This window comes from Neovison vison, chromosome 3 (assembly GCF_020171115.1).
Source record: "Neovison vison isolate M4711 chromosome 3, ASM_NN_V1, whole genome shotgun sequence".
Classification (NCBI taxonomy): domain Eukaryota; kingdom Metazoa; phylum Chordata; class Mammalia; order Carnivora; family Mustelidae; genus Neogale; species Neogale vison.
In genome coordinates this window covers 52,768,378-53,056,735 of record NC_058093.1, presented here as the reverse complement: position 1 = coordinate 53,056,735, position 288,358 = coordinate 52,768,378, and the positions used below count along the sequence as shown (strand labels likewise).

The following is a 288,358-nucleotide window of genomic DNA, read 5'->3' as shown; positions in this document are numbered from 1 at the left end:
GGAACACTGAAAAAATAAAGTAAACATTTTTAAAAAACAAAATTTTAAAGCTCTACAAAGTGATAAATGTTTGAAAAGAAAGCACAAACAAGTTAGAGGATCCATGTGTCAGAACAATGTTAAGATACCTGAGGCACCATCTGCCTCAGCCATACTGCCTGGCTTTGAAACCTGTATCCTTAAGTTACCAGTAGACTTACCTTACTAGTTACATGACATTAGCAGCCAGCTATTTTATTTTTAAATTAGGGATAATAGTTGTATCTTCCTCATATGATTGTAAGAAATAAAATGTTAATATCAACAGAGCTCCAAGAATAGAACCTGTTAAATTATAAATAATATATCATGTTTATTACCAATTGGTGTCCCTTTATACCTTTATTGATCTAATTTTCCTTGAGCAGCTTAAGGTTTGTTAAGGTACCCTTCTGATATCATTCAGTTCTGTTCAAATGTCATCTCTTCAGGGAGGCAGCCCTTATCATTGTGTCTAAAATACAGTTCCATATCTTCTTTCTTTATCCAAGTTTATTTGTGTTTATAGTATTCATTTCAACTTGAAATTGTATTATAAATGTATTCACTTATTCAGTTATTCTTGTTCTCCATAACTGGAGTATATGTTCCATGAGGCAGGAAATTTGTCTATTATGTTTATCCCTGCATCTTCAAAGCCTTAAAAAAAAAAAGGCACATAGTAGGTGCTCAATAAATAACTGTTTATATAGTATAGCAGAGTGGTTAAGAATTAAAGCTTTAGAATGAGCCTGCCTGTGTTCAAATTCCACTTCTGCCATTTAGCAGCTCTGTGGGCTTTAGTAATTTACCTAACTTGCATGTCACTCATTTAGCAAAACTGGGATAAAAATAGCAGCACCTGTTTTCTTTTCTTTTTTTTTTTTTTAAGATTTTATTTGTTTATTTGACAGAGAGAGATCACAAGTAGGCAGAGAGGCAGGCAGAGAGAGAGGGGGAAGCAAGCTCCCCACTGAGCAGAGAGCCCAATGTGGGCTCGATTCCAGGACCCCGGGATCATGACCTGAGCTGAAAGCAGAGGCTTTAACCCACTAAGCCACCCAGGCGCCCTGAAACACCTGTTTTTAACGTTGTGTTGTTTCAATACATATAAAACTCTTTGAAGTCCGTTTGGCATTTATCACTTATAGATGACAGTTATTATTATTTCTAACCTACATTAAAAGAATGAAAGCTCAAATGGATTTTTGAATGAATAAATAAATGAAGAGTATAGGGGAAAGAGGGCTTTCATTTATGCGCTGCTCCCCTTAATTCTTTTATGACAATCATGTTGTTCTTTGTTACCTTCATAATGCTTAGAAAATTAATTTCAACATTAAGGAAAATGAGGAGTATCTGTGTCTTGTTTTGTTTTTCCCCTATAGAAAAGAAAGTATGTGGTTTAAGATGTGTTTCCCACTTCTCAGTTTTCTCTGTCACAAATATACTGCCCTCAACCTTGAAGTTCATTTCAGGTGACTCAAAATGAGAATAACAGCTGTGCGAATATGCCAGTCATTCACTTTTACTCTCTTTTCTCCCCAAACTCATAATCCAAAGTTTGCCCTTCTGTGCCCTGCTTTCTAATTTGAGAGGCTGAATTCTGTGGACTGTGTCGCTTCCACTTTTTTACTTTCATGTCTCCAGTTGGATTCCACAAATAAGAGATATGGATAGGAAATCAGAGAAAAGGAAGAGAGAGCATGAGGAGAGTGAGCTGTGTCCCCCCATCTCCACTCAGGGTACCAGCAGCATCTATCTGCAGTGACCCTCTGTGACCCATCCTTCTGTGACCAAAGGTCCTACAGTGGACCTACCCCTCCTCTATAGACCCACATTTCACCTACTCTCTGTCCCTTGTCCTTTCCATTTAAAGAGTTTTCCCAATGTCTCATATACCCACTTACAAAACTGTAGAATTATTTTTTCCTGGTTCAATAGAAAAGATCTTGTCATAAAAGCTGAATGTGGAAGATACAGAATTATTATCCTAATTTTAACCAAGAACTAGTTAACTAAAAATATAAATTGGAAATATTCTAAGTGATAAATTTTTAAGGGAGGAAGTAATTAAAACCTCTATTAATAAGATTAATACCTATTTTTTAGATTTAAGAGGTATATCAATCTAGTTTTCCAGCTTGATTGAGTGTCCTTACTCAGAAAAGTCTAAAATTTTTACAAAGACATCTCAGAGGTACATGAATATGGATAAATATATATATATATATATATGCACAACCAAAAATAATCAAGTAATCATTAAACAGATGAATAATTTTATTCATTTTTTAGTTCCCAAAGATTTTTCTCTACAAACTCATGTCACATTGATGTCATTAAAATACAGAAATAGATATTTATTTAGAGTACGTTAACTCTCAGTGTCAATGGCTTTATTCTTCTCTAGTTATTCATCCTTAGAGCCATTTTTTTTCCCTCAAAATATCAGGTATGTGGGGAAGATAGTGCACATAGTGAATAGAAGGGACAGTATCAGTGCAGTCAAAACACAAAGCACCCTATTTGGCCCTGTCTGAGGCTGACATTAGGAGAGTTTGAGTGGTTATTTTTCATATTAAAAATGCATACCTAAGATACTTAACATTTGCTTAGATAGAGGAATGTCTGAACATTTTTTTTTTTGTCTGAACATTTTTATGCCAGGTTATTTTCCCCCATGATCATCAATTGCAAATTGTCATCCAAAATTCTAAAGGATTGACTTTTGAGAATTTAGCTAAACCTAATTTCTTCCCAGAGATTTTTAGCAGGACAGTTTGTGGACTTAATCATAAGTAAAGATTTCATTTATAAAATGGTTTGGTGGAAATGGGCATCTTCCATGCACCCCCACTAGGCTTATAACAACTGATGATGAGAAGCCTCAGGAAATGAGGTGGGAGAAAACCAGAACAAAGAATGAAGATGGCTGTGAATTATACAGCCAAAAATGAACAGTCTTCTTCATTGGAAGGTCTCTACCTTTGCGCAGTGAGAGCTGACGGTGAGCGCGATGGATTTGTCACGTGCTCGAGACATCTCACGAAACATAATTTTCTGACTGCCAGTCAAGAAATATATGGGGAGTAGGAGATATAGGATTCCAGCTATGGAATGACTAAGTCACAGGAATAAAAGGCACCACAGAGGGAATATAGACAATGGTGGTATAATAACATTGTACGGTGACAGATGGAAGCTACAGTTGCGGTGAGCGTAGCGTAAAATGCATAGAAAAATTGAATCGCTCTGTTGTAACATCTAAAATTAATGGAACAATGTGTATCAACTATACTCAAAAAAGGCTTAAAAAGAATATATGGAGAGAAATGAGTTGAGGGAAATCGAGGGGGGAGACAAACCATGAGAGACTGTGGACTCTGAGAAACAAACCGAGGGTTTTGGAGGGAAGGGGGTGGGGGCTGGATGAGCCTGGTGGTCGGTATTAAGGAGGGCACATATTGTATGGGGCACTGGGTGTGGTACATAAACAGTGAATTTTGGAACACTGAAAAAATTTTTTAAAAAAAAGAGTATATGGCATTTTTAAAAGGCTTTGACTGGAAATAATTTAATGAAAGGACTATTTCCAGGGTAATAACTAAATATGGATGGTGAGACAGCCAGAGATTAGAAATAACAAGAGGCCATTTACCTGGCTTTAAAAAAGTCATTCTTTGGAACTTACCTTTGTTCGTTATTTTCTTTATCAGTTGCATGATGCCTTATCAGAATCAGCATTGAAATACATACATATATTTGTTTTTGGTTTTTTTTAAAGATTTTATTTGTTTACTTGACACACAGAGAGAGATATCACAAGTTGGGCAGAGAAGCAGGCAGGGTGGGGGGAAGCAGGCTCCCTGCCAAGCAGAGAGCCCAATGTGGGGCTCGATTCCAGGACCTGAGATCATGACCTGAGCCAAAGGCAGAGGCTTAACCCACTGAGCCACCCAGGTATCCCCATGTATTTGCATTTTAATGAACAGAGCCAGGAGTGCATGGGGGAAAGAAGAAACAGGTTTAGAAGGAAAAAGAATCCCAAGTGCTAGAATGTGGTAGCACACATAAAGAAGAAAGGAGAACATGTTGAGTCATTAGGCCTGCTACAAGAAGAAATGCAAAAGAAAACAAAGTAAAACAAAATAAATGATCAAACAAGCAAGCCAGGAGGAGAGCTGACCTAAGAGTAGAAAATCTCCTGGGTCACTATCTCCATAGGTCACTCAGTGGTAAGGAGCAGGGAGTGAGGAAGAGAGTTTGGATATCTGAATCACTTTCAGCACACTTTACTTTTTTTCTAGGTCCAGGAGCAGAGAGTCCAAGAGAGGGCCTGTCTCACAATGCTGCCGTTATGAGGAGCATGGTGACCCTGGAATGGCCCAAGAGATATGGTTTGAGGGCTCTTCTCTTCACCCTCTTTGTTCACTGGCACCTTGCTGTTCCTTCTGATAGCTGAAGGAAAAGCTGATCAAAAAGAAAGGAAGGAAGGAAGGAAGGAAGGAAGGAAGGAAGGAAGGAAGGAAGGAACAGAGGAACGGAGGAAGGGAAAAAGGGAGAGAGGGAGGGAGGAAGGAAAGAGAGGAGGGAGGGAGGAAGGTGGGGGGAGAAAGGAAGCAAGGAAGGAAAGAAGGAAGGAACGGGAAGAATTAACAGTTGAAGCCTCCTCAGAAATACAGATCCTAGCATGAGAATTTCCTGCAGTGCCTTCTGGATGAAAAAGAGGTTTTTGACAGACCAAAGATGGAGAAAATAAGAAAGAAATATAATACCGAGTGTCTGGGAGAGTTTGCAATGGGAGGGTAGCCAATGTGGCTGGGGAGAGAGGAGGAGAAAAGTGCAAATTTGGATACCAAAAATAAAATTAGCTTCTTACTAATTTTGCCTAAAATGACATAATAAAACCTTATCCTGAGCACATGCAACATCTGACCACCTTGAGATGAGAAATTGCCTGAAAAAGACAGAGGGATTTATGTGCTAAGCAGAGTGTTAGAAGAGGATTTCTATCCTTCTACAGTTGTTGAATCTGTCTATGCTAGGGAATCATGGGACTTTTCCTTTAACCATCTCTAGGCTCTGTTCTAAAAATATCTATTACATGGCATGCTTGCAGGGCCAAGATTTCATCCCCCAAATTCTCTGACCCTGTCTGCAGAAATTTGAAGATTATAATATTATTGCAAATTCATCAGATTTACTGAACTAGTCAGGAGGACACAAGAAAGTGGCATTAATTCTTTCCCTGTTCCAGAAGGAATGAAGAGCTATGAAAACCAGAGTCCAAACCAACTGGATTCAATGACCAGGTTATCTATTGTTTCAATGGTTTTTATTAATCCTCTGCAGTTTATTTATTTATTTTTAAAGATTTTATTTATTTATTTGACAGACAAGTAGGCAAAGAGGCAGGCAGAGACAGAGGGAGAAGCAGGCTCCCCACTGAGCAGAAAGCCCGTTGTGGGGCCCCATCCCAGGACCCTCCCCAGAGCCTTCCCAGAACCCTCCCAGGACCCTCCCAGGACCCTCCTAGGACCCTGGGATCATGACCTGAGCCGAAGGCAGAGACTTTAACCCACTGAGCCACCCAGGCGCCCCAATCCTCTGCAGTTTAAAATCGGGTTAGTAGGGCGCCTGGGTGGCTCAGTGGGTTAAGCCGCTGCCTTCGGCTCAGGTCATGATCTCAGGGTCCTGGGATCGAGTCCCACATCGGGCTCTCTGCTCCACAGGGAGCCTGCTTCCCTCTCTCTCTCTCTCTCTGCCTGCCTCTCCATCTACTTGTGATTTCTCTCTGTCAAATAAATAAATAAAATCTTTAAAAATAAATAAATAAATAAAATCGGGTTAGTACTTTGTCCCTTATCCTGTAATAGATTCTGGTAGGCCATAGAAGGTCTCCAGAATGAATTACTACCGCATTCATCGTTCTACCAGCCCTCCAATGGTTTTGTCAAATCACCTGCTGGATTCAAATTTTCCATTTCTTCAGTGAGATATCTGACTTCAGTCAGGTGTTTTGCAGCTCCAAAAGAGGGAGCTTGAACCTACAATAAATCATTGAAGGTTATCAGGGAAAGAAAGACCCTGCAGTCTTGAATCAGGGCTCTATTAGAAATATGCTCAGCCGTAGCATAGAATAGTACAGGAGAATCTAGCATATGAGGAACAGATTGGAACATAAACCATAAGTCTTCAGTTCTAACATCCCCTGTGAATTCTTAGCTGTGCATGTCTCGGTTTCCTCCTGCAGTAAGACCTACACACAAAGCTGAATATAAACTATAGCAACCACCTCAAGGCCTCGACTTGCCTCTATTCCTATACACCAGGTTTTTGGTTTGGGGAACGAACATCCTGGTTTTTGTCCAACTTTTAAATATAGGAATTATCTTTAATTTCTTATTTCCTTTTAATTCCCACATTCATTCATCCGTCAAGTTTTGTTGGTTCTGACTCCTACATACTTCCAGAATCCGTCCTCTTTTCTATTTTCACTTCCATTTCTTTAATTTGTGCCCACCTCATCTCTTACCTAGCTTCTTTTAATAGCACTCTAACTAGACCTTCCCTCCCAATCCATTCTATGCATATGTAACCTTCACACTGCTTACCAGAATGGTGTTTTTTTTTTTTTTTTAATGAAAGAAGTTAATTCGTAACAATCTCTTATTTTAAATAAGCCACGGAGATAAAATTCTAAAATATAGCAAGCAAATCTATTCCTTGCAGGATATGGCCTGTTTCTATTTCCTATAAACATCCTTACATACCCCCATATATGCCTTAACATCCCACATGTTGCTGAATGAGTCATTCTCTCTTTTGCTCACTCTTCTGCCTGCAATGTCTTCCTCCCTCTCGTCCATCTAGTATGCATTTACTCATTCTTCGAGATTCATCTCAGGTATCACTTTTCCAGTTAATCCTTCTCCTGAACAAGTTTTTTATAGGCAGAGAAAAATGACCTCCTCTCTTGGCTTCCCAAGACTCACAGTCATGATTCTATTAAACGGTTCCCATGTATTTGTTAAAATTTTCAGAGGTAAAGTTCTTTCCCTCAGACTTGAGCTATAGAAATTTAGGGACCACATCTTTTTTATTTTTTTTTAAGATTTTATTTATTTATTTGACAGAGAGAGAGATCACAAGTAGGCAGAGAGGCAGGCAGAGAGAGGAGGGGAGGAAGCAGGCTCCTTGCCGAGCAGAGAGCCTGATGCAGGGCTCCATCCCAGGGTCCAGGGATCATGACCCGAGCCGAAGGCAGAGGCTTAATCCACTGAACCACCCAGGCGCCCCTAGGGACCACATCTTATTCTTGTGTTTTAACACAGTATTTCCTGACACTTAGGGTGTCCTAACTATTTGTTGAGAGTGAAATCTGAACTCTATGGAAATTTAAGGCAGTTTTGCAGATACTGTGGTTTTTTAAGCTGGGCTGATACTCTTTAATCATGTATATTGTTCAATTACTTTTTGAATCTCCTTTATGAATTTCTATGGAAATTTTATGAACTTTAATTTCTTACTGGCCTAAGCACCTTAGGAATATTAATTAGTCCATTATGATAAACTGTATTGTTTACACAGACCCTCCCATAGCACCAGATTTCTGTTGACTCTCAGAAGACCAGAAACCTTGCCTGGGGTATCTGAATGGGGCTGTGTTAATAATCAATATTTCCAGACCATCTTAAATTAGAAATAGCTGGAGAGAGAGAGAGAGAGAACTTTAAAAAAGATGTTTGCCAGAGAATCATCTGGTAAGAAGCCATTTCTGGAAAATAATCTGTGCTAATGAGAAAAAGAAGTGAAGAAAAAGTGGGCTGTGAGCTTTGCTATTTTCAGCTCTTTGTTTTGCTTTCAGCAAGGTGTCTTCTAATCCTTGCCATGAATATTGTACATGCAGTCTGGGCTGCATACTCTGAGAAGTGCAAATGAAATCATACCAAGCCCCAGCTCCATGATAACGTGTAGGAAGAAGAACCTAAATCATCAATGTGAAGACAATACCTCTGGAGATAGTTCTGCTGAACACAAAAGACACATTAATTTGTTTCATTATTTTGGACATGCAGAGCTCCAAAAGGAACATTGCAAACTGAATAAAGCAGCAAAAATATGGCAAACCATGAACATGGAATTTCAGTTATTAGCCATTCTGTGTTTGGATTTTAAAAAGATGGGATTAGAGAATACAAACTCCTGGTCTGCCTCTGAAAAACTCAGAACACTGCAGCCTGCATTAATTTTTATTTTTTCCATTTTCTTTATTTTCATGATGCATTTACTCTTTCATTTAAATTCTAGTTAGCTGGCATACGTTTCAATATTGGTTCAGGAGTAGAGTTCAGCGGTTTATCATTTACACCTGCCTGCATCAGTTAAACAAATAATAAGGGAAACATTTTTCAAACAAAATGACCATGAATTTCAGTAGACTGTGTGTAGGAAAAGTTGCCATTTATAACTTTTGACTTAAATTATTTTCCGCTAGTCCAAATAAGAAAACCCAAGTCTCTTAGGGTCTTATTTTTCTATTCCCTTAGAGCTCACAAATAAATAAGTGGTTCCTCAAACTGCTTTAATATTTCATTTTTAACCATTTTCCTTCACTACACATATCCTTAATAAATAAATAAATCACCCTAGAATCCATTCTTCTCTCCTTACGTGAAATGTCTAAATAAGAGATTTTTTTTTTCCTTTTTATCCCTCTGTCATTTCATATTGGGCCACAAACTGCGCTCTGAAGGCTACAATCCCAGAACACACTGAAGCAGAGCTAATCCCTTTGTATACGGATACAGCCTCCTCATTTAAAGCAGAGAAACAGAATGTGCTCAGATATGTCTTCTAGAATGCCACCCCTTTCCACACATGTTACAGAACCTAAAATAATTTAGTGAGCTTCTTCAGTGTTAGGTAGTCAACCTGTAAGACCTTTTAGATAAGGCTTTTTCCACGTGAAGTGCTTTAAGACAGAAGCATTTCACTTTATAGATCTGAGAAGCTGATGGACAGCTATGTTGCCCTGTAAGTAATCAGGTTGTCTTGGTTATCTTTATCTTCCTTTATGAGCAAAAGTGTGAATGGGTGTGCAACAGATATTGTTTTTCTGCCATTTTTAACCCATGTGAGAATAAAGGATTTTCAGACACAAAAAGCCAAAATTATAATTCTCTTATTGGGTTGATAGCCTTTATCCCTATACCCAGCAGAGAGTACTTCTATGTCCTTAACTACCTAGACAATCTTCACATGACCTCATCTTTCCACTAAACTCAAAGATGAAGACATTTCTGGTTTTTAGTCATTCTAATAAGGAGCATGACAGCCTATCATGCATATAATTCGTACCTTACACACTGCAGGGTAACTGACACATCAGTCTTGTTAAGTATATATTATATATCATTCCTGTCTTGTATTTTTCAGATGAGAAAACTGCAGCTCCAATGTTATGGAACCTGATGAACATCATCGGGTATAGAGGTGGTGAACACAAAATTTAAATAAAACTCTTCTCTTGGATCTACACAGTCCAGTGGAAGAGCCAGTAGCCACATGTGTCTCTTGAACACATGATACGTGGACAGTTTGAATTGAGATTTGTTGCAAGTGCAACACATTAGTTTTACAATTTTACTATACCCGTCAGGTATTGAAAACTTGAGATGAAACCAAAGCTGTTAAATAGTTCAATGATATGTATATTGATTGCATATTGAAATGATGTTTTTATATATTAGATTAAATGAAATATATTATTAAAATTTATATCGCTCTTTTCTCTTTCATTTTTCATAACGTAGTTACATTAGAAAATTTGAAATTCCATATGTGACTCATATTATATTTGTGTTAGACAGCATTGTATTAGACCATACTGTCTACACCTCTGTAAGAAAATTCTCTTTTGATTACCTACTGACTTTCTAAGAGAAATAAAACTTTTTAAATCATTGGGTTGTGATTTTAGCCTCTAACATACATATATGCTTCTGATTTATATATACCCAAATGCTGAAAACCCTTGAAAGTAAATCATGTTTTCCCCAGAATGTGCTTCCCAGTCTCAACCTGGTGAGACATCATATTCTCTGCTCTGTGTGGGTCCCCCCCCCCGCCCCCCCACGCAAGGACTGTACTGTGCTCTGCTCTCAAGCATCACCTGTTCTTGTAAGGATTATTTTCACAGCAGAGCTCTCAACACCTGGATGCTCTGCATGACTGGACAGTTTCTCCAGGTGATCAGAAGTATCTGGAATGACGATCTCATATTGGAGGAAGGTCACAATCAAACCGTGAACAGCAGCTGTTCTCACACTTTGATGTCCATAACAATGATGAAGGCAGCCTGTTAAAACGATCAATTCCCAGGTTTCTACTTCTGTTGAGTTTGACTCAGGAAGTTTGCATAGTATTGAAATGTTCATTTTTGTCAAACTTCCCTAGTAATTCTGATGTAACTAGCCTATAGACAGACTCCTTTCAAAGACATTTCTCTAGACAAAGGGCTGTGGATGCATCTGGAAGCAAGAACATAAATATCTTAAAAAATGGGAAAGATGTCAGTCATCAAAACCCAGGTCTTATTTTTATGTATTTGTTTACAAAACCATCAACTTTTTTTATACAGCCCTGACACGAATCAGTGTCATGTTAGGAAATAGAAACCAATCAGAGATGTAATAATTGTGGATAGAAGCAGAGGTTTCAAAGCCCTGGGTTTGAAAATGACATTTGAAAAAGACAAGTCTTTTTTAATTCCTGAAATTTCAGTTTCACCACCTATAGAATGAAGTAGAATTATTTACATCACTAAAAATTGCTGTAAATTGTTATTCATTCTTTAAACTGTATACATGAATGGTACTTTAAATAGATGAGTATCTCCTAAGATCCAGTAGATAGCCTTCACTGTAGTTTGGAAAAAAAATACAACCTAAGTAGAAATTTATTAGCATTCTGACATTTATTATCTGACTCAGATCATACACAAGAAACCTTTCAAAAACATTGAAATGGGATTGATATTTTGTAAATATAGCACTTAATTGCTAAAGAGATTTATATTATATTATATTTCAGATGGTCAATAATTGATCTTCTTGTCCTTTGGCATTTACTGATATCATTTGCAAAATTTATATATGGGTATGTCTGGAGTCCAAAGCAATCTAACCCTGTATTCTAAAGATAATAATTAAACTTTTCAATTAATTAAATAATGTCAATGGAATACTGAATTAGCAAAGATGTGGCATGGGTATGCTATTACATGATTAGTTTCTAATAATAAAAGATAGACACATATGACATAGAAAAAGTAAAGTTTTTGTTTTTATATTAATAAAATCCAGAAATTCATCTCTGTCCATTATTTTATTCATCCTATCACAAGGAGACAGAACATGTTAAAGTAAATGTGTAACAGCAATTCTCTCCCAAGAATCATCTTCAGTAGAACTGAGTGATCATAATGTATAAGGCATCTTATTAAGTACATTATTATAGGAAAGTAAGTAATGGTCTGTGCCTTGCAACATAAAGCCTGACAAATAAAAAGCCATTTGGACTGTACTCAGCATTCATTAAACATTTGATGAATAAATGAATTAGTGAGTAAACAAATGAACAATATAAATGTAGCTAAACAGTTCTCTCAAAATTCAGGGGGGAAGGGGTGCCTGCATAGTGCAGGAGGTTAAGCATCAGACTGAGTTTCAGCTCAGGTCAGGATCTCAGGCTCATGACACGGAGCGCTGGAGTCAGGCTCCTTGCTCAGTGTGGAGTCTGCTTGGGATTCTCCTCCCCCCCCCTTCTTTTTGCCCCTCCCCCCACTCGTACTCTCTCTTATCGCTCTCTAAAATAAATTTTTAAATCCTTAAAAAAAATTCAGGGAAGGAGACATCCCTTAACTACCAATGCTTTCTTCTTGGGGTATATGAAACATTTCTTCTCAGGTATCATCAGCCACTCCCTATAAGTGTAGGAAGAAAAATTCTGAATGTTAAACATAATTGTCATAGACACAACTATGTGTAAATACTATAGCACAGCCTGAAGATAATTATAAATAAAAAAATTTTTTTTAAACCTCCATTTGCCAGCTATGGGAGTGGAGCCTGAAAAATAAAATTCACTCAGCGTCACTTGCATGCAGAACTCCCCTTTCCTGGAACTGATAAGGAATGCTGTCTCTTTAGGCAAAGCCTACTCTGACTATGCCTTCCTGCTGCTGGTCTACTCCCCACCATTCCCTTTTCTTCAGCAGCATGCCTTGGGAACATCTCTGTTCTTGTGTTTGCCATGCTTTGTAGGAATTTATATGCTCATCCACCCCCACCCATTTAATTATGAACTCTTGAGAGCAATGACCATGTTTTATTTATTTATTCACTTCATTCTCAAAACGTAGTGCCTGGCACAACTGGAACATGGTTCTTTCAAGCACCAACTTTTCCCCATACCCCTCAACATAGTCCCCACAAAGAATCAGCTTCCTAGTTTCTAACACGTGGTACTTCATGCAGTACCAGTAATGATCTCTTTCAATTATATCCCATTGAAGTTAGTACTTAGGGTTTCAAGGAAGCTGAGTTTTCCCACTTGGGAGGGCATTACAACATCATCCACCCTGAATCTATATGAATCTATATGGTATCAGTAAATACCCATAATTTGGCATCAATGACCAGGCTTGATTTACCCATGAGCGATAACCAGACATCTAGTTGGCAGTCAAAAAATATTGCTGGCTAAGTTAATATTGAAAATGCAGAATGCCTCGCAAGGATGAATGATGGTATCATACAATGGAACAGAAATTAAGACTGATGCAAATCTATGCACCTAACATTAAAATAAAAAGAAGCTTAACTTACAACCTCAAAATAATTTAAACATATACTAGTCTACCTTAATATAATAATTTCCGAGAGAAACTTCAAAAATATAACACGAGGCAAAACAACAAAATCTGTCATCATTTCTGAAGATTCCTATGCTCAAGCATGGGGAATTATGATGTGAATTAAAATCTAAATTAGTTGTAATTTGCATGGGTTCACAAATCTTCATATGCAATTCCCAGAGCTGCATACAACAGCATTCCCAATATGGGCTCATCAAGCAGACTTGGTTTCTAGGGTGTCCCAGTGCTTGTTTTGGATTTGTTCACATGCAGATTCAGATGCATTTTAATCTCCAGCTCAGCCCATATGGTCACCCCATGAGCATTCAGAATAATTCTCAGGTACGTAGTCACTCAGCTCTAAAACAAAAGTATGAGGATGTCAGGCATATAACTTATTCATCATCTTCGATCCGGTAATTCATGAACCTTAAAGAAAAGGTACAGGCTCTACTGAAGCCTATTAATTTTCAATTCCATTTAATAGCAGGATCAAAAGCTGCCCTGTACTCCGAATGTGAGGGGCATGCATGGTTAGAGAATGGATACTCAGAAACGCTTTCACCACCAAGCTGAGGTAGGAAGCTTCCATCTGAGTAGGAGTTCAGGATCTGTTCTGTGATTTCTGTTGCTAGGCAACCGCTTCCTTTGTCTGCTTTGTTCAGAACAGTTGCTTTATTTATACTTGGTTTAGATGATGCAGATCATAATGTGAAATCATAAAAGAAAATAGGAAAAAATTATATTAAAATTGTTCCAGAAAATTTGTAATTCTGTCTGAAAACTAATGAATGTTGATGCAAATAGAGCTCCCACCAAAAAAAAAAAAAAAAAAAAAAAAAAAAACTATAACCCAGCAGGCTCCATCTACCTGATACTTTTTCAATAAGCTACATGATAACCTTAGAGTTAACTTTTGATATAATCTATGGCTGACAAAACAACAACAACAACAAACTCATCAAGTATTTAGGCAATAAATAAATAATATATGAAATAACAATAGGTTAAATAATATAAAATATATCTTGACGGCAATTTGGAATAATAAATAATTTGTTTAGTGTGAGACATTGAGGTGATTTGGAAAGGTTAAAATGCATTAAAATTTTTAAAAATTAAAAAAATAACCTGAGAGAAAGAAGGTAAAATAAGATTAAAGGATACAAAGAGAAGAGGTATATTACATGAACTTTCCAAAATTTTGAAATATGTAATACAGCTTCTGTATCTCTGATTTGCACATACTTTAAGAATTGAACTAAATAATCTTTATTGACAAAAAAATATCTCACTTTGAATCTATCATATATGACTTTTTTTTTTAAAGGTTTTTATTTATTTGACATCCTGGGATCCTGGGATCAAGCCCCACATCAGGCTCCCTGCTCATATGTGACTTTTTTAATGGTTGTCATCTATCATTTTAAAGGTGATTTTTAAATGAAACAAAAACAAGACTATATGCTCTAATCCTGTTAATTGTCATGTAAGTTTTGCCTATGCCTTGCATATTCATTCTTTTTCTCATTAGCAAGTTCTTCAGTTTTTTTCTTCATGCATTAGTAACAGTAAACAACTGAATGCTTGCAGGATCAGATACTTTAACACTTTACAGATCTTAGCTCATTTGATCTTCAAGGGTCCTAAAAAGAAAGTACTATTATATTTATCATCCACACTGTGTAGATGAGAGAAATGTAACACAGAGGTGTGAAATAATTTTCCCATGAGGATCCAACTACTAGGTAGCAGAGCAAGGTTTCCAACTCACAAGTTCTGATAGGGTTCCTACCTGCTGAGCCACTAATTTATGAAATGTGAATTTTTTTTTTCCTGCAACACAATTTTGTGATTGACTATTTTTTCTGTAAGTACCCTCCTTGATTTGGGTTAAAAATAAATAAATAAATAACCAGCTAACTCAATATCTTCTATTTCGATCTATTTTTATTCTCAAGATTTATATGTATCACAGGTTAGAAAACATCTGTACTGCTGCATTCTAGTTATAATGATCCCTACCTGAAATGTATCCCATTCACATCATTAACTTTTTTGCCTTTCCTACTGTTGCTTACAGTACTGAGTTCTCATGTTCTTGTTAGAGACTTGTTTACTTGCACAATTATTGCAGGATTGTCTTCCGTTTCTCCATTATGCAGAAAAGTGATAAATGAATACTAAGAATTAAAGAACAAACACATAGACACAGACTATGTGTGAACTCTGAGTATTGATATTGTGGCTAATGAAATCTGGGCTCTGAAAGCTAAACTAAAAGTCCCAGCCTGATTTTATGCCCTCATAATTACAAACTCTTCATTCTTTTTTTACTCTACCTTAGTATTATTTCACAAGAAAATAGTTGGACACATTTTTGAAGAAGAAAGTTACGTGTCACAAAGGTGTTTGTTATCCTTATGCCTAAAGGAACCTTGAATCTGAGATGCGTAAAGTGACTTTTATCTTATGCAGAGGCATATTGAAAGGAAAACAAGAATGGGAAGGGCAGAGAGATTTTGATGCCATTGCGATTTGTCATTTTAAGGTTAAATTTCAATAGAGTCTGGTTTGTTGTATTCTGTATGCATTTGGCTCCTGGTGAAATTTTCATCCCTAAATCGACAGTGCTCAAAACTTCTGTCCCAGACAAATAGAGAACAGAGTCTCAAATGTACATAATGACCCCTTGCTTCTTCAGTGAACCAAAAAAGAAGGGTAAAACAAAACAAAACAAAATAAAACAAAAACAAACAAACAAAAATAATTACTGGCCAGGATGAGGGGGCACTTAATTTTCTTAAGGCTTATAATTTTCAGGTGATTCCATCTAACGTTATATTGAACCCAATGAAGATTATTTCAATTCAATTACAAAATTATAATTTCCAGAGTGTAACCTCTGTTCTCTATCAAGAACATACCTATCATGGAGTTACTTTTTATTAAAATCATTATTGTTGTGATTATTATCAGCTTTAAAGTCATAAGAACATTTATTATTGTTCCTTAAGATTACTCTGTGGAGTAAGGCACTTAGACACTAGACTGTTTTATATGAGGTCATCTTTTTAATAGCTTTCATGATTCTTAAAGACCAAGATTCAGACACATTACTAATTTCTCATACATTGAAAGATCTCTTTTTGAAGTAAGATGTATATTATGTTATAAAGTATAAAATAAACAAATGAAAGTTATTAAAACACATAAACTATAATGTGGAGTGTACAACAAGAAGAACCTTCCATGAACTGAATAGGGGACTGAAAAGTAAACCAACAACTCCAATAACAAATGTCTTTTCTCAGTTTGCTACAGTACAGAGAACACTTAAGGCTTAGTCAGATACTAAAAGGATAACGCAAAAGCCCACCTTCAGAAGCGACAAAGTCTCAATAGTCACTGGGAGGAGAGGCATCCTTAAATCAACACCTACGCAGGGGAGGAGGACTGAGAATTGAAACTTCTCATCTTCTGAAAAAACATTATAATTCTGCCTCTTGACATGTTAGAATATTGATCTAGGTAGAAGTTTCTCTCCATAGTATCATTTAATAAAATTAAAGGACTGCAAGGGCCACACAGGTGTCCAAACATTTGGGTCAAACTAAGTATTAAAAACGGGGAGTGCTAATTATATAAAGGAAGACCTTCACATTTGTTACCTGCAGACCAGCAGCCAGATTCATAATCAGTCTGCTGAACACAAACTGGGGGGTCATTGTATACAATAATATGGGAAAATACTATTATTTTTATTTAAGTAAATATTAACAAGAAGGAACACTCATAATACTAACCATTTTTTTAAAAAAAGATTTTATTTATTTTTATTATTTGAGAGAGACAGCAAGCACAAGTGAGGTGAAGGGCAGAGGAAGAAGCAGACTCCCCATGAGAAGAAGGGACTAGATCCCAGGACTCCTGGCTCATGACCTGAGCTGAAGGCAAACACCTAACCGACTGAGCCACCCAGACACCCTCATAATACTAACTTACACCAAGAACTAAGCAATATACATTGGTTAACTTAATTAATATAATAACCCACAAAGTAGATTCTATTTTATCCCCATTTTAGAGGTGAGGCACAGAACAAGTAGGGAGTTGGTCCAAGGTCACATAGCTATTATATAGTGTAGCGAGGATTAAAACCCATGCAATCTGGCTTAAGAATCGCAGTATTAATATTGACCTAACTTACTAATTTTGTTTTTATACTGCTTTGCCTTTTGAAAAATAATGAGTTGTCTTTTAAAAAATTATTAATTAAAACATAAATTTATGTCTGTGATTTGTCTAATTTTTCTTGAAAACTCAGTAATAGAGCCAAAACATGACTGCTAAGACCCATGTTGCATAAGTACAACTTGATACCATAAGTGAAATCTACCAGAACGTAGACTGCCACCTCTGTTCCAGATAGAGATCCACTTAAACTTGATGGAAACTGTTCCTGTATTATCTTATATCTTCTCATTAACTATCTAATTGTCTTTAATTTTATAAAACCAATAGTAGGTAAATAATTGCTTAACTTCAATTATATTGTTAGGAAAAGAAAACAGAAAGCACAAGATGATGATACACATATTTCAGCAAAACATTATTTGTGTAATACTATGTCTGTTATGTGTATACAATACTTCTCAATTGTGTTTCCCTCTCGTAATATATATAATTAGATGTTTGAGCAATAAAAACTGACTATGGAAATGCAATTCTTTCTCATATCTGTCAGAATATAATCACCCAAGATTTATAGGCAATATCTGAGTTTATATCTTTATTTTTAATAAAAAAATTATATAGTGTAAGACATAAACAGGTATGAGGTTTATGCTTTAGTTTTGGTATTTTGGCTTGATTTATCTATATGTGCTCCCCCACACCTCCCTCAACACAGAGTGATAGTGAAAGCTAAGAGCATCTTGAGCACCTGGTGACAGAATAAAATAAGCTCTTTTTGATCTCTGATTAGCATAGGATCCCAAGATGGAGAATTCATGTAAATTAGCTTTGGACCAAAAGAGATTGTATTCTAGGTAAAGAAAAGCACACACTATGCCACAGTATTGCAACCTCTCTATACCTTGGAAAACAGAAGTACGAGGAACAATTCTAAACAGCTAACAAATTGTGAATTTGTCATTTGTTGGTTAAAATTACTAAAGAATTGTATTTTGCTTTCAAGAACCTTATGTTCTAGAAAGCTATAAATATTGAATCAAGTAAAGATATGTTGCTATTTCTATTGGGAGCCATCAAAGGGCACAGAATTACGTGTCATTCATTATCATAGAAAACATTTTAAATATTAGATGAGTGACAGTATTTTTCTCATATTGAAGGGCAACAGTCTAATTGTAGAATGGGGCGTTTGAATGCATGTATGTGTTTAAACCGATGGTGTTTCTTGGTCCCCAATTTTGAGGCCGTGAAAATAGGGAATGTGTCACTTGTGACAGATAATAAATTCATAAGAAAAATATCCTATGGTGAGAACGACTAAATTTGCAACAGTGGGATGACAATGAAATGTGAATTCTCTGTCCGCTTTGGTCAACTCACATCATCCCTAACAGGGAAATATTTTAACAGGGAAATTTAAAGTTTCTACTGGTTCATTTATAAATTTCTGGCAGTTTGCTATAGGACCCATCTGGGAATTTTATGCTTATTTAAGTACATACCACAAATGTTTATTAATAAACAAAACTCACTTTAGAAAAATCCGTTTCTTAAAACAGTCGTTGATAAGGAAAAAAAAAAAAGGTTTTTATTTTTTTCCACAGGTTGACCGATTAGACGTGATTATATAGTGATTTTGAGATATCTGGACTCCCTATTAAAATGCCGCTATTCTTCTGTAGTGCTCCTTAGTCACAAACTCTGTGCCTCCAGGATTTAATGATTCAGTATTTTAATGATTGTGGATTAAAACCACAGCCACTTGGCACACAGCGAAGGTTTAATGCATTGCAGGAGGTACCATCGGCAAGAACAGCAGGGGTGAGCTTTATTAAAGTAGTTGTATCACCCTTTGCCTATAAAATTCAAGCTGTTCTTAAACATTACTCTTGATGTAGGTTGGCTCCTAGAAATGGAATTCTTTGCAAAATTTCACAATGCAAGTTTTTCCCCAGGGCATGTCAGTGGGTTTTTGAAAAACAGCAAAAGAAATAGGAACAAAAAACCCTCTTATTGGTTCTAACTATTCTGACATTCTTTCTGTCTATATTTTCTAGTTGGCTCATAAACATATGCTGCTCGATTTAAATGGAAACAATAAAATTATATATATTTTAAAATGTGTTGTTACATTATGTGCTTTTGTCCCATAGTATGTGTTCTTTGCAAGTTCCATGGAATTTTTTTTTTTTTAATTTTAGTTGACATCTGGTACTTTACATTTGTCAACCTTATTTTGACATAATTAAGTTCATTTTTAGGAGATACTAAAAAGTTGAATGATATAACCAAATAATACATCCAGTCACATCATGGCTTGGACCCAAGTGATTCTAGATAAATTTTTAGATTGGGCTGGTTCTTGAAGACTGGTTGAGTCTTGTGTGTTCAGCAGACTGAAAATATCCTGGATTTCTAGCTTTAGCTTTCTATTTCTTATAGATTCTCACAGCATTAAAGAAGAAGTTTGTTCCTTAGTGTTGTAAACTTTCTAGTGATGCTTTTGGGTGTTCCTTAATGTGTTATATGAAAAATGAGTAAGAAAATAGGATTGTATATGGCAAATTCACCTTTATATCTACCTACAGACAGTGTTCACGTAGCATGAAGGCTTCTGATTTGTCTTTATGGATCCCTGCTGAAAAGCCCTGCATGGTCAAGGATTAGCTTGTGAATTTGCAATTGAGAGGTAAAAGGAAGAATTGGAATAAAGTAGCAGCATAAGGCATTTGGATAAAATGTAACGAAGAATTTGACCATTACTCGTAGCAAGATTTAACTTTGTAAGAACTGAATGGCAAATTACCAATCAATATTTCTTCCAGCTTAACCCCCCAAAACAAAAGAAGATGAGAGTGCAGAGTACTGTAAAATCTATTGCATGAACAAGTGGGATTTGGAAGTGGTCTGTTGGTCTATGCCGTAGAGCAAAGCACTTGCAGCTTAGCAGTACCTAGGTACCCTGAGAAATAGTGGCCTCACGTAAGTAGATTTTGCTAAGTTTTCCAATTTCCTTGGCTCAAATATCTTAATCCCTGCGCTAGTCAAAGAGCAAGCAAGAGTACTTCCATTTTTTCCCCCTTCTGCTCTTAACATTTCCTAGTTCTGGGTCATATTCTGATATGTTTTTTATCTTGAGTAAATTTTTGCAACCCTGTAATCCACAGAAACTGAAATTTGGCTGTAAGAAATACTTCCAGAATTCTGAAAGATACCACTTCCCCTTTGCCCAGCTCTGAACTCTGCACTTTTTAGATCAGATCCTGTAGATGCCTGAATCCTGTCTGTTCAGATTTTTGTTTTGTTTTTTCTTGAACTTAGTTTAATTTACTTTTTTTTTTTTTCCCAGTGTCCTTCCAGAATGAAAGAGGCATCGGTCTTGCATTGGTGTTTCTCCTCTTTACCCTCAAGTGGCATTACCCCACAGATCTCAGAGCCCTTTGTGTGACACCACGCTTGTTAAAGGATAGTGATATTATGTTTGTGCTCATTATCAATTAAAAAATTAATAAACCTCTACTGGTCAGTTATATCTGAAAAATAAAACTATGGGTCTTTAATACTTAATTCCCCTGAGCAAAAGAAGGTAGTAAATTAACAATAATTGGAAACCCAACATCACTTTTAGGTGTTATGATGATAATGAATTTGAAGGCCTCTACCTTGATTAAGCAGGTAAAGAGTCAGTGGAAAGAATATTGAATGGTTATTGACTCACCATGATAGGAAGACCTACTGTAGTGCTATCTTACCTGTTACATGGTACCTTGAGGACTGACCTAGTCTCTTTGACATTCCCTAGAAGAGTGACTTTAGAAAAGATCCAGTGCAATCTTGACATAACTGAAAAAGAGTCAAGATGCTGAATCCATCACCAGCATTCATAAGAGACGAGAAGCCTTGACCATGGAGACAGCAGAGTAAGGGTATAATCTTCATGGATTCCCTTTGAAAATTATGAATTGTGCAAAAGTGAAGCCCTCCTTTCAGCCCCAAAACCTTCCTGAAATGAGAATACAGATTTACAAAAGGAAGAAATCTGTAACAGCGATGAGAATGGAAAGGAGTGTCCTTACTATAGGACAAGATTTTTTAAAAACTTCTAGAAGATCTAAGCAGGAGGCCATGCATAACCCCAACGAGGTAGAACCACAGAACTGTTGGTGAGAACACAGGAGAGGATGGAGGTTCTCAATCACAGGTATATGCAGTTTGAAGTGAGGGATGAGGGACGCCGTAAACTGAAAATCTGTCTGTCTGTGGATTAACTGCATTACTCAGCGAGAGTTATGCTAGAATGAAATGGAACTTTAGCATAGTAGAGAGGCACAATTGTTGCCTCATCAAAATGATAATAAAATGATTCCCAAAGATTCTCAACTTTCAGATCTAAGGTCTAGACAAAGATTTAGATGTGATTAAGGATGTAACGTAATCTTAATAACCTCGACAATGTAAAATTAAAATGAATATAAATAGTATATGGAAAGGGGGAAAAAAGGATTTCAGAGGCACTATTCTCATATTCAAAAACAGGGAATCAATAAATACTGTAAAATGTAGCAGAAACAAGAAATAAAAACACAAGATAATATTTAAAATTACGTAAGCAATCAGTATCAATAAAATAATAACTGTCAAGTATTGAGGAAAAAAGAGCATAGGAAGGGAAGGGGGAAAGTGAGTCAGGTTTTTTTGTTTTTGTTTTTGTTTTTTAAGATGCAGTCAATAAGTATTTCCCAAGTTAATGAAATAAGAAATTGAGGTAAGATACTATTTTTATAATTATGGGTAAAGAAATCACAAGAAAAAATGAAAACAGAAAGACTGTTTGAACATTACTTGGGATAGGGATACTAGAGTTGGGAAGGGTGGTTTTGAAGACGTGATTTTAACCATAAACTTTTCTAACTAGTTGGTTGATATTTATTACATTTTTTTAGTACAGACTAATAAAATTGGGTTTATTTAGCTCCTGCATTTAGACATGGCTCTAATATGTATTCATTCTAAGCTACAGTTTTCTCAAGTCAAAAAGCAATGATGGAGGTAAACTGTTTAACATGATGCCTTTTACATATTAAGAATTCAGAAAGACATTTGTCATTAATGTAGTTATTTCCTTTATTAACATCATTTTCATTGTCTCAGGGTGACAGGATGGTTGGTAGAGAGGAGGAAGATAAATAATAAATAATGTGGTTATATATCTAATAGGAAAATTCCTAACAGATAAATTGGAACTAGCTAGTAGAAAGTAAATCCCAGAAATCAGAAACCTAGGAGCAGGAAAACCGCATTTCCAGTATGATGTGTAAGACTTCAGAAGAATCTAACCAGTGTTGTTTTGGATTTTCTCCCTAGTATGAATGCAGTCAGAGAGTTTTGAATTATCCCAAGCAGAGCTATGAATCCTAAGTCAGCATTAACACAGCGATTGTAGAGTTCTCACTCCACCATTAGTGTCTGGCCTGTTGAGCACAGGAAGCATTTAAGCCACTCTGGTTCATTTTATATAATTTTTATGCAACCTACTAAGAGGAAAGATGTTTTGCATACTGCTCCAAATTTTAACGTGAAGTATTTTCCATATATTAAAAAAAGAACTTCTGTTTTTTATACATCATTCTATTTAAGTGCAGGTTTGATTGGAGATGACATTAATTATAAAAAAGTCTTATTTAACAGATGGATGATAATGAGATAAATTCAATAACCAATTGAGAGAAAAATACACACTTAGAAAATGACAGTGGCTATTCACTGGTCATCTGCAGACTGTATATGTAATCAGATTTAGGTAATCAGATTTAGAATATTAATATCTCTATTAGGTAGTACATATACACCATAAATGTGAGTTATGTTTACACAAAAATACATTATTTCAATCATGTTGATATCAAATACCTGTATTAAGTCATTGCTTTTGAAGGGGCTAAAAGTTGAGACTATAATTCTATTTCATAGAATCCTCCATTAAGTTCTATATTAGTTTTTAAATTTAACATAAATTCATTTTTAATTTTAATTTTAATTTATTTTTTTAAGATTTTATTTATTTATTTATTTATTTATTTCACAGAGAGAGAGTGCAGAAGCAGGGGGAGCTGCAGAGGAAGAGGGAGATGCAGACTCCCCACTGAGCAGAGAGTCTGATGTAGGAATGAGTCCCAGGACCCTGGGATCATGACCTGAGCTGAAGGCAGATGCTTAACTGACTGAGCCACCCAGGCACCCCAAGCTCATGTTTTTTTAAACATAATGAAGTAGTTACATTAAGTTAAAGATTATATATACACATAGTCTAGCATTATAATAAGTAAAAGATGCTTAATTATTCCTAATGCTGATTTAATAATATTTTTAAGTAATGATTCAATGATTTTATATGGTTTTCAGTTCTCATCAAGGTAAGTGTACTCTTAATCCCCTTTATCTATTTCTAACCATTCCCTCACACCCACCCCACCTCCCCTCTGGAAGCCATGACTTTGTTCTCTGTATTTAAGAGTCTGGTTTTTTACTTAGAAGGAAAAAAAAAAAAACAAAAGGAAAAAAGAAAGTATCAGTTGGGAAGATAAAAAAGGTCTTAAAGATGCAAAGTAATCATTGCACAACAAGGGGAATGTACTTAATGTCATTGAATTATACACTTAAAAATTGTTAAAATAGTAAACTATGTTATATATAATGTATCATAAGCATCAAGTCAAGGAAACTTTTTTAAGACAATTATTTCATAAAACATGACATCTTAATTTGGGTAGGGTTGTCATAGGTCATAATAATAATATTGTTGTTAACACAAAATAGAAAATATGTTGTAGAACATAGAAAACAGATTTGAAATTGACCCTCACAGAGACTATTCTTGTTTTAACATGTTATACTTTTCTTGGCATAGAAGTCATTAAAATTGTTGAAGAGATATTTCAAATGCACAGTCTGAATAATTAATTTTAGATAGAAAGACGTAGCAAATGCATAATCTAATATAGACATTTTTAACTCTCAGAACTTCAAATTTCTGAAATGATTCTCTAATGTCTTTTCACTCTGTTGGGACTCAGCCTGAAGCTTTCAAGGACATTCAATCTTTTCTTTTCTGAACTCTTCTCAGTTTTATAAAAAATAAATCTGTTCTGTTGATACCATTTCTTTGAAAAGGTTTCTAAGTTCTATCTACATGAAATGAAGTTAAAACAATGATCAGCTAACATTTCTTTCTGGTATATTATGACAACATATCCTGAGACAACTGATTGAACTTAACATTGCTCATCTGAAAAGCAGTGAAACATAGTTTTGTGAAATCAATTTACTGAGGTATATACTGCATAATATAAATTGAACCATTTTGGTGAACAGTAGTTTTATCAAACATATACACCTTATAGCCACTAACATAATCAATACACAGAATATTTCTATCATCCCAAAATGTTCCCCCATAACCCTGCCCACTCAATCTGAACTTCTACCTGTAATCAGGAAACCACTTACCTGATCAGTAGAACTATGGATTGGGGTTTTCTAATGATTCATATATGAAATTGTACAACACGTGCTCTTTTGCATCTGAGTCCCTAAAAGTGGAGAACTTTCTGGAGGAGGAAGAGATGTGATAGAAGGAGAAGTCAAAGAGATTTGAAGCACCAGAAGGACATGCCTCCCTGCTCCTGGTTTGAGAATGGAGGGGCCATGTCAGCAATGCAGGGGCATTAACGAGATAAAAGAGTCTCCCAGCTGTCACACAGCAAAGACCTCAGCCTTACAGCCAGAAGAGACAGAATTGTGCAAATGTCATGAATTAGCTTAGAAACAGATTCTCCCTCAGAGAAGAAGATAGCACCTGATTTTAGCTTGTGAGACCAAGAGCAGAAGAATCAATAAAGCTCGTCTGGGTTTTTGACTATACAAGTGTAAGACCATGTGAGTTGGGGGACACCTGGGTGGTTCAGTTGGTTAAGCGACTGCCTTTGGCTCAGGTCATGGTCCTGGAGTCCCAGGATCGGGCCCCAGGATCAGGTCCCACTTCAGGCTTCCAACTGGGCAGGGAGTCTGCTCCTCCCTCTGACCCCCCCCCTTCTCATGCTCTCTTGTTTTTTCTCACTCTCTTTCTCTCTCAAATAAATACATTTTTTAAAAATCTTTCCAAAAAAAAAAAAAAAAAGACCATGAGTGGGTTTAATCTGCTAGGTTTGTGGTGATTTTTTACAGAACATCAGAAAACAAATGCAATATATTAGGCAGGAAGAAGAAGAATAATTGCAGGTATAATTATGATAGAAAAGGGTAAAAAATAAGAAATGACAAAAAATGAGGCTCTTTGAAAACGCTCAGGAAAAAGAAAAACATTACAGAAAGGAAAATAAGAAATCTTAACTAGTTTAGAAAGATAAGAAAAGAAGACTAAAAACTTACACTGTGATACCTGCATTTATTCTATATTATTACATTTAAGATATGGTAATTGAGGCGTATTTAATAAAACAAATTACTGGAACAGAATGCAGTCTCTAAATAGACTTACATATAGACAGTGACTTTATCTATTTATTTATTTATTTATTTTTAAGATTGTATTTATTTATTTGACAGAAAGAGATCACAAGTAGGCAGAGAGGCAGGCAGAGAGAGAGAGAAGGGAAAGCAGGCTCCCCGATGAGCAGAGAGCCTGATGCGGGGCTCAATCCCAGGACCCTGGGATCATGACCTGAGCTGAAAGCAGAGGCTTTAACCCACTGAGCCACCCAGATGCCCCGATTTATTTATTTTTTAAAAGATGTTAATTTATTTATTTTAGAGAGAGAAAGAGATCCAGTGAGAGAGCACAAGTGGAGGAGAGGGACAGAGAAATAAGCCGACTTATATGTATACATCCAATGAAATATCAATAAGCAGATTCCCCACTGAGCACGGAGCCTGGGATCATAACTGAGCTGAAGGCAGCCACATCATTGAGCCACCCAGACACCCCTTCAGTGACTTGATTTATAACCAAAAAACCCACTACAATTTAGTGAAGAAAAAACTGTCTTCAACCAAAAAATGGTACTCAATTCAATATTCATATAAACAGTCAGACAAAACTTTGACCATTCCTTTAAACTATGCATAAAAATTATTTTAAGTTGGATCTGAGACCTAAATGTTAAAAACAGTTGGCTGCTAGAGAAAAATCTCAGGCAATTAATTCATAACCGTGGGATAGTAATAGATTTTTTAAATAAGATGCAGAAAGCACTGACCATGAAAGAAAACTAAGAAATAAACTCTATTCATCAGTGACAATAATAAAACAGTGAAAAGGAAGCCACAGCCATGCAATAAATGTACTTGAATAAAATATATACATAAATTATATTAATAAATGGTACATTTTTAAGCACAGAAAATCCAAAAATGATTAACCAGAAAATCTTGAAAACTTATGAGATGTTTCAACAATATTGTCAACCCTAAAAGCTATATGCAAATATTAATATAATTTCATATACCAGGAACTGGTTAGATAATATGTTTTTAAAATTCTATTCTAAAATAAAATTTTTAAAAGATTTTATTTATTTGTTTGTCAGAAAGAGAGAGAGAGTATGATCAAGGAGAGTACCTCTAAAAAGAATAACATGGTTTCTCATGAAACTTACCAAGATACCTAAAAGGCATATAAAGGAAAACAAGAGTAGCCATGATATTTTGAAAAGTAACAAGTAGGGGCGCCTGGGTGGCTCAGTGGGTTAGGCTGCTGCCTTCAGCTCAGGTCATGATCTCGGGGTCCTGGGATCAAGTCCCACACCGGGCTCCCTGCTTGGCGGGGAGCCTGCTTCCTCCTCTCTCTCTCTCTCTCTCTCTGCCTGCCTCTCTGCCTACTTGTGATCTCTGTCTGTCAAATAAGTGAATGAAATCTTAAAAAAAAAAATTTTAGAAAAGTAACAAGTAAAAGGACCTTGTCCATCGGATTTCCAAATAATTTAAACTAGATGGTTTCAAGATAATGTTAGCCAAATACATTTATGATATATAAATAGAGACACTAGTAAAACACACACAAAAATCATGAGAATGTAACATCAACAGCCCTTTGAATATACTGGAAGGTGGTTTTGATAACAGTGTTATGCATCAGCAAAGAAAAGATGCACTCTTCCTACAAATTATGCTAAGACAACTGGCTCTCCATATGGAGAATGATAAATTAGATGCCTACCTCACACTCAAAAATAAATTCCAGGTGAATTCAATACCTATATGTAGAAAGCAAAACATTGCAACATTTATAAGAAAATATGTGAAAGCATCTTTAGGACATCAATGCAGAGAGAGAAAACAACAAAAACAACAAGACAGACAACATTATCCCTGTAAAGTTGAAAGGAAATCCATAGTCTGAGCAAAGTATTTGCAATGCATATAACCAATTCAATTTTGGTAGTCTTTCTTCTTCTGGAAACACAACATGTGCCCAAGAAGAACTGCAAAGATTTTTTAGGTGAAGTATTGTTTGGAAGAGTGAAATTTGGAAGTATACACATGAATACATAAGTAATACGGATATAGACAGATTAAGATAGATAGATAGATAGATGATAGATTTTGTATGTTGTCAATTTATTTTATTGTTTTTATGTCTATTTTATTTTTTAAGATTTTATTTATTCATTTGAGAGAAAGGAAGAGACAGAGAGAGCACGAGCAGGGGGAGCAGCAGGCATTAGGAGAGAAGAAGCAGACTCCGTGCTGAGCTGAAAGCCTGATGTGGGGCTCCATCCCAGGACCTGGAGATCATGACCAGAGCTGAAAACAGATCCTTAACCATCTGAGCCACCGATGTACCCCGATGCCAATTTTAAACACAGTTTTAAGGTATACATTTTTCCCTTACAACACAGTGTACATAAAGCACAGTGTTATTTCTTTTCCCTGTGCACATATTCCATTTCAAAAATTAAGAATAGCCAGGTATTTACTATAGCATCTCAACTTTAAAACTGTAATGAAATTTGCTACAAATTTGGATCCTTCAATTTTTTTTTAAATGTAGAATAGTGCTAGTCTATGGTAAGATTAACTTAATTAGCCTTTTTAATGGTGGGCCCACAGGAGGCATCACCAGGTGGAGGAACTCCACCACAGGGGAATATATAACCCTCTTAAACTCTGGGGGTTGACAGTGGTGTGGTTGCAGACTTCCCAGCTCTTGCTGTTGATGTCCCTTCTCTGAAGTCTGATTCTTACCAAGCCAGTTGAAAATTTTCTTACATTTGTCAAGAATCTTCTCTTTGTCTGCATCATTGATCTTGTCTTCAACAGTTGTTTTCATATTGAATGCATAGTGTTCAAGCAAATTCTTTTAAAACACCTTGTCTCACTACTTTTCATCTTCAGCTTTGTACTTCTCAGCTTCCTAGACCATATGCTTGATTCTTCCTTGCTGTTGTATGTATACATATATGTATATATGTCTATGTATTCTCTTTGTTGAAGTACATGTTAGAAAAACACACATATGTAGACATATATTCATTTATGTATTTGTTGAAAAGCCATAAAGTGGAATACTATGTGAATTAAACAATCTGGTTTTTTTTTAAGATTTTATTTATTTTTTTAACAGAGAGAGACACACCGAGGGGGGAACAGAAGCAGAGGGAGTGGGAGAGGGAGAAGCAGGCTTTCTGCTGAGCAGGGAGCCTGATGTGGTGCCTGACCCCAGGATGCTGGGATTGTGACCTGAGTCTAAGGTAGATGCTTAATGACTGAGCCACCCAGGCACCCCACTAATCTGGTTTTGATAATACTCATGATCTATAAGATACTTACTAAATACATAATAAAAGGGCCACAGAAATAAGGAGAGAAAAAGAATAGATTTGAAAAGCATGCATAATGAGAGTGCGTGGGTGGCTCAACGGGTTAAATGTCTATCTTTGGCTCAGGTCACGATCCTGGGGTCCTGGGATCAAACCCTACATCAGGGTCCTTGCTCAGCAGGGAGTCTGCTTCTCCCTCTCAGTCTCTGTGTCACTCCCCTTGCTTATGCTCTCTCTCATTCTCTCTGTCAAATAAATAAATAAAATCATTAAAAAAAATAAAATAAAAGCATCCATACTCTTCTACTTTCATGAAATATTTGAAGAAAAATTATGTATTAACTTTGACAAATCTTAGTGAGGCATACATGGATTCACTTATATTTCATTCTATATTTATTATTATTGTTATTATTAATTTCCAAAGTATAAAAATAAAATTACTTTGAAAGACATGCTACATTTCATGATTAATGTCCCTTTGCCTATAAATATAGATGTGATGACACAAAATGTACATATAATAGGACAAAAGGAATAGGCACAAGGGAAGACAATGTAAAAGTAAAAGAATTCATAATCTCAAATGGACCTCAAAAATCATAGAATTTGAAAAGAGCAAGAGAGTGTCGTATAAGAAAAAGAAACAAGTCAGCAACGAGGATATTACTAGGATATTACTAGGATATGTTGAAGGATGAATGAGGAGCCGGATCTAAATGGAGCAGATTTTATATTCTCGGCTAAAGTGATAGATAATTAGGGATTTAGAAAATGGTATTAGATTATGATGACCTTTGAAATGAGTCAGAGATATTAATAGTTGATATATATATTTCTTACATGAACAAATTTAATCTTTGTAATTAGACTTTTTTTGGGGTTGGTTCCACAATGGGTATGTCAAGTTATCTCCTAGGGAGGATTAATCCTCATATTAATTTGTTAGCTTCCAACAGCTTCATCACCAGTCACAGAATGGTCCAGAATGGCAATGATGCTTCTAACCTCTAATGATATAAATCTTGTCTAACTTTCTATTCCCCAAACCTCTTCCCAAAAGAAATACAGTCTGTATCTCAATGGCAGGTTTAATGATTTCTTGATGAAAGGAGCTGGAGATTATTCCAAAGAGTAGCATGCGATTGACTTGGAAAAGTGAAGACACAGTGTGCTTGATTTCTGGATTTTTCCCTTTTGCTGGGTTTTTCTGAATTTATATTTGATTTGGACACTCCCTAGGCCTTCAGAAGTTCTCCCACAATCTTCCATGATCCCTCACTACCCACCCTCTTTTTTGATTTACATTAGAAATAAATATTTTCTTCTTTTCATATAAATTTGACTATAACCTCCCAAAAAAGTCAATATGTTTTCTCTGAAACCAGACTGCCTGGGTTGGACTATGAGTTCTGTTACTATCCATATAACCTCAGACAAGTAATTACTTTCTTAGATTCTCCATTTCCTCAGTATAATAAAGATGTATCTCATAGGGATTTTCCAAATATTAAATAAATTAATATCTACTAAGCACTTATAATAGCGCCTTACCACTTAGTAAGTATCAGAATCATTCATTCTTTGACATTTCACTATTGATATTTATTTTACATTTCTCCTGGTAACCTCCCATTAATACCCTTAGAGAGCATCAGTGGTCTCTGTGCTTCTAGAAGAGAAGATTCCACTCTTTTGGTTGAAAGTGGAATTGGAATAGGCCTGACAAAGAGCAACACATTGCCCTAGCCATATGATTAATAGGAGAATGGGTATATAGGCCAACTAAAGACAATGAGAGGGAAGGGAATGGAGGCGGGGGAAAGCCGGGAGAGATGCTAGAAATGAGGCAGACATTTTTCTCTTTTTACTTACATAAATTGTGAAAATGCCAAATGAAATTACTGGCAGTTATTTAATAGATTATTAATAATTACTTAATCAGACTAAGACCATGTCTGATTATATGTCTCATATTTTTCTAATTTGAGTTGTGTTTCTTGTCACTTGTAGCAAATATTCTAAATTATGTACCTGGACTAATAATCTATGCCTTCTTATATTTAGTTTAATCACAAAAATCCTTTCTCCTTAACATTTGCAGGAACTATTTAGGAAGAAATTGAGTGACTAGCTCTAATCCTTCATATCTTATTCATCTAAAGAAATATTAATGAAAATAAATGTTCCAGGAATATACATGTTCTCACACAATCCTTGATAATGAAACACCATTCAGGGCTCAAAAGGGTAAGAACCAAAGAGCAATCCTGAGCAAAAAGGGAGTCTTTTTCTCACATTCAGTAATAGTTGATATATTCATTATTTTGCTTAAAACTATAAGTAAATGTAGTTTAAGAGGCATTCTGTTACCATACTCATGAATAACAAAGCAATGAGACTACTTAATCATTAAATTTCATATTAGAAAACCAAAACAAACAAACAACAAAAAAAAAAAAAAAAAGGCAGAGAGAGAGAGAATTTTTTTCAATCTAGAAAACCAGAAAGAGAACAATGTCTATGGCAAATCTATTCAAACTACAGAGAATCAACAGAATCTGCAGTATCTGATTCAGTAAATTGATGCGTGCAGGAAAGACAGAGTCAATGGAAAGGTGATCTTAAAGACGTATCTGGCTATTCCTAGGTGAACAGATTGCCTTCCTTAATGTTTTAAAGGTTAGAAATATTTCTAATTCCTAATGTCTCTTAACTGCTTAATTTTGATAAAATGCATTGCATATTTTAAAATTTTGAAAAGTCTTTGATTACACAGTTTGGAGTTAATACTGACCATTCAAAGAAGAGTCCCATTTTACTTTCCCTTATAATAAAAACAGGTCATTCTTATTTATTTACCCAACATGATCTGAATTTTAATGTATCATAAGTCTGTCTTGCAGATTAATACAAACAGAAAAATAGCTTTAAATTAAATTTGGTTTCAGAACAAATGTTTATCCATTTCTTAAATAAGCATTTTGTTCTCTATTTAAATTATAGAATAAGACATGTTAGAAGGCTCTCTACTTCTTGTATCACACAAATTAAAAGGGAATCTAAAATTAGAAAGCATTATACAATTAATTTTAAGAATCCTAATAATGAAATGCAAATACTGATTTAGAAATCTAAATATCAAAAATATACATAGAACTACCACTCCCAAAGTATTTATTACACCACTGATTGTTCATGACATTATTTTAAGCCTTGACAATAAAGTGTCTTCAGTTGCAATGACATCTGTTACATTGTGTGTTTCTAAGGGATAGAAAATATATTATTTACTTTTTTAATTCCCCTGCTGTATTAAGTAACATTGGTAATTAGCTGAGAATCATAAATAAGCAACAGAAACACTATGTCAAATTCAGCATTTGGAACACCTTTCCCAATTTTATAAGAAGAGGATTATTTTAATTTAATGTGCTTTAGTCATATTTCTTGGCATACAATTCACATTTGATAAAAATCACCTTTTTAAAAGCACATACTGCAACAAGTTTTGACAACTGAACCCAGTGGTGAAACCATATTATAATCAAAATATATTTCACCTCAAAATTTCCAAGCACTGCTAATCAATCCCTTCCTCCCCGTTCCAAGCCTCTGGAAATCATTGATCTAATTTCTGTCTCTATGGTTTTGTCTTTTCTATAACGTCTTATAAATGTTATCAGAAAACACATAACCTTATCCATCTGGTTTCTTTCACCTAATCTAATGCTTTAGTGATCCATCTTTAATGTTACATACACCAGTAGTTCATCCGTTTTGATTACTGAGAAATACTCCACTGCATAGATGCACCACATTTGTTTAACCATTTGCATATTGATGGTGATTTGGATTGTTGCCACTTTGGGGCAATTATGCATAAAACTACCGTAACTATTTGTGTACAGGTCTTTATGTAGACATATGTTTTCATTTTTCTTAGGCAAATACATGGAAGTGGAATTTGAGGGTCATATGTTCCATATATAGTTAACTTTATTTTTAATTACTTCATTTTATTTTATTTATTAACATATAATGTATTATTTGCTTCATGGGTACAGGTCTGTGAATCATCAGTCTTATACAATTCACAACACTCACCATAGCACATACCCTCCCCAATGTCCATCACTCGGACACCTTATCCCTCCCTCCAGCAACCCTCACTTTGTTTCCTGAGATTAAGTCTCTGATGGTTTGTCACCCTCCTTGATCCCATCTTGTTTTATTTTTCCCTCCCAATCCCCCATAACCCCCTGCCCTCCCTCTCAAATTTCTCATATCAGAGAGGTCATATGATAATTGTCTTTCTCCAATTTACTTATTTTGCTTAGCTTAATACCCTCTAGTTCCATCCCCGTCATTGCAAATGGCAAGATTTGGGGGTTTTTTGATGACTGCATAGTATTTATATACATACACACACACACACACACACACACACACACATGTATATATCTGTATGTATACAGATATATATACATATATACAGATGAATGGATAAAGAAGATGTGACTATATGTAGATAGTCTCACATCTTCTTTATCCATTTATCTGCTGATGGACATCTAGATTCTTTCCATAGTTTGGCTATTGTGGACATTGCTGCTATAAGCATTGGGTTTCACATGCCTCTTTGGAGCACTACATTTGTATCTTTGGGGTAAATACCCAGTAGTGTGATTGCTGGGTCATGGGGTATCTATTTTCAATTTTTGAGGTATCTCCATACTGTTTTCCAGAGTGGCTGCACCAGCTTGCATACGTACCAGCAGTGTAGGATGGTTCCCTTTTCTCTCCATCCTCATCAACACGTGTTGTTTCCCGACTTGTTAATTTTAGCCATTCTTATTGGTGTGAGGTGGTATCTCACGGTGGTTTGATTTGTATTTCCCTGATGGTGAGTGATGCTGAGCACTTTTTCATGTGTCTCTTGGCCATTTGGATGTCTTCTTTGCCAAAATGTCTATTCATGTCTTCTACCCATTTCTTTATAACTGCCAGACTGTTTTCCAAAGTGTTGTATCACACTGCCTTCCCAAAACAATGTAGGAGAGTTCCACTTGCTCTGCATCCTCACCAGGATTTGGAATTGCCAGTATTTCTACATTGAAACATTATAGCAGGTATGTAGAAGTAGTTCATTACCAGTGTAATTTGATTTCCTTCATGACTAATGATGTCAAGCATCTATTCATGAGTTCATCTGCCATGTATATGTGCTCTTTTGTTACATCTTTAGCCATGTAATTCACTGGGTGTCTTTATTCTTATTGTTGAATTGTAGTGTTCTTCATACAATTTATTTAGATACAAGTGTCTTATCAGATATGTGTTTTGTAAGCATTTTCTGCCTATCCATGGTATATAATTTTTTTTTTTACAGCATCTTCTGAAGAGCAGACATTTCTAATTTTGGTGTGGGAATTATTATTTATATCTTTATGGTTCATTTTCTTTTTGTTTTAAGAAATCTTTGCCTAACTCAAGGTACAAAAATGTTTTCTTATGTTTCAACTGAATTGTTATAGTTTCATGTTTTATATTTAGTTCTATTTCTTCAAGCTAATTTGTATATTGTGTGAAATAAGGCTAAAGGTTAATTTCATTCTTATATAAAAGTCTAATTACTGCAGCACCCTTTATGCAAAGGACTACTCTTTTCCCCTTTGAATTATTTTACCTCATTAAAATTCAATATTTTCTATATGTGACTATATTTCTGCATTCTGTATTTTGTTTCACTGATGTTTATGTCTTTCCTTTTCCAAAATGACACTGCCTTGAATTTTCGCAGCTATTGTTTTTCTGAATATGTCTTCATTTATAGGTAAGTCTTAAAATGCATTAGTCTGTACCTTCCAATTTGTGCTTCCTTTAAAAAAATTGCTTTGGCTATTCTGGTGCTTTTCTATATAAATTTTATAACTGAGTGCCCAATTTCCTTAAAATGTGTGGAATTTTTATTGAGGTTGCATTGGTTCTTAAGTCATTTTGGAAGGAATTTGATAGCTGAGCATATTTTTATCTTCCAATCCCAAGCACGATACGTGTTTCTCTTTTCTCAGGTCTTCCTTATCTCCACAATATTTTATAGTTTTGACATAGAAATCCTTAAATCTTTCATCTTTTTGACATTATTATAAAAGATATTGTCAAGTTTCAATTCCAAATGTCCTATTGTAACCTTCAAATAAAAGTCTTCTTTTTGTCCAAGTGTGATATCCCTGAGTACTTGGGAGATGGAGGTTAATGTACAATGGGAGAGACTTTACTTAAGGTCAAAAGTATTTATTTATAAAAGCTAAATAAAAGGAGTAGTCCATAGTAACAGCTATGATCTTTCATAAATCTAACTATAAACTCCAATGGAAAATATTAGTTTAGATGCTGGTGTTAGTTATTCTTCTGCAACAAGAGGTAGAAAATGATCAGCAGTGGTAGGTTATTATTTTAAAAAAAGCCTACATTACTTCTCATTCAAATATTAGTAGGTTACCACTAAGTAATTCATGTAGTTTTAATGTGTGAATAATATCACATTTGTATTCTGCCATTTTAATGGATGATATGTTTTTGAAGAAATAGCTTCCATATTTAGAAGTTGATAATGAAACACCCTGGAAACTAAAAATAGTGTGGAAATTATGCAATAACCTCTCAGTACTTTGAAGTAAAATTCTCATCAATCTAAGTGTGAAATAAAGTTAATTTGAACAAACCATCATTCAACAAAAAAATGCATCATAAAATAGGAATTGAGTTATGTAGAAATATCCTGCCATATATTAGCAATAATAATTACGTATTTGGTAATCTGTAGTTATTTCAGCACATAAATTTTTGGTCTATGTAATGTAAATATTTAATTGACTTATACTTTCTAGACCTGGGCTTTTATAATATTCCTTTCTAGCCCATATTATTCTTCTGCCATTTTCATGATTCCAGATTATTTTAACCAAATGATGATCTAAATAACTAAGTATTGACCTAATAATTAAAATAATTTAAGTTGGGGCGCCTGGGTGGCTCAGTGGGTTAAGCCGCTGCCTTCAGCTCAGGTCCTGATCTCAGGGTCCTGGGATCGAGTCCCGCATCAGGCTGTCTGCTCAGCAGGGAGCCTGCTTCCTCCTCTCTCTGTCTGCCTGCCTCTCTGCCTACTTGTGATCTCTCTCTGTCAAGTAAATAAATAAATTCTTTAAAAAAATAAATAAATAAAATAAAATAAAATAATTTAAGTTATTCTCAGAACTATAATATATTTATGTTTGTATTTATATTTTTTGATTGAGGGAATGAAAACCTAAGTTTTAAGTCCAAATGTCATAAAAGAAATAGGACAAAATAATGAAAGAAAATCTCACCAAAATTCTCCAAAAATTGAATACATGAAAGAAATTTAATTCATTTTGCATCACCAACTCATGTTATTATTTGCTAAAAGCAAGAACGAATCTTTTCCTTACAAAAACAGACCAATCTGTTTTTCCTTACAAAAACAGTCCAAATATAATGAACATTCCTTGATCCTAACTTATACTATATGCATGTTTTTTTCTATTAAAATAAATCAAGATACCATGGAAAAATCAACAGCTCCATGTCTGGGGAAGGAAACAAAGTGAGCCTGAAAATTCTCTGTATAATAGAAAGTAAGGATGCTTTCAAGACTACTAAAGATATAGGTGGTAACCTGCCTCCAAAAGGGCTGCCAGTGACCTGTGTATCTTGTTATTCATGTGCTTATGTAGTGCCCTCAATAGTGAGGAAAGCAGACCCATGTAATCAATAGGATATGTAAAAATAATTCTATGTGTGTTCTGAGGCTAGGTCATAAAAGACATTGGTACTTGGGCTTTGCTCCTTCTGATATGACTTGCTCTGGGGGGAACCACCCACCATATCATAAAAGCCCCTGAAGAGACTCATGTGGCAAGGAATTGAGGCCTCCCGCCCTCAGGCTTCACAAACTTGACAAATATATGAATGCATCAATACAAAAGAGGATCCTCCATTTTGATTCAAGTTGTCATATGATTACAATTCAGAAAAATGTCTTGATTGAAAGTTCATAAGAGATCTAAATCCAGAACTACCCAGCTGAGCTATTTCTGAGTTCCTGATCCACAAAAACTACACGAGATGGTGAAGATTTTTGGTTTATAGGTACTGTTTTAAAGTAGTAATATAGTAGGAGGCAAAACAAAAGGTCAAAAGAAGTAAGGAATCAACTGAAGCTGGCTTCCTTATCCAAAGACAGAATAATTTGAGCTTCAATAAGAAAAAATAAATAAATAAATAACTGTAATAGACTGAATTACTTCAAATATTTTTAAACCCATATGATAATAATAGCAAAACAAAACAAAACGAAAAACCTGAAACTCTTATTTTTCCTGAAAACTTGTAAATATGAGGAAGAACTCGTATTTATCCTAACTTTCCTGTATTAGCTAAACATCATGGTACAAATACTTGGTGATGGGGAGTGTTATAGATTTCTCTCTACTTCTGCAGATGTCAGGAAATCTCCATAATAGAAGTTAAAGAACAGGGCACCTGGGCGTCTCTGTTGGTTAGGTGACTGCCTTTGGATCAGGTCATGATTCTGGGGTCCTGGGTTGGAGTCCAGCATCAGGCTCCCGGCTCAGGAGACAGTCTGTTTCTCCCTCTGACCCTCCCCTCTCTCATGCTCTCTCTCTCATTCTTTCTCTAAAATAAATAAATAAAATCTTAAAAAAAAAAAGCTAAAGAACAAGGTGGTGATAATATTTTAACTTAACAATTATGTTAGAAATATACAATAAAATAAATTTATAAGACTTTAGCTTCAAGGAAGATCTTCAAGGAAGATGCTTATTCCTCCCACTAAATATAACTAAAAAACATGGAGATTATATATGAAATAGACATAAAGAAACTCTCCAAGGTAGATGGGAGATGATAGATGGGAGAGGGACCTTGGGATCTAAAGAATGACACAGTGGTGAGTTTACTAGGTTTACTTTTTAACCTTATGTGTATCAGACATGGGAATGAAAAAACTGGCAACAAGAAATGTCAAACAATAAGGGAAAATCAAAGACCCACAAAAAGCCTGCTTTCTCCATCCAAAGGACCAGAAAAGGAGCATCTTTCTATGACTGATGTTTTAGAAAATACCAAATAATGGCTCTATTTCAACCAAACAATAAAGAAAAAACTGTGGCTCATCCCCATGCATGACAACAGAAGCTAAGTGGGGAACCTAGACTTCTACCCTGAGAAAGCTTTTGGGAACCCAGTCCTCCAGCTGGTAGAGAGAGGGTTCTGGGGGAGGATCATGTCAGAGGAGGATATGTAGAGAGCTGGGACTTCCATCCACACTGAGTAGAAATGATGGCCTTTAGTGTCAGGGGAAACCAGTAGCGGAACCTGAACTTCAAACCCCAGCAAGTAGTAAAGAGGCACCACACTTCTGACACTGGTTTTAGAAGAATCCTAGAGAAATTCAGGGCTCTCTCTTCAACCTAATGGTAATGAAGCCACTTCCCACCAGTTGGTAGTGAGGATACATGAGGAGTAGTAATGAGGCATTTCTCTACTTCTCAGCCAGTGGAGACCTACTGGGGAGCCAGAACTATTACTCCTATATAGTATCAATTGAGATCAGTTTGGTATCTAGACTTCTATTCCTAGCAGGCAGTAGTAACAAGGCAGACCCCATTTTCCTGCCAGAGCAATATGAAGGAAAGCCAGCTAAAATGCAAGTTTTAAACAAGATCCAGAGTCTCATAATACCCAAAGTGTCCAAGTTTCAGGTGAAGACCAGTCAGGCTTCCAAGAACCAGGAAGAGTCCAAACTAGATGATAAAAGGTACTCGATGCTAATCCCTCAATGACAGAGATGTTTGGATTATCTGACAAAGATTTTAAGATAGCCATCATAAAAGCGCTCAGTGAGAAATGAACTTTTTTGAACAAAATAAAAAGTAGAATCTTAGAAAATAAATAAAAAGTCTCAGCAAAGAAGTAGAAGATATCAATAAAAAGACAAGTGGATATTTTAGAACTGAAGAAATACAATAACTGAAAAAATACAATACAATAAAAACAGGAAAAGTACTTAAAGAAATAATGGCTAAAAATGTTCCAAACTTGAGAAAAGATGATTCTACAGACAAAGAAAGCTTAGTGAATCCCAAAAGGTAAAATTTAGTCCACCTGATTTCAAGACTCATATAGCTACAGTAAAGAAAATTATTGCATTTTTAATAAGAGTGTTAGGGCAAGTGAAGATCTGTATGGTAAAAATAATAATAATAATAATCTCAACCTACACCTCATTTCTTATACATAACTTATACCGAATTGACTCAAAATGGATTACAGACATACATATAAATCAGAAAACTACAAAAGTTCTGCATAAAAAGATAGCACAAAATCTTCTTAATCTTAATGCAAGGCAAAGTGTTTTTAAATCTGACACCAAAAATAAGATCCATAAAAGAAATATCTACAAATTGGATTATCAAAATTACAAAGTTCTGTTAAGCAATGGTCCATATGAAGAAGATGAAATGATAACATACAAGCTGAGACAAAATATTTGCAAACCTTATATTAAACAAAGGATTACTATCCGGTATTTATAAAGAATTCTCAAGACTCAGCTATCAAAAGAGAGAGAGAGAGAGAGAGAGAGAGAGAGGGAAAGAAAGAAACCATAAGAGAGACTCTTCACAATAAAAAGCAACCAATAAAAAACAGTAGAAAACTGAGGGCTGCTGGAGGGGAGGTGGGTGGGGGTGGGCTAACTGGGTGAAGGGTGTTAAGGAGGACACTTGTATTGAGCACGGTGTTCTATGAAGAATCACTAAATTCTACTCATGAAAATACTATTACACAATATGTTAACCAACTGGAATTTCAATAAAAACCTGAAACATTAAAAAATTAAATATGAAAGTGGACAGAGACATGAAGAGACATTTCACTGAGGAGGAGGTACAGAAGCCAAATAAGCACATGTGAAGATGTTTGACTCATTTAGCCATTAGGAAAATACAAGTTAAACCTTCAATGAGATACATAATACCTGTTAAACCTTCAATGAGATACATAATACCTGTCAGGATGACTAAAATAAAAAATAGCAACCAAAAAAAAGAAATATTGGCGACAATAAATAGGGACAAAAACAAATGTTGGGAGGGAATCCTAGTTAACTTGTACATTGCTGGTGGGAATGTAAAATAATACGACTCTGGAACACAGTTTAACATTTTCTTAAAAAACTAAACATGAAGCTACCATAAGACCTTAAAAAAAAAAAAAACAAAAAAACAAACAAACAAAAAAAAAAAACCGTGCTCCTGGATAATCACTCAAGAGAAATAAAAGCTTATGTCCACAGAAAAATCTACATGCAAATGTTCATAGCAATTGTATCCGTAATAGCTCGAAACCAGAAACAACTCAGAAGTGTTTCAAGGAGAGAATAGTTAAGCTGTGTTAATATTCTTACACGGAATACCACTTAGCAATAAAAAGAACGAATTTTTGATATAAGCAACAAACAAGTGAATTTCCAGAGAATTCTGGATGAAAACGCCAATCCCGAAAGGTTGCATTCTGTGTATTTTCATTTATGTGATGTTTTTGTAATGGAAAAATTATAGGAATGGTGGAGAGGTTAGAAGTTACCAGGGTTCAGGGGAGGGGTGGGCAAATGGATGTGGGTGAGGCTCTAAGAAGTCCACAGGAGGGATCCCGGTGGGTCGGAAACGTTCCGCATCTCAATAGAGATGTATGAAAGAAATCTAACTCACGCACTTGGAAATACACTGGTAACATTTGTTCATTGAAAATATATATTTCAAGTATAAATTAGACTGTATAGATAGGCACCTCATGGATCCTTAAGATAATATTGTAAGGCCTAGAAGATACATCATGTTTACAGTGCTAGTTTGTATACGACATTATTAGTATTATCCACAGTATCATTTATGTTTTGGATAACCATTCAATTTTTAATAAACAATTAGTTTCCCGACAACTATTACAAATATCAATATTTATTTGATGAATATGTTTCTTCATATTTATTCGTGCTTTCTTCCATATTTTTCATTAGATTTATCCCCACAAAGAAAATTTCTCAGGGGATAAGTATGCTTTAATTTTGGAAGTATAATGCAAAACTACCTCCAGAAAGACTGTGTCATAAAACCTTTTCATCAAGACTGTGTGAATGTTCCCACTTATCCAATATTAATTGACCTCAAGGAATAGATATTAGCCAGGAAACTCTCACTTTGAGGGTTCCCCCACCCACCCAGAGCAAAATTACTAGCTATTATTTTGAAAGAGGCAAGGGCCTACTCAAATCGTGAAAACTTTTATTCGAGGTTGAGTAACACAGAGTGAAGCCAAGAGATGAAAAGAGAGAATTTATACTATTCACATACTTATAAAGGAATTCAAGTTAAAAATGGGGTAAAATCAATATTGTTTATCATAGGGTTGCCTTTCTGAAGGCAGCAAATGATTGCATTGCTTCAGATAAATTATTATAACAAAAACCAATCTGTGTATTACTGTTTCAAATTAATAATGTATTGTACATTTTCTACCCATAGTTTAGTGAACATATTCTGATGAATTTAACTTTAATGCCAAGTGAGTCAGATGCCCATTTACAGTGGCCAGTATCCCTCTCCATTCCTCCTAGAGCTGTCTACACAAAGCTATAGGTTTTATGTCCTGCTTTGATCCACATCACAGAGGAGGCATTTTCAAGAGATGTTTTAAATTTTTTTAAAAAGATTTTATTTAGGGCGCCTGGGTGGCTCAGTGGGTTAAGCCGCTGCCTTCGGCTCGGGTCATGATCTCAGGGTCCTGGGATCGAGTCCCGCATCGGGCTCTCTGCTCAGCAGGGAGCCTGCTTCCCTCTCTCTCTCTCTCTGCCTGCCTCTCTGCCTACTTGTGATTTCTCTCTGTTGTATAAATAAATAAAATCTTAAAAAAAAAAGATTTTATTTATTTATTTGAAAGAGTACGTGCGCAGGAGTGGAGGAGAGGGGCAAGAGGGAGAAGGAGAAGCAGACTTCCCGTTGAGCAGGGAGTCCTATGTGGGGTATCAATCCCAGGACCCTAGGGTCATGACCTGAGCCAAAGGCAGATGCTTAACAGACTGAGCCACCCAGGCTCCCCAGGATCAATAGATTTTAAAAGGAACAGACTTAACTATAGCTTATCAAATCCCAGTGAAGACAAAAAATTTGAAAACAAGCTCCCCAGCTTCAAAAAAATGTCATAAAAAGGATCATCAAAACAAATCCTTTGATTCCTCATATGTAGTGGAAAATTTATAGATAAACATTCTAGAGTGGATTTTTTTTTGTATAGATATATAGCTGTTTTAATGAATTAATTATAAAGGAATGATTTAGATAATCCTTAAAAACAAATTTAAAACATACAAGTTGCTTTTACATCATTACGCTTAGAAAAATAGATTCATGGAAGAGAGATTTTGTGTAGCTTATGAAGTTGTAAGCATGGGCAGCTAACCCTGCGATGTAATCCTGACTCCACCCATCCTTTCCCAGCCTATGACATTAACAAGCTACCACCTCTTTAATCTTCCTTTTTCTTTATCTGTATGAGGCAAAAGAAAACCTGTCTAATGGGGTTTTTGCGATAACTAGAGATAATGTCATATAAAGTGCCTGATACAGAAAACTCTAATCAATAACTATTATTTATGGTGACAATCATAAATTTGGTTCCCTACAGGAGATTTCAGCTCACACAGTGAATTATGCTTAGGTACCGCGTATCTGTATTGGCCAACTAACGTAGGAATTCTCTGTGCACAGTGATTACATCTTATCTCTGTGTCCTATTATCTAACACAATGGTTATTGCTACTTAAATGTTTTCCGGGATTAAGTGAAAAACCCCTCAAGTTTCTGAAACCACCTCATGCCAGATACAGGGATTATTATAATCAATTTTGAAGATATGAATAGAATGTTTATGTGAATAATTAAAGTAGACCACATCGATTTCATGCAGTTTAGGTCACTACTGAGTATATTTTTCAAGCCAATCATTGCATCTAAAAATCTATAGTTCATTCCTTATCACCATTCTTAATATGTAGTTAATAATATCTTGAGGCTTTTTAAGCCAGGGTTTGATAAATTGATAAATGTTTCTGAAATTAATTCTATATGTATAGCCAAATTCATTCAAAAATTTCAATAATTTCCTGAAATACTTTGTCATCTATTGGGAAGAAGATAAACTGCATATTAAAAATCATAAAAGGAGAATAGTTAAAACTTCCTATATACCATGAGGAAAATGGTTAAACATTGAGACTCATGGGAGAGAATTCAACCTTGATCTCCTTTTGTTTCTCTTTGGTGATGACGTAGTACAAATGCAAATACTGTTGATTAACGGACTTCTGATGCCAAGTGTATTTATCTTCTAGTAGCCCATCTACATTCTATGAGTTTCATTGCTTACTGTTATTTATATTATATCATATCATATTATATATAGTATATATTATAACATAAACATATATTTACTCTATTAATATTATGCAATATTAAAATGTTTTATATGTTTATCAAGTAAACGTTATTTCTTATTACTCTTATACATTGCCTACCATTCACTTGCCTGAATACTCAGCATGGACTCTCAATCCAAGTATGGACATTTTTAGAGCTTTCTGACCTTCATTTTCTTTCTTATGAGTTTTAACTTACTCATCAGTTCTGCTATCCTGTCATTCCTAACTTTCCGCAGTGTTTGTGTGTGAAATTTTTGCTATTACTGCTGTTACTTGTCTATCTGAGTCCCCACCCCAACCTCCAGTAGAGCTAAGCTGCTTATCCTAAAGCAGAGTTCTCACCTTCTGCCTTCCAAAACCAAATGGAGATGTATGATTTCTCCTTCTAACATCCTGCCATCACAGTATGTTTCAGTGTGAGGATTAATGTGATAGCCATACTAATGTGTTCTGACAGAGAAAGGACCGATAATGATCCTCCCCATATAGGTCATTTCCGTGCATTTCTGAGGTGACCTTTTAGAAGGAAGTCCATCCACTGTGCTGAGTGCTTCAGGCTAGAAGGGAAGTAAAGTTCCCTTTATGTTAGTTTGACCATCCAGTCAACATCAGCTGTCTGGAAACACACAAGTAGCTTCTTTCCTCATGTGTCCACATGGAGAACATCCAGGTAATCCCAAGGTTGAGACAGTTTTCTGTTTACACAATCCCTAACTACTCCCTTGACGCCACCAGCTTTCTTCTACCTGAGGAACTTATCATCCCCTACCTGAACACCCAATAGCTGCTTTGCAGGATCCGAGTACCTGAGTCCTTCTAATCACCTCTTGAGAGGGGGACTCATCATGCAATCATGTCATGCCATGACCTTGCTAAAAATTCCTCACTGGTTCTCAATAACTGAAAGATAAATGCTCATGTTTACTATATGACATGCAGGGCCCATGTTGTTTGGCCCATTTTCCCACCACCATCATCCCTGAACTCTACACTACAGAAATGTTGCAGTATTTGCATGCTCCAAATCACAATGCACAATCAGAATGCCATCTCTGCATTTGTTGCTCTTTTCTCTGAAATATTCAACCGACTTAGTACCAGAACAACCTTAGTCTTCTTTCAAGTCCTAGATTCGTGTTGTATGGTATACTGTATATGGTTTTTACAAATTAATCAAAAATCATCAGCTGTTTTCCCACCATATCTTGCATGTGATACTCATTATTATGTTTTCACAATTTTAATTTGCATGATTTTCTTCCATCTAGCCTACATATTTTTTGAAGATGGAGACTAATTATTGTCACCACTGTGTTCCCAGACAGGGACTTGGTCATGGCACATATTAGGAACTCAATAAATATTTGTTGAGTATGAGTGCAAGAAGGTCCTGGGCTACCACACACATCCTAACTGGGTACATTCATGGCTAGCCCATTCCTTAATCACCCCATGTGCTTAATCACCCCATGAGTTTTAATACTCATGGATCTGAGGGGGAAAGCTTAATCTGTTAGTATGAAGTACCCACAGAAAGTTATAATGAAGAGGGAAACACGGTCACTGTTAGTGCTTAAATCATATTCCTATGCTAGAGAAACATTAATCTACTGCCTCTCATTTAACATTCTCTAATACATGATATCTCTAATATTTAATATTATCTAATGCTCTGTAGCCTTGGAAATATTCTAAAAATTATTCATGAGTTAACTCAATTAAAGTATAGGTGTTATAATTATTTTGATTTTATAGATGAGGAAATCGAGATAGACATGTTCTTAGCTTACCCAAGATTTTACAGAAAGTAGGTGAAGGAGCAGGGATCCAGACACAAGCCGTGTAGCTCTAGAGGGCTATGTTCCCAAACATTATACTATATAACCTTACAATTGACTATAGTGGCAAAAAAAAATTATCTGTTTCTATGCTTGTCTGATGGACCGTTGGTAAGTCCACCAGGAGTTATTTGCAAAAGGGATTATTTTTAACCTCAAAAAAAAAAGAAAAGAAAGAAATAAAGAAAAATTGGTAAAATATTTCTGTGCAGATACCTGGGAGAATTGGATAGGACTGCAGAATATGCCATGGTATCTGTCTTGGGTAATAGCTCTCCAGCAGGGACAATGAACTTGTGCCTGACAATGAACTTAAGGAGAGAAGAATTCTTAACCAAAAATAAAAAGCTGTTTGTACAAGAAGCACAGGGCACAAACTGCTCTCAGAACTCCAGACGACAAGTCTGGGAGATTAACATTTATCTCACTTCTGCATAGAGCATAGCAAGGATTTGGCCTCTCACCACTTAGAGCAGTGCTTCTAAAACTTTAATGCATAGGAACCCCTTGTGGGGTTGTTAACATGTATTCTGATTCACTAGGTCTAGGGTGGGCCTGAGATTCTTCATTTCTAACAAGCTCCAGGCAATTTTAATGCAGCTGGATGAGAAATTGCTCTTGGAAAATGAGAAGTCTCCAAGGAAAAAAATTAAGGGACTTTGCTTTTTAAGGTCTGTCCTGTGAAAACCTTGGTCAATAGCACGGACATACAGAACTCCTCGCTGCAATAAGGATTAAGTTTTGCGGGCTGTGGTCACCAACAAGGGAGCTATTACAACAACAATGACAACAACAATAACTACAAAATGGGGGAAGACTGCAAAAGAACATGGGAAGCAACGTGCAAACACAAAATTATCTGATTGAAGCTTGGAAATGATCTAGATTTCCTGTGTCTTTTAGCAGAGGTGGGAAGTCCTCCTTCAAACATAAGCAAAATTCTGATAGTTTATAATTTCATGGCAACTTTGGATTACCAATTCTGGGCTCTGCTGAATTAATTCTTACTAATCCTTCCTTCCTTAGGCATTTTTTTCTGCTTTACAATTCTGACCCAGATGGACAGACGAAGCACCTTTTCTCATCTCTCCCCACTGCCCCCCAAAAATAGTGCATTCAAAGTTTTTAATGCACAGCAACTTTCAGTGAGACTTTTGGGACAGTGAAGTATTTTTATATATCTGAAAAGCGGGCATCTACTGTTTTTTATAAAAGTTCTTTGGCCTTCTCACCTCTGGGCATTTTTCTCTTGCCAACTTTCCGCACAAGACCTAGCCTCATGTGTCCTATTACATGACTACTTCCCCTGTCACACTCCATTTCTTCTGGTTTGCAGCAAATTCCAAATTCCTTATTGGTGTTTTATGAATAACAGTATGGCTGTTACAGCTGACCCTTGAACAACTTGAGTTTAAACTGCATGGATCCACTTATATGTGAATTTTTGTTGATAAATACAGTACAGCACTGTATATATCTTTTCTTCCTTATGATTCTGTTTTTTTAAAAGATTTTTATTTTACTACTTGAGAGCTAGAGAAAAAAAAAGAGAGAGAGAGAGCGTGCACAAGCAGGCGGGGAGGGGCAGAAGAAGAGGGAGAAGCAGACTCCCCGCTGAACAGGGAACCTGATACAGGACTCTATCCCAGGACCCTGGAATCATGACCTGAACCAAAGGCAGATGCTTAACCAACTGAACTACCCAGGCACCCTTCCTTATGATTCTCTTAATATTTTCTTTCCTCTGGCTTACTTTGTTTTAAGAATACTGTATATAATACATATGACATATAAAATATGTGTTAATAGACAATTTACATTATTGGTAACGCTTCCTGTCAACACTGAGCTAATTGCAGTTAAGTTTTTGGAGAGTCAGAAGTTATAGGTTGGTACTGATTGTGTGGGGGTCAGCATCCCTAACACCCACATTGTTCAAGAGTCAGCTGGGGTTTGTGTCACATAGGCCAAGCCATCCAAAGCCCAGACATCCCCTCGCAGGGCTGCTTTTCAAAGACGCGACGCTTCTCCAAACTAAAAATGAAAGATAATTTTAAAAAATTCCTTCTTTACAGAGTCTCTGGTGGTGGAAATCAGAATAACACCTATGAATGTGCATTCTTCATTGACTGTCAAATGTATGTGTAGTACAATCCTATGTGTGTCATTAAGGTTTGCAAGAATTCCACTGGCTTTCACTAATTATTTACATCGAAATTGCCTCTCCCCAAGGCTTTTAAAGCACGGTTTAATTAATTTGTGTATTTTAATTGATTTATTTTAGCCATTTAAATAAAAAATACAATTATTTTATTCTTACATATATACTCATGTATATTTAAATGTACATGAATGAATAAATATAACCACATACCAAAATATTTTTCATTTAGGACAATATTTTTCTTTCTTTTCTTTTTTGTTTGATTCATCCTTCTTCCTCTTCTCCTTCTCAACTCTATATTTGAGCCTTATTCTCACTATACTTGTTAAAAAGTAAATACATCTTCCTGTATTCATTGTACTAATAGAAACATACATAGAGATGTACGTTTGTCACGCACATGTGCACACACCTCCATGCTTATATACACATATGCAGAAGAGGAAGGCTGCTCATTTTCCCAAAAATAAATCCAGGAAATGCCTCTATATAAATTCATATAGCTATAATTAAATCCTTTTAATGACTATGTTTGACTTATTGACATTTATACATGAATGGAAAAATATCTCTATCAAATGACCCTTTTTTGAAAGTAGCAGATTTACCCCAACTAATCAGCCAGAGCAGACAATAATATATTTTATAAATATTTTATACAAATAAAATATTTATAAATATTTTATATAAATAGAATACTTTTTATAAGCTTTCAATTATTTTATAAAAGCAAATATCCAAATCACTAAGACAACTTCAGAATTGTGCCGTCAGGGATCTCACCATGTTTTGTGGAGTAACAACCAAGATTGAAAGTAGCTGGTTATTGTTAAATTTACTAGGAGAAGGCAATGACAGTTTCTCCTGGACAGAGGCATTGATTTAAAAATCCAGTTGTTTACAGTATATTATGAAGTCCACATCTGGAAGACTCATTATGCTCTTTTTGTATCCACATAAGGAAGTTAGGCAATATTTTTTTCTTTTACGAAACAAAGATCATTAAGTTTTTTCCCTTTTCCTTACAGTTATAACTTAATTACGAACTCATAATGAACCACAGGCATGTGATTTCATACAAAGACTCCTCTACAAGCTAGCTGGTATTAATAGCTCAGCAGGCTCAAAGCCAATTAACCTGCATGACCTAAATGGAAAAGGAATACAGGTTGCATTTAAATGTTAGAAGAATGCAGAAAACTGTGCTAAAATGTCAGGCCAGAGGGCTATTATAGGAGGGAAAAAAAGAAGATATAAAAAAAGAAAACGCATCATAAACGCCAGAGTCAAACAACAATGAATGCACCTGTTTGTACAAGACTTCAAGTAGTGCCATCTCGCGAGCAGCCGATAATGTGCCTGCTTTCCCTTTTGCAGCAGGAGTCCATTTTTAGGAGAGCAATACAGATATTCACCCTGGTCAATAAAAGACTATCTGTTTTTGTATCTCAATGCCTATTTCTGGAAACTCTTTATATCAGATAGCTGGATTTTTTGCACAGAGCATGCCAGAATGTGCTGTGTGTTGGTATTCTGGAGAGTAAATGGCATTGCTACAGAAGTCTTTTTGTCTAGAATCTCTTGTCCTGGGTCCCAGCTTGGCCCTTTGACTTTCTTTTCACAGTAGCAAAAACTGCTATGACAACGCTATCTTCACCTCAGAATAGATAGAACACACCATTTATTTGTTATTGATTTCTTGTGTTTCTGCCCAATAGATGCTCTATGGTGTCGAGACCCTGATCTGCAGAAACATCTTTTACTTCAAAAACAACCAGACTTCAGCAATACTAGTCTGGCAACAATAAAAAAGACAAGGGAAGGAGAAAGGCAGGAGACTCGGTGTGCTAGAAGTGAGGGTAAGTGAGAGGAAATGGAAAGGTAAGAAGTGAAGTGACACAGAATGCAAGAAATGGAAGATTAAAAATAATAAAACCATTAAAAATGTAAAGACTTCTGCTGAAGAAAAATTCTTTAGAATTTTGAGGCTGTTGATTTGTCTTCTTGACTCAATAAATCAGAGTAATCACCTGAAATCTGCATTCTTGTCCCCAAGTGTTTGTATCACAAATGTTGAGGTCCGTAAGTAGGATTAGTAAGTATTCTGTTTGTGGTTTCCATCACCCACACACTGTTGTTTGTTCACATACACACACACACACAAGAAGTTTTCATAATGTTATATTACTCTTTTAAAATGTGTATTGCATGTGATAATTATGACCCTAGACAGTTTTACAGAAAAAATACATCCAATGAAAATTGGACAAATTCACAAAGATAAACAGGAGGCAAATAAAATTATTAAATCATACCCAATTTACATCTGATCTTTGTTATCTATCCAAAGCAATAAGGTGAAAAGCTCTAATCACTATTGCTATTTTATTTTCAGTTCTGTTTATGCAATTTAATTTGGTTCTTATACTGCATTTTAATTAGGACAAAGTACAAATTCTTCTCATTTTGCCGATAGTGTGGTATTTGTTATAATTTATCCTCATTTTGCTGATTGCTTGGGAGAGGTTTTTTGTTTTTGTTTTGTGTTTTTTTTTTTTTAACTCTCATGTAGTATATTGTATTGTGTTCTTTGCTTAAAAAAAAAAAATGTTTTCTTTCTTCAAATGTTATTTCCAGTGTGTGGACTCAAATATGAAACTGCAAAGTCTAAGTTTATATTTGAATTTAAAACTCATTATTTCATTGTTCTAGTTAATATGAATTTATTTGAATCTTAACACTATCTTAATTCACATTTCTTTTAATGGTAGAAAGATTATCTACTTTCTTATGAAGACTTAACATGTTTGCTTTGTGTTAAATTATTTATCCACCTTGAGGACTTGCAACCTTTAAATCTATAATAATCTAGACAGTATGGTCATATCATAAGGACAGACAAGTAGATAGATAGAACAGATTTGATAATCCAAAAATAAACCTTACATTTGTGGTACACTGATTTTTTCACAAAGGTGCCAAAGCAATTTGGTAGGGAAAAGATGGACTTTTCAACAGAATGCCCTAAGACAATCATATATACACATGCAGATCTTTATCCTTATCTCACACCAAACACAAAAATTAGCTCAAAATAAACAACAGACTTAAATGAAAGAGCTAAAACTATAAACTTATAATAAAACATCTGAGAATATTTTCATGGCTTTGAATTAGTCAAAGACTTCAAAGATGTGACACTAAAGGCATGATCCATAAAAGACACAAATGATATACTGAATTTCATAAAAATGAAAAACATTTGTTTTTAAGGACACCATTAAGAAAATGAAAAGCAAGCCATATACTTGTAAATATTGTAAAATATTTACAATTCAGATATAATAAAAATCTTTATATTTTAAATATATAAAATAATCTTAGCCCAGTAAAATGACAAAAATCTTGGAATCGATAATTCATCAAAGGAAATATATGCTTGAACACTAAATACACGGAAAAATGTTCAATGTCATTAGTTATGAGGAAATGTACGTTAAACCACAATAAGATATCATGTCACAATGAGAAAGATAGCTATGTAACAGATATAATCATAAATAATTATGTAAACAAAAATATGTGTGACAATGTGAGCACATATAATTTTTATGAATTTTATGTTTAGAACAGCACAAACTGTCTCTGGAATATTGTGATTAATTTGTATATACATATAAAGAATATTTCTGGATACATAAAGATGGAACTGGCCATAGTTTTTCCCTCTGGAAATGGGAACAAAGCAGTTCAGTGAGAAAAGTGTATACAACACACTTTTCACGATGCAGTTGATTATAAATTTTGAATTTTATACTGTGAAATTCCATCAACTACTTAAAAATACTATTAACCAAAAATATTGAGTCTCAAAGTTGTATCCAATATGCTATAACAATTACCTTCAAGTCATTAGCTGGAGATGAACAGTTAATTTCCCTTTAAATCAAATATGACATTTTCAAGGGCTCAGATTTTCTGGAATTTCTTTGAACAATTTTAGGTATCCTTGCAATAATTATAAGTTAAAAACAATGGTCTCTGCCAACAGCTATGACATCCATTATCTATTTTTTAAAAATTCTGTGCTAATGTTTCTGTTTCTCTTAATTATTGTGTAGAATATCACAGGTATAGGACTTCTTTTCTTTCCTCAATGTTGGCATGAACTTGAAGACAAGAATATTATTTAGATCAGTCATATTTCAATTTATGATTCTGCTTTCAAAAGCTCAGCAATATAGCACTTTTGTAAAATTAGATAAAGGAACTTTTTCTGTATAGACACATTAGAGAAACTGGACTGACCGATTAGCCAAAAATGATGCCCATCTGGGGCACAGAGCACAGTGTACAATATATAGAAGCACAGTGTACAACTTGGTGGACTGTGCAGAGGCTGGGTATTAGGCCCCTAGCAGAAACACAAACCATCCAATACCATGGGGAGAGCTGTCTTGACCAGACTAAGGATGGAGAAGATTCCAGGTGCAGTTCGAGACTATTGGTTTACTTCATATCAACTAATATAAATTTTGTCAAAGAAAACTGACATCTTGCCCTGCCTTCACTGAGTGAGCCGTGTATTAGAACTCATGTCAGAGAAAAAGAAAAAGAACTTTGTTCTATCAGATAAATCAATATAAATAAATAAACTTCTCCTTCAAACAGAGCCACCCCATCTGCAGTTAGTTCCACCCAACTAAATCAATGACGCCTTGAGATTTTCCTGAATCCTCACCTACGGGGGGACAGGCGGGGGGGATAATTTACTGATTTTAGAGGGCAAATGTCTGAAAATCTGAGAAGTCTTGCAAATATGATAATTATGTGGAAGAGCAGCTTTTCATCAGCAACTGGTTTCTATCAATTATCTTGCTATACTTGTCGATTTTTTTCTCCTTTATAAATACCTGAGATATATTTATTTGGTGAGCCAATACATTGTTTGTATGCATCTTTGCAAGTAAATATATTTTTTAATTTTCCTTTTCATATCTGTGTCTTAGTTGACATTGATCATTTAGATGATGCTTTGGTGGGACAGCTAGGGTTATACAATATGTATCGACAGTTTGATTTGTCATGAGTTGTGTTGAAATTATAAAGGCCATTGTATTCTATTACGCCAGTAAATCCAGTCAGTTATCTTGAAAGGTATTTGGATTGCAACTACTTTTCCCTAAATCCACAGCTGCCTCCCTGGTTCTTCTGTCAGTATTTCCCATGTAGATTCTCACAGATGCCTCCTAAGTTCTCTCACTGGGTCATTCATGCCCTTTACCAATCTAAACAAAGCAAGCTGGTGTGATCGTAGTAAAATATAAATGAGATCAGTGTCACTCTTTTGCTCAAAATTCTCCCAATAACTTCTCAATCCTTGTCAGTAAATTAATTGAAAGATTCCACCTGTCTTCACACATGGTCACTCACCACCACCACCCATTACTTCATCTCGCCCTCCTCCTCAGTTCTCCCTAGCTGAACTGTCCTTGCTGTTTCTTGAAATCAAAGCACCAAACGTGCAACTTTCTAGAATGCTCTTCTCTAATAGAGGGTCTGGGACCTCCTTCCGATCATTATTCAAATCGCACTACCTCACGCCTTCTGGGTTCCTGCTCTGGCACATTCTAGTAGCATACCTCACTCCACTCTCTGCCTATCGTATATTTTACCTATACGTTTTATTTATCGTTTATATTTGCAACACAGCAGTGTAGACTACGTGAAAAAATGGTTTTTGTTTTGAGTATTTTGTCTTCTGTAACATGTATTTGTTCAGAAAATACATTCATTTAACTCATTGACCAGGTCCCTGCCCCCAGTAGAAGAGCGCTGGTCAAGCTGTTTAATGTCTCTGTGTGTCAGTGTCTTCATTTTTATTATTTTTAAAAAGTGAGTTCTACTCCCAACGTGGAGCATGAATTCATGAGATCAGGAGTCGCGTGTACTACCGACTGAGCCAGACTGAGCCAGCCAGACACCCCAATATCTTCATTTTTAATAAGAGTGTAATAATCACGCTTATCTCATCGAATTCCTTTGATGGTTAAAAAGAAGGAAATGCATGTAAAAAGAGTTGTTATTATTCCAGACACATAGTAGGGCTCCATTAATAATAACTAAATTAATAATTATGGTGAATGATAATGATTTGCTACCTGATTCAGGGAATACTTGGTTGGATTTGGTTTCTTTTTTCTTTCTTTTTTTTTTTTTAAGATTTTATTTATTTATTTATTTATTTTTTAATTTATTTGACAGAGATCACAAGTAGGCAGAGAGGCAGGCAGAGAGAGAGGAGGAAGCAGGCTTCCTGCTGAGCAGAAAGCCTGATGCAGGGCTCAATCCCAGGACCCTGGGATCATGACCTGAGCCAAAGGCAGAGGCTCTAACCCACTAAACCACCCAGGCACTCTGGATTTGGTTTGTTAAATCACAAAAGACAAAACCAAAACCCAACTGCCTATTCCTTAAAGAGCTCAGCCAACCAAAGGCTAATTGCCCAGCAAAGACACATGTTCTGAGAAGTCTATTAATGTATTTATTTGCCATTCTGCATTTGCCAGGACAGTACACTTCAAATCTATAATTTCATCTCCTTTTCTATCTTGCCAATTCACTTTATTATAATTTTCCTGTCTATATATACCATTCAGCCAAAAATCATCTTATGAAACAAAGGATTCTCTTTTCACCAGTTTTATCATTCAAGCTGTGCAGTCCAAAATGTATAGGCAAACATTTCATCTTCCCAAGGCTTTAATTCTCAGAGGGAATTGCAGCTTCTAATTCATTCATCCCAAATCATTTCACTTCTTAATATAATTTCTGTTTAGATGTGTTCCATTTCCTCTAAATCACAAACCACTTTTCCTTCCACAATATTGGAATGTTATTTATACATACCCACCCTTTCTTGTCATCCTTAACCGTATGCTTTTACTCATTTGCCACATGGCCTAAAATGTCATTCCCCAGAGAACTAAACACTATTTTACCAGAAATTCAGTGATACTATTATTGCTTCATCAAAACCTTTAAGAACACAAATGTCAAAATTATTAGGTATTACTAGTCTGCGATCAGCTTTACCTAAAGATCGCACTGATTTGGGGTCTACTACCAGAGGCATCGTCTTAAATAATTTCCATACAAATTTTTGTATTGAATTTTTCAAATTAAAATTTCAATATCAGATTTGAAAACTGAACTCAGAAGGTGAAATACACACACACACACACACACACACGGGCCATTTCAACGGTTTTACTCAACACCATTCAAATATAAACATCAGAAAAATTTACCTTGTTTTTACCTAGAGAAAATGAAGATTTTTAATGCCACAATCATAGATCACATTTTTTAAAACAAACAAAGAAACCAAAACAGAAATAGACTCATTAAATATAAACAATAAACCAGTGGTTGCCAGAGGGGGCTGGGGTTTTGAGGAATGGGTGAAATAGGGGAAGGGATTAAGAGATAGACACTTCCAGTTATAAAGTCAGTCAGTCACAAGGATAAAAGTCAGTCAGTCCTATGCTATGCATAGGAAATATAACCAATAATGTTGTCCTAACTTTATGTGGTGAAAAACTGTAACTACACTTTTCATGCTGAGCATTTTGTAATGGTATGTAATTGTCAAATCACTACGCAATAACCTGAAACCAACATAATATTATGTGTCAATTTTCCTTCAGAAAGATTAAAAAACTAGTGAACTAAACATTGTTCTTATTGGTACTTTGAAAGTTTAATTGTGCTTTTATCTTACCACAAAGAGATATGTTTATAGATTAACTCAATTTTAAAAGTGCTTGCTGTTTGAAAGTAATTATTGAATTCCATGATAGAATTGACTGGGATGCACAGGCTTGTATTGATACTGGAGTTTTCTTCTATAGGATATGATTTTAAGGGGAAATTAAATTCTTGGTTATCAAAGAAATAATTCTTAGAAAAATCATTCCTTTTTAATGAAGGCATTATATAATCTACGTACTTTCATAGAAGATATAAAAAACAAAATCAAAGCATGGAAGATAAATGCCTTTTTATTTTTTTGGAAACTGGATTATGTTTAGACAAAAATTGTCATCTTCTTGGGCGCCTGGGTGGCTCAACTGGTTAAGCATCTGTCTGTGGCTCAGATCATGATCCCAGGATCCTGGGATCGAACCCCATGTTGGGTTCTTTGCTCAGCAGGAAGTCTGCCTCTGCCTGCCACTGAGCTTGCTTCTGCTCTCTCTCTCTCTTTCTCTTTCTCTCTGTCAAGTAAATAAATAAAATCTTAAAAAAATTTTTGTCATCTTCTTATTGGCTATTTTTATCAGAAAAGCAGTATCACTTTCTTGATGAGTTTCTATAAATTGTTATCCAGATATTGTGTTAAAACATTCACGTTTTAGTTTGTGAGGTTTTGTGGTGGTAGGGGTAGCAATGTGGGTTGTTTTCTGACTTACAGAGGCAGGCAATGGGATAAAACTACATGAGCCTAGTTATTCAGCAACCAGTTGTAGACAGAGTATAATTGACGACTTCATCTATGGGATCTGTCAAGCTGTGCTTTGCAAAAATTCATGTGGGAAGTTAATTTTCTTTTTTTTTTTTCATTTTTATACAATGTTATGCTTGCCAGACCCATCCACATTGTTATCTGTGGTCTAGTTCCTTTATTTTCATTGCTTTATAGAATTCAATTACATAGACTTACAATTTATTTTTCCTTTCTACCGTTGAAGGACATATGGGTTTTCTTTTTTTTTCAATATATGGACAATGCTATTGTGAATATTCTTTCATGGAATCTGGGTTGAATGTGCCTGAGCTTCTCTAGTGTATGTATGGAGGAGTGAAAACGGTGACTGCAGATGGAGATATCTTTAATTTTAATACATAAGGCCATATTTTCCTACGAGTTTTTCTGTACAAAAGTAAATGAAATAATTGTCCTTCACATCGTTTTGCCTACAGAGTCAAGCCAAATTCTCAGTCCAGTTAAAACACAATGTAGGACCTTTTAAGTCACATATTTCTGTTTCATTTCTCTGTCCTTTTAGTTTGGTCATACTCTTGTGTTTGATTTTTAAAATAATTTTATTTAAATTTTGTGGTTCTATGTATTTAAAAGTCTACCTCATGGTCTTTGTGGTTAAGAATCTAAAAGGCAAAAAAATGAGTAAAGTAAAAAATTAATAAATACACAAATAAATAAAAGGGACAGATATTTATAAGGGATATAAGGAAGGAAACATACTATTTTGAGAATTAACAGAAAATTAGATATGTATATTTATTTAGCAGTGTTTAGGTATATATGTATATATACCTGAACATTGCTAAATATATATATTATATATGCATTCCAGTAAAAGTCTAGCTTACCTTCCTAGGTAAGATCTGACTCAGAGGTATACATCTCTTCTTTAAGTAATTTTATAAATCTCAAAATTTTTTTGGATTGAGTAACAATGTAATAACAATGTAATTCTTTAGCTACCTGGAGATTTCTGTGGAGTGCTACACATTTTATATTTGATCTTTTTTTAACGATAGAACAGTAAAAGACATATTCTGGCAATTTCTTGTTGGCCTAGAATTTGGGTAATTTATCTGCCTACACTGTTAAATTCTTTTCAGAATTATCATAGTCTCCAAGCCAGGCAGAAAAAAAAATCCTCATATGATCCCCATCTCTTATTATCAATGCCTTTATGTAATCCCCAGACTTGAGTGTTGGAAGGACTGGTGGCTGCCTCAAACAGAATGTGTGTGGTAAAGCTAATGGGATTTAGATGGTTACATACATGTGATACATAAAAAGTGTGACACCTGTCTCTCTGTCCATTCCTGGACTTGAAGAAGCAAGCTACCATGGATCCTATAGCCCCAAGGAAAGCAATATGTCTTGATCATATTATTTCTAAGTATTAGAAATATTATTTCTAAGTAGCAGAGTTATTATAATGCATAACTTAGTTATTAATCAAAGATAAGCAGGCCCATATATTTCTCACCCAAGAATGGAAGATCACAAGAGTCATTTTAATTAGACTTTATCAGAAAAATAGCACTCAGCAACTAGACTGCGTATTTTCTGCTAGAAGCTACCATTGTGTTGATAATGAAAGGAATGAAGATTAAGGAAGAGTTCAGTGGGTTTGTATCCAAAACGTTCTGCAGGATGGGTGGAATTGTAATCACACACCGATTATTACCTGAGGAATGTTTTCTTGTACCATAGTTCTGGAAGAAAATATGATATATCTTCACTGGCATGACATTAATTTCTATTTGGAAAGTGATTATGGAAAAGAAAATGGTTCTACAGTTTGGCAAATAGGATGTTATCCATTTACCAAAAAGAATTATTGACAATTCAAGCCACAACATGAAGTGAACCGTTTGAATCATCCAGATTGTTTACCCAGAGGCCTGGTGCAGACTAGAGTCACTGAATTTTCTCTATTACAATATTAGTTTCCTCCTCTAGACTGAACTGAAATTATTCTCTGACCCGAGTGTCTCATTTATAGATAAATACAAAAGTAGTCTTCCTAATGTGTTAAAAAAAATCAGAGTATTTTATCTATTTTTTATATCCTCTTTCTACTTGCATATTTAATAATTGTTGCCTCTTTCTTTCCTCTCAAAGAGCATAATTTTCATATTGCAAACTTTCTGGAACTGTGTATAAATATATGTATACCAAAATATGTTAGGTCATTTATTATTTTGAAACTATAATCTTGTTATTTTTATGTATTGAATAGACATGAATTTTAACACTAGTTAAAATAAATACCTGGCTTAGTGATTTGGCAGCTTAAATTCTTTTTTAAACTGTTTTGAGATGGAGTTTGGCTGACTAGTTTCTTCAGTATTGTTTCCTCTTTTGTTTTTTCCCAAGTCAGCTGTCAGTGAACATTTTCAGGTAAGTCCAGAAATGAATTTCCTCCAAGAAAGCCTCTACACTGAGGAATTTTTCTGAGAGAAAACTGAAAACAAACCTGTTAATCATACAAAAGTGTGTCTGCCATGTGTAATTTTTTACTAGACACAAATTAAACTTGAATTATATGGAGAGACTGAATAGAGGTTGGCACATGTCTAACCTAAGCAAGCAACTCAGAGAACATACACTGTACCAGTGCTCATTATTCCAGATATTGATTTGGGTGATCAATTCAGTTCAATTTCCACTGACATTCCCAATGATCTGTATGATTTTGAGGAGATCAAGATCCACACCACTGATTGGCCATGCCTTCATTTTTCTTTCCACAGATGTGAGAACTTATCTATAAGTTAAAATTGTAAAGGGGCAACTGTGATTTTCATTTTGTCAAAGCTCACACAGTTACAGAGATGAAAATATATATGACTTATATGAATATCAGTCCACATGTGGTCTACATTGATGGGTCACTATGCTGAACCCCTAGGTTGGAGGAAAGGGTCAATGTAAAAACATTTAATACTTAGTGAGATGTCTGAAAACAATCAAGTTTTTATTTTTATGCAAGTAGTTCCTGGAAAAATATATTTTACTGCACACATTCTAAGCTCTAATAATTTAAGCAGTGAATCATTAATTATTAAACTTTAAATAGTGGAAGATCTATGATATTATGTCAGATGACTCCAATTTATTAGCCAACATTGGGTATTATATTTTTTTGTTCCATCTTGTAGCAGAGATGAGTAGGAGTTACTCTTCTGAAACATGTACTTGATTCAAAATCACTTCCCAATTAGCAAGTGTTCCAATATCAAAATTGTTGTTTTCAATCCTTACTTCTTTACAATTTGCATTTTACCGTCATTAATTTAAATTGACATACTACTCTTAAGTGTAACAGAAAAAAAGGAAGAGGAGGAATAAATTTTCAAATAACACTTTCCTTTGGGGAAAGGTTCAGGTAATTTGGAGTGCTTGATTGCAATGGCTGAATAAAGAGACATGGTGTGAATGTCTAATGAAATCTAAAAAGATCTGGAATTATTGGTTCTTTGGAGAATTGTTGGTTTTCTCCTTTTTAGATAAAGAAAACCACAGATGGTGATTTCCTTTTTTTCTCTTACCTGCCAGAAATGAAATATTACATTCAGTTGTACCATCTATATTAAACTTTGCAGTTAGAGTATATTTTTTGCTTTTTTTCTCATCTCTCTTGTATATTTGGTTTTATGCATATTTTCCTATAATATTTTGTAAGCCTCATAAATTCTTTTTCTGGGGGATAAAAGCAATAAATAAAATTTAATGAAAAATATATTGGTTCCAGAGGAAGAGAAGTTATGGAGTTCATTTTTCCCTAGTGTATGTTGGAGGAGCCAACTTTCTAAAATATACATCTGATTCCATCATCCTTTTAAAACTTTAGAACTTGTCTTCAACATAAAAACCCAACTATTTTCTATGGGTTATAATATCCTTTATGAATGGGCCTCTACTTACCTTTCTAATTATCTTCCATACTAATCCACTTCTCACATCCCCTGTTCTAAACATTCTGAATTAGTTATACTTGCAAAATATAGTATGGTTTCCAAAGCCCAGGAATCCATCTATACACGGTGCTTCCTTTACTTCTCTTCCTTTTTGTTATCTATGCAATTTCCTCAAATCTCTGAAAACACAGTCTTAGTATTCCTTACAGCAAAATACTTTTGAAGACCTTCCAACCTTCTTTAACCTCACCCAGTCCCACTCACAGATCTGAATTAGTCTACCGTCTTTCTTGAGCCCCCAGAGTATCCTGTGCAGTTATGTTTCAAAACATTTAGAACACTACATTCTAATTAGCAGTCTGTAACACCCAAACAAGATCTCCCCCAGTATAAAAAGCCTGTTTGACAATTTGGAAAGTTTTAGTAGGACAAGTTTTAATAGGGGAAGAAATCAAATAAATTATGTAACCAGTGACTAAAACATAACTTACTGGTTCAGAATAGATTATCGATATGAATACTGGTCATTTGCAGTTTGTGTTCCATTTCACCTCCAACCAACATTTTGATTCTCATCTCTAGGGAAAACTGCCCTCTTCAAGACCATATAATGCATACTTCCTGAAGCAATTTTTCCTCTCCAGCTTGGTCATCAATAATGACTTTGACCAGATATGAACAAGACTAGGGCTTATAATTAATCCTTACTTTTTAAAAGAAGCTATATATTCCCATCATGGTATAGATCTCAATTTACCAAATAGATGGTTCTTAATGTCTTCTTTATAACTGAATATTAACTCTGTAAGTCATCCAGAATGGAAAATGCCTGGTGTGAAACAAGAGTCTTATATTAGTTTAAAAAAAAAAAAAAAAAAAGGTTGGATGACAAAGTTCAGTCACATATTCAAATCTAGATATTTAAGATGAAGGTGTGGGTCATATGAAATATAAATCCGGGATCTGATGTAAATATATTATCGTACTACAAATTTTAGATATAAGGAAATAGAGAACCAGTAGATCCAAACTTATACAAGGGTACAAAAATATGACTCTATAGTATAAATAATTGTCTCATTCTGCACACAACTTCCCTTTAATATAGCTTATTTTATAAAACTCAATGAAGAGGGGAAGGAGATAAAAGTGGATAATAAAAATAACAATTATTTATTTGGAATGTTCAATAAGAAAGGAAGCCATAAATCTTATTTGACTTCACAATAGGATATAGGGTAGAGGACATGTGACCTCCTTCATTTACAGAAATAAACCTGCATCTAAGTAACATTTTTTCTATTTTGGCCTTCTCATTTGGTTAGCCACTAAAATTTAAACTTAAACCTTTATCAAAGTGCCAACACCCAAGGGCCCACCCAGAGTCTCTGCAAGCAGTTCATTGAACATTTGGTTAAAATGCAGCAGGATTTATTTCTAAAATTAATTTCTAGTTTACAAGCTTTTAGACTTTTTAAGGGTTTGTGTGGCATAGTAATATTTATCTGTTAACAGATACCAACACCAGCTTTCAGGTTGATCTACTGAGATTTAAATCCACCCTTAATCATATTTGAAGATCAAAGGGTGGGGTGGCCAGCCAAGGAAACAGTGGAACTGCATTTAAGCTTCGGTTCAGGACATTGAAGATATGCATGCTACTGTCAATCTATTTCATGAAGCCATTTTGCTTTTGGTTTTTGTTTTGTTTTGTTGTTGTTTTGTTTTTCTCTTCTATGAATGACTATAAAATAAAACCTGGTCAGACATTTGCACACAGACTATGATAAAAATAGATTCCTAAGGAAATAATTAAATAATGTCTTGTTAAATGTTTCCTCACATGGAAGGATGTCATTAATGGAAATAAATGCCTACCCTTATTTTTTAAATCTACATAAAAATATATTTATATTTGAGGAGGAAAGTATTTTGTTCAAATTATATTCTCTTTATATAAAGAGAAAGGATAAATAAGAAAAGTGAGGTAGTCAGAATAATGACCCCTCAAATCCACATCTTAATCTCTGGAACCTATGAATATGTTAACTTATTTGGCAAAAAGGACCAACATATAGGATTAAATTAAGGTCTTTGACATGGGAGGCTTATTTTGAATTACCTAGGTGGGCTTAATGTAATCACTGTGGTCTTTAAAAGTAGAAGAGCAAGGTAGAGGAGTCGGAACAGGATGTGTCTGTGGAGGAAAGGTACAGAGAGATTCCATTTTTCTTATTTTAATAACGGAAGGACAGACTGTGGGTGGCCTCTGGAAACTGGACAGATCAAAGAAATGAATTCTCTTCTAGAGCCTTTAGAAAGAAAAGCCTCTGTAGGAGCATACTGATTTTAGCACATGAGTCCCATGCTGGACTTCTATCTATAGTCTGTAAGATAATAAATTTGTATTATTTATGTTGCTAAATTTGTGGCAATTTATTATAACAGTGACAGAAAACTAATACAGTTAACTAGGTTTTCTTCTCAAAGTGGCAGATCAAATATACATTAATCTCTGATGCTTCCTGAAACACTGAAATGGAAGGCTTTTAGAGGGATTTTTAAAGGCATAGGAGAGCAAAGATGTCAGGAAAAGCCACACTTTACTTTGTTCTAATCAAGTCAACTTTTCTGCCCCTTCCATACCCTGACAAAGAAACTTAAGATTTATTTTTGTTTGAGGGTAAGATTTTATTTAGAATTCTGGACCCTACACACAAATGAGGATGGGGATGCTGTCCTGAAATCCAGGGATAAAGATCATCTGTTCCCAAACTCACATGGTTCTCAGAACATTGGTCACCAGGGACCTCTTCTGCAAAGAGCTAATTAAAAGAATCTTATCAGGGCAATGTTATTGACCTTAAAGAAGCAGCTCAGAGATTCTGAGTTCAGGTACATAATACAACTCTGTCACTCCACAGTGAAGATGGTGGTCAGACTTACCCCATAATTTGCACAGAGCCTCAATCATCTTTGTAATTGGCCCACTGGAAAATAGACTAGAAAATACATATATCAAAAAATACTAGAAACAGAATGTAGAAAAAAGAAACATTTAAAATACACTGTCATTAATAATTTGAAAGATCTAAGATCCTTTATCTACATGATACAAGGAAAAAGTCCTTTTAAAAAAAGAATATGTAGGGGCGCCTGGGTGGCTCAGTGGGTTAAAGCCTCTGCCTTCGGCTCAGGTCATGATCCCAGCGTCCTGGGATCGAGCCCCACATCGGACTCTCTGCTCTGCGGGGAGCCTGCTTCCTCCTCTCTCTCTGCCTACTTGTGATCTCTGTCTGTCAAATAAATAAAATCTTAAAAAAAAAAAAAATATGTATTGAACCAGAAATTTTTTAAAATCTTGAAAATTAAAATTATCATCAATAAATGAAAATCTTGGAAGATAAATGAAATCAAGTGAGTGGACGTAAACAGTCATAGAATATAAAATTAAGAAAATTTTCAAGAGAGTTGAGAAAAAAAATGCAAAGGGATAACAAAAGTGGAACTATAAGACCATTAGAACATAATTCCAAGAATTCTAGCATCCAAATAAGGAAAGCCCTATAAAGACAGAAGAGAAGAAAATGAAGGGGAGTAAATAAAGAAACAACTTAAGAAAATTTCCCTGAAAAAAAAAAAAAAGAGTTTTCAGATTGAAAAGTCACCACTAAAGGGACTAAAGAGGGCTCATACTTTAGGCAGATCATCGGGAAATTTTAGAACACTGTGGAAAACCAGCATATTCTAAAACCTTGAAGGCGAGAAATGCTTCATACAAGGGATTGAAACTCAGAATGGGATTAGACATCTTAATAGCAACATTGGCAACTAGGAAAAAAAAGTAACAATGTCACTGAAATTCAGGAGGAAAGAAATTTCTCCACTAGGCCAAACTATTAACATTAATTACGAGGAAAAGATTAAGGATCTTCAAATTTTACTGCCATATTTTCTTTCTCAGAAACTCCTAGAAAATGTGCTACACTAAAAAGAATAAACTAAGGAAGATGAAAGCCTGCACTCCATGAAACGGAATTTGAGGAAAGGAATCCTCCAAGGATGATGATACAAAGAGATCCCAAGACAAAAGCTGCAGAGTAGACTTAAATTTACATAATGGAGCAGGTCAGAATGCTTTGGGAGAGAATTCCTCAAGAAGATAAAATTGTTCAAATATTAATGTGTTTGATGAACTAATAGGAAAGGATTTCTAACTGAAAAAGACACTGTGGCTGAATTAATTATAAGTATACATATAAAGAAGCCAAGAAAAACACAGTTATTAACCCTATGGGGGAAAATGCAATGAAGGGTGAGAAAAAGGGCCAAAATACATGGGCTTAATTCTGAGAGCACTGATGAAAACACTGGCAACTGAATTAAAAAAATGTAACAATATTGGAAATTTAGGGTAGGCAGTGTGGTGGAGGTATATGGTTGGTAGCCGGAGTTGAAATTGAACTTGATTTTTACCATGGTAAAAAGCAAACAGATAATGCCCCCCAATGGAAAATCAAGAAGACACATGATAAAAATGGCTAAAGATTTGCATAGAATAACAACTGCATCACCCAGAGAGCAGGGACTACGCTTGTTTGTGGATTTAATTTAAGGAAAAACTGGCTCAACAGCCTCTATGATAATCAGTTTCTTTAAGTGTAAAATGGGGATAATCTCTACCATGCAGAATCACTGTAAAGACTCAAATAATGCGTATAAATCACCATGTAAGTGATTGGCGCAGGGAGCTGGGAAAGAATAAGAGGCGGCTCAGGATGGGATTCGTAATAAGCCCTGAGGAGCTAATGTGCCTTAGCCTTACCGTATATGCTGTTTACAGATAGCACCCATTGTCATGTGCAGCCCAAATATTCTGAAGCATCCATAACTTCAAATTTTTAGGTTAAAAAAAAATCAGAATTTGCAGGAAAAAAAAAATTCTACTTACTGAATGACGAAGTGCACGTTCTTTGAACTCCACTAGGCCAAAAGCTTCGGCAACTTGGCTTTTTAAAATTAATTCTGTGAGGTACCAGGGCATTGGACACATTACATATCACAGAACTTGTCTGATGCCAAATTGGGAACATGCTCTTTTAAGGAACATTTTTAGGAATGGGAACTCAACACTTTTTAAAAAGGTGATTTGATATTTAAACAAAATTTGGAAGATTATGTATCTGTCTGTTTGACTTACTATGGCTTTTGAAACACAAGGACAGGATGGTCATGAAGATTCCTTTAAGAAATGCAGGTCTTGGGGCGCCTGGGTGGCTCAGTGGATTAAAGCCTCTGCCTTCGGCTGGGGTCATGATCCCAGGGTCCTGGGATCGGGTCCTGGGATCGGGTCCTGGGATCGAGCCCTGAGTCGGGCTCTCTGCTCAGCAGGGAGCCTGCTTCCTCCTCTCTCTCTGCCTGCTTCTCTGCCTACTTGTTATCTCTGTCAAATAAATAATCTTTTAAAAAAAATGCAGGTCTTAAATAGTCTCCATTATTATGTGCAGGTTCCACGTTACTGAAGCATCTCACCAGGAAAGTACAACAACGAAAAAGTAACCCTTAAGGAATGAGTGGTGATGAATTGAATCATCTTTTAGGAGTTTAGAGTCTCGTGATAAACAAACTGAAGCAAGGACTAAGAGTAATTCACTGTTGGAAAGTGGAAAAACGATGAACACACTGTAAAGGTTAAACCCAATCATGTTTTGAAAGTTTAATATGGTTTTTATAAAACTGAACTTGCAGTACCGAATACATGAATTTATATTTTTGTACCTAAATGACCTTGCACATTTAAATAATGAATTGCATGCCAGAAAGTGCAATTAGTTTGATTCTAATTTGAATACTATGTACAATGTAATTCAAGCACAAATTCTGAAGTAGAGCCCACAGAGGTGCTGTGCAGTCAAGTTGAACTCTCTTCATTGTATGGAATTGCAGAAATTGGTAATAACACAGATAGAATACAAGCCACCTTCTCCATAATCTCATTCTTTCTCCAACAGAAATAACCCATTTTTGCCCCATTTTCTCTAGACAAATAGTCTCTTCAGTACTGAGACAACTAAATACATTTCTTAGTATTTAAAGCTATATGTAGATGAATTTAAAACCACATAAGAATTTTTCCAGAAATAACGAATGATAAAATATTCTCACTTTTAATTTATATATATTTACAAAACTATTCACATATTGCTAAGAAGAATATTTCAATTGAAGATAGGCATTATCAAAATAATATTTCTTTTATTCACATCATTTGGATAAATAGAATGAAATATTTTACCATGACAGGAGCTATACCATGGAAATCCCACAAAAGGGACTAGTTTCCAGTTGTTAAGCAGAGTTATTCAGTTCAATGAACATATTACATTTTGCTTTCCAATAGTCACCACATTGGTGGGCTGACAATTATCCTGACTTCAGTTGACTTTTATTCTCTTTGATTTGAGCTCTTATAACTTCCTGAAATGGAAATACCAGAGATTTATGTTTTATTCAGTCAATAAAATTCATAACTTTTCACTGCTAAGAAAACATGTCATATACAGATTGAACAAATGTTACATGAAATCACTTTGATAAGAAGTCCTGCAGGCTGAAATATATGAAATGGAGATGATCTTTCTTGGAATGATCAGTGTCAAAAAAATCAGCAAAAAGAGAAGAAAAAGCAATTCTTTATTTTTATCCAAATATATCAGACTTCACAATTTAGTTAGTTTCAACAAAAACATAGAGTCACCATATAATGTATCATCCAAACCAGGACATTCTAAGAGTGAAAGGGGGTGCTATTATTAATTCCACAGGTACGACAGATAAAAACTGGAACTTTCCAGGGTAAACTGGGACCTCTGATCAACTTAGCAATACGGGGTATACTGCAATTACATGCAGAATTTGTACCTTTCCCATACATATGTGGAAAAGATAAAGGAATAGCATCACTGAGAGAAATTAATTTTGGCAAGAGTGGTTCTTTCTCATTATTCATTATTCAGATGCTGTAGAAATAAATATCACTACCTCCCTAAGCCGGTCACCTCTTCTAAAATAATCAATTCTTCACCCAGTCATTTTCCATTCTGGTGTCTTATCTTTCTTAAACTGATATTTTGAGTATCTGAAATGATCTCATTTGTGTTCTGTCTCCACAGGACCCCTTCCCACTCTCCTACCAATATGCAGTGTTCAAATGGGCACCGACCTCCTCTGACTTAGTCATAGCCAAATCTCCAGGACCTAAAACTGCCTAGGACATAAAAGTCATGCAAAAAATTTGTTGAATGAATGAGCAAATACATTCAGATATTTTGTTTTTGGTCCCATACTCTCCTTGGTACCAAAGACAAATTAGAATGACTCCTCAAATTAAATTATGGCTCTATTTAGTTTTAAGTATTTGGACTAAATGATCCATGGAGTTTCTTCCACTGATAATAAATATCTCATGTCCCCTAGACCCCCTTCTCTCTCTACTACAATTTCATTTTCTATAAGCAGCAAATGGGATCAAGGGGTAGAGCCACTAGCTCTATTCACAGTGGATGAATGCTCAAGGTTGATCATTTTGCCAGTAACTATTCCCTGGGATATGTCCGCACCTACAGAATTTGGTTGATACAGAGGTAGCCAGAAGGTATTATTGTAGTTATGATAGAACTGTTGATTTAATAATTTTCCACTAAGAAAATCATCACAGGATTGCTAAAAAGTGGGAAACGAGGGACCCCAAACCAGCCATTAAGGATTTAGATATTAAGAAGGAGAAATAGCTTAATTCTGGACAGACTTACAATGCAATGCCCAAAGAAATTTTATAGGAAAATCCATGATATTTTGATAAGGAGCACTTATATAAATTTTCATAAAAATCTCTGCATTCCAAATCTTTATTTTGTAGGTGTTCTTCTGAGCAATCGTTTTTATTTCCACTAACGAGTAATAAATATCAGACCTTGGGGTTAGAAAAAGAGTACGGCTAAAATCACTTTGGTAGGCCAGGGATCCAAGACACCAATAAAATCAGTGTTTACCGAACACACAAGCAAACAAAAAAGCCCACAGGGGTAAAATATTTTCAATTCATCTAATTTAAAATTCTCTCAGGTATATACACAACATTCTTCCCGAATAGAGTGACAGACATGGGTGGGATAGGTTCCCCAGATGCGGAAAAAGTCTTGTCCTGATACAGTAAATGCCACAAACAAGAGAACAGCATTAAAAAAGAGACTCATTTAGACATACATATTTTAAGCATAAATATTTATCATTTGTTTTGTTGTATTGTTGAATCTCCTCAAGAATAAATTATTGGTTTTTAAAATGACAGAAATTCCAGAAACAGAGTGGAAATGTTACCAATTGACTCACTTTGAAACAGGGACCATTCATTATGTAATTTCAGGCAGATTCTGATATACTCAATGTAAGTTGGCTACTGATGATTACAATGATTCAGCATTTGCTCAGAGCTCATGTTTGTGTTAGATCATTTACAAAACAGATTTTCAGACTTCAAGTAGTCCAGAAAAGGACCAATTCTCAAATTAACCAATTTTTCCCTCGTACTACCAACCTTTAAAAATCATAAGAAATTTTTAGCATATTGGTATGTTCTAAAATTCACAAGTTAAATATATAATGTTATATTTATGCAGGGCCATAAATAGCATAGACTTATGTGACTCCCTCATATAAAGTACAATTGATAACCTCCCAGGACCTTAAACAGCAAGAAAACATTAAATCAGATTTTAAAATGACAAATAATTTAAGGCTAAAATATTTGGTATTAATAATTAATGCCAGAAGCCTTCCTAGCCTAATAAAGTAAACATGCACAAGAACTACAAGTTTGAACAAAACATCACAATTTTATCGGATATATATGTATGTATGTGTGTGTGTGTGTGTGTGTGTACATATACACACACACACACATATATATAGTTTTATCGCCCTGAAAGCTATCCACTCATGTTTGGTTTAATACATATGTTAGAAATGTCGTGAAGAGTACCACCTCTTTAAATATATATATATTTTTTTCCAGAATATACAATATAAATATACCATATATAAATCATGCCATAAAACTAAATGCAAAATTTGCACATTATTGCATGCTTGATGTGATAATACATGCCCGTTAATAAGAACTTTCTTAAGATGCTCTCCCTTCACACAACTTTTGCTTTCTGCACAGTGGAAATACTTGGGAAGAAAGGGTTCTCAAATATGCATATATGACTGGGGGTAAAATGTACCTTTCGGATTCCTTCGAGAATTACCTCATCAGCCAAATATTGGACTATTACTAAATCATACAGTAAATAATGCCTATGGGGGTGTTTTGTTATGTGAACCGATCAGAGTTCATTTTTCTTAATTTGGCTGGGAGATTCCCTTCCATCCTGGCTGCTCCTCCCGCTATCTTTTGAAGCTTTGGTGGCAAATCGGCCACTGACTGGCTCATGGGGTCAGACAACATCTTGGTGGTTTTAGATACCAGTTTTTCTTCTGAGTTGCCAGGAACTGAACTTATTCGTTGAAGTTTCATGGGCAAATCTCCCAAGCTGTAGGCTTTTTCTGAAGTTGTGGAACTCATCCTCAAGAGTTTTTTGGGAAAGTCTTCTCTTCCGGTAATTTTCTGCAGCTTCGATGGAAGTTTTGTAGTAATGTCATCTAGTCCATCTAAGCATTCCACAGAGTTATGTCTTTCTTTGCTGTTAGTTATGGCTGGTGCTATTAAAGGGGATGACATAAGAAGCATCTCCTCCTGTTCTTTCACACTATAAGGTGGGGTGGGTACTTCAAATGTCGCATGGAACTGGGAGTAATCAACTTTAAAGAACCCTTCTTCTAAGGAAATCACAGGAAAGAAACGATGACCCCAAAGAACTTCATCTTCAGTGTAAGATGTTCGAGCTTGACAAGTCATCCCTACAAGCAAAAAGAAAATCTTTGATAAATTATACATAATAGAAGGAAATAGAAAGTCAGTTTGACCAAAGGAATTCATTTGCTTTCTTACTTAATCTTTGAACTCTCTATCTAAGTAGACTAAGTAAAAGAATATGTTAAAAGCTTTCATGTCAATGGTTTTGTTACATACACTTTCTTCCAATGAAAAACTTGGAATTTTTACTGTAATGTTTTGAGGGCGGTAGATCAATGCATGATTAATTGCCTTTCATCCACGAACCAAAAGTAAAAATGGCACAGACCAATTTCATAACATACGGAGCTCTAGAAGAAGTGGAGAAATCACAAAATCATTTTCCTTTGTTCACGAAGCCATGTGAGATATAAAACAAACCTGACTTTGCATCCAAATGTTAGCACTGCGTAAACTTAAGAAATCTTGACACTTTACTGAGTATCACTTCCCTATTCTGTAAAGCATGAAAATACCTGCATCCCAGGACTGCTGTAAGCATGAGATCCAATAACGTACAAAAATGTAAAATGTGTCATAGAATGTCTTCTTAAAGGAGAGCAAATATAACTATCGCAAGTATTTGCTTAATGAATAAAAGTTGAAAATATTTTTATATCAGATAATGGAAGGTCATTGCGGTGGTTCTATTTGTTTGGACCTTTAAGGCCAGGATGAACTTTTGCTAAAGTCTTAGAAATCCATATGCTAAAATCAGTAATCTGTGCCAACGTGTTGTTTCCGATTTTATTCCTGCTATAGGGATCTCTGAGACCGGATGCTGGATATCAGATCAAAAGTTTTGCTATTTACATGTTATGTTACTTGGATATCGTTTACTTCATGCTACTCATTTTTACCCAACCATATTCTCTTCGCAAATTTGTGAGTTAGAGTGAATTACTATTAAAGCAGTCCACCTCTGATATTCGTTAGAGATGTGAACACTGGAAGTAAATGAATACACTTTACACATATTATACATATTACACAATCTTATTTTAGTCACAAGATATGATTTCCTGTAACTTATAAAATTCACTTTCTTCTACCTTACTATCAAACTTCTAGTAGAACCTATTAAAGCGTAAAAGGATAGACACGTTTTAAAAATGCATCTCTTTAAATTAAGTACATTTTAACCAAATGATGACAATCTTTCTGTTACATTTCTATTCTCTCTCTGTCAGTTTATAAGTAATTTCTATTGTATTTAAAGCCTGGAATAGTCTGGATAAAGCGTTATTCTGTCTTTTCCCCCTGACTGGTGATCACACACATAATACCTGGAATTAGGATAAATGCATAACTAAAAAGCAATATTGAAGATGATTTCTTCCTTGAATCTTTCCAAGATCTTGCCTTGGAACTAGCAGTGATATATCACCAAGGAAGCAGTTGTTACACTTATATACCATCTTTTTCTAGATGTTTTTAAAATAACTGAGGCTGAAGATAAATGCCTATCACATCACAGGCACTGGGTTAGGTGCTCTCTATCTATTATTTCTAATTCTCAATATCATCCTAACAAGAAAATATTCCTATGTCTAATTTAGATAAGGAATATAAGGCTCAGAGAAATGATTATCTGTTGACCTCCCTTGGGCTCAGATCTAGGAAGCTGTAAAGAAAATACTGTATTATTTTAATTTCTGGGGGGGTTGATCTTTCTTTTTACTTTGCCATCATGTTCTGTTATTTTAATTAGGAACCCCATTCTAAACAAACTATCATATTAACTGTCATGGTGAAAATCTAATACTAGCCAAATACCAGTCTTCATAGTTAACATCTTATCTGGAAGAGTTCCCAGAAACATTTATATATGAGATAACAAAATTAGTTTAAAAGGTAATTTGTAAGTTTTATAGACATACATACAGTAGCATCTGTCTTTTCAAATGATTTCTTAGTGTCTATTTCATGAAAAAATTACATATCAACACTAATTTAGAAAATACTCAAAAATGTATTGCCCGATATATTTACTTGAGTTTATTTTGAATAGTTTAAAGATCTAGCACAGTACCTAGAATATATGACCACTATAAATGTACAAACCCATTAAGTTACAAAAATAAAATAAATAAGTACCCGATATTTCTTTAAAGAAGTAACATTTCGTTTCTCTCCAAAAGCAGTTACTCTTGTAAATTCTTTATGTGTCTTTCTGGTCCAGGATATTAATTTAAATTTAAGAAAAAGATCATAAATATATATTTACTGCTAAGTGGTAGTACTTCCTTTATAACCCCACTTTAATTTTTAAATATTATTCCATTGAAAATTGATGGTGGATAGAATTATCTGAAGTAAGGGCACACAGTCAGTATAACTCAGGGCCACGTAGGTTCGTAGGTTTGTCCTTTGGTCACTATAAATGTATGTATATTTTAATCGCTGAAGTAAATTCAGATCCTAACTTTGTTCAATTACTTATAACAATAAAAGAATAAATTTTGAAACAAAATTTTAGAACTATCACCATCTTAGCTCATTTCATTTTAGTGACTTTTTTACATTGGGAAAGGAAGATGAAACTAAAAATCAAAATTCTGTCCCCATTATTTGTCATTATAATATACCACATTGCTGATCTCCAATGCTTACTTCCCCTGAGTTGTTTCCCGTGAAGTTACCATAAATCATAGAAAAAACACTAGAGAAATTTAAATGGTGGGGGAAAATGGAGGAAATAAAGTCTTACAAAATTTTCTCTTTGGGGAAACAGGCTTTGGATTTTTAAGGTGCTTAAGGTACCATGATATCTACAATGTCAATAGGCAATTTCAAACATTTGATCACATAAGAATACCTATAAGCATTGTTACTCAAATGCCAGTGGATGATTCTGACAGAAAAGTGTGGTGGGGAGATTTTATTCTACTATATGAAATAACTAACTTTCTTCCATAGCAAACCAATACTTGGGAGGCAGCATCTTTATAACATTGAAAAGTATATAAATTTGGCTGTCAACTCCATTACTTCAGTAGCTTGTGAAAATTACCTGAAAATCCCTGAGCTTCGGTTCTTTCTTCTACAAAGCAGAGGAGTGGTACCCTCTTATAAAACCTTTGAGAGTTTGGGAACAAGGGCACAGCGCTTTAACCCTTGTTTGTGTTCTGCTATTTGGTTTCCACTTTCATTAGACTTCGGTACACAAATATAAACATTTCCAGTTCAACAACATCATAGTTTTTTAAAGTTTTTTTTTTCTTTTTTCTTTTTTAAAATATTTTATTTATGTGTTTATTTGAGAGAGGAAGAGAGCACAAGCAGGGGAAGCGGAAGAGAGAGAAGCAGGCTCCACATTGAACAGGGAGCCCTATGGGGGGCTCCAGCTCAGGACCCTTGGATCATAACTTGCGCCAAAGGCAGATGTTTTATTTAATCAACCACGCCACTCAGACATCCCTACGATTTTTGTTTCTTTGTTTTTTTAAGTCTTTTTTTACATTCTAGTTAAATAATATATAATGTTAGTTCTGAAGTAGAATTCTGTGATTTATCTACGTACATACCCAGTGCTCATCAGAAGTGCCCCCCTTAATCCTTATCACCCATTTAACCCATCCCTCTGCCCACTTCCCCTCCAGCAACCCTCAGATTGTTCTCTATATTTAAGAGTCTGTTTTATGCTTTGCTTCTCTTTTTATTCCCCCATGTTCATCATGGGAGGAAGACTTTCCTAGGCCTATTAGTCAGGCCCTAAGGGAAGGCCCTTGCTGGAGCCCTTGGGACTCTTCTCAACCTTCAAGGGCCTGATCCTGGCCCTGAATCACCCCTCAGACTCCTGGCACTTGAGCCTGTCCCCACCCCTGCAGTTCCTTTCACTTTTTTTTTTTTTAAACCTAGAAATCCAGGGACTAACAGTGTGAAAATGGGAGGGAGTAAACAAGGCCATTAAAACTGCTGGTGCTCTAATCCCCATTCAGGCTTCTCTTTTTATGTGACCTGGACACTGTGGACTTGACAGGCAGGCGGCAAGAGTCAAAGGTGGGGAGGCCCTTCCCAGGACAAGGTGACACTGAGGCATCTTCTCATATTCTTCACCTACCCCCTAACCACTGAAAAAATATACAGTCCAGAAAAGACTATGTATGTATGCGTGCATGCACAAACACACACACACACACACACACACACACACACACATACTGTCTTCTTTATCCATTCATCAGTTGATGGACATTTGGACTCTTTCCATAATTTGGCTACTGTTGATAATGATGCTATAAATATTGGGGTGCATGTGTCTCTTTGAATCAGTATTTTTGTATCCAGCATCATCGTTTTTAAATCTGGTTTCGACTCAGAATATTAATGTGCAGCCAACATATGGATAATGATATTAAAGCTCTGTAAGTTGGATAACAGAGAAATGCCTATGACGGTCCATCTGCAGTTTGGACAATGTTCTAAGAGAACCCAGAATTGACAGACGACTTCTTTTTACAAAAGTTTTCCAAAAATGATGTTAAACAATAAAGTACAAGTGAAAAGATTTAAAGTAAATATAATTATGTTCCCTAAGAACGTGTGTCGAGCATAGTGTGATTCCTCCTACATTGTTTTATCTTACGCTTCTTACTCTAAATCATTTTTAAATAATCCATGCTTGGACTCATAATTGTAAACGCCATCAGAATCGAAATAAACGCAGGCAGGTGAAAGGCATTATTTACAGGACACTATACAATTGCAACTCTTAACTGGCAGTGTGGCTGTTTGCGTATTTTAACCAGATTCCAGACTGGAACAAATGTGATGAAAATCAACACGAGCTCATCTCTGTGGAAACTGGGAAAGCAACAGATGCTGCTACTGGAAATAGCTGGGACTTTTGATCCTCAGATGAAAAACATTTTGTGAAAAAAAAGATGTATTCTCTGCATTAATTCTTAGATAAAAAAGCTATATACAATGACGGTGGCAATGGCGTCTAACCTTTTTCCTTTTGACTTTCCCCCTTCCTGATTCTACCTGTAAGTTCCTCTTTAACTGAACTGGACACTCATTCAAATAACAAGTCTGAGAGCTTTTTAAGTGAAAATGGCAAAGCGAGATGCTATTTGACAAGTCCTTAATGAAACTTTCGGAATGCCTCCAATTCAGTTATTCTCTATTGTTCCTGCTGGTCAGAAACCGTCGCTTACATGAGGTGGGTAGGAGAGGGTTAAACACAAAATAACCACAGGCCAAGGGGAATGTCTGAATGCTGTGACACAGAAAACATCAAATAATCAATAACTTCTGCACAGCGGAGGCTTTCTCTAAACCTTAATAGAGAAGTTGCTGAGAGAGAGAGAGAGAGAGAGAAAACTCCTATTATGGTGGCTGTGTATTTTGTGTGCACTAAACAAAAGGGAAAAACATACAGAAAGTCCCCTTTCATTAAGCCATGTAATAATAATAATAAGCCATGTAATAATAACAGTAACGTTCCTATAGGGCTCACTGTATGCCAAGAGTCTTTCTAAGTACATTGTATGTGTTACCTTGACTTTTCACAACTCTGAGGAAGTACTTGAACCCTAGCTCCGCCACTAATTAATGTGTGACCTTGAAAACAGCGATTACATCTCCTTAATTCTGTTTCATCATCTGTAAATTAAGGCCCACTCTGCTGAGTTGACATAGATATTCAGAGGATTAAATGAAATTAAGGGATAGGTATAAATTGCATGTACCATAAATATTGCTCATTTTCTTCCAGAAGAGTTTCTAATTGGAGCTTATCTGACTATGCTACAAGTTTCATGTATACACATACGCACACACAACTGCAAATTTTAGCCAAATAATATATTGTTTTTCTTCATCAAAACTGTCCTTTTGTCTTTTTTTTGTTCAACTTGGTAGTAGCTTTTATAAGTGAATCGACTAACAGTTTAGCATATGAAGCATGTGCTATTATCCCTAGCAACCTCCCTGACTGCCCTGTGTTATTGCTCTGAGGATTACTAAAGTCGGTAGCTGCTTCCTTCTGACAGTTCTTCCCAAATTCTGCCCATCCCCCAAGCTATCATAAGTGCAAGGCTTACTTGGCATTCTTTGCCTGCTTTCTATTGTGTTGCATAGAACTGAACCCAAGGTGAAACTATAAACTTTCTGAGGAAGCACATGATGTTTGGGGTTGTTTTTTTGTTTTGTTTTGTTTTGTTTTATCTTGTTTATAAAACAAAGACACTGTGTACACCACTGTTCAATAATACTAAGGTTATGGAATCAGGCTTCTCTGGGATATAGCTTGTAAAGCTATGAAGAATATATAAAGTGATTCCAGAAACTGCAGTTTTCAAGTAGATGGAATCCCTTTAAAGCACAATATATTTTGCTCAAACACTTTTAGAGAAGAGTAGAAGTTCCTGGCATGCATTCAAACCAATATTATCCTCTATTATTTACAAGCACTTGGTCTTACAATGTGTTCTCAGGCATAAGTGTGCCATTATTGCTCAAGCTAGGTCAAAAAATTCTTAAAAAATTGAAAGATAAAAAGAAGAAGAAAAACCCAATTACATTTGTTAGAAAATAAAATGTCAATAAGAAACCTAGCAAAAAGATGGCAAATGTAATAACTTCAGGTTTCTCAGTTTCCAGAAGAACAAAATAAAGGAAAATAGATTTTTAGTGACAACACAGAAAATGTTAGACTACCAAAAAGGAATATAAAGGCAGGTGTAAAGAGTTAATGGCACGTAGAAAATATGACAGATAATTCATGTCATACTGCTGAAAACATATTGAAGAGATTCAGGCTTATATTAAGCCAAAGAAAATGGGCTTTGAATATTGAGGTTGCTGTGGTTTTAACCTCATACTATTAGTAAGACCTTGGGCATATTATTGAAATTATCTGAACCTTAACTGCTATAAAATATGGACAGTTATGAAGGATAGATAAATATAATTTAAAAGGCTATTGCAATTACAAATTATATAATCTATTTGATGAGTAGATATATATATAATTTATTTGATTGTAATATAATCTGTTTGACTGTATTCCCTGGTAAATAATAAAGACTCAATAATTGGTAGCTATTATCAATCATCACCATTATTGGGGGTTCCAATTAGTTAAAAGGTCATTTTAGGTATTTTGATTCTTTTGCAATCACCACCTTTCTCAGAAATAATTTCAAGGAAATGAAGTAATTTTTACATTATTTGTTTCTATGAATTTGACATAGACCATGCAGTCCACATATATCCGAAATTAAAAGAAAGCCTGTTAGTACCTAAGACATTAACAGAGTAATGCCTGGCACTGTCAACATGGTCTACCTTGCACAAATGTGTCTGACTTTACAATAGCAAATACTTCCCTCGAAACACAATTACCTGCTGCATTAACAAGGCACTACCTTCAGCTCTCCATTCCCACCTCATACAGAAGAATTACAGGATTTGACCAATATACTTTCAACTGATTATCGTTTCTTCAATCTAACAACGGAAATACTCCATTCTGAAAGTATCTCTTTCTCTTTTCCTGCATGGTACCTATTAAAACATGTTTCCTTGCACTGACAATTACAAAACAGAAACAATAGCTACCTACATCTATTCCTTATAACATTTTCTCCTGTTAAAATATGATTTTTAGCTTCTAAAACATCTTACTAGTGTAAACATAATGGAGCAAAATTACTGTTGGGGAATACCCCATATTGTAAGACTGACATCAGAAAAGATGTTTTTCAAAGAGCAAATGGAATACATTTCTCACTTTTTAAAAAAAGAACATTTTTCAGATAATGCTGGAATTTAATTATTTTGAAGAACATAATCTCTAATCATAGGGAAAAAACTTTTTGATATATAGTCTAAAGCAATAAAACACACGTCAGCTTTTAAAAACTATTACATTAAATTACAATAATTAAACACATTATTTCCTGTTTTTTAAAAAATATTTCTAGAACTTTACTTTAAAATGTCATTCATAATCACTTTGTATGGGGTTATGAACTGAATGTTTGTGTCCCCTTAATATACAGGCTGCGACCCTAACCTCTAATGTGACAGTATTAGGAGGCAGGGCATAGTAACTTTGAAACTATGCGATATTTAAACAAAATAAATAAGTAAAATTTAAACAGGAAATAAGAAACAAACCCCAAACTTACCAGCATATCTTCCTAGTTCCTTCAAAATCTAAGTGTCCATTATAATTTTTTCTCTCTAAAAATTCTTTTTTTTTTTTTTTAAGATTTTATTTATTTATTTGACCGATGGCGATCACAAGAAGGCAGAAAGGCAGGCAGAGAGAGAGGGGGGGAAGCAGGCTCCCTGCCGAGCAGAGAGCCCAATACGGAGCTTGATACGGAGCTCGATCCCAGGACCTTGGGATCATGACCTGAGCTGAAGGCAGAGGCTTTAACCCACTGAGCCACCCAGGCACCCCTCTTTAAAAATTCTTAACAATAACTACAACACATAGTAAAAAATATATGCTATATCCAAACTATTTTCTATGTATATTGTAATTCTCTCCACTATTCTGTGAAGTAGGTAGTCTTTTTTCTCATACGATAGATAATGCTACTGAGGTATTGGGAGGGGAAATGGCTTGTCCAATGTCACCTGATAAAACACAGTGGTAGTCAAGTGTGAAAAAGTGAAGCCCTCCAATTCCTTGCTATTCTTTTTAACCCCTGTGCTATTCTGCTCCAATTTTCTTGAATGGATGGCTTTCCCATTAAAAATTACTATGTTCCAGGCATATTACTTGTTCCATGTTATATCAAATGTTTGAAATGTCCTCTTTCCTCTCTCCAACCCTTGACATAATTCCTCATATTCAAACTTCTAATCAAATGTTATTAAATGTATGAAATCTTTCCTGATTTTTCTACTTTAATTTATTGTCTTTTAAATACACCATATTGTATTGCACACACACATGCATAGGTACATATACTCACCTCTTTCACCCACTAGGTACTATAAATATCACAGTGACATGCATAATTAACTTCATTCAGTAAAAGTACTTAACATTTATTAATCTATTAAACATCTACTTTCTACCAGGTACTCTTCTAGAGGCTGAATAAGATGCTATGCCAATGAAATGAAGGATCAACCCACTCAACCACTATGTTTAAACCTAGTCTCAAAAAATGAGTAGTAATTTGTTCCACAGTCCCTGTCTACCATGTGAGAAAGACACATTCTGGGATGGGTAAAGAGCACAAGCAAAAGCAAAACCAGCTTCCCCTGAATACAAGACACTGTTTCTATTTGTCTGTTTGCTGCAATTACAGACGCACATCAGACTGGAATAAGCTTCTTAAGGTAGCCCTTATCTACTATGGATCTCTAGCATCCAACAGTGTGTCAGGTATTAAATGCTCAAGGCATTCTTCAGGAGAGACACTAGGAGGAATGGAGGAACAGAAAGAATGGGAAAGTTAAAAATGTCAGTGCTGGAGAAGTCAACTTCTTGAATGACAGAAGTCCCATACTGGGTCATAATCTACTAGATTGCCAGATCCACTAGAGGAGATCAGAAACATAAATGCAAGGGACATAGTTATGCTAAAAGCTTATTATGTTGATTAATGAAATGGGGCAAGGGAGAATATCAAATAAATTATACATAATCACTATAGAAAATATGAATGACTCTCACACAAAGAAGCAAGAGACCCTTGCTCATAAATCACATTCAATGATAACCAGTTGGTTTTCTCCTTATACTTTTGTGAAAATATACACAGACGGATGTATGTCTAGATATATTTCCTAGAGAGGTAGATTTATTTGCATTTAACCACTAAGCCACATGATAATTAAATTGGATATTTTGTTATGCTTGAATACTTGACCTCTAGTTAAATCTGAAGTTTTGGTGAAATTTCTATCCCTCATGCAACTATAACTGTTCACTTTAGAAAATGGAGTTTATCCATTTTTACCTGACAATTTAAAACTTATTTTCTCCCAAAGTCATAGACTTACTTTTTCTTTATAGGCTGTTAAATCTTTTTCAATCTCAAACTATAGCTATTTTTTAACATCTCCTTTGGCAGAAATTCAAGTATTTTTTTGTTTGCTTGCAGGCTTAGAACAGAGCCTGGATAAATATTTGCAATTCAGCAGTTATTCTGGTTCCATGCTTTGCAGTAAAAAGAGAATTTCACTTCTAATTTTTGCTCTTAAGTTATTTACAGAAACTTACTGAAATGTAAAATAAAGTCTCTATAATTTTATGGACACTATTACTGAGTGGCTTTTATTCTAGATGTGAAAATGCCAGTAATAATTACAAACATGATATTTAGCACATTTATTTTAAAAGAAAAATGAATGAACAGCTTGAAGATATAAGCCTTATGAAACAATTTAAATAGGTATTTAAAAAGTAAAGTATTAAAAGTTTCCCTATCAACATCACTAATCATCAGGGGAACCCAACCAAAACTACAATGTGGTATCACCTCATACCTGTCATAATGGCTAAAATAAAAAACACAAGAAACAGCAAGTTTGGGCAAGTATGGGGAAAAAAAGGAACCCCACTGCAATGTTAGTGGGAGTGCAAACTGATGCAGTCACTGTGGAAAATAGTATGGAGGTTCCTCAAAAAAAATTAAAAACAGAATTACTGTATGACCCAGTAATTGCACTATTGGGTATTTACCCAAAGAATACCTACGTTTATTGTGGCATTATTTACAATAGTCAAAATATAGAAGCAGCCCAAATGCCCATCAATAGATGAGTGGATAAAGAACTGTTGAGTGTGAATATTACTCAGCCATAATAAAGAACGAAATCTTGCCATTTACAACAGCATGGATGGATCTACAGGGTATTCATGCTAAGTGAAATAAGTCAGAGAAAGACAAATACCCTGTGATGTCTCTCATGTGGAATTTAAGAAACAAAATAAATGATCAAAGAAAAAAGGACAAACAAACAAACAAAAAGACTCAAAAGAGAGAACAAATTGGTAGTCACCAGAGGGGAGATGAACGGGATACGGGTGAAAGAGGTGAGAAGACCAAGAGAACATTTATTGTGATGAGCAAAGCACCGGATAATGTAGAGAATTACTGAATCACTGGATTGTACACCTGAAACTAACATAACTCTGTATGTTAATTATACTAGAATTTTTTTAAAGTTTCCCTAAACCACATGGCTTCTCAGCTTCTTCAATAGTATTTTAATTTTTAAAAAAGAAAATCACTTTTAAAAAGCCCCAATATAAAAATGCTGAGGCAAACAGCATATGGGATGTAATCAGAAACTTCCTTAAGACTGACATTTTCTAAAAGGAAATGATAACTAAATTCAAATATAGTTGAACTCCTAAGGCAGTGTAGATTTTCTCCCAGATTTTAAAGTCAAAAGTGACCTGTCGACAAGCATTCTGTTAATAGTAGAGGGACAGGGTATGTAGGCAAAATTCTTATCTGACCTGGTGATCTTTGGGGGAAATTTTATCTTGTATATCTTTGTAGAATGTTTTGATACTTATGAAGAGAATTATTCATATAATATAAATAATACTAAGAGAAACCATATATAATAATGTCAAATATTCAAAGGCTTATTAATATTACAAAACAATATATCCAAGGTCTAAACAAGGAAGAGAGAAGGAAGAAAAGGCGAGTGAATCTACTTGGAATAATGGAAATCAAGCTCTCTGGCCAGAAGCCCACATAGAAATCATAAGATAGAATTAGTAACTGGTGAAGAAGCTTGCATTTTGTGGCTGTACATACCCACAGGTATCAATTTTCATGTCATTTATAATCAGAAACTCCATTCTTATATATTCTACCAATTTTTTTTAAAGATTTTATTTATTTATTTGACAGAGAGAAATCACAAGTAGATGGAATTTTAATAAACTTTGAATTAGTGGTGTTTATTCTTAGATCACTTTTGAACCGAAAAAAAAAAAAAAGAATTAGAAAATAATTTAAATATGCAGTTATTTTCTCTGCCTAATATACATTTCAGAAGATAATGAGGTTAATCCTTAATTTGATCAACCTGAAAGGTACATGAACTGTACATGATTAAATCCATATATATATGTATACATATATATATGAAAAGAGAAGTACCCAGTATCATTCTAGGACTGTTTCATTCATTGATTCAAAAAAATTCCATAAGAAATAATATGACAAAATTTGTCTGCATTTAGAGGATGAGTAGGAAATAATAGAAATATTTTAAGCCAAATCAAAAAGAAGAATACTGAGGCTAATTTTTTTTTTTTTAATGGGAAAAGAAACTGGTTGGTGAGATGGGACGGAATGGGGAAAAAATTGCTTCAGACATGTTATGAAGTTAAGCAGATAGTTTGTAACAAGGATATCATCTAATATTTACTGTATTTATATTCTAGGGCCTATGATAAGATAGCTAAATGAATTAGTTTATTTTCAAAATCGCTGTGGAGTAGTTACTATCTCTTTTTTTTTTTCATTTGCTAAACCTGTCCCTAAAAAATAATGGGCAAAAGTTATGATCAGACCCTTCATCACAGAAGATACAGATGGCAACTGATCATATGAAAAGATGCTCCTCCACATTATATGTTATTATGAAGCTGAAAATTAAAACAACAGTGAGATGCCACTAGATACCTTTTAGAATGGCCAAAACATGGAACACAGAAAACAGCAAATGCTGGTGAGTGTACAGAAAACAAGACAGCTCACTCATTGCTGCTGGGAATACAAAATAATACAGCCTCTGGAAGACAACGTGGCCATTTCTTACAAAACTAAATACACTCTTACTATATGATTCAGCAATTGGACTCTTTCGTATTTACCCAAATGAACTGAAAATATATGTCCACACAGAAATCCGCACACAAATGTTTATAGTGACTTTATTCATAACTGCCAAAAGTTGGAAGCAACCAAAATGTCCTTTAATTCTTGGATGAGTAAACACAATGCTGTATATGTATACAATGGAATATTATTCAGTGATTAAAGGAATGAGCTAATAAGCCACAAAAAAATCACAAGTAACCATAAATGCTTATCACTAAGTGAAAGAAGATAATCTGAAATGCTACATACTCTATGATTCCAGTTACATGACATTCTGGAAAATGAAACTATAAAGACAGTAAAAACATCAGTGATTATCAGAATTTGGGGATGAATAGGTGCCAGGGATGAATAGGTGCCAGGGGATGAATAGGTATCACATTCTGTGTGATACTATAGTAGTGGATAGATGTCATTACACATTTGTCAAGACTTAGAATGTACAACACAAAGCGTAAGCTCTAATGTAAACTATGGACTTAGGTTGATAATGGCGAGCCAGTGTTGGTCACTGTAACAAATGTAGCGCACCGGGGCTCCGTGGTAATGGTGGGGGAGGCTGGTAAAGAAGGGGCTGCAGGGCCGGGAGATGTATATGCTTCCTGCACAATGTGTGAGCCTAAAACTTCTCCAAAACATAAGGTCTACTGATAATAAGTAAATTAAAAAGTTAAAAAAAGTGTTTTCTTCCCTTATCTTACCGTCATTGTCCTGAAACCTTATTTTAGAAAACTGATCAAGTAATATGTTAGTTGTGGCTTACTCTGGACATATCTAAGCCCTTCTGCACATCTACACTTAGATGGAACTGGTCAAATGAGGGAACATCTGGGCTATGCCTTTTTTAAGTAGTTTTCTTTAGGAACTGTCAGCATGTTGTTGTTGAAGTGCGGAGTTGTAGCTCTGCATGGACTATGGACAGTCAACAACATGTATTTAAAAGTTGCACTATTACCTGGCAATTCACAGACCTATACCCCTGGGGCTAATAATACATTATATGTTTATTTAAAAAATAAAAATATACATTTAAAAAAAAGTTGCACTATTGCAAAATGGGTGCCTTATCCAGGAACCCATATGCTAGTTTTTTGTATTACTGCTCCTGTACCAGAAACATTTTCTTTTGTTGTTACTTGCTTTTTAAACTTTGTTTAGCCACTTAAAGAAAATCTGTTTATGACACAACTTGGCTCAAATCCATCCCGACTTGTATATTTGTTTTCCAATAAAAAAGTTACAATCCCCCACTCCCCCCCAAAAAAGGTCAGTACCTAAAAGAAATTACAGAACTTGCTCCAGGCCTCACGGCTTGTGAGTGATGGATCAAGGTTACTTTTGTTCTCGGTGCTTACTGTGCTGCATCTCTAGAGCCCTCATCTATGCTTAATTGCTACGATCCCACCATTCCACTAAGCCATAAAGGTGGATCTATATACTATGATGCATGTGGGGGGAAAAAGATGATTAATGTAGAAATTTGTCACAAAATTTGTCATTTTCTCTAACAAGTTCTAAATTTTGATGATTATAGTTCAGGAAACCATAAATAAAGACATTTTAATAACTGTAAAAATTTACTTTAAAAAATTGCTTTTGAGGTTAAAATAAGAAGTCACATAATCATACACCCAATTTTGTTCTCAAATGTGCATATTCCAAATACCCTGCTTACTGAATTAGACAATATCTAGCCTATTCATACATGTATAAGTAGGCATATCTGTTTTTCTGTACGTATATTTTACCTCCACGAAATGAATGGAGGAAAGAAATGGGTAGGTCTTCTATGTAAGCTAAACTGATTTCCAAAAGCCATGTCTAATGTCAGGGTCTCCACGAACAAAGATAAAATTACATAATTATTCTTTCAAAATATAAAGAAAATTTCCGCTCTGTGATATGAAGCCATCACTATTGCTCATACAGTCTTTGAGGGCTCCATTCCCGCGGATGCTGACAGCTCCTAGTTATTGTGTAGGCTGCTATCATGCTCTTTTAAATCCACTTGTGGCCTCCAGCAAGAGAAAACTGTTTTCTTAATCTTTCTTGAGACCGACTTTCTTTTAAGTGTATAGAGTATGTGGTAAAGTGTGGAAGAAGTAGAGTTCACCGCAAACTACTACAAAACCCAAGTTTAGCCCGGTTTTTAGACTATGGTAGGATCTTAATGCAGAAATGTTCCTATAAATGTTTCCTGTAAAGGAAAGGGAAAAGTACACAGACTATATTTCAAGCAAGCAACGTAAACATTCAAAAGTTCAGACTTCCAGAGGTGGACTTAACGTGACACACCCAAAGCTTAGGTTTCAGAGACCTTCATGAGCACAGTGAAACACATTTTCATATATTTGATGTCATAGTTTTATATATTTTTTATCTTAAAAAAGAAAGCCCCAAATTATGGAAGTGACTACTGCTAGGTAAATTTGCTAGGTAATCCAAATAAGGCTCAGTGACTTAGACTGCATGCAGTTAGAAAGACTTGTATCACCTTGCTGATACTGTTTTATAATTCATCTGTCCTAAATATTTATTAACTCCAGAAGAAGATTACACATTCCATGTACCTTGAGGCATTTCCTATTTCACCCCAAGTGTGTACTCACATCTCCTCCATACAAACTGCTCACTGAACACTGTTCTTAACTTGACATCATGCTCTCCCACCCCAAATCTATACAAGAATCAGCCTTCCACAGCACCTGGTGATCATCCTGACTATGGACTCTTCCTCACAATTTCCATTCCTGTCTTTCAATAAATGACTCCATTAGTGTTGGCTATGATTACTACTACTATTATTGTTTTAATATCTACTTTCAGAGACCAAGATCCTCTTACACAAAACTATTTCTATAGTGAGAGGTTCAACTTGTCTATTTCCTAAGGATGCTGAAAAACCTCTATTGGATAAGGAGTATTTGGTATGGTATCTTGAGGGGAAATTGTACTTATCATCTGAAAAAAATGCATCTGTCTGCTCACTGGGGGGTAATTGGTGTGTTTTATCAAAGGCTGTAGCACAGTTTGACAGTGTTTGCTAGAAATCACCTCAATTGCTCTATGAAGAAAATATCTGATCAGGGTAAAACTGAAGCAGGCATACCAGTTGGGAAGCTCTGGTGAGGGATGATGACCAAACAAATGGCTGTGGAGACAGATCTAAAAGATATTTAGGAGGCAAATCTAACAAAACTTGACAACTGATTTGATGGAGAGGGTTAGAAAGACTGGCGACCAACAATTTCATATGGTTAGAATGATGAAAACGGACATGCCATGAAACTTCACTTGTACTCATAAGAAAGAGAAGCTAAAAATAGTAAATTAAATCATACCCTTTATTTTTTGAACTTTCTGATTAAATTTGCCTGACAGTTTTGTACCATCATCACGCCTGCCAACTTATAGTCCGAGTAGCCCGTAGCATGAGAAAAATAACCATTCTCATTTAATCATGTGCCATTAAACTAAGAACAATTACTTCCAACTAAACTGTCTCTCCATTCTGCTAAACTCAAAGGAAATGTTATGACCAAAATGTCACCTCAAATCTCAAGTTTCTATATCTGGCATTAATTTCATTAATTATAGCTTCATTGTTTTACTCCTGATCTGCTGACAGAGCACTGGCTGGGTCTCAGCCAACTAATCAGATTAAATACATTGTGTTTGAAATACATGATGTGCATCTTAATGAAACTGTTTTTCCTGGGCTCCTTTTCTAAACAAACAGGTATCAATAACTATGGCGATTTGGTGATGTTAAAATATGTTTTTAAAAGAAGCTTTTAACTTTCTTATAATCAACAGGAATCTATTGGAGTACAGCCATAATTCACTCCTTTTTCAGGAATATGAAAGCAAAATAGGCAAAGGAAATGTACTTTATCAAAGCTTTGATGAGACAAAGAATTGTGTCTGCAGTAAATCGAATAACTTTATTGCCTGAATAGTACAATTAGAGAAACACCTAATAATTTGAGTTGGAGAGGCCTTAGGAAACAATCTAAAACACTACCTTGTACCCAAGAGGATAACTGAGATCTAGAGGAGTAACTGACTTTACTTATTTTCACTTTTTTAAGCTATTTTCACTTATTATAGCACAATTTGGTTTAAAGATGATGTCAACACCAGAAAGGTGAAATGAGAACATGGGCTTAATAACTGGATGATTTGAACACAATCTAAATCCTTCCTTTAAAATAAGAAAGGTTATCTTGCCTAAATTCTCCATATTAACTTAATTTGCCGTATAGGTTTGTCACATTCTGAGCTGCCCTTTATTTTAATTAATATCTCTACTTGCTATTGGAACATGTGAATGGAACAGCCATCTGTTTCTTTCTCTACTGTCATTTTAAAATAATATTTGTGTTTTGGTTCTTGGTATACCTATTCCGAGGTCTATCAGCTCCTTTCAACACTTACTCAACTAGGGCAAGGAGGCAAGTTACAGAACCAAGATGGTGTGATGGATGAAAATACACTATCAAATACAGGATTTTTTTAGTTTATTACTTTAGACCTAAGTATCATATAAAATCTACTATATGAGAGAGCTTACTAATTTTTTATAATAGTGATTTGGTTAAAAAAAAATCTTTTTTCTGCTGTCTTCTGCTTAAAGAACTCAAACTAAATATTCTACTCCTAAATCTATCTATCTAACAGTATAGAGCAAGCTTTTTTGATTTTTAAGGTTATAAAATTGTACTTATCCAAAGGTATGGACAAAAAGAATAACAAGGAAACTTCCACGATTGGCAGAAAGATCACCACTCAAAAGGACAACTTAGGTGCAAAGCGTGTGTTTTCCACGTTGGAATAGAATAATCTGGATTTACTTGAGCTAAGAGTCCATGTTTATCTGCTCTTCTCATTTCCATCCCTTGTTAATGTCTCTCAACCCTGGTGGTCCTAAGTCAACTGATTACTTCAAATCCCCTGACCAGTCCTGCCAAGTCACTTCTCAGAAATGCCAACACTCCTCCCTCATCCAGCAAACTGATGACCTTAAACATACTGGAAACTTCAAACTCAACCTTCCTCCCTCCTGGCATTTGGGAGAACTTGCCTTGGTTGTTCTTGCATGTAGCATGTGAGCAAGACTGAAATCACTATGGGTCCTAGTACATTACCTAAATTTCTTAACAACCTATTCCAAACATTTGGGTAGGCTGTCCAAGATTCAGGTACATAGGTTTTCATATGATGGTTCTTGTCAATGAAATATACACATCCAGTGATCTTGTGAAAGCCATGCTTTATAATTTTTAAATGCAGCTGATAGTAGAGAACTAGTTAGCGATTTCAAGTAATGATTCATTGCATTCTGGCTATTTATTTAATCTTCCAGGATTTAATTTAAGCATAACTACAATGCAAATGTCAAACCTGTATCACCTATTTAATATGAAGGAAATAGAGCACAGAAATGCATTAAAATCATATTCTTGAATCTAACACATTATTAGACTATACTAATCTATAACATATTAGCATGTGTATTTATATATGTATATACACACTATTATGAGGTAATATATAGACACCAGTGTATGTACACACTAGTGAATACATTATATCAGAAAGAGCTAATATAAAAAAAACCTAGTTAAGAATGAAATATTTTAAATGCACATGTTTAATAAAAGTGATAATTTTCTGAACATTTACAGAAAGTACCTTTATGAGCCTGTCTTCAATGTGTTTATTTCTCCCTACTCCTCCTGTGTTCTCCAAATCTCACTAACTTGTGAGACTCCTAGAAATTTAGAGCCTGCTGTAAATTATATTGCAAGCAGAGACCATCACTAGAAAGGGGCAATAGTCTCTTTGTACTTCTCAAGCAAAGACAGTTTCATTAACACGAGGCAGTCCATTTAGTAAAATATCTGTTAAGCTGATTTAGTAAAAATACCCTTTGGAAGAACTAGAGGGGACTTTCTAGGTTACAGCACTAAGCCACAGAAATGGTGATGGCTTTTATCAACACACATCAAAGAGAATGAGGACCTCTTTAGAGAACTTCGTGATAGGTACCTATTTTTTAAAAAATACTGCAAGCCACCCCCCCAAAATGTATTACAAACCTATGCATAGAACATTTTGCCTCCAAAAGCTAGATTTTCTCAGCAAATCAAAGAGCATATAAATTAGTTAAAAATATATGCTTATGTCATACTAGCTTCTGGGAAAGTGAAGGGAAATAAAGGCAGATTTATTTAGCTGGAGGAATGAAGGATTTGATTTGTCATCTTAGCGAACAGACAGTACCAGTAAGAGAAGGAAATAGGGATCTTGGAGGCTCAGATAAACAGCCACAGAAAGACGGTGGAGATATACACCCTCTAATCTACTCTTGAACATGAAACTGTACTAGATGTCTGAAAGTCCCCAAATCATGTATGCTGTTTGTGAACAGTCACCAGAAATAAATGCAAATTTATTAAGTTCAAAATTCTGTTAAATGAAGTTCACATGCTTTCAGTGAAAATGAAGTTGTAGAAAAAAATCTCTCTCTCTCTCTCTCTCTCTCTCACACACACACACACATACACACACACACACACAGAGGTAACTTTATTCAAAAAATAAGATGCTTGGTCAAAATACGCATCACAGAACCGATGCTTTTTGGACTCACTGTGCAACACTTTGTAGCACGTTGGAGCAAGATGTGTTGCCTGAACTCATCGTATCCAGTCTAAATATAATGATTATCAGGGTGCTCTTGTCAAACAGGAACAGCTATTCAAAAGTACTCACATGTATTTATTTCAAGTTCACTGTAAAATGAGCTTTAACATTATGTCTGAAAAGCAAATTTTAGTGACAATTCTTAACAAATTATCTGTGTGGAAACAGTAAAGGTTTTTCCCATGTTAAATTAAATTAGCAAAACTCCATGAACTGACACTGCAAATGCCTGACATCTTCACTAAATTCCCTTTCATATAAGTAAAAAGAAAGTAAGGGTTAAAAACTCTTTAAATATTTATAAGTATCTGAAAATTGTCAAATACAAAGGTTAACATTTCAGAGAGAGAGAGAAAAAAAAACTTGTTTCTGGCCAAAATGCTATGTTCTCTAAACTGTTTATGTGCATTTGGACATACCTCACTGGACAGACTATTTCTTATTCATCTGCGTCCCTTCTAATGATGAGTTGAAGCTGGTACATACTTGGCTCTCGATAAACAATTCATGAATCTTGCTTGAGTAACAATCTACAAAGTGACCAGGGATAACAAGGGGAAGACAGGGACTTAGTCTCTCTCACTCATTCTTCCAAGCCAAGTATGCACCACGTCCACCCTGTAAGATCAATAAATAGGAGAGAAGTATTGCCAAGGATTTTTTTTATACAAAACAAATAGTGAGTTCATGTCAGTTAATTTCACCGCTGACCTCTGACTAATACAATTTCTGTCCCAGCCCAGTGTTGTTGGTGGAATGTAAATGTACAATTAAGCTTGTTGGTAATAGGTGATTGGTAATGAAAAAGTTTGCATGGGCCCCTGGGGCCCTGAACCTTCATTCCTGAGATTAACTCTTCAAAACTGCTACTTGCTACTTAACATTTCTCCAGATGTTTAAGTTATGTCATGGACATATTCAATCATACCTGTAGGGATTGAGCACCAAAGGAGGTACTCAGTATACACTGGCAAACAAAACGCTTTGTTCTCCATTCTAGTGGTTGTATGAGTGGAGCAAAGAGTAGATTTTTAAACACATTTCACTGAAGTGTGAGGAGTTCCAGTCCAGGCCCTTTTGGAACATGAAGCTGAGGCATTCTCTCTCGTTATTAGAGGTCAGGGAAAGTGAGCTTCTCAAGGTAGAGAGTACATGGAAGGATAATAGAGAACAGGTAGGTTGGCGGAAGACCGGTCCAGCCCAAGAGACCCGTGTACCGGAATGCCCAGAGGAAAGCCAGAAAGCACCTCTAATATACTGAAGGAAACCAGCCATGGACAAAAAAAGCACAGGCCTTTAGAAGGAAGGGAGGGAAGGGACACCAACTAGATAGTGACCAGACCACAGGGAATGATGAAACCATAGTAATCACACTGAACTTTAAGAGAAATGTGTAAGCATCAAAAGATTTTAAATGTACCACATATCTAGCAAGTGATCATTTCCCTTCCAGATTTGTTTTCCCTTTCAAAGGTCTCCCTAATACAGACTGTATAGCACTACTAGTACCAAATATTTCATGTGACTATCTTCCCATAGAGGAGTTTTACGTGTGCTTCACTGCAACCCTTTTGAAAAGACTCCATTATGGTCATTAGTTTATAGTAATTGCTTTGGCCTACATCCATTGAAAGGTTAACTCTAAAAGTGTTTTTGTTATAAGGCATCTTGTAGCCACATGATCCCTCATCTGGCTCTAGCAATATCCTTTCCTTGTGGCTGGATTGTGCTTCTTGGTTTCCATGCATGAAAATGTATGTATGGCACATGTCAAACAATGTAAAAATACATACAGCTTTCCCATTTTGCAAATGCTTTTGCATTTTTCTCAACAGAAAGAAAACCACTACAAGTAAGAGGTAGATCTTAAGCTTCTTAGAGATTGTTCACCAGTTTCATTTCAGTGGTAGACTCTCAGTGAACACTAGACTTCAAATGACTTTGAAAGGAATCAAATTTGATATAGTGTGAACGAATGTCAATATTACAGTGATGCAAACTCAAGTGTAGGATAATTTAAGGCAAATATACTTTCCTCAAATTCACATCTCTTTAAAACCAAAGCAAAGAAAGTACACTTATCATGGTGAACACCGCAAATATATAAAACTGTAGAATCACTATATTGTACACCTGAAACTAATATAACATAACACTGTATGTTAACTATACTGGAATTAAAACGTTATGAAAACAAAAGAGACAAATATTACCCACCAATAGATTTTACTTCAAGGAAGTGGCAGCTCTTCAATAATCTACCCATACATTCAAGAATTCCATGATGAACGGTTTCACTCATGTGTGAAACATAAGGAATAGCACGGATGACCACAGGGGAAAGGAGGGAAAACTGAATGGGAAGAAATCAGAGAGGGAGACAAACCATGAGAGACTCTGGACTCCAGGAACCAAACTGAGGGTTAGAGAAGGGGGGCGGCGAGGGGATGGAATAATCGGATGATGGCTATTAAGGAGGGCATGTGTTGTGATGAGCGCAGGGTGTTACACTCAACTAATGAATTGTTGAACACTGCATCAGAAACTACTTATGTTCTATATGCTTGCTAATTGAACATAATAATAAAAATTAAAATAAATTTTAAAAAATTTTAAAAAATAGTTAATATATTCCGATGAGGTTAAAAAATAAAAAAAGGAATTCCATGATGAGCACTTCCTTTATGCCAAACACTAAATGATAGTAGTGAAGCCAGAGATGGATAAATGACACAAAACCCCTGATTCCATGCAGATCACAGCCTTATATAAAAAGCAAAATTATACACAAATTCCTCACAAAAAATTAATATGAATAAAACAAGATATATATATATATATATATATATATATAGAGAGAGAGAGAGAGAGAGAGAGAGATAACAGAAAAAACTAATTAAACTAATTAATATTGGACAATTTGGGTGAAAGCAGGGACACTATTCAAGAGGAGGTAATATATAAGCTGATACAAAACAACTTATTTGATTGACAAGAGCAAAAGAAGACAAGGAATAAGATATATGGACTAATGAAGGCAGTGAGATGTGAGACTACATGTGAGAGATGGAGGCATCAGGCTTTATGAGATCACCAACTTATATGTTTAAAGAATATTTGTGGAGGTAATAAAGACTAAATAAAATCATAAGTTATCACCAAATTTTGGCCATTGACTAGCTGAGGGAAGAGAGATTGTGGGAAATCTCTATGGTATCTCAGTTGTCTTGATTTACCTTGGCCTTTGGTTTTCATTCTATATTCTAATTCTGTGTCGGCATTAACTGTTCCTTGTTTTTTTATATTCCAGTTATTCCTCGTGTAATTACATTAATGTACAGTAGTAAATGGGTAAAAATCAACTCAAAGTTGCATATGCATGATTTATACATCATATTTTTTGTTAGAGTTGTGTCAATATTATTTTGCAATATAAATATTAGAAAACAGCTGTGAAAATTCCAAGCTATCAAATAATATATATAGTGTTGTCATTTACTTAGGTAAAATAATATCTTTCATGTTAGAAAAGAACTCCTAACTAGTATTTCCACAAAATATTCAATACCAAATTTAACTTAAAACCTGAACTACTGCATAGTCAGGCTAAAAACATTTATAATTATAGCCCTAAAAATTGTTTTTCTATCTACTACTACATCAGATTACTCTATCTTACTCTTTATTGGGATGCTTGTACACCCAGATGTTGATACTTTTAGAAAATATACGTCATTTTAATAATTTGAGCAATTGAAAAATGTGTTTTAACAATGTCTTATTAGTATATTAATTAAAATAGACTCATTTACTTGGAACAATTAGAACCTTTCTCTTGAAATCTCCTAGGAATGTCCTGTTCTCATTCAAACACAATGCTCATTATTACACCAAAGAGTTCAGAAGCCATACTACATGAATTATCTACACACAAGCTAAACGGATTACAGTTATCTTGTCAAGGAAACAAAGGCAAATGTAAAGATGGGTATTTTCCGTATCATAATGAATGGACAGGTTGTCATGAACCCAGTGCTTCTAGTATATGCCGCACTCACTATTTCATTTTGCAATGACAGAAACAAAATAAAACAGATTTAAATGTTATCCTAGGTCAGTTAGAGCTACTCAAATGCTCCAGTGGTTCAGGATAATTATGAGGCACACAGAGGGAAGACGAAGGCATTATGAATACCTCTGTTAGTACTGGAGTTTAAAATTTCCAGATTTAAAAAAACTAAGTGATCACATACATATGACTTATTCCATCTTAGATATTTGAAAACCCGCTCCGTCTCACTTGCAAACATCTGCAGATATCATACTTCACACCCAAATCCCAGAGTCAGGAAAATAGGACTCTGCTACTCGTTCTCCATGTTTTTGTGTAGAAAACATCATTAAGCCTGACAAGAGTACTGTAGGTCGTGAGCAGTACCAGTGGCCTGTGAGGTACTCTGAGTCCAAAATAAGAAAGTAGCAGGACTGCAGGCTTTGGTATAGTTCTGTTGTCAGAGAGATGCATACTCATTTGGAAAAAATTAGCATATTCTCTTTTGCTTTTTTTGGAAAGATTTTGGTGCTAACATTCCCATTTAGTCACTGAAAGCTTCTGAGGTAGGTTTTGCTTTCTTGAAACTAGAAAGCCATCCCAAGAAAGGTGCAAGATACAATTCATAAAATCTTATTAAACTTACTGCGCAGAAAACGATTTGGAGATAACATCATTTTTGAAGGGCTGGAGAAAAATTTTCTATTTTGTGTACATAAATTCATTTTATCTAAAGAAGGGGGTATATTATAAATACATACATATTGGAATACACACACACACTCACACACACATTTATATATTTCCCAGTGCTTTTTTTAAAAAAAGATTTTATTTATTTATTTAACAGACAGAGATCACAAGTAGGCAGAGAGGCAGGCAGAGAGAGAAGAGGAAGCAAGCTTCCTGCTGAGCAGAGAGCCCAGTGCAGGACTGGATCCCAGGACCCTGGGATCATGACCTGAGCCAAAGGCAGTGGCTTTAACCCACTGAGCCACCCAGGTGCCCCTCCCTGGTGCTTTTTATTGAGGTATAATTGATATATGGCATTATATTAGTTTCATGTGTACAACACTATGATTTCATACTTGTATACATTGTGAAATGGTCACCACAATATCACAATTAGCAGTTGTCCGATACGAAGTTATTACTATTATTGAGTATGTTCCCCATGCTGCACACTACATTCCCATAACTTATTTATTTTATAACTGAAAGTTTGTACCTTTTTGATCCTCTTTACCCATTCTCCCCCAATGCCGTTCCCCTACGGCAACCACCAATCTGTTCTCTCTATCTATGAGTCTGGGTTTTGTTCTGTTTGTTTTGTTTTTAAGTTCCATATGTAAGTGAAACCATGGGGTATTTGTCTTTCTTTGTCTGACTTCTTTCACTAAGCATAATAACCTCAAGTTCTATCCATGTTGTCGCAAATGACAAGATTTCATTCCCTTTTATGGCTGAGTGGTATTCCATTGTAAGGGTGTGTGTGCGTGTATATATGGACACTTAGTTGTTTCCATATCTAGGTTATTGTGAATACTGCTGCAATGAACATAGGGGTGCATATATCTTTTCAAATTAGTGTGTTCATTTTCTTCTGATAGATACCTAGCAGTGGAATTGCTGAATCATATGATAGCTCTCTTTTTAATTTTGGGGGGAAACTCCATGCTGTTTTCCATAATGGCTACAAAAAACCTCTATTCTCACCAGTGTACAAGGGTTCTCTTTTCTCCCATCTTCACCAACACCTAGATGTTGTCTATTGATAACAGCCATTCTGACACATGTAACGTATCCTTGTGGGGGGAATTTTTTGTTAAATATTTTATTTATTTATTTATTTGAGAGAGAGAGAGAGGAAGCAGGGGCAAGGTCAGAGGGAGAGAGAATCTCAAGCGGATTGCCTTCTGAGTGCAGAGTCCAACATGCAGCTTTATCCCACAATCCTGAGACCATGACCTGAGCCAAAATCAAGAGCCAGACACCCAACTGACTGAGCCACCCTGGTAAAAATATTTTTTAAACAAAATTTCCAACTTCTAAATCTTTGAAGTAGATTATTTTCTAATAGCCAGTCACCTAGGGTTCTACCCAGGAAAATCATCCACTGATGTCCATGTTTTGACTCTTGATGTCCAGGCTATACATTTTCAATACCAATCTCTCTCTCTCACGCACATGCACATGCACGCGTGCACACAGAGAACTCTGGGCTTTTTGAAGAATAGGCTCATTTGAGGTCTCAGATAAGAAATGCACCAGATGAGAATCTGACGTTTTGTTACCCTGAAAACCAAGAAAATTGTCAGAGTCTAATGGGGTTGTAGGAAAGAACACAGGAACCAGGCTGTAAGCTAGGACTGATGAGAGACAGAGAATTTCAGTGTAAAAAAGAATGGGTGCCATGAATGGAAACAGTGAGTGTATACAAATCTACTAACTCATAATGATATTTAAAAACATTGTGGAGCATAAAAAATAGCATGGAGGACAAGGGGCGTTAGAGAGGAGAAGGGAATTTGGGTAAATTGGAAGGGGAGGTGAACCATGAGAGACTATGGACTCTGAAAAACAATCTGAGGGGTTTGAAGTAGCAGGGGGGTGGGAGGTTGGGGGAACCAGGTGGTGGGTATTATAGAGGGCACAGCTTGCATGGAGCACTGGGTGTGGTGAAAAAATAATGAATAATGTTTTTCTGAAAATAAATAAATTGGAAAAAAAAAGTAAAAAAATAAAAAAAAAACATGTCTATAGCTATAAAGAGAAACAAAGTCTTTGAAGAAACTTTTTTCATTGGAGGTAGCACCAAGTTTTATTTTAAAAAATTAGAGGAAGAAAATTAAATTTCAAGGTGTTATAGATTGAACTGGGTTCCCTTAAAATCCATATATTGAAGCCTTAACCTTCAGGACCTTAGTAGGTGACTGTATTTGGTGAGAGGTCTTTTAAAGAGGCAATTATGGTTAAAGGAGATCATAAGAGTGAAGCTCTAAGAAAATCTGCTTGTGTTCTTATTAGAAGAGGAAGAAAATCTGGGGATTCATAAGCACAGAGAAAAGGCCATGTGAGGACACAGTGAGAAAACTGCCATTTGTAGGTCAAGGAGAAAGACTTCAGGAGACATCACACCTGTTGACGTCTTGATCTCCAACTACCAGTCTCCAGAACTGAAAGAAATTGCTGTTTTTAAGCCACGCTGTCTGTAGTAATTTATTAGGGCAGCCCTTGCCAACTGAGCTGACAGCTCTCTGTGCACTATCCTCATCTGATAAATGAGGATAATACACAGGGTAACTAAATAATTCTAGCTGTTAAGGGCAAATTTCTCTTTATGGTGTGATTCCAGATAATAAATTATAAAAGGAACATAAAAATTAGAAAAATAGCACCATTTTGAAATCCCAAATGAAATAAATGATTAAGGCAGTGATTATCAGTGGATATAAAATCAAAACATGAAAAGTTGATGAGGGAATTTATAACATAATAACCTCACTGTGAACACCTGCAACCCCAGCCTATCTCCATCATTTAAATGGAGCAAGTGTGTCCTGATGTGATACCATATGAAGTTTACAGCGTAGGCCTTGAAGTATTTTTCTCAAAAAGATGAACCTAAATCGAATCAAGCCTTTTGATATAACTTCCAGTTCTCAGGAAAAGTGCTAGAACCAGGTACATATTCAATAAACACCATGAGGAAGCAGTCAGACAAGTTCAAAATGGAGGGCATTTTACCCTTCCAATTTCTTTTTGTAAGTTTATAAGGGCAGGCAAATATGGACTGTAAATTAAACAAGGAGTACTTTGAATCCTGGAATAAAAAGAGCACCAGTAAAAAAAAAAAAAACAAAAAAAAAACCGAAAACAACAGCAACAACAAAAACAGGTGAAATCAGAATAAAGTACACAGTTTAGTTAATAATATTGTACCAATACTAATTTCCTCATTTTGATCATGGTTACACAAGATGGTGACCTTAGGGGAAGGTACGTGAAGGCTTTTCGGCAACTCTGTATGATTTTTCCAGTGTTTCCATAATTGAAATTATTTCAAATTTAAAAGTATAAAAAAAGAGAAATGCAAAAGTGCATGGCATATTTGGTTCTTGATTTGAACATATCAACTTAGAAGGGGACTTTTTAAAAAGACAATCTAAGAAATTTTAATATGAATTTAGTATTAGATGAACTGAATTGTATAGGTATGAAAATGGTACTGTGGTTATAGAACAACTCTTTATTCAGAAAAACACACACACATACGCACATAAAAGCACGTAGCAATAAATATCACAACGCCAAGAATTTGACTTTAAAATTCTATAGGAAGAAAAAAAAGGAAAACGAAGCATTGGCTATTTTTCACTGATAGGTCTGAATCTGGGGATGGTAAATGGGAGTTCGTTATAACATCCTTTTCACATTTGTGTTTCTTTGCAAACAAGAAAAAGCTACTAAAAAGTGTGTCTTCTATAACTTTTGCTTGGTCATGCCACCACAACAGAGTTCTGGGCATATTCTCAGTGTCTACCCACAGTGTTCACGGCTCTGTGTTGCCGAGTGGGACAACTGCTTCAGACCTTGCTGTGGTGAGGACTGCCTGGCACCCTCTGTGCCTACTCTTAGGCCTGCAGGAGGATTTCACAAGACAAAGAAAGATTCTGCAACTGAAGTTTAAGTGCTACAGGATTTCCATTACATTTAGTTTGCTACTGAATTCTAACAAAACTAACAGAATGTCAAATGCATCCATCATGCTTTGTCCACAATTATGATTTTCAGAAGTCTGAACATTCCATGTATGGAATTCGAGTAATTAAAAAAGTACAGTTTCTTAAACATCTACACACTTGGTAACATAAGTAATAACGATGCTATGTTAATTCTGTTCTCAAGATAGAAAAAAATAGATGTTCTGTTGAAACAATGCTGGTCAAATGACAGGCTACAGATTTTTGACTTCTGTTCACTTAAAAAAAAAAAGAAAAGTATGTAATTTTCCTCACTAGCCGTCTCTGTCAGAAAACATTTTCAAAGTTAACTCCAATCCAAGACCATGATTCAGGGGGATTTCTGAGACTGGGGAAAGATATGTAGTTCTCCATAAACTAGCGGAGCCCAGGGTCAGATGTGGTATGATAAAAGCATACTCTATTTCCTGATATCTGTTGTCTTAGTCTACTTGGGTTACCACAACAAAATACCACAGACTAGGTGGCTTAAACAAAAGAAATTTATTTTCTACTGTTTTGGAACCTACCCTAGATCAAAGCGTCAGCTGATTCTTTTCCTGGGGAGAGCTCTCTTCCTGATTTGTAGATAGCCACCATCTTGACAAGGTCTCACAGGGCCTTTCCTCTAAATGCATGTGGATTGAGAAAAAGATCTGCCTTTCTTCCTCTTTTTATGAAGCCGTCAATCTTACTGGATTCAAGCCCTACTCTCATGTCCTCGTTTTACCTTAATTACCTCCTAAAGGTCCTATGTCCAAAGACAGTCACGGGTCACACTGGGGATGAGGCCTCCAACGTATGAGTTTGGGAGAGGGGAGAACAACTCAGTGCACAGCACATGTCATGGAATATTTGTTTTAACTCTCTACACCACAAAGGAGCTGAATGGTGGTGGTGGTGGGAGACATCTCTGATTTTTAACATAAGGGCATGGAAGCAGAGATGATTATATAAAAACGATTATCTCGGCTTCTAACACACATAAAATCAGTTTTTCTCTTAGTTGATGAGTAAATATGACTTTGGTTGGATAAGTTTTTTTACCCTTCATAAGTCTTCTTATTGCCAACATTTTGACTCTCAATGGGTGAAATGTAAAACTTATTTGAGATGTGGGCTGAATATAAGGCACAGAAACAAATGGACAGTAAAAAAAAAAAAAGGTTAAAATAAGAGAATAGCATGAAATTAAAGGGGAAAAGATGTAGCAATTAGGAAGCACTTCCCAACAATGAAATCTATTAGAGCAGGAAAAGTTCTCCTAGGGGAAGTATAGCGGTCTTATGGACCAAGTCATTTCACATAGACTAGACAAAATAATCAAAAATGGCATTAAGAGAACAGTCCCTCAAGAGAAGGACAGGAGTAGGAGGTTGATTAGATAATCTAATAGAGCTGTCTCATCTTTAAATTTCCTTGAGTCTAAAATTCTATGAGATTTTTTTGGACGGTTTGATCACCCAATAGAGAGATTTTAATTTCATTTTTTATGACATATCTAATAGGTGAACAGCCGTGATCATTCAAGCTTGGCCTGGCTTGCTCTCTGGGGCTTGGATTTCTGGCACGGCACTAACTATAGCTCTAACATAAACCTCAATGAAACCAATAATTACTAGTAATCCCTGTGCAGAATTTCCATCAGACATCTAAGGCTCATACCAGCACTGCTAATGTAGAATTATTGAAATTTAAATCAGAAGTGTTTATCCAACACTGTGATGAGATAAAGTGATTTGAGACTGCTCATCATGATTCAGCCTGCAGATTGCAGGTTATTATTAGGATGCAAAAGGAATATGAAATTAATGGGAGGAAAACCAAACATAGGTTCTTACCAACAGAGAAAAGAAAAAGATTGTGTCTCGGATGCAATTAATGCACTAAAATGGTTTCTCTTGTTTCCTCCCATTAATCACTTTTAGAACTGTGGACTGGCATGGGTATGACACAATCCCTCAGGCCCGAGTGACTTGCCAACAGAACAGAAAGAAAGCCTTGAGCTCTCTAAATTCTCTCATAGGTTTCATCTTTTAGATGCGAAACTATTATTAGCAACTAAAGTAAAGGCTGATGAGAAATCACATTAAGGATAAGAGGGCAGACTCGGAATTACACTTTAAATCCACATTTCTGAAAATTCCTATAGAATAATTATTCACACTTCGGTGAAAATGTCATCCTTAGAGAATTAATTTTTCCAAGATTTACATGAACTGAACATTTAGTGGTAAATGTTATATGCTGTGACATCTGTTGATGTATATAGAATTTTCTAATGCTTTGTAAACCAGTTATCAAGAATGATGCAGAAAGAGTCTACCAACTCATAATTGTCTACATTTATTAAAAAGTATGTGTATAATATATTTTAAGTCATTGTTAGTGCTTTTATGTTTTCAACAGTTAATATTTGTAGATGTGCTTTCATTCCAACTAGAAAATGACCTCCTTTGGCTTAGGGATCTCATTCATCTAAATACCATGTTATGTGATATGTATACAGCAGGCACTACAAAATACATGTTGTATGAAGGGAAAAATTTAAAAACAATTCAAAACAAAAACCAAACTATTATTTTTTTCTTTTTATCCATGACAACCATACTATAGCATACAAATTATTCTTAGAAATGCACAGCTTTTGAAAAATATTGCTCAAGTTCCAAAAACCAATATTCCCTTTCATATGGTAACAAATAGCAATTTTTACTCATTGCAGCTTCTTCATAAGGAATTCTTTTGTCTGATTAGGTTAACTAATTTACTTTCTTTTATTTAAAAAGTATTCTGAATTTCTTCATCATTTCAATTATAAATAATTTTGAGGATCCACTATATGCCAGGAAGAAGAACACCTCATGAAATTGATATTCTAATGGGAAAAGAGACAGAATATGAAGAAATAATTGAATAACATCATACCAGGGAGTGAAATTCTCTTTGAAGAATAATAAAGCAGTGTATGTTTATTCCCCAGTGTTATAGGGAATGCATTGACACACTGGGCATCAAGAAACAACTCCCTGTAGATGTGTAAATAAAATGAGCAAAGGAAGCTGTGAAACTATCTGGCAAAACAGGGTTTTTGCAAAAGGACAGCAAATGCAAAGGCCCTGGGGTAGATGCAAACTTGGCAAGTATGAGTACAACAGAGAGTTCAGTATGACTAACAGGTAGGGAGTGAGGCAATGAATACTAAGAATTGAATCAGGGAGTCTCCTTGAGTAAGCCTTGTAGAACGAAGGAAGGAGGTGCAGGTTACAAGGAAGACAGGAAGGGGATCTCTCTTTAGTCAAAATGTATAAGCACTTCATATATGTCTATAAGTAAGTACACATAAAGACAATATTGGGTTGACATACATTTTTCATCTATCCAGCATTGACTCTTTCTAGTGAAATAGACATTTGTAATAAACCTATAAATAAATTACAAAGAAGAACACTGTAGAAAGCTGACAAGATACAATCAATATTCATATCTAAAGCAATTAAAAAAAAAGAGAGAGAGAGAAGGAAAAATAAAGACCTGAATAAAATAAGCAGAATCTGTCGGCTATTACCAGTTACTAGTAATGACTTTTGAACACAGTTAACTGCTGACATTTCTTTATTTTTTTTAAATTCCTGCATATTCTCTGTAGCAGAACTAAGAACCATGTGTATTCACCTTTTTAGGACTGAGTTAAATTAAAAACATATGTTGAAGAAGCTAAGAAGAGCCTCTTCTTAAGGAGAAAAAAAGTGATACAGAGAAGTAATTTATCTAGAAATATGGCTTTAAAGGAAATGTTTATACCAAGCAGAAGTCAAATCAGGCCACTCTCCTCTTCTATCTGCCTGACTCTGGGGGCCAGCCACAGCTATTCCTGTATGCTCAACATGCCATAAATACACAAGCCTCGCTTCTGTTCTGGGTAAGTCACGGTGCCTGCTTTAACTGTCTTACCTATTTATGGCTGTGATCTTTTCCAGACTGGCTCTCCGGCTCTTCAAGTAGTTTGTTAAATTGTCTATCTTACAATAAATCCTTTTGTTATCACTTTATTCTTAGGATTTAACAAGGATCCTAAAACATTTCGGGGTGGCCGCCTTTCATAATAATCCACATACCATCACTGAGATCGATTTTCACCTGAAGGCCTTGGAAGGAGTTTCCACTCGGATCATTAGAAAAGAAAAAGATTGAAAGGGAAGCAAAAATGATTTTTATCAATTTAACATACTGAAGGATAGCCTCCCTTATCAGATGTTATTTTTTTATAGTCTGTGAATCCACTGTGACTTATACCACTATTATACCAGGCACTATACATTTGAAGCTTTGCTAGTAATGCACGGGATTACGTCTGCCCCTGGGCATGGAGCTATGTCATCTTTGGTCAAAAGTCAGACACGTGGGACCCCTGGGTGGCTCAGTTGGTTGAGCGGCAGCCTTCGGCTCAGGTCATGATCCCAGCATCCTGGGATCGAGTCCCACATCGGGCTCCTTGCTTGGCGGGGAGCCTGCTTCTCCCTCTGCCTCTGCCTGCCACTCTGTCTGCCTATGCTTGCTCTCGCTTCTCTCTCTATGACAAATAAGTAAATAAAATCTTAAAAAAAAAAAAAAAGTCAGACACGTAAGTAAGAACTAAGAGAAATCATTAAATTTAAAAAGTTAAATCATTTAATTTAAAAAGTTAAGCTACGGCTTAATAACAATGTGTATGAAGTGCTGAGGCTTTAATGATAGGGTGGGAGAGAATGCGATGAGACCAGAATCTGTTTAGTTAAGAGACATGTGATCATTGCCCAGCGAGTGGCAACTATGCAGACAGCACTACCGGTTAATTAATATACATATCTTTGAAGGCTGTAAGTTGTGACTATTCATCGGGGGCAAGTAAGCTCAATTTTTGGAATACATTATAGGGGCAATGCATTTATGTTATTTCTATATGAAGAAGATGCTGACACCATCAGAGTTTATAACTCAAGCTCTCACCAAATCTTAGCATCCTGTCCTTAGGGCAAAAAGGCTGAGTTTACAACATCGATATGAGGAGATACATATTTCAGTCTCTAATGTGAAATCTGATTCAGCTCCCTGGATGATACCAACACCGAATACAGGTTATTTTGCTGAGCAATTTATAAATCTGGTCCCAAATAATAACAAGTTTGTCTTGAATAGTGGTTAATTATATATCTATCTAACCCTACACTTTACCAGTAGGCAAAATACATAAGAAAAAAGGGGAAAAAATGAATTAAACATTGGATCGTAAAAGAAGGAAACTGCCAACTAGAGTGTAGAAAAGATCAGACAATGAAAAGATGATTCTGGTCCATGATTCCAGGTATGGTGCAAAAGACTGCTGGGGAAAACAAGTGGAGCCGATCTCAGAGATCCAGGAACAACATGCTCTATCTTGGAGAGGTCATGGACAGCGGGTTCTTAGCAGCTGTTCTTAGCTAAAGGCTTCAGAGGGCTTCCCGTGGTTTGTGCTTGGAAAGACCACTGTGCCAGGCAGAAAGAAGGGCACGGCTGCAATGTGGTTACTGATGTGGGCAAAAAGGCTCACAAAAAGAGGGTGGACTGCCCTCCCGACTTCTAAACATCGCTATCCAACACATCGCTTAGAGGTCTGAGTTCCAACTACTTAACTAGCTGCGTAACCTGAGTTCCTTAGTTAACATCGAGTCTTTACTAACATCAATTCCTGCATCTGAAAAACAGGAACGATGACAGTAATACTTATTTTGTGAATACCGTCTAGATTAGTGGAGACACTGAATGTAAAGACCTAGAATATACGAGATACACAGGAAGTGCTCAATAAATATTGGTTAAGATTATTATTAATATCCATAACATCTATAATGAGGCTTTTATTTGCCCTTTTCCTCGCTTCACTAACTCTGTCTTATGACAGGCAATCTGAAATACTATCTGGCAAAGTACATTATAGACAAACTATTTTAATATCTCCTCACCAGTTTATGGAGAACCATAATAAATCAAAACAAAATTTTGTAGCGTTCACGTCAACGTCCAATGTTGTATCGTGCCCACAGGAATGAGAAAACAGAAAGATCCCAGATGTTTTGTTAAAAAAAAGATTCCTTAGTCTGAAACAGGGGGTTACCCTGGAGACTCACAGTTACCCTAGAGAACCACAGTCTCACCATGAAATCAAGGTCCTACAAGAAATATGAAACAACTTTAGAAAATTTCTAATTTATCTTCTCAACAGAATTCAAAAGACTCTGCAGTTTTCACAGTATAATAGTCATGATACACGAGGAAAGCTTAGAGATTTTTTTTAAGGTTGTTTCAGAATTAGAAGTATAAATATATATGCTATATATAGATATGTAACCTATTTGTTAAAGTTTTTGTCCTCACTCCTCTTTTTCAACTAACAAATTGGATGCATTCTGTGTGCTACACACTATGATAAGGCAGTTTGTCAAAATTTCGTCGATTATGTAAGCACCTGTTTGGTTCTACTGTGCTTTTGATTAGAATTGCATTAATTTTCGAGATCGATGTGAACAAAGTTTTCCCTTTTTCATGTTGATTCTTCTCGTCCAGGACAACGGCATTCAAATTTTGTATAATAAACAGTCGATAAGCATTTATGAAAGGAATAAATAAATGCCACCCAATTATTTTTTTGCAATGTTCTTAAAAAAGGGTCTTAACATTTCTCCTCAAAGTTCTATCAAAGCATTTGCGTTTTTGGTAAATTAAACCTTTTTCCTCTTTTAGAATTTTCTATTTAATTGTCACATTTACCAGTTTAAAAGATGCTGAGTGGAACTTTTTCCTTTGCCCAACAATTGACACCAGGGGAAAACTTTTGTGAAAACCCAAAGAAGCTGTAAATATTTTTTGTTTTAAAAAGAATTTCATGCAACAGAGCTATACCCTTCCACGAGACTTGTCGAGTGTGGCAGAATTGGATGAAATATCACCAATGTCTCCTGTGAGCCCACACTTCTCTTCCTACTATCCCCTTTCCCTAAGATGGCTGAAAAGCATGCTAACAAGCTGGTAGGATGGGAAGGGACAATGGTGTGGTGGATGGGATCTCACCTGAGCTGACATGGACCAAAGGGAGACAACGCTGCTACTCTCTAAGGAAGTGGAGGGACTTGAAATAAAGTTCAATACTGTCCCCCAAACACTTATCTTTCCTGAGGAAGCTATCTCATTGGCGAAGACTCCAAACACATACAAACCAATTTAGAGCCAACACCCTGTCATTCCTATCACATTTAACATAATCTGTCATGTTGATGTAAACCCCTATTTAACACCTATCATAACTCTTATCTTTCCTTTGACCATGAATCTTAGGAAATTTAGAGGGGGTGGGGGAGGAGAAGTCCCCAAAAGATACTTTTTAACCATAAGACTCTGAATGAGTACCCCGTGGTCTCTCCCTGCTCAGGTCCCTCAGCTAAACAGGACTACAGCTGGGTTTAAATGGGTTATTATTTATCTGTGCTTAGAGTAGTGTTTGGCACTTATGAAATATACAACAAATGTAATGAATATATACAAGTGAAGAAAGTTGCTCAGACTTTATCTCATACAGAACAGACCCAGTCATCCTATTTCTACTCTGGACAAGAGAAGGCAAAAGACATCACAACAAAATGTTCTAAAATAACATTTAACTTAGAACAGTGAAAGAGCCACATATGAGCAATAGCAAATAAACAGTCTTCATTCTGACAGTTTTGTAAGAGTTTGAAACCGAAGCACTGGCCAGGAAAGAAAGTTTTATGTATTGAAATTTCAGTCGGTATCTATTATAGTTTCTTTTCACTGGTCTAAAAACTGGCCTTACCACACTGAACTCAAATATTTAAATTAGATGTCCATCTGGTTAATTTTGGTTTAAATTTTATTTTTTAATTCACCTGTACTTTAATTTAGTACATTTTTTGATATTTCTCAAAGAGTAAACCAATTGTTACAGTAACATTTAATGATTTTATTAATATAAATTGATTAGGGAAGCCAGGTTTAAGGTATGCTGAATCTGTATCTCAGTCTCCTGCTTTGATCAACAGTCTGGTCTAGTACTTTTTTGTACATAATCTCTTGTTTTGTATTTTTATTTTATTTTTTAAATACATAACCTCTTAATTTCATAAATTGCTTTAATAATTGCCTTATGATGTCCTATCTATTAAGATATGGTTTTTAATGTGTCCTTGTCTTGCCTGCTTTTCTTACTCCCAACCTTGTTGTGGAGAACACTTCTTAATAGTTATAAAAACCCTACTTAGCATTCTGCACATATAAATGCTCCATATATGTGGTACTGAACTACATTTTGCAAAAATGTGAGTAAAATAAATACGTGTATGCATGTATGTGTGTATATCTGTAATATTCAATGATGTGTAATTTCATATGCATTATGTGAAATAGATAGTTATATATAGTTATATATATGGTTGTATATAGTCGTACAAGGTATAAAACTTGCATAAATTTGACATGCAATACTGGCTCTTTGAATACTAGATAAAAATAAAATATTATTGGGGATAAGACACTATTCTACAAAGTATGTTGCTGCTCTGTTTGAGGGCATCGTCAGGATGGCTTTGGGTTTCAGTTTAAAGTTAAAACAGACAGACGCAACTGACCCCTCTACTTCTGCTAGAAAACAGGTAAATAAAGGAAAAATACCAAGCTAAGACTCTCTGCGGTATAAGAAGGTTAAACAAAAAAAACCTGACTACTCTTTTGTCAATCAAATGCTACTTATTCTCAGCCCTCCATGAATGTTTCTGATAATTGCTTTGTAGCCAATTCACTTTGCCTCTCAGTCTGGTAATTAACCTGATTATCTTAGGTAATTAGCTAACTGTAGCCTAGTCATTTTCACAGCATGGCTGTAGGTGAGATCCTGCCCTCCTTTCCCCCATTTTCTGCTTACCAGAATGAAGTTCTAATTTCTCAAAGGCATTGGGAAAACTCCTCTCACCGGTCTTACTTCTCTGAATGGTGTGATCAGGAGAAGGAACTGGGCAATTTATCAGGAATTGCAGATTTTTTCCTGCTGCCCCTCTGTTCCCGCACTAAAGTGCCCAGCCCTGGACATGGCTACCTGCGGTTGCAGGGCTGCTTGAATACGCTGCAGGGAGGGCAGCAGGAAGCTCTTCTTATTCTAGACTGATCAGCCACCCTCCTGCCATATTGTTGTGGCCTGTGAAGCCAAATTATGTGTATGTTCAGGCTTTGAGATCACTTATCCCTTAACCGTCTGACAATGGTGCACCTTTTGTCACAAAGGTCACCCACCATTGGATCGATAGTCAAGGTGTTTGATGGACATTGCACACTTCTTTCATCCTGGAACGTCAGTATCATTAAGAAGTGTCATGGTTTAAAAATAATAATAAACTTAATAGATTTCTGATTCCACTTCCCTCACCTTCTCCTGATCCGCATACCTTGGATAAGGCGGTTTGCTCACTAAATGGGGCAGTTCCCCAAAACGGTTCTTTTCCTGGTCCTCTCCTGAGTATGGCCTCTCCTGGCCATGCTGCTTCTTTTTATCCCTTAACAACAGCCTCAGGTCGTCCTGGCACAGACTCTCGGTGGCATTCTGGCCACAATGGGGCCTACGGATTTCAAACTTTATCCTACTTCTGCTACCTGAATTCTCTTGTTGGCTTGTTGCAGTCATATAGCTTGTAATTACTAAGTTGTGTACATTGATTCTCAATGTACATGGCAGAGACCCATGTGAGGCAAGGCAGGAGGGAGGGTAATAATGCATCTCAATACTTTTTACTAAGATGCTCTTATCCCCCTTGCATATAACACCCCAGGTGAGAGGTCTGGGTACAGGGGGATGGTGATAGAGAAAAGGTATATTTACAGCTCCGAGAATGGGACATATTAATTTGGGGGAGTATAGAGAGAGCAACAATTCTGACATCTGGGAGGGGACACCTTAGAAAGTGGGTGCAGAGGGGGGAGACACACTAATGATCTCTCTTTTAGAACCACCCTGGAACCTTCTTCACAAAGAAAAACATCCCAGGGCAGCTTTCGCAAAAGATAGCAAGCTGCTTAATTCAAATCATACCTAGATCTGCCACCCCGACCAAATGGTGGTGACCAGGACTTGATATCAAGTCTCTATAACTTTACTGAGCAGTCAACCAGCAATACTAGGGGATGATCCCAGCTCCTACATCTTCCATATGAAATAACTGTCAGCACTTTTAAATGTCTTTCCACCTCTATTCCTATCTCTATCTCTGGTTCATGTCATGGGATGCATGAACGCCTTCTAGCAGGTGGTACAGACAAACACTGAATGTCAGACTGACTGCCCTCACACAACCCCTCCAAAGACAAAAGCTGAACCAGAACTGGGAAAACTAGTATTTACTAGTTGGCCAGAAAGGCACACTGGAGACGGTCAACCCACGTCCCCTGACTCATGCCAGTCATATCTGCAGTGAACAACAGCTGCAATTAACATTTTCCTTCCGGGAGCACCTGGGTGCCTCTGGGGCCGAACTAGGGACTGAACTACTTCTGTGGAAGCTAGACTTCAATTTGTATGTACTTACTGTAATCTGTAGTTAAGGAGTGATCATTAGAGCTCTTCAAGTGTTTAAGAAAATACCACCAGTAAATCATGTGGCTTCCAGATGACTGTGGAGATCTCTCTGGAATAGGGTAACCTTAGGTTATTTGGGGCATTCCAGAAGGGATGAATTATTCACTGGATATGCACTCATTGGGTAAGTATCCCTACAACGGGAACAAATCAGAGAAGGTGGTAGGAAATGTGTTCCCAGACTTCAGTTGAAATTATCAAGGATACCATGTTGGACACAGAAGACATTCAGGTGAGTTTCAACTCACTGGCCAGAACTGCTATGGAAAACAGAATTGCCCTACACATCCGTCTTTCAAGACCACGGTGAAACCTGTGCAATTATTTATACATTGCTAACCTGGATTAATTCTTCTGAAAAGGTGGCAAGGTCAATGCAGAGACTTAAATAGAAAGTCATGAGTCTTTATGTCTTTATGTTTATGGGATTTCTTCAGCCTGCTTTGTCTGGGGCCCTGGGGGTCATGATTGAGGTCAATACCGCAGATTGGCTTCATCCTGCCACTTGCAGAATTAGTGATAGCAGCTTTAATTAAATGTTGTCTGAGACAAATTGAACAAATAGAGGTCTAGTCCCTACTGATAAGATTAATCAGAACGGCCCACAGAGTGGCACACTCCTGCGAAAATTTGACTTCGTCTAAGAATGTATAGGGCTAAGGGGTGGTTTTTGGGAGAAACCGTCTGCCAGGGCTCTGAACATCCCTGCATATTCTTGCTGAGTGAGCCAAATTGGAAAGCTTACCCATCTCCTGATACTGAGCAGTTTTTCTAGCTTGTCACATAAGCAACTAAGTAGGCCAAGTCCACTAGAGTGTGACAACCATGTAACTGCTTGTTTTCCTGTGGAAGGGGAATCTGGTTTTTTTGCCATTTGCTGTAATGTTTGCTGCTTGCTCAAAAAGTGCTTTGGCCCTGGGTCCCTCAGTTGTGAAACAAACCCATTCCATGTGCAGCATCTATCTGGACCCATGGCATGGCCTCGGTGGGACTTGGGAGACAAGAGGGGCCAGCAAATATGCTGATGTTCATGCTTCCGGCTGTGCCAAGAGTAATAAAGTTCTTTGTCTCTGACCCAGGAGTCTTGAGTCTTCTGCCAGAATGCATGTAATGATGGCTGGCTGACTTGTTGGCTTGCAAGTAGGGTAAAATCAAATCTTAGAATGTTTACAGTTTCTTAGAGAAACAACATGATTTTGAGTGGGATAGAATTGTATTCTACTTAAACAGCTCTTAACCATCTTCCAAATATTTTAAATATATCCTTTCAGTAAATAAAAGGCACATTAGCTGGAAGATAGACTAGGATTTGACTTAGGCAATATGGATACAGAGCGTGTTTTTAGTATCCTATATTTCTCTATATGTTGATGTTGTTTAAAAGCACTGGAATATTTTGCATTTTATTTAGTGAATGTCCCATGTCTCCTTTACATGATTTTGCTTATAGCTCACTAACCATCAAATTTTTCAAAGTCCTATTTTCTAAGTTGGTAATCACTTTAAATTTGACAAATCTAATCATTTTCTTTAGTTTGTGTATGATAAACGTTTTCAAAATAAACAAATTCTAACATGCCAACGTTTCACACCATAACTATCATTTGAATATAATGAACAGCTAAAAGCAGGTTGATTCAATATCAATTAAAAATAACTTAAATCTAGTTATATCATAGCCCTTTAGTTGAAAAATTCCAGAAATTTAGATGCAAAACTTGACAAAGTAAAATATAATCTTTTAGTTACCTTGTTCCAATTTGTAATTTATAGGATGTGCCCACTTTGAAATTACCCCTGTACTATCATTTACTAATTAACCAAAAACAGAAAATACAAATTTAAAATAATTTCAATATGTTATGAAAATGTTTTCTGAAACAGGAAAAAAATGACTTACAGATACTCTATTCATGAATACAAAATACACCAACTCCCCAGGACTTCTACTTCCTCTTAGCCTTAGCCATTCTACTCCTCAAGTTTTTGCTCCTATCCAGCCATTTACACTACCTGAGCAATTGAGTTACCCTAGAGCAATGGCACCAAACAGAAGGATATCCTGCCCCAAATTCCCATCACTTCCTTTTAGCCTCTCCTCAATCTGTTAGGTCAGGGTTTGTTTTTTTTGTTTTGTTTTGTTTTTTAAAGATTTTATTTATTTATTTGACAGACAGAGATCACAGTAGGCAGAGAGGCAGAGAGAGAGGAAGGAAGCAGGCTCCCTGCTGAACAGAGAGCCCGATATGGGGCTCGATCCCAGGACCCTGGAATCATAACCTGAGCCGAAGGCAGAGGCTTTAACCCACTGAGCCACTCAGGCGCCCCTAGATCAGGGTTTTTATTAATACTGAACATCTACCTTTATTTTTAAATACATTCACCACTATTTATTAAGTCTACCTCTTGTACACACACCTATAAATTATGACTTTCCACCTAACACCCATTCTAATCACTGAAAGGACTTCTTAAGAAAATTGTTCTTTCTTCTCAGAATTCCATTTGTTAGTCCCTCAAAGTACTCAGAGGGTCACTTTTGGAATCTCACGTATCTTGTATACTTGTATACTTCTTTATACCTTCTGATTATATTAGCTTTCATCAACTTTAGAGATAATTTCAAATTTTATTTCTATCTTTATCTTTAAAAACTGATTCGGAAGTAAACTTTTGGGACATAATCCATTTCTAACTTGGAGACTCCCTAGAATTTTATATTAAAATATAGAAAATTTCAAATGGTATAATAATGGAAAATTGATAATGTGTAAATACTTTACATTATAGTCAGTTATGTCTGACGTTTAATAAGGTTAGAAACATGCCAAGCATTGGCAAGCATTTCCCCAGCTGGGAATATGACTTTGAGTTAAACTGAACCAGATCTTAAGATCAATGCCATTACTTTTTAGTATGTGAACATGAATGAACTCTCTAACTCCCTCTGTTTTGTGTTAGTCATCAGTAAAAGTGCATAATACCTAGTTTACAAGGCTGGATGCCGTAAATGCATCTTGTATGATACCTGGCACTTGTCACAGTGGGGGAAGTAAATCCAAACTATTATTATCTGATAAGAAATTCAGCAGAAAATTTATCTTGAGAATATGATAGAATATGGTTCTTCCTTCATTTTTACTCATTTGACTACTTCTTCAAATATCTGCTAGATAATTGGGAAACAGAATTTTTGAAAATATGAACAATGAAGGAAAATTAAGTCTGTGTGACTGAAAAGCAAAGCAAGTGACATAGTATCAGAAATAGCCTACAGTAAATTCCTTTGATTACTTTTTTATTTAAAACTGGCATTTTCGGCACACCTATGTTGTTCGGTCTGTTAAACACCTGCCTTCAACTCAGGTCATGATCCCAAGGTTTTGGGACCAAGTCCGACATCAGGCTCCCTGCTCAGCGGGGCATCTATTCTGTCTCTGCCCCTCCCCATCTTGTGCTCCCTCTCTCTCAAATAAATAAATAAAATCTTTTAATTTTTTTTTAAAAACTGGCATTTTCAATTAAGCTGAAAATCTATAACTTCATATCTATTTCCTTAGAGATATATCACAAGCCTTGACCCCCAGATTCAATGTTGACTGTCTTTTGTGCCACACACTGTGCTGTGCTATTTTGCATGTATTACCTTTCATATGTCTGAAAATCTACCCTTTGGAGTAGCTATTATTTTGACAAAGTTTTAAAGATTTATTTATTTATTATTTTAGAGAGAGAGAGCATGAAAACATGAGCATGGGGGAAGGGAGGAAAAAGGGGAGAGGGGGAGAGTATCTCAAGCAGACTCCCTGCTGACAGGAGAGCCAGAAGCAGGGTTTGATCTCATGACCCTGAGATCATGACCTGAGCTGAAATGAAGAGTCAGATGCTTAACCAATTGAGCCCATCCAAGGGGCCCTATTTTTACTATTTTAGAACTAAAACCAATGCTCAAAAATTAAAATGTCTTGAGAAAAATCATAGCTAATAAAATTCTAGGATTCCAAATTCTGAAATGGACCCTCAGAGTGTTGAAACCTTTCTTAGAAATATAAAAGTTTTCTTTTTAATAAGCCTGAGTACCTTAATATAGAATGCATTTTACTACTAATTAGATACTATCACAACTCTTAGATTTTGTAACTTTTCGTGTACTCTTTTTAATTTTTTTTCTTCTGTTCAAAAATAGTGCTTAAAATGGCATAATTTTCTGTAGCAAGGAACACCATTATTGTTCATGTACAATGTAATCAACATTATTTACTCACTTTTTAAATTACACTTTGGCTCAAATTCAGTATTAATCCTGACTACATTTCATTTCCATACCATAACATACCTTTATTTTTATAGACAGCTTGTTCATGAGATGCTCTAATTAACTTTTCATTCTGATTTCAAATCCATGACAGAGAAAACAATGTCAACACACCCCTATGTCTATATATGTATTTTAATAACAGGTTTTAAATCCTAGGTTTCTGGAGTTATGATTAAAGAGAAACATAATTCAGTTCAAGACTAAAGGATACAATCATGATCAAGAATATGCAACCTAGATTTTCTTAACAGTTTTCTGAGGTTAATTTGCTCAAAAACACCAGGTAGATATACAACTGCAAAAACTGGCAATATTAACTGAAATTACTATATTTGAGATGACACAACCAAGTTGCAGCAGGGACCAGAAGACAGACAACCACAACTCTGCTTAGGGTCCCTCACTCAAGCCACATTGAATCATGTATCCCCATGTGACAACTCCTCTTCTGTTCTCACCAGCAATTTTTTTTTTTAAGATTTTTACTTATTTCTTTGAGAAAGAGAGGGAGAGAGAGAGAAAGAAAAAATAGTGTGCACGAGTTGGGGGAGGGATAAAGGGAGAGGGAGAAGCAGACTCCTCACTGAGCAGGGAGCCTGATGCAGGGCTTGATCCCAGGTCCCTGAGATCATGACCTGAGCTGAAGGCAGACGCTGAACAGACTGAGCCACCCAGGAGTCCCCCAGCAGCACTTTCAATATCACTGTAGACAAATGAGAGACAAGAAGACTAGAGACAGAGTACAACAGGGAAGTTTTGCCAACAAACAAACAAAACTTTAATGCAGACAATCCCAAAGCAGCAGCATACAGATGCAAACTAATTAATATATACTAAGACAATGAGGATTAAAAAAGAAAATGGGAGGCGCCTTCGTGGCTCAGTGGATTAAGGCTCAGGTCATGGTCCCAGGGTCCTAGGATCGAGCCCCATATCAGGTTCTCTGCTCAGTGAGGAGCCTGCTCCTCCCTCTCCCTCTGTCTGCCCCTCCCCTTTCCCTGCTCATGCGCTTTCCCCCAAATAAGTAAATAAATCTTTAAAAAAAAAAAAAAAATGGAGCCAAGGCTTTTTTTTTTTTTTTTTTTTTTTAAAGGAACCTGGAAAAACTGAGGGAGGTAAACACAATTCCTTCCCGGCACCCAAAGCTAGCAGCTGATATACATATTCTTTTTGAATTGAGTAAACAGAAACAAATAAATACAAACTCTGGGATTTATAAATAATTATAAATAAAATTAAGAATAAATTTGCTCACATGTATCATTCTTACTATTTGTCAAACATTCCTTTGAATATTTAAAATGTTTTTCTATTTGATCCTGACAATCGCCCTCCAAAGTCATGGCACTTTATTTCCATTTTTTTTAGATCAGAAAAATGAAGCCAAGTAACTTACCACATTAAAGTAAGTGATTGGTCTGGGGTCATGCAACAGACCTGGGTAAGTAAAGATGAAACTGAACTCAGGCATCTGGCTCCAGAGGAGATGGGCTTAATACTCACTTTCTCTTCTTTATCTATGGCTTAAAAAAGGAAAAAAGGAAGTGAGACTGTCTAAGATTTTAAAACACTTAGTGGGCACCTCTTCCAAGTCAGAGGGGAGCCAGATAGGCAGGAGGCTGTTGGGGACAGAAAAGTCATGGAAGCTCACTCCTCTGAGAGAAAGGATACCACTAAGTGTCCTGCTTTCATACAGCCGCCTTCCAATTAGGTTTTCATAGTTTTTACTTAAAACATAATCAATAGGGGCGCCTGGGTAGCTCAGTGGATTAAGCTCTGCCTTCGGCTCACATCATGATCTCAGTGTTTTGGGATCAAGCCCCAATCGGGCTCTCTGCTCAGCAGGGAGCCTGCTTCCCCTTCTCTGCCTGACTCTCTGCCTACTTGTGATCTCTCTCTCTCTGTCAAATAAATAAATAAAATCTTTAAAAAATGGGAAAAAATGTAATCAATACAACAAGCAAAGCTTCCTCTAAAGGCACTATAAAAAAGTACAACAGTAAAAAAAAATTATTTTAAAAATAGGACTCGAAACACATTTTTGAAAATAATTATTTGACATCATCAAAATGTGTCAAGTTCTGTGAAACAAGTCAATGGGCCAGAAGGAGAAGACAAGCTAGAATGAACAAGATATTATAAAGAAGTTGGCAGAAAAAAATGCAAAATATCCCAAACACTGATGCTCAATTAAAAACTGTTTTGAAAGCAATAAAAAGCAGAATTAAAAACTGAAAATTACTGATGTAGAGGAAAAACATATAAGTACTCTGAAAATAAAACAAAAAGAAAATCACTGAAAGAAAGGCTATAAAAATATGACAGATGTGAGGGCAAAAAGTGGAGAGCAAACCTGTATTTTCATTCCCATTCTTTCATTCAACAAATATTTATTTTTTTCCCAGGACTGCTCAAAGCCCAAAACTTCTTGCTTCCAAAATCGTGTTAAAAAAATAAAATAAAATAATAGAATAGAATAAAGGGTGTTTGGGTGGTTCAGTCATTTAAGTGTCTGACTCTTGATTTCAGCTTAGGTCAAGCTCTCAAGCCCCACAGTCAGGCTTCACACTGAGTGGGGAGTCTGTTTAAGATCCTCTCTCTCTCTGGGGTGCCTGGATGGCTCAGTGGGTTAAAGCCTCTGCCTTCGGCTCAGGTCATGATCCCAGATCCCAGGGGTCCTAGGATCGAGCCCTGCATCTGGCTCTCTGCTGGGCGGGGAGCCTGCTTCTATCTCTCTCTCTGTCTGCCTCTCTGCCTACTTGTGATCTCTGCCTCTCAAATAATTAAATAAAACTAAGAAAAAAATATTCTCTCTCCCCCCTCCCACCCCCCAGCTCAGACACCCTGTCTCACTCTCAAATGCATAAATAATATCTGTTTAAAAAAATAAAATAAAATCAAGTCCGTATTTTTATAGAATCATAAATTGAGAGAAGTTGACCTCTCACCCTCATTTGTTTGAATTGTGACGAAATTCCAAGAGTTCTCATAGAAAGAACTAGAAAAAAACTAAGCTATATTCAGAGATATGAGCAGGCAACTCTCCAGAGCAGGGGACAGAGAGGACCCAAATCTAGAGATCAAAACAAGTGACTGAAGCAAATGTAACACATTTGTTACACAAATGTAACAGACAAATGTAACACAAAGGAGCCAACATTTACATATTTTCTTGACTTTTTTTTTTTTTTCTGGAGTTTCAAGAGTACTGAAAACAAACTTTCTACTGTAGAGTCCAACTCTATGCATTGCTAATCCCTTTGCCTCTTTCAAGACCAAGCACAAATGTGACCACTTCACTGACTCTGTCCTGACCATCCTATTTATAATTACAACCCACCCACAGCTTAATCTCACTCTTCTGTTTTTATTTGTCCTTAACATTTAGCACATGTTGATATGTCATATAATTTCCCACATGTTAGGTCTAGGACATAATCCCAGTGAGACACTGAACATTTTTGCATGACTTACGGATAAGTCTTTAGAGAACAATGCCTGACACATATTAGATATTAACTGTTTATTTTATTAAGGAATGAAGTGCCCACGAAGGGGACAGCGGGTAGGCTATACACAGAAGAAATATCAGGCCTCAAGTACCTACACTTGGGAGAAAAAACAGAAATGTGGCTGAAATGGCAGATGGAGTTTAAATCACGAAGAAGTGTGTTTTAGTCTAAGAAATGTAGAAATAGTTTTGGAGACAATGGGATTTTGATTTGGAGCTTTCCTAAGTAAAAGTAGAGCTGGTGTTTGAATCCAATGGGCGGAGACTTAGAAACATCTGGGACTTGAGTACACCCCTGGCTTCTCCATCCCTCTTCACTCTCCCTGCCAATCTACCACAAATTCAGAGAATCATACACAAAATCCTCAAATACTCACCATCTTACATATTCAGCCTTATTTCTCTCCCACCCTAATGCATACACACCTACCCACCCAGGCACGCACATGCACACACACATACACAACACACCCAAAACACACATAGTGTGTTCCTCAGCCATAGTTCACCACATACCAGATGCAAGATACGTGGTTAAACTTCAAAGGTTTCTCGACAAAACTTTACTACTTTAAATACTTCAGCTCTTCCAAGATATATCTGAAATTCAAGGCAATCTCATGGAAAATCTCAACAAGTTTCTTGTTGTTGTTTTTTTCTAAGTGGATCTTGTCAAGTTGATTCTAAAATCCATCTGGAAGAAAAATTGTGCAAGAACAGCCAAGATATTTCTGAAAAAAGTAGAATAATAAGGGAGGACCAGCCTTTCTCGATATCAAAACATACAAAAGGTTGGGGTAATTAAGATAGCATGGTTTCAGTGAAGGAATACCTCAATGAAAAAGAATAAAGTCTGTGAATATTGGAACCTGACATTTAATACAACTTCATTTAGTGTTAAAAACAATAGAGGCAACCTAAATGTTCAACTTGAGAATGGTTAAATAAATCATCATATAGTCCATAAAATAGGGTAAATAGGGGAGAATGCCAACAATATAGCTTACAGGAAAACAAAGAGAAAGATATAGAATATGTGCATATACAAGATATACATACATGTATATATATGTATATACATATATATACACACGCATAAAATATGGGTCTATTTTTTATAAAGTAACACTAAAAACAACAACAACAACAAAACAAACATGTTTGCCTATATGCATGGACATTGCTAAAAAATCAGAGAGCACAATAAGACTGGTGAGGTTTGAGAAGGGGGATTTTTCACTTTCTATTTTAGAGTTTTGTATTACTGAAAATTTCAAATAAAGAACATATTTAATATTTTACTTTCGTAATTAAATGTGTATTTGTGCATGTATCATGGTATCAAATTTCAGGCTTTCAAAAAATATCTATTATCTAATTTATTTTATATCAACTTTGTGAAACCCAACCACACATTAATATTCAATTTTACAAGTGAGAAAAGAAGTCAAACGAGATGCTCCATAAAATGTAATCAGAATGCTTATACACTGGAAAAGTGACAGCCTTCTTTGTATGCCAAGCAACTAGAACATTAAGTGATGCATGATATGTCTTAGTAAATGTTCAGTGACATGAATAAGAGACAAACTGTTTCTAAATGCCAGGAATGTAAACACCAAGTTTAAGACTCCGCCTTCTTCTACTCCCTGAACAGGTTAAGCTCTTTGCTAGACACAACTGAATGGCAATGTGCCACAGACTTTTGGTCAGCCATGCTACCATTGAGTGGGCTCAAAAATGGGTCTAAAAGATAGAGACAACTCAGCCCAGCTATAGCCATAAGATTCTAAAGCAAGAATTTTTAGAAAGACTCTTCTGCTTTTAAAAGAATTGTTGATAAAACTGAATTTATGTCTCCTCCCATTCTGTAATATATTCTGCAACTCTTAAATACCCTACAAATTTAAAGTAATAAATAACAATAAAACTAACAATCATTTCATAACCTAGGTAATCTACTTTAAAGGGTGCCTCCATAAAACCATTCAACTCTGTAATACAGTATCTTTTTTCCATAATTATTATCACAAAGAAAACTTTAAAATAAGATTTGAATATAGTGACTCAAAAATTAATTGGCAACACAGACTTCTGTATTGGCTTTTCAAATGTTGAATGCTATGCGTGTGTTTGATAGGAAAACATGACCCAGGAACCTCAACTGAGTTAATAGCCAAAAGGTGTCACTTCACTGAACAAGGTGGTTCGTATTTAAAAAGCACAAAACAAATAATTATGTTAATATATATCAGCGAAATCCCTAAAAGAAAATGAGAAAGGCAGATAATGGGAATACTTACACATTGTCTAGACAACATAATTGGGAAAACTGCATTTTTCACTTTTGTAAGAAGACATTCTGTAGGATATTTTTTTAAAGATTTATTTATTTATTTGAGAAAGAAGGCATGAGCAAGGGGAGGGACAGAGGGAGAGAAAGAGAGAGAGAATCTCCAGAAGATTCCCTGCTGAGTGGGGGAGCCCAGGGCTCCCCCCCATAACCCGAAGATCATGACCACAGCCAAAATCAAGAGCCAGATGCTCAAGTGACTGAGCCACCCAGGGGCCCCTCTGCAGGATTTTTTTAAAAACCACAGAAATCCACAGTTCTATTCAGTTCCTACTTGATTTAGCATCTCTTCTTTTCTGAATATATCCCTTGAGTGACATTCCTAGAATGAGTCCCTCTGTTGTAGATCCTGTACCTTAAACATCTTCAGATAACCTCACAGGACTATGTAATTTAGCATCCCACCACAACCTTTGTTTAGACACACAACCCGGGTGTTGCTTAATCTATCACCCATGTTATGCAAGTGATAGCAGGAGAGAGGCCAATGAAAGAAAGCTGCAGTTTCGTGAAGAACAGTGGTCCAGGGTTTTGGGAATCGGGTCTGCAAGGACACTCTTCTCTTAGAGTTTTCGTTACTGCCATTCATACTCCAATGGGGAAATCCAATTCCTCAAAATCCAATTTCTCGGGTAGAAATCTAATTCTCTAAGTCTTCTCCTACTCTGTAATGATGCCTTGAGCTCCACACCAATTTAATACAGAGCATAAAAGGAAAGCACCTCACAAAGAAATGCAAAACTAAAACTACTCTTTTAGGACCCCCAAAAGGCCTGCTTTTAAATGGATATTAGACAAAAGTACCCTCCATAATTTATTTCATTTAGACAGGTAGCAAATCAAAAAGAAACTTTAAAAAGAAAAGACTTTGAGCCTATTAGGTGTTCTTAATAAGCTAAAAGTTTTGAAAAATTTTAAATAGGGAAAAAGTTATGTATGAAGATAGTAAAAAAATGAGTTTGAGCACTGAAACTTTCTGAAACATTCATAAAAATTTAATAACTACTATTATTACAATAGTGAAATAGCCAAAGGGAATTTTAACAACTGATTGTCCAGTAAACAGGAAGCACTATATATATATATATATACACACACATAAATGTATATACATACAATCACATATATGTGTAAGTATACATATATGTATATGTACCTGAATGCATATATAATATACATACATATTATAGGCAGTAAAATACATCTTCAGCTCTTTTACAGAGGCAATTTTACTTGATTTTTGTTTTTCTAGGTGACAGGTTATAGATCTGTGGTCTCCAATTTTATAAAATTCGTTTTCCTTTAGAACTGTGGAAAATACATCATAAATGTACTTTTTTTTTTTCTTTTCTTTTTTGGAGGATTTTATTTATTTATTTATTTATTTGGGAAAGAAGAGTGAGAATGGGGGTGGGGAGCAGAGGGAGAGGGACAAGGAGACTTCACACTGAGCGCAGAGCCCAACACAGGACTCCATCTCACCACCCTGAGATCATGACCTGAGCAAATTAAGAGTCTGACACTTAACCAAACGAACCATCCAGGCGCTCTCACTGTTTTATACTCATTTTTTATCTCATTACACAGTGGCTAGCACATACTTTGGGTACTGGAAAAGAAAGCAATACCTTGTAATTGTTCTTGAGAAGAAAAGTTCTAGGCAAGGTTTGTGGATGTTCGATATGTCCTCATTCACTTCTACTTACTAGAACACCTACTACGTGCTCAGCCCGGTGCACATAGTTCTGTGGACTGAACTGGGAGCCAAATTACCTGTGACTGAGAAGGATGAGGTGTCAGATGACTCATTTATTTTTCCATGTTTAGTACTTCACATAAGTGGAAATATTCATCAAAAGTAATGATGGCACTTGTTCATAAATTAGATTCATTATGACTTTGAGGGCAAGATGCCATTTTGGCAGGTTAATCCCCTCTGCTGGGGAAACGAAAAGAGAATTTAGCTGTTAGTGCTCTTCTAGATATATTTATTCCTGGATCTCTTCCTCTCCCCGACTCAGTCATACCGCAACATATTGCATACTGCTTTAACTTGGAACAAGCACCAACTTCAAAATTCAATTTGGAAAACCTTAAAAATAGACTGAACATATCATGACAAATCAAACATTTTGAAATAACACTGTTGGCAAGGTGGCTTTTACTTAAAATTGAAAATGTTAACATTTTGCAAGAAGGTGAATTATTTTTCTTGGCAGATACGTTTTAAAGAACATTGAAAGAAAAATACTGAATAAGAACAAAAGTTTCTCAAGCGAAATCAGTTCTCTGAAAGGAAATAAAAACATCAAAGAGAAATGACAACAAAATATATGTTATTTCCTGTCTGACAAAAGCAACGCGCTCTGAACAAAAGCTTCCTACCAATAAAAGCAACAGAAATGCTTACTCGATAGCCCAGGATATAAAATTAGAGAATATATTTGTCCAAGTCTTCCAGTTCGATTTGAAATGTCAGCTTTTAATTCAGTAAAACCAAGCTTTCCTCATGGATTGGCTCTGAGGAGTTTCTAGACACCTCCACCTTACACTGCTGAAAGGGAACGCATTAAGCCCTGACTATAGGAAGGCACTGGCTTGGGGGTGGAGAGGGGGAGGAATTACCATAATGTTTGGGCTCAGAATCAGCAAGATGAGTGTCTAGAGGCATTCAATCCAAGCATCTATGTTCAATCCGTAGCCATTTTTCTTGTGGCACTTTTCACTTATTTACTCGTTCAACCAACAAGGATTTGTGTCGTGCCAGGCCCCCTGGGCCAGTTGCTGCCTTTACAGACATATGGACTGTAGGTTGGTCAGCACTGCCTGAAAACCTCAATCCCAAGCCCTGTGTGTGTGTGTCTGTGGAGCGGGGTTGGGGGGTGGGATTGTCCACCCAGTAACTAATACAAGACAAACATAAAATTTGAGAAGCTTAAGACATTCAATATATTATGTAACGCTCTCATTCAGAACATATCTGTTCATAGTTTTTAACCCACAGATACTGCTTTATGAAATCACTTTAGAAAAAATTCTTATGTGTAAGGAATATAAAAGGATTAAGGACTGTGGAGTCACGGTAAAGTGATTCAGTCACATCTTTCTGAATTTCTGTGGTACAGTAGAGTTCGGGAAATCATATTTTCAAAGAGGACATTAAAAAGCAGGACACCGCAACACAGCCGTGTCCCTCATTTCCACCCGGTCAGATACACACCCGCGGTTTCCCGAGTTCACCTGACAAGTTCACCTGACCTTATCAACTGACAAGCAGATGCCTATGAGGCACAATCCTGACAGAGTTTATGCAGTTACCCTGATTACTCAAAACAGTTCAGTGTATCGGTGGGTATTTTCCAGTGAGCCAAATGTAGATCAAAGGTACTGGACTTCCTCAAAGAGAAAGAAAATACAGTGCCAACTCACCAATATAAGGCTTATGACGCTAACTTGAAGTTTTCATTAACTCACTGAGGCTCCCAAGAACATGAAGCGTTTTCCATTCAAGTGCCATAATATAAACCGTTAGAAGCTACACTAGATTCTGAGGGAAAGAATACCTTGACTCAGTGTGGTGCCTAAATCTATTCTGTTTCCTTAAAACTGACCATTTTAAGAAGCACTTCCTGGGATGCCTGGGTGGCTCAGTTGGTTAAGCAGCTGCCTTCGGCTCAGGTCATGATCCCAGCGTCCTGGGATCGAGTCCCGCATCGGGCTCTCTGATCCCACATCCGGCTCCTTGCTAGGCAGGGAGCCTGCTTCTCCCTCTGCCTCTGCCTGCCATTCTGTCTACCTGTGCTCGCTCTCTATCCCTCTCTTTCTGACAAATAAATAAAATCTTTAAAAAAAAAAAAAAAAAAGAAGAAGCACTTCCCAACGCTCTATTTAGTAAAACTCCAGGTTCTCATTTCAAATAAAACTGTTTTATTTTTAATTCCCTTCTGAAGATGTATGGAAGGGTTTATGGTAAAGACTTCCTTTCTCTCCTTTCTACTTCTGTGATGTTCATTTATAATCATAAAAGATTACCTTGTTCGGGAGGCAGTTTTCCATTTGAATGGGTTGAAGTGTGTTTGAAAGCATGATGAACTAAGTTAATATTTTTAGGTAGGATAGTCATGTCTCTAAAAGACACACGAACACCTAAAAGGAAAGTAAATAAACAAGGACAAGCATTCTGTGAGGCCACAGACCTCTGCTTTTCGCCTTGGCTGTGATCAAAATAGAGCATGGATCTCCAGGCTGACACGATCCCTTATGACCGATTCCAGGATTTAGACGAAGTCTGCATTGCTCCTTAGATAATTCTGTTGGAATTTTACACTACTTATATAAGTGTGATTATGGGGAGGAGCGCTGGAAGCAGGAAAATCCGTACTGAAATATAAATATGAACTAATAAGTTAGCTTGTCACGGCTCTATGGGTTCTTGCTGAAAACAGAGAAGACTCCTCCATCAGGGACACTGAAACTTATTACTCTTGGCAAGGGCAGAAACAGGTCGTCACCATGGTGGTGCTTGTTCCTTGAGCCCCCAGTGCCACAGGGTAACCCAGAGTTCTATGTGGAGGCTCGGAGTGCGGTGGGGTTGTGCTACAGAGAAGAACCCTGAACTCAGGAAATCTGCTACTTTTACAGCAAGCGTAAGCAAGACTCTGTTCTGTTCAGAGGGAGATCAACAATACAGGACGCATTCTTAAGAAGCATTTCCTCACCCTTTGGAGTCCCCTGTTGTACAAACAATCCTGGAAGGGTCATAGGTAAAGGAAGGATTTGGCATTTTCTGCAAGGCCTTAAAAACACAAGGGGATGACAGTGGACTGTCTCACAAAATATCTGAAAAAAATTTCACATGTACCCAAAGTTGGGAAGTCCTGTGCTCCTAACTAGAAACATTTAACAGTTAAAAACAAACCGTCCATGGGGCGCCTGGGTGGCTCAGTGTGTTAAGCCGCTGCCTTCGGCTCAGGTCATGATCTCAGGGTCCTGGGATGGAGTCCCGCATCGGGCTCTCTGCTCAGCGGGGAGCCTGCTTCCTCCTCTCTCTCTGCCTGCCTCTCTGCCTACTTGTGATCTCTCTCTGTCAAATAAATAAATAAAATCTTTAAAAAAAAAACAAAAAAAAAGTCCACTTCTACTTCCTTCTGCTTTGCCCTCTGAAGAAGCTGAATAAGGATGGGGCCTTTATCTGCTTTTCATACCAAGGTAAGCTCAGGACCTAATACAGACCTTGGCCCATAATAAGGGTTTAACATGTGTTTCTTGAATGAATAAATGAATTCTGCTTGCCAGTGTACTTGTCCCATTCTATTAGGCACCCTGCTGGTTGACGACTTGGATCTGATCTATTTGCTGCTTAGACTGCTATCCTTTGCTGTATTAAAAAAAAAAAAAAAAAAGTCTTGTTTCTGTAAACTAACACTAAAAGGCTTCCTAGTCTCTGCTCCCAGACCCTTGCTCTAGCTCTCCTGCCCTTTATCTACCCTGGAGCTTTTATATCACTAGCCTGGTTTTGTTATCCACATTTGTGCATTCTTACCTCCTACTCTCCTGGTTCTAACATTCATCCATACTGCTGAAAAGGGCAGATTGCCTGGTCAAAATCGAGTTTCAAAACCTGGCTTAGCCATCCGCTAGCTGCAGGAGCTCTGTCATGCTCTGCAATCTCTCTTGGAATCCCATCCTTTAAAATGGTAACAATAATAGAATCCATTTCATGAGAATCAAATGAGGGAGATGGGAGAGCATGTGTAACCAGTGCAGGGTAGGCTGGACTCGGAAGGATTCAACACAGAATAAAAACATTTATTCATTTATTTATTTATTTTGACATTATAGGCTTCTAAAATTCACTCTGGAGCACCATTTCTTCTCTTCTCCAGACAAAGTTTGGGGCATACTCTTGTTATTTTTACCCACTTTCAGAAATCAATTAACAAACAGATCTCGATACTATGTATTTTAAGCTACTAAAATTTTTATCTTAACCAGTTAAAACTGACGCACTACCCTAGCTCAGGCACAACCTACACATTCCAAAGGCCAACAGAGAGGGCAAAGACTGAAGGGTTGCTTTTTTCATGTGTTGGTTTGTTTGTTTGTTTAACAGCATGCTTCTCCTTTAAGTACCAGTTCCATGTCTGAGCCTCTACCTCTAAACATCTTCTAGCTCTCCAGATTGTTGGAGAACAGGAGAAAGGTGAAGATAAAATCAAAGTCGTATTTGCTAAGGCTGTTGAAATCCAAGTACTAGTAACCTCTATTGGAATATGTTTCTGAGTTATTCAAAGACCTCCCTCTCATCTCACTGAGCTCTCCTTCCATCGGCTCCACAGCAGAAGGGGCAAAACCTCTTTGGCCAGGCCCTCAGGCTTCTCACTCAACCTCGGCTACATATTCCATTCAGCTTCTTTCAGCTGGAATCACTTCAGCCATTGGAGTTCCATGGATTTGAAAATATATGCCTTCCCCTTGAGAACTCATCCAACCCCCCCCAAGATCTTAATCATCAACGACAAGGAAACATTCCCACATCTTACAATAATCTTTATAAACTTGTTTGATTTCTTTGAGGGGAGGAGCAACTTTCTTCAAAGCACTTCAACCTCGCAACAAAACTGCGGTGAGAGATGAAAGACAAGCAAAATAGTTAAACATTAATGTAGCTATCATCATACTCACGAGTCATGCATGTGGGAAGCCTCAGAGTAATATGAGAACGTCAGATTCAGGACAAGTATGTAAGAGGAGTAATGAAAGCAAGTGGAGGAGATAATTGAAGTTCATGCAACAATATGATGAGGGAATCATTAAAAGTGTCAGAAGAGGGTTCAAGTTTTGTTTGGCATCCGCTGCTCTGTTTCCCTAGCAATTTGGCTGTCAGAGTAAGACTTACTAAAGTTAAGGTTTGTTCTGCACATGACTGTCTTACCTATAATGGCAAAACACATACTCTAGGGTATCTTTTTAGTTCTCTGGATTACTTGGAACAATTTGGTCAACTTATCTTAAAAGTTGTGCTATTTTTGGACTTCTTTTGAGACAGTATCTCTTATCTACCTGTCATGAAAGGGAGGAAAGGTCACGGCCCCCAAATGAGAGTCATACTTATGATACATATCAGATCAGTTGCCTTCCCCTTTTCCTACATATAATAAAACAGCTGCTCGTTATCTATCAGACTTGATGGAACCTGATTTCTATGAATTCTCAAACATCTCAAAGTATTAGAGAACCCTGATCACATTAATGTTCATTTTATATTCTTTTATTTTGCTCCAAATGCTCTCTGTTGCAAATCTCTATTCTCTGCCTCACAACTTTTTTAAACTTTCTTCTTCTATCTACCTATTTATCTTCTAATACCCAAAGCCCTTCTTATTTGGGCACTTAAGAATCAATGTCCATCGCACAGAATGTCAGCAAAGGTTTTAGATTCTATATGATAATCTAAAATACCTGGGTTAAAATACACATCTATAGAGTTGAGGACAGGGGATAAAGGAAATTAATTTCTCTATATATCTTTTGTGGATATCTCTTTATCTTGCCAGGAAGAATTTATGCTCAAATAAACTAATAATATCTAACATTTGGATGGTGCTTTATCTATTCTAAGGTACTTTTGACTCTATTATCTTAGTAATCAAAGTGGATGTCAACACCATCCTGTGAAGTATATTAGAAGCATAATGTGTAGAATTAGTATTTTCCGAAAAAAATAACCCTGGTTTCTGAGCTCCCTTGGCCCTGTTAGTTCCTGATAAAGGCTCCCCTAAAGCAAACTCACACAATTCAGATTCCTTGGTGTTCTCTTCACATAAAAGTCACATGACATTCCAAAAAAACAAACACACAAACAAAAAAAACCACAGAGTAAATTCAAAGAGGTAGTGGATTTAATTTCCCCTGAGGGCACAGTCTTTGTTTTAAGCCTAGCCTGATTACCATGAGGCCCTACATATCTAACTTCTGGGTTTGTTGGGTAGTAGGAAATCTAATATTCAAAGATTCTTGTACATTTTCTTACTGCAATATTATACAGCTCAGAAAAATATCAGATATTTGAAAAATATCAAATCTGAGTCCTCAGCAAAGTAAGGATTATGGAATTAATATAACACAGGATAACTAATAATAGCAGAAGTTAACATTCATAACAAAAAGTTATTGACCACCTGGCAAATGTTTCTCAAAACCTAAAACTGAACTTCAGAGTTAAAAATCACAAATAAGTCTGAATCAAGAGCAGATTACATAGGTTGGTTCAGAATTCTCATATCCACAACCAAGAAATATTTAGGGTAACTTTTTTTTTTTTTCTCCAGTACATCCTTATTTTTCAAGCAACATGTTACCTCATTTCTTGAAAATCAGTTGTCAAATATGTTTGACTAGCAGTTCTCATACTTGAGTTGAAAAACATTTCAAACTCAAACAGTGACATTTCTTCATTCATCTTAAAAACTACAGCAATATTAATTACAGGAAACATAAATATATTTGAAATCAAGATTTTAAAAATAGGAAGAATGGATGACTACGCAAGCCACATGCCTACAATAAATATTACTAGCTATTTTAAATTTTTCCATCAACATTTATTTAAAAGACTAGTTTTGCTAGCAGACAAGCAGCTGTGGGTATCAAAGGAAAACAGAAAATGACAAAATAACCACTTAGATTCAAGAAAACTCTATCCAGTAAATTTGCTTCTTTTGCAAATTGCGAAAAGACTGCCATATTTCTCAGTTGTAGTAGGACAGCACCTGAACTCAAATCTAAGAATACCAGCTACCTATGGTATGCAGCAGGACCACGTGCTCAGTTCCTAAGCTTCCATTTAAGCCACCCCTTACTATCAAAAAACAATGATATAGAATTATTTGAAGTAACTTATACTATTTGCTTTATTACATCTCAATATTTCTACTTTGCCCGGTGTACATTTAGAATGTACTATACTTATGTAGATGACATTTACCTTATAACACGGTAGAGACTACAGATACATGATACGTGTGTGTTTCTTCTAACTGTCTCTGATTGGCCTTCTTTTCTGTATCTTAAATATTGGTCGCCTTCAAGGCTTTGACCAAGTACCTCTCATCTAACTTTTCATGCGTTTTGTAGCAATATCAGCCACTCTATTTCTTAAATTTCCAAACTGTAGAAATGGGTGTGGATGAATGTCTAGGTATCTTCCTGAACACCCTTCCCTCCACTCAAGGAGTTTTTGGCCAGTTAACACAAAAGTATGTTAGATTATATTACAAAGAAGGGTAAGATTATTGTTAAAAAGTATTGAATCTCATTTTGTTGGAAAGCACCAGAGAATGATAGTTAGAATACTTGAAATGACTAGCAAAGGATGGACAACTTTTCAAAAGGCAAAGATGAAAGATGTTGTGTCCCACTTAGAGGGGAAAATCAGGGGGCGGGGGGGAATCATGAATGCGGAAGCACACAGAGTAAGTTTAAGGAACCTGAGAAGCGCAGGCTGAATAGTGGGTATGGTACCCTATACTATCTACATTTAAATCCACCCAGATACGGCTTCTCCATATATTTACTACTGCTTGTTGTAAGAACTGGATCAAGGAAGTTTGAGAAAACAGGAAGAATAGCAGGGATTAAAAAAACAATTCTGTAATGCTTGGAGCAGTCAATTCTTCTGTGGCTCCTGATTCCCTAGGGTTTCCAAAAGGCCCCCAGGGCTTGCTGTGGTGGGAGGGAGGCAGAAAATGAGGAAAGAGTCCACAGGGTTTACTCAATAATTGGGGCACAGCAGCTCCATAAGGACATGTTGAAATTCTAGTGAAGTTCTTATTCAAAAAGAGGGTGAAAGGGCAAAAAAGAAAAAAATATATACTTAAAAATCAATTTCTTAGAAAGAATACTAAGAGAGCCACTGACACACGAAGGAATGAAAGATCAATGAGAGAAAGACAAGGTCATGTCAGTAATACCTAATGTATTGAAAGGAAAGTGAACTGGAACCTTAATTCCAAAACAGAATAAAAAATATTGTTTTCCTTCATTTTCCCATTATAAAAAGAATTTTTTAAAGATTTTACATATTTATTTATTTGACAGAGAGAGACAGAGAGTACAAGCCGGGGGAACAGCAGAAGGAGAGGGAGAAGCAGGCTTTCCGCTGAGCAAGGAGCCCACTGATGTGGGGCTGGATCTCAGGACCCTGGGATCATGATCTGAGCCAAAGGCAGATACTTAAGAGACTGAGCCATCCAGGCACCCCTAAAAGGAAATCTTCCTTATCTCAATTTGCTTTTTTTTTTTTTTTTTTTTTTTTTACTTTTTTTCACCTGGCACACATTCTTTCTAGTGGCAAAAACAAAACAAAACAAAAAACACTTATTAGAAGATTTCGATTAAAAAGACCAACCAGGGACGCCTGGGTGGCGCAGTTGGTTGGACGACTGCCTTCGGCTCAGGGCGTGATCCTGGAGTCCCGGGATCGAGTCCCACATCAGGCTCCCAGCTCCATGGGGAGTCTGCTCTGCTCTCTGACCTTCTCCTCGCTCATGCTCTGTCTCACTGTCTCTCTCTCTCAAATAAATAAATAAAAAATCTTTAAAAAAAAAAAAAAAAAAAAAAAAAAAAAAAAAGACCAACCAGTATCATTCATAAACAGCAGGTCCCCACCTGATAACTCAAGATTCCTCTAAATTGTATAGTAAACTACATTTGAAAACCACAAAATATCGGTTGTGTATTTGCAAACATAATTGTCACATCTACTGCTTCCCCTCTAACATGGACATTATCCTCTAAAATAGTCTGGCTACTTCATTCTGGTTTTGCCCTTCAATTAAAAACAATAAAATTCATAATTCAGCTTTTGCCAAATGCTGAATTAAACAAAGGAGTATACACACTGTCTTCTTTTTTTTTTTTCAGTTGACTAAAATGAAGTTATTTTTATGATGATACCTTTAGTACAGCAATCCTGATATTATCTGAAAACACTTTGATTTGCTTTGTTTTGGCCAGAGTAAAGTAATAATAACAAGGTCTTGTGCATGTATGTGTAGAATATTTATTTCTCTGTATTTATTATTTATACTAAGATTCCTCTCTCTCTTTCTCCATATAGATGTATAGATGTATAGATATATGCATCTCAATGGTACAAATTACAGTAGCATCAAGTACGAAGAAACAATTTGACGGCAAGTAACCTGGGGATGACATTTCATTCCTCATGCAAACTGTGTCCAATAACCAATTATTAATTCTGTAACTTTGGTTGATAACACTATTGATCTTGAAAAACATTTCTATGGTCCAATTTCTAATGCCCAGAAATTACTGAAATATTTATAAATTTGAGTAATTCTTTTTCAGGAAATGCTTGGTCTTCAATGTCCACTATGTCCCCAGGGGTCTATGGAGGAAAATATTTATAAATCTCTCTCTTCAATTCTCAAAGTGACAGTATAAAAATTTCATCAGCAATTAATTGAACACTGAGGGGACCGCTGAATTTTCTAACATGATTATTTCAGTTGTAAATATATGGAGTCAAAAGTCCATTTCAAAAGTTACTATCAGATTTGGAATTTTTTTAAATGGCTTTGGTCTGATTATAGTATTAATAATCGATTTCCTTAGGAGATAACCTTTGTATCACAACAGGCAATCCTAAAAGACATATACTTTCCAATTTCAAGACTGGAGCATTAAAAGGAGATGATGACTTTTCACAGTTGGTCTGGACATTTAGTCTCTGCTCTTTAATTCCTTTGCTCTAAATATAATGGTTATGGGCTAAACTGTGTTCTCCCATAACTGTTATGTTGAAGCCCTATGCCCCACTACCTCAGGATATAACTGTATATGATATAGGGACTCTAAATAAGTGAATTAAAATGAGGCTACTAGGGTGCGTTCTAAACCAATCTGACTGATGTTTTTATATGAAGAGGGAATCTGAAACACAGAGACACTAGGGATGAGTCCAGACTAAGGAAATCCTTTGTGAGGACACAATGAGAAAGCAGCAGCTATCTACAAGCCAATGAGAAAGACCTCAGAATAAATTAAACATGCCAACACCTTGATCTTGGAGTTCTAGTCTCCAGAACTGCTGGAAAATTAAAAAAAAAAAAAAAAAAAAGTTCCTGTTGCTTAAGGTATGCAGTCTGTGATATTTTGTTATGAGAGCCCTAGCAAACTAATAAATGATTTTACCACACTTTGTCACCATTCACATGAAAGAAAATTGCACATTTTCTTTAGTCGCCATAAGTTCTCTACGAGAAAAACGTTGGTAGCTGCACTGTTTGGAGTAATATTTCACTTATATAATGTTGCCCTCTCATGCCTGCTGTTCTGTATATTTAGAACACAGTCCAGTAAAGCTCTCCTCCTCTTTCTTCCTCCTTCTCCTCATTATCACCACCCAATCACCCCCAAAACACCAAAGTTTAACTAGAATATGGTAGGCACTATTATAAATGCTTTATATATGAAACCATTTAATTCTCATGATTCTACAATTACTGTCATCACTTTATCAACTGGGAAACAGACCCAGAGAGGTAGGTAAGTTGGCCAAAGACACAGAGCTAGGATACAAATCCAAGAAAACCAACCATAGATCATTCCTTAACCACAACTTCGTAGGGTTTAAAAAAACCTCTCTGTCATTTAGAAAGTGAACCTGCCTTCCGTTTTGGCTCATTTACTCTCCTTGGATAATCTGAATCTTTATTTTGAAAGTCTTATCTACTTTCTACCCATAAGTTTTATATAATGCCAATAGATTTTTGTCTGAGATAGATAAAGAAGCTAAAGGTAAATTTTGTTCAATTTAGAAATAGTCATAAATAATATTTCTATGATACAAGATAACTTTTAAGTATTTTAACTATTTTAACTTTTAACTATTCAAACATTGTTTGAAATCCTTGGTAAATCTACCATTTGGAAAACCAAATTTACCTTTGCCACAATTGTTGATATATTATTAAAGCACTACTTTGAAATATAAATCAGATACATTGTAAACCTCAAATTTTATCTCCCAACAGGAAAAAAAATTTAAATTCGATTTTTTTCTTTAAAGCTTATTAAACGAAAAGAGTAGCAAACTCTTCCATCATTCGCTTATAAATCAATGTTAAATTTCATTGTGATATGTGTTTGAGAAATTGTTTTCTACTATCTAATCCAATCAAAAAGCCATAAACCAAATACATTCTAAGGTTGTAGCACATCACAGTATTTAAAGTAAGCATTTTTAAAAAGGTAGGGTAATGGGAATACTTATCACTGAGTTTCTTACATTGAAAAGAAACTTGTAGTTCAGAAATGTTGGGTAAAGGTTACCTGAGCTGAAATCTGACTCTATCACTTTGCAGCTGTGAGATCTTGGGCAAGATCTTTAGCCTCTTGTTAGCTCAGTCTTCCCTTCTGTGTGTATAAATGTGTACTTTGGAGTTTTTATGAGGATTTAAACAGTTAATATTTATAAGTCACTTAAAACTATAACTTGGCCACAGTATATCCTACATATGATTTTTAAAGACAAGGAAATATTATAATTTTGTAATTAACCCAAGATGTTAGCGTGGCAGAAACATATGTAGTAAGGAACAGTTTCCTTACTATTTCATGAGAAACCATACCCCCAATGTTTCCTCATCTCTGTATCATTCCAAGTGAAAGAAAGAATCCAACAAACAAGGACTAGATCTGTGAATATTACCAAAACTCATATGAAAAAATCTGAATCCTGAAAAATTCACCAGGGGATGCAAATAGAAAATTTTAAACATCCTTGACCATTCTAACACTAAAAATCCAAGCTACTTTTTGTTGCTCCAATGTCACCTCTAGAAGTTTCTTCACCAAAAATATACTGAAAATACTCCTTCATTATTTAAATGTAGAGCTCTTCATTCAAAGAAAGTATGGAATTTTGTCTTTAGGCAATGTAATTTTAACCCTTATCCTCCTTCTGTATCTTTACACACCCTGATCAATGGAGAAAGTAAACAAAATAAGGATGAGTTCTCTGTGCTTTGATCTGAGTGAAACACTACAAAGAAGTTGTCTCTCTCATCCAGATCTTTTCACTGACGCAGACCCCAAGGAAACGTGCTTTATTAGTTCCCATGCATGGCATTAGACGGGCAGCTCAGGACATACCTTTACCAGTAGATATTTTATCATGTCAGTCATGATAAATAGTCATTTTCTAATCTATAAATCGTAAGCTGGAGGTAAAAGTGTGTATGCATGTGTGTGTGTGTGCATGTACTTTGTAGGAAAATGAGTATGTATATAGGATGGATGTATGTTTTTTAACAGTTCAAATTGTATGTTTCACTTAATTTTAATCACATGTAAATAATTATAGCTAGCATTTATTTAGCACCTACTATGAGCCAGTCACAATTCTGAATACCTTCATTGTATTAATTTATTTAATCCTTTCCATGTGGGAATGAGATAAGCAATACTGTTATCCTCATTCTACACATAAGGAAGGATAAGGAACTTGCCCAGAATCCCAGGGTGGGCAGGCAGTCCTTCTCACAGCACTGGATATGCATAAGCAAAATGAAGCTCTTAAACAAACACTAATAAAACAATGTTTCAATTTCACTGACAGGCCAAATAATTACAACAACAGCTGAAAATGCACCAAGAATTATGTACCCACTTCAGAACATTTCTCAGCACTTGATGCCACTGAACATTCTGTCCAGTAGGACAGACTGGTTCACTATTCACCAGTTCGCCTGACCCAATTCAACACTGAACCACAGCAAATGAATTCATTAAGGGCTTACTGAGCTCCTGCTAAGTAGAAGGTGGGCATAGTGGGAGAAATAAGAAGTCACAGATGTACCCAACATTTATGTCGTTAATCTCTGTATGAATTAGGTATAGCAGTAGTATAAATTATCAAACAGTTCAGACAAGTAAGAATTACCCAAATATTGATTCTTTTTCTCTTCAAGATCTATTTTAATCTTACTATATCACCAGAGCCAAGAAGCAAGCCAATTAGAAGCCAACATCTTGCATACTATTGAATTCTACTACCATTTCAGTGATTAAAATGCATATTACTTAAGTACAAATTCTTAAACAGACTCACATGGCTAATTTTTGCATCTGTACTTTTGTTTCACTGGGTGCTGCTTCTTTATTCCTTTTTATACTTTTTTTTTCCCTACTAGCAAAAGACTAAAATTCACAGCTAAAATATCTTTGGAAAGGTTGTATATGGTGTTTTAGTACTAATGTATTACTTGTACCCTCAATGTAAATAATTGAGCATGGGATGATAGAAAAAGTTAGTCTTAAAGCACATTTGTGTTCCAGGGATGAGCTAATTTTTGGGGCTACTTTAACAAATTATCACAAATGTAGTGTTTCAAACAAATTTATTATCTCAGAATTCTGTAAATCAGAAATCTGAAATGGGTCTCTCTGAGCTAAAATCAGTATGTTGGCTGGGCTGCCGTCCCTACTGGAGCCTCTGGGGCAGGCTCCATGTCCTTGCTTTTTCTTCTTCTAATGACTACCTTAATTATTTGGCTCATGGCCCAATTCCATCTTCAAAGCCAGCAATGGCTGGCCAAGTCTTTCTCACGTGTCATCACTCTGACACGGACTCTTCTGCTTTTTTTCCCCTTCCACATATAAGAACCTCTGTGGTCACACTGGGTCCACTCAGATAACTCAGTATACTCTCTGTAATTTAAAGTCAGCTCATTAACAACATTATCTCACCTATCGCTTTAATTCCCCTTTACCATGTGGTATTAACATAATCAGAGGTTCTGGGTGTCATATGTGAACATCCTTTGGGGGACCGTTCTCTGACTACAGCAAGAGGCCATTCTTTCTTTGATATTTAGACATCATTTCCATCAATCTTTCTTTTAAAACAAGAGGAAAAGACTGGGAGATAATTTCTAAATTGATGTGTATCATATACTTGTATGACATATGCATAGTATGTTATGTATGTATAAGACAAGGACATCATAACCACAAATTTCCTGAGAGAAGTTCCTCTTCATCATTTACCTCAAATACTTCTTCATAAGTAAATTCTTCCCTGGCCTTTCCAAAGTAGGATATTTATTCCTCTATAATCTCTTAAATAAAATGACGCATTTACCATTCTACTAGTGAGTTTATCAGATTACTTTTGAATATGTATTCTCACGTCTCTTTTTCTGTCTTTCTCACACACACACACACACACACACACGCACATACATACCCTTCTCTCCTCTCCTCTCTGCTACTCACACTTTTCTCTTGCTCTCTGCCTGGGATTTGATCCCTTTGAGAGCAAAGGCTACATAGTTGCCAGTTCTCAAACTTTTCAACATATAACAAGCTTATTGGTGGCACTGAAATACTTGTGAAACACACGTTATTCTTTTATTATTATATCATATGGTATTATATAATGTCATATATGTATATTACGTATAATTATTATCATATTTATATTATTAGTATTTAGTTAGCCTAACATCAGAAAACTTAATTTTCCTTATAGGACAATAGTGCCGAGGCATATTTTGAAACCCATAAAAAATAAAATTCCAATACTTCACCATTACCCTAATTAGAAGAGCACACAATGAGTTTGACTCTGGGAGCTAATTTGGGAGATTTCCTAACTAGTGCATTATTCAATCATCAAACTAAGAACTGGCCCGATAAGTCACCAAGTATTTAAGCCCATTGGGTTGGTAGTGGGAACTCCCAGGTTAGAGAAGCAAGCATCTTCAACAACTTCAGTTTCCTAGGCATTACCTGGTATGCTCTCTTCTTACCAATTACTTTGCACAGGGTCCACAGACACTAATTCCATGATAGAGATAAATAACTTCAAGCTGACATGCTTAAACTTCTCAAATCATTCTGCATTCAATCAATCTCCACATTACACAATGTGATGATCAACAAACTTCAGTTTCCTCTGTACCATACATAAAAGTAGAATAAAACCCTAATAGATTAGTAATAAGTTTTCTTTCATTTTTGAAGAATTGATGAAGTGTTTTGAAGTAATGCTATGTTTTATTTGATGTCTATTATGTTCTTTGGAACTTACACACATTTAATCTTTATGGCAGTTTAATGAGAGGCATACCAGTATCCCTACTTCATAGGAAAAAACTAAAGTTTAGCGTGTTACACCAGCCCCATGTTGCTAAGGTCACAAAGCTTTAGCCCTCTCCAATGACTAAGCACATACACTTAAACTGCAAGCTTTTCTACTTCCCATGACCCTGAACATATTAAGGAATAAATCTCTCTGACATCAGAAAAGGAAGAGAAGGGAGAATTTACCCAATCTCAACTATATAGTCAGATTCTTTATTGTTCTCTGAAAAAGGCCTATGCATACATAGTATAATGATTAAGTAAATCAATAATATCAAATAAAATGATCTCAGTTCCTAGAGCTATTATATCATTTACATGTTTACATACTTAACTGTCTTAAAGGAAAAGTATCCATGCCTAGCTCTATAATAAATCCCATTATAGGCTAAAAGTTTGAAAGAAGGCTTACATTTTAAATGGTGAAAAACAACACTCCCTGAGTGATACTGCAGAAAACAATTCCTATTCTAGACATTTCAACCTACCAGATTAATAGAGTAATCTATATTACTATTCAGTATAGTAATCTTGGGAACAACATACTGTGTTTAATTTAATTTAATTTAATTTAAGAAACTGTGATTAATCATTAACTCTGTTTTGATTTTTTAATGAATTATTTCTTTATATTAATCTTTTGAAATTTACTTTTTTTTCAAAATACACATTCTCTCAATGAAGATACAGAATAAGACTTTCTTGTAAAAATGTTGAGGAAACCTATAGTGTTTAAACATATTGTGTAAACATAAAGGTTCAGAAGAAAACAAAACTGTACAGGTATCATGCCTCGTGTCTTTCCTTTATGATTTCTGCTTTTTCCTCTAGTTTGCGAAGAGTAAGGAAGAAAGAGTAAGTCAATGAACACACTAGGGAACATTCACCACATGGCATGCAGAATCTGTGGATGAAGGGGTTCATCGACTTCGTTTTTGGCTCTTTGCCATTAAAACTCCACCATCAGAGTTCCATACTCACGTTGATGTTTTATTTAATGGTACCATAAGCCAGTCACCTTTATCCCTTCAGTTTTCTTTTGTCAACTTAGTCTATAAATTAAATTTGTTCAACTGACTTAGAGTAGTTGAAGTTGTAAAATCAGCAGGTTTATCCAACAAATCTTTTTTAAGCCTTTGGAAAAAGCATCACTGAAGAATGCACTTCAAAAGAAAAATAAAATAAAGGTTAAAATACTCCCAAAAAGTCATGTATATTTTTAAGAGAATACGCAAAACTGTGGGGTTCAGAGGAAGATGGTTGCTGATTCAACTAATAAAATTATCAGTTTCTGATATCCTAAACTATGTAGAACTATGAAAAGTATCGGTTCACTGGCAGGAAATGAATGAGGGGAAAAATGTGAAATTAAAAAAAAGATAGAATCTGATAGAAAAGAGGGAAGATAAGTTATTAATTCCATAGGATTGTTGATGCCTGTATAGTTTGCACCAGGTCAGAGAGCTAACCTGGCTAATCAAAAAAATACATGTGATGTTTAAAATCAATGGAAAAAAAAAAAAAAAACACTTGCTTAAGTCTGACATACCCACATGTACATATACACCCACTATATACACATCCATATATTAAAAAAAAAAAAAACCAGGAACATGCAGGAATATGATGTAGTCACAGGGAACTATCAAAGCCCATAACAATTCAATCCATTCATTCTCAATGCAAACTATTTCTAAAGACCATACTTGCACAAAACGTTTTTATTTATGTGAATTGTGTATGAATAGATTTCAGTGTGGGTTTACTATTTTGTTCTATCAGAAGAGTGCTTCATGCTTCAACTTCATGCTTCAAATGCATCTTTCCAATTTGATGACCTGTGTGTGTACAGGTGTGTGGCAGGGTGGCAATGGAGAAGGATAGGAGAAAATCAGGTGAGAGATTTCTTGAAAAGATTTTCTTTAGAACAGTTAGAAAATGAGTGATTGACATGTGTGATGATGCCATTTAAAAAAAAAATACTAGAATGTAATTCCACTGTTCTGGAATTCTTTTTTTAATATAGAGGGCGTGTTTTGTTTTTCTATTTATTGCAAAAGGATTGCTAATAAATGTAAAAATACAGGAAAGACAATAATAAAATATCAATAATCTTGTGGAACATTGCTAAATGTCTAGTACTGTCATCTTTTTCTTGCATTATCATCATTTAAATATAATAATTTTAAAAATTGATATTATAGATACATACCTTTCCTTTAGTGGAACTAAGATATGAATTCAATGTAATCAAGAAGCTTTTAAAAGTACTTATCTGTCCTTACTGAATCATATTGTACAAATATGACCATGCTATTAAAAGAGTGTTTCCTGTATTAGTTATGTGACAATTTCAACAATGGAAAGGACCTTGTTTTACAAATATTGTGGTTTGAAAATTACCATGAAATGTCTGAAATCTTCAGCTTCAAATGCACTAATTGAATTAAATAGTTTATGAATTAATTCATTAATATGTATATATTATGTATACTGTAGGAGCCAAAGGATGCCACTTCCATGCCATTTTGGCATGCGCTTTATGCTGAGCTGAAAACATTCAAGGCCCAGAAGTCCTAGGAAGAAACCCTTGATACTGTCCCCTTCCCCACAATAGCCACAAAAGAATTTAAATAGAGAATACTGTCCCCTTCCCCACAATAGCCCAAAAGAATTTAAATAGAGAACCTGCTTCAGGAAGAGAGCTATCAACATAGATAACTACATTATAATATTATAATATGAACTAGGTCTGGTAGACAGGGAGGAACCTCCCAAGGCCTCTTTAATCAAAGTTCTCTTTATGCTCCTTTGTTTCCATATGAACCAACAAACATTTTTTATTAAACATTCACTCTTTTTCATCTTCCTGTGAATTGCAGTCATTCCCTTTGAAGTCCCAGACCATTACCCCACTGTTCTTGAATTTAGGATGACATATATACCTCATTTTGCTTGAATGTCTTTGGAATCTCATGTCTGTGTGGATTTTCCATACCTACTGGAATGAAATTTGTTTTCTTCTATTAATCCCTTAATTCAGCTAGAAGAATCTTGAAGGGTAGAGAAAATATTTCCTTATCCACAGTACCTGTATGTCTTTATCATGATCAAGAGTGAACCTCTGCTTTTGTTAAGGGCCCTTCCCATTTATTCTCTAAACTTTCAAGCAGGTAGAGAGGGTGAGAAAGTGAACCCTGGGAGTGAAAGAGCACAGCACCAAGTATCCCTTCTCCCGAATTCCTTCTTAAAATGTCCATGGTTTGACAAATAAAGATGCTATTATGAACACAAGATAAAATTTTAAAAAGCAAGCTCAGTATTTTAGAAGGAATTTTTGTTTGCCTCATAGACAAACTGGTTTATCCGAACTCTGGTTTCTCCCTCCTTCCTGGTACTTCTTTTATCTCCAAGGCTGCCCTAGCCTAGGTCTTGCTTTTTCAATGTTCACTGAAATTACTTATGCCCAAATCATTTAGCTGATTTGTTCTATAAAATTCCAAAGGGACAAGTAGGTGTCCTTTGCTATCTGAAAGTGGACCATTTTTATGAAGTGGACCATTTTTATGAAATGTTTCATATGCCAAAATGGTATAAAGCAAAGAAGAAATTATCATTAATTTATATTTATATTAATTTATATTGAAAACTTTTGAGCATTGAAAAATTTTGAGCATTCTCAGACCCAAAAAATAAACTAAACTCTCTTGGGCTTTCCTTTTACCTGAGGACACATCTTGCTAATGATGCACAAAATAAATTAAGATTAAAAAAAAAAAAACTACAATAGATGGCCACAGATACACTTCAAAACTATGGTGGCTTGACGCTCAAACGCTGAATGTAGTTCCTGTGGAAAGAGCTGTGTGGCGCTATTCTTCCTGCTTCAGGTGAGGGCTGCCTCCCTAAAGCTTGTTGCAAACCATGCTTAGCATTTTGGTTTTTGTTGTTTTTGCTTTTTGCCTTTTTTAGTAAAAGAGAAAATCCTCTTTGGATTTCAGTTAGTGAAAACAGGTGCTAATGTAGGTTTTCCATACAAGTGAAGTGGTATAAAGTGAACTTTTGAAAAGCAAACTTTTGAAAAGCAGTATAGTGCATACTGAATTCCTTTGATTCTAAAATAAGTGCATAATGACATTTGTAAAAATGTGTTCTGAATTCAATAATGTATCCAGTTAAGTAGTATTATTTGATAGTTTTTGATGTTGACTTACTTCATAAAATGTGCTGTGAACTCAAGTTTTTATATTTTAGCAATCTATGATATTTAGAAAAGGGGAAAACAAAACAGATTATATATTAGGGAAATACTCAGCATAGAATAAGACAAATTCCCAAATTCTGTGAAGCAAACAGCACTGTATTACAGAAATAGAATACAAAAAACAGAGATGAGTGGTCTAGCAAAAACTGTTTGGCAAAATGCTGGTTTCTGAATAGCAAAAATAAATTGGTCAAGTTGTTTCATGATTTTAAAAAATCTTATCCAACCAAAAAGATACACAATATTCTCTGATATTCCATGAATATTATGAAGAAGTCCATTCTTTTAACCTCAAAAAAAAATTTAAGTTAGCAAAAATAAAATTCAATGAAGTTTAAAAAAGGAATTATTGCATGCAGTTGTTTATATAAATTTAATAAATAAAAAGTATCCAATTACTATATTGTTATTAAGAAAGCTAAAATAAGTGACATCCAAAAAGGCTAATCATGGTTTTTTAAAAAAAACTATCTTTTCCCTTTTTCTAATAAGTTCATGATTCTAAGTTGTTTCCAGGTATTACAGAATTGCTTCCAAACATTACTTATAAAACTGGTCATTTTAAGTGGTATTTGACTTCCATCAACGCTCATTATAGTTTTAACCATTTTATGAAAATACTTGCCCTTTTATTATTATAGTTAATCTCTGAACAAATGAAAACAAATCATTCCCCCAAAAAAGCAAGTATTTTCACTATAATGATGAATTTATTTATTTTAATTTATTTATATGTCAGAGAGAGAGAGTACAACTAGGCAGAGCAGCAGGCAGAGGGAGAGGGAGAAGCAACCTCCCGGCAGAGCAGAGAGTCCAAATGTGGCGGCTTGATCCTTGTACCCGGGATCATGACCTGAACTGAAGGCGGATGCTTACCCAACTAAGTCCCCTAGGTGCTCCTATGATGATGATTTAAATAATTATATCCTAAAGTAAGTTAAAGATATTGCAAGAAATTGTAACATTAGTCAGTTCTGAATATAAAACACTAAACCAATCAACTATCTTACTTTAGATACTTGTATTAGTGGGGTAGGATAAATATTGTTATTTGTAAAAATATCTGATGTAAAATATTACATTGACTCAACTGACCACAAATCACTACATTAAACTGAAACACTGAACTAATACAAACAACCAAGAGGTAGTACAGGAATGCATCCTTCTTTTATCTGAGTGTTGTTAAACCATTCTAGGAGATGAAATGAGGCAGAGTTTACAGGCATGGAAATTAGTTTCTATTTGAGGGAACTAGCTCTACTTTCCTTTACAGCATTTGTCCAGGACCAGTGAGTATTTTTGCATTGCAAAGATACGTGTCATTTTAAACCTTATTTGCTGGGAGCAAATTATGGTTGGCAAATGAAAGTTGGTCTGCTCAGAGGCAATTAAAATCTTAAAGCATTACTGAATAATTTTTTTAATTTAATAAAAATAGGAGACCAACATTCATCCTTGGTCAACTTAATTTGTCAAAACTATATCTGATGACCTTTTCTGCAGCTCACTGCGATGCCATAAATAGAACTATGAACTCATAAGAAAGAAAAGAATTGAAGAAAAAGATTCTAGCGATCATGTATTGGTGATATTAATAGTTGCATAGTAAGTTAAAAATAGCTGAAGACAAATGAGTTTGTATCTAAAAACTCATTCTCTGATGAAGTATTATGAAATAGTGCAATAAGACAATTATTATATGATCTCTCTGATATGAAGAATTTGAGAGGTAGGGTGGGGGGCCATGAGGGGCAGGGAGAGAACAAGTGAAGCAAGATGGGACCAGAGAGGGAGACAAACCATAAGAGACTCTTAATCTCAGGAACCAACCTATGGTTGCTGGGTGGGGTGGGGGGAGTGGGTAGGGATAGGGTGGCTGGGTTATGGACATTAGGAAGGATATGTGCTATGGTGAGTTCTGTGAAATGTGTAAGCCTGATGATTCACAGACCTGTACCCCTGGGGCAAATAATACATTATATGTTAATAAAAAAAAAAGAAATAATGTAATATCACAATGATTACACAAATGTTTTTAGCAGGTGTAATTTACATATTAAGACATGTTTTCAAGTATGAATATGAGATATTCAATCACTTTAATGACTCTTTAAAACTTGTAAAAGTGCATAAAGGAAAAAATGTACAACCAAAAAAGGGATAGTTCTGAATTATTAAAATAACATTAAAATAGAGAATACTAGTGTTAGCCAAGTCAGAATAAAAGGCATTAATTGAAATACAACTTCACATGACTCTAGCTCAATGGTTCTTGACATGTGGGAGAAAAAAATCAATTTGGTAGCCCCACAGATCTGCTCAAAATTGAAAAATATTGCAAAGGTAAAAATCATCTCAAGATCATAAAATCTGTCCCCAAATTCTAGGTACCTCATATCCTAAAGCTGTCCTCAAACTACCCTCAAATTCCTATTTTCAGAATCACGCTTAAGCCAACCACTTAGTAAAACAGCCATGGTCCAAAGATATCCCAGATTTAACACCACCCTTCATACACACAGTCTTAAAAATCATATTTTGGTGCTAATCTCAGCAGCTATGAAGAAGAAAGCAATCCCATGGTGTCATGCTTGGAGGAAATACAGTAAGTCATTCAAAGAGGTGTTTATAGATTAAAAACAAAAACTAAATGTATTAAAATAATTAAACAATCAATGTAAATTAAAAGTTAATTTCAATAGTTAAAATATCCCAGCTCCCCCATATTAAATGTGGTAACTTTTATTCTGGGTCTCTACTTATGTCCCACGTTTAATGCATTTAACTGCCCTGTTCTAATCTGTTTGCTGGAATTTGCGACCCACTTCTTGACCAATGGATCCAATGGATTGTATTTTACAAAGCATCAAAAACTCCGATGATGGGACACTTGGGTGGCTCATTATGTAAAGTGTCTGCCTTCAGCACAGGTCATGATCTCAGGGTCCTGGAATAGAGTCCCACATTCCATGCTCCATGCTCAGCAGGGAGCCTGCCTCTCCCCCTGCCGGCACTCCCCCTGCTTGTGCGTGCTCTCTCTCTCTCACACTGACAAATAAGTAAATAAAATCAGTATTTAAAAAAAAGACTCCAGTGATTTTTCATGGAATACTAAGAAGGTGAATTTAAATTTCCAACTATTATTTTAGTGCAATAGTGGGTTAGTAAAAATACTTTTGTGAGTAGAGTTCATCATACTTGGTTAACTGCACAGTTTGAATCATTAAAACTTTCTGAGCTTTTAATTTTTTAAATGTTTATATTAAATGTCAGTTATACAGTGTAACATTAGTTCCACATTTAGAATTTAGTGACTCAACACATCACCTAGTGTTCATCAGGACAAGTTCACTCTTTAATTCCAATCAGCTAGTTAACAAATCCCCCAACCAACTCCCCCTCTGTTGACCATAATTTTGTTCTCTATAGTTAAGAGTTTGTTTCTTAGTTTGCTTCTTTTTCTCTTTTTTCCCTCTTTGCTCATTTGTTTTGTTTCTAAAATTCCATATATGAGTGAAATCATATGGTATTTATCTTTCTCTGACTGACTTATTTTGCTTAACATAATACCCTCTATAGAGCTCCATCCAAGTCATTAGTAAAGATTAGTAAAGGCAAGAAGGCTTGAAAAGTTTACCACTGCCATTTTTTTTTCCAATTTATTTATTTTCAGAAAAACAGTATTCATTATTTTTTCACCACACCCAGTGCTCCATGCAAGCTGTGCCCTCTATAATACCCACCACCTGGTACCCCACCCCCCCGCCACTTCAAACCCCTCAGATTGTTTTTCAGAGTCCATAGTCTCTCATGGTTCATCTCCCCTTCCAATTTAACCAAAAGCACATACCCTCCCCAATGTCCATAACCCTACCCCCCTTCTCCCAACCCCCCTCCCCCCAGCAACCCACAGTTTGTTTCGTGAGATTAAGAGTCACTTATGGTTTGTCTCCCTCCCTATCCCACTGCCATTTCTGATCCAGCTTATAAGAAATGGCCTCTAAAAGCAGAAGTTTAAGGATAATAATTAAGAATGAGATTCATATTTCAAATAGCTATGATCTTCTAAGCTAATGTTTAAATTCAATCAAATATTTTAGATTGAGGTAACCACACGGATCATACTGTCAAAAATCACACTTTGAGAATAAAACCGACTGCTAACATAGATGTAGATATTATATTACTTGTGTTACAACCATTCCAAATTCCATGATGCATTTTTAATACCCATGAATTGCATATTAGAATTTTCTTTATTCCAACAGCTGGTAACAAATTTAAAAAATGAACTGAGATAAGAAACTGTTACCCATAGTCATTCTCATCTTTTATATTTTGCTCTCTCTCAATCCCATTGAGAAAATAAATGTAAGGCAATGAAGATGGGAGGGCAAGACAGATCCCCTGAGTATATCATGTAAAATACAAACGTATCCTGCACCTCTGTAAACAATCAGAAAGACCTCTATCACAGTTTAGATTTCTCCCTAAATTCAAACTTTCATTACAGATGATTGGTTGTCAGTATTGGCTTAAGGTCTCACTCAAAACCAGTCATCTTCCCCAGTACTAATTTGAGTATTTTTAGTGGCCTGACACCAGATCTTTCATTTACGTCTCTGCATCTGTTCCAGAACACTGGGCGCTAAACTTCCAAAGACCAAGTGGTTTCTCTGATTAATCCCAAGCAAAAGCAAGAGTAATTCAAGCTACTAAATTATTCAGGTACTTAGTAACAACTCACCCTTTGTGTGAAGCTACCACTAATACTGGACTCCGAATTCCTGATCTAGTAACATGCACAGCTCACTCCACTATTATCAATTCCTCCTCTAAAGATCTGGAGTTCGGCTTCTGATCTCAATCTAAGGCTATGACCCTGCCAGCTATTATAAACATTGTTTGGTACCTAGAATCTACTTCCCTCTTGACCAGTGTCCATTCTTTTTCCACTGGACTCGTAGAGCCTTCTAACCATGTGCAAAATAGTTGCTATCATCTGTCATGGAGCACAATTTCTTGACAGCTGGCCCAAGGTGTATAATGGGTTTAACCTTTTAAAATACAGAATCTATCAACTGTGTGGTTAGGTTAGCCCGATTTTGCCCTTTCACCCTATCTTTTCCGCTATCCCCCAGCCCAGTAGTTCCAAACTTTCCTGTAGATTCCTTCTCACTACCATCAAATTAATGTTTCACAGTACCATTCCATATTAACAACAACAACAAAAAAATCTCCTAATGTTTTTATTTAGTACTTTAATGTTTTCAGTGTTTATATTTGAATATTTGATATCTTTGCAATTTATGTCGGGTATATGAGGTATGGATCCAAATTTATTTTCCTTTCCACGTGACTGCTTACTTATCTCAACATCATTTATCAAAAAGTCTTGTTTTATTGTTGATATTGTTTTGTGGGGGACACATCACTAATGTTTTTATCCCTTTTTATCATCTTCCAAACAAATTATACTTAACAAATAACTATTAAAAATCATCCTGGGTGCCTGGGTGGCTCAGAGGGTTAAAGCCTCTGCCTTCGACTCAGGTCATGATCTCAGGGTCCAGGGATCAAGCCCCACATCTGGCTCTCTGCTCAGCGGGGAGCCTGCTTCCCCCCCCCACTGCCTGCCTCTCTGTCTACTTGTGATCTCTGTCAAATAAATAAATAAAATCTTTTAAAAAATCATCATTTTGAAATTTACTATTTATGAAAGGAAATTTAATGTTTTAACCATTATAAACATATAACATAAATCAAATTCTGTTGGCACTTTCAAAATGATGGTTTCAGTATCTCTAAGAGAGCCCATCCAGGGACTAGAGTAAGGAATAACAAAACTGCTTCTGACAAACTAGCTAATGATAATTATAGGATCTTTATTGAATCTTATGATTCCTAACTGACATCCAAATTCACTACTTCCCCAGTACTCAAGGGAAAAACAAAAAAACAAAAAAAGACTTTAAAAATAACCAGCAATGGAATGACTGAAACAGAGGACAACTCCCTTACATGAGAAAATCATCTCATTAGCAATGGCATGAAATGATCAAGATACTACGTAATAATACACTTTCAAAACACTGCAGGCAAGAAAGAAAGAAAAAAAGAAAAAAAAAAAAAACTGAGGCAAAAAAATCCTATTTCTCAGTTTCTTCAATCTGCCAGATATGCTGCATCCCGCTCCCAAGAGCTGTGTTGGAACAGAATTAGGACTAGGACAGCTTCTGCCCACATGACTTGTATTCATCTTTCCAGGAAGTTTCAGTATACAGATTCCTAACTAGCTAGCTTGGTGCACAATATCTGGAATTTCAGAGAGAACGTAGAGGAGAGCAGTGCAATAGAAAGATATGAGAGGGCATGAGAAAGCAAAAGAAAGCTCGTTATTATACATATTTTTTGTAAATATGTTTAATACTGAGAATTGCAGATTGTTGGATTTTCTCTAACTGACACAGTTAAGGTGTGGAACTCATTCTACAATTTAATCTATCATTGAAGTATTTTCCCAGAACTAGTAATAATACAAGTTTGAAGATATAATTATCTTACTAGACATATTTTAAAAGGCTTGAATTTATTACTGAAAATTTCTGCATTAAAACTATCAATGGAGAAATGATATCAATAAGCAAAGTTTATAAATAGTTTCAAGATTCATAAAGCTTCCTTTTCACCCATCTCTACAGTAATTCATATCACCACAGAATATTGGGATTGGCCTACAGAATCCATTACAAATGTAAAGAATATCCTGGCATTCAATAAGAGTTAAGTTAATAAATTTGATTTAATTATAATGACATTTACTCCATCTATGGCACAATTCAGTGAAAGTTATTGAAAAAGCAAAAGCAAAAAGATTTGGAGCTTAATGAAAAGTGATAGTTAAGGCCTATTCCAAGTAAATTCTTCTGAGAGCCTTATCTAGTACAACCAAGTCATTAATAACTTCTGAGTACCTCAGGAGCCCTCTGGTAGATACAGTGCTAAGGTCTAACTGAAGACAACAGCTTAGTTTCAGTCTTAACAGAGAGACTCTGTGAAAGTGAAAATATAAATAACAACACTTTTTTAACTAAAATTTCTTCTTGTTTTGAGTAACCCAAATATCCTCTAAAATCAACTTTATTTTGGGGCGCCTGGGTGGCTCGGTGGGTTAAGCCGCTGCCTTCAGCTCAGGTCATGATCTCAGGGTCCTGGGATCGAGTTCCGCATCAGGCTCTCTGCTCAGCAGGGAGCCTGCTTCCCTCTCTCTCTCTCTCTGCCTGCCTCTCCATCTACTTGTGATTTCTCTCTGTCAAATAAATGAATAAAATCTTTTAAAGAAAAAAAAGTTAAAATCAACTTTATTTTCTTTGAGGATTGAGCTTTCAACATAATGGCAGAAGAAAACCTGCAGCCCACATTCATTTTAAGTTTCTTATCATATTTTCTTTTCCAAATCATCATGATGCATCACATCATAAATACATTACAGTCAGACCACTTAAAATATGTTACTGCTTATATAAGGAGCTGGAAACTAGTGTCTATAAAAAGAAAGCATTTCGAATGGAAATGGTTAAACTGGATAATGCTGAGATTTCCATTTCCAAACTGTCTCTTCATGTCACTCTCTGACTGCCTTACACATTTTCTTCTTTAGTCCTTTGTCCAAAAGAAATATCTAATTGTCTATTCATTAAAGAGTTAGCTCAAACAACTTACTAATTATTTATATCCTTAACAACTTTGTAGTCATTAAAAAATGAGTAACAGAAATCAAAAGAGAAATGGTATTTTATTCCATTTTGAAATAACCACAGTTACTTGTTAATGGCATGTGTGCACCTGTTTGTCACCAAACCATTTCTCATTTGTCACCAAACCTTGATCAGTCTGAACATCATGACCTTCATAATCTGTTCCATATTGATTTTTCTTATGATACTTGCTTTGTATCACAGCAACCCTCAAAAACCTTGCTTTGCAAAGATATGACATTGTCAATAGCAATGTAATATAGCCTGATGTTGAAACTGAACTAACTTGAGTTAGTAGTCTGCAAGGTATATTGCAAATGTTACTCTATTTTCCTTGGGAAAAAATAAAATAAAATAAAATATTCCACAGCTCCTGTGAGTTCCCTGAGCCACCTTAGCACATGATCTGGGAACAACAGGGCTAAAGATTATTACAATAACAAAACTCAGGGTTGAGACCCTAATGATTACAAAGAACAACTAATTTCAAGAAATGTTAATGTTATATAGTAAGGGGGCCTCTGGGTGGCTCAGTGGGTTAAAGCCTCTGCCTTCAGCTCAGGTCATAACCCCAGGGTGCTGGGATCTAGCCCCACATCAGGCTCTCTGCTCAGCAGGGAGCCTGCTTCCCTTCCTCTTCCTCTGCCTGTCTCTCTGCCTACTTGTGATTTCTGTCTGTCAAATAAATAAATAAAATCTTTTTTTAAAAAAAAAGTTATATAGTAGGAAACAAAAAGAACCCAAATCAAAGTTCATTAAGTTTACAGATGCATAATGAGTGCCAGATCTATGCAAGGTGGTATGCTAGGCACTAGGAACATAGGGCAGAACCATCAGCAAAAGTCACTTCCTCTCTGGAATTTACATTATAGCAATTAAAACAATTAATGCAAGATATGAAAATAAGTATTCATTCCATAATTTTATTTGTCCTAAGTTTTACAAAGAAAACCAATAGACAAATAGGATAGGCTGATTTTAGAATAATGGGTGAAAGGGACCAAGTTATTTTAGGATGTAAGTCTTCCCTCAATAAAGAAATAATATTTGCAATAAATTCTAAAGTAGTCATTCTCAGTTGAGGGTAAATTTGGCCCCCATGGGACATCTGGCAGAGTTTGGAGACATTTTTGTTGTCATGAATGGGAGGTATGCTATCATCACTCTAATGGGTAGAGGCCAAGGATGCTGCAAACATCTTACAATGCATAGGGCAGTCCCCATGCACTACCACCCTGAACAAAGAATTTCTGACCCGAAATATTAATACAACTGAGAAGAATTTAAATAGACAAAGGTATATATGTGGGTATACATTTGCAGGTAGGGGGTATCAAAAGGCATTCCAACAAAGAGAACCACACATGCAAAGACTCTTCAGTGGTAAGAATCTAGTACATCTAACAAACCAATGGAAAGCTACTGTAGATGGAGGCTAGTGTAGACAATTGCAATAATTTTGGTACTGCTTGCAGCCTAGACCTGTGCAGAACCACCTTAAGAGGACAAAATAAGAGGGCTACATAGGAAAAATCCAATAGAGGAGACGAAGATTCCATTTATTTCTTCTCCACACTGCACTGGCTTCTAAAGCAGTAGTAGGTAACCACAGGCAAGGGACAACATTTATTCTGGTAGCACCATATAAAATAAAAAGTTACACTCTGATGTATTTAAGCTTTCAATAACTAGGTGAAATCCTCATAAAATTTGTTTTCAGAAATTTAAATCCCAAAGTTACAGGTACAAACTTACTGGACTGGTGAGTATTTTCATTGTATTGCTTTATTTTATCATCACTAAAGCTCTGCAAAGCTTTAGGACTATCTTGATGTTACAGAGGAAGAGACGATGTCTTGGAGAAATTGAGTAATTGGCCTGAACAGATAATGCATCATAGAATGAACATTTCTCTGCACTTTCCAGCAAACCACCTGTGGGCCATTGTTCCCTAATCCGTACCCTCCACTGCAGCCCACACAATCCCCCACCCCTCTCTTTCTCTAGGCCAAACAGCTTAAAGATTCCCAGTCCTCTCAACAAGCAAGAGAGTTGACTTACAGTATTTTCAAGTCAATAGCCAATGTAATGTAAGGGCCACAGTTAGAAAAGATCTATTCCATTTTGATTCCCGATTTGTTTCCTCTTTCTTACTCTCTCCCTTTATGTGGGCCTTGGGGAATAGAGTCCTTATCATAGTCCTCTTTACCACTAGGCAGCCTAGATACAAGATCTGACTTGTTCTTCCTAACAACTCCTGGAGGTAGAGGACGTTATAAATCCGTGTGTGTGTGTGTGTATGTGTGTGTGCACTTATACTCACATGCTCCCGGGAGGAGAACTGGCTGGGAGCACTTTGCAAATAAGTGACTTGCAGGTCTTCAGTTGTCTACTCCAGATATCACTTAGGACAAACGACTGTCTTTCATATTTTCAAACAGGCTTAAGCCCTGGCTTAAGGACTCTCCAGAATCTGGCGGATCCATCACAGATGAGCAATTGGTAATGAAGACCCATCTCTATATGCCTGAACTCCTTGATTACCTTCACTAAAAGAATGCATTTTTTAAAATAGATACCACATTTGTTATTTGATATATACTAGTAAAGACACTTTCTTCCTTCTTTGCACTGAATCTGATCAGAGCCTTGCAAAGCAGTTTTATGAGAAGGTCGTTTGTTTCCTATTGCTGTTTTAACACATAACCACACACTTAGTAGCTAAAATCAACCCAAATTTATTATCTTATACTTCTAGAGGTCAGAAGGATAAAACTAATGTATTGGTAGAATTGAGTTTCCTCTAGAGGCTCTTGGGGAGATGCCATTACTTGCCTTTTCCAGCCTCTAGAAGCTACACACATTTGCTGGCTTGTGGCCACATCAACCTAGCCTCTACTTGCAGCAGTTCCAAATTTTTCTCTGCCTCTTGTCTCTCTCATTCACTTATAAGAACACCTGCGATGACACTGGGTCTACCTGGATGAGCTAGGATAATCTCCCCCTCTCAAGATCCTTAACCCATATGTCTGCAAAGTTCCTTCTGCCATGTCAAGTATATATTCACAGGTTCTGGGCATTACAGCACAGATATCTTTGAGGGGTCATTGTTCTGCCTACCACCAAAGGTAAATTTTAAAAAAGCAAGTATCAAAATAACCACATTATACATAATTCTCCCAGGCTCTGACATAGTCACTTCAAGAAAAAGAAAAAAAAATTAATCTAATTCATATTTAATGCTAAAAACTAGAAGCATTCTTTTTAAAGTACAGAATAGGAATAATATCAATGTCAATGAATGTCATCTACTTAATTCAGTATGCATGGGTGTCCTAGAAAGCATAATAAAACAAGAAAAATGTAAACCATAGAAAGACGGAAAGATTATGAAGTTGCAAGTCTCCCAAGATAAATCTAAAAGTTCAAGGAAATTCCAATCACCATTCCAATAAGGTTTTTGTTTGTTTGTTTGTTTTGTTTTTCTTCTTAGAACTTGACAAGCTGATCCTGAAATTACATAAAAGATGAAACAACCAAAAATAACATAGGGACACGTGCCTTATAAGATCTCATGACTTATTTTAAATCTCTAGTAATTAAAATAGTAAGGACTTGGTACAGGGATAGACAGATCTCTGAAATAAGCTAAAAGACTAAAAACTGACGCAGGTGTAAACAAAAACTTGTGAAGCTGGAAGTGACATTTCAATTTGGTGGAGAAAATATCGATATTTCTTCTATCAAAGTCGGCCATCAACATGGATAAAAGATGACGTTAAATCATGACTTCACATAATATAGATAAATGATTTCAAAAGGGATTACAGACCAAAAATGAAAAATAAGGCTTTACAATATTTGGAAAAATAAAAAAGAATATCCTTAGACTATTAGATTGAGAGCAGATTCCAGAGATAAAAGCAAACTAATTTTAAAGGAAAAAAACAAATTTAACAACAAATTGAAACCTACTGTATAACACAAACTCCTCCATAAGTGTTTAAAGCCAAAAACTGGAAGAAAACAGTTATAAAACACATATTGCATAAAAGGTTATATCCAAAACAATCAAAGTAGGCCTGCAAATCAAAAAATAATAAGCAATTTTGGCAAAGTGTTACAGTACTTAGAAAATCTGTTGGGCATGCTCTCCTTCCACCCTGCATTTCCTTCCACAGTTCTATACCTTGTACAACTGTCTTATCTTTCTAAAATGATATTCAGTTCAGCAAGGCTTCAAGTACATGAAACTAGAAATGAACAATCAATCAAGAAAATACTAATGAATGAACATTTTATTCATACCATGGAAGACTACAGAGTATTAAATGCATGAACAAAATCTAAGTTTCCAAAATATACAATGAGGGTAAAAAAAAAAAAAAAAAGCAACAAGCTACAAATGATATAATTTGCCTGCATTTTAACAACAGAAAAATCACTTTTATAAGGATGCATATAAATATGATGAACATTTAAGAAAAACGGTTCATGGTATTAATACATGTGATTTCAGATTCATCATTTCCTTGGAGGAAGGAAGAAATGGAAAAAAATATATATAGTTAGGTTTTAGTGATTTGTGTGCTTAAAACATAAAATCTGAAACAAATATTTCCTGATGTAAACAACTGTTAGATTCTGAATAGTAGATACACAAATGTTTATTTTTACCTATATGTTTGAAATATTTTAAAATTAAATTGAATTAAAACCAATATGAAGAAAGGCCCTTTTAGGTACATTGCAAAAAAGAACCAGCTCAAATGGCAAAGAGCAAACTTCTAGAGCCACAATGATATCAAAGGTACCAAATCCTGGTATAACTGAAAGTCATCCTCAATTCAAAATCTGGACTGAGGTGTCTATCTGTTCAACTCCACAAAAGACTAAGAATTGACAATAGTGTCCCAGTACTATGAGCTTGTTCCAAGGTTCAGTCTAATTCCACACAAACCTGTACTTTACAGCCCTGACACTCATTCTGGGATGGGCACAGACACAAACATTATAAAAGGGAATTTAATGGAAGCATTAGGAGCACCATCTGTTCATGAGTCAGCAAAACCAGAATTTCTATCAAGCATTTTAATTCTTTATTTATGAAACTTGTTTTAGTATTGTCAGAGGCCTCCAGGCCAAACCCAAGAGTCCAATCTACAGTGTAAACTGCAAACTTGAAATTACTAAGCCTAATGCCCTCAAGAAAAAGCTAAAAAAGAACTATCATGACAAATACTTTCAAAGCACACTTTTGCTTTAAACTGGGCTCCCAGTATATCCAGCTTATTATGTAATCCAACAAAGGGATCAGCATTTGTTTCACATCAAAAAAGAAGCTTTGTCCCTTAACACATTTTACCTATTGTCCAAGGTTCCAGTTCCCCCAGGTATATCCAACATTAGCATGCAAATGTCCTTGGCTAGGCACAGTACTTACATGGCTACCCTGTGCGCTTTATGTCTTTATTCAACACCATTTAATCTCCCACTTCTTTGGAAGTCAACACTGGGTATAAATTCTGAACAATGTGCTGACCAAGTACCACCCTCACCACACTGAAAACTATCCTTACTCTGGAATTCTGATTCCCCACCAAAAGCCCTGTAAATACGCTCACCTTAAATGTAAAAAAATAATTGTCAAGAGATTTTTCTATTGCCAAGAGACTTACAGAACCTTCACTTACAGGACCTTCACTTTCTATTGCCAAGAGACTTACAGGACCTTCACTTGGTTAAGATTATGTTCAATAAACTTGAAATGCTGAGTAGTTCTCCAGTCTTAAGCAAAGAATTTCTTAAGATGTCATCAAAATCAGAGATTAAAACCAAGCTTACAAAATAGAGCAAGGTATCTATTTTTTTTTCCTCCTTCATACTACATAATGATATCTCACAGGGAGTGATAAAAGCCAAAATGTGTGTATACATAAAGTGGGGAGAAACAGAGAAGAATTTAAGAAGGGAAAAGGGGTAAAGAGTTTATTTGGTTGAGTGAAAATTATATTTTAAGCTCCTATTCCTACTTTTGATAGTCTAGAAACACTATTTCTGATAAGGGAACAGCCTGAACCAGCTGTCGCAATACTAAACCTTCCTCCCAAAAATATTCACTTCACTTATAATACTGCTCTACTGCTCACAAATACAAAATCAGCAGCTTTCCTTAGTTGCTCATCTAGAAAGAGCCAAAAAAAAAAAAAAAAAGGAATGGAAAGAACATTCTGTTGCATTTAAATATATCTTGATTTATACTATTTTATCTATTAATATGTTGTAATTCACTCTGAAAAATCTGTACTTCCTGTGAAAATATTTATATAATACTTTGACATTTGAAAGTACCTTTTAAATTCATTATTAATGTCTTTGTAATGGCCTATGAAGTTATCATTATCATTTTTCTTTTTTACCTATTTTACTTGTAACGACATAGAAGCCTAGAGATCTTAAGTTCTATAATTTTTCTAAGATCACACAGTTCCCCAAAGGAGATCTGAGTCAAAATCCTCTCACATATATCTTGAACACTTTCTACTATAAATTTCTTACATGTTAAAATTCACAAATTTATTTTTGTCCTAAATTTATATTTGACTGATAAAAAGAGCTTTGTTTTCTTATACCACATATCACATTTAATGAAAATGCACTATGAAAGCATTTTGAAAAGGCTTTCAAATTTGAAAAAGCCCTATGAAAATATAGCTACGTATAGCACCAGTTTTATAGAAATCTAATATAGATATTCTCAATATATAAAAATATGAATTTTATATTCATTGAATTCAAACATGCATCACAACTACAACTACAGGATATCAGTGTACAGGATATCACAGCTACAGGATATCAGTACTTGAATACATGATACAATGTTGTTTTGAAAAATTAAAAAAAATACATAAAGTTTTTAAAATAGAACTTTCCAAATAGGAGTAAATTTATATATATATATATATATATATATATATATATGAATGATAATTACTACAGTCACCACCATTGGTATTTATATTCATGGGTAATCTCTAACTCCATTTGGTATTGGTATCAAGTTATACTGCATTTACACAAAATGAAGAAAATAAGAAAGTAGTAGAATGGAGGTAGCATCCATACCTAAACATGAAATTCCCATTGATTTGATGTGAGGAAGACAGAGATTAGATTCTAGGATTGGTCAAATGCTGATAATAAGAAAAAGTGTGCCATGTATGCTGTTGACTTTTCCTGAAATCCAGGAACCATAATGTAAAATGATGAAGACCATCAGAATGAAATGAAAAAGAGAATGTCCTCAAAGTGGCATCTTTAAGGGCAAATAGTGTGGAAGAATGCCAGCATACTTAAAATGTAAAAAAAACTAGTGATAGACTCATCCAGATATCTCTTCATCTATATTATTTTTCACCAATTCATAAGTAAATATAGTGCAGGAAAGTTTAATTAACTTACCTAATATCAAAAAGCTAGTAAAAGCCAGAACCAAACTCCAAATCCAAGACACTAACCTTTAATGGAATTATTTATTACATTTTTATATTCTTTTTGTGTAAGTTCATTTCTATGTAAACTTAAGAAGCAATAAAGAACATGTCAGTCTAGATTCAATATCAAACAATAAAGAAAAGCAGGTCTGTGAGAAAAATGTGAATGAGAACCTTAGGATAAAATAAGTATCTATGTTTGTCCTCACAAGCTTTATGAACATAAAATGCTGAACATGATGAGAAACAATCTAGTGTACTATAATAAAAATCAAAAGTATTTGAATTTAACTACTTTCTGTGACCACATATATTCACAGGGATTCTTCATCTCTTGGGTATGAATTTCTTAGGCAAGATAATGTTTGTAAATACATAAAATATCAGATTAAATAAAATAATCAACTAATCAGTAATTTAGCAACAAAACTCTAAAAAAAGTCAATGTGACAAAATTTGTCAGAACAAAAACTATTTTCTTTGTAATACTTTGAATTTGATAAGTTGAGAATCAGTAATCTAAGCTTTCAATTCGAGAATGTACAAAAATATAACAAATCAACTTCAAAAAAATTAGGAAAAAAAAAGAATGTTAATAGAAGAAGCCAATGGAAAAGATGGCAGACATACAATATAGAACCTCAATAAAGTCAAAAGTTTGCTCTTTGAAAAGCTTAAAAAATGTTGAAACACCTCAAGCAAGACTGATGAACGAAAGAGAAGATGCACTACTGATTACAGGAAGGAAAAGAGAGGCATCATTATAGACCTTACAGATACTACAAAGATATAATACAAAAATATTATAAACAACTTTGCATCGATAAATTTGACAACTTAAAATAAATCACAAATTCCTTGGAAATACAACTCACTAAAACTGATACAAGAAAAAACAAAATCTGAATAGTCCTGTATCTGTTAAAGAACTTATATTTGCAGTTAACACATACTTCATGGCCTGCAATGGATGAATGAATAAAGAAAATGTATACACACACACACATATAGAAGAATATTATTCAACTATAAAAGTGAATGAAATCCTTCCATTTGTAACAATGAGATGAAACTGGAGGACATTAGTGCTAAGTGAAATAAGCAGATTTCATACAGACAGAGAATAGAACAGTATTTGCCAGGGGCAGGTGTGAGGGGGAAATGGAATGATGTAGGTTAAAGGATAATATACATTTCAATTACAAAAAGAAGTTCTAGGGATACAATGTACTGTATGGTGACTGCTGTCAATAATATGGTATTGTGGGGGCACCTGGGTGGCTCATTGGGTTAAGGCCTCTGCCTTCGGCTCAGGTCATGATCTCAGCATCATGGGATTGAGCCCCGCATCAAGCTCTCTGCTCAGTGGGGAGCCTCCTTCCCTCTCTCTCTGCCCGCCTCTCTACCTACTTGTGATCTCTCTGTCAAATAAATAAATAAAATCTTAAAAAAAATAATAATAATATGGTATTGTGTACTTAAAGTTGCTCAGAGTAGATCTTAAGCCTTCTCACCACAAAAAAAAAGGATAAAAAAAAAATTAACTATTAATTTTGTGAGATGATGGGTGCACTAAGTATCTTGATCTTGGTAATTATTCCACAACGTATACTTATACCAAATCATCACATTCTACAATTCAAATATCCACAATTATATTTGTCAATTACAGTTGATCCTTAAATAATATGGGTTTGGGGTGCCTGGGTGACTCAGTGAGCTAAAGCCTCTGCCTTCGGCTCAGGTCATGATCTCAGCATCATGGGATTGAGCCCCGCATCAAGCTCTCTGCTCAGTGGGGAGCCTCCTTCCCTCTCTCTCTGCTTGCCTCTCTGCCTACTTGTGATCTCTGTCTGTCAAATAAATAAATAAAATCTTAAAATATATATATATGGGTTTGAACTGAGAAGTTCCACTTACACATGGATTTTCTTTGATAAATATACCATAATACTGTAAATGTACTTCCTCTTCCTTATGATTTTCTCCATAGCCTTTTCTTTTCTCTAGCTTATTTTATTATAAGAAAACAGTATATAATACATAGAACATACAAAATATGTGTTAACCAACTGTTTATGTTATTGGTAAGGCTCCAGTCAACAATAGGCTGCAAGCAGTTATATTTCGGGGAGTTAAAAGTTGTACATGGATTTTCAACTGTGGGTGGGGTTGATGGGTGGGGTTGATGCCCTTAATTCCAAATTGCTCAAGGGCCAACTGTGTTCCTCAAAAAGTTGAAAAAAAAAAAATCACAATAATACAAACCCCACAGACAGATAAATTCACTAATGAATTTCATCAAATACTGAAAGAAGAAATGATATCAATCTTAAATTCATTCAAGAAGAGAAAAATGTCCTAAACCTAGCAGGTGCTTTATATATATATACATATATATATGTATATATATATAGATATAACAAGTTGTAGACTAATACATAAATGGATAAAAACTCCTAAATTAATTCAAATCAAATTTGCCATTATATAAAAAAATAATATACCACATATTGAAACATTTATTGAAGGAATGCTTACTCAAGGTAGTTAAAAAATGTTAGGTTGATTGAATACCTCCAAATCAATGTATCTTAGTACATCCATGGAATAATAGTCAACAATTATTCATGAAACAAACTAAAAACAGAAAGGAATACTATTATTCTTTACAATTTCTCTAAAATCCAACACTGTTCTAAAATTAAAAGTTTAATTTTAGGAAAGATATTAGTGGGAAAACTGGGAAAGTTCAAGGTATGTAGTAAATAATTGTTGAGTTAATGTGAATTTCCTGGTTCTGAAAATTATACCATAGTTATGAAAGATAACATCAAGAGATGCTAGGTGAAACCTAAGTGGAAATTCTCTGTATTATTTATTGTAACTGTTCTGTAAATATAACATTATTTCAAAGTAATGAGGCTTTTAAAAGAAAAGGTAAGGCAAATTTTATGGGTGAACAAACATCTATGTACATACGAAGTAAATACATAAATTTTTTTGAAATATCACCTACATATTTAAAATCTGTCCTATATTAATGCCAAAAAGTCCTCCTGTACTCCCACCATAGCTTCTGGAAGTGTTTCCCACTTGAATTCTTTCAGAGTTTCAGACACACTCTATTTTCAAAATGCAATTTATAAACTTGGAGCAAAAAGCCACATGGTTAAGACAAACTCCAAAAAAACAAAAACAAAAAAACTATTTACACTGTGGAGTGCAGTTTGCAGAAACAGAGTAAGTATGAGAATAAGTAAATTCCCACTGGAAATTTAAAACTTGGGTGAAAGACAAGACATTTATGCTTCAGTGCTAAGACCTAGAACAAGTTCTACAATTAAGATTACCATCTTACCATCTTAAATCTGGATAAAGGCAAAAATAAACAATAAATAAAATAAAGGAGAAAAATTTTCTATTGTTAGCATCAACACAATTTGAATAAACCAACATGCCATGCTTCTTCTAAATGGCAAGTCATTTTGAATTTTAAATCAATCATAAATGCTGCTATTAATAAACATTTCTATACTTCACAGGAAGGGGATAATTGGTATAACCTGTATTGAAAACAACAGGGAGTTGTCATACTATGTGTCTTTGACCTCACAATTATAGTTTTAACTATCCATTACAAAGAAATACTTCAATAACCCAAAAAGGCTTTCTACAATAATAGTTATTACATTGTAATTCACTAGACAAAATTTGTGTCTCAATGAGAGGACTGGGGTCTTCATCTGAGGTCAATAATAATGCCAACCAAATGGGATTGCTATCTTAGGATAATAACTGGTACATAAAAATTTCTTATTAGTTCTACTAGACTGTCTCATATACTGACTGTTACTTCCATGTTTTAGACATGATAATTTGTTATATTTCATGTATGCGTTCTTTGTCCCTGATATTCTTCTTTTAACTCTATTCATGATATTTTTAGGTTACAAAAGATCTAATCTGCATCTAGTCATATTACCAATAGCTGTCTTTACTTACTTAGTTTTATAACTCTATGTTCAATAGTTTAATAGAATTCCTAATCCCTCATGTCTTATTGGAACAATTATTATCCCAAATTTACAGTTGAGAAGACTAAGGTATAGAGAAATAAAAAGGACTACAAAACATCTTAAGAAAAGTAAATGAGAAAGGTTTGGACCCAATACATGCTACTATTTGAGAAACTCTAGAAACTTACAGATAGTAAATATTTAATAAAATCTAGTAGTAAACTATCACTAATATTATACGGGTGCACCAAATAGATTATTTTTGGTTAACTACTCTTTTACATCATAGAATTTTGGTTTTTTAGTTAAATATGTCTCTCTCTATTTTTTAAAATACATTATACCCTTCTATAAAGCTTCATACTTTTTGTGTATCTTCTATATCAGATTTATTCATATGTATTTTGTAGTTTGTATTGTAGTTTATATTTCTTATTATGAATGGATTTGATTTTTCCCATCACATTTCCTAACTGGTTATTGATGTTGCAAAGGAAAAGTAATGATTTTTGTTGCATTACTTTTATAATGATAATTATACAGTTTAAAAGAAAAAAATATCACTTTGGGTACAACAAAATGTTCTTTCTGTATTCAGTAATATTTCTTTGTTCTGCACTCAAGATAACGTCAAGGCACTCCACTTGCCTGGACAGCTATAAGAAGGAATTAATTGAAATGAAAATAAAAGAAGCAACATTCCTTTAAATGAGTCAAAGTCATTTTAATAGATGTTGTAAGCTGAACTGCACTTTTCCAAAATTCATATGCTAAAATCCTTACTAAGCCCCAATACCTCAGAATGTAACTGTGTTTGGAGATAGGGCCTTCAAAGAGGTAATTAAGTAAAAATGAGATCATCAGGGTGGGCCCTGGTCTGAAGTGACTGCTGTCATAAAAATAGGATACAGACATAGAAGAAAGACCACATGAAGACAACAATCTATAAGCCAAGGAGAGAACTCAGAAGACACCAACCCAGCTGACGCCTTAATTTTGGTCTTCCCATCCATAGAACTGTAAGAAAATACATTTCTGTTGTTTCCACCCAGTCTAGTGGCAGTGCTAGGAAACCAATATAATAGAAGCGAACAATGAAGTCCCTTATTTCATTCTGGAAGAAATAATTCCATGATTTTGTGACATATTATAAGACATCATTTTAGTCTTTTAGCATTTACAGTGAAATGTAATTAAGACACAAAAAGCATCGCGTAATAAAGATGTATATTACAACTAACTGGATACCAAACATACAGGGCTTGTTCTCTGGAAACTAATTAAGGGAAACATTAATAATGAAGTTAAAATAGTCACAAATTTGGGGAAATTATGTAGTAAAGTTCTCAATACTCTAACTTAAAACAGTAATTAGAAAATAACTTTAGGGACACCGGGGTGGCTCAGTCTGTTAAGTACCCAACTCTTGGTTTCAGCTCAGGTTGTGATCTCATGGCTTGCGGTGCCAAGAGCCAGGTGGGCTCCACACTCAGCAGGAAGTCCGCTTCCTCCTTCTCCGTATAGCTCTGCGCCTCCTCCCATCCCCACCCCTACTCCTGTGTGCTCTCTCTACCTCTCTTAAACAAAAAATAAAAGTGTTTTTAAAAGTTTGTTGACTGGATAAAGGAAAAGACTTTAAAAAAAGCAAGTATTTTTATATTTAATAAAAACTTACTATCCTGTTAGATAGAGCTAAGTCTTTCCTGAAGGGAATTTATATCTTAGGGGACAACTTTAGAGCATATATCTGAAAAGAAAAAAGGCTGAAAGTCAATGGGCTAAATTATTAAAAAAAAAAAAAACAGAAATATAAAAATTCATCCAAGTGTTATAATTTTAAAATTATATGGACAATAAAGTTTTTTGGTATTATAATAATCAGACACAAAGCTCAACTTGCCAAATCCTAAATACAAATTTTCAAAGTTTATTTGAAAGAAAATAATTCCTTAGGACTAAAAACAAAAGTGAAAAATATTCATTTCTTAGTGGAAAATACGTGCAATTATGAAGATTTTTGTTGTCCTCTAGTTATAAAACTCATACCTTTCTTCATTCTATTCATGCCCTGTAAAGAAGAGTTGCCATGAAGAGGGAACTAGCAAAAATTTAGTTGATAAAAAATCCATAAGGGTAAATCAAGTCCATGTTTTACATTGTTAGATTCATTTTGTAATAAGGTTGTATACAGGATTTCTCCTATATCATATCAGCAGCTATATGATTGAGGATAAATTAATAAATATTGTTTTTGTTGTTGCTTACGTGTTCGTCTGTTCATGACTGACATGAAATAATGTCATAATATGTAAATAAATCACAGTTAAGCCACAGTTAAGAAGCTATTCCAATAAATGGTGAAATTTCAAGAGAAGAATTCCTAGACAGCCATAGATATAAAATTCTAGTCAGTTTTGAAATAAGTCACCACTCTATTAAATAACCACAAAACATGGGATGCCTGGGAGGCTCAGTCGTTAAGCATCTGCCTTCAGCTCAGGTCATGATCCCAAGGTCCTGAGATCCAGTCCCATATCTGGCTCTTTGCTCAGCAGGGAGCCTGCTTCTCCCTCTGCCTGTCACTCCCCCTGCTTATGCTTGCTTGCTCTCTCTCTCTCTCTCTCTCTCTCTCTGACAAATAAATAAATAAATAAAAATCTTTTTAAAAAATAACCACAAAATATCACTTTTTTAAAGTTCCATGGTTTACATATATTTGCTTTAAGTTTTTTTAGTGTAGATATTTTAAATATATTACCAATAGTTAGTAGTACAATATTATTATGAGTTAGCAAAGCTTATGACCAAAACCTACAGCTAGACACTGAAGCTAAATTAAAAGTTTTTGTTAATTAATCACCTGATTAATTATAGCACCACAATATAAATGTGTTCAAATAAAATATAAAAAAGGCCTTTACATGGGCCTATTTCATTTACACATTACACATAATGTTTATATAGGTTTATAGTTTAATATTTGTTTGATGGGAGAGGAAGGCCTGATGGGCTCAGTTGGGTGTTCTATTCTTGGTTTCAACTCAGGTCATGATCTCAGGGTTGTGGGATCAAGAGCCCTGTTTTGGGCTCCTCACTCAGTGCAGAGTCTGCTTGAGATTCTCTACCTCTCCCTCTGCCCCTCCCACCTCTGGAATAAATAGAAAAAAATTTTAAAAATATTGCTTGTTGTGAGAAATATGAGAAAAAGATAACTCTAGAAATGTGCCATCTTAATTGGAGGACATATTTTCAGTTTCAAATCTATACAAAGGTAAATGAGTGAATATTTAGTGGTTAATATACACTCATCACCACTCCCTCAGAAATAATCTTTTCCATTTTACAGATGAGAGAAATATGTATCAGAGAAATCACACTTCTTTGCCAAGTTCATAAAGCTAAATGATAAAACCAGTACTCAAGCACAATTTAAAATACAGAAAAACAAAAAGCAAAATGTCTTGAGTTATAATCCTCTGAAATGAGTTACATTCTCACACAGTTCAACAATTTTGAGTTACATGTATGCAATATGACAGATACAACCAGTAATTGCACTGATTATTTGTCCAGAATAATCTGCAGAATGCTGAGATCATCAGAGAACTGGCTTACCATCCTACGGGCTGGCAAACTCACTACCTTCATGAATCATGATGAGGCAGATCTGAAACTTTAGAGAAAATCCAACTTTTCCATGGAGATGGAGATGAGCCTGCTACAAAAATGGATATCTGAGAGCAACTTTAATGTTTTAGGGTCACTTGGTCTCAACTAAATGCATTTGAAAGGTTTCTTATTTGTTGGTAAATCTAGTAGTTACTGTTCAGTGGGTAAATTCCTAAATGATAATTCACACAAAATTAATAGCTTCTGTAAGAACAGTCTGACTTCTTTGTTGACACAAATTCACCCCACCAACTGCCCATTCCAATTAAAAATAAAACCAGTGATTCTCATTATGCAATACATCTGGTATATTTCTAAATGAAATGGGAATTATCTCTGCTAATGTTGAACAATGAAAATACTAACAATTTTTCACTACAATGAGTCTGGTAAGCTGAAACTTATAGAGTGTTTTGCAAGTTACTTCATTTTTCACCATTGAGCTAGGGAAAAATGAAGTAGCTGACAAATAATTGTTAAGATGTCCATATCTGTAGTATATTTATCAAATGTCTGATCTCTTAAAATCATATGAGTCAATTTGTGTTTTCTTAGTATGTCTATCAGTGTTCCACTGACAGCTTGGTTAAAAAAAAAGAAAATTTTGACTTTATCACTGCTTCTTGAGCATGTTATTACCTATTCTATTTGCCTAATACAACTGACTGAAGAAAAGTACAGGCTTCTAAGAAATTTGTCAATCAATGTATAACTGATAGTTTTCAATTCACTTACTTTTTATTATTATTATTTATTTACTTACTTACTTGAGAGAGAGTGTGCATGAATTCGGGGAGGGGCAGAGGGAAAGAATCTGAAGCAGACTCCCCGTTGACTGTGAAGCCAGACACATAGTTCAATCCCAGGACACTGAGATCATGACCTCAGCTGAAACCAAGAGCCAGATGCATAACTGACTGAGCCACCAAGATGCCCCTCATTCTTATTTATTCTAAACTAGATCATACAATTGAATGGGTTTGGTTCCAAGGCACAGGACAAGGGTACCAGGTATCCTAGAAATGTTACAGAAAATTGTTTCCTCACTTGCTCTTACTAGGTCATATCATACTCTATAACAATCTGAAAGGAAAAAACAGACTTCTAGTAGAGAACCCACATAGAACTTTCCACTTACCAGTTCTTAAAGGGGACAATCAAGGTGAGCGATCATACTTCTAAAAAGCAAAAATATTTTTATTTTTTTGCAAATTTTTATTTGAAAGTTTGTTATATTGTTAGCCCATAAAAGAGAAAGAGGTAGAAAAGACAGGGAATCAAACTATTTCAAGTTGGTTTAAAAACAGGAGGCACATTACTTTTAAAGAATATTGCTTAATAGGCATGTGTGCAACATGCATTTGGTTTATGAATGACATTCAAGTGGAAGAAAAGTCATATTTCACAACTTTTTTAGTTGTTAATCTAATATGGTTTGTTTCTTCTTGTCACTCAGGGACAAGAGGAAATTCTTACTCATGCATTGTATTCTAGGATGGGAGATGGTAGAGGTAAGGATCCTCACTATGTCTAGGGTTTTACTCAAGTCCCAGGAAGGCATATTTTGTCCCGAAAACTTGAATTGCCTTGGGTTTAATGCGAATTGGTCACTGGGATGTTATCTGATTATGTTCATGTAGTTCATGTGAAGATGAACTGCTTTCTTGCCTTGGGCACGAGAATCTTTCACTTTATTTCCCAAAGCCATGAGCCTTGGTATTCAGCTCCCCGCAGTTACATATCACTCCATCAACCATGTGGCCTTCCTCTGGTGCTCTGTAGGGTTCTCAGCTCAAAGTTTTGCCATTGCTCTGACCTACAACTGTTAGCTCATTTCTTCTGAGAAATTACTCCATGTTGGGCTACTTGTCCTTTTCAAATGATAGCAATAACCTCTCCTTTTCTTATCTGAAACAGGAATGAAACTGTAAAGCCCTTTACTTGTAGGAGGACAGATGAGTAGTATAAAGCAAGCTCAGGCTTTTAGAAACAGCAATGCCATGCCCTACCACTTCACTCCACCCCACTTTCCAAAATACGAGTAGAAAACAGGTTAGATTCATTCTTGCTTAATGGTCCACAGGAAACACACAAAACAAAACACAAAACAAACAACCATACACCAGTTTTCTTCTTCAAAATACACTTTGTTACGTAAGTTTTATTTTAAAAAAGTAAGCAAAAGATTAAAAGTGAAGTAGAATACTAATTAAATTTTCTAAATTTCCCCTTCAAGAATTCTTTAGTTTCATCTAACTTTTCTATTTTGCAAATAATTATATAAGAATTAGAGAATATTGCCCTAATCACACAGATAAATGAGTAAAAGGAATAACTGTTAATAGCTCAAAAGGTTTATGTTTGATGACAAGTATAATACTGACTTCTCAAGAGAGACATTATTTTCATTTCACTTATTACTTAATTGACAATATAGAACAACTCTAAAGTGGTACCAATGAAAGTAGCAATGGAAAAGTACTACAAGTTTGGTACGTACCCTTTATTGTTCATAAAGTAATATTTTGGGGCTTCCCTGTTTTTCAATAGCAACAGGAGGAAGAAGTTTGTTAGAAGCTCTTACTGTCATTTTACAATAGGCAGACTAGATTTTATTGCTATGATCTGAACAATGCATTATTATTATTCATTTAGATAAAAACTTACTCATAAAAATTATGGTGTAATAATTTAGGAAATACATTTCACAATAATTTTCCAAGAAGTTCTGCCAATAAAACATCGAAGGAAAGAGTTTACAATCTATTAATTTCCTAAACTGCCTCAGAAGCCTTTATGAACATTCTTGTATCCACTGTGATCATCTTCAAAATAAATATATTTCAGAAATACATATATAATATATGTATGTATGCATGTATATACTACCACTAGTAATGATAATGGAAGTAATGTTAGTATGTGCCTTTATCATTCTAGTATACATTTGTCTAAGAATCAAAAATTTCATAAGTTTCCCTAAAAGGCAACAAGCAAATAGATTACACCAAACACACCTTAAAAAAAAAAAAAAAAAAAAAAAAGTTCAAAGGGACTTCCACTTCTGGGAAGACAGGCTAGATATACTTATCCCTGTTCCTCTGGTTGAGTATATATAAAACAAACATAAGAAAACTGAAAGCTAGAGACACTGAAAAAGGGAAAATGACAGTGGATCTCAGGGACCAAAGCAAGACATGGCAATTAATTCAATGATTTGTTTTTTTAAAAAAAGATGTTATTTATTTCAGCTCGAGAGAGAGAAAGTGATCGAGAGAGCACACAAGTCGGGGAAGGGCCAGGGGAAGAAGGAAAAGCAGACCCCATACTGAGCAGGGAGCTAAGGGGGACTGAATGCCAGGACCCTGAGACCAGGACCAGAGCTAAACCAGGTGCTTAACCCTCTGAGCCACCCAGGTGCCCCAAATCAGTAAGGTTTCTTTTTGCTTCACATATTCCAGCCTTGAAGCAAAGAACTGGCAACTAAGAAACTCCATGGATATAAAAGCCCCAACAAAAGTCTGCTTTCTCTAGTCAAAAGACCAGGAGAAGGACAAGCCACTAAGATAGAAAGCTCTTAGGCAATAATCACTCCACACGTCAAACATTACAGAAAAACTTTGGCTCTGCCCCATTCACACATGCAAATATTAAGTAAGGAGCCTAGATTTCCACCCTCACTGGGCTCTAACAAGGTATCCCAACTCTCCTGCTGGAGAAGTCTTAGAGAAAACTGAGTAGATGCTTCCCACCCTCATCCCTACTGTGTCAGTGGAGATCACATGAGGAGCCTGGACTTCTACCTCCAACTGGTAGTAACAAGATGCCCTCCTTGCTTCTGTCCTGATGATGTCAATAGTGTTGTAGAGTCAGGGAGGCCTATTAAAAGAAAGGATTTTCATCAGTAACCATGACAACCCCTTCAGCTCACAGAGTCAACAGAAGCTACCTTGGGAGCAAAAAATGGCATTCCTACACTTGCCAGCCATGTAGGCATTAGTAGAGACCTAGCAGGGGACATAAATGCTACCCCTGCCTAACAGTAAGGAAGGCACTACAGAGGCTGAGTGAGAACCTGGGTTTCTAATTCCCACCTTCCTTACCCTACCAAAATGGTATCAGAGGAGGCCCACTAACATGGAAGGGTTAAATAAGGTCCAAAGTTTCTGAAAATGTCCATTAGTCATTCCAAGAACCAGAAAAGTCTCACACTGAATGAAAAAAAGACAACCAATAGACACCAAAACCAAGAAACAATTAGTATTATCTGAGAAAGAATTTAAAGCAGATATCCTAAAAATGCTTTAATTACCAATTGTAAAATATGCTTGAAAAAATGAAAAAAAAATCCCAGCAAACATACAGAAAATATAAACAAAATGAAATTTTGGAATTGAAAAATACAGTAACTGAAATAAAAATTATCAGAACGAAGGACATCAATAATGATAAAAGAGCCAATCCACCAAGACATAACAACCCTAAATGTGTATGTACCAAATGGCATAGATGAAAACTACATGAAACAAAATCTGATAGAAATAAAAAAGAGAAATATACAAATTGACAAGCATAGTTGGAGACTCCAAAACCCCCCTCTTCCTCCCACAATTGATAGAACAACTACAGAGAAGCATAGGAAGGATATAAAACAACTATAAACATCATTAGCCAACAGGATCTAATCAACATTTAGTAAATATTCTACTAATCAACATCAAAATATACATTCCTTTCAGTACCCATAGAACCCATACCAAGATAGACCATATACTGAGTCATTAAAAACAAAACAAAACAAAACAAAAACTCATCAACTTTGAGAAATTTGAAGTCGTGCATCATATGCTCACTAACCACAACCAGAAATCAGTGACAGAAAGATAAGAGGAAAATTTCCAAACACCTGGAAATGAAATGAAATAACACACTTCTCAATAATTCATGGGTCAAGTGGAATTTCTAGGAAAATCATAAAAGTACACTGAGTTTATGAAAATGAAGATACAATGTATCTTGTATAGTATAAGACAGCTAAAGCAATGCTAGAGGTCAATTTACAGCACTAAATGCATACATTAGAAAAGAGGGAAGTCCTCAAATGCATAATCTAAAACCCTACCTCAAAGGACCTGGAAAAAGAAAAGAAAGAGAAAAATTCCAATGCAACCAAAAGGAAGGAAAAAAATAAAAAGATAAGCACGTAAGTCAATGAATGGAAAACAAACAAACAAACAAAAAAAAACCTCAAAAAAATAAATGATACAATAGCTGGTTGTTTAAAATGATCAATAAAAATGACAAATTTTTATCAAGGTCTAACAAAAAAAGATATAAATGGCCAATATCAATAATGAAATAAGGGATACCACTACAGATCCACTATAAGGCCTGTAGATATTAGACCATTAGTAAGGTAATACTTCAAATATTCTACATAAAGTAGTTTGAACTTTGATAAAATAGACTAATTCCTTAAAAAAGTAAACTAATAAAATACAATAGAAAATAGAAATTTTGAGTAGTATTATAGCTGTAAAGAAGTTCAATTCCTAGTTAAAAACTCTAAAATATACAACTTCAGGCTGCTTTCACTGCAGAGTTCTACAAAATATTTTAAAAAGAATTAACAACAATATCTAAATACTCCCTCCCCAAAATAAAAAAGAGAAAGAAAAAATTCATTTTATGAAGTTAATATCACACCGATACCAAAACAAAAACAGTCCAATCAAAAGAAATTTATAGATCAATATCCTTCATGCATATAGATGCCAAAATCTCTAACAAATATAAGCGAATAGAATTAAGCAACATATAAAAAGAATTTTACACCATGACCAAGTGAGGTTTATTCTAGAAATGCGAGGCTAGTTCAATAATTAAAAAATCAATCAATATAATCTACTACATTAACCTGCTAAAAAAAAGTTTATCTTACCAATTGACACAGAAAAAGTATTTGACAAAATACCCATTCATAATAAAAACACTCCATACGATAGGAATAGAGGGGGTACTTTGTCAACTTTATAAAGAATGTCTATAAAATCTATAGTTAATATTATATTTAATGTTAAAATAACTAAATGCTGCTCTAAAAAAGAAGAAGACGACGAAAATGTCCATGGCAGGGGCGCCAAGGTGGCTCTGTTGGTTGAGCATCTATCTAACTTTTGATTTCAACTCAGGTCATGATCTTAGCTAAAAAACTGTTAGAAAAAAATAATTAAAAACAAAATTGGGGGGTGCCTGGGTGGCTCAGTGTGTTAAGCCTCTGCCTTCAGCTCAGGTCATGATCACAGGGTTCTGGTATCGAGCCACACATCAGGCTCTCTGCTCAGCAAGGAGCCTGCTTTCCCCTCCCTCTCTGCCTACTTGTGATCTCTCGCTGTCAAATAAATAAATAGAATCTTTAAAAAAAAATGGGGATCTAAGAGCTAGGGAAAAAGTTCTTAAACTCAACACCAAAAATACAATTTGTGAAGGGCAAAGATGATAAATAGGATCTCATCAAAATTTAAAACTTTAGACCCTGTAAAGAAGATAAAAAAATAAACTACAGATTGGGTGAGAATATCTACAAACCACATACAACACAAGACTAGTGTCTAGAATTGATAAAAAAAACTTTCAAAATTCAAGAATTAAAAAAAAATACAATTAGGACATGGGGAAAGGAAATTAATAGATATTTTGCTGAGAAGGATCTATACATTTATAGATGGCAAATAAGTTCAATATCGTCACCCATTAGGTAAATGCAAGTTAAAACCACAATGAGACACCTATAGGAACATCTTAAAAAAAAAAAAATAAACACCAATATTAGCAAAGCTGCAGAGATGTATACATCTCTGTATACAAAACGTGTATGCATTATACATCTATGTATGCAAAACGTGTTGGCATTTCCTTACAAAAATAAACATATGATTACCATATATCTTAGCAATTGCATTCTTGGTCATCCAGAGAGATAAAAACTTATACTCACACAAAAACATACACATGAATATGTATAAGAAGTGTTACTCATAAGAGCCAAAAAATAAAAACAACTCAGATATCATCCAAAGGGTAAATGGTTAAAGTATGCTAGATCAATACCATAGAACTGTACTCAAAATATAGAAAAACACACTAGTGACACACAAAACAATCAGGATGAATTTCCACAGAATTGTGCTGAATGGAAAAAAATTGTAAAATGTTACATATGTAGGTTCTATGTACATGATATTCTTGAAATGAAAGAATTAGAGAATTTGAGAACAGATTAGTGATACCAGGTGTTAAGGAAAGGGAGAACGTGGGAGGAAGTAGGTGCGGTTCTAAACAGGCAAAATGGACAAGCCATGTAGTGATGGAAATGTTCTCTATCTTGATTGTTCCAATGTCAGTATGTTGTGATACTGAACTGTGGTTTTGCAAGAGGACAACATCAGGGAAAACAGGGTCAGGGGTACAAGGGATCTCTAGCACATCTTTGTAAGAGTATATGAATCTCAAAATAAAAAGCTTAATTAAGAAATTAAAGCTCAAAAATGTTAACTGGCCCAGAAATCGGCGAGAAATATGCCTACGCCCTTTCTACTGAGTAACTCCACCTGGGTAACATCAGGGTAAAAAGATAGGATAGAATCAAAATAAATAATTGAAATGAAAGAAGTCATCAGAAATTAAGGGCTGATGGGCTTTTCTCAAAGAGGCAGATTAGGAGAAAAAGCCAAGTCAGAAACTAGGTCAAGAATAGGAGATCTTGGGGTGCCTGGGTGGCTCAGTGGGTTAAGCCTCTGACTCCGGCTCAGGTCAGGATCCCACCGTCCTGGGACGGAGCCGAGCATCCCACTCTCTGCTCAGCAGGGAGCCTTCTTCCACCTCTCTCTGCCAGCTTCTCTGCCTACTTGTGATCTCTGTAAAATAAATAAATAAGATCTTTGGGGGGAAAAAAAAGGAGATCTTCGTCAAAAGGTCAAACCAAAGTTAAGATTTCTGCCTAGACTACCGAAAGCACCCCTCACCACCACCAAAAAAAAAAAAAAAAAAAAAAAGCAGACAACAAGGAAGGGAAAATTGCCTGGGAGTTTCTTTCTTTCTTTTTTTAATATTTTATTTACTTGACAGAAAGAGATCAGAAGTAGGCGGAGAAGCAGGCTCCCCTCTGAGCAGAGAGCTCAATGCAGGGCTCAATTCCAGGACCCTGAGATCATGACCTGAGCCGAAGGCAGAGGCTTAACCCACTGAGCCACCCAGACACCTCCTTCCTGGGAGTTTCAAATACATGGCTACCTTATTCCTGATGGCACTTCTCCATTTTCACTGGTTGGAAAGTTGACTCCCACATGACAAAGCTACCCCTCTCCCTCTAGGAACCAGTCTGACAGATGTCAACTGATAAGTATTTATGAAGGATCCACAGAAATATTCAGTACTTGGGAAAAGCCTTGCAAATCAAATTTGTCCAGATAGATTTAAAAATAGAATAATGATACAGTTACAAAATAAAGTGTGATATAAATGATACTATTATGAACATTAAGTTCAAGAGTAAACAGGTGAGCAGGAACAAGGACTTGTTCCAACATTTACTAGCTATGTACCTTTGAACACAGCTTCTCCATTGATAAAATTAGAAGATTTTAAACATAGTGTTTCTATAAAGATAAAATGAAATAACAGTGATTGCTTATAAAAAGTAAATAAAAATCAATTTAAATTGCCTTACAATCTTAAAAAATAAACAGCTACATTCATCATTGTCCACCCTAAAATATAATTTTGTGCTTTTTGAAAACAGTAAATATGCTTTTTTTAATGAGTGTTCTAATTAATGCCTATGAAATTCATGAGTTTGCCCAGATCCAGATCTTGTGGATGCAGCCGAATTGAACCTAAACTACATACTGGACTTCCTAAAGGAAATATCAAATATAGTTCCACTACAAATTTGAATAAGAAATTTAAAGAGAAAACTGTCCTTAATGAGGAATCATTATGCTTGTAAAGCAGTTGACCGAGTCTTTGACTTTTAACTATAGCTCAATACTATAAAGAACCAAAGACATACTAGTGTTAATTTCTAAGCCTTTTCATTGGCATACTTACACTATTATTATTATTTTTTTTTAAGATTTTATTTATTTGACAGACAGAGATCACAAGTAGACAGAGAGGCAGGCAGAGCGAGAGAGAGAGAGGGAAGCAGGCTTCCTGCTGAGCAGAGAGCCCGATGCAGGACTCGATCCCAGGACCCTGAGATCATGACCCGAGCCGAAGGCAGCGGCCTAACCCACTGAGCCACCCAGGCGCCCCCTTACACTATTATTACATATCTATTTATGGTACTTAGCTTCATTGCCATAAAAATCGTGATACTTCTACTGTCATATACATAGGCTACATATGTGAATATGTACTTTAGAGATCACTTTAGCAAAAACAAAACTATTCTAGAAATCTATAATTATAAATAAATATAGGATCTAGTTATCAATAATTGAACGCACACAGAAACTTGGTGTCATGACAAAAATACCACAAATAAAAAATTCCAACTGGTAATCTGAAGATATTCAAGTATTTTTCATTAAAGCAATGTTATTTTAGAAAACAGAGTCATCTGAAGATACTATGTTGTCATACAGAAATATTTTTATTTTTCCTTAGGAAGCTTTATATTCTGAAATCAGTAATTCGGTAAACCCTTTGTGATTTCAATTTTAAAAGACTTCTAAGAGGGTGCCTGGGGGGCTCCATGGGTTAAGCCGCTGCCTTTGGCTCAGGTCATGATCTCAGGGTCCTGTGATCTAGTCCTGCATCGGGCTCTCTGCTCAGCGGGGAGCCTGCTTCCCTCTCTCTCTCTCTGCCTGCCTCTCTGCCTACTTGTGATCTCTCTCTGTCAAATAAATAAATAAAATCTTAAAAAAAAAAAAAGACTTCTGGGCGCCTGGGTGGCTCAGTGGGTTAAGCCACTGCCTTTGGCTCAGGTCATGATCTTAGGGTCCTGGGATCGAGTCCCACATCAGGCTCTCTGCTCAGCCGGGAGCCTGCTTCCCTCTCTCTCTCTGCCTGCCTCTCCATCTACTTGTGATTTCTCTCTGTCAAATAAATATATATAAAAAATCTTAAAAAAAAAAAAAAAGACTTCTAAGTAAGTTAAATAGAACCAACAGGTGACATGTAAGCATGTCTTGCAAGGAGTAAACCTTGATTCCACCATTATCCTATACATACTTCATCTTTTGATTTATTGCTGATGTCAAGACTACTGTTCACTTCTCTTCCCAAAAAGCACTTTGCACAGTGTGTTCTCTCCCTCCCATCCTACCCTCTTCCTCCCTCCCTCACTCTCTCTCTCTCCTCTCTCTCTCTCACCAATAACTCGCCAACTTTCTTGCCCATTTGAACAAATCAAGCCTGGAGTTCGGGACTTCCTTTCTGAGATACAGATTCAAGTTAGGTAGGTAAAGAATGTATGTTTTTGCTCTGAATTGTTGTTGTTGTTTTTTTTTAAGATTCTATTTATTTATTTGACAGACAGAGAGTACAAGTAGGCAGAGAGGCAGACAGAAAGAGAGGAAGGGAAGCAGGCTCCCCACTGAGCAGAAAGCCCTATGCGGGGCCCGATCCTAGGAACCTGGGATCAAAGCCTGAGCCAAAGGCAGAGGCTTTAACCCACTGAGCCACCCAGGTGCTCCTGAATTTTTATTTTTATTTCATGGTAGCAAGAAATGTGGCCAATGAGTATCAATTTTGGAAATAGGTTGGGATTTTCTCCATGGCCTGATGTACATGTGATTTCTGTAAATATCCTTTAAAAAGTTACTCTCAGCGATTATGCTGAGTGAAATAAGTCAAGCAGAGAGAGTCAATTATCATATGGTTTCACTTATTTGTGGAGCATAACAAATAGCATGGAGGACAAGGGGCGTTAGAGAGGAGTAGGGAATTTGGGTAAATTGGAAGGGGAGGTGAACCATGAGAGACTATGGACTCTGAAAAACAATCTGAGGGGTTTGAAGTGGCGGGGGGGTGGGAGGTTGGGGTACCAGGTGGTGGGTATTATAGAGGGCACGGCTTGCATGGAGCACTGGGTGTGGTGAAAAAATAATGAATACTGTTTCTCTGAAAATAAATAAATTGGAAAAAAAAGTTACTCTCAGTAGGGTACAGCAGTCACTCTAAAAGGCACCTAACAAACTAAATTTTCTAAACTTTGTGAATAATATCCTTTATATCCCACTTAGATTTTGTTGTTTACTACTTTGGACGAAAATATTGTATCCTTGTAGATTTGTCAAATTACCCTTGTATTTCCATATTTTTTTATTCTTCTATATTTGTTTTTGAGTCTCTTCTATTTTATCACCTAAAAGGTAGCAGCACTATCATTTAATATACTTGTACCTTTTTTTGACAATTGTTTTTCTTTTCTTTTTCTTTTTTGACAATTGTTTTTTTATTGACTGCATTAGTCTCCATATATTACTTGATATTTTCTCATCATTGAGTTCCTTTTGCCTGGTATATCTTGGTCTATCTATCTGCCATTATATTTTCATCTTCCTAACTGACCTTTCTTTGTTTTTTATGATGTTAAACATCATAGCCCTGGGTGATGAACTGATCTTTAAAAGAAGTCCTTTTAAACAGAAAATGTACCTCAGCTTTATCAGATGTGAAGTAATGAGGTTTCAGTGGCCTTTGTTTTGCTTACTAACATCATCTTTCCCTAAAACTCAAATGAGGAAATTCTCACTTAACATTAGTAACTGTTCTCCCAGGTTTACCAAGGTCACAAACACTGAAGCCCCCAGAGGGTCAGAGGGGCCCAGTGGACCAATGCTTTATCATACTCTCTCTGGGGGGAAGAATTCTGTTGTGAGTTCCATAGTGACCAATGTCTTCTCTCTGAAGCAAATTTAGCTTCAATTTTTGTGTTCTAAATTTTTCTGCTCTGAGTTCTCCCTCACCCCATTTGCTTAACACATTTTAGAAATGCATCAAACTGTCTTATTTTATGATTGTATCCTTTCCTGCTTACCCAGATTCTTACAGCTTCCTTTCTGTCACGTCAATGAAATTCGGAGGACAGGAGCTTAAACTCATACATGTAACATTTCATTTTGAACTTCAGGTCAATACTATAAATTACATTTTCAGCTATGATTTTCCACATAGACATTGGGGATAAATTTTTTTGCACAATTTTGTTCAATTCCAGCTACTTCTATACCCAGAAGATTTTACCGAGAAATTGCCATGTTCCAGTACCAATAAAGCAATTTGATTCTCATAATTTTTAACACCATCAATCCCTTGTCACCCATTTAAAGATAAAAATAAAAAAATAAAAAGTCTGAGTTGGGGTGAGAGGCAGAGGGAGCAAAACTTCTATTAAAATACAAAACTGAAAAATGATATAATGAAGCTGTTAAATAAGGTAGTTTTTATTTCTCTGCGGGAGAGATTTACTCAAACTTAGTGGACAAATGTAGCACGAGATGGGTTTGTAGCTTCCTGGAGACAATCAAGCAGTGCAGGATACTGCTTACCAGCACCTGGCCTAGACTCAGAGTGGAAGGACTCTTAGCTCAGATGCACCACTAGCTAACCGTGTGACTTTGAGCAAGTACTTAACTCTTCTGACAATCAGTTTCATCTGTCTTCTATAAAATACAGTAACAGTGTGTACCTCACAAGGTGACGAGAAGTTTCAATAATACATGAAACACTGAAAATAAGGACTAGCACATAATTGCTCAATAACTATATCCTAAGATTTTCTAAGATTATTAAAGCTGTTTTTCTCAGAAAGTACGGATGTAGTCCTGCCTTGAAACAGTACTACAACGTTAATTCCAGTTACAAGATTCTCTAGAAAGCTGTGTTGTAGTGAGTAAAATATTTAGCTCTGCAGTACCTAGTATGAAAACTCAAGAAAAATGACTGAAGTGTTTTGTATTGGTCTTATTTGAAATTTGTATTATTTTCTGTCTGGCAGAATGCAGAGCCAGAACTTGCAGACTCTGCCAATACAGAATTTGTGGTTTTGATTTTTTATCATGTGCCACAATAAAATGATTTTAGATGAGAAACTTGGCATTTTTTTGTTATATAAAATTTTCACCGAAAAATATAGGAAGAAGATTAAAAAGAGTTGGTTCTAAAGCCGACTCTTTAAAAGCAAAAACCCACCATCTGTAGCGGGAGGACTTCATAAAACCCAGGGGTGTCATCTTACCCAACTGTCAACACCAGGAAATGTGCCAAGGGGACAGATGCTAAAATTGGAAAGTCTCATCTAGGGCGTGACATCAGAGTTCTATAATTTCTCTCTAAAAAAGCATCAGTCACCAACACAGCAACAAAGTATTAAGGAGAAAACAAAACCACCCTCCTTAATGAAGAATGGCTTTCATTAAATAGTTATACTACTAAAATTTTTTTTTAACAAAAATGAACATACTGGTTTGTGGGATGGGAGGTAAAATCTGTATTGAGCTAGTTTCCAAGAGACCAGGAGGCATTTTTTTTTTTTTTAAATTACTGGCAACAACAGGGAACATATGATCAATAAGGAAAATAATAACAGAAGCCATTACCAAAAATAATTTCCATGACAGTGCAGAGTCAAAGAAAAACAATAAGGAAATCTCTCCTCCTGTTTTAACAATACCCTGACCTGATAATGAAACCTCATAACTCAAAGATTGCAATCAGCATCAAAAACGGAAAACAATCTATAATTAGCAATATTACATGGGGAATCAAGGGTCCAGAAAAACAGACATCCTTCAGTAAAACATATTTCGTGCTCATTCAAGAACTGTTGAATTTGGATTTTCACTCCCATTAAATTTTCACTTCTATCAGAAAAGAAATTTGGCTTTTAAGGTTTGAGAGTTTTCAGCTGTTTTCCAGATAGGCTGAATCTGAAAGTGGACTTACAGCTTTAATATCTAAAGCAGAGGTTGCAAGCTTCAAGTGTGTGCCGAACAGGTAACATGAATGGGTGAAGCCAACTGTGTGAGAACTGTGGGACCCAGACAGAGGATGCCCCAAGTACAGGGGATGGATGCCACTTAGCTGCATGCTAGAAAGCAAGCCTGGTATTGTCAAATCTCTTTTTTCTAAGGGAAAGTTTTATAAAATCCACACTTGTATTTGAATCACCAAGTTATGTAAGTGTTGGAAGAAAGAAGGAAGGAAGGGGAGGAAGGGGAGGGAGGAAGGAAGGAAAGGAAAAGAAAAGAAAAGATAAAGAAAGGAGATAAATCAAGCATTATTTTAAAACCATGGGTGCCAAATACGACAATAAACTAAATCGAACACACAGGTTACCAGATGGTAATCTCAGAAGGGTTTCCATTATAATTAAAGCTCATAAAGGTAAATATAGCTGTTTATAGTTTGTTTAGCTTTGTTTGGAGAGTATGATGATTTAACCATACATGCACCCCAAAAATCACATGTCTTTTTAAAAGAAGATAAGGGCCTGTGATTTGCAAGTTCTGTTCAGTTTTGCTTTTTTTTGTTGTTTTGTTTTGTTTTTTACCATGTGTGTATACAAAAGATCTAAACTGGCTAAGAAAAACAAGATTATAAAGCTTTATTCAGCACCCCAATATCAGAGGCAATGCAAGATTTCTCAAGAAACCAAAAGAAAATGAGAGAAATCTAGTGCTATTAGTTTTACTTCTAAAAGATAAAAGAATAATATAAATTTGGGGACACCTGGGTGACTTAGTTGACTGAGCCATCTGCCTTCAGCTCAGGTCATGATCCCAGAGTCCGGGGATCGAGCACTGCATGGAGCTCCCTGCTCTGTGGGGCATCTGCTTCTCCCTCTTCCTCTCAACCTGCTCATGCTCTCCCTCTCCAAATAAATGAATGAATAAATAAATAAATAATAAAATCTTTTTTAAAAAATAATATAAATTTTTATTTGTGTTTCAGGTGAGAAGAAGCACAGATATAACCCAGTCTGGTTTTTGGTTGGCTTATTCAGTGTTTCAGAAGAAAGTAAAATCATGAATAATGACTGTGTTTTAATGAGATATGAACCACCAAATACAAGTCTAATGAAAGAGATTCAAATAAATATATCTTTCTTTCTCCTTTCTAGCACATGAGTAAAAACAAATACCACCAATAAAAACACATCAAAGGGAAAAACGAATATAAAGGCTTCCAAAGGTGAGTATTTTATAAATTTAAACTGCTACTTCACTCCAGGAAACCCTTATTACCCACTTTTGCTTATTTCATTCTAAGGAAAATTGACATGGAAATTTTCTTACCATCAGCCAGACTTTTCCATTTCTATACTTCACTGCTTCTCATTTTTATTCACAGAAAAGGAAACTCATATGTATATATATATATATATATATATATATATATACTAACATGACACAATGCCATATTATTCAGTTGCTGAACACAAATGAAAATACTGGATTATTTCTCAAATATCAAAATAAAGGCAGGAAGAACATATTTGTCAAAACATATATGGCAGATTACATCTTGAAGTATTGGCTTGAGTGCTATATAGCTTGAGTACTATTCTGTATATTTGTGTGTGTTCCTGCCAGCACAAAATATTCTACCCAAGGCCCCACAAAGTACGAGGTTTTGACTCTGGCTGGTGGGAACAAGAACTCTCCCTGGGCTTGTGTAACTTCCAGTTACTCTTCCCTCTTAATACTTCTTGAGTGATTTACTCCCTAGCCTTGGGTAGCTTCCTCAAGCACATGTGTTGAAGATTATAGACCTCCAAAATTCTATCTCTTTGTTGCTCTCTTCTCTCAGGTAGTCTACTTCATGAACAATAGACACTTTGACCTCTCTGGGCTCCCCACTCCTCCCCTCAACTGAGGGAAACCTCCAAACTCTAACTGGGCGTCTCCTCCCTGCTCCACAATCTGGAAACCGTGCAGGCGGAGAGCAGGGGCCGTCCTAGGACTCACCTCATTTGCCTCCTGTCTCTCAGGGATCATTGCCATTGCCCTTCCTCGTCTGATAGCCAACGTCCTGAAACTTGTTGTATAATATAGTTTGTCCTTTTTTTGATGTGTCGGGTGAGAGAGTATACTGTGTTCCTGTTATGCCATCTTTGCTTCATGTTATTTTTATTTTTCTTTCATGGATATATAATTTAGAAGAATCTAGGGCCGCCTGGGTGGCTCAGTCAGTTAAGTTAAGCGTCTGCCTTCAGCTCCAGTCATAATCTCAGGGTCCTGGGATCCTGGGATCCTGGGATCCACCCCCTTGTGGAGCCTGGTGTGAAGATCCCTCTTCACAGGGACTCTGCTTCTCCCCCTCTCCCTGCTTATGCTCTCTCTCTCTCTCTCAAATAAATAAAAATAAAATAAATCAATAAAAGTAAAGAGTAAGAATCTGGTTTTTTTCCCCACATTCATTACCCTTTACAATTCCTATTGCTTCATTAAATATGCACATTGTAAACCTTCATGGGGGGAAAATAGTACTAGAATAAGTTAAACCAGGGTGTCCACAAGCAGAATCCAATGTTAAGTCTTCTTGTTTCTGTTTTGTTGCTTTTTACTTTTACTTAGTTAAAGTACTTTTGCTTTTCCTTGGGACTGGTGACTCCATGTCACTTTCTCCCACTCAAAATAGGCAAGAAATAACAGCAAGAAGGTTAGAGACTTCTTAGTGTTTTGGAGTCTGTTTTGAAACAGACTCAGGTTCTAGACATTAAAATAACTGCATCAAGAGCTGAAATGCTTACATTTGTGATTTACTATACCAGCCAATGTGTGCTGAGTTCAGGAAAAGCATATATAGTTTATAGCAATGAGAGAAAAAGGAACAAAGGAAACAAACTCCATAAAAGATTCAGGAGACACTGAGTTTCCAGAAACTAATGTCATGATAATACACTGTATACTGTGCCCTGGGACATTAATAGAAACACAGTAGCCTTTTCTTTATAGTCAAGGATTATAGAATTCAAAATTGAATTTATTGCATATTTTACTGTATCAAATTAAAAGGATAGAGCTAAAACTGCTTAAGCCATACCATAGTATCTTTTTATTAAACAGACGAAAGCCAATCACTCAAAATCAAATTTTCTCAGTTTCTGTTCTCTTTCACTTCTTCCCAAAGATATTAATGGAGATATAAAGTGAAATAGACACCAAGCATGACTTTCTTCAGAATTTTGACAGTTCCAAAAGACATAAATATTAAAATGGTAATTAAATGAAGTCATCTATGATAACATAGAAAGGAAAAATTAAATCTTCAGAACAATTGGCAATGTCTCTATAGATGCCTAGTTCTACTTTCAAATTGGCCTTCTTAATATTCAAAAACAGTTTGTACTCGCATCAATAATTCAAGCAAATTTAATTAACTACATCCCAGATGAAAACAGAATAATGTAGGATTTTTACTAAATGTATTTCCAGGGATTTCCCTTCATGTTGGGAGAAAAGCTGCCACATAATTAACCTATTCTTACCCTGGGAGGAGGACTGTCTTGGGATCCCAGACGGTTTATGTCACCAGGCCCCCAACAGGGACGCAAAGTGCAGCGAGCTAAAGCCGGCACTATTCCTTGACGGAATATACATGGAACTTGTTTCTTGAGCAGCCTGAACTTGTGGATAGGAAAAATGTCCTTTTTTCCCTTTTTCCTGCCTTTCAAGTCATTCTGTGGGATCTCAGTTCTTCAGTAAATGACAACATTTCAGCTTTTGGGTAGCCTTTGGGTGAAGAGCAGTTCCTTTGCTGCTCTTTTCACTTTTTTTCTATTCACTTTTACTACTAAATGGTTCTCATTACAATTCACTTTCATTACTAAATGGTTCGGTCTCATCGAAAATCAAACTTCTATCTCCTGTGTAATTTTTTTTAGTTCACATCAGCAGGGGCATGTGGTCTGATCCTTCTTCACTCTGTCTCCTTCTTCACGCTCTGAGTCTGCTTCTTCTGTGGGACCGGAAAGGACACTGGGAGGAGGGATCAGAGGGAGCGGAGTGAAAAACTGGTGCGTCTGGTTCCAGCTGGCCCAGCACAGCTGGCTGTCTTGCTCTCCATTCTAGCAGTCACTAGCTGCTGGTTCTTTTATAGAACACGTGTATGTATATGGTGCGGGGTGGCGGGGGAGGGGCATGCTGAGGTACCTTACCATTTCTTATGATTGGTACTTCACTAATTCCCTTTCTTTGTTGAGGCAGGCAGGTGGAATATAACGACTTTTTAGAAAGAAGTCGGGGTGCCTGGGTGGCTCAGTCAGTTAAGTATCTGGCTCTTGGTTTTGGCTCAGGTCATGATCTCAGGGTTCTGGGGCTGAGCCATGTGTCAGGCTCCCCGCTCAGCAGGGAGTCATCTTGCCTCCCCCTTTCTCTGCTCCCCGCCCCCCAATCTCTCTCCCTTTCTCTCTCTCTCAAATAAATAAATAAATCTTTAAGAAAGAAAGAAAGAAATTTCAGACCATGGGGAATCACCCCAGATTTTCTTATGTTAGAGTCTCCCCGCCTCCAGCAGGCAGACTTTTTGGGCAGGAGTCCCCTCAGGATGGCTGCAGTCCAGTTGCTTTCTCTAATATGCAGTTAGCTTATGGCAAACTAAGGTATCCTTGCCATGCCTTTCCAGTCCTGTAGGTTAGGTCTTTTCAGTCCTATAGAATTCTGTCACCTCAAGCATCTCCAGCAAATTTCCAAGAATTCCCATGAATTCAGTAAGTGAGAAGCAAATATGAATTTATATTAGAGGTGGATTTCTCATAAAGATAAAGAGGTTGAAGCTTTGCACACACCCCACCCTTGCCTGGACTCTATCCAAATCTCTGGAAAGGGCCTTAACAATGTGTTCATATAATTAAAAGTTGTAAAATTTGCAAAACTAATGTAAAGAGTAATATAATTAAATCACCTACTGAATAAGCTCCAAGTCCCACAAAATTTGGATCTTCTCTATATTCATTTATGCTCACTGAACTGCAAGAGGGCCAAACACGTATCAGCTTCTCTAGGAACTCTCATTAGGATTTCTCCTCATCAATCTTCTATGGGATAGGGTGGACAAACGCTCCAGGATAACAAACTCCCCAGGAGGCTGACAATCTACATTAATAAATCTCAACAATTCCCTTCAAAATGGAAGCTGGCAATGGACACTAATAGTAAATGAACCATTCATTTTGCTATTTTTTTGAAAATCCTACATAAATATATCGAGAATCTCCTTTATATATAAACAGCACATATCAGTAATTTCAGCTTTGGAGCTTCAGCTGTAAAATGCAAGGCAGTAAGAAAATTTTCATGTAACTCCCTATTATATATGTATTCACCTGAGACAGCATAGGCGGATATCACTGACTCAAGCCTCCTCAGCCATCTAAAACAGCTTCCACTTAAAATAATAATGATAAAAATATTGAGGAGGATATATTTACATTTTATATTTAATTTTATTTTCCTGGAAAAAAAAAAAAAAGAAACAACCCTTTTTCTCTTGAAAGAACAATAGAAACAAAGATGACAGTTCACCAAAATTTTATTATATCTCAATGAAAAGCAAAACACTGTAGATTATTTTGCAGAAGGTAAGAATCTATTGTTTTTAAATTTAAATTTATAATTAATATAGAGTAAGACAAAATCACTTAAGAATTGGGTTTAAAATGGCCAATTCAATAAAAGTTATAATACAGTAACTAAAAAAATAAAATTAATTCTACAATTAAAAGAAAACATAAAGCAGAATCTGCTAAAAATAAAATCTGTCTCAATACTCAAAATGGTTTTTTACCATAGGTAAGCTGGCTAGTTTAATCTCTAAATCTGGATAAAGGGAAACAAATTTTGAAAACCAAAAGGCATACATATCATTAATAGGCTACACCAAAAATCAATACTGAAATTTTCATTTGTCTGCTTTTTCCAGCGTTGGGTTGGGCAGGCTTAGCTCTATTTCTTGGAAATGCACTCAACATCTGATTTATTTTCCACTTTTTAAAATAAATTACTGATAAAGCCTAAGTGTGTTTTTTGTACTTTCCATCCTTGAGTAATCTCCAGCTGACGCTTTCAAGTGATCTGTAAATAATACAGATCCCATAATGTTTCTGAATGATATCTTGCCCGATTGTTTTTAGCGGGCCCAGAACCACACACTGAATTTTGATGGGCAGTTAGTGGAACAATGCAAAGATGAACAGCTAATGAGGTACTTCGGATGCCAGCCTGGCATTCTGTCCAGGAAAAACTTCAAACCAAGTGGTGATACAAAGGAAAAAAATGATTAAAGTCACAAATCTTTTGAGCCTTATTGCAAAATATGACCCTGTAAGATGTTTTTATGTTTCTGAAGAGGCCATTGAAGTCTGGAATTGTCTTTCATTTACCGAAACACCAGTGGGTAAGTAAAGTATGGACTGCCATGAAAGAAGAAAGTGAGGGTTGAAAAAGAGGAAAACGCAAAACATAAATACCATGCTAATTAGGAAACAATGACAAATTTCATAGCAACAAAATTGTCCTGGGATACCTAGGACATTCAGAAATTTGAAATACAAAGATATGCAGAACGAGACAAGGTGCAAAACTCATTTCTTAAAAATCTGTGCCTCTACAAATACTTTCATAATGGCAGGAAAAAAATGAATACATTTTAGGACTAGCACTTTTTAACCTAGTTGAGCATGTATCTTGGCTTATCTCACAAGGTGGAAATGAAGACTTTGACATATAAAAGGCAAATACTCTCAGATTATTTCTTCATCTACTGAGAAAAATACTGCCTAACTCATGTGGAGGTTGTTGAGTAAACAAAAGGCATATTTCGATGTGTTTAACCTCGTTTCTGGCATATTATAATCAATATACTATAACTGAGCTAGCACTACATGTCAGTAGAGCATGATGCTGACTTTTTGGCACAAAAAGTCTACTTGAAGTGAATTAGCATTTCATCTTGACAACTCTTTTAGTAGGAAAAAAAAAAAATGTCTGTCTGAGAATACACGGATCCAGGAATTCCCTCCACTAAAAACAAACGAAAATAAATAAAAACGAAAATAAATAAAACAAAAACAAACAAACAAACAAAAAACACTGAGTTGTGTTGTTTGAAAAAGTACCGAGATAATTTTTTTTCCCCAGAGCAAGATCCCTGTCACCTGTTTGAAAGAGTAATGCATAATATGATTGCTAATTTGATGAACAAGAAGTACAAGTTATATATATTTAAAAGATATCCAAAGAAGTTAACTGGCTTATTCAGAACAAGTCAAGTATATATCAAACATTAGTATTCTTTTTAAATTTCCTTAAATCAACTAGGTAAATTCTCATATTCACAAATAGCTAAATGACATAGTTAGTGTTTGGCAAAAAGCACAAATAGGCAACAGAAGCTAGTAATTTTAAGATAAAAATTTTTACCACATACATTTGGATTTTTTAAATGGTCCAGAATTCTGCTAATCCCAAAGATGCTTTCTGAATAGCTTCATTATGTGACAACCCGATCCCTTATTTTGTGTCCCTTACAGAAGTGCGCAGAGCTACCCAAATGATACCACACTGCCTCAGTCATTCAAGCCTTTGCTCTTGGTGCTAGGTAAAAGTCTATTCATCTTTTAAAATCCTAGTGAAGTGATACTTCATCTGAATAGGCTGCCATGACCTTGAACTCTCAGGAGCATTTAATCATACTTTCCTCTACAGGACACTTCTTTATTCCATGTCCTTCTATTATTATATGAATCACACCATAGAGTTAGAGGAATTACACATTTTTCCTTTTTCAGGAAAAAAACATTCTAAATTACTTTTTAAATATGATTTGAAGTTTTAGTAGACCCACTGCACCACACCTCAGGTAGGGAGTAATTGCAGCTTGTTGGAGGATATGATTTAACAATGCCTTGTACATAAAGAATCACCTATTGGAAGTACATTTTTAATCTGTGATGAGAGTCAAACTAGATTATGTTTAGGGGGAAAAGCTCCTTGCAAAATGCACAATTAAGGATAAATTGACTATTTCCATAATATTTTATATGGGCTTTAACATTTATTGCTATACAATTAATGAGACTGTTAAAAAAGCTTATGCTATTTTTCTTTCCTTAGGCCTTAGTCTTATTTCATATTAAAAAAAATAATAATTGTAGGTTAATGCCAAATGACTAAACCAATCAATGAGACTGTTAAAAAAGCTTATGCTATTTTTCTTTCCTTAGACCTTAGTCTTATTTCATATTAAAAAAAATAGCAGACCCTGATTATTTGCATTTTTAAGTTAAGTAGAAGAAATATCATTTAAAATCAATATTTTTTCATTATATTGCATATTCACATAACCTTTAAAATTTGGTTAAGGAAGGATCTCCTTTTTTCTGGTATTATCCACACTCTCATCCCATCATTTTCACACACACACACACACACACAAAGCCACAGAAAACCACCTTACTTAATTCAAGAAATTATGTACAGCTAAAAGCAATCAATTCCTGATACTCTTCTGGTTGGGACAAGGGAGCCAGAGGACATTCAGAACAATGCAATGGATAGAAATTTTCTTAGGAAATGTCTTTCCTGAACACAACATTAAAACCTTCCTAGGAGAAAGCTCTGTTGGCCTTTGCTCTTCCCCATTCTTTCCACTTGTACCTGAAATGACATCTGAAGGTGCAGTACCCTTGGGACCACTAGTACGAAAGACAAATGTTGAAGATGGCAGCACAGGAAGACTGGAGGCATCTCAGGACTCCAGGAGAGTCTCTGATGACATTCTGGAGCAGCTGGACCAGCCTGACTGCCTGCTCTGAACGTATTGTTACAGGTGAAAAACAAAGCTCCAAGTGTTGAAGGCACTGTTGATTGGATTTTCTACTATTTGCAGTCAAATGGATGCCTAATTCATACAATCTTATTTAGGAGGAAATACTGCAAATATAAATCAAGCTTTCTGATTGAAAGTTATTCTGATTCAAAATTATTTCATTAGGATATGCTTTATAATAAAACATTAATTATTTTTATTCAACCTGTTTTTAAAACCAATTTATATCGTGCATATTACTCTGAATATATAGAGGGTTAGTCCCCACTCCTTTCTTCTCATGGATGATGAGAAGTCACAATAATTAATCTTTTTTGTCAGTCATTATAGGCCAATATACTGTTTCACGGATGATGGTTTATAAAAGCATTAAGCTACTGAAAAATACTTTAAAAAATATGGTATAACAGAATGGGAAAAAAAGGCCTAAGTCAATTCTGAGTTAAATAAACTGCTAATAAAATAAGATCTCAGAGAGATATTCTGAATGTTGGACACTATATTTAGGTTCATGGTCCAGTTCTAAAGGAACTTAATTAAATGACCATGACTTAGTCAAAGGAAAGGCCCTTACTCTCATTACACTCTATGACATTTTACAGCATTTAATTATTATTTAATTAAAGGACAGGTGAAATTCCTCTATACCTGGCTGGCAAATGTAATTGTAAAAACTATAAATTTTGCCTGGAATCCTTCCTGGTATAAATAAATATAATTTTCGGGGCACCTGGGTGGCTCAGTGGATTAAAGCCTCTGCCTTCGGCTCAGGTCATGATCCCAAGGTCCTGGGATCTAGGCCCGCATCAGGCTCTTTGTTCAGCAGGGAGCCTGTTTCCTCCTCTCTCTGCCTGCCTCTCTGCCTACGTGTGATCTCTCTCTCTTTCAAATAAATAAATAAAATCTTTAATAAATAAATATAATTTTCAACTCATTCTAGTCATGCTAAACCTGCACTTGTCCATTAAAAATCTGCTGCAATTGAGGAAGGCTTCATTTCTGGTACTTATCAATAAAACGGCATTGTAATTCACATAAGGACCCATCTTTGGTCAACACTTTTAGAGAACTAATAATATTGGTATATATTATATATGTTAATTCCAAAAGTGTGTTCAACTAAGAACTCTCTATTATTAATGTTTTTGATGATATAGATAACATTTATTAATTTTATTGGGTGACCCTTAAATGCTAGATAATATACTAAGCAGACTCACTATAGTATCTTAATCTCCACCCCCAAAAAAGAGAAAGAAATAATTTCTACCTCCTTTTTTACAAATGAAGATACCAAAGAAAGAAAAATTAATCAACTTGCCCAGAACCGTGTAAACACATGGTGTATAGATTCTAAAACCAGACTATCTGACTCTGAAATTTATACCTGTAGTCACTGTGTACACTTATTCTCTCAAACTCAATACCCAATCTCTTCTAACACCTGACATATTTTAAAAACAGCAAGTTGATACCATGCAACACCTTATTCTACAGTAAACTGACTCTTCAAATAGTGAATCTTATTACTAAGCATGGCAGATTTGTTCCTGTGGTTTCAGGAATGTACCATAAAAATTCCCAGAAAGTGAGGTTAAACCTGTGGTAAATGAATAGAGAAGTTTCTGTAACGTCACCAAAGTTTTGAAAATATATGATCTTTTTGATATTCCCCTTCCAAATTGACATCAATAAAAAGTGGTCCAGAGAGTTATATGGCTTCTCCAACACCAGACCAGAGTGTTTTAAAATACATAAAAGTGAGGACATAACATGGTAGACAAAGTAAACCACAAGGCTATTTATATAGAGAATAAACAATGTCAAGTGCATCAGTGGTTTTACTGGTTATAATTAAACCATCAATTAAAAAAACGAGGTCACAATAAATAACCAAGATTGTATTTTTACTAAACATATATGCAAGGACACAAAATAATATTGAAATTTAGGTGCAACCAAAAGGGTTAAAAAAATACACCTGAAGAAAAATGACATAAATGAAATACTAATAAGTTGAAAATGACATGAAAAAGGGATATTTTAGTCATTTTCATTCATCAAAATATTATATTTTATATATTATGGAACTTAATGATTAAAAATATTAATTTACCTTTGCCTTGCAAATATGATAAAAAAATATATTATTTATATATTAAAAACAAAAGAATTTACTCAAGAATATTATTGGACTTAGTAAACATAAAGTGGCCAGTTAGGAGCAGAACTGGTTCTTTCTACCACAGTAGCCAGTCATGTAGGTGTAAGACTATTCTTTTTTTTTATTTTATTTTATTTTTTTATTTTTTTTTAAAGATTTTATTTATTTATTTGACAGAGAGAGATCACAAGTAGGCAGAGAGGCAGGCAGAGAGAGAGAGGAGGAAGCAGGCTCCCTGCCGAGCAGAGAGCCCGATGCGGGACTCGATCCCAGGACCCTGAGATCATGACCTGAGCCGAAGGCAGCGGCTTAACCCACTGAGCCACTCAGGCGCCCAAGACTATTCTAAATGCAGTTTTTAAGAGTGCCATGTGTAAACTCTGCACTCCAGAAGTTTTCAATATAACCAAATTCTGAACATGAAAAACTATACAAAAAGATCTATAGTATTCTCTAAACACTGAAAGATACAGCTTTTGAATAAATGTAGTTTATACCCTTTCCAAACATTAATTTTCAGGGTAATCGCCGACCTTTAGAGGTAATAACAACTAGTTAATAAAAACGGAAAGTCGAGCGTATTGCCAAGAGCTAGTGAAATAGTCTGACACAGAAAGTTAACCAAATATTTCTAAAGAAAAATATTGTAAACAGAACCAGGAAAATTCATGTCTTTAAATAGGTGGCACGGGGGTGGGTTGGGGGTGTGAAAAATGGCAGACACAATAAGTTTGAAGATGTTTTCCTATACAGGGCTTAAATTCTGCAATGCATGGTCTATATATCAGGTCTTTGAACCCTTAGGAAAACTTTGAGTGGTAAGGAGAGGAAAGGATACATATTATTACCACTTCCAAAATAAAAGTAACTTTCAAAGAAAAAAAAAAAAAATCTGCACAAAACACCCAGTTAGTTGGTGGAAGATGCAAGATATAAAAACTAAAAACAAGTAGAACATAAGTCCCCGAAAGATAATTTTGAAGATAAAACAAAACAAAACAAAACATTGTGTGACTAGTGAATGACAGAGCAGGAATGTGATCTGATCAAACAAGTAACAATTTGAAGGTTTTGATTTTTGAAAAAAAAAAAAAAAAAAGAGGATATTATTAGAGGATATTATTACCAATGAAATTATATTTCTCAAAGGAGATTTTTAAATGTAAGAAAATTATTTTGAAACATGGACCATTAAGCAACAAAAGAATCTCCTATGGGAAATATTAAAAGGCCAGATGAATCATTAAAAACTCTTCGGAGTCAGATAATACTTCTCCTTTCTCAGCTCTGCATTAAAATATATATGTAGGTTCAAAAAAAAGTAACATTTTACTTATATTTATAAAGAATGTGAAGTAAAACATTACATGGGTAATGTAACAGTAATATAGAATTTACTTTCACCCATTATACCAGATTTTATTCTCCCAACCAGTTAAGATCCTCATTTTCCAATTTGAAACCAAATTATATAGGGGCATATCAAAGTTAATGCACAAAAACAAGCAACCTGTTCCTATGGCACATAATTGCTGGCATTATTTCAGAAAACGAGATGAGTCAGAGAAGGAGGCATTTTTCAACAGGTCATGCTCTCTTTTCACTTTTGCTTGCAGAGTGAAAGCCACTGCATTAGCAGGAAATCTGTAACTTAGATTGACCTTGATAATACAGCAGGAAAAAATCCTTCAGCCCTTGGAGAAGAAGACTTATCTATATATTTTCCCCCCTAAAACAAGTTGAAATGGATTTGTATCAAAAATAGCACAGAGGGACGCCTAGGTGGCTCAGTTGGTTAAGCAGCTGCCTTCGGCTCAGGTCATGATCCCAGCATCCTGGGATCGAGTCCCGCATCGGGCTCCTTGCTCAGCAGGGACTCTGCTTCTCCCTCTGTCTCTGCCTGCCAGTCTTTCTGCCTGTGGTTGCTCTCTCTCCCTCTCTCTCTCTGACAAATAAATAAAATCTTAAAAAAAAAAAAAATAGCACAGAATTTGTCTATATTTGGTACCTACTGAATTGTTACTCTTATAACAACACAGATCAAAATAATAATAACGTAACAACAATAATAATCATAACAGCAACTCTTGGTTAACCTTAGGTGTGCTCATCAGAAGACATATATGTACACACACACTGACATTTTGAAATTTCAGATACTCGTTGTATCTTTTAATTAGGAATTATCACTAATAGACTAATCTCTGGAATGATAAAATTTGTCATCTTCAAAGTGTTCATCTAATTTTAATATACATCAAATTTCTGAAATTTTTTTCCTCACAGAGTCATAACATTATTTCTTAAAGAACTCTGAAAGACAAATGGGGCATAATTCAAACCTCTAGAACTGCATGTTAAACTATAGAGTATAAATGCATAATTGAATGAGTTCACATATCTTCACAGATTTCTTCTAAAAAGTGTTTTGAAATTCCACTTCTAATTTAACACGATTTTTCATATCACTGTGTAGAGGATCTTCAAAAGATGATGTTAAAGACAAATTCATTTTAAATACTAAACTTTTTTAAAAGAATAAATTTATGCAACAAATTTGGGTTAAAAAAGTAATTTAGAATACGTCATCTGATATGTGAAATGCACCTATCATATTGATGTGAAGTGTTTTTAAAAAGCTAAATGAAGTGAGCACGACAATGTTATATATGGTATTATTTATTTTATACATTATAATCTGGAGCTCTTAAGCACATCCTTATTGTAGTTTTTGCTTACCTGCTCAGAAACCTGGCCTCCCTTCTCTTCCATCTGATAAACTGAAGTCCTGGCACTCTCGGCCATCCACAACCTTCTCTCAGTATCTTTCTGGCCTTACCTTTTACCCACACTTCCTACATCACATGCTTCAGTCCAAATAGGAACTTAGAAGCTCTTCTGCTAGGCGGTCCCTGCATCTTCACACCCCCAGCCTGTACTCTTTCTTAATAAGTATCTTCTCCTTCATCTTCAGGCATTAAACTTCCTCAAGGGCAAGAGGAAAGTTTACACACTTCAAGTTTTCAACAAATCTTTCCTCATAATATTGCCAAGAGTGGATGCTTCTTCAAATTTCCTTAAGCAACAGATTCCCGCCTCTCCTCTGAATTATTGCATTAGCACCCTGACTGTTGAACCAACCTCTGTTTTGCCTCATTTACTACTTTCTTCATGGTCAGCCAGAATGATTGTTTTTCCTAAAACACGATTGTGATCATGGCATGCCACTTTCCTGCTTAAAAGCCATCTGTGGCTCCCAGTTACTCATAACAATTAAGTGCAAACACATACATGACTTAAAGGCACTGCATTTTCCAGCCTTCATTTATCCATTACCATCATCTAAAACCCCTTTTCCCATTACTCCATATGTACTCTGTCTTTAGCCATACGACTATCACTCAGAACCTAAAACGTAGCAAGTTTTCTCTTTCCCTTATTGTATTTGCCTAAAAAAGGATTTGGCAATGCTGTTCAAGATCAGACAAATGTGTAAGGCATAAATCTCTTGATTGCCCTTCCCCTCTGCTCAGCTCGGTAACTAGCTGATCTGATCTATAACTTCCACCCTAGTAACAGAAAATCCTTGACAGGTCTTAACAAAATATAGTCTCCATCATTATAAACTATGTTAAATTAGAGAAGCCAGAAATGCATTTAAAAAACTGAATTGTTAGTAAGGAGAACGCCAGAATAAGAGTCAAACATAAAAGCATATTCCAGACTGTTCCACCGAATGCTTCTGAAAAGATAAGCAAGTTGTTTTACCTCATTGAATCATGCTTTCCATTTCCCTAAAATTTTAACTAGATTATCACTGAGAAGAATTTTATCTCTATAATTCTATCATTTCAAGTCTACTATTCAATTGTATAACAGTTGTTTCAAAAATCATGAATGTATCTCTTTTCTCCCCCTCAACATTGTCTGGCTCTGATGATATTATGATTTTCAGTGTAAAGGAAGAAATATGCTTCTTCAAAGCTAAAAGTAGCATATTAGATTTTCCCAAGTGTATCCAAACCAGAGAAGACATCATATCAAGCACATATAATTAAATGACTAATTCTAATAAGAAATAATATTTAACTGGTATCTGTACTACTGGTCTAGTAGAACTTGGAAGATAGGAGGGCACCTTATAAAGGTTCAGTACCCTTCTATAGTACATTTTAAACACGTTTAAAGATAAGCAAAATTCAGCTTGTTTAGACTGAATTTAAACATATTCAATAACTGAATTAAAAACTAAAGACCATCAGTCTATTGCATAGAATGGACATAAAAAGTTCTGGACCAAAAATCTGTCCCCCATTTTAGCGAGTTAGCCTGAAAAACTTAAGACACCTAAACTTTATCATCAAGGACTCACGTGAAGCATTACCAGTCTACAATTTACAGGCTATAACATATTAAAATCTTAACTACATGAAAAAAAAGCCATGTATGTATAAGAAGGTTTGTATTTCATGTATAAAAATGCAAAATGGAGAGTAATGAAGCATATTTGAGAAAAGGCCACTGGGAGAAATGTAGAGCAAAGCAAAACCAGGAAGAAACAGATAACACATGTGAAGACATTTTTGGAACCGATAATGCTAATCTGAATAAATACACATATACAAAGAGGCTACATCATTTTCTTTCTACATTCTCTAAGTAGTGCTGCCAAATATGGAAGGATTGGAGCCATTTCTGGGGAACTGCTGAATCAGGAGCATGAGTCAGAAAGTAAACCCTCAGCACAGAGAAAGTACTTAAAAGAAAAAAAAAAAATGTTGAGAGCTCATACACAAATAGACAGACATTCAGTTCATAAGGTCTAAACCCTCTGTAGTCATCAAAGCACCAGGCACCCTTCCCTTCCAAAACTTACCCCATCTGGAAGAAATCTGCCCTCCCAGGAATTCAGATTACACCTGGACCTAAATGTTGAGGTACAGCACAGAGTGGGTCCTGCATGTGACTAAAGATGGCTCTGAAAACTAATGGCAGGACATTTTTCATCTTAAATGACAAGAAATCTAAACTAAAAATAAAATTAAACAAAATAAAATAAAGGGCTTATATTATATTAAAACCTAATTTAGAAACATACAAAAAATTGTTTGACAGTAATTTAAGGGAGACTAAGATGCTCTTTCTCCAAAAGCCTTGAAGATTTAATTATCTCTCTGAAATGGTCTAGACGTCACTGTTCTCGGAACGAGGCAGCAAGAATGGACATGAACTATTCTCAGGCTTATGAGTATATTTTTGGCACGGGAGGTTCAGCAAATACATCCCATACATAATCAACACAATTAAGGCAATGCTCCAAGGATAAGTCACCTTTGAACAACAAAAAAAATATTTTCCTCCTTACTCCTCTGCCCCAGACAGGACCTTCTTGATTTCATGAGGGCACCCTGTTATCATCATTAATACATATTAAAATACCATCATTTATATAATAACTCTATATAATGTTTATCTCACTCAACATATTTTTTCAACAGCAACAATGACTTTCTATTTGAATTTCAGTTCTAACCTCTCCTGAGCTAAATGGACCAATGATCTTGGCCTGATCTTGGCCAAGGATCCACTGGCCCAGATAGAGCCTACCACATAGAATTCACAAAGTAATAACTAATCAAAACAAAGCAATGTCAAATTGTGCCTATGATCCTGATTTGTCAAAATAAACTCAGTATATCTGGATCTCAAATCTTATCCACTCATTATCACTTTTTTAAATATATTTAGATTTTATATTTAATCTCTGCAATCTTTACAAAAGCTATCCCAGAAAACTCTCAGCAGTTTAGCTTTAATGTCTAAGAGCCTGTGTTAGTTTTAGTACACAGTTGTGAGACTGCTCTTTTGAACTTTACAGTAAGCATAATGATATTCTCTCCTATGAAACAATAAATAACCACAGACAGTGATCTGGTCTAATGCATGTGTTGCAACTTCAGTGATCAGAATTCTCTCCATCAGCAAGTGGCCCTAACATCCTTGCCTGGCGTTTATATTACATCTTCACACAATGTTCCACAATAGCTGTCACATCTTGTTCTTGCTTATGATGATGAATAGCAAAGCATTTTAATTCATACTTCTGATTTTCACTGCTTTTCTACCCATATTAATTTGCATTTGGCAACACTGATCAGCACAGTCTGAATTGACACAAAGCTTCATCTCTGAAGACTTCAGAAATTTCAAGAGCTAAGTTCTCTTTCATTTGTATAATATGTCAGTGTGGTAGATTAGGCCAAGACAATGTAGTTGAGTAGTTAATTCAGTAGCTGTAAGTGGCTTTCCTGGTTGCTGGATTGATGCATTCTCAAACTGCAGTGTTCTTAATAAGAATCACCTGGGTGCTTATTAAAAATGCAGATTTCCTGAGTCAGATATTTTAAAAAACACCAGATATTTTAACACTGTAAATGTAGGTAAAAGCCAGTCAGTATTTTAATAGGTATATCAGTATACCATGGGATTTCAACATACATAGTCCCAAAACTTCACTGAAAAAAATCTCTGAGAATGAGTTAATGCTTAAACTGTGAAGTTCCCTGTCATTGGACTATACCTCATCTTACCCAAAACTGTTCTACCCAATTACAATTCTCCTATATCTACATTTAACAATTAGCTAGATTATCTATAAAGTTTGCTAACTTATTTTGTTCATATCAGCCATAGGTCAGAGTGTCACAAAATTTGGTCTTACCCTCCCTAGCCCACTCTACCCCCAGTAATTGATCCAGACCAACCGCCTGCAAAGCAAATGAGAAACTTCCATCCTAAGATGCTAGGATTGTATTGATTAAATCCCCTATAAAATGCAGCAGTGAAAATAATCGAGAAAATAACACATGTGAAAATACTATTTTTAAGTATTTTGGGGACTCCAGTGCTGACAAAAGTGGAATAAAGAAAATGGTGGAGTGACTCCAGTCGTGAGTCTGAAAAGACCTAATCCACTATTATTAAAGTAAACTTCCCAATTAAACTGAAGCAGGCATTTAGGAAGACTTAACTAACATTCCTGACTATTAAGTAGAATGGCCAAATACCCCATTTTGCTCAGGACTCCTGGTTTTATTTGTTTTTATCTTTTTTTAAGGTTTTATTTATTTATTTATTTATTTATTTATTTTAAAGATTGTTATTTATTTTTATTTGACAGAGAGAAATCACAAGTAGATAGAGAGGCAGGCAGAGAGAGAGAGAGAGAGGGAAGCAGGCTCCCTGCTGAGCAGAGAGCCTGATGCGGGACTCGATCCCAGGACCCTGAGATCATGACCTGAGCCGAAGGCAGCGGCTTAACCCACTGAGCCACCCAGGCGCCCCTATTTATTTATTTGTTGGAGAGAGAGAGAGAGCACACATGCAGGGGGAGCAGCAGGCAGAGAAGAGGTAGAAGCAGGCTACCCACTGAGCAAGGAGCCTGATGCAGAACCTGATCCCAGGACCCTAGGATCATGACCTGAGCCAAAAGCAGATGCTTAACTGACTGAACCACCCCGGCATCCCAACAGTCCTGGTTTTGGCTCTGAAAGACCCGTAAAGACCCATGAAGCTTTCAACTGGGTGAGTTGGCTGGCCACCCTACTTAATGCTTCAGTATTTAGGCATTACATTTGTAAAGCACATTAAATATCCCTATAATGGGGCACCTGGGTGGTTCAGTGGGTTAAGCCTCTGCCTTCGGCTCAGGTCATGATCTCAGCGTACTGGGATTGAGGCCCGTATCAGGCTCTCTGCTCAGCGGGAAGTTAGCTTCTCCCTCTCTCTGCCTGCCTCTCTGCCTAGTTGTGATCTCTCTCTCTCCATTTCAAATAAATAAATAAAATATTTTTTTTAAAAATCCCTATAATGGACCATCAAAAGAAAATTCTGTTAAGTAGGATTTTATATAGGAATGCTCATGAAAATTAAGGCTTTAGATTTAAGAAAGAACCATGGCACCCTAAAGTTTGAGCTTTACTTTGATTCAACAAATTACTGAAGAAGGATCTCTAAAAAAGAGATCAGGAGCATGAGTCAGAATGCAAACATACTCAGAAGCAATAAATGCTTAACAAATATATAATCAATAATTAAGAAGCAATAAATGCTTAACAAATATATAATAATAGACATTAGGAGGAGGAATGTACATTGACATTTCCAATATATACAGATTCAAATATCATGGACTTTTAACTGATAAGGTAGAAAGTCTTCTAAAACTACAAAAATTACTTTAAGAAGTAACAGCAATCCGGGTAGAACAAGAAAACCAAAAAGAGTTAAACAAGTCACACTTGCTGTAGGTCCTGACTACAACAGTTGCGAGAACCTCAATGCTAATGGTTTCGAACCCGTAATGTAGAAGGAGAGATCAAATTGCCAGTGGTCAGAAGAGAGCCACCTCACTTACAGTTACGACTAGGGGCGCTGCTGATCACTATGTTCTGACAGATCACTGAGGAGTCATGATTAATTACAAGTTAAAAAGTTAAATAGTGTAATGATTAATTATAATTAATAAAGTTAAGTCGTGTAGGGGACAATTAGAGGCACATCTCAATTGTTCCAAGTTGAACTTCTGCTCTGTGATTTATGCATTAGAAAATTTCAAACTGTTTTTAACTAGTAAGGAGAGAAGTCAATGTCTTATTTGTGCTGTTTTATTTCTTTTTCTCCATTTATCCTTTGGTTTCTTTGGGTGCCTGGGCTTCTAAGTAGAATGAAAAACTTCAGTGGGAAGGATCCTAGGGCCCTTTTCTCCATTCCTGTTTAATCACAAGTAACAGCTTTAAAACCAGAGGATTTTTTCTCGTTATTTTCAACAGTCGCATAGTTGCCTGAGCCAGGCAATTTTTCACGGGACCCAATTACCTCTGGTCTGGCCTACTGTAACAGTCTAATAACTGGTCTGTCTCCAGTCTCAGCCCCATTCAATCCATTCTCCACCTACAACCAGAAGGACCTTTCAATCATGCAAATATGATCATGGCATTTTACTGCTTAAAATCTTTCAAGGGATTTATTGCCTGCAGAATCAGGCCCAAACTATAACTCACAGATAAGTTCCTCTCCAGCCAGTTACCCTCCACCAGTTCTAAACTTTGACCATACCAAATTACTTGACTCAACAAAATGAAGTCTCACTTTCTGACCCTCTAGCCAGAATGCCCAGCCATCTTTATCTTCCTGGTGACCTTCTGCTTCTGCTTCCTATTTCCGCTCATGCCATATGCTCTAGGGAGGGTCTTCTCAGACCTTCTTAAGAACAAATCCACCAGTGACCACTATTCTAGCCCCTACACAGCCCTGACACACAGGCCTGTGTAGGAGACTAGAGCATATTTTGTTAATACTCATTGTTACTCAACTTCTTTCTCCCTGTAGATGTGGGCTTCTTCCTTAATCATTTCTATACTAACTCACATTTAATATAACATGGATAATCAACAAGCATGTATTGACTGATTTCCTATAAGAAACAATTTGTGACTCAGAAAACAAGCTCATAAAAAGAGAGCAACTCTATTAAAATCAGTGAAAAATAACAACTGATCAGAAGTGTTTACTGGAATCTATGAAATACAACATAAATAGCCATAAAAAGAAGTCCTCAATAGGTCTCTGTAGGTATAATAAAGCACATAAGTGATGAAGGTGAAAAATTATACATATATATATATATATAGAGAGAGAGAGAGAGGTATATACATACACAGACACAAATATATATGTATACACACAAACACAAAAAGAAAATATTTTTTAAATTGCATACATACTACTGTATACTGGGGACATGGTTGCTCTTAATAATGTACTAGTTATACAACCAACTTATACATAAAAGGAAATGCAGGCAAATGAGCAATATGAATTGAGAATTCACTAAATAAAACTAGTAGTCCATAGATACAATAATTTCAACCTCATTAGTGATCAGAAAGAATAAAACAATGTCAGATTGGAAAAAAAATCAATTGTAATATCCATTGTTGGCAAGGATATGAAGAAATGAGCACCTTCACACTTGTAAATTGTTACCAACTTTCTGGATAGCAAACTTAACATATGCATTAAAAACTAGCAGATTTATATGCCTCTTTATCCAAGAATCCTATCTCCAGGAATTTTTAGAAAGTTGGTAGTAAATAAATTAAAACTATGAACGATAAAATATTTACATTATTAAAAGGAAATACGTAAAAAGTCCAAACTAGGAAATAGCATAGATTAGCATAAAAGAACACCAATAAAACTAATGGTGGAGAATTACAATTTGATGCGAAAGGTATTAATACTATATTATACAATAAAGTAAGTTATAAAACAGTACATGTGGCATACTAACAGTATATCTGAATGCAGACACCTGAAAGGTTAATGACCAATAAGGTAGCAGTACAGTGGTTGAAATTAAGAGTAGTTTTTATTTAGCATATTTGTGGGTTTTATTTGTTCTTTAATGAGCATTATTTAATAAACATTTCATAGTCAAAAACAGCTTTTTAAAGTGAATTATAAAAAAAATATATAGAACAAAGAAAAACACCTAGAGGGAAAACTGAATAAATATGGCAACAAAATTGGTATTATTGCAGACATGGGAGCCAAGAGTGAGCATCAGTGTATGGACATTACATTAAAGAAAAGCAGACTAATTTTCTCAGGAAGAAATACATGCATTTTTATATGACAGTCATTAGGGATTTTTGAGCATAAAGATATCATGAAAGTAGTTTTGCAAGCAAATTTACTAGGCAATAGTGTGTAACCTGCATGTAAGCAGAGATCCTAAATCCACTCCCGGGACAAGTACTGTGATTTGGAAGTACTATTATCAGTGCTTAAAGAAGAAGTGAATTGAGAGACCTCCATAAGAGAAAAAGGGGCAGCCAGTACCCTGCTCCTTTGGAGCCTTTACTAATACCCATACCTGGAATGCCCTTCTCCTACTTAAGATACGGTGTTTGGTTTCAAAGTTCACCTTCTCATTGCAGTCTACCCTGATTTGCCTATGCTCAATCCCTCTTGCCTTGCTTTATTTTTTCCACAGCACTGATCACTTTCAACATTCCAGATGAAACACTTTATTCATATTTATTTTGTTTTCTGTTTCCTACATAAGAATATATGAATCTACAAGGGCCAAAATTTGTTGTTGTTGTTAACAAAGGTGTCCCATAGAGTCAGGAGAGTGTTTAGACTCCAACAGTTATTCAATAGGAATTTGTGGAATGAACAATTGGATCTAAAGAGGGAAGGAGGTGGGGAGTCTGAGATAAAACTACAAACACTAACAGGGACAAACTTTCCAAAATGAAGAGATAATCTGCATGTAATATGATGATTTGGTATTCGGACAAGCTGACTGTGAATTAAAACAGTGACATCCAAGTAAGGAAAGTGGCCTGGAAGTTAACAATAACTACAAGACCATAACTGGTGAGAGATTTCATAGCTGAAGATAAAAGGAATGGTGGACTTGTATTCTGTGAATACATTTTAAAAAGTGGAGGGAGAGGAGAGGATGTAGATGTGAAAAGAAAGAAGGCAACGGCAGAGATTTACATTTACAGGAAAGAGGAGGCGGTGGTGGTGCAGGAATCTAGGAACAATTGGAAAACATGAATTAGAAGAAGTAAAAAAACAAAGAGAGGGAGAATGGGATGTCTCTGCATCCGGGGAAGAACCCTGAGTATAAAAACACAAATAATGGGCTTTGTATTTTTCCAAAGAGCTCAAAATGTCTGAGAACAAATAGAGTCAACAGAATTGTAGGTAGTACGTATGTTAGGTATAGGAGCTTGAGCCACGAGTGGTGGGGAACAGAACTAGCTATCAAGGAGATGGTTTTGGAGAATAAGGACACTTTTCCACACAGACACTCGGAAAGAGAAAGAGAAGATACTTATGAGGAAAGGATAAGGAGAGTTAAAAAAATGTATAAAAACTGAAGTGTCACATTCTTTTTGATAGAATAGGTGGCGATGATATGCCAAGGAAAGGATAGGACAGCTGGGACTGGGGGCATGGAAAGAGAGAAAAGGTCTAAAATAGCTCCCACAGGGAGAGAGCCTGGGAGTGCAGAAAAGACAATTAAAAAGACTGCCAAATAGCAGCAGAGAGCAGATTGAAGTTTGAAAGCATCCAGTTCTAATGAGCCAAATCTGCAATGCTGTTTGCCTCTAGCAGTGCTCTCTCTCCTGAGAAAAGAAACCCAGGGAGCCAGAGTTAGAGGCAACAAAGGTTTAGGAATTTGCTGGGCCAATAAAGAAGCAAAGGTTATTAATGAAGAGGTGAAGCTTGTGCTCCTGGTTGGGAGTGAAAATCCAAAATCATTTGAAACAAGGAAGGCACCAATGCCACAGTCTAAATCATTGAGGAGTATTTCCAAGGAAGCAGGGAAAGTAATTATTGTGAGTTCTGAGCTGAAAGCTAAAACTTTCAAGGAAATTAGGAAGCTTCTCATTCCCACCACCACTACCACCACTCCTGCTGAGACTAGAGGAATAGGGAAGAAGCAAATCTAAAAAAAATCAGAAGATTCTTATCAAAGGACTGATGTGAAGTGAAATGAGCAACTCGTGCTCCTGTGTATGCATGTGTGCGTGTGTGCGTGTGTGCGTGTGTGTGGGTGTGGGTGGGTATTGGGGAAGGGGAAGATGGGTATTACCACTAACACAAAAAAAGTTATAACTACCTAAAGTTGTATGCATTTCTAAGGCATTAGGGTTATTCATTTTTAAACTACAAGGCAACCTGTTAGAATGAAAAAAAAAAGTGTATTTTGTTTATTATACACAATTTGAGATTTTTACCATATAAATACAATCCAAATGCTTTTTAGTCAAATCCCAGTGCTTCCCATTGGCTCAACACAGTCATCTGTAGTGCAGAGATGGCCTCTCCACCTCTCTGACTTCTCACTCCACTTTCCACATCATTCACTCTGCTCCAACCACTTCTGCTGATTTCTAGTTTCTGGAAAAATCTAACTGATTCCCAATGAAGGACCCTTGCCAGTCATGCTGTTCTCCCAGACAGGACCAAGAAGGCCTTCTTGACAGTCAGGTCTCTGCTTAGGTGTCACCTCAGAGAGAACTCTTCTGTCAAACCAAAGTGCCGTGAAAGGCACTCTCTCCCATCACCTGGTTTTGTAGTGCTTTTTATTCCTGACACATTTTACCTGATAAAAGCTTGCTTATTTATTTTTCTTTGGCCATCTGCCTCCTCCACTTAGAATAAGACCTCCATGAGGAAAGGGATTCTGGTTGTCTTGGTCACCACCACATTGCCAGCATTTCAAAGACTACCAAGCACACAGTGTGCATTCAATTAATTATTGAATGAATGAATGAATGAATGATAAAACTTAGTATTTTAATGTTAAACATGATGGGACATTACACTGTGTATATGTTTGTTCCTAAAACTGTGTTCCAGAAAACTGTGTTTATGTGAGATAAAAATGGTATTATTGCTATCTCAGAACATTCTAAAATACCATATCTGTCTTATTATAAGCAATACATATTATGAGAAAGAAAACTTGATTGTAAACAAAAAGATAAAGGAGGAAACCTCCCTGAAGATGAATTCAAATATATCTCAGTAAAGATATAAATGATCAGATGGACATAAAAATATTTCTGTTATTTTTGCCAGGATCAGAGAGGTCTGGAAATATAGACAGATTTTACAGAATTTGAACAGTGTGGGATTTAATTAGTTAGGGCATATACACAAACAAAATGTCAGATAAATTTTCCACAAAATAATCTTGTAAATTATGAGTAATGTTTTTGCTGTTCGTCTTGCTATATTTTATGTAGAAACAGGCTCAATTATGAGGTCAGGAAAAGCAGATTTTAATCTTTTCTCCATAAAAGGCAATCTCAAAATAAGAAATTCAGGCTCCAGTCAAGTTTTCACACTTTCTGTGGAAAGTATTCTCTGCCGGTTCATTGTTACCAAAACAAAACAAAATAAAGTGAAAAGAAAATAAAGAAAAAAAAGAGGAGGTAGGAAATGTTAAAATCTGCAGTCTTAATGAATAATTCTACGTACAAAACTACTAATTACCTTATATAGGACATTATTTATTAACTAAAATCCTCTGAAATCTGATGAAGATGTATCAGTTAAGTCTATACGCAGGTATATTTTCAAAATCTCATAAGATATCCATGTAGCAGCCAAAAATCAAAAGATTAATGAATAAAGAAACCTTAGACGAATCCAAATTGAGACATGTTCTACAAAATACCTGGCCTATGCTATTCAAGTACATCAAGGTCAAAAACACAAAGCAAAGTTGAAGAACTATTCCATCTTAAACCTGAGGAGACAAGTAAACAAGTAAAGAGCATAATCCTTAATCTGATGTTGAACTGGGCTGTTGGGATGGTAGAGGGTAGCTACAATGGCAATTACTATTCCCAGATGGAATCTGAACATGGACTGTGAGCTAAATGGTAGTATGCTATCATAGTTAAATTTCCGAATTTTTTTCTGAATTTCACTGTGATTTTGCAGGAAAACTTTCTCATTCTTTAGAAACACAAACAAACTAGGGATAAATAGGGAAAATTAATGGATGGAGGGGTGGATAGATGATAGACAGAGCAATCAATCTATGGACTGGCCTAATGAAAAATTTCTAAGATTGTCAAGTGAAACAAAAATCTCACTCATGTCAGTGATCAGAATAACAATAAGTAATTAGTAAACAGATATATCAAAGATAGAACCATATGCTATAATAAATAAATCAATAAAAATTGCAATACCTGCTGTTTAAGCCCTAACAATATATCATTACTTCATTAAGTGAGACGAATAAAAATTAAAGATGAAATGTAAAGATTCATTGAACTAGAACCTTTTGCAACTGTTTTCATTATTTATCAATAGATGGTATATTAGAAATATACTATGACATCATTTCAATTTTGAGTTACAACAATAATCGGAGGATTTAAACCATAAAATAGTCCACAGAAATCAAATTGCAGATATACATTGCTGATTTAAATCTTTACTCATTGTCCTTAAAAATCTTAATTTTTAAACTAAAGCACTAATAATAATAAAAATAATAGTAATACAGCAAGCAGCTTTGAGGTGGTTATTATACCATTCTTACTTTACAGAGAAGGAAAAGAAGCTTATACAGATTAACTATCTTCCTCAAAATTGAAACAGTGTTTGTTAAGTGATAGCTGTACAAAGATTAAAAGGCTTGCTTTCTCCTGTTCCTTGAACAATACTTTATACCATGGTGGGAGATTTTTTTATTACATAACATCTCCCACCTTAGTATAAAGCTTGAACATGTCCATGTTACTGCCAATGTTACTTTCAAAATTGCTATAGTTTTACGTAACAATTAGCATTTTAATATTGAAGTGACATTGGTAGAAAAAATGAAAGCTAAAATATTTCTTGCTTTTTCATTACTTGTAGAAAGGGCAAAATTGAAGATACACATACATGCATGTATACACACACTTTGTGTGTGTGTGTGTGCGCGTACGCGCGCACACACGAGTAGAGATGTACAGATATTATATTGGTCTCGAGTATGTAGCAGGTTCCAAACCAACTGGGCAATACTCAGACGCCAAGTAATATACTCTGATTTATTGTTTCTTTCCTTTGTTCCTGGCTCTCCCCCACAGTGCAGCAAATATTTGGGACATACCAAAGTTATAGTGCATCTTAAGGAATAACATATAGCACATAACTATACTGAAGCAGGAGAAGAAAAATATCTTTAAAAATATTTTTGGTCAAGGTTCAGCTGAGGAAATCGACTGACCCACTTTGAAATTAAAATGCGGCTTTAGCACAGACACACACAGGGAATTTTCCACTGAGGATGCACATAGTAGCATATCAAAGCTTTACCAATGACACCCCAAATCACCATCCCCAAGGCAAGAATATGCATGCTGAGTTTAGGCAGCTCACTAATTACCCTGAATTTATTTTAACCTTACATCTTTTTAAAAAATTATGATTATAGGAAATCCAACTTTGCAATTAGACTAGAACATCATAATCATTTCTAGGAGTCATCTGTTTCCTTTTTTTTTTTTTTTTTTTTTTTTTTGCTGTATTCTTGAGTTAACATTACACATGCAATGATCACAACAGTAATCTTCATTTTCAAAGTGTTATCAACTTAATGTCACAAAGAAATAAGTCAATATTTTCAATATTGTGAGCTGAGATATTTCCACCAATTCATGATAGATACTGTGCTATAATATAATGTTATTATAGAACAAAGAAATGTGATGACAGATCTGTGTTTTACTCACCAGTAGTTTCCACAATGCCTTCTAGGATGACGACAATCTCGAACTGTTCAGTTTGCATGCTTCGCTGCGATAGGTCATAAAAGGGGCTTTTGGCATCGATCACGTGGCAAATTGTGAGGGGGGAAACAAGAAAAAGTTGATCTGCCCCTGTACTAAAACCTACATCCAGTTCAAGTTGGTCAAGGGGAAGGAACTCACCCTCAGGTGTCTGCCGAGACTAGACAAGCACACAGAAAAAGAGAAGAAATCACCACTTGTACTGAAATTTTCAAGGCAGCCCAACAGTAATTTACATCATTGCCAACATTCAGCACTATCAATCATCTGCAACAAAATCCAAACAAATCATTATGCAGCTATGCTCTAGCAAACGGGCCGAAATCCCACATAGCTCATGGGGAACATACATGCATTATTTATAATATACGACTTACTATAATTATCATTCCCTAACTCATGAGCTTTGGAGAAATGCCTGGTCCAACAATGGCTGTTAGCACAAACTGTGGAACCGAGTGTCCATGTGCTACTGCTTGACATAAATCACTTCAGGGTAACTCATTGCATGCCAGATTTGTTTCCCTCACAAAGCAAATAAATAGGCACTTCTTAGGGAGTTTGTTAAAGCTGGAAAATGTTGATCGTAATCTCAGAAAAGATTTACTGCATCGTTACAAAGCAAACCAATAATTTTTCTAGGACTTTTGAAAAGTAACAGATAGATATAAACCTTGATATGGAAGTGAAGATGATATCCTATTATGTTATGCACACAATAGGTCACATAATACAAAGAAAAGGCATATGTCGTTAGCTGATAGCGCCCGAACTCCCAATACCAAACTGCATTAAAGTTGTTTAGCTCTCTATTTATTTCGTGAATTTTAAAACATAGTGTAAAAGCTGAGCTACATTGAAATTTTTTAAACAAAATGCAATTAAAAATCTATATTAGGTAAACTTTCAGTTTCCTAAAACTTTCATAGTAGTGGCGTTCGGTATCAGCATACATCATTATAAAATACTTAAATCGCTTACATGCAAAACTCTGAATGATTACCTAAAAATGACGATGAACAATTAGCAAACCATGAAAGTTAACGTCTTTCCTTTCTATTCGTTCTTATTTTATTTTCTGTATCTGTTCCTTATAAGGATCATATAAAAGCAAATATTTGTTTGATTTAAATGATGATGCTGGTAAAATAAGGGTTAAATAGTTGCATACAGAAAAACCTGCCCCGGGGTGAGAGCTAGCTGCTGGTCAAATGGGGCTTGGAAGAATCCAATATATTTAACAGAATCTGCAAAGCTCATTTACTGCACAAAACTGAATCTATAACACTAGTCTGTGCAATTAAGTGGTAGTGCAAAAACAAAATCCTTACTTTTGGTAAGGTCAGTGTTCCAAAAAATACCTTGGCTTTTTAAGCGGAGTAAATGAGTCTGAAAACACTGAGAAATATGGTTTAGTGAGCTGTCCTCTGTGGCAAAACTAAACCAAGGTAGTGGTAGATGGTTACCGCAGCAATTTTAGACTCCCAACAGCAGAATCAATTAGGCAGGCTATTTTGTAATTAGTGATACTTGGGAATTTTATTTGCGTAGAAAAAAAATCCAATGAAAATGGTGAGAATATTTTTCTTCTATGCCTTTTGAGTAGCAGACTAAAGAAGAGTAAGAGAAAAGGGGAGGGGTAGAAAGAGGAAGTAGAGGAAGGAGAAGGAGGAGGAGAAGGAGAAGAAGAAAAAAGAGAAGAAGGAGAAGGTAGAGAAGAGGAAGAGGAAGAAACACAATGATTAGTGACAAGAAAAAAAAAAAAAAACATGGGAAAACCTAACAGTCCAAAAATAAAAACGGTAGCTCTAACAACCAATGTTGGAGAAAACTAGACATTTTGAAGCCAGTAAAAGTTAACTGTATTTCTAACTTATTCCCAAATTGGTAAAATATGAATGAGATCAGCATCCTTCCAACTAGAAAACGGTATAACAAGTATTGATTAATACTACAAAATAAAAGCCAAAAACAAATAAAAACAAAACCCTGTGTCATTTTTCTCTCACCTAGTAAGAAACAGGTGCTATATAAACACAAGGTGGTATTCTGATGTTTATAATTAATGAACAGAATTTGGGCCATTTCACTAACTATTCTAAGGTCTGTTTTTTCTGTACTAAATGAAAATGTTCATAAAAATAATTCCTTAAAAACTCAGTTTCCCATTTATTTTAAAATAATTCTCCCCAAAGATGTATTTTTTCTTATTTATATATATGTACATATATACACATCAAAACTAAAATTAATCTTCCTTTTTTTGTGTGTATTTATACCTGTGCCTCATTCTAAAAGGCTGTAATCTATTAACTTTCATATTTTCTGATCATTCAACAAACCATGAAGAGAAGTGGCCTAGAAACAAGCTATCAGGAGAAAGCCAACCTAGAATAAGAAACGTTTCATTTTTAGCTAGCAGTTAACTCATATATAGGTAATTAAGACTCAAATATATAAAAATCTGTTCCATTCAGACTCCATATATCTTCTGGTTTTAAAATCTTTTATATATATACAAAATTATACCTATATTCCTCCTTCCCAAAATGCTTTATATTCCATCCAAGTCTTAGCAGAAACAAAGTTGACAACTGTATCTATTATGTGCCGCTATGCGGAAAGTAACACTTTCGTTACTTTGAAAGATATTTTCCATGCTTACGTACTTTTCTGATGAGTAAAATTCCCTGCATATTCATTGAAAATTATTTTCCAGTGGGTGCCATATAATTTATCCTTTCTTTAAATGATTCTGAGACACCGCAGATATCCACAATTTTGTCTTTTGAGTCGTCCTCCTTCGTGTTAGGCCAACAAATATTTCAGCTATCAAAATGCTTACCTCCCTGATTTTGGTTTGCTACTCTGCCCCTGTAATAGACTGGGAAGCCTAGTCATTACTGTTAAGTAAACAGGAAGCTCTTCTTTTAGAGGAGTGAATGGTGTGGTTTGAATGTGGCAGGTGCTTGGAGTACTAGAATTGTCTGAAGTCTGAGCTCCTGGTTAGAGCAAAGTTAGCTTATCAGTGCTCAGCCAAATACAATGTTCCAAAAACCTGCATATGCTTACCAGATACACTTTCAGAAACATTTTAGTTTTAAGTCTCTCAACTTGCATAAGTAAGAGAACTGTTCAAGAACTGTGATCTATACACGTAAATGAAAAGGAAAGCAGAAAGAAAGGAGTTATATATGTACCTTCATATAATTAAAGTGTGATCTGTACCTTGACTATGTGATAAATCAATGGCACTAATATTTCATCAGTTTCTAGTTTTCCTATTTAGCTATCAATTACCATATTTCATCCAGGAATTTTGACAACAAGCAGAAAAACTACAAGAAAAATCAAGCTAACCTTTCTTTATTATGTCTCCTTAAAAATTATAAGAAGAGATCTTTCATTAACAGAGCAGTTTGCTGATGGTCTACCTGATCTCCTTTAGCTCTATAAACCTCTTAATCCTATAGGAATGCAGAATCATGATCATTTCTAAGGTAAAAATGTTTAAACAGATATGGTCAATATCAATATAATTCCAAATAATTGTTTTAGATTAAGATTAATGCTAGTAAATTACTAAAATTCCTAAAAATCTGATAACTAAGGTTGACTTTATTTGATGAAATAATCATTTAGAATCATAAAATGACTGAATAAGAAAGTGAGAAAGAAGCACAAAAACAAAAGAGTTCATGGAAAACTGGTAATTCTTAAAAATTTAGCACACAATTTAAAAACACAAGGACTGAAGAATGACTTCCAGATGACTTTTTTATTTTCAATTGTATGGAATGTGGGAAGGAAATAAGGAGAACCTTTCTGGTTGATAGTATTATAGCAATTTCTGGGAGATAAGAAAACAATTTTAAAAATCTGGGGCTTAAAGTTTATTTAAATTTATTGTATAAAAAATTATAAGTAGAACATCGATTTTTGAAATGGTTTTGTACTATTAAGAATGTGGCAATAATTTCTAAGTTATTCTTCATTATAAAAAATAGCTATGTAAAAGTATTTCGATTATATACATTTTAATTATATGGAAATGTGGATATATGTAAAAGCTTATGTCTCATCTTATAGTCACATGTAGTGATTTCAAAGAAGCGGCTAATATCAAATGACTTTGAACTCCCTTAAAGTCTAAAAGAGGCCTACTGGATAATCAATTACAAATTCTGACTAAAGATGAAAAACGATTCAAAAGTCACAGATGCCTGGAAGGGATTATCAATGTCATGAATTCTATAGACAAATAGCTTTCATATTACAGATGAAAGACTATTGAGTACATGTCCAAATACGTGCACACACAGACACACACACACACACACACACACACACATTTAGAACTGCCCTGGCATATCTTCCCTCTGTGAGATTTGTGACCATTTACCCACATTCATTCAAACAGGAACACTCCACCAATATAATCAATCTCTTTGCAGCCTCTCTCCCATCTCTCTAACCCAAAACACTGTTCTAATTATAACCATTGTTCTCTTTCCTAGCTTGGAGGGAGGCTAGGGGAATGTTGAAAAGAACATTTAATCACTACCATCTGATTCATGAGATGTTCTTCTATCATACTCTAAGGCTTGTCCTGTGTCCTACTACCTCCCACTAGTGTCTACTGGAAAAGGATGCTGAGGGCCACTGGTCAGGAAAGAAAAAGACAGGAAAGGAAACCCAGATGGAGAGGGCAAGCCCTCTTTGCCTCCCATCTCCCACCATTTTACATGTATCTGTAATTTCATTTCTCCTCTTTAAATGTGCAGTGTGTGTGTGTGTTGAATATATACTGAAGTCACAAAGAAAATTACAAATGAAATAAAGTTGCAGTGCTATCTGCAAGCTAAAATTAGGAAATAAGCTAAAAGCAGGTACTAGAAAAAGAAACAAAAGCACCCTGTGACTTGAAGCAGTTCTGGCAATGGATTTTGGGACTCAGACCAAATTTCAATTCAGGTAGAAGAAAGTATGGACCTAGATTTTTATCTAGGCTACCTGTAATTAAATTGTACATTTCTTTTGACTCCTTAAGTTTGAAATTTCATCAATACTCATGTAGAAAAAATATGACCAACATCAAGTCTAAAATTTAAAAAAAATGTAATGCTAAGATAATCATCCTATAAAAATGTTTATTTTCATGAAAAGAAAGTACCTTATAGAACAGGATGTAATTTATCTTATAATAAATTATGTGAGGCTTTTATACTATTCAAATGAAAGAACAGCTTTATAATTCCTTGAGGGCCTTTTATGGAATTTATAATAACTGTGGACAGGATTTGTAACCCTGCATGCACATTTTCCTCCTACTCACCAAACTCCCTCAAATCCATCAAATGCTTTTTTCCTACTTCTCTTTATCATTTGTTCTCACCTACTGCTGTTAATTTGTGGGTCTTTTTGTCCCTTATTTCTGTTCACACTGTATTACCCTGAACACAAGCTACCCTGTATTTTTCAGGAAACATATTAAAAATATATATATTACTAGTATTTTTTGAAAGAATAAGAATTCTACTTTTAAAAAAACTTCTTTACCTATTGGAGAACTGTACTCATCTCACAAAAAGAAAAGCTAGACTAGGAACTGTGCTTTCTTTAAAGACATAATGAATCCACCTGGAAAAAAAAATCACCAAACAATATAGAATCTAGCCCCAAGAGTGCTGGGAAACTTGGTCTTAGGCTCCTTGAATATTTTTACTGACAGCTTGTATGATACTGAGAACAGGTGTTTATTAGGCATCCATTTGTGGATTTAATTTTTCTAAAGGAGGTAACAAATTATTTCAAGACCAAAATTAAGTTGGCCAAGACCAATTGGTGAGAAAGAGTCAGTCATACAAAATAAAGTCACATAGAATCAAACACCTAACTACATTTCAGTGCATAGTATGAAATGAAGGCAAACAAATAAAAATATGAAAAAACCAGGAACCATGTGGTCCAGAAATCACCATGGTTCAAAAATTAACAAAGGTTAAGACATACGAAGAGGATGAAGAGCTTATTGGTTTCAAAAACAATAATTTTGTTTTTTATTACATCTGCACTTACTCACATTCATATGGGGAAACCAGATAGCTGTCAAAATGAGTATTCATATAAATATAAAATAAAAGACGTGAATATGAAAAGAATATATATGATATATCAAAAGGTGACTGTGCACCATTACCTTTCAATAAGTGAAAGTTAAGGGTTGCAAAGCTGCACTCCTAGGAAAGAAAGATAACTATCTGCAATGACTAACAACATGAAGAAGTAAATTATACTTCCATGAGAAAAATTTATCCTTATTTTTATCTTTTAAAATATGGATATCCAACAATAATTGACTTTAAAATTTACTTTATGCAAGTAAATATAGTTTGTTTGGGTACCTATATAAATATGTATAAATACATGATGGCTTCTGGATAATAAGCTTCTAAATTCTTGAACAATGTATCAACAAAGATCATTTAAATCTTCCCTTACAAGATGTATATCTAGGGCAGTCAACCATTCGTGTTAGATTTATAGAAAGGAGTAGTCAGATTTCCAAATCCTTTAAACTTACTATGAAATTACAAGGTCCGGAGATTGAGCCATTAGCCTAAAGTCTCAGGCATTTTTATTAAAACTTTCTACTAGATGATACATTAACTTAACATGACCATGCTATTCATTAGTTCCTATAATTTAGAATTTTAAAAAAGAAGGTAACTAAAATAAACTTAAAATCCAAATAAAACATCAATACGAAGATGTGAAGAGGAAAAGAGAAAGAATATTCATTTTAAAAGAGTTTTCTGAAGCTGTATTTATGATCAAATTACAAATTGCAAAGAATAACTTCCAATTATATTCTTTAATTTTTATTGAATGTTTTTTTTAAATTTCTGAGCAAAAAAAAAAAAAAGACTGGCCAATCCATGCAAAAAGTTGGAAGATCTACATTTGAATATCAAAATAATTTCAGTATTTGCAAGCTTGAAAGAGAGGAATAGAGTTGAAATAAAATTTGCCTTCACATAGGAGTATGTGGTTGGCTCAGGAGATAGAGCATGTTACTCTTGATCTCAAGGTCCTGAGTTCAAGCTCCCATGCTGGTTCTACAGATTCCTTTAAAAAAAATTTGCTTTCATTTAAGTTAATAACATAATTTAAAATAAGGCAGAGAAATTATTTTAAAAAACTGTTATGAAAACTTAGATAATTCAAAAGATATAAGTATGAAAATCCATAGTAGCAAGGGCAAGAAAGCCATATTCATGTTCTATCTTCCAAGAATAGAAAGTACTTTATAATTATTAAGAGAACTCTTATATTAATACAGATAAATAAACTTTTATTCAAAAAAAAGAAAATAATAATAGAAAAATATAAATGAAATTAAATTAGATAATAGGAAGAACATAGACTATAATTATTATCATTGAATAGTATGTTTTTAAAGCCATAAAATTCCAAATATTTCTATTAAAAATATATCAATCCTATATTTAAAATGTCAAACAGGAGTTAAAAGGGGAAGCTAAATATGTGTAATAATATTTAACAAAAAAACTGCCTAAGACTGATACCAAAACATTCCACTTATTACTATAAGATTAGGGTACAGCCTCTCTTTCAAAATATAGTTGGTTGTTTTGGGTCATTTCAATCTCAGTCCCTAAGAGAACATGAGAGTTAACTTATTAAAGACAAATCTCCCTTCTAGTTTTGCTGAATGTTATGAGCTCTGTAATAAAACGGGACTCCTTTTTAATGAAGTCTAAGGAAATGACAAGAACTATGAGAATTCATTGTAATTACAATGGCTACAAGAAAAATCAACTCAAACAAACAACACGAAACTGGCAGGCTGAAGAACTGACTAGTCCTCGCATTCAACAGACAGCAGGACATCATTTCACCATAATTTTGTTTAGCTATAAATTGACACCAAACGTCGATTAGTTTTACTCCAAGCACTGACACCTTCTAACAAATCAAAAGTAAAGAATTTTGTAAGAATATTATGTATATCATTTTAATGAGATGTTATTTTATCACCTTGTGTTAATATAGCACCCTGCTCCAAATTTGTCAACACCACAAATCTTTTATTGTTTTTAATCAGGACACTCCTTATGGTATATGTGGTACATTACCTTTACATAAGAATCATTATCAGTGTCCTGAACCACTGTTAGACTGAATACTTCAAATTCATTGTACCTTTGTAAAGAACAAAACAAAACAGAACAACAAAACTCACACACACACATACACACACAAAACAAACAAAAAACTGATATGTAGATTAATTCTAATTATTCTGGCTTTGTTAAAACACAATTTAATAAAGTCTAGAAACATCTAAAATTGCCTCAAAAGATACTTATTTTAATAAATGACTATATATTTGAAAAACTAGAGAACAGCAGTGAATGATCTCTAAAGCCTAATTTTAAATGTCCAATATCCAATCAATATGGTAAACTATTCTTCAGTAAGAATCTCACAGTGACACATAAACAGGAGTTCCTTGACATAGATATTTACGCTGTAATAATGTGTTCCTATCCTCCATGTAGGCCTCAACTAAAGAGAGAGATATCTTGATCTATTCATTGAAAGAGGCACATAAAACTAACACCAATGCAATAAACATGTCTAGAGACAACTGCTTAGCCTAGTCCAAAAAAACTCACTTAGTTCAAATAGTGGTCAATAACACAAGTGCTAAGTTACATAAAAACCCGTATGCAGCTCAGTAAAATTAATTATGAAGAACATGGCCTCACATCGTTTATTCATAGTTACCTAAATGAACATGCACATCAAAACTAAGTTGAAAATTTGTCACTAAGCTCTGCAGAAGTTAGTGTGTTTTCCTGTTTATAGTGTATGAAGGGAAGTGACAGGGCAGCTGAGTTAAGGCTAACACTTTTACTGAGCAACATGATGAAGAGGAATTCAGGTAAGATTTTATAAATAAATAATAAAAATGACAGGTGAGCCAAACTTTTTTAGAGCACTTCTAACTACAACATCAGTTGAAGCTGTGTAAGACAACATATTTGCAGGGTGACATTGAAATTTCAAAGGCAAAATCTCAAATCTTCATCAGATTTTCATTTTATTAATGCTAAATTCTGAATCTGGCTATGGTTCTCTATGCAACCTCAGGTAAATTTTTAAGACTTTATTTGAGGTCATCCTTTTCAATTTATGAAGAGTTGAAAACTACCTAAGGCAAATGCCTCAGTTGAATTTTTTTAATAAAAAAGTTGAATTGTAAATGACGCACAGAGAGAGAAGTGAGCTTTTTATTTCTTATTCCCAGGCTCTAATTGGATGAATGATAAAGGTAGGATTTTCTTGTTTGTAGTGGTGCCCTTTAAGGACTAGATGGACCTTATTTTAATAACCACTCCATGAGCAATCTGTCTTAGCATTTACACTGCTGATGGTAAGAAGCAATCTTCTTTAATGGATGCTGAAAAGCTTCAAGTGAAATCTGTAATTGACAAAGGTTTCATAGAAACTGGCAATTAAGAACAAAATTAACAAGATGTTCCACAGAAAAAGCACTCAAGCTTTCACAGAATTCTTCTCTAGGAAAATACTTAATAAAAATAAAAATCTGAAAGAGCCAGGTGTTGTTTCTTCCACATTATTAACTACTTTTCTGGTCACTGTGCTTGTTAAAAAAAGATGGGCATATACAGTTCATGTTACTGAGTCTAAAAACTAATCTGCCTGCTAATACTGTTAGGAGGAAAAAAAGAGATAAAGCAAAAGTAAAGAAAAGCCCTAAGTGAAAGTTAAGGCAAGTTCAGGACCTATTTCTTCAAAATAACAGCTGCTCAGTTTTAGTACCTCAAGATTAGTGGAATAGTGTATTGACAACAAATCAGAAACTCTTTAAAGAGCCAAGCAGCACGGGTAGGGAGGACAAGGCCCTCTACCTCAAGGCTCCAGGAGCCAACACCACTCGGTAAGTGTGACTAGTCAGAAAGTGATACAAGCACATTCCAATTATTAATATAAATAAGAGCACGAGAGTGAGTGGAAAAGGAACAGAACTGGCAGCTGTACTCGCATCGCCCAGTCCTCCACGCCACCCAGCTCCACTCCACCCCCCGCGTCCTCAAGGAGGTTTACCTGCGAGACAGGTCAGACTAAGAGCCCGGGGAGAGTTCTCAGGTGAGCTATTTTCCGCCGTGGAGGGTTGGCGGCAGCCAGGTGGGGAAGGGGCAGGTAACACTTACTTTGAGCAGCTTACAGCGGATCTGCGCGGAGACCATGTGGCTGTTGCGCAGGTTGCCCACCCGGAACATGAGCGTGAGTTTTCCGTCCCTCATGGAGATCACCGCGTGCTCGCTAAACATCAGGGTCTCCGCGCGCTTCTTGGGCTGGGACATCTTGATGAACATGCAGCCAATGAGGAAGGCGTCCACGATGGAGCCGAGGATGGACTGGAAGAGGAAGAGAATGATGCCCTCGGGGCACTTGTCGGTAATGTAGCGGTAGCCATAGCCGATGGTAGCCTCGGTCTCGATGAAGAAGAGGAAGGCGGAGGGGAAGTTATAAACATTGGCCACGCAGGGCGTATAGTTGCCAACGTGGGCTTTGTTCAGGTCGCCCCGAGTGTAGGCGATCACCCACCACATGGACGCCATGAAGAGCCAGGCCACCGTGTAGGTAAGGATGAAGATGAAGAGGTTCCAGCGCCACTTGAGGTCCACCAGGGTGGTGAAGAGGTCCGAGAGGTAGCGGCTCGTCTCGCTGCCCAGGTTGCCGTGCTGCACATTGCACCGGCCGTTCTTGTCCACGAACCGCTGCCGCTTCTTCTTGGGCACAAGCTGCTGCTGCGGGCCCTGGCCCGGCCCCTGGGGCTGCAAGCCCGAGCCGCTGGACGAGGTGGTCACTACCTGGTAATCGTCCCCAAATTTCCTTCGGAGTGCAGACATAATACGGAGGGGCGAGCCAGATTCAAAACGCGAAGCGGAGGCGCAGGGGCCGAGCGCTGCAAACCAGCACCAATAAGGAGGTGGGGGCGGGGGAGAGAGGGGGGACAAAAGCGAGCGCGCCCGGGGTGGGGGGCGCACCCGGCAGGTAGCTGCGCTCTTTGCCCCCTGCGGACTCCTCTCTTCCCCCGGGACGGAGGCTTTCTCTCCAAGCTGAGTCTTAACACAAGAAAGTGTTCTCCCGCACTCAAGGCAGGATGGATGCAAGGACCAGGAACCCAAGCGCAATTTTGCCTCCAAGCTTTTCGAGGCTTCTCTTTTCTTCCCCCACCATCGGCATCCCGGGCCACCTTTCGCCTTGCCACAGCCCTCCCGACTACGCTGCAGCCCTCCCAAACTGACTTTTTAAAAATTAATGAGTTGACAGGCTAGTCCCACCCCACCTGCCAACTCGCCAGGCTGCCGAAACTGCGCTACCTGCTCGGACCAGACCCTCCCCCCTCCCCGCCGCTCCCCGATCGCCCGCCCCCCGGAACCGCTCCCGGCTCCCCACGGCACTCCCGCCTCCTATCTTTTGGCCAAAATCCCGCCCAGAGGCATGTCTGCCGGGCACCGGTGCAACACCCCCCCACCCACGCCCTCCGGGCTCAGAGTCCCGGGCTCCGGACTCCAGAGACGCGCCCGCCTTGCGTCGGCGGGCTGCTGAGTTTCCGCGGGCGCCCCCAGGGCCCTCCGGCCGACTCTCAAGGGCCCCCAGGCCGCCCCCGCGGCCAGCGGAGACGCGGCGGTGCGCGAAACCGGAGCACTCACCCACCGGGAGAGGGCAGGAGGAGGCGCAGCGGGAGGCAGCGGCAGCCTGGCCTCGCACTCCGCGCTCAAGGCTGTTTTCCTCACCCCCACTTTTCCTGGTGCACCACGGTGGGCACCAACGCAGGTCCCCCAAGCTCCGCACCTCCCTGAGGGCACCACGCTGCCCCCACCAGGAGGACCCTGGAGCGCCCTCACGGACTGACTTGGGCGCGGGACTTGAGGGTTCCTTGGCGCCGTGCTCTCTTAGCAGGCTACCGCGGTGCTGCCGTAAAGGGTTCGAGCCTCGAGCTGCGGGTCAGACTTTCAGGTTAAAAACCAGCGCCGCTTCAGCCCTTCTTCTGCTTCACGGTGCCTACCTTTGCCTCTTCCCTCCTGGGTCCCCCACTCCCTGTCCGCGCCTCGGTGGCTCCGGGTAAGATGCGAGGCGCGAGCAGGGGCGGCGGGAGAGCGGTGTATGCGCTGGTGCGTGTGATCAGCTGCAGAGCCGCGCTAGCCCCGCCTGTCCCTGCCTTCCCCCGCTGTTCCACCAGCCTGAATTGCACCTCCGCGCCTCAGTTGAGCCCGCAGTGTCTGACAGCTCAGGAAAAAGCGAGCCCCTCCAATGAGGAACAACTCTAGATCCGCTCCCCAAAGCCTGCCAACTCTCCTTCTTCGCCCCCTGCCTCAGGTCAGAAAGCCCCCAGCAAGCCGCGTATGCTGTCCTCTGAAAGAAGTAATAATACGTCTCTGTAACTAGGGCTCTCATCTAAACCGATGCGTGGATCCGGAGATGCACCATAAACAGAGAAACCAACTGCCTCCACCATGGGCATGTTCAGAACTCAGAGTTGCAAGAAGCACGGGGGTCCTTAGGATGGGAACGGAAGGGAGGGGGGACACTAATAAGAAAATTCACAATTCTTTCTGAAAATGGCTCTATTAGAAATGCTCAGAATGTCCACAGTTAATGTGTGGCTGAAAAGGAGGGAGGAAAACTGGACTTTAATGATCCGGAGCCTGACAGTTAACTTAATGGAAGGGCAAAGTGCAGAAATAGTTAATATAGCGCCCATGTGTAAATACCAGCTTATTTACCACATTTCATGTTCGCTTTAAAATGCCATTGTACCTTATGGCATGCTCCATTCAGTTCAGATACATGAAATGGTTCTTCTTGGAAAATCATCAAATTGTGGTGTTATAAAAGCAAAGGGCTTGCTGTAAGACTCACATGCAAATGAAAATTAGTACCTAATCATCCTACTAGTTCTCTGCCAATAGGTGCTCTCTTCTACCTCTCCAGCCCTAAACCCTAGTGCCCGTAAGCCTTGCACCTTTTCGGCCGTAAGTACAGAACTCTCACTGTCCTTTGGTCTCTCTCTGTCATTTGTCATCTATCCCAAGTTACAGAGTGTTCTCCTGCAGGCTCTCTGATAAGAGGTCAGTAACTCTGTTATTCTTTAAGGTTACATAAGAAGGGAAAGTGACACTGTGGGAAGTGGAAACTGCTGTGGGTCTGCAATCATAAGACCTGACTTGAGTCCTGGCCTTGCCATGTACAAACTCTGTGACCTTGAGCAAATAGCTAAACATCTTTGGGCCCCAATCTTCTGCTCTAGAAAAACTGAATTTTAACATTTTCCTAATGTTGGTTTTATTAACTATTTTTGCTGTGAAGGATATTATATACTGGGCTGCAAAGTTGCAACAAGGCCAGGAGATTAGGAATGAGTTTTGGGGGTTGGCCCCCTGCTGTTACTAACACATATATTCCCTTCTCATTTCAGACTACTCTCCCCCTAACTCCTTCTGCCTTTGCCAGGCTGGCTTCTTTCAATTCCTGAAACCTACAGAGGCGTAAGCCCTATCCTTGTGCCTTTGGCCTATTTGTTCTCTCTTCTTGCAGTGTTTTTGACCTGCTGTTCTGCGTTGCTGGCTCCTCTAGTCCCCCAGCTCTCAACCTGAAAGCATTCTCCTCAGCGAGGCCTTGGCTGCCTCCCAGGCACCCCCATCACACAGCTTGGTTCATCTACATTTTATTTTCCTAGCTGCCATTTTCTTCATTCGTTCATTCTCTCCTCCTCCACCCCACCCCCCATCACTGTCCTGGCATGTAGGCTCTAGAGGGACAAGAACTCTGTCTGTTCTTGTTCTTGTTCTGTCTTGTTCACTGCTACGTCCCTAAATCCTGAAACACTACTGGTCACATAGTTGGGTCACTATAAATATTTGTTGAATCAATAACAGATATGCCAATCTATAACAAATGTACCAATCTGTATCACTAGGAACTCCATGTACACTGAAACTCTCCCTGAATGATACAGAATTGAAAGTCATCACTAAATCAATGATAGGATTTAATATAAAAGAATGTGTCCCTTTTTAAAAAGCAATATTTTCCATGCTTGTTAACTTTGGAACTGATATTCAATGACCTGCCAAAGGTATTGTATTGCTACGATATCTCTCATGATTTCCCCCTCTCTCTTTAAAAAATGTTTTCTTCAAATCCCCATTTGACTTTAAGTCCCAAGTCAAATGATTTTCTTGTCCTCAGTCTTTTGCTCCTTCAAACTGTCCTAGACAGTATTACTAAATCTATCTCCTTAGAACCATATAAACTTAGCAGTAGAATGGAAACCAAAGAGTTCTCTGATTATTTCATTTGATTATTTCATTTCCAAAATCTTATGCACTCCCACCTTTCAAAAAATACTTCCCTATGAAACCCTTTGCCATTTTCCAACAAGTGAACTTAAAAACAAATAACTTTATATGTTGAGAGACATGGTCAAGTCTAATCCTCTCACTTCACAAAGAAGCAACTCAAAGCTGGAAAGAGAAAATAAAGTTGCTCAATGTCACAGAGTCGAGAAGTGGAGACCTTGAGATTTGAACCCAGAGCAATGCATCTCCAGAATGTGGGTACTCTACCATCCCTTATCTGGTGCCTAGAAAGGAGTATAGGATTCCTGCTCAACAGCCAGGGTCTCCTTCCACTCTGCCATGCTTCTCATGCAGGCTGAGATCTAAGGGCCTCCAAATTTGGCCTTATCTGTCTTTCCAAAATCATCTCCCACCTTCCCTTTAGTGTGGGTTCTACTCCAGCCAGTTTTGACTCCTGGCAGTTTCCCAATCATACTCTACATTAACTTCATTCGCTCACCTTCTTTCTTGTCACATAAATACCCTTTTTCTGTCCCTGCAAAGTTCAAATCATCATCACTGATGATGATGTGTGCTGAGCCGGGAAGGATTTCTTCAGCTTTTATTTCAAGTGCCGCCCCTCCATGATTATTCTGCCCCTAACAGTGATCTACCTCTTCTCTGAATTCTCATTCCCCTAGATTTGCAATGTGTTATGTATGTATGTCTGTGTTTATTTATTTATTTTTACTCTCCAGTCTGTATTTGAAATCAAAATTCACCAATATTTCCCTAATACAATGGTAGGCATCCTGACTATATCACACCTCTTAATATTTTGCTACTGCCCAATACTCTGGATCCCCAACATTTCCTTGCTCGTGGCAAATAATTAATAAAAATTTAGAGAGAACTGCAATGTGTTTAGCTTACTTTAATGTGTCAGGCAATGTGCTTGGAACTTTATATAGTTAGTATTTACCTAGCTAGGAAGATGGCAGAGCAGGGAGTTCAAAACCCGACTGCCCATTGTAAGGTCCTTATTCTCTTAGAGGAGCAGTATGGCCTGATATGTTACATATTTTTCGGGATGCCATCACATCCCACTTTAAATGTGGCTGAGCCTTTGACCTGTTTGTGACATTGAGTGCAACTCCTTGGAAATGTTTAAAGATGAACAAAACTCATCTTCCCCTGTTAGGACAGCTGCTTCCATGATGACATTCTGGAGGGCAGCCAGCCCCACTGTGCTGAGGCCAGGCAGGATGTGTGGGGAATAGACGGATGACAGAAGGCCACCTAATCAGGTGCTGTCTGATGAACTGAAGTAGAAACACTGTAAACACAGTGGGTCAAAGCAAGGAGAGGCACACAATTTCAGCCAAGGCCACAAGGCCAGAAAATTCTGGAAAATATAACTACAGCATACACAAGCATTTATAGCCTAACATTTAAAGATAGGGCAGTAGATTATAAACAGACTGTGCCACAGTTCTTGGGGTAGGGGCAAGTCGTCAGAGAAGGGGAATCAAGGCTATATTTAACAACAAACACAGTTAAGAACAAGCTTCATACTTATTCTTCCCAGAAAGTACTTCTGGCAATATCTTATTTGCTGTATCCAGGATAGTAGTTTCACCAATAACTAGAACTTCAAAAATGAAGGATATGAGTCTGTGTCTTAATACTAAAAGGCATGACTTTGCACAGGCACTCGCCCTATTATGTAACTGAACAGTGTAGGGAAGAGTATATTTAATGTAAAAGGAAAAAACCCTCTGCCCCTGAAAAGTCCAAATTCTAAAAATGGCTTAATCGGCCAACTGTGAAAAAAGCAAGGCTTTGAACATCACCACACACCTGGACCCTTCTTTTCGTCACTCACTTATTGTCACTGCAACTCCTACCATGTGAGAGTCAGCATTGCCAGAAACATTAATTACTCTCAGGTGAAAATGACATTATATTTAATATCCCTTTACTCCTAATCCTATCATTCTCCAAAGTACAATGAAGACATGGGCAGGCTTGGGGATCTGAAGTGCTTATGTTTCAAAGGTGACATATTCCATTGCCACCATAAGTTCTGCTATATCTGGGAAGAGGTCACCCTTTGAAATTCTATATGCAATTTTTGGCAATAGAATGGTGTTACTTTTTTTTTTTTAACCCTCCTAAAAAAAGAATACTGAAGTTATTTTCTCTCTTGCCAAAAAGAGGAGGAAAAAAATGAAAAGGAGAAATCAGTTGGAGATTTGATTGCACAGACTTGGGAAGAGAGAGGCATTGCCATACCATGGTGGATGACTCATCTAGCCCTTAATCTTGGCTCCAAACCCTGGCCTCTGCCTGAGGATTCAGAGAAAGGCAAAACGCCATTGTCACTTGGAAGCCATTTATTTAACAAGGTTTTCCTGACTTAAACCTTCTCTTTACTTCAACCCTGTACCTGGGAGTACTCTGGTTTATGAAAGAATAAGGGCTTTTAAAAGAACCTTCCAGAACTCAACCTCTGTTAAAAATAATAATAATGATGATGTTTATTTTGTCAGCCCCTAGGGTTTGTAGGCAGAGCATCAAGGAAAAATAATAAATTCCCATCTTTATCCATGTCAGTCAAAGTTCCATTTACCAAGGCTCTCTTTCTTCCCTGAGAACAACAATGAGGTCCCAGATATCAAAATACGTACAAGAATGTTGTTTAGTTTAATACTCAACATACACAAACCACGTGCCTAGCACCATGCCAAGGGTTGTACAGGTCAGAAATTAGGACAAAGTCATGCCAACCAAAATATTAACAGCAAGAATAATGGTTAATACAATGTGGCAAGTACCTGAAGAGGATTGTTGTTAACATTCAGAGAAACAATTCTTTTCAGGAAATAAACTTCTCTAGCTATTCTGAATTTTCCAAACCTAACAAACTGGCATCACTTACATTTTGTGGAGCATTAAATTACTTCAATCTAAATGATTTTATTTTAGAAATCTGCAGATTTATTTTTAATGACAAGATTTCCAAGAGGAGAAATAATTTCTGCTCATTTTATAGAACCTTACAAACATAGGTTAAAATACTGGGAGAAAAAAATACAACCAGTAGTATTTTGGAGTTGGTGGAGTAGATTTTTTTCACTCTGATTTTCTGTGTTGGTGTACACAGAAAAGATTGGAATTATTTTCCAAGACCAGAAAATAAAAAGTGCAAATTGTGTAATTTTATTTTAAAATGTTAAAGAAGATTGATAGATTGTGTCAATACAGTTTACCTTGGAAGCAGATACTGAGACAAAGCTAGGTGTGCAAAAGTCTTTTTAGGGGCAACATCCATAAAAGCTAAAAGGAAAGGAACAGGATGAAGCAGAAAGAGCCCATATACCATCGTGCTGATTGGACACCAGGGAAAGGAAAGGTCAGAGGAGGCAGAATTGAGTAGAGTGATGCTATAGCTATGGTGCAGATTTGATAAAGTTTTGGCCAACCCAATGGGGAGCTCCAGAGCAAAGGTCCCCCATTGGAGTAGTACCATATGGGGCAGGGATGGGCCTGTCCTAAGGGGCCCACTGAGCTGTCATTGTCTGGGGACTACCCTCAGAAGGACATGACTTCTGCAGAATGCTACATCAGATTTGGAAAGTTGCTGTAGCTGGAGGCCTTCAGCTAAACACACTTCTTCCAGCAGAAAGGCAAGTTCTTCTTGAAGAAAGATCAAGAAGCACAACTCCTTGGCTGCCAGAGTAGAAACGTAGAATCTATCAGTGTCTTTCCAGAAGTTTTGTTACAAATATCCAGAAATGCTAATATAATCCAACCAACTGATGAAGAATGTATGCCTAAATCTTCAGTTTTGTCTGAATCACATGAATCTGGTAGAATCAGGAGTCTGGGTGGGGAGTGGGGGGGCGATTAGAGGGGTAATAGCTAATGGCCACGTCGATTTGACTTTGCTTAAAGTCTGGTAGAAAATAGGACCATACATACATATATATGCTTCTTGACAACACCAATGAATAACGAGGCTGCCTCTCTGGCTGAGAAAGGCTACATACTAATTGTGAGAGGTAACATAGATGAAGGACAATACAGACATCAGAATTCATTTCAGTCGTGGCATTTAATTAGATATGTTACCAGTAGCCAACACGCTAAATGCTACTATAATTCTCCTGAAAGAAAAATATTATACCTTTTAGCATCTTCCAGTACTGAATCTTCATTAAAACTGCACAAAGGATGAGGAGAGACAGGAGTAATGAAGCAATTGGCCCATAGCACAGGGTAGGAAAATAAAGAAGTCACAAAGACCGTGGATGACAAAGCGACGGTGAACAGAACTCAAATATTTCCCAGCATGTAACCCCAGGCTAGAAAGGAAGGAAGAATGAGGAATAGAATTTTCTGAAATCTGATTGCCCTGTTTATAGTTCCTAGCTATGCATCAGAATTGCCCCAGATAATTATATCAGATTCTGTGGGCATAGAGCCCAGCCATCAGTATTTTTCAAAAGCTGCCTTGGCGACTGTGGCAGAACAGCAAGAATGGAGAAACACGGATCTGTGGGAACTCAGGTCTAATAGTAGAAGAGCTTCCCTGAGAAATGTCACACATGGGAGTTCCATCAATCTTCCCTCCCCACACCTCACTTCCTCCCCACTCCTCAGAAGTCTTCATCCTCAGAAAGCCTTCATCCTTTGGCACCAAAGAGAGATCCTGGGGATTAGTGAGCCATGGTGCCCACACTCTCACATCACCAGAGTCCACCATTTACGGACCAAACCTCCATGTGCAGGAGGCTCTTCCCCTCATTGGAAAGGCACGGGGCCCAAGCAGGGCACATTGTGACTTGACTGCAGTTGAACCCAGTCCTACCACCCGCAATCCTAAATTGTGAACACAAATGGAAGAATCTGAGGCCACCAAATTCTAAAGCCCATAAATGTTTTAAATTTCTTTATCAATAATATTTCTACTGCTTTGTGTGGACGTGCATGTGAGTTGTAAGAAGTCTGCCTTTACTGTCCCTCTTCTCTACTGTTTATCATACTGTCCTGAATTCAAAAAGGTAAAAAGAGAGGAGGGAGGGAAGAAGAAAAGAAAGGGAAGACGAGAGCAAAGAAGAAGAAGACAAAAATTAAAATTCTCACAACGATTACTAATGAACCTGTGGAAGAACACTGGGGAAACTGTGACCACATTGTCCAGTAGTTAAGCTGGGATGGGCACACTGGGTCATTTGTTTACATTATGTGATTATTCGGGAGAGGGGGAAGAATTACAGAAACAAAAACAATAACTATGAGAAACCAGCATGTCATTTTTATACACGCTTATTTCTAGATTTCCTCCCAGATTTTATTCGGGGAAAACACACAAATTATTTATTTTTTTTTATTTTTTTATTTTTTTAGCTTGTCTCCGGGAATGACTGATTGGCGTTCACTTGGTAAAATGACAATGTAAACTCACCCATGTTAGTGATTACCCAGTAAATCATTTTCATGTTGCCCACAAAATGACAGAGGAGGCCTTGGGGATTAGTTTCAGGGTGGAGTGAGAATGCATTAAACCACTTCTTTGTTTTGTGGTTCCCCTCCCTCCCCACTGCCCCTTCCAACCAACAAAGTAGGTGCTTAAAACCATTCAAATTTCTAGTTAAGTTGCAATTGTTCAAAAATGATCTCAAAGTAAAAATTAAGGGGAAAAAAAGCAAAAATGTTATCCAATTCATTTGTAGGGAGCTTCTTCCTATGGACTATGGCCCCATAGATAATAATACCATGGCTCTAGAAATATCTTGGTATTTGGAGTAATCATTAAAAGTAATTAAAAGTAATAATTCTCTAAAGCCACTCTTTTTCCTTCTCTCCTCTTTATCTACTAATAGGAAAGCCAAACAGAGCTGAGATGATTGACAGATTTTTTTTTTTAAATTAGTGACTTTCTCTGTTAAAAGGAGTGGATGGGTGTTAGCACTCCATTATACACAGAACATAAAGAAGGCCTGCTGTTCAACATTTACATATCAGCATTGTTTTTGTTTCACACAAAGTTTCCTTTTGCATCCAGATTAAAAAAAGACAAACTATGCTGTGAAATGACCAAATAATAACTGATTTTCTCTACCTGTAGAAAGAAAGTTATTTCAGTGAGTTCTTTTTAGTAAAATCAGAGAATAAAAATGCAGCAATTAGCAAAGGGGAGAGAAAGAAGAAAGATGTAAAGGGCGGGGGCGGGAGATGGTGGTCAAAGCCTAGTCCCAGCTCTCAGTAATGGGCATCTTCTTTTTTTGCATTCCGTGAGGCTGGAGTTGCTGTTGATGAAATGTCCTCACATATTCTGTCAATGTCAGAATGCAAACATCACTAAATAAACCCTTGTGTCAAAATGTCGCGTGGTGATTATTTATGCTTCTTGACAACACCAATGAATGACAAGGCTGCCTCTATGGCTGAGAAAGGTTGCATACCAATTGTGAGAGGTAACATAGATGAAGGACAATGTAGACATCAGAATTCATTTCAGTTGTGCCATTAAATTAGATACGTTACCAGTAGCCAACATAGTAAATACTGTTTTAATTGTCCTGAAAGAAAAATATTGACTGAACAACTTAAAGCAAATCATTTAGGAATTAACATGCATTTGTGAACTCTGTTATCCAGTAGATAGTATTACTGAAAGAAAAGTGCCATTTATTTTTCTTCTTTATTTGCTCACTGTTTCAAAATGTTCCTTCTTCTGGAATTGAATTTAGAGTCCACATGTTTGGAGGAGACTGCAATTACTAATGAAGTTTGGATAACACAGAACAAACCAAATGACACAATGATAAAGTCTTTGCGATGTATACACAAAATGGCTAAGGTATTCAGGCCATTGATCATTCCCAAATCCCATATCATCTTCTGTTCCAAAGATGAGTACTTATTGAGGAGTAAGAGGCATAGTGTCAATCATTAGCACAAAACCATGTATTGTGAAAATATTTTATCAAATTAGTCAGGTAAATGGTCACGTTATTATAAATCTGTTATCATACATTGCATGTATTAGAGAATGGTTAAAAGGTACTGTTTTATTAGGGTTAACATTCTACTAACATACCACTCTACTAATCATACTGACACATACCATGCTCAAAACACAATTCAAAGTCACCTAAATCCCTATGGCTTTTAGGATCTTGAGTAAGACCTTTGATGTTGCTATAGAAATGTTGGAGTATGAAACCTTGCTTTGAAGTTTCTAGCTGTGTGATCCTAGGCAATTTCCTAACCTCTCTGGGCTTGGCTTTTCTCATTATTAAAATGAGATAGAAATAGGTTCTACTTCTTTGATGTAGTCTGATGTGAGAATTAGAAGAGGAAACTTACATAAATCATGCAGCCTAATATGTAGCACAAGATAGTTTCAAATTCAATGAAAAGCAAATAAGTTTTAAAATTATCTTTAAATGAAGGGCAAATCCACATGGAGAATTTCCAATTTACTATAGCCCACAAATGATTTTATAGACACAGACATGTACTAAAATGAAAATAAAATTTAATTCAAAACACTTCTCATGTTTCCACCTTTCTTTACAACCTTGTAGGCTCATAAGTTACATACTGTGTTTCTTCACCTCAACTCAACAAAAATAAGAGGATGCTTGCGTTTATTCCCTACTCTCTCTCATTGTGTTACTCTTCTCTTTTGTTGCCTGTATCTGAAGTGACCCAACACTGACTCTGCTATTCATAATTTAATTAGTACCTTCATTTACTCAGGATATCTTTGCCTATGGAGAAGTAATGGAGAAGAGCCATTTACCACCCCACCCCACCTCACCCAAGTGCTTGCCTTCATATAAGAAACAAATTGGCTTCTTGCCAGCCCAACAAAAAATGGTCCCCTCCTACTCTCAGGGGCAACAAAACTACTACTAGAAGCACAGCAAAACAAAACGTTTCTTAATTTTTCTCTGTGATAAAATGGTGAAAGATCCATTCACCAAAACTCTTCTTATGAAGGAAAGTGTTTGGGCAGATTCTGGAACATCTGTGAGTGGTAAAAACTCAAGAATTGCTTGTTAGTCTTGGAGGGGAGAAGAAAGAGGAAGAAAGAAAAGAGTCAAGTGGCATTAGCACTGGGATGGGAGGCCTTCCACTCGGGGAGGTGACCCCTCCCCATGACAGTCATTTACAAAGCTCATCTGTTTGATGATTGGGTTTGATGCCAAAGATGTGCCTGGGATCCACTGACCTGATACAAGGCAAAGCCAAGGTGGTTCTTGCAGGTGTAAGAGCTGAAAGGTAAAGATATGCAGGAAGAAATTAGTCCCTAAAAACAGAGAAATCTCTTAGAGGACTTGCACTGGATAAGGTTCAAACTGAGCTGGAATAGTACAGTAAGGGCCAATAGGGCTCCCAGGTGACCCTTGCTTTATTTTTTATTTTGTGTGGGTGATTCATTTAAAAACATTTTCCTAAGTCAAACAGATGATCCTAATCAGCATTTCCCCCCATTAACCTTTCTTGTGTTCTGTGTTGTGTTCAGAGACACAACTGAAGAAAGGAACAGTTTAAAATTCAGAGTTGGGCTAGGCCAGGCCAGTGAAACAGCTATGCAAAGAACTATCCAGAAACATTAGCACAGTGTTTCAAATAATGACTTGAGAAAGTAAACCCACCTAACATAATAATGCACATTTATTGGTGCCATTTAAAGGCAGAATAGCTGTACTATACAAAGTGTCACTGATACTTCAATACTACATGCCTTGCAAACAGTATGAAAAGCTATAACTTCAGGGGATGCACAAATAAAGACAAAAAATTGTAGCAGTGTGTGTGTGCGTGTGTGTGTGTGTGTGTGTGTGTGTGTGTGTGTCTGTGTGTGTAATTTCCTGAGAAACACCTTCATGCACTCATTGTAGAGCAAGGACAAAGCAAGGACACTTATATGTAATATATTAGCTTCATGTAACTCTTATGATGAGAGTGTGAGGGGAAGAAATATTTTACATTGAAAGTACATTTCTCAAAATTTTATATTATTCACCATCTATTTGCAAGAAGTTACAATTGGCTGCACCAGTAACAAGGTTGCTATTACTAGTGACCAGGGCTAAGTAACTCATTACTCTAAGCACCTTCTAAAACTGTGATTGAAGGTAGGGGCAGATAAAATTCTTAGACCTCTTAAGAAAACTTTTGAAGGAGGAAAAATAAAACAGATAAAAGCAGAGCTACCCTCACTGAAGCTGGGTTGGGACACAGAATCCCACCCGCTTAGATCTTCCCTCCTTTCTTCTGGTGGTCCTAGGAAAGCTCAGAAACTTCAGGGCTCTGAGGAACATAGTCTATCCTCTATGATTCTCTGGAATTCATAGAATAGAATAGAATAGAATAGAATAGAATAGAAAGGAGGTGGAGTAAGAGAGAAATGCCAGCTTCATCCCAAACCATGTCATCTTCTAAGATTCTCTGACATTTAGATGAATGATAAGACCAACATGATGAAAATGAATTCCTTGAGGGACTTGAAACCCTCATGAAAGTTGTTCATTCCTTTGAAGAGAAGAAAGAACAAGGCCCAGAAGCCGGTAGCAAAGCCTTAGTCACAGAGGGATGAACAACTCTGCCATAGGTTACCTGTTACACAGAATGTCTCTCATCCAGGCACTAATGGCCTAATATAATGCATGAATATTACAAATGTGCAGGTGTGAAGAAGAGCTGATGGTATCCTTAACAAAGAAAGAGTAATCTGTTTCATTAAGAATTGTGTGGAGAAAATGTTGTGTATAAAAAACATGTTTTGGTACACTTATGAAAAAAATATTAACACTGCAGGAGAGAGTTGTTTTGAAAACACTTGGTTTCTGAGCATCAGGATTTCCAATGAATGCCTACCCTAACTGCTGTGGGATGGAGTGGATTTGACCCCAGTTTCAGAATATGGATAGGGCATGTCATAGCTGGAGATTGAAATGCCCAGGAGAGACGTACCATATGCTGTTCCTCAAGCAGGACCCAAGAAAAGTGACAGAGTTGGCAGTATAAAGAAGTTTGAGGTCCTTTTGTTTTGTTTTCTCTGTTGGGACACCTTCCATTTCCTAAGAGGAGGCAGAACAGGAAAAGGGGAAAATCATGTTATTTGATCAGATCTGGACTTGCACATCAATAGTAATCAGTGATCACCAGAAGATTCCTCTAAAAAATGTGTTGGATGGTAGACGGTGCATTAATTGTAAAAGAAAATGCCAGGATCAAGTAGCAATTAAAAAAAAAAAAAGGTTAACAACAACAATGAGATTGCATATACTTAACTCTTTCAAGTTTTTTTTTTTTTTTTTTTTTTTTTCCCAATTTATTTATTTTCAGAAAAACAGTATTCATTATTTTTTCACCACACCCAGTGCTCCATGCAAGCTGTGCCCTCTATAATACCCACCACCTGGTACCCCAACCTCCCACCCCCCCGCCACTTCAAACCCCTCAGACTGTTTTTCAGAGTCCATAGTCTCTCATGGTTCACCTCCCCTTCCAATTTACCCAAATTCCCTACTACTCTCTAACGCCCCTTGTCCTCCATGCTATTGGTTATGCTCCACAAATGAGTGAAACCATATGATAATTGACTCTCTCTGCTTGACTGATTTCACTCAGCATAATCTCTTCCAGTCCCGTCCATGTTGCTACAAAAGTTGGATATTCGTCCTTTCTGATGGAGGCATAATACTCCATAGTGTATATGGACCACATCTTCCTTATCCATTCATCCGTTGAAGGGCATCTTGGTTCTTTCCATAGTTTGGCGACTGTGGCCATTGCTGCTATAAACATTGGGGTACAGATGGCCCTTCTTTTCACGACATCTGTATCTTTGGGGTAAATACCCAGGAGTGCAATTGCAGGGTCGTAGGGAAGCTCTATTTTTAATTTCTTGAGGAATCTCCACACTGTTCTCCAAAGAGGCTGCACCAACTTGCATTCCCACCAACAGTGTAAGAGGGTTCCCCTTTCTCCACATCCTCTCCAACACATGTTGTTTCCTGTTTTGTTAATTTTGGCCATTCTAACTGGTGTAAGGTGATATCTCAATGTGGTTTTAATTTGAATCTCCCTGAGGGCTAATGATGATGAGCATTTTTTCATGTGTCTGATAGCCATTTGTATTTCTTGATTAGAGAAGTGTCTGTTCATATCTTCTGCCCATTTTTTGATGTGTTTGTCTGTTTCGTGTGGGTTGAGTTTGAGGAGTTCATTATAGATCCTGGATATCAACCTTTTGTCTGTACTGTCATTTGCAAATATCTTCTCCCATTCCGTGGGTTGCCTCTTTGTTTTTTTGACTGTTTCCTTTGCTGTGCAGAAGCTTTTGATTTTGATGAAGTCCCAGAAGTCTATTTTCGCTTTTGTTTCCTTTGCCTTTGGAGACGTATCTTGAAAGAAGTTGCTGTGGCTGATATCGAAGAGATTACTGCCTATGTTCTCCTCTAAGATTCTGATAGATTCCTGTCTCACGTTGAGGTCTTTTATCCATTTTGAGTTGATCTTTGTGTACGGTGTAAGAGAATGGTCGAGTTTCATTCTTCTACATATAGCTGTCCAGTTTTCCCAGCACCATTTATTGAAGAGACTGTCTTTTTTCCACTGTATATTTTTTCCTGTTTTGTCGAAGATTAATTGACCATAGAGTTGAGGGTCCATATCAGGGCTCTCTACTCTGTTCCACTGGTCTATGTGTCTGTTTTTATGCCAGTACCATGCTGTCTTGGTGATCACAGCTTTGTAATAAAGCTTGAAATCGGGTAAGGTGATGCCGCCAGCTTTATTTTTGTTTTTCAACGTTTCCTTAGCGATTCGGGGTCTCTTCTGATTCCATACAAATTTTTGGATTATTTGCTCCAGCTCTTTGAAGAATGCCGGTGGAATTTTGATCGGAATGGCATTAAAAGTATAGATTGCTCTAGGCAGTATAGACATTTTAACGATGTTTATTCTTCCGATCCAAGAGCATGGAATGGTCTTCCATCTTTTTGTGTCTTCTTCAATTTCTTTCATGAGTGTTCTATAGTTCCTCAAGTATAGATCCTTTACCTCTTTAGTTAGGTTTATTCCCAGGTATCTTATGGTTCTTGGTGCTATAGTAAATGGAATCGATTCTCTAATTTCCCTTTCTGTATTTTCATTGTTAGTGTATAAGAAAGCCACTGATTTCTGCACATTGACTTTGTATCCTGCCACGCTGCTGAATTGCTGTATGAGTTCTAGTAGTTTGGGGGTGGAGTCTTTTGGGTTTTCCATATAAAGAATCATGTCATCTGCGAAGAGAGAGAGTTTGACTTCTTCATTACCAATTTGGATACCTTTTATTTCTCTCTGTTGTCTGATTGCTGTTGCTAGGACTTCTAATACTATGTTGAACAAGAGTGGTGAAAGTGGGCATCCTTGTCTTGTTCCTGATCTCAACGGGAAGGCTGCAAGCTTTTTCCCATTGAGGATGATATTTGCTGTGGGTCTTTCATAGATAGATTTGATGAGGTTCAGGAATGTTCCCTCTATCCCTATACTTTGAAGCGTTTTAATCAGGAACGGATGTTGGATTTTGTCAAATGCTTTTTCTGCATCAATTGAGAGGACCATGTGGTTCTTCTCTCTTCTCCTATTAATTTGTTGTATCACATTGATTGATTTACGAATGTTGAACCATCCTTGTAGCCCAGGGATGAATCCCACCTGATCATGGTGGATAATCTTTTTAATGTGTTGTTGGATCCTGTTGGCTAGGATCTTGTTGAGAATCTTAGCATCCATATTCATCAGTGATATTGGTCTGAAATTCTCCTTTTTGGTATGGTCCTTGCCTGGTTTGGGGATCAGGGTAATGCTGGCTTCATAGAAAGAGTCTGGAAGTTTTCCTTCTGCTTCAATTTTTTGAAACAGCTTCAGGAGAATAGGTGTTATTTCTTCTTGGAAGGTTTGGTAGAATTCCCCAGGGAATCCGTCAGGTCCTGGGCTCTTGTTTTTTGGGAGATTTTTGATCACTGCTTCAATCTCGTTATTAGATATCGGTCTATTCAGGTTGTTGATTTCTTCCTGGTTCAATTTTGGTAGTTTATATTTTTCCAGGAATGCATCCATTTCATCAAGGTTGCTAAGCTTATTGGCATATAACTGTTCGTAGTAACTTCTGATGATTGTTTCTACTTCCTTGGTGTTAGTTGTGATCTCTCCCCTTTCATTCATAATTTTATGAATTTGGGATTTCTCTCTTTTCTTTTGGATTAGTGTAGCCAGTGGCTTATCGATCTTATTGATTCTTTCAAAAAACCAGCTTCTAGTTTCATTGATACGTTCTACTGTATCTCTGGTTTCTCCCTCATTGATCTCAGCTCTAATCTTGATGATTTCCCTTCTTATGTGTGGAGTTGGTTTGATTTGTTGTTGATCCTCCAGTTCTTTAAGGTGTAGAGACAGCTGGTGTGTTCTGGATTTTTCAGTTTTTTTGAGCAAGGCTTGGATGGCTATATATTTTCCCCTTAGGACCGCCTTTGCTGTATCCCATAGGTTTTGGACCGAAGTGTCTTCATTCTCATTGGTTTCCATGAATTGTTTCAGTTCTTCTTTGATCTCCTGGTTGATCCAAGCATTCTTAAGCAAGGTGGTCTTTAGCTTCCAGGTGTTTGAGTTCCTTCGGAACTTTTCCTTGTGATTGAGCTCCAGTTTCAAAGCATTGTGATCTGAGAATATGCAGGGAATAATCTCAGTCTTTTGGTATCGGCTGAGTCCTGATTTGTGACCCAGTATGTGGTCTATTCTGGAGAAGGTTCCGTGTGCACTTGAGAAGAATGAGTATTCTGCTGTTTTAGGGTGGAATGTTCTGTATATATCTATGAGGTCCATCTGGTCCAATGTGTCGTTCAATGCTCTTGTTTCTTTATTGATTTTCTGCTTCGATGATCTGTCTAATTCTGAAAGAGGCGTGTTAAGATCACCTACGATTAGTGTATTCATATCAATATGACTCTTTATCTTGATTAACAGTTTTCTTAAGTAATTGGCTGCTCCCATATTGGGAGCATAGATATTTACAATTGTTAGATCATCTTGGTGGATAGTCCCTTTAAGGATTATGTAGTGTCCTTCTGTATCTCTGACTACAGTCTTTAGTTTGAAGTCTAATTTATCTGATATGAGAATCGCTACCCCAGCCTTCTTTTGAGTCCCATTGGCATGAAAGATGCTTCTCCACCCCTTCACTTTCAGTCTGCGTGTATCTTTAGGTTCAAAATGGGTCTCTTGTAGACAGCATATGGATGGGTCCTGTCGTTTTATCCAATCTGCAACCCTGTGCCGTTTTATGGGTGCATTTAGGCCATTCACATTGAGAGTGATTATTGATAGATACGTTTTTATTGACATCGAGTTACCTTTGAAGTCTTTCTTTCTGTAGACTGTCTCTATATTTCTGTTCAATGCTATTCTTGGGATTTTTCCTCTTTTATAGAACCCCCCTTAATATTTCCTGCAGTATCGGCTTGGTGGTTGCATAGTCTTTTAAGTCTTGCCGGTCTTGGAAACTCTTTATCTCTCCATCCATTTTGAATGTCAGTCTTGCTGGATAAAGTATTCTTGGCTGCATGTTCTTCTCATTTAGTGCCCTGAATATATCTTGCCAGCCTCTTCTGGCTTGCCAGGTCTCTGTGGACAGGTCTGACGTTATTCTGATGGGCTTCCCTCTGTAAGTAAGGAGCCTCTTTGCCCTGGCAGCTTTCAAGAGATTATACCTACAATTATAATTTCTCAATTTGACTATCAGGTGTCGTGATGTTTTTTTGGAGTGTATAATCTTGGGTGGAGACCGTTCAGCCTCTAGTACATGAACGCTGGTTTCATTCGCGAGATTTGGAAAGTTTTCATGAAGGACTTGTTCCACGACATCTTCTAGACTTCTTTCTTTCTCCTCCCCTTCAGGAATTCCAATAATTCTGACGTTGGAACGCTTCATGGCATCACTTATTTCCCTAATTCTGCTTTCGTGGGATCTAAGCTGTTTGTTCCAGGCTTCCTCCTGATCCTTTCTCTCTATCTGTTTGTCTTCCAGATCACTAATTCTATCTTCTATCTCAGTTACCCTAGCTTTGAGAGAGTTTAGATTGGATTGGAACTCATTGAGAGCATTGTGGACCTCCTCCCTGGTAGCTTTAAGCTCCGCCCTAACATTGTGAACATCCTGTCTGGTCGCTTTCAGTTCGGCTCTAATCAATTCTGTTTGGTCATCCATGGCTTTCTCCAACCTAGCTATTGCCTGGATAATTGTTAGCCTGAATTCTCTTTCCGACATATTGTCTATGTTGATAGCCATTAGCTCTGTTGCGGAAGGTCCATCCTCTGTATTTTTCTTCTGTTGGGCATTCCTCCTCCTAGTCATTTTGGTGGGAGAAGACTGAACAGATGTAGCTGGATGTATCAACTCTGGTGCAGTCAAGGTGCACCCTGGAACACTTCCTGATCTCCGTCTCAGAAGCCTCAGTCTGGGTGCAGAAGCTGAATAAATTCCCCCTTGGATGCTGGCAGTGCAGGTTCCAAGTTAAAGACCCTGGGGGCGCAGGATCTTTTGCTCGTCCCCAAAGCCAAGGCAGTGGCGGCTGTCTGGGAGCTCCTGACCGCCAGAGAGGTTCCAAGCAGCGATCGCACACTAAGATTTTGCCGCTGGCCGGGGCTGGGAGTGCCCGGCTTGCGCGCACCTCTTTTCAGAGGCGGCTGTGGGTCGGGCGCGCGTCTGGGGCACTGAGAACGGGGCGCTGGTCCGTAAGCCGCAGGCTGGGCTTTTGCGCGCCTCTGTCCGGGGAAGAGTTTCGCGGGCGCGAGGCTTAGACTTTGAAACAATGGCCCGGGTCTAGAAGCGCCCCAGGGCCTTAGAAACCCAGGAGAGCTGGAGCGACGTGCACGCGCATCTCAAGCTTTGTGGTAGGGCTAGCGCGCGTTCTGCAGACCGGCTCCCATCCCCTCACAGGAGCCGGAACCCCGCGCTCTGGGGCACGCTGGCGGCTTAGGGACCAGGAGCCGGTTTCTCCGCCGCACTCTCTCTGCCTCCGCGCCGGGGAGGCCGTCTGGGACCGGGGACTCAAGCCCCTGTCCCTAGCCGCCCCGATTCCCACAGTTTGCCCCCGCGATCCTTTGCTCTTTTGGAGTGCTTTCAACCAGTCTCCGAGTTAATGCTGGTCCCCAGACGCAGGGCACTCTCGCTCGTATCGGGGTATTACTTTCCCACCGGTCGCCTCTGGTGGCTCCCTCCCCCTTTTGTTTATCTTCCGATCTCAGTCCGCTGTTCCCATTCCGCTTTACCTGCTCACTGGCGTCTTCTGCCCCTGTAGAGATCCAGACGTGTATAATTCTGATCTCAGGCTGATTTCATGGGTGATCAGAGTTCTTTGGTAGGTAATCAGCTCACTTTGGGGTACCAGCTGAAAAGACGCCTCTTCCTAGTACCCCGCCATCTTGTCCCCCCCACTCTTTCAAGTTTTAAGAAAACCACTGGTCAAGTTCCTTGCCACACTTAGGATATTCCAATCATTTCATGTTTTGTTAAGTGGAAATCTATGGCCCTCTGGGGCTCACATGCATTAGGTGCCCTCCTAGCCCAGCTGCCTTATAAAAAAATTGAATGTATGGTCCCCTTCCTCTTTTTTCTTTAGTGTGAGAAGCTGATGCTACTTTACAAGATAAATTAAGATGGGAAGTTACTATGTATCACCGAGAACAACATTGTTCAGAAGAATAATCCATCGTGGAATCATTGGGAGTTACTTTCCTTAAGCACAACAGGAGGTGATGGTCTTAATTTGGTAAATGTTGTGGCCCCATGTGGGTGACAGATACGGCAGTAGAAGCCATGTGTTCTGAAATGGCAGGGAGTTTGCTTCTGCCCTGACCCAGTGCTCATGAGATCAGATTTGTCTTCCTGAAGAGATAGCCTCTTATAAGATAAGAAAACCCTAGTTACAAGATCTGGACTCTGGATAGAGAAAACAGTCTCAGGTGTGCTCCAGTCACCGCTCTCAGGTGCTGGAAAGGCAGTGCCTCACCTGAAGCCCTATTGTTCTCCTCAGCAGCTCTGGAGTTCCCCTACTGCAGCCATCCTCCATAGTCAAACCTCCCTGTCTCAAATTCATGAAGTGACAGAGAATTAAAAGGACTTGAAATTCAAGGGCATTAGCCTCTTTGATTGAAGATATTCTCTTTTAAAAAAGAGGTTTTGGGTGTTCTTTTGGAGAGCCCTCAGAATTTCCCTGCTGGTATCCTCCAACCGCAGATGGACCAACTGTTCTATCTGCCCATAACTCCTCCCTCAGCTTCTCACCTTTGGGAGTACATCTCCTACCTTCTTTGCTTTCTTAGCGGGAACAACCTTGGGAGCCTCTCCAAAATGGCTCATAGCCAGCTGCCCTCTCCACAGATACTTTGTCCCACCAAGCACAGCTTGTTCACAGTGAAAGCCTCTTATCTGGCTGTCCTGGCTGTCCATCCAGGCATAGCTCATCATTATATTTTCTAGGTGTGATCCAGGTTCTCGTTCCAGTGTTCCTCAGGCCCTGGACATCCATGGCAAGCTTCCCAAAATAGTCTCTTGAAATTCCTTCCATCTGCCTTTATCTTCCTCTTTCCCTGATGGGCAGTTGTGAAGAGGACACATAGTAATCTGTCAACTTTTTACAAAGCAGGTCTTATTAGAGCCTTTTAGACCTCATATAATTCTTTATTTTCTCTCAACCAACTGGAAATGGCTAGTAGAATAGTATTGGTTGAGTCACTTTCATAATACTTGAGCATGTCTCAAAGAGGTCTGACACTTCATTTTATTTCTTTTTTAATTTTTAAAAAAATTTTATTTATTTATGTGACAGAGGAGAGAGATCACAAGCAGGCAGAGAGGCAAGCAGAGAGAGAGGGAGAAGCAGGCTCCCCACCGAGCAGAGAGCCCAATGTGGGGCTTGATCCCAGGACCCTGAGATCATGAACTGAGCCGAAGGCAGAAGTTTAACCACTGAGCCACCCAGGCACCCCTTTTTAAAAATTAAGATTTTATTTATTTATTTATTTATTTGAGAGAGTTAACAAATGAGAGAGAGAGCAGGAGCACAGAGGAAGAAGAAGCAGCAAACTGCTGAGAAGAGACCCACCCCCCACCAACAGGTTGCTGCAGTACTCAATTCCAGAACCTTAGGAACATGACCTGATCCAAAGGCAGACCTTTATCTGACTGAGCCACCCAGGCACACCCTGGCACTTCATTTTAGAAAAATGAATTTGCTAACTATTGTACTGTTTATAACTTCTGAGTCCTGTGATGGATGAAACACAGCTACAAAACTGATCATACTATATACACAGATCCCATTACACAGTGATCATATTATATATGGATAAAATTATGCATTAAGAGAAAGATGGAAGAGCATTTTGAAAATAAAGAATAATGTGGAGAGAACTGATAAATCGCCTATTGAAATGGGTTATGTGACTATAATAAGTCAGCTAAGGAGACCTCAACTGCACAGATCATATACCCAGAGTCCCACATAATATTCTATTATATTACGAAAGAATATCAAACCAGAGATGCAAGAATGGGTTCTTAGTAAATATTGTTGTTATTGTTGAGTAATGTCTTAGCTTTGGATCCATGCAAAGTAGATCCTGAGGCAAAGACTAATAGGATGTCCCTCTATTAGGGAGCCTTATCCCAGACAGCAAAAGGAAAGGAAAGAGGAATGAGGTAAGAAAGGGAGAAAGCCAGTGGAGGTTGCAAGAATTGTATTGATTGGTTGACTGCTCCACCCGAGAGATCATTTTCTAAGAAACAGTGTAGACTATTGCTTCTCATGACACATCATCTGGGGTCAAAGGCAGAAAATTAATCTTTAGCTTTCCCCTCTACCATCTGTCATTGGTTGGTCAAGGAAGTGACCCAAGGAGATTTATTCCAGTTACAACAAACACACACACACGTTTACACCTATTTCCTCATTGAATAGGAACTATCACTTTTCATTTTTCTCCATTATTAAGGAAGCCCTAGAGTGGGAGGCAGAGGACCTCTAGTGAAGTGGGTTCCCCACTTAGTACTGACAATTGTCACAGGCTGGAGCAAGGGAATCAGATGACATAGAAGAGTTGAGACTGGCCCATTTTGATGTGGTGCATATCCGAGATGGAAAAATTAACTTCTGGGTGGAAGAGGGGCATCAACTCAAACCTATATGCCATATCTTACCCTAAAATGAATGCCATTGGATTGAAGAATTAAATTATAGAAAATGAAACTATCAAATAGAAGACAATGTTGGTACATTTTAACACATCTAGAGAATGGCTTCTAAGCACACTAGCAGTGGAAGAGACTGAAAAGGAGAAGAAATGATAAGGAATATAAAAACTCTGGGAAACATTTCCTGAATCTCCTTCCCTCTCTTTGTTCTCTTGATGTTTTCTAACTACATTCACTTGGTCTTCTCCAAGGGCTCACCCTGTTTAGTTCGTACTATAGGCATTGCTCTTTTTAAATTTTTTTTTAAATTTATTTGAGGAGTTGTGGGGGATACAGAGAAAGAGAATATTAAGTAGGCTGCCACTCATTACAGAGCATTACATGGGGTTCAATCTCACAACCCTGAGATCATGGCATGAGTCAAAAACCAAGAGTTGGACACCTAACCAAATGTACCACCCAGGCATGCCTATACACATTACTCTCAGCCAGATTCCTGTCTTGTTTCTGTTTCCCCTTATTCTGTGTGCTTCTGAATGTTCTCATCCATAGTCCCAACTTCAGTTATCTATTGATTGATGACTTGCAAGCAAATTTGTAAACCTGATCTCTTTTGAGGTCAGTATTTCTGCCTCCAGTTGGATATGTCCATGTTGTTGCCTGGAAGGCAACTTTGTGCGTCAAGTTTGAAATCAATACCTCCTTTCCTTCCTCTCTGTCCTGAGATGTTATTAGAATTACCATCCATACCATGTCCTAAAGTACAAATCTTAGAGTGATCTTCGACACTCCCTTCCCTCCCCATATTCAATATGTCAGCTTCTCCTATCCGTTGTTCTCAGAATGTCTTTCCTATCTGGCCTGTCTTCTTCAATTCTACTGCAAATGCCTTAGTTCAGAAACTCAGTATCACTCATCTGAGATATTGTCATAGCTCCCCATCTATTCTTTCTCTCACCAGTCTCTCCACACTAAAGCCCTCCACCATAGTTCTGCCAAGTGATCTTCCTGAAAGTATTTTTAATTGATCATGTCTCTATCCTGCTTTATAACCTCTTCTTGTTCCCACTTCTCACAGCAAGATTATGTTTATTCAAAGCCATAATTTTTTTAACCTCAAGTTTACCTGGAAGACAAAGTACAACTCTCGACCCCTTACAACACTGTTTGGGCCTCTGTTAGACATCTAAGTTATAGTTTTGCAATTTATCCATTTATGTGTCTGAAAATTCCAAACCATGCCTTCCCTTATAACAAGAGCTCTATATTATGCATATTTTGCGTGTTCACAGCATAATATACTGCCTAGAACAGAGAGGTATCTCAAAAATGGTTATTACTGAATGAATAATTAATGATAGGAATTGCTAAATTAGCTTCCAAAACCTGTTCTAGAAATACATGAAATAATGTCATATAAAAATATGGTTTTATAGATAAATTGATTTTAGGAAAACAAATGGAACAATTTTTTTTAAACTGGAGAACTTCTCGAAAGCATTAATAGCTCTTAATGTATATCAAGACTCTTAAAAAAATCAATGCATTATAAAATATTACTGAACTTTTTGACTTGTGAACTAATTTTTGAGATGAACACTGTCCCAAGAAAATGATTTTGGAAATGCTTTTATATACAAATTTCCCAATTCACCATTAGAGAATAATAAATATAGCTTCTTCTTATATATGTCTTTATTCTTCAGGATAATATATAACATGACTCAAGGTACAATTTTCTTAAATTTAGAAATTCTGTAAGGCACGTGAAAGCAACTTAGGGCAAGGTTAATTTTCTAATGCCATCCCAGGCAAATATTGTAGATGATGTCCAATTCCATGCAACCACAACAATAATATGAAGGATTATGTGATTTTTTTTTCCCTGGGTTGTGTTCATATCCTTCATGAAACTAGTGGTTCAAGCCACTGAGAACTCCTTGAGGGCAATGCTGATAATAAAAAGCATGCATGCTTATCATTACTGTGCCTACAGTAAAGCAAGCAACTCAAGAAAATAATAACCACCATATGATTCAATGATTTCAGAAGAAAAACAATTATTTTCTAATTTCACTAGGTAGAAAAACGATTTGCCATGTTTAGTAAAAGACAAATTCTGATTCCATCAGTCTGTATAGGGCCCAGGAATCTATCCTTTAAAAAGTTTTCCTTGTAATTCTTGTTCAAATGATTCAGAAATTAACAGACAACATCTTACCTACCCTGGTTTAAATTATAGCGGTCTATTAAAAGGCTACATGAAGGAAAGTAAATAAAAGTATGATGGATAATTTTATGCGACAATTTGGCTGGGCCATGGTATGAAAATATTTGGTCCAACACTATCCTGGATGCTTCTCTGAGGGTATTGGGGAATGAGATTTGCATTAAATCAGAGAAATTTGAGTGAAGTAAATTACCCATCACACTGAGTAGACCTTACCTAATCAGTTGAAGGCTTGAGTTACTGCAAAAGTCTGAACACCCCCTTTCTCCCTGTTTCACCCAAGCAAGAGGAAATTCTCCAGCAGAGTTCCTTCAGACATCATCTGCAACATCAGTTCTCCCTGGCTTGTCAGAAGACTACCTTCGGACTGGAACTACAATTCTCCTCGGTTTCTAATAGGCCAGTTTCCTTCATCAGAATTTTGACTTGCCAAGATTCCTCAATTGCAGGAGGAAATTCTTTAAAATGAGTGAATGAATGAACGAATGAACAAACGAATGAATGAATATTCTTTTGGTTCTATTTCTCAGGAGAACTCTGAGTGATATATAGGGAAAACCAGGACAGTAATTATAAAATGACGCTTGTCCCAACTTTGTCAAGCTAGAATATGGAATTCCTACCAATTGGTTTGCCTGCACTCTATTATAATCTTTTGGGAATTCCCATTCTATTTATTCTTCTACCTGTCCTCTCCACCATGTATGTCTGGTTAAATCAGCCATACTATATCCCTGGAGCATCAGAAATAAAACTGAGAAAGTGAAATTGACTTCCCTTGAGGTTCCAAAGAAAGGGATTCTAGGTATTTATAACTTGAAGCCAACATTGAGAACCATTGATCTGAGACTTTATGTGCTATATCAAGACCAATGGTTTGTTTGCCTCTTTGTTTTGATTATAATTCTAGAAGCCATGGAAAGCCACTAACAGGTCTTAAATAAAAGTGTCCCTATCAGGGTTGAAGGTTTTTTTATATGTTCATTTTGGCAGCCATGAGAATGTGAATTGGATGAGGAGGGATACATGCAGTTACAAAAGATTATGTGACTTGAGTGAAGGAAATAGCAATGAAGAATGACAAGTTGATGGATTCAAGGTTTATTAAGAGATAAAATTGACAGGAAAGTATCATTTGATTGTCTGGGTGTGGCCTTTAGAAAGAGTGAGGGCATCAGAACTGACTTTTAGAGTTCTACAAGCAAGAGATGATGGCAACAACATTCTGACATTTACTAAGTAGGAAATGATGCAAAAGAACAAAAGAATGAAGTTTTGAATTCTATCTTGGGTATTTGAGTCTGAAATGCAAGAAGTTGATTATGTATGTGTAAAATACAGAAAAAAATTGGGAGTGATTATCACACTGAAAACTCAGTATTCTCTCTTCTCTAGTAACACACTGGTTCCAGGGAGTATGAATTATTATAGAGTTGAGAAAGGGGCTAAATTAGAAAGAAAGTATGAAATGTTGCAGTAGGGACAGGTTTTTTTTTTTTTAATTTTCAAATATTGTCAAGATTTGCTTCTTTTAACTGTGCTTAAGATACTGCATTGCCTGATCTGAGAAACAGGGGGGAAAAAAGAGAGAGAGAAAGATCAATATAGTTTCTAAATAATCCTTCAAAGCATTTCTTTTTTTCTCTCTTTTTTTTTTTTCAGAGCAGAAGGGAGCTCAGAATAAATAAGCAGTGCCCAGTGACAGTTAAAGTAAATAATAATGTATCTCTATCATTTCAATAAATGTTTCTCTGGTTTTTATTTAAGATATTAAAAGATCTAGGGGCACCTGGGTGGCTCAGTTGGTTAAGTGTCCAACTCTTGATCTCAGCTCTTGATCTTGATCTTGATCTTGATCTCAGGGTCATGAGTTTAAACCTGGAACTGGGCTCCATGCCTGGCATGGAACCTACTTTAATAAAAAGATATTAAAAGATCTACATATGCCGGGGCGCCTGGGTGGCACAGTGGGTTAAAGCCTCTGCCTTCGGCTCAGGTCATGGTCCCAGGGTCCTGGGATCGAGCCCCACATCGGACTCTCTGCTCAGCAGGGATCCTGCTTCCTCTTCTCTGTCTGCCTGCCTCTCTGCCTACTTGTGATCTCTGTCTGTCAAATAAATAAATAAATAATCTAAAAAAAAAAAAGATCTACATATGCCAATATGATTTATTCTTAATGTTAGTAAAATATCTAAATGTTACCCACCTGGGGTGCTTGTTTGGCTCAGGTGGTTATGCAACCTACTCTTGATCTCAGCTTAGGTCTTGATCTCAGAATCACGAGTTCAAGCCCCATGTTCATGTTGTGTGTGGAACCTACTTAAAATAATAATAATAACAATAACAACAACAACAACAATAATAATAAAATTTTAAAAATGTATGTTGCCCAACCTATCAAGGGAAATGATTTTCTGACTATAGATATTATTTTGGTGGTTAGATCCAAAAACAGTGACCATAACATCAGAAAGTTATAGTGACTAGAGAACAGTAGTCACCAAAAGTCGTTCAGAAATTATCAGCAGTGTTTTTCTGGGAAAAATTAGTTTGCCAACAAAATGATCATTATCTTGTGGCTTGGAAGAATCTATAATCACTCATCCCTAAAGCTGACAGAGCTGGAAATGCAAACAGTGGTGAATGGAAGTCAAAGACATGATGCTTTCTTTCAGCAAATGCATTCTTCCAAAAGATAAAAGACATTGACAGATTGTTAACATAGAAGCAAACTGATGAAGAACAAGATGAAACAAAAAAATTGTTATGAACTTAGGAGAAATAGTTTATAAATTGGAGGTTTGTTTATCTGTTCTTCTAGATCAAAAACTTAAGTCTGTTTGATAGCCATCTATTTTTTTAAAAGCAATTTAGATGATTAATTGTAATAGAAAAGTTCAAACCAATAGTGAAAAACCAACAGTGAAAGAAAAACAAGTGACCTCATACTCACAAAAATCAAGCCATTTAACACAATTTTTACCACAGAGTGGCATTTTTAAAATAATAAATCCTTCTTAAATCTTTAGAGTTCACTATAACTACTCAAGAATTCCTTGTGGAAGGACCTAACCAGACTGTTACTTAAAAGGACTCATAGTTTAGGGACATTAACTGCCAACCCATCTCCTTGATTGTGGGCTCTGTAATTGGCAGAAGCCCTGTCAGAACAATTGTTAAATATTTTGAATATTTCTCCTGGGCCTACCTAAAGCTATTATTGGCCGAAACCTGGAGGAATAGTCATACCTTATCCAAGAGATTTGGTTAATTCAAAATGCTACATGGCACGAAGAGCATTCATATTTAGCTTTGAAATGTATTTTTGTGCTAACATTTGAATGTGGGTCTGATGTTCTGAGAAATTACTTCAAAGAAATTAATGAAGCCGTACTGTGAAGACCTGACTCAGGAGAGCTGGGAAATTGTCCAGCTTTCTCTTCATTCTGCTTCCCTGCTGAACTCCTCTTTGACACCCACTCTCTGACACCACAATGAATAGCTAAAATGTTTTTTAGCAGAATGGAAGTCCTTATAGGACAAGAGATGAGGGTTTGAGTACCAGACTACTTTCTTTGCAGCAGACCATGCAGATTTAAAATAAAATAACTGTATCTGTTGATTATAATGTTATTTCAGTATGCATTTTCCTTTCATCCTATCCTTTTTTTCAACTGTTCCTGGTTTTCATCTTAGAGATCCCAGTGCTTCCAGGAAAATTGGCTTCTCTCCCAGCTACAGGCATGGGAAGGTGACCTAGGCACCCTCCAGCTTCAGATGTGCGAATGTGACCATCACTCAGTACATCCCAAGCCCTTCACCATAGTCATGGGGTTTAGAGCTAAACATTCATTCTAAGCTAGCCCAATAACAGTAAACCTCACAATTTTGAAGTGTTACAACTGATTCCCTTAAACAGACGTGAGGCCTACTTCTACTGCAGTCTTTTTAATAAAGTCATACAGGAAAAAACCAGTATTTGAAAATGAGCAAAGCTGAGAGACCCAGAGCTGGATCCCTCATGATGGATAAAGCAATGCCTGAGCCCTCCCTTTCCCTTCCACCAATACATGTACTCAACCAAAAATTTCTGGTATTTTTCCAGGCAATTACAGTGGACTTTCCATTATTTTCAATGTAAATTAATACAATAAGTCAACAAATAGGTAATTAAGCTGATCGGGAACTGTCAATGATGTTAAAATATAAATGCTGCCAATTAATATAAAACAAAGCTTCACCACAGATTAGCACAAGGTGATACACACATACATACATTTACTTCCCTCTTTGCACAAGCATACATATTCACACACACACACACTCACACAAATACCACAAACTATATTGTCTGCTCTATTTTCATTCATTTGAGCTGTATATTTTCAAATACATGACAAGAAGATATAAAAGTAATTTCTATGTTATGAGTTAAGGTTCACTTGTTCTTGGGAGAGCAGCCTACGAGAAAGCAAAAGTATTCCAAATATTAATATGTTCACCCTCTAAAGTTCCAGTAGATTAAGCTTTTGCACTTAAATCAGAACTAAATTGAATCTTTTTGTACAAAGATGTATACAAATTTTGATTAGTAGGAGAACCAGAAATGGCATTAGCAATGAAAATAAATCAAATGCTGTGAATTAGACTTGCCTTGATGCAGTCGTAATTCTACTTGCATGCCATCATGGTTAGTATCTTGAAATATTCAAAAGAGTTTTATGTCATTTATAGGTATTTCTTTTGTTATATTGCATAAGTAATAATTTTCTTACATATGTTAGAACCAAAAACAAAAATAAATCAATAGTCAACAAAGTTAATGAAGTGAAAATAATGCTTTGGCATTTTTTGAAATACCATGGTAAGAATAAATAGATAATGAGTCCCTCCTTCCAAATTTTGCTACAACTATTTCTTTGATGTATGATCCAGGGGTTGCACAAACACCGATTCACCAGGTAAAATATTGCCACTATGACTGGATATCTGCTCAGAAGTAATTAAAACATTAATAAAAAGAGTGTCATGATCAAAGATTGTATTGCTCTTGTTCAAGCCCCATAACTAGGAAATTGCACTCTCCAGGAAAATTCTTGGATATTCTTCATTAGCCTGGCCCTGTAGTAAGAACAACTGTAATGAGGCTTCTCCTAACAGTGCTCACTGACACATGCTGCCAGGATAATGGCTTTCAGAGGCGGTCTGCTTTCAGCTGCAGAGATGTGTGGGACCAACTGACAGGCCCAGCAGCAGCAGCTACTGGGAAATAGGAGTAAGGACACAGTGGAAAGAAAAACCCACTCCAGCCACAGCAGCCAGAAAGTCAGAAAGAAAAGTTCAGTGGTGGAGGAGGTGATTTGGATGGCTTCAGTTGTGGACAATGAGATTGAGTTAGCAACTCAATTCTGAAATTCAGTAGAATCTGAGAGATTTTTTAAAAAGTCATTGCAAATCAACAGTTGGTTTTGGTGTGAAAGTGTTCTGAAGAGAGCAGCTGTCCTTCCTTTGTAACTAGGCAAAGAAATAAATGGCCTTACCTGTAGAGTCCTGATTTCTTATAATTCAAAAAAAGAGGAATTTATTATATCTTGTTACATCATATTATATATTGATAATCAAATAAATTCTATAATATTTATGAACTTTTCTTTTTTTTAGTACATGGGACCAATATAAGATGTCTGTCTCTTCATCCTAGCTTTAAACTTTTTTTTTTTTTAAGATTTTATTTATTTACTTGACAGACAGAGATCACAAGTAGGTAGAGAGGCAGGCAGAGAGAGAGAGAGAGAGAGAGAGGAGGAAGCAGTCTCCCTGCAGAGCAGAGAGCCTGATGTGGGGCTCAATCCCAGGACCCTGGGATCATGACCTGAGCGGAAGGCAGAGGCTTTAACCCACTGAGCCACCCAGGAGCCCCCTAGCAGTAAACTTATAAATGAAAAGAAAAACAAAACAAAACAAAGTAAGATTGTGATTGACTTAAGCTATAAATACAAATTTTAGAGAATTAAGTTAGAGAAACACAAAGTACCATTATCATTTTAGCAAGAACATCATTATCATTATCATCACCAAGATCTTCACAAGAAAAAATGACTGTCAGCTATGTTCTATAACTATACTCATAACTTGTAAAAATTAACAGACATATTGTGAGACTATATTATCAAGAAGTGGATTTCTCTACTGTGTACAAAGAGGGAAAATAAGCCCAACGAGCAATTACTGAAGTGCCAACAGAGCTCCATGAACAAAATCACAGGTTCTATAGAACAGATACGTCCAAGTGTAGAAAAAGGTTGCATTCTGTTCGTGGCTCAATAATCTTGGTCATAGGAATATTGCAACTAACTCTCCACTTTCCAACTTCATGTTCACTCGGCATATTTTACAATAATTTGGCTTCTCACATGACATTCCCTATAGCAGTGAATATAATTATTCCTTTCATTGCTTATTAGTCATTTGACATTCATGTTTTTCTGCAACAGCTCCTTGTTAGTATATTTAATAGGAGACTGTCCCCTACAATTGCACAGATCTCTAAATTTAATTTAATTTCTAATCCTGAGTAAAGGAGGAACAGACTTTGAAACAAGGACACCGATCTATACAGCAAGACATCTTGTCCAGGTAGCACCCCATTCTTTTTCTCTGTGCCTTTGGTTTTCTGATGTTCATTACCCTTCCCTCCCATTAACAAGGAAAACATTCTTATTAATAATGGTCCTAACTGTCATTTTTGCTAATTCACAATGATTATCCAAAAAATATTGGTATATGCGAAAATGCTTGCAAAGAAGGCTAGGAAAGGAAAATGCATATACTAATTGAAAGGAAAGAATATCTTTGATAAGTAAAAATTTCCTTAGTCATCAGAATAAACTGAAATACTAGAAAGCTTCATAAAACAATGAGAGGAGGGACTAAAATATGAAAAATTGGGACAATGATGGATTTTTCTCACTTTTGTCAAGTTTATAGATTTAAAAAAATTATATCAGTTCTAAAGGGAAATGAATATACATTTCTTTTTTTAATATTTTATTTATTTATTTGAGATAGAGAATGAGAGTGAGAGCTGGTAGACAGGGGGAAAGGGAGAAGCAGACTCCCCACTAAGCAAGGAGCCCAACAGGAGGCTTGATCCCAGGACCCTGGGACCATGACATGAGCGAAAGGCAAACACTTAAACTGAGCCATTCAGGTGCCCCTGAACATACATTTTTAATGGGGGTATATGTTAGTATTAAACTTGTGAGTAGATTTCAAGCATCTTAAAAATGCCCACAGACTTTAAACTGGATATTCAGTTATTCAGATAGCATTCTAAAGAATAATTCTGTATGCATAATCAAGTTTCATCCACAAAGATATTCAGTGAGGCATCTCTTACAACCTAACAAAATTGATCAATTTCTATGACCCGCATTAAAAAACATACTTAAGCAAACAATGATACATCTATTGGTTTGACTCTAAAAACAATATTTACTAAGATATTGAAATACAATTTACCTTAGTTTCTTTTTAATTTTAATTCCAGTATAGTCAATATACAGTGCTATATTCATTTCGGGTACATGATACAAGGTTTCAGAAGTTCCAAATATTAGTCAGTGCTCATCAAGATAAGTGTATTCAAACCCCTTCACTTATTTCACCCATACTCCACCCACCTCCCCTCTGATAACAATATGTTTGTTCTCTATAATTAAGAGTTTGTTTTTTGATTTATCTCCTTCTTTTCTTTGTTCATTTGTTTCATTTCTTAAATTCCATGTATGAGTGAAATTGTATGTTACTATCTTTCTCTGACTTGTGTCACTTAGCATTACACTCTCGAGATGCATCCATGTTGCTGTAAATGGTAAGACTTCATTATATTTTATGGCTCAATAATATTCCATTGTGTGTGTGTGTATATATGTATATACTACATCTTCTTTATCCATTCGTCAATCAATTAATACTTGAGCTGCCTCCATAGTCTGGGATTATACATAATGCTGCAATAAACATAGTGGAGCATGTATCCCTTCAAGTTAATGTTTTCATATTTTTGGGGTAAATACTCAGTAGTGTGATTACAGGATTATATAGTTTTTAACTTTTTGAGGAACCTCAATACCCTTTCCCACAGTGGCTCCACCAGTCTGCATTCTCACCAACAGTGCACAGGGTTTCTTTTTCTCCATATCCTGGCTAGCATTTGTTTCTTCGATTTTTGATTTTAGCCATTTGGCAGGCATGTGATGTTATCTCATTGTGGTTTTGGCTTGCATTTCCCTGATGATGAGTGATGTTGAGCATCTTTTCATATGTCTGTTGGCCATTTGTATGTCTTCTTTGGATGTCTGTCTGTCATATCTTCTGCCCATTTTTAAATTGGTTTATTCATTTTGGGGGTTTTAAATTGTATAAGTTCTTTATATACATTGAATACTAACCCTCTATCAGATATGTCATTTGGAAATGTCTTCCCCCATTCAGTAGGTTGTCTTTTCAGTTTTGCTGTTTGTGTCCTTTGCTGTGCAGAAGCTTTTATTTGGATAGAGTCCTAATAGTTTATTTTTGCTTTTCTTTCCCTTACCTCAGGAGACATGTCTAGAAAGATGTTTTGGGGATCAATGTTAGGGAAATTACTTACTGTGTTCTCTTCTAAGATTGTTAGGGTTTTAGGTCTCACCTTCAGGTCCTTAATCCATTTTGAGTTTTTGTGTATGGTGAAAGAAAGTGGTCCAGTTTCATTCTTTTGCATATAGCTGTCCACTTTTTCCACCTTTTGTTAAAGAGACTTTTTACCATTGCAGATTCCATATTCTTGCCTTCTTTGTCAAAAATTTTTTGACCATGTATTTGTGTGTTTATTTCTGAGTTCTCTGTCCTATCAATCTGTGTCTATTTTTGTGCCAGTACCATACTGTTTTGGTTATTGCAGATTTGTAATATGACTTAAAATCTGAAACTGTGATACCTCTAGTTTTGTTTTTTTTTTTCAAGATTGCTTTTGTGATTCGGGGTCTTTGGTGGTTCCATACAAATTTTAGAATTATTTGTTCTAGTTATGTGAAAAATGTCGATGGTATTTTGATAGGGAGTGCATTTAATGTGTAGATTGCTTTGGGTAGTAGAGATTTTAACAATATTTATTCTTCCAATCCATTTTTTGTATGTAGTCTTCAGTTTCTCTCATGAGTGTTTTATAGTTTTCAGAGTACCGGTCTTTCACTTCTTTGGTTAAATTTATTCCTATGTATTTCATTATTTTTAGTTCAATTGTAAGTGGGATAATTTTTAAATTTCTCTTTCTGCTGCTTTATTACTGGGGAAATACAATGGATTTCTGTATATCGACTTTGTATTCTGTGACCTTACTGAATTCATTTCATTCAGTTGTAGTAGTTTTTTGGTGGAATCTTTAGAGTTTTCTATATATAGTATCATGTCATCTGTTACATTAGTTTTTTTAAATAAGTAAAAGAACGAAAATTTAGAGGTGCTGTTAAGTGATATATATCATATAAATTCATATTTAAGAAAAATAATCATATTAAAATATTAATAATATTTATATTTAGGTGAAATGGTTATTTTATAACCATGTTTTGCCTCATATATTTTCAAAAAAAATTTTAATGAATTTTTATTTACTTGACAGAGAGAGAGAGAGCACAAGCAGGGAGAGCAGTAGGAAAAGGGAGAGGGAGAAATAGGCTCCTCACTGAGCAAGAAGCCAGATGTGGGGCTCAATACCAAAACCCTGGGATCATGACCTCAGCCAAAGGTAGACACTTAACCAACTAAGTCACTCAGGCACCCCTCAAATTTTTTTAATAATAAGTTTTCCTGGACTTTTGCCTGGACTTCCTGTTGACTCAGTATTTAAAAACACTGGTTGATAGAAGAATGATAAGTGTTACTCCAGAAAAAGTGATTTATGTAACATCTCTCTCAAGTATTTCTGTTTTTTTTAAAATATTTTACTTATTTGAGAGAGAGGGAGAGTGTGAGAGAGAAAGAACATGAGTTGGGAAGTGAGGGAGAGGGAGAAGTAGGTGCACAATGTGGGGCTCTATCCAAGGACCCTAAGATCTTGACCTGAGCCAAAGGCAGACACTTAACCAACTGAGCCACCCAGGTGCCCTCAAGTATTTCTTCAAAGCATTTTCAGTCTTTAAATCAAACATTGGTCTTCCACTAATTTATTCACTTATCCAAACTATTTATAGAGCACTTACTGTATGTCTGGTGCAATGATACGCTCAGGGACGCAATGAAAAGTAAAACCTTATATGTCACAAGTTGTTTCTAGTTTGCATTGTGATGCTATTATAATAAGCAGTTAAAATTGTTGTGATAACATGGAAATACATGGACAGCAGCTAACCCAGTCTGGGGGAGGAGGTTAGAATTTCCCTGAGCTGACTCTTCACAACTAATACTTATTAAGTGCTGAGAATAAGTCAAATGATGTTCCCTTTACATGTATTAATTTATTTATCAAGTATGACAATCCTAGGGTATTAACTTCTATATAAATTCTATCACACAGATACAAATGAATGAGAAAACTGAAACAGAAAGAGGTCATAATAAGTGACAAAACTTCTAGCTCCAGAATCCCTAATCTTAACCCCTACACTCATTTTTCAAGTGTGGTATGGTTGACAAAGAATAACCCCAAACAAAGACAGAAACAGGTGAGATGGCAAACAGGTAAGAAAACCGAGGAGCATAGCTGGCTGGGGACTTGGATTACAGAGCATTAGCTGCGGATGCTGGGAGGGAGGTTGGAAAGGCAGCAGGCACCAAGTTACCACAGATTCTTTGCGTCAGGCTAGAGAGATTAACATTTTATCTTGAATCAAAGGGAGAACAACTCAAGTGTTTTCCAAAAAGTGACATGATCAAATATACCTTGCAAAGATTGTTCTTTTGAGTGAGAAGAATGGTTTGGAGAAAATGTGAAAACAGAGAGTGGTGAGCTGGAAGAAAATTTTACAATCCAATATTTGGATTGACTCATTATCAGATACTTCTTTTATAATGTTTGATGATTTTCCATGATCAGAATGTGGAGTCTGACTAACAAAATGTCACATAATTTGAACAATCAGTAATTGTGCATAATGATCATTATGATTACCACATATAAAATTAGAAAACATAATATCAGAATATTCATTTTATAGGAGAAAGGCAGTCTGAGTTGGCTTTCTTTTTACAGCACTGAAACTTTTGTCTAGTAAGGTGCGCCCAGGTGGCTCAACTGGTTGAACATCTGACTCTTAATTTCAGCTCATGTCATGATCTCAAGGTTTTGAAATGGAGCCCCACCTCAGACTCCACTGTCAGCAGGGAGTCTGCTTGCTATTCTCTCTCTCTCCTTTCTCTCTGCCCCTCCCCCCAAAAATACACACTCTCTCTCTCTCTCAAATAAATAAAATCTTTAAAAAAATTTGTCTAATAAGCTGTTGAATGAGGAAGGACAGAGATATAAGCTGTCAATTTGCTCTATCCAAATGCAATTTGTTTTTCTCATATATACAGACTTATTTACGCAAACAAGAATCTTAATAAACCCCACCTAGCTGTATGAGTTCGCTAGGGCTGCCATTAACAAAGTACCACAGACTGGGTGACTTAAACAACAGAATTTTTTTTTTTTTCTCCCAATTCTAGAAGCTGGAAGTCCAATTTCAAGGTGTCAGCATATTAGGTTTCCCTTAAGGTCTTTCTCCTTGGCTTGCTGATGGCATCTTTTTGCTATGCCCTCATATGAACTTTTCTCTGAGGGAGCACAAGTCCCTAGACTATTTTGATTTTTTTATAGGGACACCTGTCATACCAAATTAGGGTCCCAGCCTTATGACCTCATTTAACCTTAATTACTGTTTTAGAGGCCCTATCTCCAAATACAATCACATCCTGAGATACCAATTCAATGGCTTGGCTTTCAATACATTAATTTGGGGGAGGATAGAATTAAGCCTATAACAATAGCTGTTCTAGGGGCGCCTGGGTGGCTCAGTGGGTTAGGCTACTGCCTTCGGATCGGGTCATGATCTCGGGGTCCTGGGATCGAGTCCCGCATCCGGCTCTCTGTTCGGCAGTGAGCCTGCTTCCTCCTCTCTCTCTCTCTCTGCCTGCCTCTCTGCCTACTTGTGATCTCTTTCTCTGTCAAATAAATAAATTAAAAAAAAAATCTTTAAAATAGCTGTTCTAATACAGTGTATGAAATTGCAAGTTATAAGAGAAGTTACTTATTTTTATTCCCTAAAATAAAGGCAAATAAGTTACAAAGCAATATCACTTGGCCTGGAGAATATATATAATTACAGAAACCAAACATGATATTTTGATTTTTAAAAAAATTTTCCCAGCTATATTGAGATATAATTGACAAGTTTGTGTAAGTTTAAGGTGTTCAACATGATTATTTGCTACATATATATATTGTGAACTAATTACTACAATAAGATTAGTTAATACATGTATCACCTCATGTAATTACCACATCTTTGTCTATAGTGAGAACATTTAAGATATTCTGTATTATTTGGAAAACTAAGTACAAAATGTCATATGAAGGCTGTTAAAATGTGTTGTGCTTTGTTTTTTGTTAGGTAGAAAAATTACTTAAAAATAACATCCAGGGACGCCTGGGTAGGCTAGGTTGGTTAATCGTCCAACTCTTGATTCTACTTAGATCGTGATCTCAGGATCCTGGGATGGAGCCCTGTGTCAAGCTCTACACTGGGCTTGGAGACTGTTTAACATTCTCTCTTTCCCTCTACCCCTACACCTGTTCATATTCACTCTTTCTCCAAAAATAAATAAATAAATAAATAAAATAAACATCCAAAATAAATTTTTCATATTTGGGAATAGGGAAAACAATTAGTTGTAAAGAAACAAATAGTGACAATATCTTGCAAAGGCAAAAACAAACCAACCAACAAACAAAATACCTATTTCTAAAGAAATAGAGCCAAATATTTTTATTTTTAGCAACTAGTTGGAATTAGAAAATATCTTAATAATAATGCATAAATTCAAATTGATAATAACCCAAATCCTAAAGTATGAGATAGAGTAACTTTTATAATTTTTGAAGAAAAAGGCCTTTAGGGTCATCTATTACTCTATAATAAATGACCAGTGAGCATTGTCTATTTGGGAAAAAGGACAAACATGGGCCACCTAGTCAGTTCAAAATTTTTTCTTAATCATATTTGCCTCTCTCAAGGAACAGTTACTTTGGTTTTGAGTTTGCTGCTATTCACATTCCGCCAACAGTATAGGAACAGAAAAGAGATCAGGGCTAGTTTACTAACACAACACCACACTCTTATTTCTCTTAAAGTAGCATTTTCTTGTAGACATAATGAGAGAAAAATAAGTGACTGTGGGATCAAGAATGGTATTAGTCACAGGTTTTGAAGGATCTAGTTGTCCAGACCAAATTTCTCTTATTAAATAAGAATAAAAATAGTACCTGATGTAGGATATGGCTGGGGTTCAGTGACGATAGCCAAGAAGGAATTCTTGAGACGTCTTCAGTGCAAAAGGTGGTCTTATTAAAACATAGGACAGGACCCGTGGGCCGGAAAGGCTGCACTGGGGTGGTGGGGAGTGGCTCATTTTATACTTTCAAGTTGGGAGGGGGTTAGTGACACCACAAGCCTCCAGTGCATTTTGGAAGCAAGGTTTCCAGGACCTTGAGGAGACTAGCCATTGTTAGGAAAAGGCCATTTATTACGGTGTAACAAAAACTCAGTCATGAGATCCTTTAGATGTAGATCAGTGAGTCAGTCATAAGCAAGTTTCCAAAAGAATTTCTATACATTAAAGGATAAGATTGTCTTTTGCCCTTAGCAAAGTGTCAACATCGAGGTAACTGAGCTCTTAGAGGAAGGTCACTCTACCTGTTTCAAAGACTTGTCAATGGGCAGTAGACAGTAAGGACATTCTTTTTTTTTTTTTTTTTTTTCAACACACCAGTACAGACTATTTTTAACTACTAAACAAATTGTTGTAAGGATTAAATAAGATAATGCCTATTAAATGCTTGACTCAGTTCTTACAGCTGAATAAAAGGAGGGTTTTGTCTCCTATGCCTTCACTTGCTCCTTTTTTAATCCAAAAGCTAGGTGAAGGGGTAGTTCTGGATTATCGAAAACCAGAAATGTGGAAGTCATATCAAAATCCAAAATTATTATTTTTATTATTATTTTAGTTTCTGTGTCTTTTCTTTATGTAAGACCAGCCCTAATATTTCCTGTAGGTTAAAAATGTCTCTAATGCAATGTTTGTAGGTAAGTACCGGGAGAGACTTCTTTCAAAAAGTACCTACTCTTCAGGCCTGTTGTGTTATTTTCTAGGACTTCACATTGAATAATTTATCTACTGAAATCAAGCATTGATCTGTCTTCTTTGCAACAGAAATAACTTTACAAGAGGAGGTTTCAAGGCTTTCTGTTTTGCAGCAGAATGCCTTATTAAAACAAGCACTAGTGGCATTTGGGAAAACAGAACAAGTAAAAACAGAACTACTCTGATAGAAGGAGACGCAGGAAGCCAGGAGTCCAGAACACCAAGCTAAAATAGCAAATCTGGAATACCTTTATCTTATAGAATGTCATGTTTCTCTGTGGGTGGGTTTAATAACTCATTTCCCATGAAGGCCACAAAAATGACAGGTGTAACTGAGATAGAAAGACAACAGAAAAGAAAGTGTCTTTGGATTGGAGGCTAATCCTAGTTGCCCCTTTCTGAATCTTTTCTCTGAAATGCTTTTTTCCTATGGCTCAGCTATGCTTACAAGAAGTATCTGGACAGAACTTACTTATTTTCTAACCAGGCTGCTTTTCCTAGAATTACTTTATCAATGTTCCAGTCACTCACCAAACCATGTGGTTGTCTATCTCCAAGAAATACCTTTTTATTCAGAGGCTTCTTCAGAACTACATAATATTACAACTCGTACAAATAAAGGTTTCAGATAGGGCTACAGATTTTCCAATGTCTAGGTGGTAGTGGAGTCCTCAAACTAAGAACTAAGAAATTAACCACTGCCACTTCATTGACTGATTTGAAAATGATCTACTCAATTATAAGGCATGTAGCTGTATCCAGATGTTCATTAGTTATTGCTTATTCAGAGGACTGGCTATATTGGTCTTCCTATATTTTTAGGTTTATTAGAGTGTGAACATATACTGTAATTACGAGATGCAGATGAGCAACCATCTGCAGAGATTTCTCCTCCTCTCAAGGACTTTCAGATCAAACTGAGTCATATACCACTGATGAGTTTCCCCTGGATTAAAGCTTCAGTGCACTGTCAATGACAATAATTATGGTGCTGAAAATACGTTTCTTTGGACTGGAAACTTCCTTTTCTGTCCTTTCCTGCTTTTAAAATAACTTTGAAAATAAACAATGTGTGATATGTTAATAAGCCCTTTAGGTCAACCTTATTAGTTATGGATTTTCAATGGACCATTATTGATAAATGAGCAATTTACTTTTAGGTCACAATTTAAGGACCATAAGCAGCAACAGAAATATTTGATAATAATTCTCAAAGACATATCTTTGTACAGCTAGTCACCTCAACCCATCTTTCTTTTGAATAAAAGGGTTCATCCTATTTCCGTTGTGGCGTGTGTCTGTTTTATGGTATTTTGAGAAATAGTCATTGGAAATATCTACGATAGAAAGGTCCTCTGGAAGTTCTCCAGGTATTCCTGCCATAACCGCATTACATGGAACATTCTGATTCTATCAGCAATTTTTGCTCATAAAAAATATGAATTTATAGAGATTATTTGAAACAGAAGTATTTTTATTGTTATTTTCCTCTAAAGGACTAAATGCTCAGAAATATATCATTTCAATATTATGGAGCAAAATAAGATAGGCATACCTCATTTTATAAAGCTTCACTTTACTGCATTTTATTGCATTTTTTTATGAATCGAAGGTTTGTGGCAACCTTGCATCCAGCAAGTTTATCAGCGCCATTTTTTCAACAGCATTTCCTCACTTTGTGTCTGTGCCACATTTGATAATTCTCACAATATTTCAACTTTTTCATTATTATATTTACTATGGTGATCTGCGATCAGTGATTACAACTTACTGAAAGTGAAGTTGATGGTTAGCAATTTTTTTAACAATAAATAAATTTTTATTAAGGCATCCACATTGTTTTTAGACATAATACTCTTGCACACCAAATAGACTAGAGTATAATGTAAATTTTAACTTTTATATGTACTGGGAAACCCAAAAATTCATTTGACTTGCTTTATTGCAATATGAACTTTATTGTGCTGGTCTGGAACCAAACCCACAAAATCTCCGAGGTATGCACCTATGACTTTGTATGGTCTCTTAGAGAACACCAGCTGTGTTTTTGAATTACAACAAATTAATAGGCTTTGGGAAGATAATTCAGATACCTATAAAACTAGTACATCCAGTTTGAAAGATTTCATCCTAATCTTGATGTTAGAGTATTCAACACACATCTATTGTGTGTCTAAAATGGGCAGAGCTCTGTTGAGTATTTTGGCAGATCAAAACCAAACAGGTTTTTGATGTCCTGCTTAAGAACTAACAGGGGCTGATGGACATAAAACTGTTCAACCATAGTAAGAAGAATTAAGCTGATGCCAGGATACAGACTCAAGCAATGTCCCAGGAAAAGGAAACTGAATAGCAAGGATTAGTTTTGGTTGGGATTTCTCAGACTCTTGTCTGCCAAGCAATTTCCCTTCTTGTTTTCTAGTTCAGCTCTTTAAGTGTTTATTTTCTTTTTATTTCATTTTTATAAATTAGGTGTAAGGAGTTAAGACCCCCTTTTAAACTCAGTTTTGAAATCAGAAAGTCAACAAATGACAAGCTACTTAGTATGCCTATGGAAATGCAAATTAAAGCAAAATAATAATTATTCCCCCCACCCCCACCAAAAAAAAGAAAGAAAAAGGCTGATGAATTTTGATGAAAGTATAGAGAAATTGGTACTCCCAAACACTGCTGATGTGTAAACTGAAGGCACTCAATTTCACAATGTCTACCATAATTAAAAGTAATCTTATTCTCTTATATAGCAATTCAGCTTCTGTATATTTATCTTAGAAAAAGAGACATATATAACCACAAAGAAGAATGTATAAGGGTGTTCAGAGCAGCGTTTTTGAAATAATAAATGTTAGAATCAAATTTCCTCGCTAAATTTCCATCAGGGTGTGAATGGCTAAGTTATCCACGAATGAAATAGATCTCTAGATATTTAAATAGATTTCTAAGATATCAAAATGACAATGTTTGTTATGCAAAATAAAGAAATTCACATTTAGAAATAATATATATCTCTCTAGGGCTCCATACGTATGTATGTAACCACAAAGAAATTGTTCTGCTGAAGTAGCTTAACCAGAGAAAGAGAAAGAAGACATCATTATTAGAGGTAGTTCAGCATTCTGTCATGCATTGAATAAAGTAACAGATGATCAGAAGCAGAAGTAAAGCAAAGGGACTATAGCTGAAAACAGATCTATGAGCCCCAGAGCTTGTTTTTAGTTCCATATTGTGTAATTTTTACAGGATTATGGTGGATTGTTTGGATTTGCCCTCTAATAGTTCTTTCTCATTACAGAAATCTTTAGAGAATATGGGGCCAAATATAGAGGGTTATCTGATTAACAAGCCCCAAAATCCTACCCCATTCTCACAATTCATATCTCTATTGTCTGATTAAAAGACATTTGCCAGGGGGCACCTGGGTGGCTCAGTGGGTTAAGCCTCTGCCTTTAGCTCAGGTCATGATCTCAGGGTCCTGGGATCAAATCCCACATTGGGCTGTCTGCTTGGTGGGAAGCCTGCTTCCCCTCTCTCTCTGCCCGTCTTTTTGTCTACTTGTGATCTCTCTCTGTCTCTCTGTCAAATAAATAAAAATCTTTAAAAAAAAAAAGGCATTTGCCATTATTGACTCCTGATTAATCTGTTAGACCTTTGAGACTAAGGGTTCCAATAAATCCTCTGATTTTCCATTGCATTGTAAAAAAATTTTTTCACCACCTCTTTTGTCTCCTCTTTCATTAGTTGGTGAGCTTGAAACCTTGAAATCTTTTCTTAAAAATCGAAGAGTCCAACTTCCCTCCTTGACTTGATTCATTCTGTTAGTAAATGGAAGATTTATTCAAACTAGTAACTTCTCTTTTTTTCCCATTGTTTCCCATCTTGGCAATTTTCCAGCAATATTCACATTAATATTCATGAGAAGGTGGATTAAACTTGAAATTCAGATCAAATGCATGTTTCGAACTACAGCAGAGCTAATAAAAGTTTATGTGAAAAGGACTATTTCTACATGACCAAAATAAAGACATTGAATTTTTCAGAATTTATCTTCTCATTAATTATAATCCTTATCTCATTTTCTCAAGTTATTCAAAAGACTACTTATTTGCAAAAGTCATGACATTAATAGTTGCTAAGTTTTTTTTCCTTAAATTCAATGTTCACAGTTGCTTTCTTATTTGATGAATGCAATGTATTGAATATAGTAGGAGCTCATTAAATATTTGTTAATCTAATGAGTGACGGATGTGTATTCAAACTGAATCTTCCCAAACAAAAATGTAAATCTACCAGCATTCTAAAATATTAATTGGCTAATTTACTTAAGATGACTCTGACTACAATGAAAATAATTGCATCTCATTTAATATCTGTGTCTCATCCACTCTGACAAACATGATAGCTACATTTTTATCCAGGGCCACAGTCTTAATCCATTTTGGCTGCTATAACAGAGTATTATAAACTGGGTAGCTTATAAATGACAGAAATTTATTTCTTACAATTCTGGAGGTTGTAAAGTCCAAAATCGAGCACCTGCTCATTCAGGGTCTTGTGAGAGCCTGCTTCCTGGAAGTCTTCTCACTGGGTCCCCACAGGGCAGAAGGAGCAAAGAAGATCTCTTGTGCCTCTTAGGAAAGCATGAACACCGATTATAGGGACTCCACCCTCATGACCTAATTCAGCTCCCAAAGACTCCACCTCCTAAAACGCTCACATTGAGGGTAAGGATTTCAACATATGAATTTTGAGGGGGACACAAACATTCGGTCTACAAAAACTACCTTGTTATGCTCATTTTCAATTTAATATGTAGCACTTATAATGGGGAGTACCACACATTCCTAGAAATAGTTTGTGTCTGGAAAACTAGTGGTGTGATAAAACCTTAATTTTGTAGCATCTTAGAAGAAAAGCGATTAGATCCTCAAATTCTCTGATTTAAATACAAAAGTACCATATAGCTAGGGGTCTTCTAGGAATGATCCTTAAATAGAAAAGGATATTGAGCAGATTCTCTCATTCATCCTTTTCAATCTTTTATTTATCTGGGAATTGGAAAAAACCATGTTAGCCACACTGCTGGGAAGATAAAACATTATTTATCCAAGTTTATATTTTAATGGTTAAGGGCATAGACTCCAGAATATGACAGAGTGAAATCTGGAGTCCAGTGAAATCTGGAGATCTGCTACCTATTAGCATATAGTCTTGTCTCAGTTCAGGCTGCTCTAATGAATTGCTGTAAACTAGGTGGTTTAGACAAGGTAGACGTACTTCTCACAGTTCTGGAGACTGAAAGTCCAAGATCAAGGTGCCAGTAGATTTGGCATCAGGTGAGGGTTCTTTACCTGGATTGCAGATGGCAGCCTTCTTTCTGTGTCCTCACATTACCTTTCCTCGAGTTGGTTCTCCTGAAGAGAGAGAGAGATCTCCAGTCTCTTCCTCTTATTGTGAGGACACTAATTTCATCAAAAGCACTTCATTCGTGATCTCGTCTAAACCTAATTATTTCCCAAAGGCCCTACTTCCGAATACCGTCACATTGGAGATTAGGCCTTTGACATAATGACTTTTGGAGAGACACAATCATTCAGTTCATCAAAAAAGAAGCAATGCAGTTAATCTAAGTTTCAGTTGTTCTATCTGAAAATCAGGACAATTATAGTACCCATGAGAAGGTTTTTATATTAAATAGAATAGCACATGTAAAACATGTATCATCTCCATATATTTTGGTGTAATTGTATGTTAACTGTTAAAATCATTATTTGTTAATTGTTTATTAGATTGTTTTTTTCTTCTGTGGGACAATTATTTGGCCAGTATCCTTTTAATATTAACTTCAGCTGTAATAACTAGTTTTATTTCACTTTCTTGTAAAATAGGAAAATGTCTCTTTGTACCTGTGCCTATTCTTTTGTTGAGATAGATAGATGATTGATAGATAGATGGAAATGATAGATTAGATAAACAGAATTTCTCTACTGGAAAACCCATATTTAAAATCCACATGCAAAATGCCATTCTTTCATTTTTCTTCAATAGACAAAAAGTACCAAGAAAAATGTATATGCACTGTTGTGGTTTGAACATGTCTTTTGCCAGTCTTTTTACCTGCATTTTTTGACACTCCAAAAAACTAGCTCTTGCCTCACCTTTCAAACTCAAAAGAATGGTCTGCTCCTAGAATATTAAGAATGAGGAACAATGATGAACTACAAGTGTTTGCTTGAATGTAATTTTAAAAGTCAACAAAGCAATCTGAATTATTTTGTTATAAATTACACTATTGTAATGAACTCTGAGCCAGTGTATCAGAATATATGAAGTTCCATGCACTCTTGAATGAGAACCTGAGTTCACTACCTCAGAGATAAGCCAAACTGACCCTTAGATTTAGAAGACAGAGCCACTATAGAGAAATGAACCAAGTAAAATGCCAGGTTGCACAGACATGTCTACAAGGACAAGATTTTGCTGAAAATGCATATTCAAAAAAAAAAAAAAAACGAACAAAACAGTTCTTAGAGGAAAAAAGATAAATTTCAAAAGTTATGCCTAAGGCACAGTTGTCATTTTGCATTCCACAGTTTTCTTGTGAAGGTGGAAGAATGAAACCTTTTAAAGTGTTATCCAATTTTGTTTCAGGGCTCTTGGATCTGTTGGTTTAAATGCCCTTCACTGTCAAATATTGTGCCAGCATCACACTGTGGTAGAGGTGGCCAAATTTAGAATTATACTGAAAACAATAAAAAAAAAGTTTATCAGATTATGTGTTCAGGAGGTATAGATAGAGATATTCCAATAAATTGTTCATGAAAGGTAAAATGATATGCTCATTTGGAGGGCAATCTTATAATATCTGTTAAATTGATGATGTTTAAACCTACCACCAATAAATTTTCAAAACAGAAAAAAAAATTTGAGAACAACCAAAATTTAGAGAACAAATCTAAAGAAAATTTTCAAAATTTAGAGAACAATCAAAAAATTTTGTAACCACGCAAGCCATAGTATCTCTGAGCACTTGTTTATTTTTCAATAAAATTTAGCCAATGGTGAACTACTTCCTCTTCAAGTTTATATTGCTTTAGGAAAAACTTGATGAATTTTTCAAAGTGTATGGTCACACAAATCAAAGATTGAAATATCAACCCAAAAAAGGCATAAAATACAATCCTTCATAGTTTAAATAACTGCTAAGAAAGAAGGTCTACAAAGCTTCTATAGAGTTTACGACAAAACTTAGAAAGGCTTGTACTATGTCTGAATTCAAGTTACAAAGTCAAAACACTCTGTGTTTGTGTGTGTGCATGCGTGCATGTGTGTGTATGTGTATGAGAGAGATGGAGAGACAATGACAGAGAAAGGAGAGTAGGAAGAAAATTACAGTTTGTATCTGTGATAATAAATGGTGGTTATGTAGAATGTTTTAGTTTTCAAACAGGGAAGACGGACAGTGAGAAGATCTGGGAGTTTCTTAAAACTTACACTTTTCTTGGGGCGCCTGGGTGGTTCAGTGGGTTAAAGCCTCTGCCTTCAGCTCCGGTCATGGTCTCAGGGGCCTGGGATCATTGGGCTCTCTGCTCGGCAGGGAACCTGCTTCCTCCTCTTACTCTCTGCCTGCCTCTCTGACTACTTGTGATCTCTGTCTATCAAATAAATAAATAAAGTCTTAAAAAACCACACACACACAACTTACACTTTTCTTTCTACACTCATAACCCAAAGATTTCTTTGTATCCATTTCCCTATTTATCAGTTATGGGGTCAGTATATAATCAGTCCATCTGATCCACAAAATTATTGTGATGATTTTAATTCTGTGAACAAACATATTTTTTGTCAGTGTTACACATTAAATGTTACATCATACAATTGTTAAGAAGAGTGGTAGACAGGTTCGGTATGTTTCAATATATGCAATTTCCAAAAGTTTTATACTAGGAATGTTTCATGTCAACTCTGATTTTGTATATAACTAATTTTATTATCTGGTATCTTGTTATTGTAGCAGCAGCATGGGAAACTGGGAAATGTCACAACTATAGACTTAAGACCTACTTATGTTAAAATTGCAGCCCTAATACATTATATGACTTATTCTTTAACCTTATTTTCTTCTGAATAACAGATATAATACATTCATCCATATGATTATGGAAATGCCTAGTTTACCACAAAGCAGCTACTTAATAAATACTGGTTGTATCCAATGGTCTATTGAATAAAACATTAGTTGCTTTGCAAAAACACATAAAAGTCTCCTTGGTTCATTTGGTCACTCCTCCAACTTCTAAATAGAGGAACAAATTAGAAAGACAAAGAAAAAGAAAAGGAAAAGCTTGGAGAAAACAAACTCTTTATACCTGATAATTCTAGTAGAATGCTAACAATAATGGCCTTTCATTCTGTCACCTCAATTGTGAAATAAAGCCCTTTACCTTAAAATACTAACTGTTAGAGAATATAGTTTTAGAACTCTTTTTCCTACTCAGTTTCATCTTCATATGTTTAAGGAAGGAAAAAAATAACCCTAAATCTCTAACTTTGACTTAAGGATCACAGAATCTTAGCAAGAAGTAAAATCACCATGCAAGAGTACCAATTTTCAAGTGCTCCTATTCATTAACTTTAAAGTTAAAAAAATTTTTTTAAATGGATAACTAAATAAAATACTAACTTTTTAAAAATAATAAGTACATTAAACTGCTGGTAAACACTGTATTTATAGAATAAGATTTTAGCTTCAAATAGTGTTACAGTTTTAGGCTATTCCAAAGTAAAAATCATGTTAAAATATACCCAAAATTGAAGAGAATACTTCAGATCCACATTTATGACCACTTTTGGCAATTTAGTAATCTTTGGAACTGTATATTACAGTTTTTGCAAGAGAAAACCCCGCCAGCAAGATAACTATGATTAGTAAGCTGTGTTTTCTATTACCCAGAGCTCTCCAAAAATTCTCCTGCTGAGATGACATTTGCAAGGTTACTGTATCAAAAAGCAGTTCTCCTTTCAAAAAAGGAATTTAAATATATTTTTATAGATCCAAAAATGAAGATAACCAAAAATCTCATTTTCTATAAATTGGAAGCTTGTATTACATATCCTAATATGAACATCAAACATAATAGTAGGAAATGCTTTGAAAAATATTTCAACTAAGTATCTAAGTTTCGTTTTTGAATTTAAATTCAATTTAAAAACTAAGCAATGTATTTTACCAACAGTATTCACTTAAGTAATTCATTTATATGATAAATATTATAAATTACATTAAAACTAGAATCCCAAAATGAACTAAAAGTAGCCATAACATTGTATGTAAATGATCTATTATTTCCTCAAGACTGACATTCAGAGTAAAACAGATACGTATTTCCATAGACTTGTTGTTTGATTAGGCTTATTTTAAATCCTCTATTACAAGAGTAAAGGCATGTTTTCCTGAAAACATGCTAGAATTACTGATACAGTTTCAGAAGGCAGAACTGGAATCTATCAGTACCCATCCTGGGAGACAGATGTAAGCTCAGCGCAAGGGGACAGTTTCTAACAATTGGAGTTCTCTGCCCTGGGATGCAGTAATTTGGAAGCATGCACCAGAAGACAAAACTACCTTCCAAGAATGATCATTAGAGATCAGTGCCGTAACAGTGATCCAGAGGTCCATTTAGAGAAATTTCATTGCATGTTTTCATGGACCAAATTGAAAATGATGTGGGGCTAGACTTATTATCAGGAAAGGAAGAGAACTTTTAAAGCAAAGAGAGACCTTATTTTTTTTTTTAATTAAAACCATCATGATTCAAAAATATTATTACATCATCATCATTATTATTGGGAAAAAAAATCACAGTAACATATCTATTTCCACTATTGCAAATAGCTATGTAATCCTTTCCTACCTGCTAACATGTATTATAGAGTAGCATTAAGTGTACTATGTTTTTGTTTTTCCCAGGTAATGTATTATGAACATTTTTGTAAAATTTTATCTGCTCATTACAAAAGTTGATGAAAATGCAATGATAATAAAAAATTATGATCATGAAGACAGGGACGATGGTTACCTCAGTTAAATACTTTTTATATGTTAAGCACTATTGAAGGTATTTGGGGATAATTATTGTGTTTAATCCTCACAACACATCACAGATGGGTTATTTAGGTGCAGAGTTTAAATACTTCCTCAAGCATAGACATATTATGTTGTATAACTAGTCTTTACACCAGATAGACTATCCGGGCTGTTATATCCTAATCTTCTAAATAATGAAAATTTACTGTAGAGACCTAATAGAGACAATTACCCATCAAAACCTGACAGGAGGAAAATTTCTGATGGCAAATGTGATTTAATTTTCATTTTCTTCTATCTTCTTAAAAATAAGAATGTATGCATTTCTGTATAACCCTTCAGTCTATTAAATGGATTTTTTTTATTTTAAAAGATTTTATTTATTTATTTGACAGAGAGAGATCACAAGTAGGCAGAGAGGCAGACAGAGAGAGGAGGAAGCAGGCTCCCCACTGAGCAGAGAGCCCGATGCGGGACTCGATCCCAGGACCCTGAGATCATGACCTGAGCCGAAGGCAGCAGCTTAACCCGCTGAGCCACCCAGGTGCCCTATTAAATAGATTTAAAAGATGATATTCTTCATTCCTTTTGGAATTCCTACTTGACATGTAAGAATTAGAACTACTTTGGTATTCCTAGGAAAAATTCTAGGATTCCAGGAATTCCTCAGGAGCATAGGTATTAGCATGCCTAGATGAACCTAGAACTTCTTCCAATGTGGAAGAAATGATACAGTGTGTCATAAAAATCTCAAAGTTTTGTAAAAATAAGGCAAGATTCTTCACTAGAAAGGACACAAGTAAATATCCCTGAAGGGGTAAAGTGACAGCAAGGGGAGAGTTTAGTTCATTTGTGTCCACATGGTAACAGTTCATATGGGTTGATTTTGCTTTATTATTGTGGTAGTGGAAAGAAAGGAAACTATGACAAATGTTTGCATTGTTGCAGTGTAAGAATTATTTTAGAACTTACAGAAAGCTCAGCATCTGCTCCAGTGTAGCAAACAGCTTCATGGAGGTAATATCTGCAATATTTTTCTTTGTCTTCAACAGGATACACTGGAAATTCCAAGGACTAAAACTATAGAGGAAGATTCTTCCTAATTATTTGGTTTGTTGAAAGCATAAAGGGAAAAAAAAAAAAAAAGAACACTTGTTTGCAAACAATTAGAACCACTTTCACTCTACTTAAGTCTATTCATTATTTTCTTAATGCATTTTAACTATTCATATCCTGGAATAAGGCCCTAGGACTTAAATAATTTGTTTCTACTGAAATACTGAGTCTAGGAAGATTTGTGTCTGAGTCAGGAATTCCTCCAATGTCAATGTTTCTCTTTTCTCTTGCCATCTCCTTTCGGAGCATTTTTTTGCCTCACAACAGGCCTGGAATTAAACTCACAGCTTCAAAATTAATTCCCAGCTTCTGGGTTATGAGTAATTCCTTGACTTTCTCTGACATACCGTCCTGTGTGTTCCTGCCTAGCCTTGAGGGAAAACAGTGAGACTCATGAAGGGAGTGAGTGAAGATAGAAAAGAGGGTGTTGAGCTGACACAGTAAAGTACTTGGAGGTCTGGGAGATGAGGAAGAACCAGCAAAACAGACTGTTAAAGGTCAGGAAGGGGTCTAGAGGCAATAAAGCAGAAAGAGGAGATATTGGTCAGAGGTTGTAACACCGTTATTAATAATGACAAGTTCTAGGTGAGTTACAACCGTGAGAGTGGAAGTGAAGAGACCTTGTTGAATACATGGGATATTTAGTAGATATCCAACCATGGTCATACCTTGATAGTGGATTGAAAACCAACCTTATAGTCAGGGCTACTCTAGACCCCATTTTAAAAACTTAAAAACAAGCCTTGAAAGCATAAAGAGAAATCAAATCAGAAAAGCCATATACGTGACTGGACTCCAGCCCCTCCAGGTTCTATGGCCCCAGCATTTTATAAAGTTTACTTGGGTAATAATAATGATATTGATTTCTCTCTCAACATGTTTCCTTCATTTAAATAATTAACTAGGGCATCTGGGTGGCTAAGCATTTCCCTGTGGCTCAGGTCATGATCGCGTAGTCCTAGGATCAAGTCCAGCATCAGGCTCCTGGCTCAGTGGGGAGCCTGCTTCTCCCTCTGACCCTTCCCCTTCTCCGTGCTTTCTCTCTTTCATTCTCTCGCTCTCCAATAAATAAATAAAATTTTTAAAATAATTGACTAGCATTAATTACTATAATCTGCTGAAAATTGATACTTACTTTGAACGGCATACCATTAAGATGAGAGTGCCATCTTAGAAGTGATAGGAGCAAGGCTCAAGGAATCACTTAACATAGGTGAATGATTCTGCCAAGCATGAGGAAAATGAATTGTTTCTCTGTCACAATGGAATTAAGAAGGCAGTTAATGCTATCATCAAATCATCGCTGTACAATAGCCAATTTGTCATGCCCTTTTACCTTTCTTTTCTATGCCTTATTCCCCACTGCAAACACAAAATTCTATCAGATACTCCTATATAATAAAAGCATAAAATAAAAGTTTAAGAGGAGACAAATTCAGAGAAAAGATAATGAGACATCATCATTTAGCAATGAAATATTAATGCCATAGAGAAATTCTCTCCATGCAGTTCAATGCTCATTATAAGAAGGAAATTTCAAAAATAGGTATGTGACATGATTCTTCAGAGATTACCTCTGATATTATTAATTGTGTACTTTTACTTGTTCCAAAACAAACTTCTGAATGTTCAGAAGCACAATGAATGCATTTAACTTTGATCCAGCAACAATTCTGTATCTAAAAATTTATAGAAATATATGTATTCTTACATATGTGAAATGACAAGTGAAATGACATTGATGCATCGTTTGTAATAGTAAAATATTAGATACAATTTAATGTGTTTAAATAAATTACATGCAGTCACTAATGAAATATGACAGAAGATTGTCCAGCAACAACAAAAAATATTGTTAGGAAACTATAGAGTTATATTGTGAAGTTGAAGTTGATTCAAAAACATCTTTTCTCTTAGCTCTAACACAACAATCTTTCTATTTTATCTACTACATCAAAACACTGATTTCTGAAATACAGTGCATTACTTGGTTATATGAAATTTATAACTTTGAGGCATCTCTATTAATCAGGCCTTCTCTAAAAATCATGGTACATTGTATATACTTCTCTTCTGCATTTTAATAACATTTAATAACAAGTATGATTTTCCTCCTATTCATGTTTGCAGTGCTAATTTCTAATTTTATCTTGTTGTTACATTATGTCTGTGAGTAACAAACTAATGATCTATATGTGATATAAAATGACAATTTTCCATCTTCTATTATCTCCTTTCCATCTTCTATTATTTAAATCCATTTTTTAAAATGCAACTTTTGGGTCAGGAGTTTTTATTGAGGACAGTCATATTTAAGACCTCCCAGGTCCATCAACAGTGGATGAAAAAGTGCTAATTTCCCAGAGCATCTCAGAAAGTACTTATTACTTTTGATAGTTTTCCTATTTTCTTTATTCTTGCCATATACAACATATTTAAAATGATAATAAAATAATACTGGAATTATCTTATGCACTAAACAGAAAGATGAACATGGGCTCAATGTCTTCTAACAGTGGTCAAGAAATGTAACAATTTTCACTTTTATTTATTTTAATATGACATAATCACCTCTAAATATGACAGTACATCTGAAAGGTAAAAATATATACATATTTATATATATGTGTAATAAACTCTTGAAGAAGGGATGCCCAGAGAGCAAACCGCAAGACTCTAAGAGGGATAGATTAATAAGCTTGATGTTGTAACACTTCTTTCACATAGCTTTAAGGAAAGGAAGGAGCACATAGTGAAACCCATTTCAATCAAGGGAGGCGATGTGCAAAAATAAAAAAAAATTGGGAAAGAATTCAACCACAAAATTGATGTGTGCCCCGTGACATAAAGGATACATATTGAACATGGGTAATGATATTCTTGTTTGTTCTTTTGAAATTGGTTTTGGCTACATATTCACATATATCCAACTTACTGAGTAGTATATTTTTAAAGTGTTTAATTTTTTTTAACCACCCTGTAGGTGATAAGGAGCTAAGAGAGGAAAGTCATTAAAAGGATTCGGTTTCAGACATTTACCTGACTTAAAAGATAGGAACATATAGAGTACAGTCAATTGTATGAACAATGTCCCTATTTTGTGTATTATTCCTTTCAAATGTTTTACAAAAAGTGGCCTCCTGATAACATTAGAATCCCAGAAGAACTCGTTATTGTAAACTTGAGTAAGAAATAATACAGATAAAGCTGGAACCAAATTAGTGACATAAATTCAGACTGACAGATTAGAAACACCAAAATGGTTTGGGGAAAGGAATCTCTTCCTTTACGTCCTATAGATGGGGTCTAACTTGCATTGGTTTTAAGATTACTTAACCGATAGATATCAATAGTCATGATTCGTCAACAGTACAAGCTAAGCTGAATTCGTGTTGGCTCTGCAAATTGCATAAATACTCCATTTTCAACTACATAAATTATAGGCTGAATGCAAGTAAGGTCTGAATTCCTTCCCGAAGTTATCATAGTGTATTTTCTGGCTTTGATTTAAAAGTTGGTTTAATTGTTATAAAGAAATAAGTTTAAAACTACATTGAGATATCACCTTACACCAGTTAGAATGGCCAAAATTAGCAAGACAGGAAACGACATGTGTTGGAGAGGATGTGGAGAAAGGGGAACCCTCTTCCACTGTTGGTGGGAATGCAAGTTGGTGCAGCCTCTTTGGAGAACAGTGTGGAAATTCCTTAAGAAATTAAAAATAGAACTTCCCTATGACTCTGCCATTGCACTCCTGGGTATTTACCCCAAAGATACAGATGTAGTGAAAAGAAGGACCATCTGTACCCCAATGTTTATAGCAGCAATGGCCATGGTCACCAAATTGTGGAAAGAACCAAGATGCCCTTCAACGGATGAATGGATAAGGAAGATGTGTACCCCAATGTTTATAGCAGCAATGGCCATGGTCACCAAACTGTGGAAAGAACCAAGATGCCCTTCAACGGATGAATGGATAAGGAAGATGTGGTCCATATATACTATGGAGTATTATGCCTCCATCAGAAAGGACGAATACCCAACTTTTGTAGCAACATAGACGGGACTGGAAGAGATTATGCTGAGTGAAATAAATCAAGCAGAGAGAGTCAATTATCATATGGTTTCACTTATTTGTGGAGCATAACAAAAAGCATGGAGGACATGGGGAGTTAGAGAGAAGGGGGTTGGGATAAATTGGAAGGGGAGGTGAATCATGAGAGACTGGACTCTGAAAAACAATCTGAGGGGTTTGAAGTGGCGGGGGGAGTGGGAGGTCGTGGTACCAGGTGGTGGGTATTATAGAGGGCATGGATTGCATGGAGCACTGGGTGTGGTGAAAAAATAATGATACTGTTACGCTGAAAATAAATAAATTTTTTAAAAAAGAAATAAGTATATAAATAAGAGCATTAAATCATTACATATCAAATGTTCTCTTTAAAATTAAATGTCAAAATCATTACATATCAAATGTCTTCTTTAAAATCCATGATATATAAACTTTTTGGACTATAGAAATATGTGAAAATCTGTTTAGAGCTATGGAGGAAGTGAAGCTGACGGTGACAAGCGTCCTCTCTCCATGTTCATCTGTGAGGCGGGGCGGTGTCTTTATTGTCAGATATCTTGGGTATTAGAAAGAGCCCAGGCTTAGCCTCAAGTTGTTCACCAGGGCGGAATGGGTATCTAGAATATTCAACACAGCAGATGACCTGTTTGCTCATTCTATTCACTATTCAGAACCAAGGCAAGCTGAAATAGTAGGAGTTAGGTTCCTAGTTCTGAAGGAATCCAGTTCTGAAAGGCAGACAGAGGAACATTACAAGTTTTTGGAACAGAATAGGATCGAAAACAGGAGCTGAACCATGAACTAAAGGACACAAGAAAATTCAGGCTTAGGCACATGAGGCAGAGGTAAAGAGACCAGAAGAGGATCTCTCTGAAGGCGATGGAGTGGCAACTCCAGGAATGGTGTGGAATTCAGCAGGGAGCATTAAGATAGGAAGTTCCAAGTGATAACTAACTATACCAAAATGAAATCTGCCTTACACTTTAGGATCTTGATAATGCCAATGGATGGAATACTAAAGTCTTAGCAAAAGCAAGGGAGGCTAACAAAACATAAATAGTGCATTAAAAGGTTTGATTGGGGGTACTAGCAGGGGTTTAAGCCTGTTGGTGATGTTTGAATAACTCCCTCCATAAAGAGAGGATGGATGCCGGTGGCTTGGCAACTAGCCAGAGCTGGAGATGCTTAGCAACTAGTGAGTAAGTGATATTATGAAAACCCACCTTATTTATATCTTTTAAAACATAAGCATTTATGTTCTTACACACACACACACACACACACACACAACAAAAAACAACCAAAAAAAACGACCTTTATGTCTTTGAGCCAATCTGAGCTCAAAAAACATTCTACTCTCTATAAGATGCATTTGCATTAGTCTCAGCAACCATTGGACACAAATACTAGGCTAAGCAGAAAGAGCCTCTGTGTTTACCCAACAATAGCCTCTCTCAGGTATGGGGATTTTAAACCTCTAACCAATGATGGCAAGCCTGTACCACAATGGCCTTTCCCTAGTGATTATTATTTGACCAGAGATGAGCACATATTTTACTTGGTCCCATCAGTCTGAAGGGAGCAGCTTTCATTCTCACTGTTAAATGAAAGAACTCTCTTCCTCTCTATTTTTCTCTCTCCCTCTCTGTCTCTTCCTCTCTATCTCTCTTCCTCTCTCTCTCTCTCTTCCTCTCCCCAAGCATATAACCTCAATTCCTTCTAAGCAACCATTGGGTGTTAATGAGGAAAGTAGCCTAAGAAAGAGTTTGAAGTTGAAAACGCATTGCAACATTTGAGATAAACACTCTCTTTATGAAACCAGTCTGAATCAGGTTTTTTGTTCACGGCATTCAAAAGCATCTCAACGCAAAATGGTCTTTTCTTTTTTCTCTTTTTTTTTTCCTTTTCCTTTTCCTAATCATCTGACCAGATCAGATAATTCTGATCACAGTCTTTTCCCTTTTCTTAATCTACATGCCTCCTTGGTTGATTTCATTCATTCCTGTGCCTTTAATGACTATCTATGCATTGACATAGTTGGGTCAGAACTTACTACTGAGCACCAAACTTCTATTTCCAACTGATATTTGTTATCTCTTCCTGAGTCACCAAAAAGCTTCTCAAAATTTGCATTCCAATACTGAAATTTTTATCTGAGCTAGTACCCCCTCTACCTCCACCTACATTCTCATTATTTGTTGTATTGTGATCCACCTCACTTGAAACTTCGAGAGTCCATTCGCAGACTCTTTTCAGCTCTTATCTAATCAGCATGCATATTTGTCTTTTCTACTAAAGTATCCCTGAATTCATTTCCTCTTTGCTCTGTAGTTTGTAACTCTGGGGGCCAAGTTCTTCATCATCTCTCACAAGGAGTGTTCTAATCTCCGCTTATTTGAACTCCCACCCAGGAATTACTCCTTTTTTCTCTCAATCCTTGAGACACAAATACCAGAGTTATCCTTCTAAATAAAAAATAGTAATAATTCGCCCTTTTTCCTTGTGGGAAAATCAAACGGCTCAGCATATTTTCATCCCCAGCGATTCACGACTAGACCCCAACCCCTCTCCCTGAGCTTACTTTCTTCTCCTATCGTTCTTCCACACATTTCTGGCCTCCAGTCTAGAAGTGCTTGGTCTGTATGTCTTACTTTTCTCTAAGCATGCCATCTTTCCTCTTGATCCATGCAGCTCTACACGTTCTACAGGTTTCTTCTGCTGCTTCCAATGTCCTGACCCCAAAACTCTTCCTAGAAAACAATTAATTATTCTGCAACATCCAGCTCAGTAACTTCTCTGAAAACCTATCCTTAGGAGCAACCTCAGCTCTCGGGGCGGAATTAATCACCCCCTTGCTCTACATTCAAATCACACGTTCTACATAACTTCTCACGTAGCATCCCCCACACATACTAATCATTCGTAATTGGTGAGGCTGGAACTACTCTTAAACCATTAACATTTTTTAAATGATAGAATGCCCAGTTCACCTGGGAACCCCCCAGACCCAATTAATGCAGTGTCTGGCATATAATTTTATTTCCATATTTCCATAACAGTCTGGAGGAAAACAGCGGCAGGATCTCTCGGGGCTCCACCCAGTGGGAAGCACAAGTTTCTCAGGAAAGGTTTAGGTTTGTATCACTTGTTGTTTGTGCTAACTATACTCATACTCTGTCATCACTCTGTCACCTGGCCATTCCACTTCGCCTTCCCGGTTATCCCAGAGGACAAATAACTTGGAAACTCCTCTCCCAGCTAAACGCTGAAAAGATATAATTGCTATGTCCTAGATCTAAATGGAAGAATAAAGACGATGATGAATTCATTTCTAATAAAAACCCATCACATCCTAAGGCTGTTAGAGGTGAAAAATTCACAATATGCACATCTACTAAACGTAATGAGGTTTGAGTAAAATCACTGGAGAACTACAAATAGATATAGTGGGTTTCTCCCCCGCTTTCACTGGGCTTGCTTCCCCCCCTCCCAGAGTAAAATTCTTTCAGGTAAAGGTGGATGTTTTACCAGAGGAGGGCAAAGAATGCAGAGACAAATTAGACTCCACTCAAGCACAGATGACCTCTTAGTACCTTTCATCAGAACAGCTCACCATATGTGCTATAACACCTTATGGGACACAGTGATACTGTTTTCAAGCTTCCTAACAGAGATAAGAGTCTGCTGCCAAATACTATGTGCTATATTCCTAAGTAGTTTCGCAATGGTGCTAAATTCTTCTAAAGCATTGCTTTGCCCTTTCGTGCATGAAGGTCTTGGCACATGGTTCAGGAGGCTCTATACGGTTTATGACAATATAATTATTGAGTCTCATGTAGCCTGATACATTATGAAAATGACAAAGTTACCTAGACTGAAATGAAACGCAGATTGTCATCATGAGACAATTCTGAATAACAGACATGTTCCCAGATGAATCCATGCTGAAATAAAGTTGTCAAACTCCATAGTTTATGTGTGGCATATTTATGTATTGTAACCATATTCTAAGCTTTTTTTTTTTTTTTTTAAGATTTTATTTATTTACCTGAGAGAGTGAGAAAGAGATGGAGAAAGAAAGTACAAAGAGGGAGAGGGAGAAGCAGACCCCTGCTAGGCAGGGAGCTGGTTGCCAGGCTCCATCCCAGAACCCTGGGATCATGACCTGAACTGAAGGCAGATTCTTAATCTACTGAACCACCCAAGTGCCCGCAGAAGCTTTTTTTTTCTTTTTTCTTTTTTTTTTTTTTAGTAAAAAGACAACTGAGGAAATCTAGAATATGTAGTTGGTTAATGCATTTAAATGTCACAAGAATCTTGTGAACTAAGATACTGCTATTATACCCATTTCAGAGAAATCAAATTATAGGATCTTAAAGTAACTTGTTCAAGGGCACAAAGGTAGGAAGTGGCAGAACTAGTAATAAAACCCAGTCTGCCTTCACAGACTACATATTTTATCAATATGCAAATTGTCTCTCTATTTTGTGAGGTCCAAGGAGAATAATCGGCTTTCTGAAAAAGGTGGAAAAGTTTATTGCATATTGCTGAGGTCAAGACATAATGCCAATTATATAATTGGCAATTATAATATTTACTTTATTTTAGCCTTTAATCATGCCATCTGCACTTGTACATAATCAGGTCTTGAATACTCAGGAGTCATTCACATGTAAATCATCTTTACCTAACTTATGTTAATGTTAAGTTAATCACTGACTTTTATAGATTTGAAGGTAATCTAGAAAATACGTAACAGCAAAACAAAGGCCTCAATGTTTCAGCCAGCCAATTGGAATGCTTCCAAACAAAAAGCAAGTCCTTCGAGGTTATTTTGAAATCTAACAGAAACCCAACTTAATCAGTAAGTCGTGGTCAGGTAGACGGTACTGCAGGGTACAATGAGAAGGCAAGGAGGAATTCCCAAAGATAGGTGTGAGCTATACTGTCACCCCAAAAGGAGTCTGCAATCACTTAAGTGAATTAAATTATTGAATTCACATTGTAATTAATGGATCCCTGTGACCAGCTTGCCCTATTATTAGGAGCAACGAAAAGGAAACTCCAAAAAATAGGAAGTTTAGGAGATCAGTTTAGGAGATGTGAATCAAAAACTGCTAGCATTTCCCCGAATCAAGTTAAGAGGCACTTGCCAAGTCACTATGAGAATGGATGCTATCCAGTGTTCAACTTCCTACAGGAGTGAGAAGCAAAATATGTTCAGAAAGCAGAATAGAATCGATCTTGTAGCAACCCAATTAATCTTTCATTAGCAAATAAAAACCACATATCCTCATCCAATCTCAAAAGCTAAACAGTAAAAATCCCAGGAGCTTAAGAGAGAAAACACACCATTAAAGCTTGCATATCCCACTTATGAGTAAAATCAAGTACCGAAATCCAACCTTTAATGCTATCCTTTTCTAATGTATCTAGTCCAGCTCCCACCTTCAGTTAATGTACTTTGGGTAGAAAAAATATCTTTTTCTGAGTGATGCTGAGGAAAAGAGTGAAATGTTTATAGAGTAGAAAATTTAATTCAGAAAAAGGAGGAGATGCTCGTACTAGCTAGCACATCAACACTGCAAGGAAGGGGAGAGGCACTCTGCCACATAAATTGAACTAATTCCAAGGAAGATTAAGGGAAATAGAGACATATTTCAGACCTGTTTAATGAATTGCAATAATTTCCCTTTGCTTTGACTAAACCACCAAGCAGGCAATCTGGTCTTTTTCAGAAGAAAGGAAAAGGGAAAGGAAAATGAATATATATGTACACATACATAGTATATATACATATATAAATAATATAAAAATGATACACACACATGGAATCTTAACTGACATTTTGAGTGTCACAGAAAGAATGCCAAATTTTTCAGCAATAGTCCTGAAATTTCACAGGGCCCACCACCATAAATGCAAAACTCAAGGTTAAATTGGTTTGTACAATAAGGGAAGACAGCAGAAGGCTCTCTGCGGTGAGAGTTTACAAGAGCACAGGAGACAAGGGTGATATGGTAAACCGAAGTTCTGTACCCCAATATTTTATAGGTTGCCATGTTTTGTTAATTAATTTTTCAGTGGTATTGTTCACCCAGTCTTTCTAGCATACTACCTATTCTGTGCATTGAAACTAGAATCAGAAAACATGGGCTTAAGCGGGGCTTTGTCGCATGCCATCATTTAGCAAAGGTAATTTCACTTCTAAAATGGGGATAATAAAACCAAAATGACATATCTGGGATGAATATAAAGTGAGGTTGCACGTGTGAGACCAACTTATAACCACACTTGTTCCTATAGTATAAACGATAAAATGTTAGACAAATAATAATGATGATATTAGTAATATAAATAGTGATAATAGTAAAAATAACTTTTGGTTACCCCTTGTCAGTATTAAGTGATAATCGCACATTATTACCTGGCTCTAAGGCATGGATTTTGCAACATTGAATTTACAATCAGAAGAGACGAATTAGCTTTCTACATATGGTGAAATTTTGTACAGAAATATAGGATTCCCTATTCAATATGGAAACAAGATTTTCCAGCTTTAATTCTTGTTCTCTATACTTTCTGTTAAAATGTCTGTGAATATAACCAGAAAGCCAAAGAAATAGTAGCACTAGAACTAAAGATAAAATTAAAATCGTATACGGGACGCCTGGGTGGCTCAGTTGGTTGGACGACTGCCTTCGGCTCAGGGCGTGATCCTGGAGTCCCGGGATCGAGTCCCACATCAGGCTCCCAGCTCCATGGGGAGTTTGCTTCGCTCTCTGACCTTCTCCTCACTCATGCTCTCTCTCACTGTCTCTCTCTCTCAAATAAATAAATAAAAAATCTTTAAAAAAAAAAAATTAAAATCGTATATCAACAGGCGAAAGAAAGTTCATGAACTTTGTTGTTGTGATAATTTATTGAGAAGCAGAGGCTTGAGTTAGGCACCATGTGCTTTATCTTTGGTAAATAAAACAAACAAAAAACCTAAACAACATAAAAATATACTTTGAAATCCTCAGTGTGGTGGTGGGACCAGTAGACTGGCAGAATTAACATCAACTGGGAATGTGTTAGAAGTGCTAATACAGCAAATTACAGGTCCCAAACTTAAGAGCCATACCAAACTCTCCAGGTGATTTCCATACCCACTGAAGTTTGGGAACCACTGGCACACACACAAAAATATTTTGATCCATGCTCATCTTTCAGTGGCCCCAAACAGATGAATATTATTATTCCTACTTTCAGGTGAAAAATTAAGAAACAGGAATTAAGAGATTTCACCAACCCAGCACAATCAGGCAGAGTCAGGGTTAATGTGCTAATTATTTGACCTTGAAGATAATCTCTTGCTTAACTCTTTATATATACGATCTCCTTAGCTTTAAGAGCAATAGTTTGAAAACTACACTTTTAAGTAAACAGAAAAAAAAAGCAAATTAGAAGCTTCTTGCTTGTCTTCAAAAGCATTGTAAAGGACACATTACAGATATTTGTAAGATGTAAACAAAATTAAATGCAAGGGGAGACAAAAATGATGGGTAAGGAAATAAGAGTGTGAAAAATTCCAAAAGACAGTGGCAGGGTTGAATTTACATTAATAAGAGTAGAATAAAGAAAAACAAACTGAGGAGAAAAACAGAACAGAATATGAAAGTAAAAGAACTATTGTTGAAATCATGACAGAGAAAATAAAAGACACAGAATTCTGACAACGGAGACCTAAACGATGGCACTGACTTTCAAATAAAATGTAAAAACAGGAAGAGGAGCATCTGGGTGGCTCAGTTGGTTAAGTAACAGACTTGGTTTCAGCTCAGGTCATGAGCTCACCTCAGCCACGGAGTCCTGAGTTCAAGTCCTGCAAGGGGACCTCTGTGCTCAGCTGCAACCCCACCCTGAGCTCTCACATGCTTGCATTCTCTCTCTCAAATAAATAATTTTTTTTAAGAATTTATTTATTTGACAGACAGAGATCACAAGCAGGCAGAGAGGCAGGCAGAGAGAGAGGAAGGGAAGCAGGCTCCCTGCTGAGCAGAGAGCCCGACACGGGGCTCGATCCCAGGACCCCGAATTCATTACCTGAGCCGAAGGCAGAGGCTTTAACCCACTGAGCCACCCAGGCACCCCTCAAATAAATAAATCTTAAAAAAATAAGATAAAATAAAATAAAAACAGGAAGAGAAGAACAATACATGATACAACATGGGAAGTCTGACCATGAAAAAGGACTTGAGTATACCAAAAGGTAGTAATCACAGAATTACACATAAAAGTTATGATAGGGGTGCCTGGCTGGCTCAGTCAATGAGCATGCAACTCTTGATCTCAGGGTTGCGAGTTCAAGCCCCACACTTTGTATAGAGCCTACTTAAAAACAAAACAAAACAAACAAACAGATAAATTAATGATAAAAGACCAATGTACGATACAACATACCATGATAATTTTATATATTATTCTAATTCCAAAGGTAAAAAAGAAAATTCACAAAGCATCCGGGCTCAAAATACATGTCACATTGGAAATAAATGAAGACCTCCAAAATGAGAACAAACAGGCTATTTATTCAGAGTTTGCTATTGCAAGGGACTCAGCTACCATCACTTGGATTTGCCAGAGCCTTAAATGTAGGAGAGGAAGTGGGAAAGTTTAAAGGGGTGGGGCGGTTGTAAAAAAAAAAAAAAAAAAAAAAAAAGAATGCTTCAGGTATGTTCTGATTGGAAGTTGATGGTATGAGGAGGCAGGCTAGTTACAAGCAGGGTATCTCATGTTCTTGGTTAGAGAAACGTGCCTGGCTTCCTCTGGTTGTTCTGGTTGGTCCTGAGTTAGAAGTAGCAGCAAATATTAAAGAAGATGGAAGTCATTGACCAACTCTTGACCTTGCTAAGCTGAGGTCTCTGAAGATGGTACTTGGGTTTCCCCAGGCCTCTTGCCACAGAGGTTGTAGGTCAGGGCTCTACTGTCATGTATAGTCTTATTATTCACACCAAAGAAATGAAAGCCTAATTCTCTTGTTTCTAAGTGTAAGCTTGCAGGCAATAAAAATTCCATTTGGTCATAACCACCTCTGTATTTATTAGATTTGTATAAATTAAACTCATTTAAGGATATTTATAGTATTGCAAACATGAAAAAATGTTTTTGATAATTTAAAAATTTAAGCCAATAAAATGCAGAAAAATATATGAGAATATTTAACTGACATTTAGATGAAGAATGATTTTCTAAACTTAATGGCAATAGAGGATATCACCAATATCTCCAAGGAAAAGATGAATAGAATTTACTGCATAAACATTTATGTAAATTGAAATGAAAATGTAATATTAAAAAGTGCAAATATAAAAATAAAGGCTTTTTTATTATTTTAATTCCAGCATTATTAACATACAGCATTCTATTAGTCTCAGGTGTACAGTATAGTGATTCGACACTTCCATACATCGGCCAATGCTCATCACAAGTGCCCTCCGTACTCCCCAGCACCTATTTCCCCCAACGATCACTTCGTTCTCCATAGTTAAGAGTCTCTTGGTTTGTCTCTCTCTCTTTTCTCCTTTGCTTGTTTGTTTTCTTTCTTAAGTTCCACATACGGGTGAAATCATATGGTATCTGTCTTTCTTTGACTGACTTATTTAAACTTAGCATTATTTTTTTAGCATCTTTTTAGTTTGTCATCTTTTTTTTTTCTTACTTTGTTTCATGCAACCTGCACTCTAACAATGATTTTCTGAGGTAGTATTGATTCGCAAAGTGACCCCATACCGGGAGGGTAGTGAGAGATTGAAGAAAGAGACAGACAAGACTGGTAGGTGCAAGGCTTGTCTTGGGCAACCACAAGACAAGTAAATCTTGGCCTTTGCTCTGGAGGGTATATATGACTGAAGCCAGTCATAGGTTTTAGTCATATATAGGCTTCAGTCATATATACCCTCCAGATGGTCTCTCAACAGCACATTCCTCTCTCAAGATTGCATCCTTGAAAACAGTTCCCACTGTGGGAACTTTGGCAGAACTCACATTCCAAGGACAGCAGAGAGAGTAAGAGGCTTCTGATTGCCAGGTTCAGTTCCTGAGTCAACAGGAGGTCATTTCCTCTCAATTACCTATTATCTCCTGGGGTTTTTTTGTTTGTTTGTTTTTTATTTTTATTTATTTATTTATTTATTTATTTTTTACATAAAAATTCACCCCACCATCCCCCACCTTCACCCTCTGCAGAGGAGGATTTTAATACTCAGGTAGATAGGATGACCTGTCATAGAAGGGGCAGCATCTTGTCTTTACTAAAATAAATATCCTAGATACAGATTTGCTTTCCCTACATACAATGCTTCTTCCAAACTACTGTCCCTGGATTTACAGAATGTCTTCTCCACCATCATGGTATGATCAAAGAACTTACTCTGCAGGGAAAAAAAAAAAAAAAAAATTTCATGTCAATGAACCCATGCTCATGGAATTCACTGGTCTTTTGATAGAACAGTGGAATGACCTTTTGAAAGCCTGCAGAAGCTAAGTGGTGATACTTTGTAGGTCGGCAGCAAGATTCACTAGAAGGCTGTATATGCTCTCAATTAGTATCTCATATATGGTGTTATTTCTCCCATCACTAAGATTCATAGGTCCAGAAATCAAGAGGTAAAAATGAAAGTGGCACCACTCACTATTATTTACCTCTAGTGACCCACGAGCACAGTTTTTGCTTACTGTTCCCAAGATTTCATGCTCTGCTGATCCAGAGATCTTAGTTGCAGAGGAAAAAAGGTTTTCATCAAGAGACACAATGATTATCCTGAACTAGAAGTTAAGACTGCCACCCAACCATGTTGGGCTTCTTATGTCTCTGGATTAACAAGCAAAGTAAAGAGTTATGGTACTGGATGGGGAAACTGGACTACTTCTCCATAGTAGAGATAAGGAAGAGGATGTCTGGAATACAGGTGATCCTCCCTAGAGCATCTCTTAGCTTTCCATACCCTATGATTAAGGCCATTGGAAAACTACAATAACCCAATACAGATAAGATTACTCAAGGCCCAGACCCTTCAGAATGAAGGTTTGTGTCACTGACCCACATAAAGAACAATTACCAGCTGAGATGATTGCTAAAGGCAAAGGGAATACAGACTGGAAGGTAGATACAAATATCAGCTACAATTCTATGACCAGTTATAGACTGAGGACTATAATTGTCTTGTGTATTCCTCCTTATTTTATTATGAATATGCTTGTGTGTGTGTGTGCATGCATTTTTGCTTTCTTCCTTCTCTTACTCCCTTACCATGTAATATAAGATGCATTAACTATATCATAGAATTTAAGTTTGTTCATTTTACATCACAGTATTTAGGTTATAAGATATTAAGAAGAAGAGTAAATATCACTCAAGAACTTTACCATTTCTTCTGAGGAAACAGTGTATTTTCAGTTGTATGCAGGATATTTGCATCGTGTAAGGCAGAGTTATTATCTTGCTAATCTACTCATTTGAAGATTAAGTATGGTGTCAGGAGGTGTGTATCTGTGCCAAGTCAACAACGAAGGGGTGGTGGTCAAATTGCCTGGGCCACAGGATGCCCAGATAGCTGGTTAGGTATTATTTTGGGGTATGTTTGTGAATAAAGTAGATGACCCTTCCCCATGTGGGTGGCCATCAACCAATCATGCTGTCCTTTGAGAGCTTGAATAGAACAAAAAAGCAGAGAGAGTTTGAATTTGCCCAACCTGATTACCTGCTAAACCATGAATCTTCTCCTGCCCTCCGAACATCTGGCTCTCAGGCCTTCAGCCCTGAACTAGCATCTGCACCATCAGCTCTTTACCATTCAAGGCTTTTAAACCCCTGGCTTTCCTAGGTCTCCAACTTCCAGATGGCAGATCATGGACCTTCTCAGCCTCCCTAATCATGTGAGGCAATACTTCATAATCTGTTCTGTTTGTCCGAATAACCCTAATATACCATAGCTTCAAAAATAGCGATGGTAGGATTCTGATACTGGTAAGTTCTATAAAGAAATGGTTAAATCTAAAATTTAAAATAGTTAATTAGAGGTGCCTGGGTGGTTCAGTTGGTTCAGCTACCGCCTTAGGCTCAGGTCATGATCCTAGGGTGCTGGGATTGAGTCCCACATCGGGCTCTCTGCTCAGCAGGGAGCCTGCTTCTCTCTCTGCCTCTGCCTGCCGCTCTGCTTGCTTGTGTTCTGCCTCTCTCTCTCTCTCTCTCTCTCTCTGACAAATAAATAAATAAATAAAATCTTAAAAAAAAAGTTAATTAAAATTAAAACATCAAGATAAAAATTTTATTTTTGTCTATATTTGAGATATTGGTATTTTGCTTTTTTATGTTGGGGATATTTTGAAGCCATGTTTTATACTAAACTCAAAGATTCAAGAATACGAATTTTCTAAAGTAACCACATACTAAAGTAAAAACTTTACAATAAGCTTAAGGTTTTGAAGATTATAAATTCTTTTGTACCAAATATACCAGACAGGATAATAGCGTTACTCCTTAGAATGTGTGAAATATTCCCTGAAGATCCAGATTGCTATTCACATTTCAGTAGTGGCAAGCATCTATATACAAATGCTAGTGGATGACAAACTGGTACAGAAACAAAGGATTTAAGATGTTTCATTAGTCAGCCCAAAAATCTGGAACAAGTATTAAAATAAATTGATTTCCATGTATCTGATATCACGTATCTGTATAGGGCATACCCTATATTGTGTAGTGTCAGTTGCTATGATATATAACATAATGATTATGATTTTTTAAGTTGAATTATAATTGATCATGCAAAACTATACTAGTTTCAGATTTATAAGATAGTAATTTGATACTTTTTTTACATTATGAAATGATCACCATGATAGGTCTAGTTATCATTGGTCACCATACAACGTTATTATAATGTAATTGACTGTATTCTCTATGCTGTATATTAGATCCCTGTGATTTATTTTTCTAACTGGAAGTTTGGTACCTTTTAATCCCCTTCACCTATTATGCCCATCCCCACAGGCCCTCTCCTCTCTGACAACTACCAGTTTTTTCTTTGTATCTATGAATCTGTTACTGTTTTGTTTCTTATATACCACAGATAAGTGAAATTATACAATATTTATATTTCTCTGTCTAACTTATTTCATTTGACATAATAATGTCTAGTTCTATCCATGCTGCCCCAAATGGCAAGATGTCATTCTTTTTTTACAGCCAAGTAATATTCCACTGTGTGTGTGTGTGTGTGTGTGTGTGTGTGTGTATACATACCACATCTTCTTATCCATTTGATGGACACTTAGATTACTTCCATATCTTGACTACTGTGAATAATTCTGCAACAAACAGGAGCATATATCTTTTTAAATTAGTGTTTTTGTTTTCTTTGGACAAATACCCAGAAGTAGAATTACTGGATCATATGGTATTTCTATTTTTAGTTTTTTGAGGAACCTCTGTACTGTTTTCCATAGTGGATGCACCAATTTATATTCCCACCACCAGAGTATGAGGACTGCCTTTTCTCCACATCCTAGCCAACACTTGTTACTTCTTAAATTTTTGATAATAGCCATTTTGATAGATGTGAAGTGGTATGTCACTGGAGTTTTGATTTTACATTTCCCTGATGATGAGTGATGTTAAACCTCTTTTCATGTGTCTGCTGGCCATGTGTATGTCTTCTTTATAAAAATGTCTATTCAAGTCCTCTGCCCACTTGTAATCCAATTACTTGGTCCTTTGTTATTAAGTTGTATGAGTTCTTCATATATTTTGTGTATCAACCCCTTATCCCATAGGTCGTTTTCAAGTATGTTAAGAAGGATATATTTATATATTGTGGGACATATGTAATGTCTTATATCATTCATTATAGTCCTCAAAAATCATCTGTCAGGTGTCTTTAATGTACCAGAACCTGTGGTAGAGAAAAGGAAAATGAGAAATCTATAACTGCTCTCAGCAATTCTGAGTCTAGTGAGCCCCAAAATAATGAGAATTAAAAGACACAGGTTCAAAAAATGTGGACTATAAAGAGTGAAAGAAAATTATGGAAAAGAAACTGAGGAAGAGGTGCTCTGAATCTTTCTGCTTGAATGGACTACGTAAATGCCTTAGTGTGGTCTGCTCGTCCCTGGATGAGGAGTGTGTGTGTCTGTGTGCGTGTGTGCGCGCGTGTGCCCACACACACATTCACATGTCTGGGCACACATGCCCATAGGCAGAGCTGGTGGAGCAAGGAGAGAATTGCCCATGAGTAGAAACTATAGAGGCAAAGGAGGGGAGGACACAACAAAAGGCTAGTCTCTTCTGCTAATATTCCTTATTTCTCGATACCCACCTGAGAATCCCATTTAGAAATCATAGCTTTTCTGTAATGCACCGAGTTCATGACACTCTGGCACATGACGGATTGGTCTTACAAAGGAGCCAATTCATCTTCTATAGATGGGAGGTTTGTTTCACAAAGAGTCATTCAGAGAGGGAAAAGGAAAATTATGAGCTAATATTTATTGAAAACCGAAGAGAATAAAGAGAGAGTCACATAGTACAGCACATATTGAGAAATACACTCGAGAACAATTGGACTAGATGCCAATTTGCAGTGTGCTCTAGGGTAAAAATGGGAAGAAATGGAAATGATTTTCTAACCCCAAGGTAAAAATGAATACAAGTGTAATAACACTAATAATATTTGTAAATGAGGCACTCAATTACAGAATATTTTCATACCCTGAATCCTGGTGCTTTTTAATTTTTAGATATAAATTTGGTTAAATTTCTTCTATTTTAAAAATGATTCCCTCTGCTATAATCTTCTTTAATATATAGTAATAGAACAGCTTGAAAGCTTCCTCACAGAAGGTTGCCACAGCAACATCCCTTCTATATGTATGCATGGGATTGGGGGAAGGGGGGTAGAAATACAGGTGAAATGCAGTGGACTGTGGAATGTAATTTAGTCAATTTTCAAGGGAGGAATAAAAAATCTCAGGGTACATGGGGAAAGGGGAAAAGAGCAGACTGCAGAACATGTAGTCTATTTTAGTATTGGTCATCTCTGTTCTCATATAACTCTGAATACACCTCTAGATAACTTAAAACAGAGAGACGCTCCTTCTGAAAGACAGGCAGGATGATTCTTAAAGTAGGAACAGGGAACACATTAGGTCTCCACACTGGCCCACATCCAAACAGAGCTAACGTGAGGTAGCTACCAAAGAGGGAAGCTCAGCCTACTTTACTCCCAGCTTCCTTGAATGCCAAGTGTTCACATGTCTTTGCCAATATTTCTTATGCTTTTTACACTCCAAAGAAAATTGACTTGAATTTAGCTATTTCATCCTCCTCTTGAACACTTTGGTCCCAGTGAAAGAAGTAGTTCCTGGCCCAATAAATCCAGTTAAATTTATAAAGAAGGAAGTGTTTGACTTAAATATCATATCCCTGCTTCTTTTGAGCATCAAAAAATCCTCAATACTCAGGTGTCAAATACAAGCAGACATGCTGAGTGGCAACCAAATTTCAATACCCATCATTTCCTCTCCTCCCCAGGATTTCCTTCCTGTACAATTTTCCCCTTTTCTCTATTTACATGGAAATTCACATGAACTTCCTCCTTTTCCTCAGGACCATGGAAAATAATTTCAATCAATCCTAAAAAGAAAGGCTAAATTTTATTGAGATGCTATAGGCCTATTAATGCTAAGCCCTTTATGAGTATTATCTCATTTAATACTTAAAACCATACTATGAAGCACATATAATTCTTATTTTTAAGATCAGAAACATGAGTGTTAAAGGTGTTACATCCCTTGAATAATGTCACACAACTAATATGTGAATGAGCCACGAAATGAGCCTGGCTCAATTAGAGTATAATCTCAAGGTTTGTGCTCTTAGCCATTACATTCACTCCTTCCTCCTGACTAACCCCTGTGAGACATCTATGATCTATGATGCTCTAGAGTATCTTTTTTGTTTTTCTCTGAAAACTATTTCAGAGAAATCTTTAATGTATTTGTAGAAAGAACTGATTATGACAATGTTCGGCCTAGTCTCTCAAATTCTTCCACACGGTGACTGTTCTTTCCATTTTCACTAGCATTTTTGTTTGATCCTCTGCCGTCAGGGCAAACCTCGCATGGGTGTCTGTGCATCTGTCTACCACAGGGTCCAATGTCAGGGGTGTAGGCCATTGAGACTTTTCTGGGGGACACACTGCTCCCTCTGCTGGACTACGGATGACAAAAAGAAAAGCATCTTCAAATCCCCAAGTTTGACAAGATACCTAACTTCCTTTACAATTACTGAGAAATTAGGAGAGACAAACAAAGATCACAAAGAAGTCAAGCATATGACAGTTTAACACAGCTAAAAATAAGGGATTCCAAAGAGACCTGTCCCTATCACAGATGTGCCTTCTGTGACTAGATTTTTATTTTTTATTTTTTTATTTAGGAGGAATAGCCAGGATACATTATTCGCACCAACAGGAGGAGCTGAGTATTGTCATTGTGATCTCTTTTGAAGACAGACCTGGTATCATTATCTTAAATGTCTGCTATTTATGAGCCATTTCTGCTGTGTAGACTGCATGTGCTTATTCTTTTGGGAATCTTTTATAACATAGAAAAATACCAGTGTTAAAGAATATGGGCTGACAAGGTAAAGCAATTCATATGAAAGATGATCTAAGCTTACTACAATGTAGACATGATTCTGAATTATGTGTAGTGAAAAAATATGGCAAAAATAGTGGTTCAGTCATTTCAAAACTTAAAAGGCTTTATATAAATTCAAGTAACATGACAAGATTCATGGTTTGCTAATCTTACTAATTTATTCATCTACCCATTCAATAGACACTAATACAGTTCTGACTAGGTGATAGACTCAGAGTTGGCCCAAGGAATTTTTTTTTTTTTAAATGCTCCCCCCAAAGCAAACCCTGAGACAGGGTTTGGTTATAGGTTGTATTTCTCTGGGAAGTGATCTCAGGAAGTACCTGGATAGGGGAAGGGGCAAGTGAGACAGATAAGGGATGGCAGCCAATGAAGGATGTAGTATTAAGCCAGTTACTACTTTGGGTCACTAAAATTTAATCACGCTGGTAAATTCTGGAGGGAAGTGTAGAGCTTGTGCTTCATAGTTTTTCCACCTGAGGGACAAGAGGGCTGGACCATTTATATATCAGCTCTTTAAATTCATCAGTTGAGGGCAGAACCCTGGCCAGATGAAAGAGGTGATTAATCTCCAGGACCTCCACTTACGGCACTGCCCTCCTCAGAAAGCACAGGCAAAGAAACATAAGAGTTAGCACAGTGAGTGGTCTCAGGGGATACAGGCAGACCACTCACACATCTGCTTAGAGGGCATCAAAGTGGTTAGGACACACTAACTGGTCTAGAACAAATTCATAGTTTAGTGAGAGATGGAGGTCAAGGACAAATGGGGTTGATATGTGTTGACCAGAATTGACCTGAAAAAAGAGAAATGCCCTGAATTATTTGCAATTAGAGGTCAGACGATAAAGATAGATGAGAAATAAGTCTGTCTTTAGAAGGATAAGCAATTAATAAATTAAAGAATACAGGCCTCATCTTCTGAGAATATAAGACCCTGATGATCCTTGAGAATCAAAAGAGAAAGAGAGAGATCCAGTGAGAGATGTTCAGGGAAATTGGAAGGGGAGATAATTAAGCACTTTTTCCCCCCACACATAATGTTTAAGATTGAAAAGTACAGGAAAGCAATTTATAACAATTTTAGTTGTAAAACATAAATTTTGGGAGTTTCTCAGACCACATGTATAGAGAGATATTTAATGAAGAGTAAATAGTGTATGTACTCTTCTACAGAATATCATATCTGTCTTGTTACATGCTCAGC

General features: G+C 36.2%; 1 protein-coding gene across 1 annotated transcript; it reads right to left on the bottom strand.

Moving 5' to 3' along the window:
• Positions 1 to 66,157: 66,157 nt before the first annotated feature.
• On the bottom strand, positions 66,158 to 217,108 carry KCNJ3 (potassium inwardly rectifying channel subfamily J member 3). Its single transcript, XM_044242086.1, has 4 exons — positions 217,025 to 217,108; positions 215,160 to 215,917; positions 204,838 to 205,054; positions 66,158 to 69,967 (listed from the first exon to the last, which is right to left on the bottom strand). Exons 2-4 carry the CDS (start codon positions 215,859 to 215,861, stop codon positions 69,381 to 69,383), a joined length of 1,506 nt encoding a protein of 501 aa, XP_044098021.1. The 5' UTR covers positions 215,862 to 215,917; positions 217,025 to 217,108; the 3' UTR covers positions 66,158 to 69,380.
• Positions 217,109 to 288,358: the final 71,250 nt, after the last annotated feature.

What these genes read in the sequence shown, in the direction of transcription:
- KCNJ3 (XM_044242086.1), bottom strand. Translation starts at nt 215,861, where the DNA reads ATGTCTGCACTCCGAAGGAAATTTGGGGACGATTACCAGGTAGTGACC. An exon ending in TCCGCTGTAAGCTGCTCAAA is followed by an intron (nt 205,055 to 215,159) that starts GTAAGTGTTACC and finishes GTGCTTGTCTAG; the next exon opens with TCTCGGCAGACACCTGAGGG. An exon ending in AGGCATTGTGGAAACTACTG is followed by an intron (nt 69,968 to 204,837) that starts GTGAGTAAAACA and finishes TTTTGCTTGTAG; the next exon opens with GGATGACTTGTCAAGCTCGA.